Source organism: Ailuropoda melanoleuca, chromosome 16 (genome assembly GCF_002007445.2).
Source record: "Ailuropoda melanoleuca isolate Jingjing chromosome 16, ASM200744v2, whole genome shotgun sequence".
NCBI lineage: Eukaryota > Metazoa > Chordata > Mammalia > Carnivora > Ursidae > Ailuropoda > Ailuropoda melanoleuca.
Window position 1 is genome coordinate 71982917 of NC_048233.1, and position 288358 is coordinate 72271274.

The 288358-nt window shown below is 40.1% G+C and overlaps 2 protein-coding genes, 1 long non-coding RNA gene and 1 pseudogene across 5 annotated transcripts; 2 read left to right on the forward strand and 2 right to left on the reverse strand.

Annotated features, from left to right (window-relative positions):
- Positions 1 to 2491: 2491 nt before the first annotated feature.
- Positions 2492 to 30589, forward strand: API5 (apoptosis inhibitor 5). Of its 2 annotated transcripts, none has more exons than XM_002928071.4 (14): positions 2492 to 2710; positions 10130 to 10291; positions 11387 to 11480; positions 11955 to 12020; positions 12853 to 13004; positions 14910 to 15116; positions 15323 to 15427; positions 16305 to 16394; positions 17636 to 17817; positions 19032 to 19125; positions 19903 to 19959; positions 23160 to 23236; positions 23755 to 23891; positions 28439 to 30589. In XM_002928071.4, exons 1-14 carry the CDS (start codon positions 2642 to 2644, stop codon positions 28519 to 28521), a joined length of 1575 nt encoding a protein of 524 aa, XP_002928117.1. In that variant the 5' UTR covers positions 2492 to 2641; the 3' UTR covers positions 28522 to 30589. The 2 variants fall into 2 exon arrangements, with proteins under 2 accessions (XP_002928117.1, XP_011234179.1); XM_011235877.3 differs by having other exon boundaries at positions 28444 to 30589.
- LOC105241539 lies at positions 17812 to 37623 on the reverse strand. The gene is made up of 4 exons (XR_002144410.2): positions 37485 to 37623; positions 23747 to 23849; positions 23060 to 23214; positions 17812 to 19109 (listed from the first exon to the last, which is right to left on the reverse strand). It is a non-coding gene; the product is annotated as an uncharacterized LOC105241539 (long non-coding RNA).
- On the forward strand, positions 37621 to 153651 carry TTC17 (tetratricopeptide repeat domain 17). 2 transcript variants are annotated; one of them, XM_034645705.1, is made up of 25 exons: positions 37621 to 37813; positions 59171 to 59260; positions 64479 to 64648; positions 65296 to 65407; positions 65660 to 65791; positions 71929 to 72038; positions 72630 to 72774; positions 73244 to 73383; positions 74781 to 74941; positions 76383 to 76495; positions 78516 to 78662; positions 81245 to 81360; positions 81516 to 81681; positions 82877 to 82954; positions 83091 to 83315; positions 92575 to 92761; positions 111833 to 112003; positions 121840 to 122114; positions 122781 to 122934; positions 127807 to 127927; positions 130146 to 130305; positions 131220 to 131303; positions 149097 to 149216; positions 150780 to 150923; positions 152499 to 153651. In XM_034645705.1, the coding sequence occupies exons 1-25, from the start codon at positions 37655 to 37657 to the stop codon at positions 152628 to 152630; spliced, it is 3612 nt and encodes a 1203-aa protein (XP_034501596.1). In that variant the 5' UTR covers positions 37621 to 37654; the 3' UTR covers positions 152631 to 153651. The 2 variants fall into 2 exon arrangements, with proteins under 2 accessions (XP_034501596.1, XP_011234180.3); XM_011235878.3 differs by having other exon boundaries at positions 121855 to 122114.
- LOC109491030 lies at positions 47793 to 48347 on the reverse strand (annotated as a pseudogene).
- Positions 153652 to 288358: the final 134707 nt, after the last annotated feature.

Below are 288358 nucleotides of genomic sequence, written 5' to 3' on the forward strand. Positions count from 1 at the left end.
TGGGCAGAAGATATGAACAGACACTNATAAAATGGGCAGAAGATATGAACAGACACTTTTCCAATGAAGACATACAAATGGCTAACAGACACATGAAAAAATGTTCAAAATCATTAGCCATCAGGGAAATTCAAATCAAAACCACACTGAGATACCACCTGATGCCAGTTAGAATGGCAAAAATTGAGAAGGCAAGAAACAACAATTGCTGGAGAGGATGTGGAGAAAGGGGATCCNTTGTATGTCACTGACATATAAACACATGAAAAAATGTTCAAAATCATTAGCCATCAGGGAAATTCAAATCAAAACTACACTAAGATACCACCTGATGCCAGTTAGAATGGCAAAAATTGAGAAGGCAAGAAACAACAATTGCTGGAGAGGATGTGGAGAAAGGGGATCCCTCCTACATTGTTGGTGGGAATGCAAGTTGGTACAGCCACTCTGGAAAACAGTGTGGAGGTCCCTTAAAAAGTTAAAAATTGAGCTACCCTATGACTCAGCCATTGCACTACTGGGTATTTACCCCAAAGACACATACGTAGTGAAGAGAAGGGCCATATGCACCCCAATGTTCATAGCAGCATTATCCACAATAACTAAGTCGTGGAAGGAACCAAGACGCCCTTCAACAGATGACTGGACTAAAAGTTGTGGTCCATATATACAATGGAATATTACTCAGCTATCAGAAAGAACAAATTCTCAACATTTGCTGCAACATGGACGGCACTGGAGGAGATAATGCTAAGTGAAATAAGTCAAGCAGAGAAAGACAATTATCATATGATTTCTCTCATCTATGGAACATAAGAACTAGGAGGATCGGTAGGGGAAGAAAGGGATAAAGAAAGGGGGGGTAATCAGAAGGGGGAATGAAGCATGAGAGACTATGGGCTCTGAGAAACAAACTGAGGGCTTCAGAAGGGAGGGAGGTGGGGGAATGAGATAGACTGGTGATGGGTAGTAAGGAGGGCATGTATTGCATGGTGCCCTGGGTTTTATACGCAACTAATGAATCATAGAACTTTGCATCAGAAAGCAGGGATGTACTGTATGGTGACTAACATAATATAATAAAAAAACATTTAAAAAAACCCACAAAGCCAAAGCAAAACAGGAACACACACAGTCTCACTTCCTGCCCCTGATCCCTTTCTCTACTTTTACACATATACCCAAAACTACATTGAATACCTAACTCGGGGTTGTCATCAAGATACACTTTTATTGTTGTCTTCCATGATATCTTTAAGATTTATTCAGGTAGAGTAATGTCATTCTGACCCTAGACAGAAATTCTGGCGGACCCATGACTTTTCTGCTCACTTTTAGTTAAAAGACAGTCCTCAGTTCAGAAAGTAAAATGTCCATTCCAACATGTGAACCCAAATTCCAAATTTGATTTGCAATTAGATCTCCTCTGCTCCAGCTGGGGCCTCCTTCCTATCTTGCCCTTCTGCTTCTCATCCCTGACTAAATTTGGATGGCAGTTTCTGAGCCCTCCTGGGCATAAAGGGAATAAGAAGAGGGAAGAAATGAATACATAAGAAAGGTCTTGAGCTGTGCAGTACTCCAGACATTCTCTGGTCTGGTAGAGACCAAGTCTTTCACATGGGTTGCTTTGTGGGACTCCCATGAGGTGTTAATTTGCTGTTCTGAATCACCACCTAGTTCCTGCTGCCATTGACTCTCGTCATGGGGCTTTCTCACTCTCAAGCAGAAGATCCCTGGAGCAGGACTCTGAATTGATCTATTATCTTTCTCTCTCCGTTGCATGGCCCACTTCTGGCACACGGAAAGCACTCCAACACCCTTGCTCCAGCAAAATCTGGGAATGCAGGTAGGTCCCAACATGGCCACCTCCACTCTGCTGCCACAAGAAGCTATACATCAGGCACCACTCTCCTGCGCCTCCCAACTACAGGCACCGTATTTCGGACTCCTCACAGTGGACCCGGACTTGAGGGAAGGAGATAGTGACTGCCCTATGCTATTCACATCTCTAAGCACATTTCTCTCAGAAACAAAACAAAACTTCACCAATTCCTCTCCTTCTGCTCCCTAATCCTTTCTAATATTCTTAATCTGACCAAGGAGTACAAGAGCCAAGGAGTACAAGAGCCTGTTTTGTGCATATTCTGCATAAACTGATCTGGCTTTGAAATTTATTATCTATAATAGCTTAATGTTTCAACCCTGAAGCTCTCTCACACTTCATTCTATTTTTCTCCCGTTAAGATCACTTTTCTGGACAATGGGAAATGTTTGAAGAGCAGAAATGCAGTCATCTTTGTATTTTCTTCCACCCGCCACCGAGAGCACCTTGCCAGGCACAATCCTTCGAAGGACCTGAGCTCATTTATGTAATCATCGTTGTTGCTTTTTGCACAGCCAAGCGTTAGAGGGCGCTAGAACCCCGGGCGGTGCATCGGCCGTCAAGGAAGGCCTCTCCCAACGCGCACGTCTTTACGTAGACGTTGGGGGCGGAGCCCTTCTGAGCGCGGTGACTGGCGGCGGCACTGGCGGCAGCTGGAGGCGTAATAGTGCGGGTCGCGGGCTTGGAGAACTTTAGAGGCGGCGGTGGCGCCGGCGACGACGACGACAGCAGGAGCGGGCCCTGGGCTTGTCGCTCACCATGCCGACCGTAGAGGAGCTTTATCGCAACTACGGCATCCTAGCCGATGCTACGGAGCAAGTGGGGCAGGTAAGTCCCTGAGCGGCCTGCAGGGCCCGGCGCTCCGCGGCCTCTCGAAAGCGCTCCCCGGGCCGGGCGGGGGCTGCTGCTCCGTCCTCCCGCGGGCTCCCAGCCGCCCTGGCTGTTTCGTCAGGGTGGGCCCCTCTGGGAGCGTGGACTCCGTCTTCGCCAGGGAGAGCGCGGGTCTCGGTCCCAGGCTCCTCTGGGCTCCCTTGGCCAGCCTTTTCTCACCGTGGTGTTTCCTAACTCAGCCTCGTCAGCCCCCCCGTTAATTCTCATCCCGAGCCTTGCCCTGCAGATCTCTCTTAAAGTCTTTCTCCTTTCCGGTGGACGTCAGCCCGTCGGAAGATGAAATTGAGACTTAAGAGGTCAAAAATGTCTTTGTCGAGGCAAAAAATCTGCTATTAACTTGGAAAGAGTCTTTAGCAGACAGAAGTTTGTGAACGACAGAAGAGGAGCACTTTTGCCCAGATTTTAACGAGGGCTTACGATTTCATTTATTTGGTACCTTTTTTAGCGCCTACTATACACCTGGCGCTTTGCCGGGCGCTGAAGGTACAAGATAGAAAGTTACGCATGCCCTCCCCGAATTTACCTTTAGTGAGGGAGACTAATGATAAATAAGAAAGTTGGGTATCCGCCTTGGAAAATATTGTGGAGAAAATATAACGGAGCAGTGCAGTGGCGGGGGGGGAGGGGGAGAGTGCAGCTTTAAATAGAGTTGTCTGGCAAGAGCTCTCCGCAGTGTTTGCCCCAAGACACACAGTTTCAGCAGTGTTGGGGTGACCATACGGGCTTCTTTGTGAATTTTCAATTCACTGGAATACATTGAACTTAAGGAGTTGGGGTGTGTGTTTGTGTGTGTGTTTTCTTGTAAAGAAAAGAAGCAGGCTCTCCCAGAAATAATCTTGATTATTGTTAGAAATTCTATGCCATATCTTTCAGTGCTTAGAACTTAACGTGATTCTTTCTGCTTGTCTATCCCATGGAGTAGGAAGTGGAAGATCCTGTAGTCTGCTACTAACATTAGCAAGGCTGTGTGGCACAGCCCCTCCCAGCCCATTTTTCTGGACATGTGTAATTCAGGTAAATTCTTTCTCAGCTGAACAACAACACAAAAATTGTGATGTCAGGACCTTCCTTAAGCTTAACCTAGAATTGTGAATGTATCAGTTTAAAGTACCAGATTATTTTCCTTCCAAATATATTTCTATTTCAGTAGGGAATTTTGACATCATCAATGAGAAATATACTGATAGTCTGTTGTAGATAAATATAGGTTATGTGTTGGGTCGGTACTGAAGAAATTTTCTCCCCATTAAGACAAGATTGGAAAAACTATGATCAGTCATATTTTGATTTTGTTATTGTTCCTAGAAAGATTTAGTAGTGAAGATATTCCCCTTCATTGTGACAGATTTGAGGAGTATTGTAGCAAATTGTTCTACCTAAAATTGACTTTGTTGCAGATCAGCAGAGGAGATGGTGTAGAAACCAGAAGAGTGATCCTCAGTTTGTAGATGGTGCTCTCCCAAAGAGGTAGATCAGAAATTTTTTAGGGGAACTTAGAAACTCTGTACATAGTCATGTCACATACCCCTACCCTCATTGTTTGCTGGATAGCAAAAGGGTTGACAGCCACCAACTTAGACTCTGTTAGGGCAAATAGAATCCAAACTGGAATTTACAAATACATCGTGAATAATTGAGAGTTGCTCACATTTTCCTCTTACTGTTATCTTTAATCTTAAATACCATGTAAGATTGAGCGTTCTCCCTCAAGAGGTCAAAAATGTCTTTCTCAAGGCAAAAATCTGCTTTTTTTTTTTTTTTAAGATTTTATTTATTTATTTGACAGAGATAGAGACAGCCAGCGAGAGAGGGAACACAAGCAGGGGGAGTGGGAGAGGAAGAAGCAGGCTCATAGTGGAGGAGCCTGATGTGGAGCTTGATCCCATAATGCCGGGATCACGCCCTGAGCCGAAGGCAGACGCTTAACCGCTGTGCCACCCAGGCGCCCCCCAAAATCTGCTTTTAATTTGGAAAGGATGCTTAGGAGACAGAAGTTTGTGAAAAACAAGAGGGGCTTTTTCATTCGGGCTTCAGTGAGGGTCCACAGTTTCATTTATTCGGTACATTTTTTGAGTGTCAACTGTGTACCAAACACTGACAGTTGCTAAAATTTTAGCAGGATTCCTTATCACGATCTGAGATCAGTACCTTCATGACTCTAATGATAGCTGTCAGACAACCATTTGAGACAAGAAGACCTTTGCATAATGGAGTGTAGTGATTGAGCCTCAAACAGTGAATTCTGGGAGGACTGAAGCTGGACTAATCCATATGGCTACTAATTCTGCTCTATTGTGTAATAACTTTTCCCCTTTTAGAGAAAAGTCCTAAAACTGCTCACCAAAAAAGATAGTGGGTTTCAGGATACTGCATGTGAATTTTAACTAAAAGCAAAGGCCAACTTAGGAAGGAACACCACTGATGATTTTTTAAGGCAAAAAAGTGTTAACATTCTTAGTGTAGCAAAGCCTGATTTTCATTTAACAAGGTTTACAGTCAGGGGTTGAGTTTACTGGCAGTTACCTATCTGGACATTTCTGAGACCATATTTGAGTTTTTAGCCTAGAACTTCCTTCTAACTTTTATTTTTATCCTTTGTCAAAGAGCAGAGTACCACAGTTGCTCGTTCTGCTGCCATGAGGCGAGTGCCCTCCTCAGTACTGTCAATAGTCCTTTGAGAGTAATGCTCTCTGAATATATTAGGAAAAACACAAGTTCTCTGAGGTTTTCAGCTAATTTTCCTCTTTCTCTTGATGAACCTCCTTGACACCGTGTATTCATTTATAGTACTTCAGATGTGTATTTTATTTCATGTGAGGACTTTTCTTATCCCCTTACCAAATTATAAAGTCTTGAGCTTAAGACTCATTTTTTTTGTTTCCCTCCTTGCACTGTGACTTGCCCTTCAGTAGACATTTTTTCTTTAAAGTTGAAGAAGTACATTCAAAGAAAGAGCAGGTATAAGTATATTAATAATAAAGGTAATATACAGTTAATATAATATAATAAATGATACATAAATGTAATTACTGTGTGTGCATGTATATATATGAATGAGGATGAGAACTTCATACTCTCACATCATATTTAAACCATGAATGTGTTTTCTAGTTTTTTTTTTTTTTTAAAGATTTTTTATTTATTCGACAGAGATAGAGACAGCCAGCGAGAGAGGGAACACAAACAGGGGGAGTGGGAGAGAAAGAAGCAGGCTCATAGCAGAGGAGCCTGACGTGGGGCTCGATCCCATAACGCCGGGATCACGCCCTGAGCCGAAGGCAGACGCTTTAACCGCTGAGCCACCCAGGCGCCCCAAACCATGAATGTGTTTTCTAATGAGCAAACTTCAAGTGATAAATTCTAAATGAAGCATTATTTAATGCCTCAAAACCTTCCAGTCTCTTTGTCTTCTCTCTCGTAGCTCCTGTTTTCTACCTACTATTCAGCTTCCCTTCCCCTCACTCTGCTTCTGCTACTACTCCTTCTGTTCTCCTTCCTCTGCCGCGTGTTCCTTTACCTTTCCAACCCCCTTGCCACGGTGCTCTGCCTAGAGCGCCCAACTCCCCATCATAGAGCAAGCTATGGCCCACCATCTACTTTGTTTCTAATTTTTCTGAATTTTCTTAATTTTTAAATGTAGATATATTTAGTTTTATATTATGTAGTCAAAATTTTTTGAAAGTTAAAAACAAAAAACAAAAAATGAAACACCTGTGAAGGGATTAGGGCAGTTAGGCTGAGCTAATATCAATATAAAGCCTGAATTCCGACTTCTCGTTTGTTCTCTTACATGGGAGTACATTGGCTCTTCGTGGAAGAGTGTAAGCTTGATTGACTTATATTTCGTTAAATAGCAGCACTCTTTTGGTACCTTTTTTTTCCCTTTTGTATGATTAGGCTAAAATCACAGACCGACCAAGTTCATAATCCCTCAAAAACAGGTAAAAGTATTAATATTGTCAATAATGTGATAATGTTGGATGGTGACAGACGGTGACTACATTTAATTGTAATGAGCATTGAATAATATATAGAATTGTCAAATCACTATGTTGTACATCTGTATGTCAGCTATATTTCACTAATGTGTTAATTCAGTATTGCATATACTAGATTTATTAATTGAGTGAAGAAGAAAGTAGTAATATAGCTTAGCATATCCATTTTCTTTTTATGTCATGCCTGAGAAATACGTTTCTTGGAACTACGTTGTTTCTTCTCTAAAATAATTGTTTAGGGGCACCTGGGTGGTGCAGTCAGTTAAGCGGCCGGACTCTTGGTTTTGGCTCTGGTCGTGATCTCAGGATTCTGAAATCAAGCCCCGTGTAGGGCTTGTGCTCAGGTAGAGTCTGCTTGAGATTCTTTCTGTCACTCCCTCTGCCCCTCCCACTGCTGCTCTCTCTCTCTAAAATAAATAAATCTTAATAAATAAAATAAAATAATTGTTTATTTCTTAGAAGCTGCATCCTGGTGTCAAACATGGCTTTACCTGGCATGTCACTGATGACCTGAATATATTGGATGTGCTTTGACAGTCACTATCACAAATTTCTTAACTGTAGAAGGTATATGCTGAATGTGGATCTTATTGACTGACTTTTTACTTGAAAATATTTTAGTGATTTCTTTAGAGTTTGGTTTTTTAATTAGCTATTAAAACAAATACATGGTTTCAGAAATGCATTAAAATATTTACCATTAAAACTTCTTATTAGGATCACAAATTTATTTATCTAGCTGAAATGTACTTTTGGGTTGGAGGAGAAAAAAATAAGCAGCACTGTGTAGTACTTAGAATACTTTATTATGGTTACGATCTGCCGGTCACCAAATCACAGTGATCACTGACAATATCACTTATATTTTGTTTCCTACTTTGAAAACTGGAAGTAATAACTACTTTAGGGAGATTCTGTAAAAAGTCTTGTCCCTGCGCTACAGTTAGAAGACAGCTGGCAAAGAAGAGCATTTCATTTTGCATTGTATAAAGGGTAATCAGTGTGAAGTCTGTTCGTAATGTTCATAGAAATTATTTGATAAAACTGATGCCTACCAATGGTAGAAACTTTGATTTCTAGTTTGAATATGTTAAAATGCTTAACTTTTCAAAGGACTTGCTGTGTTTGGGATGCTGTATCTCAGTATACATGCTTGTATGGAGCCTATATTTAGGACTCAAATTTTATCTTTGACGGTCCTAGGTCTGTCAGGCTTGCTTTCTCTCTTCCTTTGTTAACGAAGATCTCAGAACTTAAAGAAGCTTGGTATTAGGCACAGGTCTTGACTTTAGAGCCTATCAGAACTATGTTCAGGTCTGGATCTGCTACTTGACTAGCTCTGTAGCTCTGGACAAAATTCACTTTCTGAGCCTTGGTTTTCTCATTTAAAAAATAGGGATAGTAGTAACACCTAAGTCAGGATTGCTATGAGGCATGTACACAAGACATTACTCATTCTCAGTAGGCTTTCAATAAATGTCGCTAATGATTCCTTTTTATTCTATTCAGATATTTTTTTCTTGACAAGAGAATGAATTGTTTGAAGTAGGGATTCTTCATTTAATTTTAGACAATGTAAGGAATTTCTTCAAAAGGCTTTATAAGTAAAGCTTTGATTTAAAGGAAATTGGATTTGATACTCTGCAAAAAGTAAGGGTGTCAGAACTGTTTAAAACTTTGATCTTATGAAGTCTGTCTGGAAGACACGAGGGAAACCACAGGAATGTACAGTGGTAGAGAAGTTAGCCCTAATTTTTCAAACCTTTGCATTAAAAAACGTGTAACATACTTTTGAAGTAGTAACTCCTGAAGGTTGTTTTTGTGTCTGCACTTCATGAGGAAGCTAACCTAATTCAGAGAAATTTTTCTGATTTAGGAATTGGTGTTACGTTTAAGATATTAAAAGGAGTTGTCAATCAGTTGGTGGAAATATAGTTTTTTAGAACTAATTTTTAGAATTTATGTATTTTAGATAGGTTGGCAGTATTTGAACTTTCAGTCTAGTATTTTTGCAGAATATATTAAAACCTGTACCTTTAAAAGATCTAATTGTGACTATAGCCTTTTTGATACTAGAACACTTTATTTCTGATATTAAAGTCCTTAATTGAGATCCTGGTGTGCCTAAATAACTTCGCATTTTGCTTTATTTTTTCCATTTAACATAGTATTGTCCATGAAAAGAGTTATTATAAAACTAAAGTTTGGGCAATTCTACAATCCCTTGGATTTTTATCGTTATTTTCCTTTTGATGGCATAAAATATCTAAAGCAGAGCATTGCCTTGAACAGAGTAAACACTATGCTGTGTGCACATTTGGTATCATTATTATAATGTTTAATGTTTTTCAGTAATTAGAAGTTTTATCCATATGTCCAACAGAAGGTGTATCTATAATCTCAAGATTTATTACTCCTGTTTGCCAGCTTGATCATTGTCATTTAAGAAAAGAACTGGTTTGGAGACAAGGGTGTATGGGGGATTGGGAACTTTTTGACTCTTCACATTATGAGTATCCGAGGGAGAGCACTTCTGAATTTTTTTTTTTTTTAAAGGAAACAAATGAGGGGCATCTGGGTGGCTCAGTCGGTTAATCATCCAACTCTTGATTTCAGCTCAGGTCATGATCTCAGGGTCATGAAATCAAGCCCTGTGTCGGGCTCTGTGCTGAGCATGGAGTTTGCTGGAGACTCTCTCCCTTTCCCCCTCCCCTGCCCCCCCCCATGTGCTATCTCGCTCTCTCTCTCTCTCTCTCTCTCTCTCTCAAAATAAGTAAGTAAAAGGAAACAAATGAGTTTTGAATGTATTCTAATAAAAAGTTAAATATGTGACATTAGAATCTTTCTTAATCCAAAGTTGACTGTCTAGAATGAATTATTGTTTTCTTGTCATAAAATAAATGAAACCAAAAAAGCTTCCTAACCTTCCTGCTATTGCTTAATTTCGAGATTGTATTCTCTCCACCTTCATCAAGCTGCTAGTGAAATTAGATAAATATGATTAAGTAGATGTAACACAATTCTTTGAGAGTTCTATGGTATTCATATAATGTTTAACCATGATACAGTCACAAGGTCAGGGTCAGTAATCACTAGTACGAGGAAGCATTGGTGTGTCAACAAATTTATTTGCTTTCTCCTTTTAAAATTCAAGTCATCCTTCTTTCTTCCCAACTGACAAATAACTTGGGGGGGGGGGACAGGGGAGAAGATGGTAGGAATATAGATGTCCAATTTAAACAGTAAAACTCCAAAAATAAGCCCTTTTTAGCCTATGTAAAACTTATTTAAAGCAGGCTCAAGTTTGTTTAGCTTCCCATCCTTAAACATTGTTTCTTTTCTGCTTTATTTCTTTCAGCATAAAGATGCCTATCAAGTGATACTAGATGGTGTGAAAGGTGGTACTAAAGAAAAAAGATTAGCAGCCCAGTTTATTCCGAAATTCTTTAAACATTTTCCAGAATTGGCTGATTCCGCTATCAATGCACAGTTAGACCTCTGTGAGGATGAAGATGTATCGGTACGTTTATGACTGAAATTTTCAACAAGCTTTCAGATGTCTCACTTGCCATTTTCAGACACTTCCTACGTGCAGCTAATGTAATTGAAGCACCAGTCGTATCCATGCACAGTGAAATAACTGCAGTGTGGTTTGGCGTGAGGCCATACTAAGGCTTAAATCTGTGTTTGAGAAAATGTATTCTTTCTTTCACCACCTTTCAACTGTGAGAAATGCATAGAATCACAAAATATTTTGTTTTGCTTATCTGTTATCCACTGGTAAAAAAGGGTTGTGGCTCACGTTTTTTCATAGATCGTTATACATCCTGCACGTGAAATTAGACTAATGTTCGTTTTCAATCAATTTATACTTAGATACTTAAAATATTAAGTGTTATACCATATAGTTTCAACACCTCTAAATATTGTGCACAGCAAAAAAATAATTGGTCTGTTTAATCATTATGTGTGACTACTAGAATAAGAAGAAATAGTTTTTCCTTGGAACAGTTAACCGTCAGCATTTCTGGCTGCTGATTCAGGTTCCTGAGAACTTTCAACTATCACCTCCTTGCTTTTCAAATGAAATTAGTGAATCGCCAACATTTCATGCACAATTTGCTAGATATAAGTCCTATCCATTTTTATTTTAAACTAAATAAGCCAGGACCACAAATTTGGAATTAAGTACACAGAATATATTCACAGATGTTACATTAAGTAGTTAATACTGGAAATTCTAAAGTAAATATAGTTACTAGATAGGTCATGCCACTGTAGCCATTCTTAAGGGCTACTATAGTATATGCCCAAAGGTAGCAGAGACCCAAAAGTTACAGGTTATCAATATATAAACTGTTGTTTATGATCTCAAATCTGTCTATTCCAGTCAGGTAAGTTGTATTTAACATCCCTTTCTACCACATATTTAATTATTCTAAAATTATTCTAAAAATTATTTCTAAAAGTGCTAGAAGTCTCATGTTTCATATTTTGGTGATTCATATGCCCCTAATTATGGTTTCTCTGTGGTTTTAGTTTTCCTTAAAGGTTGGGGTTGTTGTTTCTGTTAATGATAGTATTCGGTTAATTTTTTACTTGAAATTGTATTCAGATTCGTCGGCAAGCAATTAAAGAGCTGCCTCAGTTTGCCACTGGAGAAAATCTTCCTCGAGTGGCAGATATACTAACCCAACTTCTGCAGACAGGTAAGGAGTTATTACCCTTTTATCTAAATATAACTTCTCTTTGAAAAAGTGACTCTGTTTTTAGCTTTTTTTTCCCTTATGGCTGAAGGAACTACTTCTAATCGAAATTAAAATTATTTTTTTCATTCAGTAATTTGAAGCTTAATTGGATTGTGATTACATAATTCCTAATGTTGTTTTGCTTTGTTTTTAATTGTTTATAAAGACATAGTTTTGATGTATCATGATTTTCCCCCAATTTCCTGTAGTTTTTTAATTGTACCATTTTAACATAAAAGCTTTCTCAGTATGCCAGATCAGGTTCTTTACCTTTATAGGGAAGGTGTTATTTTCTTGATACTTGAGAAGAATGCTTAGTTATATGTCTGCTTTCAATGTAATGTGTGAGAAACTATGTTGAATTTTAGGTTTGAAAATGAAGCAAATGATATTTTTCATTCATTTTATACATTGTACTACTTTTTCTCTAACCAGATGACTCTGCCGAATTTAACTTAGTGAACAATGCCCTGTTAAGTATATTTAAGATGGATGCAAAAGGTAAGTCCCCCTCTTGTTCTGAATTGTGCTTGATGTGGTTAAAAAAAAAAAAATTGGGCAGCTTGGCATAATTCATTAAGGATAAAGTCAGATTCTTCCAGAGATCTATTTCGTAAAAGTTCTAAGTGTTCTTTTAAAAAGCTTCTTAGCAGGGGTGCCTGGGTGGCTCAGTCGGTTAATCGTTTGCCTTCACCTCGGTCATGAGGGTCACCAGGGTCCTGAGATCAAGCCCTGCATTGGGCTCCCTGCTCAGCGGGGGGGCCTGTCACTCTGCCTACTTGCGCACAAGTTCTCTCTCTTTCTGTGTCAAATAAATAAATAAAATCTTTAAAAAAAAAAAAAAAAAGCTGCTTAGCACAAGGTATTTGTGACTCACAAAACCAGCACAAGTAATTGTACAAGTTCTCTCTCTTTCTGTGTCAAATAAATAAAATCTTTAAAAAAAAAAAAAAGCTGCTTAGCACAAGGTATTTGTGACTCACAAAACCAGCAGAAGTAACTGTAAAAACATATCAGATTTTTCCATTAGTAATCTGTTGGAAGACTCCCTTTGCTACATTAGAGAAATTCTCCAAAATACTTGGGTTTATTTATTATTAATAATGATTAAAAAGGGAAAGTCATGCTCAAGTTGATTCTGAATCCATGAAGAAAGCATGTGATTACTGTTATGGTTGGGTCTGTAGAAATTTCAAACTAACTTAGCCAGAATCAATGATATTCAGGATGCTTACTAACTCACTGGAAAAGAAACACTGTTAAATGAGTTAAACAGAAAAACTTCATAAGGATAAAGAATTGACTTGCTACACACAACTGTTTTGTTTTGCAGGGACTTTAGGTGGCTTGTTTAGCCAAATACTTCAAGGAGAGGACATCGTTAGAGAACGAGCAATCAAATTCCTTTCTACAAAACTTAAGACTTTACCAGATGAAGTCTTAACAAAGGAAGTAGAGGAACTTATACTAACTGAGTCTAAAAAGGTGAGCTGCAGTTATCATTTAACAGGACTGCTCGAAAGCAAAAGAACATATTCGAAATTAGTAGTATGTATGGGGCGCCTGGATGGTTCAGTCGATTAAGCATCTGCCTTTAGCCTGGGTCATGATCCCAGGGGCCTGGGATCGAGGCCTGCATCAGGTTCCCCACTAAGCAGGCATTCTGCTTCTCCCTCTGTTTCTCCCCCTGGCTTGTGTTCTCTCTCACTTTCTGTCTTTCAAATAAATAAAATCTTAAAAAAAAAAAAAAGATGAAATTAGCAGTAGATAGCTTATGTATAAAATGATATATTGTTAGAACCACCATAGAATGTCAAGCTTTTCTTATACTGTATTTTGCACGTTGGTCACCAGTAATGATGAATCAGCATGTTAATTTAAAGGAATGTGATCACATTTAAATCTTTTGTGGTGTTATCCTCAAAATTTATGCATTCTTCAGTACTCTGTGCAAATCATTTCCTTCAGGAAATTTTACCTAATGTCCACTCCTCTACCCAGTTTTAGGATATTCTGTAGTATTCTGGATCATTTCAAAATGACAAGGAAACGCATTGAGATGCCTTTTTTTTTTTTTCCATATTACCCCATACCACTATAAGCTCAGGAGACCATGCTTATTTGTGCCCCAGCATCTAGCATAGAGATGCTAAGATTCGCAAGGTTTGTCATAGCTAACTTTTTACTCAGAAAGTACCAAAGTGTGGAAGTGTGGGGGCGCCTGGGTGGCACAGCGGTTGAGCGTCTGCCTTCGGCTCAGGGCATGATCCCGGCATTATGGGATCGAGCCCCACCTCAGGCTCCTCCGCTATGAGCCTGCTTCTTCCTCTCCCACTCCCCCTGCTTGTGTTCCCTCTCTCGCTGGCTGTCTCTATCTCTGTCGAATAAATAAAAATAAAATCTTTAAAAAAAAAAAAAAAGTAAGTAAGTACCAAAGTTTGAAGATCATTTATATATATGTTCAGGAAAATTCCAAATTGTCTCTAACAACTCCACTCACTTGCTTACTGATGCGATTTCTTCAGTGAAAGGAGCAGCTCTCCAGCTGGGACTATCAACATACTTTACCTATGCCCCAGCTAGTAACCTGGTGGAGTACGTCATGATTGCTTGTTTCTTCGGTCAGTGAATAGAAAGGCTTTGACCCACTCATGTGGAGCACTTAAGACTTGTATGGTCTCCTATTTTATATACAATTGCGATATTAATGTGAACTAATTTATTATTGCTTTTATTTTTGTTTTTTAAATTTTTTTATCATGTTATTGTTAGTCACCATACAGTACATCATTAGCTTTTATTTATTTTTGAAGATTTTATTTTTGAAGTAATCTCTGTAACCTAACATGGGGCTTGAATTTACAACCCCAAAAGCAAGAGTTGCAGGCTCTACCAACTGAGCCAGGCAGGCACTCCGAGCTGCTTTTAAATATAGGAAACTGAATCTGATTTGATAGTCAACTACAGAATTCTACTTTTTTTTTTTTTTTTTTTTTTTTTTTTTTTTTTTTTGCTCTTACCGCCCCCCCAAGAGCCTTTTTAGGCTATTTTTTCTTAGCCGTTCTCCTGTGAAATTTTAATGCCACAGATATACTGTATCTATCTATGCATTTTTTGTGTATCTGTACTTTATACATAAAAAAAGAGTAAGTTTTCCAAGAACCAAGTTTTGCCCTTTTGGAGACAGTATAGCACACCACTGAGAATGCGTGGTGTACTCTAAAGCTAAATTGACCGAAGCCAGAAGTTGTCCTCTCATCAGTATTTCAGAAATATTAATAGCAATCCGACTTTAGTAAGGGAAATAAATTTGTTACACTGGTTCAGTATTGCTCTTTCTTTCCTATTCAGGTGATAACAATACTATAATTCTGAATTGTCTCTTTCTAGGTCCTAGAAGATGTGACTGGTGAAGAATTTGTTCTGTTCATGAAGATACTCTCTGGGTTAAAAAGCTTACAGACAGTGAGCGGAAGACAGCAACTTGTAGAACTGGTGGCTGAACAAGCCGACCTGGAACAAACCTTCAATCCCTCGGATCCCGACTGTGTGGACAGGCTCTTACAGTGCACTCGGCAGGCAGTACCCCTCTTCTCTGTGAGCTCTTTGTTTTACATAGTTGCTATTTTGATTACTCTACTGACGCTTATATTTCTATAGATACTCACTTGAGCATTCTCCTCAAACTTTTGCATAAAATAGTAACACAATGGAGTGAATATTTACTTTATGGAGGCCTTGGTGGGGTTGTTGAAAGTCCATCCCCTTTTTTGACTAACTCATTGTTCTTTGGATTTTTACAGAAAAATGTGCATTCCACAAGGTTTGTGACTTACTTCTGTGAGCAGGTTCTCCCTAACCTCAGTTCCTTGACTACCCCAGTGGAGGGTCTTGATATACAGTTGGAGGTAAGAGAAAAATATCTGCTTTTAGTACGCAAAGGCATTCTCATGTTTTAACATAAATAACAGTAGAGATCTGATTTCTAAGAGAGGAAAGGAGTGATGGCTAGCTAGTAATCTGTCCCAGGATTAATCACATAGGAATGCTTTATGAATTCAGTGGAAGTTTCATGATACTATATGTTCATGATACTCTCTCTCTTTGTAGGCTTAATACTTCTAAATAAGGTGTGTAGTTCATGACCGTTCCTATCTCTATCCATAATTGATAGAGCCAGATTTAAATTGGGTTAATGCAAAATATCCTGTATCCCTTCTCCAATATAATTGATGACTCTCTCCTTTGTAATTCAGCTGTAATGTACATACACATTTTTTTCACAGCACGTGTCACATTTATTTCTCTCTCCACTTTTAACTGATTCATCTCTATTTCCCCAGAATCTAGTGCAGAGCCTGATTCTGAAAGGCAGTTAATAATGATTGTTGAATTGAGCTGAAATGTGGAAATGTATGTGCCATTTCCCTCATAGGTTTTTGGGATAGAGAAGAGTACCACTGTGTACTGATGCTATCATTTGCTTCAGATGTCTTGGGTTTGGCTTATTAGACTGGGATTGAGTAAAGGAGAGATGGACCTCAAGAATAGTAGCAATTACCAGTACTTTGAGTTAGTGTCCAGAGACTAAATTTAATAGCAAATGAAGCCCATTCTAAACGTTAGTAATTCTTTGCTGTTAAAAGGTCTTCCTAAGTGTCCCTTCCTAGTACAATATTAAGCTGTAGCAGAAAGTAGCCTTAGAAAGTTATCTAGAATCATTCCTTTTTACAGCCCTAGCCCATTTAAAAAAAAATACTAACAACAGTGAATTGTGTGTTATAGGTATTGAAACTATTGGCAGAGATGAGTTCATTTTGTGGTGACATGGAAAAGCTAGAAACAAATTTAAGGAAACTATTTGACAAGTTATTGGTAAGAACTTTTTTCTTTTCTTATGGCATAGTCAGTATGTAATCCCAGAGTCTAATAGCATGGTGTAATTTCTAGAGAACCAACTTTTGAAATTCAGATTAGATAAAATAATTCTAGCAGGTGTTTTTAGTTGTTCAGGCCACATGTTGTCTACTTTTAAAAGAAAATTTTTGACATTTCTTCTATTGATGGCTTGGATAAAAGATAATACAGAATTTTTATAGTAGGTCTTTCTGCTGTTCCTTTCTCAAAATATTTTTCACATTTGCTTCAGGTCTTCATCCAGGTTGCTGCCCAAGGCCAGGTAGCTATACCAGCCAGGAAGTAAAGTCATTTAAGTCATAATTGTGGCAAAAATAGGCCATCTGCTAAAATCATTATCAGCATCACCAAGTGATTTTCTTGTTGGATGTAGGCACTTGTATAACTGACACAGTGAGTGATAAGCATTAGATCTATAGTATGAATTGAGTCATCCAACATCTGGAGCTCTTCCAGACCTGTAACACCTACCAGGGTATGATAGCTCTCGTATTGAATGCCTTTGGCAGTACTTGGAATGTAAGGAGAGTCAATGTGGGAAAATGTTCGGAAAGGATTTTTGGAATTAGCATAATAAAGTGGTTAAAAGCATCAGCTTTTGGTGGCAAACCTAGATTGAATCCTGATTCTTCATCTTACTAACTTTTTCACCATAGGAAAATTACTGAAGCTCTCAGAATTTCAGTTCCTTCCTTTGTATAAGTGCCTAATAAATGTTACTAGCTACTTCACTCTCAGTAATAGTAGGTGCAGTGGTGGTGGTAGCAGCAGCTACCACATAGGTTAATATGGAGGGTTGACAGCTAGGTCACTGTCATTGATCCAGTAGGTAAAAGGGATATCTCATCTAAATTTCTGATTTTGGTAGTTTTTAGTGCTTCATGTCTTTTAAATCTTTTTTTTTTTAAGATTTTATTTATTTATTTGACAGAGATAGAGACAGCCAGCGAGAGAGGGAACACAAGTAGGGGGAGTGGGAGAGGAAGAAGCAGGCTCCTAGCAGAGGAACCTGATGTGGGGCTCGATCCCACAACGCCGGGATCACACCCTGAGCCAAAGGCAGACGCTTAACCGCTGTGCCACCCAGGCGCCCCTAGTGCTTCAAGTCTTAAAAACATACCCTGCAGTGACTTCACTGTTTGTTTATACTTGGAACATCTACAGCAGATTGCAAATATCTCTATATTTTCATCTCTTAGGAGTACATGCCTCTCCCTCCAGAAGAAGCAGAAAATGGGGAGAATGCTGGTAATGAAGAACCCAAGCTGCAGTTCAGCTATGTGGAATGTTTGTTGTACAGCTTTCACCAGTTGGGCCGAAAACTTCCAGATTTCTTAACGGCCAAACTGAATGCAGAGAAGCTGAAAGATTTTAAAATCAGGTGATGTATGATTGAAGTGGTCCAGTCCTTGCAAAGATGATGGCTATCTTGATACTTCCTTGGTTTCCTTTTCCTTTTACAAGAGCTGTCTCCCCACCCTGCCTTACCTGGTGGGACAAAATGGAAGATCCACAAAACAGGAATGTATGTAAACCTGTGGCATAACAAATCCATGGGAGAGAACTTTTTCAAAAACAGACTCACTGTCCTCACTTGCTTTATGATCTTGAGTAGGTTCCCAACCTCTCTAACCCCCGATTTTCCTCAGCAGTTACATTAAATGATAACAGCACCTGCCTCGTAGTGTTGTGAGAATGAGACAGTGAATAGAAAGCTTTGAGCACAGTGCCTGGCACATAATGGGTACTCTGTAAACTGGAGCTACCGTTGTTAATGTCTTAAAGTGCTCTAGGGGGGCAGCACTGGAGAAATCCTAAGTCGTTTCCATGAACACACTTCGTATTGAATCTTTTTATTAACAAATTCACATCTTAAATTTTGAAATGACTGGCCACTGTATTATCTGTTACTGTCCTCTTTGGTAAGGCAGTGGTTTAGTACTTGGTGAAACATTTGATCAGAAGCAGCAAGTTAAGAAATTCCTGCAAAGATTAAAAAATGATGCCAGGTTATTAATCAGAGTTCTAGAAGTCAGCAGGGTGGAGCTATATACTGCTTTTCTTCACATACTCCAGGAACAAACTTGAAAAGGGTATTTCTTCGAACTCTTTGAGATTTAGATGAGTTTATAATAAATTCTCATATCAGTTTTGTTTTATTTTCAACTAGACCTTGAGGATCAAACACTGTCTCTTGTTAGCAGATAAATACATAGAGGTTAAGTGACTTGTCTAAGGTCACTTGACCTGCAATTGGCCAGTGAAAGAGTAGAACCCAGGCCATCTGAGTCTAATCCATGGATCCTGCATGGTTCGCTCTGACCACGCCTTACAGAATAACATAATAAGCACAGTGTTATAAATCTTTCCCTTGCCAGGTTGAGTATGGATTTCCTCACATTTTTGGTAAGGGAAAACTGTGTTTATTTTGCTTATTTATGTATCTCTTGGGATCATATATTGATAATTTTTAAAAGTTCCTCAAAAAAATTATCTTTATTAGTTAAGAACATTTAGCTATAGTGGAAGATTCTTTGAGTTTAAAAACAAAGTTGAAGTGGTGATTTGCTAATTAACCAATACTTCTTTATTTAGGCTGCAGTACTTTGCACGGGGTCTGCAGGTTTATATCCGACAACTTCGCTTGGCTCTGCAGGGTAAAACAGGCGAGGCCTTAAAAACAGAAGAGGTAAGAATACTGGGTCACATCTTGTAAGGAAATTTTTTATAATAGCCAGCATGTAGTACAAATTCAGGCCCAATTCATATGTTGAAATGTAACATTTGACATTTTTGAACTGGTAATACAAGTCTATGTTGAAGATAAATATGTTAGAAGATTGTCTGCATACTTATTTGCTAAGTTATATTTTTATCCTTATTGAAGTATTTCAAATATTTCCAAGTTTGTGAACAGTGTTACCAAACTTAGATACATACCAGTCTTTCACTAGGATCACATTAGCACATTTTGTTCAAATATTTGATTGACGTTTGTGATATTTTAATTTTTACCTTTTGGAAAACCATAAATTTACATTGAAAAAAAAGATTAAATTGTCAGTTCTAAACCAAACTGTGTGTTTCTGTTGGGATTTTTGGATTTCTCTGATCTCACCTATTTTGATCAATCTTCATCCCAATCCCAATGAAATATTTTAAGTTTTCATTATGTCTTCCTGTAACTTAAGCTGGTGACTTTTAAAACAACTCCTATGTACATATGACCTATCCCTCGCTCATTTTTTTCAGATAAATAGTAGATAACATTTTAATATTCTAAGCTGTCATGGGAACATAAAGATTATTTGCTTTCATTGCCATCTTTACACTGGTTTAGAGTTAAGAAGTGGGAATAAGTAGAAATGATTCTGAAAGAGAAGTGTAATTATACTGTAGTTCTATATGAGAATGGGATATGCATTATAAAAGTTATTGGCACCTTAATTTTGTTTTCCTTTTGCAGAACAAGATTAAAGTTGTTGCACTGAAAATAACAAATAATATTAATGTTTTAATCAAGGTAAGTGTTCCTTTCTTACCCAGTCCTTCCAGCTAGCTAGAAAGTTAGTGCAAGAGGTTATCCATGTGTTTTTAAGTCTATAGTAGTACTGTTAAAAGGGAGATTCCATTGTATTCCAGATGTTTGGCCTTTTAAGGCTTTATGCTTTTTATAATACCAAATGCCATTTCTGTAGCTATCATAAAGTCATACATTGTTTTATTTATTTAAAAGTTATTGCAGAAAATTGCAAACAAAGGGAGGCATGCAGATTTTGTCTGACCCAAAGCATTGGAACAAATACATTTAGACTCAGAAATTTCACTGATTTAAGTTCTGGTCGTCTTTTGGTTCCTTTCAAGTGGCCAGTAAAACCCTGCTTTACTTACATTAAGGATAGACAAGATTGTGTGGCCCATGATATGTTTCCCTATGGTCTTTTCTGTTAACTTGTCTGTGTAATAAATTGAGAGCTTTCTGTACTGTAGGCTAAGATGTACCTTACCATTAAACCATAAATACCCTTCAGTTCTCTTTACCCTCCCCGAGTATCCATTAATCTAAACAAAAGACGATATTGCAGGGGGCGGGGGGCGGGGGAAGAATCACAACAAAGTAACCATCAACTGTTCCTATAAGTTAACAGTATTGTAGCCAGGTAGAAAAAGAAATGATATTTGTAACACATAGAGCACAAAGCTGACAGTAACAAAATTAGGACTAGTGGTGTACCCTAACACTAATCTGGTAAAAATCCATGGGATAATTACTTTTTATCAGAAGAGAGGGAAACTTTTCAGAGAAAGCAATAGTGAGACATTAAGGAATGAGTATCATGGAAAGAGAAGAGGTATAAATACTCCCATCTCTTAAGAAAATTTTTATACTTTTACTCCTTTTACTTTTTTTTTTAAATTTAAATCCAAGTTAGTTAACATAAGTGTAATATTGGTGTCAGGAGTAGAATTTAGTGACTCATCACTTACATATAACACCCAGTGCTCATCCCAACAAGTGCCGCCTTTAATACTCATCCCCCTCTTAGCCCATCCCCCACCCACCACCCCTCCAGCAACCCTCTGTTGTCTTACCTATAGAGTCTTTTATGGTTTGCCGCCCTCTCTGTTTTTATCTTATTTTTCTTTCCCTTCCCCTGCGTTCATCTGTCTTATTTCTTAAATATGATTTCACTCGTATACGGACTTATTTCACTTAGCATAATACACTTCTGTTCCATCCACATTGCCATTGTAAATGGCAAGTTCATTTTTTTTGATGGCTGAGTAATATCCTAATACATACACACCCACAAACACCACATCTTCTATATCCATTTATCAGTTGATGGACATTTGGGCTCTTTCCATAATTTTAGTCACCACTTATTTCAAACTTAAAAATAATTTCAAACAGTGAATTCATATATTAAAATGTGAGATTTTTTGAGAAATAATTTACACACATCACTGTGTCAGTTTAAAATATATAATATGGGGGTGCCTGGGTGGCTCAGTCGGTTAAGCGTCTGCCTTCAGCTCAGGTCATGATCCCAGGATGGGTCCTGGGATCGAGCCCTCTGTCGGGCTCTTTGCTCAGCGGGAAGCCTGCTGCTCCCTCTCCCTCTGCCTGCAGCTCCCTCTGCTTGTGCTGTGTCTCTCTGTCAAATAGATAAATAAATCTTTAAAAAATAATAAAGTATATAATATGATTTACATATATGGTGAAATGATTACAAATAGATTTAGCCAACATCTGTTTTCTCGTATAGATATAGTAAAATCCCTTTCTTAATAACGTTATCATATGTTAAATCAGTCCAGTTAGAAACCTCAGGCATTTTTGATCCAAAGGACTTTACCACTGACTAATTCCCTGCATTCATCTGGCACAGTAGACTTAAGTTGCATATCGTAGAATGTGGTTTTTATTAGTATGTTTAAATGTGGAAAGAACACAGTTTAACCAAATTTTACCTATATATAAAAATCAGAGTGAGGTGCCTTAGTTGCTCAGTCGGTTGGGTGTCTGACTCTTGGTTTCAGCTCAGGTCATGATCTCACAGTCATGGGATTGAGTCCCATTTTTGGCTCTGCAGTCAGCATGGAGAGTACTTCAGATTCTCTTCCCCCCCCCACACACACACTCTTTCTCTCTCTCAAATAGTTACATAAAATCTTTAAAAATCAAAGTGAAACCTGGATAAGAAATGTTAGGTAAAATACTAAGAATAAGTATGTCTAGAAATCCATCCAAGTTTTGAGGCTATCATGAGGTTAGATGATTTCAGTTCTGGATTACTTTTACTTTTAAATTCAGCAAACATTTGCATTACCACATACTAATAATTTGGTATTTAAATCTTGTGGGCTTTTCCCTTTTTGGTAATTTATAGATATTTGAGAAAAAGAAAAATATTAGCCAGAACTTAGTTTTCTAATTTTGTTCTAATTTTGAACCACTTAAAAGTCTGCAAAAGCAAATGCAGTTTGCACCGTTCTTTTTCCCTTAAAGCATCTAGGTGACTGCATCTGTGCAAAAGAAATTTTTTTTTAAAGGTTTTTTATTTATTTATGTGACAGATAGCCAGCGAGAGAGGGAACACAGCAGGGGAGTGGGAGAGGAAGAAGCAGGCTCCCAGCGGAGGAGCCCGATGTGGGACTCGATCCCGGAACGCCAGGATCACGCCCTGAGCCGAAGGCAGACACTTAACGACTGCGCTACCCAGGCGCCCCAAGAAATACTTACTTTAACACTTCGTTTATTACGGTTGATATATTTTATCCTGGAATTCTAAATGATCATGATTTAGAAAAAATTTAGCTAGGGGCGCCTGGGTGGCTCAGTCGGTTAAAGTCATGATCCCAGGGTCCTGGGATTGAGCCCCATGTCAGGCCTTCTGCCTTTCCCCCCCCCCCCACTTCATGCCGGAGCTCGTGCATTCTCTCGCTCTCTCTCAAATAAATAGATAATGTAAAAGAAAAAAAGTTAGCTATAGTTTCTGAAGTGATGTACACAAAATGACATTAATGAAGTGTAATAGGTATAATTTGTAAACAAAATCGTCTATTTTTTTCTCTCACAACTTTTTTTTGGTGAACAAGAAGGATAAATTAGAACTTACTCTCTCCTAAACTTTAAGATGTCTCCATGTTTCTTACCCTCACCACCACTCTCCATAGCACCAGATATATTAGAAATCTTGTCTCATTTTGTCTTTCCAGGATCTCTTCCACATTCCTCCTTCTTATAAAAGCACAGTAACATTATCCTGGAAACCTGTACAGAAGGTTGAAATTGGGTAAGATAAATTTAAGAGAGATTTGAGTGTTCTAATATTTATGATTTATAAATATGAAAATCTGAATTCAAATGTTACATTTATTATACAAAATAGTACCTTAACAAATAATCTTAATAAGATGTTAAAATATGACTATTAGAAGCATGACTTAAAATATAAAGTCTAATTGCAGTATTTATGAAATAAATGGGTAGAATACAACCCTGGAATTTTCAGGCTTATCTGTACTCCTGTGACATAACTAGATTTCTGACAAATTTTACAAACTTAGTCGCTTGCCCTTACAATTTTTATAGCCACATATTCCAGATTATTTTCAAGCCTTGCAAATGCCATCTGGCATTGTCTACATAACTAAGGCACAGTTAATTTGATAACCTCAGAACATTATTTCCTTTTTTCTGATGTGACTGTCATCTTTAGGATGTCTTTTGTAATTGATATGCTAAATTACAAGTGTTTTAATGGCCTCTGGTAATAGAATTTTTTTATTGCCATTCTTCTTACCATTATAGGCAAAAGAGAGCCAATGAAGATACAACTTCTGGTTCACCACCCAAGAAATCTCCAGCAGGACCAAAAAGGGATGCCAGGCAGATATATAATCCTCCTAGTGGGAAATATAGCAGCAATTTGAGCAACTTTAATTATGGTGAGCGTTTCCGTTTGGGTATAAGCAATATGAAAAATTAGGCAGCAATTGTGTTGTACTTGATTTTAATTATTAATTATATATAGTAACATATACAGTACCTCTTTCCACTGACTTCTGAGTTAGCTTGGGAAACTAGAGCTATTGGGGAAACAAGTTACCCCATTTCCTTCTAATCCCCCCTTGTGGGCTCACTGAATTGATCATGCAATACTTAGAAAAGAAAAATATGCCTCTTGTATTCGGAGGAAGGAACAGAACAAAGGAAGTTGGCATGGACCATTCATTCCTGGTTTTCCCTGTTGTAACTTCAAGGCAAGACATTCTGTGCATTCTCCCTCAGGAGTAGTTACAGCTTCTGGCAGATGTGATATTATTAATGATCATTTTGGACCTTATCTGCCTTCTGCTTGTCTTCCATCTTCTTAACTATTTCAAAAGGAGAAGTTGTAGAAGTGGAGTCAGATGTTAAAAGTATCATCTGGCAAGGAAGGTGTGTCCCATTGCAGTCTCTCTCCACTGCCCAGAGTGCAGTCTCCCTCTCATCGTTGGCCATTGGTGCCAGGAGAGCTTCCCACTAGTCTATTCTCTCCCAGTGCTGGTGAAGAAGCAAAGTTTGTTTCATTTGACTTATATCCTGATAGATCCTTTCAAAGAAGAATGGATGAAATATCACTGAATCAGCTCCTTAATCTTGCTTAAGAAGACAAAGCTTAATAATACACGCAACTAAATATGCTTATGACTGGTCTTATTTACCAGTCAGAATTAATTCTGCAGTAATTACTCTTAAAACACATTCTGAAACATATACTGTCTATAATTGTTTGCAAGGTGAGATAATCCTGACATTAAAGTCTTCCTGCAATAAGCTCGATTCCTTTAATATCTGAGCAAACATCATAGAAAGGCAGTTTTTAGATTCTGAAATTACTTTTCTACTCCAGTCAGACTTGGAGGCAGATTACTGTAGGAAAGATCACTGAACTCTTTTACATATTATGTAAATGTGCATTTCTTAGCCTCTTTTCTTACCTGAGTAATAGGGATAACAAAGAGCTCTTAAAAACTTCAACTAAGAGGGGGGAAAATTGGTAAGAATATTTGTGAAAACATTTTGTAAATAGGAAGGATTCTGCTACTTCATTGCAACAAAGATTGTCTTCTGTCACTTGTATGATTTAATGTGATGTCTATGAGAATTATTCTTAAAATCTAACTATTATCTCAGATACTATCTTCATTTGACTTAAATGAAAGTAATTGAGAGCTATGGCAATACATAGAGAATTGTATTCCTTGTCACCTGGGCAAGTGAGTTACTCTTGAGTTTCCATGAGGATTCTGCCCTATGAAACTCATTGGCTGCCTCATGGTGAGAATCAGATGACATAATGCATGTGGAAAAGAGATGTGAAAAATGCAGAGCCTTAGATTGTGATTGGTTTTCACTGTCAGTGGAAAAAAATCTGAGTCCCTTATAACCACAGTTGTTTATAGTCCCTCAGAGTAATAAGGGAAGAACAAGCTTGCCTGTTAATTGTTTTTTGTGTCTGATATTACAGCACTTTAATATTCCTACAGGGGTCAGCTTTGTCATTGGGGTGCTGGTCATAAACAAAATTACAAAACAAACTAAACTCTGACTCTTTTTATTGGAAAGTAGCAGCAAAATTTCTGCTAGCATTTTACATTTCAGAGTTGAATGTTAACAGGTTATAGTTATTCTCACAGTAGCAATTTCAAGAGTTTTCTTGGCTTTCTTTCACCCATTCAGTTGAAAACAGTTCTTGATACTACAGATGAGATTTGGTAGACCTATCTATGTCAAGCTTTTTTCCCACCTTTTTATGTCCTTTCCTTGGGGAACTGACATTATGTCCAGAAGAAAGCATGTTGCTTTTTTTTCTGGGATGTCAGTGTTGCCTCAGAATTGGAGAGGAGAACATATTTTGTGTTCTTAATGTCACTTGGTACATAGATTTTCTTAACCACATTTGGCAAAATAATTGTAATTCCACTGTTCTGTGTCCATCAAGCTTACATTTTGTTTTATCTTTCCAAAGACAGGTTGGATGTTTTGTTTTGTTTTAAGTCACATATGCTGAGGGGTCAGGAAATTGACTCTTTTTGTTATTAGAGAATCAGGTACTATTAATATTCTGTCTTATTACAGTGAAAGAAATAGACTGTGCTAATGTCATAGGCCTGAACTTATTCAGCATAGAATAGAAACCAGAATTCGTGATTGTTCTTTGAGTCCAGGCAGGCTCATATAGACTTTTTTTTTCCTTATCCAAGTTTATCACTTTACTAACCAAGGTCTCTTATTTGCTTTATAAATATGAACTCAGTTCAACTTCCTGGTGCATTTTCAATCAAAGTATTTACAAACACCTACTCATGTTTAGTTTTCCCTCCTGTATACAGGATTGCCCAGTAACCCAGAAGTACTAAACATGCTATATGTTGTGACTTGTGTCCTTCATCTTTTATCTTTTCAGAATGTAAAAATTACTTGAAGTATAATTTTAACTGGGGGCAGTGGTTTTTCAAGTTAGTAATGTAAGCTTGAAACCACTGAAAAGATCCTGAAAGTGTAGAATGGTCCCTCAGGATGGAGCCCTTCAAAAAAAGAAAATTTGGAGACTCCCTGAACTGTAGAAATGGCTGCATCCATTGCAGATCAAAAAGAAATAGCCAGTATAGAAAAGTAACCACATCAAGCAATATCTTCATGCAGTGTATGTAATATACTCAGTAGATAGAGGTGAACAATTGAGGGTAACTCAGTTCTGCATATTGATTGAAAAACAGTGAGAGGCTCCTGAGTGGCTCAGTCAGTTAAGCGTCTGCCTTCGGCTCAGGTCATGATCCCAGGGGGATCAAGCCCCAAGTCAGACTCCCTGCTCAGCGGGAAACCTGCTTCTCCCTCTGCCTTTGCCCTTCCCCCAGCTTGTGCGCGTGCACCCTCTCTCAAGTGAATAAGTAAAATTAAAAAAAAAAAAGAAAAACAATTGAAAGGGTATATTTTAGTAGTCAGTTAGCTTATAGGTAATGATATCTATGAAGATGTTAATTTGTTTTAAAAAATGTTAATTTGTTAAGTGTGTTGTTAAATTAACTGAAAAATGAAGGTTTTATAATGAGTACGGTAGGAGAAGAATGTGCTGACATCTGCATAGATGAGGCCAAGTCTTAAACAGTCAAAAATGCAAGAGTTTATAGCCTACATAGGGGTTGCTACACTCCCTGATGCAGTCACTGCATCACTTTTGGGAGCATCTTACCCTCAGACCACCTCTGATTTTCTGAATATATTCAGGGAGTAATAAACATGGTGGTGTCATTTAAACGGCTTTCAAGTGGATCAACTTAGAAAAATGTGCCATGACATGAAAGATGACTTTGAATCAGATCCCATTCCATTAAACAGATAAATATGGGCTAAGTTGGGGAAAGGTCGAGTTAGTTTTCTAACTCATGGTTGCTGGAAGGGGAAAAAAAGACAGCAGAACATTACCCAAATTAAAGTAATTGTATTTCTAGCCATAATGGCAAAAAAAAAAAATAATTGCAATATGGACTTAATAGGAATTTTTCAAGCATTCAACATTATGGATCCAAAGTGGCAACGCCAGGTGGTTTTTATTTGCTCCTAACAAGATTGCTGCAATGAGGAAGTTTGAAAATTCAATGAAGAGATTTGATCTCTGGAATTAGAAGTTTGAGACTCTTAACTTTATGTATGATAAAAAGTCCAACCTGGCTGATAACTTCAATCAGTTTTCTTCACTGGAAAGACTCCTTCAAGGAATATTTCTCTGGAGCTATAAAAGAGAGTAACCAGTGAATGAATCAAAGACTCATTCTACTCTATGACACAAGTGACTTGATTTTTCAGCAAAAGATATACTTAATTTACATCAGTAATCTAAATACTGTGTACATAATCACCTTTTTGGCAGTACTCTGAGCAGCTCGTAGCTGATAAAGCAGTGAGAAAAGCTGTTGGTATTTATATCTGCATTTTTGAGTCCAGGTGCTTGAAATATTGTGACCAGAACAGATTGCCTATTCATTGCATTTGAAAGGTACGTTTTTCAGTCTAGCTTAATTTTTCAGAATTGATCATTGATAATTTAAGATATTTTACATTCATGGCACTAGCTTTTGAAGGCCAGTGGCTTTTTTGTTAACTCCATATCAAGTACAGAAATTTTTGTTTAATTATCTTTAGTAGTGATAGGTATCAAAATAAAGAACGAAGAAATGTAGTTATAACGTGGTCACCTTGCAATATCTTGTTAGTGGGATACATTTAATTGAGTACCTACACTGAATATACTTGACACCTTGCCATATTTGCATTAGTATATATGTTGCCCTGGCTTTATGTACAGATTGAATTTATAGACTAGCAGGATACCAGTGCTGCTTTTATAGAGCCTACTGCTATACACTCAAAGTTACGAGCTACATTCCTTCTGTGTTGCTGTACCATGAAGTCCTGAGCAAGACCTAAACCCTTGTTCGCTTTTTCGTAGAGCAGAGAGGAGCCTTCAGGGGAAGTAGAGGTGGCCGAGGTTGGGGAGCACGAGGAAATCGTAGTCGGGGAAGACTCTACTGAATAAGACATCGCATTCTTCAGCATTGTCATGAGCTTAATATACTTAAATTCTACTACTCATTGGATTGCCGGGGATGTCCCTTTAAAAGGACTGCTGCCTTCAGCTAAAAACTTAATGTTCTTTATACCTTTGTATGTATGATCTACTTTTGTAACAGACCATGGTTGTGTCCACGGTAAAAACCACAGTGATATTTTTGGATGCTTTGTCCACAATCTTGACTTGTTTTTGCAATATCATCATTATTCAGACTTCATATTGTGAATCTTTTACTTTTAAACATCTTGGTAATTTGTTATTGAAAGTTATTCAAGTCTTAAATGTAATGAAATTCAGTCTATTTCTGATAACCAGTAAAGATGATCAGTTGAAAGGTTACTGATTTCCTCTACCCTCTGTCTTTTTTTCCCCCCAATATATATGGAGAAGAGTAATGGTCAATCTTAACATTTTATTTTCATTTTTAATTTTAATAAAGCTACTAGGCATTTCCTACCTAGTGTTATAAAAGCAAAGTACTTACCAGCTTTCTTAAAATGTAGAAATGACATTACATTTTTAGGAGGATGTAAGTTGCTTTGCACTGCTTACTTAACTCTTCTCCATATGTTGCAGTATAAACTTTTGACTATGGGATCTTACTATTTGAATAGAAATGTGTATGTATAATATACGTGCATACACAAGCATGTGTGTGTGTGTGTGTATATATATATATATATATATATACATGCATGCTGTGAAACTTGACTACACAATATAAATCATTTTTTTTTAAATTCCTGGAACGGGTAGTCTTTGACACGGTGATGATCCTTTTTGAGGCTGAATCCATTATTAACTTGTTACCTAGGTTTTCCTCCTGGTAGTGAGGGATTTTGAGTCAGTTGCACTTACATGATTATTGTTATTTAAAACTAAAAGTAAGCAAAGGCTGCATTTTCAAAGATAAATTTGGAGATCCCTGCTGGAGAAATACAGCCAGAATATTGAATCTGATGTACATATAGGTTTCTACAGGATGAGATAGAATAATTTAGAATTTGGGGATTTAATAACCAGGGCAACCCAGGAAAAGTGACTTGAAAACATGGTGTACCAATAAGCAAGGGATGCTCTCTCGGTTTGCTTTTGCCACTTTCAAGATTTTAACTTCTCAGGTTATTAATCAAAATTATTGTATAAGTTAGCTAATAGAATCTTTAGGTTAAAACAACAGATGGGGGGTTTGTGGAGTGTTTAATGTCATGGGCATTTTTAGTAGCATAGGCCCTTTGCTCTGCATTTGAATGTTTCATATATTTTTGATCCACAGTTAATCTTCCCTCCCCAAGTTTGCTATTCAAATTCAATGCCTGAATGACATTTTCTAGTAGTTTGACATATTTTTTGAGGAATAGTTTGTGATTCTAATTGCAGGTGTCTTCATTACTGTTACCTCTACATTGGGGAAAAAGCAAAACCCCTTTGTTAGAATTACTGCACATGTTTATGAGAAAAATATTTTTTAAAGACTAGAATGATACAAGTGAGCAAAAGAAGTTGGTCAGCTTGACTATGGAGTGGTGGCAATAATCTCTAAAACATTCCAAAAGACTATGAGCTGAACCTAAGCTCCCTTGGAATTTGAACAGACATAGGAACATGGAATTGCCATTTGAAAACTGTGACCAGATAGTCTGGACCTCAGAGGCATCAGCCAGTGGCCTAAAGCCATTTCAAGTACAGAAACTGTATTGGGACTACAGTTATATAAATTTGAACATTAAGTGTAACTTTTCCTCTTTTTCTTTTTTAAAGCGTATTTGTAAACTCAAAGCTGAGCAGAAGTGACTTGACTTTCTCAAGTTTGATACTGAGTTGACTGTGTTCCTTCCTTTACCACCTCATCGTTCCCCTTACCTTTCCAAAAGCAATAGTGCACAACTTAGGTTATTTTTGCTTCAAAAATTTGAAAGACAAACTTCATGCCATGATTTTTTTTTCTTTTGCAAGACACCTGTTATCACCTTGTTCAAATGTAAATGTTCCCTTATGCTTTTGAAATAAATTTCCTTTTGTAATTTTGTTTTGTGTCTTGATGTGTTATGATTATGATAACTTAAGATTCCTGGATATCCATTAAACATTGATTGTTTCTGTTGTGCCAAACAGCGTGTTAGACTATGAAAATATAAAGATGGACAAGTTATGGCTCTGCCTTCAAGTAGGTCAGTCTTGCAAGTTATCTTTAATTTTCATTTTTGGAGATTTATTTTTAAAAGTTAATACACTCTTCTGAAAAAAATGAGTTGGTTATTTTTATTGAAGCCAAACATCAGATACCTACTTGCCAAATCATTATGAAATAAATCATTTCCATCTTCAAGTTAATATGTAAAACAAGTCGGAACTTTTTTTTTTTTTTAAAGATTTTATTTATCTATTCGACACAGAGACAGCCAGCGAGAGAGGGAACACAAGCAGGGGGAGTGGGAGAGGAAGAAGCAGGCTCATAGCGGAGGAGCCTGATGTGGGGCTCGATCCCACAACGCCGGGATCACGCCCTGAGCCGAAGGCAGATGCCTAACTGCTGTGCCACCCAGGCGCCCCAACAAGTCGGAACTTCTTGACTACAGCCTTTATTAAAAGTCTTCCTGAAGTAACACCTAGAATGGTTAGGAGTGTTCTAAAGCCAAAATTTAAATGTATCAGAACAAGATAACTAAATTCCCCTGGTGATCACATCCACTCCTTTAATATCACTTATATGCTGAGGACTGCCAAATTTCTATGTCCATCATTTCTCGCCTGGAATTTCATAACAGCCTTGTAATGGATCTCCCTGCTGTTGCACTTTTTTACAGCCTGTTCTAAACATGACAGCAGAGATCCATTCCTACTTTAAGCTGTTCAGTGGCTCATTTCAGAATATAAATCAAAAACATTGCCATGGCTTTCCATCCCTGACCTCAGCTGCTATTCTTTCCCATCGCTCAGCCCCAGTCAGCTAGCTTCATGCAGGCTAGGCAAAGACACTCCTGCCTTAGGGTTTTTGCAATAGCTGTTCCCTCTAGCCACTCTTTCTCTTATATCTCTTGTCTAACTCCATCTCCTTCAAATCCTCAAAGATCACCTGCTCACGGAAAATTAAATACTACAATACCCCTTTCAATCCTGCCAAGACTCCAAATCCCACTTACCCTACCCCATGTTCCCTAGAGCATTTGCCAACTTTCTAACATACTATATAGTTTACTTGTATGTTGTTTATTCTGTCTCTCCCTGATAGAATGTAATGTGGCTAAAATGCCACAAAGGTAAGGATTTTCATATTTTACTCACTGATAATTGCAACTACCTAAAACTGCTTGGTACATAGTAAGTTTTCAATTAAAAAAACGCAGTGTTTCAGACTCTGGGAATATAGTGGTGAAAAACAGAGGCAAACTCATGGGAGCTCACATTCTATGATGCAGGGCTGATAAGCTGATTTCAGAAAGTAGTAGTATGAAAACACACGCATTCTAATGTGACTTCGCATAGAAAGAACGGTTAGGAAAAGTCTAAAGAATTAATGTGAGCTGAGACCTGGATGATGATGGAGCCAGCCTAGTGAAGATGTCAGGGAAAAGCATTTGAGAGGGAGGCAACGAAACCTGCAGAACACTTGGCTTTAAGGGCACCAGGCTGTGCTAAAACAAAACAAAACCACAAAAAACGGGGGTTGGGGGCTATCCCAAAGCCTTTAGAGTCCTAGTTTCAACCCCTGGGCTCCTAAATTCTTCATCTATGGTAAGGAACTACTTTCAGTAACTCAGAGGGCACTGTGCTCTCTATGATACTGAGACATGTTTCCTCTGTCCAGAAAATCATTGTTACCCCTCACTCTCTACCCCCATTCATCCAGCTAACTTAGGATTCATCCTTCAGATCAGACTAGATTTCACTCTCCCTGGGAAGCCTTTCCTCCCAAGCTGGGTCCAGGACCATCCACTTGTGCGCTCCCTCACCACACGATCTTTTCCCCATGTTAGAAACCATAGGAAGAAAGAACTCAAAGCAGTTCTGGGTGGGTGGAAAACAGCAAATAAGATTCAAGTCTAACAAGTGTGATGGAAACTAAAATTTAGACTTATGAAACCTAATTTATCAAAAACCTAAGAAATCATAGATGCATTCCTAGAAGTTGTACATTTACTCTCTAAAACTAATGCAATCACGAATAAGAAAATACCATAAAATTCTGGTCATAAAGAGTTGATGTTACAAACAAGATCTGAAACAAGGCCTTAGATAGATGGAATACTACATACAACTCGAGTTGGTATTTTTCAAGAAATATTTAAGTAGAAAAGGAACAGCGAAGAGCAAATAAAAAAATAAGGAAATGGTATTCCTATGAGGAAAAACTAAAATTTAGCTTGCTATAAGGTGATGAGTTAAAAAAGCACAAACTCACAAAAGGTTTGAACAGAATGAACTTGGATTCATCATAAAATGAAGATACTGAAACTTAAGCGTAGCGGGAGTAAAAGCTGGGGGTGGGAGCAGGTATGACCATTAGCTACCTACAGAATGAACAGTCACAATACAATTACTCCCCAAATATAACTGTCCTTCCCAAATATAGTAACAGCTGCAAGGCTTTCAATAAATTAATGGCTCCTAAGTCTGCATCAGGAAAATTCTTTTGAGGCTGACCATCATGGTACCCTCAGAGCAGCCCTAGTGTTACTCTGACTAGAATCCTGAGCTAACTGGATATTTGGTCTCATCCATAGTAGTCCTCATGCTTCAGACTGCTTGATCTATTTGGCAAACTATTTCTAAACAAAATTACTATATTTAGGTATCCTCTGCCTCCTCTTTGAAAATCCTTTTCACTTTGCATATAGCTGTTGGGGAGGCATACCTTTACAGTCCTTCCAGCCATAACTAGCCTCCTTCCTTATGCATCTTATCAATGTTTATCAATTCAAAATCCCTCTAAAGCAATTAACTACATATAGAGTAGGCTGCCGATAATTTCTTCCATTTCTGATTAAACATGGCTGCTTCACTATGACAATGAATCTACTTCCTTTTCCCCTTGAATCTGAGCTATCCTTATTCCCTTCTTCGACCGGTAGAATGCAGAAGTGACACTGCCAGTTCTGGGGCTGGCCCTCCAGGAGCCTGGCATCTTCTACCATGTAAGAAGCCTCTGTAACTACCCTGAGAGACAGCACAGCCACCCCTAGCCATTTCAGCCACTCCAGCTAAAGTACTAGATGTGTGTGGAGCCACTTCAGGACATTCCAGCCCCAGCTGAGGTCCCGGCTGAATGCAGCCCTATGAGTGACCCCAGCCAACAGCAGAAGAACCACCCAGCTGAGTCCAGCCAACAAACTATGAAATATAATAAATCATGTTTTAAAATTAAACGTTTAAGCCACTAAAATTTAAGTTGGTTTACCATGAAGCAAAAGATAATTAACAGAATTTAAAACAGAATGTTAATTCTCTCAGGTATATTTATATCTTGTTTTTCTCTAAGGAATAAGCAGTATGGAGATTCTCTGCAACTTTCAGATAAAATGGCCCAAAGGAGGAAATAATCCAGAAAGTTCGTTTTATCATTGTCCACTTCCTAGCTTCAAAAGTTCTATATGTTATAGAGATAGGAAGTAAAAACCAAACTAACCAAGCTTTCTGGAAGATAAAAATATATTTGTATAGGAAATGCTTCCTGCCATCAGACGCTAACAATGTATAACTAACTGAAAAAAGAATTACTCAAGAGTTTACAGGGTACTACCAAAACAAACAAACAATACAGGCCAATATCTCTGATGAACATAGAAGCAAAAATCCCCAACAAAAATTAGCAAGCTGCATTCAACAATATATTAAAAGGATCATTCACCATAATCAAGTGGGATTTATTCCAGGGATGCAAGGATGGTTCAATATTTGCAAACCAATCAGTGTGATACACTGCATTGACAAAAGAAAGGATAAAAATCATATGACCGGGGCGCCTGGGTGGCACAGCGGTTAAGTGTCTGCCTTTGGCTCAGGGCGTGATCCCGGCGTTATGGGATCGAGCCCCCACATCAGGCTCCTCCACTATGAGCCAGCTTCTTCCTCTCCCACTCCCCCTGCTTGTGTTCCCTCTCTCGCTGGCTATCTCTATCTCTGTCAAATAAATAAATAAAATCTTAAAAAAAATCATATGACCACCTCAATAAATACAGAAAAACCATATGACAAAATTTAACATCTGTTCATGATAAAAACTCTCACCATCACCAAAGTGGGTTTAGAGGGAATTTACCTCAACATAATAAAGGCCATATTATGAAAAACCCACAACTAACATCATACTCAATGGTGAAAAACTAAGAGTGTTCACTCTTTAGATCAGGAACAAGACAAGGATAGCCACTCTTGTCACTTTTATTTAACATAGTACTAGAAGTCCTAGTCACACCAACAGACAAGAAAATGAAATAAATGGCACAGCCAAAAGAGCCCTTGTGCACTGTTGGTGGGAATGTAAATTGGTGCAGCCATACCTGGAAGCTCCTCAAAAAATTAAAAATAGAGATATCATACAATCCAGTAATTCCACTACTGGGTAATTATCCAAAGAAAATAATAACACTAACTTGAAAAGATATATTGCACCGTTATATCTACTGCAGTATCATTTACAATAGCCAAGATATGGAAGCAATACAAATGTCCACTGACAGGTTACAAATCAGCCCAAATTAGTTGATTTTGGTGTAATCAAAAGAGGGATTATTCAGACGGACCTTATCTAATCACGTGAGCCCTTTAAATCTGGGCCTAGTGATCAGAAATGGAGGAAGTCAGAGACTCAAGCAGTGGAGATTTTCCTGCTTCTGCTGAAGGAATAATTGCCATGTTGAGAAGGCCATGGTAGAAGGAATGGCTGGTGGCCTTGGAGTTGAGAATGGCTAGTCAGCAGCCAGCAAGAAAACTGACTACAGTGGCAAAGGACTGAATTCTGCCAAGAATTTGAAAGAGGCCCCCAAATCTTGGAGGAGAAAGCAGCCTCATATCACCCATGTGAGACACTGAGAACCCAGCCATGCCTTGCCAGACTCCTGACCCATGAAAACAGTGAGATTGTAGATATGTGTTAAGCTCCTAAATTTATGGTAATATGCTACACAACAGAAAACTAACAGAGGATCCCCAAGGACCAGGGTTATCATCCAGAGGAAGTAGAGGCGTGTGGTACATTAAAGCTATGATCCTGCCCCTTTACAGGTTAACTTGTGAGTGTCAAAGAAATTGCTGGTGGCCTAAAGAGGTGATTTGGGGCTTCTCTCAAATTCCTCACCATCCTCCAGCCACGCTCAGGCTCAAGAGGCAGGTAGATCTGAGTCCAAATCTGAGGTCTGTCACTTATTAGCTATATGATCTTGGCCAAATTACTTAACTATTCTATGCCTGGTAAGTCAGCAAAGATTGCTGTGTGTGTACAGTGCCAGTATGCATTAAAACACTTAACAAACATTAGATGATAATGATTGCCATTACTTAGCAACTTTATATACAGGTAAGAGGATTGATGTCTACACCTTAAAATAAGATGCTCAGAACAGGGAGACTTACTTGTCATTTCTCTATTTCAAAATTTTGGAACACTTCCTATTGTCTACGTTTAAACTTTTTGGTATAACCTACAAGAAACCCTTACAACCTGACACTGTTTTCACCTTTTCACACGTATTGTTCATTCTGCTTGAATCAGCACCTTTACTTGAAGTCTTTCACGTGGTTGGTTGCTCTCTCCTCTGCACATGTGCCCTTATATACCCCCATTATCCTATATTTCAATTGTTAACCTGCCAATATTCCACTAAATTGCACATTGCTCAGTGGTCAGATTTCCATATCCACCGTCTAGCTGAGTACTAGGCAAAAAAGTGGATAAGTCACACATTTTTAGAGAGATCAATGTTCACTACTTCAATCCTCTACGAAAAGCTATTTTCAGAAGGAACTAAAAACCAATGTTGTGGCCGATGCTTCCATAGCATGAAGTGATGTTTAAACACTTGGCAATTATTTTTGTTTTCTGGCAATATGCCAGTATAGGGAGACGGCCAGGCAAAATTCTCATCCTTTTCCCAAAGAGAAAACCAAAAGCATAACGAACCTAAACACAAAATGACACACAAGGCCAGAAGGCAGCCCTGAAATACCTAAAACAACATCTTACCCGACGCTAGAAGCCAGGCTAGTCGCCTGGCCTACATGCTGGTTCACTAGAGAGAAGTGCTTCTTAATATACATACCAGTCACCTGGGATCCTTGCTGAAAGGCGGAATCTGGTGGGGAGGGGTAGAAGAGCCAAGAATGTGCATTTCTAATAATCCCCAGGTGATGCCAGTGCTGTTGGTCTCCTGATCTAGACCTGTGCTGTCCAGTGGCTCTTAAGCCCCGAAATCTGGCCAGTCTGAATTTAGATGAGCTGGAAGTCTAAAATACATACCTATTTCGAAGACGTAGTACTAAAAATAGCTCAGGAATTTGTACAGATCTTATATTGAACTAATACTGTATTATATATAACGGGTTAAGTCAAACGCGTTATTTCACTTCTTAAAAAATTTCCTATCTGGCTCGGGTCTCACGTATTTCTTTCTACTAGACAGCGTTGCCCTAGACTGACAACCCGTCCAATTCCGAAGCTTCCACTACTGAGAGACTTTGAGAAAAAGAATCCATCTCTCCCCTGAAAGCATACCTTTATTTCTCAACTATATGACCCAACGAGAAATAAAAATGAAATAAAATGAAAACCAAGGTTTTATTAAATACATATATACGTAAATACACACACAGAATCCTCTCATTTGCTTAGGCTCCACCTAGAACACTACTTTTATCTCCCTCTGATTCCCACGCCACGAGATCGCATCGCGTACAGGAAAACAATAACAAAAAAGCTGTCTCCGACCTGAAGCCAAACCCGATTGTCCCGACCGCCCAAACGGAGGCTGAGAAAGCCGCTCGTCAGCCGGCAGTGCACCCCGGGCTCCACCTCCTCCAGCGCCGACCTCCCCAAGATGGCGGGCGGCGGGGGCCGGCTTCCGCTTCCGGTGTGAGCAGCGGGACCGGGGGGGCAAGATGGCGGCGGCAGTAGGGGTCCGCGGCCGGTGCGAGCTGCCGCCTTGCTCCGGCCCAGGCTGGCTCCTCAGCCTTTCCGCCTTGCTGAGTGTGGCGGCTCGAGGGGCCTTCGCCACCACGCACTGGGTCGTCACGGAGGACGGGAAGATCCAGCAGCAGGTAGCGGCCAGGGCGTCCCTCTCCGCCCGCGCCCGCCCTCGCCCCGGGGGATCCCCAGGTCCGGCCCCTGGCTGTTTGGCTCCGCGCGGTCCCGCCCCCAGCCTACCTTCCCACGGTCCCGGCGCCGCGGCCCGAGCGACCCCGGTACTCAAACGCGGAGTCGCCCCCTCCCCATTTGTCGTCTGGCCTTCGCCTCAGCCTCCTGCAAGTTCTCAGCCTTCCACCCGTGGGGCAGCGTGCCGCGTGGGAAGAGTCGCCCGGCCGTGGGGGTCGGGCTCTGGGAACATTTTGTTGTGCTTGGGCTTTAGAAACCGCAGATTCATTATCCCTGCCTCTGTCCCTTTCGGGTCCACCACGCGTCACCAGCCCTCCCCGAAGAAGTAGAAAGCAGGTGGCAGCGCCGGGGTGTGCGCGAGTCCCAGGGCGGTGACAGCTTCGGCACCCTTAGGTAGTGGGTCATCTAATGCTTCTTCCCCCCCCAATCTCCTTTTGCACATGCTGGAATTCGTGTCGGGCTCTGGTGGTTTCAGCTCGTACCGTTACCCAGGTCAACAGGGGCTCTTTAGAGACAACACACACTTTCCTTTCGAAGGAATGCTTCAAGATGCCTCTGGTGGCGTTGCCTGCATCATTTCAGCTGTAACTGCCCTCGTTTCCCAGTGTACTTTGCATTGTTTCTTTACCTAGTTCCTGTGACCCAGCCCCGCAAGGAGGATGTGCGATTTCCTGGATTCTTGTATGCCCGAACTAATTGCTCAGAGAGATTGCTTTTCTTACATAACTTTATGATTGCCTGCATTTTGTGAATGCTGCTGATCCCTAAACAGTACGTTTGTGTGTGCTCTGTTACAGAATCTTGGTAAACTTAATGACTTCCAACACTTGGAAGCAATTCTGAAAAGTCCGGCAAACATTTAGGAAGTGAATTGTGTGCCCCCATGCAGTTTAGCTCACTGATCTCAAATGTATAATCATTATCGTGTGAAATTATGGACCTTTGGGTTGGGTGTAATGAATGATGATAGGAACACAATGCAAGGTTTACTTTTGTATAAAGTGAAGTTCACGTGATGGCAAATTTTACAAGTGTAATGAGTGAGTTAAACAATTTAAAAACCGGGTTGGTATTGGTGAGTGGTTCTCAGTATATGGGAGGAAAGAAGTCGACTTACTGGATGGCATTTTCTCGATACCTGACTTAACATTAGAAGAAATTTCATGGCCATACCATTTGAGATTTAAAAGATAGATGTGTGTTTCAGAAACTCCAGAAAACACTGCTAGTTCATTTCCTTAACAAAAGATTAGAAATCTTAATGTGTGGGGGCGCCTGGGTGGCGCAGTCGTTAAGCGTCTGCCTTCGGCTCAGGACGTGTTCCCAGGTTCTGGGATCGAGCCCCACGTCAGGCTCTTCCACTGGGAGCCTGCTTCTTCCTCTCCCACTCCCCCTGCTTGTGTTCCCTCTCTCGCTGGCTGTCTCTATCTCTGTCGAATAAATAAAATATTTTAAAGAAANAGGAATCTTATGTGTGAGTCCTAGCTGCTTCCCCCACCCTCTTTTGTTTCCTGATTATAGTTTTCCCTGAGGCCCTCATGAAGGGATACATGGAATTAAGTCACTCTTGCTGCATTTTGGGGAGCCCTTCTCCTATTGGCTCTTCTGCAATATTGTTTTTGGCCACAGCTATTTATACACTATGACATTGACTTCTCCTTCCCATTTTGGTGTCCTGCCACTCAGCCGAGGAAGTAGCCCATCTGAAAAGTGAAAGCTGGTAGAAATGTATTATTTGCTGAACATTACAATGGGAAAGTAGAACCTGATTTGTTTAAAACAAAAACAAATTCTTTTTGCACATGGGATACTTACGTTCTAGTGGTGAAAGATAAAGGTTACTGGTAGCTTGCCTCAGAAAGGGAGAAAGCTGAAGAATCTTTTGGAAATCTGCCAAGTCACCCTGCAGTGAGTAGTTAGGCTTAAAATTAGGAAAGCAAGATTTCTTTATTACAAGCTTTTAACATTTATGATTTTCAATGAATTTTCCAGTACTTTGCTACACAGATATTACAATGTTAATTTCAGAGAACCACAAAATTTTGTATCAGAAGAAATAAAGTTGGTGTCTACGGTGTAACGAGAAGAGGCTGGGGGTGGTGCCTGGGTGGCTCAGTTGGTTCAGCGACCCACTCGTTTTTTGGCTCAGGTCATGATCTCTGAGCTCAGCATGAAGTCACTTGTCCCTCTCCCTCTGCCCACCCCCCCACCTCCCCAACACCCGCGTACTTGCTCTTCTCTCTCAAATAAATAAAAATAAAAACAAAACGAAGAGGCTAGGGAAGGAAAGTTGAATTTAATCTGAGGGAAGAGCAACACTTATAAATAAAGTAAGAGAGTTGAATACATGATCAGCTTCTGAGTGTCACGCTGATAGCTGTGCGTACATTACCCACGCTGCCTTTCCTGGCAGTAATTTGAATGCTGGCAGAATTCAAACCTCAATTTAGATTGTGATTAATTATCACTTTTATATATGTTTATTAAAGAATTGAAAGATGCCTTTAGTATATAGATTTGGGTATACTGCATATCTATTTATATGTTCAGAAACAATTGATTAAAAGCTTTACATATATATAGGATATATATATAAATGGTATCCTAACTGACATACCAAATGCCTTGCTATTTGTTTTTGGTTATAATATCTGAATGAGAACAGAAGGGTGATTTTAGTTTTAAAGTGGTCTAATATCAGGGAGAGGGCTAAGGGCAAATTGAAATGGCAATCTTAGAATATCAGAGTGGCAAATACCTTTTGAAACTCTTTGCCTGATATTTAAACCTGTCCAAATTAGATGTAATAGGTAATTATTTTCCATAGTGAACTTGGAGAGGTACTTATGAATTAAAAATCTGAATTGCCCAAAATACAGACTTACACAGGGATATTTAACATCACTATAGTTAAAGCTTTAAGTACATGAAGCATTTCTTCCCAGGAGAAGAGAACATTTGTTTGGTTTTTCTATTTCAAGCCTTAGCAAATGATAAAGATAGGCATCCACAAGTTACGGGACTGCACACTTGTGAACATGCAAATGTATCGCAAGACCTAGGTCTGAAGGGGGTTGAAATGAGGTTTCAGTCAGCAGGAAGCAGCCATTCCTCCAGGCAGCCTCCTCACTGTCAGAGCTGTGGTTGCTTCTGGCAGTAGCAAGTAGTGAGCACTTGCCATGGCAGCTCAGGGAATTGTTCCTTTCCACAATTCCTGCCTGAGCTGGGAAGCATGTCTAATATATGTTTTTAGGTTCCATGTTTACTGAGCTGCCACTGAGCTCCCCAGAGCATTGTCCAGGGAATCCTGGAGCTGGGATGTGAAGAGAATGCTCTAGTCTCTAAGTTCCTGTCCCACTGCAGTCAGGGGACAGCTAAGGAAAAGTGCTCCTCTTCCCTTCAACTTTATGCTTTGCTCCCAGCTTTGGGCTTTAGTATACCTCTGATCCCCTAGTGCCCGCTGTACCTTAAATGAAGCAAGGATCCTTGGGGTCCATGAACTTAAGTAGTGAGCTATTATAATCTGGATACTAGGAGGATCTATGTGTAATCAGGGCAATGAATCATATGGTTGACTTCATTGTGAAGAATAGGCTTTAGGATAAATTTTGTTTTTTTCATTTCCTTTTTTTCTGTTTTTTTCTTCATTACTAGTATGGCAACATTTATTTTCTATTTTTACCAAAACTGTCTGGAGTGTTACTTGAGTGGAAGTTTGAATGAACTTTTGTGAATTAGCCTAAGAGCCTAACCATTATGTGTCACATCATTTCTGTGGGAAAAAAACGATGTTCAGGTTCTAAATTACCAGCTAACAGATGAATTCTTGAAATGTTACCAGTTTGTCTTAGACTTATTGAATTCAAGAAGTGGTACTTCTAGCCCTGGGTTCATTGTGTCTGGATATTCTCTCTCTTCATGAGTGGAGGTCTGAAACTTTAAAAAAAGAGTATAATCATTATCAATTCTCTCATAATGTTATAATTATTTTCTTGGCTACTGTTTTCCTCTTCTCTAATCTTAGAACCATAAAACTTTAGATTTGGAAAAAATTCTTAAAAAAGGTATGTAGTACAACTCATAGGAGAGAAAGTCGCCCAAAGTCGTACAACTAATGAGTGGCATTTAGTGATAGCAGTAAGTAAAAACCTGCAGTAGCATGCAGGTGAGCACTTTGTACTCAGTAAGATTGAGGTCCCCCCCCCTTTCATAGTACCTACAAATGAAAAATAGAAAGAAAAGGAAAAGGGAAAAATGGGAATAATGAAGTAAAAGTCTTCTCTTGTCCAGTTTGCTTTACCTCTGCAGAATGTTTTGTGGTGACTTTAATTAAGTGGGGAGTGGGTGGGGGAAGGTCAAAAATAGGTGTGAATTAATTTGGGGTTATTTGATCATTTTGCTTTCCATCAAGCAAATGTGTTTAGAGTACAGATCCTTTTAACTGCTCAGAACAAATGAGGCTTCTAACAAAACTGATGCTCTGAAGCCTAGCAACCTTGGCATAAGAAGTGTTTAATAGGCAGTTATTTCAGCAACTGTGATTTTGAGCAAGAGCTCTGATTTAGTTGGACAAACAGGCTAAATCTTTATCTCTTGGTCTTTAATAGTTTATAAGTGAAGGAGTGGTTTGATTTGGGTCTGATAGGAAGTAATTGCTTCATCTGGGAGAGGGCATCCAGATGATACTATGAATCTGACAGCTTTCTTTCAGCACTTTTCAAAACTGAGCCCATCTTTTTGTCATAAAGTGTTGTTTCTATGCTTATACACCTCAGGGTTTTTCTTGGACCTAAGAGGTCATGGTGGTTTATTCACTAACTTGCTAAACCTTTGCAGTTTGTCCTAGATGTTGGTATCAAAGCGATTCTCATTCAGTCCATTTTTTTTAGACTTCCCACTATTGTTTTTTTTCCTATAAATCACCCAGGTGTTAACTTTGTTTATACTTACAGTAGTTAATAGGAGCTTATAAATATACAGAGGTAAATTTTAACTTTAAATACTTTTCTCAGTTATTTATTGAATATTTATTGACTGCTTATTTTTCATCAGCCCACTGTGCTTTGATAAATATGCACTTTCCCAGTGGCTACTGTGACATGAAATTATCATTTTTCCTTGGGGATAAGGAGAGCACAGGTCCTTCTTGAGGTTCTCCCCCGCCCCAGCTCTTCTTCCTCCACTCACCTTCTAGATCAGCAGTTCTCAAACTTTACTTTGCACAAAAATAATCTGGGGTGCTTGCTTAAAATACAGATTTCCAGGCCACCAAAGTGTCTGATTCAGTAGGTTGGTGGTAGAGCCAAGAATTCTACATTTTTATCAAACCTCTCGGGAGATTATGATACAGATGGGTCACAGATCATTCTGAGAAATTCAGTTTTATATACTTCTGTTCCAGCCTTCTGTTTTTACTCTTTACACATACCTGGGCAATCTCATCTTTTCTCAGGACTTAAATTACCATATATATGCAGAGAATAGTCACATTTCTTCCTATAACTCACATTTTTTTCTCCATGTTTATAGATTCAAGACCTCTATAAACTTTTAATAACATGTGAATGACCTCTAGGTACTTCAAGTTTAATATGACCAAATCTAAACTCATTTTTACCCTACCTACACCTGTGTCATGCCGTTTTCCCACATTGAATGAAAGATCCCACCGTCCTCATCCACCCATTTGCCCAAGTCAGAAATCTAGTTGTCTCCCTTATTACTTATCAAGATCTTTCCATTTTATTTTCTAATTACATCTTCTTCCCACAGCCACTACTGTGGCTCTAATTCAGGCCACCTGATTCTTGCCATGGCTTACTAATTGCTCTCCCTGCCATAGTCTTGTCCTGCTTCCAGTCCATTCTCCTCAGTGCAATTAGACTAATCTTTTAAAACCCTCTTTGTTTTGTTTAATTACAAATTTGAATTACAGAAGTAATGTGTGGCATTGTAAAAATAAATGCCTAACATTATGGGAGTATTTAAAGTCATAAAGTGAAGTCTTCCCACCTCTCCCCATTCTCACTCCCCAAGGGAAACTACCTTAGTTTGGCGCATATACCCGGATATGGTCCTTCTTTAACATGTGATCTGGTCCTTCCCTCTCTCTAGCCTTATTTTTGCTCATTCTTGAGTGCCCCACCCTCACCTCAGAATACACACACATACACCTTAGCTATATTTAGCATTTGTCAGTGTCCCCAGATATGCTCGGTTCTCACTTGCCTCTGTGCCTTTGCACATGTTCTTTCCCTGAAATGTCCCAATCTGGCTAACTCAGTACTCTTCACAACTTAAACATCACTTTCAGGGAAGCTTCTGATGCCCAAGTTTGAATAAGCTGTTCTTTCTATGTGCTTTCATAGTATCCTGTATTCCCTTAAGAAAGACATTTACCATGCTGTATTCTGTCAGTTTACTTATGTAAATGCCCTACTAGACTACTACATGCTCCATGAAGGGAGAGACCATATCCATCTTCTCTGCACCCCCTGCATCTTTCATGCTTAGTCCCTTAGGCTATAATAGTTATCTGTTGAATGGATGATAAAAAAAGAAGTGTGAGAACTGGTTCCTGCCCTTCAGGAATTTACCATTGTGTGAATGAAGCATTGCAGTACTCACTGATGTGATAGTCATCCTGGAGGCTAACGTACAGGAGGCCTCAGACTCCTGGAAGATGTTTAAAGCTCCAAGAACTCCTCAGTGAGTCAGGCATTAGACCTTCATAAAAGGTGCCATATGCACGTGACAAGAGGCGTACTTCAGAGACCACTCTTGGACTGTCTTCTGTGGTCAGATCGTGTATGCAAAGGAAGTCGTCCTTTGTCACGGATGATACAGCTAGAAGGTCAGCTTTACTGCTCAGGCTTGAAAAGTATGGAGAGGTGACAAGAGACAAGGAAGAAAAATCCAAGAAGAAAAAAAATCATCAGAAAGGGCAGAGGCGAGATGGATGGGAAATGGCAGCTGCGTTGTTGAGGGGGATTTAGGATCAGCTGTGGGGCTCAGCAGTTGTTGCCATTTAGGAGCAGCATTGGTGGAAATGAACAGAAGGCGTTTTGACAGTGAGAAATAAGAGGGCTTGCCAGCAGGTCAGGTCAAAACTTAGAACAGCTTTGCACTCCAGAGTGTAGGGAGCAGGGTGTGAGCCCTACCTGTATCTCAGACACCATGGTGCCGAAAGCAAGGGGAATTCCTCTTTTGGGTAGCTCTTCCCAGCCAGGCATGTCAGGAGAGTTATTTGTGCTCATGGGCTCTCTTCCCTCCCTTTGTATAAATCTCTCTTAAAGCCACTCCAGTCAGTCCTTCATCCCTGCGACTCTTGTCAGGATATCCCGGGGCCTGCCTTATTGCCAGATTCGGTGCTCAGCTCTCTGTTATCTCTCTTAACCTCTTGGCTACCCAGCCAGCCCTTGCCTTGTCCTCAGACCTCGTTGAACTATTTTCTTCTGTGGCTTCCGGGACATACACTCCTGGCTTTCCTTCTGTATCCCTGGCCATGACTTTTCATTTTCTTCTGCTGAATTCCTCTTTTCTTTGTGTATCTTAAGTACTGATGTGCTCACCAGATGATCTTATGCAGTTTATGGCATAAAATATGATATCTATTCGGAGGATTCTCCCAAAAATCATATCACATCTCTCCCTGAACTTCAGACTCCTATGCAGTTGCCCACTCAACATCTCTGCTTAGCTGTCTAATAGACATCACAAATCCATCATGTCCTAAACTAAGTTCTTTATTTCCCACCCCACCACACCTGTTACCAAATTGCTCAGGTCCAAAATCTTCCTCGACTGTCATGTCTCATACCTAAATCTATCAATAACGTGTCAACTTTACTTCCAAAATGTCTCCCTCATCAAGCCATGTCTTTCCACATACTTCTACAACCCTCGTCTAGACTGTCTTCATCTTCCTCTTAGACCTAAGCACAGTAGCCTGCTAACCTTGCTCCCACTTTTGCACCATAGGGTCTGTTCTCCCCAGATCATAAGTCTGGTCCTGTGATTCCTTTAACGGTTGTAGAGGTAGAGAAGGAAAGAGCATCAGAAAACCTTCAGTGGTTTCCCATCATACTTTTAAGAATAAAAGTTGGGAGCTTTACCATGGGCTGTAAGGCCCTGGCAAGATCTGGGACCTGGGACCTGGCCGCTGACAATCTCTCTGCCCCAAATACCACTTTCCTTCTTGTGTGCTGTGCTTTAGCCATACTGGCCTTTGAGGTGGTCTTTAGAGCACCAGGTTTGTTTGTTCCTGCTCCTTCTGTTGATTGAAAAACTTCTGCAGACATCCTCATGGCTCATCCCCTCTCTTTTCAAGTCTCTGTTCACATGTCACCTGTCTTCTGACCACACTATCTAAAACAGCATTTCCTTCCATCATTATCTTCTTACTCTGCTTTATTTTTCTTCATAGCACCTGTTACTCTATTGTAGTATATATTTTATTGCTGGTCTTTCTATGAGAACATTAACTCTTTCATAGAACTTTATTATGTTCAATGAGGAAACCCCCGTGCCTAAAACAGTGGCTGACACATCATAAAAACTTTTTATTGCCCGTCTTTCTATGAGAACATTAACTCTGTCATAGAACTTTGTTATATTCAGTGAGGAAACCCCCATGCCTAAAACAGTGGCTGACATATCATAAACACTCAGAAAATACTGAATGCATGAGAGAAAGGGAGAGTAGTACCTGCATGTATGCGTGCAAGCAGTTACTCACACTTGTAATAGCTCTTGCATATCAGCATAAGGGTGGGCCACTATCGTTTTAGTAATCTGGAGAAAGCACAGTGCATTTATTTTACTTTTTTTTTTTTAAAGATTTATTTATTAGAGCAAGCACATAGCAGGGGCTGGGGCAGAGGGAGAGAGAGAATCCCTAGCAGACTCCCTGCTGAGCATGGAGCCCAACCTGGGGCTTGATCCCATGACCCATGAGTTGGGCTGAAATCAAGAGTTGGCTGCTTAAGGGACTGAGCCACCCAGGCACCCCACAGTGCATTTACTTTAAAGGGGGCAAGCCAGGTCATTCATTCTCCCTGTTAAAAATAAAAAGTCTAAACAAACTAAGACTTCTCTAAGAACGAAATATCTCTAAACCAGAATTGTAAAATGGTGCTTCAGATAACCTAAATTCCGACTGGCTATTTAGATATATTATCTCTTCAACATACCTTTGATTATAGGCTCAAAGAACTTTGTGGCATTATTTAAACTCTTGAATACTATATAAATTTAGGTAAGTCATTTAACATTAAGACATTTCTGTAATATAAACATGTACAAAAGAAGCATTTATTAAAAATCTATGCCATCATGACAATTTTATATAAGCTAAAGTATATATTTGTTTTCAAGACCTACTACCAGGAATTCACACTGGACAGATCAGATTGTGCTTTCCATATTTATATAACTTCTTCATGCGTCTAACTTTTGAAAAGAAGTCATTTATGTATTTTATACTATCATCTTACTTCAGTCTTCACTTACCCTTGAGGCACTTATGTAAATTGAAATCAGGTGACCGGCAAGAGCGAGAGCGTGTGTGGGCGCACCTCATCCCCCTCCCCCCCAACGCCGCCCCAACAGCCCTTTCTACCTTGAATCTAATTGCGTGGTGGGGAGTTGAGATGCGTAGTTAATCTTTAGTAAACCATTTTTATTTGAGGAAGTATTTGCTGAGAGCTTTTTGTGTCCTGTTATATTAGGCAGCCTTAGCTAGCTCATTAAACACATATTGAAATGCTTTCTGTGTTAGGTACGTGGAATACAGCTGTGAGGGAGGTACAGGCCCTCCGTTCACAGAGTTTGCTTTTTATACAGTCATACGTGGAAGCGACTCTAATTTAGGATAAAGTCAACTTTTCTGTTTTCATTTTTATTTGCATTTATTCCATACAGAATTTATTCCCAGGCCATAAGTTTTTGTTTCTTCAGTTTCTTCTGGGATATCTTTCTCTTCTGTGCAACCTCCTCTTCTGGTTTAGGAACAATTTGCTCTTTTGCAATAAGGATCGTCTCATTGCGGCAGGGAGAGCTCATGTGTGGGTTAATCCAACCCTGAGCCCTGTAAGTTCCATGCCACATCTTGGGGGCTTTGTTCATCTGGATGTGCTCAATGACCAGAGAATCTACATCTAAACCCTTAAGTTCAGCATTACTTTCTGCATTTTTAAGCATGTGCAGTAAAAATTCAGCACTCTTCTTGGGCCACCGACCCTGTGTGCAGCCCCACCGTTTGGCCTGGGCACACCAACCACCTCCACCATTGTAGTGACGGAATGGCACACATTGTTTCAGCAAAGTGACATCTTTCAGATACCTGGTGGTTTTTCAAATACGCATACCCGTGACGCCCTGGGCAGTTTCATGTGTGTTGTTAAAGTGAACACGAAGATTTGAACCTCTTGATTTGCATGATTTTGTAGGATTTTCTGGGTCAAGAGAATAGCAAACCATTTTCAGAGGCCACCTCAGGCCGCTTAGGGGAAGAGAACAGGTAACTTTTACAGTAATAAAATTTAATGTCTATTTCACTGAACACTTTACCAAGTGTTTTCATATTCATATCTCATTTTATTGTCCTATAAACCCAGAAAATGTGGGTATTGATCTCTGTATTAAATATAGAAACTTGGGCTGAGTATGGTTAAACTCCTTGCCAAGGCCATGAAGGTAGGAAGTGGTGTTGTGTAAACTCCAGCTCAGATCTCATTCTAAGCTCTCTTCTCATCTCTGTACTGCTAAACATTACTACCAGTATAAAGAAGAATATTTCTGTAGTTTTATCTACAAAACACCAATATTTATTAATTTTGTAATTGAATTTAAAACTAAAATACATGGGGTGCCTGGGTGGCACAGCGGTTAAGCGTCTGCCTTCGGCTCAGGGCGTGATCACGGCGTTATGGGATCGAGCCCCACATCAGGCTCCTCAGCTATGAGCCTGCTTCTTCCTCTCCCACTCCCCCTGCTTGTGTTCCCTCTCTTGCTGGCCGTCTCTATCCCTGTCAAATAAAAAAAAAAAAAAGTAAAACTAAAATACATGATCATAGTTCAAAACATTTTTTTCAAGCTACTTAGTATGACATAAAATGAAAAGTGAAAGTTTCATAACCACTCACAGTCCTTCTTCCTGGAAGTAATCACAGAATTATCTGTGTATTCTTCCCAAAAGTTCCCATGCATTTGAAAACCTTTATATAGATTTTTTAAAACCACAACTGGAAACATTTTGTCTCATGACTAGTTTTTATTCACTTAATAAGAGGCAGACATCTGTCAGAAATGAAAAGCTACTCTCTTTGCCCTTAAAAATGCATAGTATTTGGTTGTATGGCTCTTCTATAACTTATTTAACCAGTTCCCTAATGATAGTCATTTAGATTGCTTCCAGACGTTTACTATCAAACAGTATTGCAGTGAGTGAACATGCTCATTCATAGGTCTTTGCGTGCTTCTGAGAGTATATTTGTAAGTTGAATCCTTTGAAATGGAATTTCCGGTTTGAAGAATGGATATTTAGTATTCTTAGATATTGCCGAATCCTCCTTTTATTTATTTTTTTATTTTATTTTTAAGGATTTTATTTTTAAATTTTTTATAATAATTTTTATTATATTATGTTAGTCACCATACAGTACATCCCTAGTTTTGGTGTAAAGTTCCATGATTCATTACTTGCGTATAACACCCAGGGCACCATGCAATACGTGCCCTCCTTAATACACGGCCTATCCCATTCCCCCACTCCTCTCCCCTCTGAAGCCCTCAGTTTGTTTCCCAGAGTCCACAGTCTCTCATGGTTCATTAAAGGACTGCAGCAGGAGTGTTTAAAAATGCCCAGCAGTGTTTGGGATATGTCAAATCTTTATGTAATCTGATTCTAGTGAAAGACCCCTGATCCCATCCATTGCCAGCAAAACAGTGTTGTGCCCATCAGTGGAAGTATGCACAAAAAGGAACCTTCAGTTTGGTTTGGTAATCTTCATAGAAAAATCAAACCTTTGTCATTTATGCTTACTTCACACTTGTTGGGATTGCAGTAAAAGAAATTAGTCAAGCTGACCCTCTCCCCATGTTAATACTACTGTTCGGTGAGTAATCAAATTGACCTTTATTCAGTGATATTTTACAGCAGTGATTTCTAGCATGAAATAGCAAAGTAATATCCTGACTGTTAAATTTGCCATCACCTGAGTAATGATAAAATTAAGGTTCAACTTCTGGCACTATTTTGGTGTCCCTTTTCCAATATTTGATTAACAAATCTTAGTTTAGCTGTCATAACAAAATCCCATAAACTGAGTGACTTAAGGAACAGAAGTTTATTTTCTCACAGTTTTGGAGTCCGAAAGTCCAAGTTCAGAGTGCCAGAGTGATCAGGTTCTGGTGAGAATTCTCTGACTTGCAGACCAGCTGCATTCTTGCTGTGTCCTCACATGGCAGAGAGAAAGAAAAGGCTAGCTTTTGATGCCTCCTCTTATAAGGGCACCAATCCTGTCATAAGGCCCAACCTCATGACCTCATCTGAACCTAATTACCTCCCAAAAGCCAAATCTCCAATTACCATGACATTGGAGCTTACTGCTTCAACATATAATTTTGAGGAGACACAGTTCAGTCCATTGTATCCATCTAAGAATTTTCAAGCTCACACGTGCTTTTTTATCACCATTGAGCCTGGCATTACACCTGGAACTTAGTGGGTACTTGTATCAATTTTTTATTTGCTGCTGGTGAAAATTACCACAAAGTTAGTGGCTTAAAACCACACAAATTTATCATCTTAGATTTCTGTAGGTTAGAAGTACAACCCATGTTTCACTGGGCTAAAATCAAGGGAACAGTATGCTGCATATCTTTCTGGAAGTTCTGGAGGAGGAGAGTCCATTTCCTTACCTTTTCTAGTTTCCAGAAGCCACCCACATTCCTTGGCTCTTGGCCCACTTCCCTGACCTTTCTTCCTTAACCACGTGGGTCTCTGTCTTTCACCCACCTATTTCACTTTTAAGGACTCTTGTGATTACATTGGGCCCACCCGGATAATCAGGTTATACTCTCTATCTTAATTAAAGTAATCTGAATAGCAGCCTTAACTCCATCAGCTACTTTGATCAACTTTTGCTGTGTATCCTAACTAGTCCCAGGTTCTGGGATTAGGACATGGACATCTTTGTTGGGCCATCCTGTGTTTGATAAATCTTGGCTGCTGGAATGAGAGTCACTTCTGAGTTAAATATAAAATAGCTGTAACTGCACAGTGACATTTTTCTTTATATGTTTATAAGAATATCATAAATAAACAAATGAGAAATATCCATGACTCTTGAGTCCCGATCCAGCATTTCATTTTCTTTCCTTGTAAAGTTGTAAATTGTCTACTTTATTCATTTTGTTATTTGTATGTTTCCTGGTGACACAAATCAGAACATGGTAGCACTTTTATAAGAAGTTGTTCATTTGTTGTTCATGTTGAAAATGGTTATTAACTTGCCTTCAGTTAGGACATGGTGATTGTGTGATATGAATTTTTTCTTAGAATTGGCTGGAATAGGGACACCTGTGTGGCTCATTCGGTTAAGTGTCCTTGATTTCAGCTCAGGTAATGATCTTAGGGTCATGAGATTGAGCCTGCTGTCAGGTTTCTTGCTCAGTGTGGGGTCTGCTTGAGATTCCCTCTCTCTCTCTCCCTCTGCCTCTCTTCCTTGTGCTTTCTCTCTCTCTCCCCAACTATAAATAAATAAAGTTTTAAAAAATTGGCTGCAATACTGTACATGGTCCAGTCTAGATTATAGCTATATGATATACTTCAAATACCTAGATTATTTTAAGTGTGCTTAAGCATTCACATTTGTCTTCTAAGAACTGTGAAAATGAGAAAGTAAAATCTAACTGAGGGTAAAACTTTAGAAAATAGAGATATAAGGCCATAAAAATTCATGTGATGATCAACATTTGGTATTTCTGTTTAAAGTTTATATTAGTTTCAATAACCTGATTTCTGATACAAAATTGAGGAATGTTTTTAAATTTCTCATTAAAATCCATATTGTACAAGTACCCTAATGGCAAAAAAAGTTATCTTTAACAAAAATATTTCCAAATCCTGACTGTTCATAAAGATAGTGTTTTATTGATCTGATAGTATTTCTAGTAACAGATCTCCTATATTAAAGTTTTGAAAATTATTATAGCCAGGAGCCTACGTAGGTCCCTCTCAAGAGGCGAGGCTAGACTGGTATTTTGTTTGTGAACTTGCACTTCTCTCAACCGTTATGGTATGACTTGAATCCTAAAGAAAGAATTGCATGCAAAGTCAGGCAACAGACTTCTGTCTCCCTCATTCCATCCCTCTGAACTCCTCTTGCTTGCCCAAGTATTCGCCTGACACAGGTCACAATAGTTTCTTTGGGTAGTCATTTGAAAATGGTAGTGAACTAGATTTGAAATAAGGATAAAAATCTGAGAAGAGTAAGGTAAAGAACAAGAAAATTTACAAAAGATGTTAACCTTTTTGAAGTGTTTTGCCTGGCCACACATACGGGAGAGGAACTTAATTCTCTATGAATATATAAGGAAAAGCTACAAGACTTCCTCAGACCTAAGCTTATTTATCATTACAGTTGTTTTCTGTTTAAAAATACATGTTGCATAGCACTCTAAAGTTTCATTTTAACAAGACCAGTAGATAGCACTTAAAAAAAAAAAAGTGGTTTAGAAAGGTCAGAAAACAAGAAGATAATCACCTAGAGTCCCACCATCTAGAAACCACCATTCGTAAAATTGTGGTGTTAACTATCAGATGGATTTAAAGTGAGGCAATGAGGAAGATTTTTTATAAGTACACAAAAGAAGAAATACATAGGGCCCAGAAAGAGAGTAAAATGTATTCACCCTTTTCCCTGTATTCTTGAGTGTGTAGAAACTCAGTGATTGTTGTTAGCAATTTAAGTTGATTCAGCTATTCTGGAGAAAAGCTAGCAAAAAATATAAATTTAAAAGTGCAGTCCCTTTAACTTAGCAATTCTTTTTTTAGGAAGAAAATAATTAGGCAGCAATCAAAAAAATTTATAAGGATACTCATCTCAGTATTGTTAAAAAGGGAAAATAACTAAAAAGCCCAAATTTTAATTAGTAGGAAACTGGATAAATAACTTTAAATCGGATGATGTAGATCTATATTCCTGAAGAAGAAATCTGATAAAATTTAGGGAAGAGTGGAGAAGGGAAGGATACAATATAGTAAATATGATCCCGTTTTTGTAAAAATATTTACCTACGTAGCTGAGGGGGGGGGTGTGTGCCTGCGCATGTGAAGTTATCCTGACATAATTAGTTATCTGACAGCAGGTATCTTGGAAGGTGACATTTGAAGTGATTTTAGTTTTCTTCTTTATATTATCCATAATGTGTTTGTTTTTACAGTAACATGTATTTAGCTTATGATCAGAAAAGAGTTTTTTTTTTTTTCAATTGAACTTTGTTAGAATTAAGTGGCATAAGGACAGGGAGAGCTAATTTTGCCCATGATACAATGAGCAACCTAACTGCTCAGAAATAAATAGCCACTGCTAATTGGAACCTTGGTTTAATTTGTCAAATTGACAATTTGAAAAGAAGCTTTTAGCTGCAGCTTTGGAAAGTGTCCCTACCTAGAGTGAGTACAGATTTATCCAGGCATTTTGGAAGAATGATCATTTCTTTCATTTGAACATTAGATTACTTCCGTGGTGCATGAGACTGGTGAAAATGTGATGCTTTTATGATAGTATTAAATCTTTTATGGAGTAGGATATGAAGAGTATAAGGAACTTTAGAAGTCATCAGGTTGGGTCCCCTCAGTTTATAGATGAGGAAATGGAAGCCTGTGCAGGGAAGGTGATTTGCTTTAGGTCACACAGCTAGTCATAGACCTGTCAAGGACTTATTTTGTCATGATTCCTGGAGGCCTAGCCACTTTACCTCCTTTACAGATAGTCAGTCATTGGTGAATGATAATGCCGATGGAGATGGATTCTCTAACAGATGTGACATCAGGCAACTTCATCAAGCAATCAATAGTGTATTAAGTGTCTGACAAGTACCTGAAAGACTATTAAGTACTGGAAGTAGAGGAATACAAAAAAAATTTTTTGGGAGAGAGAGACATACAATTAAACAATGTAATAAACACTATTAAGCGCGTAAAGAGTACTGTGGGAGCTCAAGAGAAGGATGGCTTCATGAAAGAAATGGCATTTGAGCCCAGTCATTTGGCTTTCACCAAAAGCATAATGATGGAAGTGTGTTCCAAGTAGGAGAATCAGCATGTGCAAAGGGACAGAAAGTCTGAAAAGAGCCACAAGAGTAAGAGGATACCCGAGGCAGAGGGCTTAAGAAAATTCAGCAGATGTTTAGAAATAGCATCAAGACTTCTGTATTGAAAATTTTTATTGGAATATTAACAGATTCTAAGTGCTGCAGATACAGGTTGATCCAGGGCTGAAAACAGTATACCATGATAGGTTTGTTCTCTGTCTTCATTCTCTGTTTCTTTAACCCCATTCTCAGGCCCCTGTGAATACATACAAGATGACTAGTCCCCATAATTCAAACAAAAGTTCTAGATTACAGTCTCTTTAATACCAACTGACTACTTGGTTGATGTCCGTTCTCAGAGATGATCACCGTGACCAAGGGAAAGGAATCCACTGATTAGGGCTTCCCATGTGGGGAAGGATTCTTCCAGCCAACCAAGCAGGTGTTTTGCCACAAGAAGGGAATTGCAGATACTAGATAGCAAGCACTATAAATAAAGTGGGATCACTTAAAGTAGAGGTAAAATCTTCATTGCTTTGAAGATTTTTATTTATGTTTTCCATCATACTGCCTCAATAAAAAAAATAGAAAATTCTGAATAAAAGATTTAAAATATTTCATCCCTTGTTTCTAATTAAGGGGAATTTTTAAAAAATGGGTATGGCATAATATAAGATTTCAGTAATGCTGCTCTCATGTACTCATTTGAATACCATCAGAAATTAGAGGTAAGAATGTTCAGCAAATGTGAAAAATAAGTTGCATATGAGAGCGGGAATTAATATTATAATGGAAACGGTCAATTTCCTGTCATAAAGGACCAGTGGAAAGTGATGGACTCACTCATGCTTTTGTAGAACTCAAAAATGTTCATACCCTTAGACTGGTTATTTTAAGTTTAAAGTATTCACCCTTTATTTGATTTGGCAGTGAAGCAATTATCCTTATATAGTGACATTTCCCTCTGTTACCATGTGAATTTACTGAATTCACAGAAGTAGGGGTCCAGATTAGAAATGTAGGTATTAATGATAGAGACAGCAGCAAATTTGTAAATATATGAAAATGAACTTGATGAGTAAGATATTTACTGCTGTTATATATAATTGGACACATGTACTTATATAATGTATTCAAAGGAAAATGAAATTGAATTGAGAACTCTTAGAAAATGAATCATTCTGTGTAATACAAGTCCATATAGCTAATTTCTGAATATTTGGTCAGTTTTTCCCTCCAGTATAAACTTTGCTCTAAAATATATTTCATACTTTTTCACCATCTTAAGTAGAACAAATTGAAAATAATTCCTTTTTCTTTATGATTCAGGTCGTTACAAGCATCACTTATTATGCTGTGAAGTAACAGAAGTTTATAGGGTTGCTTTTCCCTTGTGAAAAAGCCATAAGGTGCTTTGAGGTCTTATGTATGCATCATGTCCTTTTTAACCTACCTCTCTAATTCCTGTCACTTTTTGCTCCTGGGCTGATAGCAGCCTCTTCTAAAGATTTTGAAGGCATTCACATTGTATATAAAATTGGAGTACGTAGGCTTCAAATATTGACATAGTGGGCCTGGTTTATAGAAGCTTAATAAACCTTTATTGGTTGAATGGATGTTGTAGTCTTTACAGGCATACCCTCCTTTGTAGCCTGAGGAGGGGAGGTATTCAAAAGGAGAGAAATTCAAGCTGATTGGCATTTGCCAAAGATAATTATGAAGTCTTAAATTTTAGGAACTTGAGGTTACCTCAATAAAAATATATGTCAGGCTATAAATTTGCAGCCAACCCTTATCTGGCAAAGATCCATGCCATTTGCTGCCATGTCAAAAAGAGAAGCACAGCTGTCAGTGGGCTGGCTTCCTTCCTTCTGCTAATAATTTTATCTTGATACCTCCTCTAGCTCTTGTATCTTTGTTGAACTTAAAGCTTCAAGGAAATGAAAAGTACTTCCTCACAATTGAATGTTGACCAATCCCATGCTATTCAAATATGATAAAGCCCTGATTAGCTAGTATCCTTTTAATCTAAAACTAAGAGTGTGCTTTCAGTATTTCTTCAAGTGTAAATCTTCATTTATCTCATTCTTTCATTCCTCTTGTAGTTCTGCAAATATCAGGTGAACAGATTGTTTAGGTGTTTTGGAATTGGAATGTCATACTCCCGCATTCCTCCCCCACCACCTTCGTTTTTTGTTGATGTTGTTTTTTTTTTTTCCTAAAAACCTTTAAAAGTCCTTATGGAGTCAGGTACTAAATAGCTACCTCTTGAAGTTCTGGACAAAGTAGCAAAGTAAGCAGGCCGCCTTTGGCCTCCTTAAGAAAAATTCTTTTGCAGTCTGGCCACTGGCTGTAGCTTTTACATTTTCTTCTACAAAAATTATGGTGTGCTGTCATTTATTGCATTGTTGTAAAAAAAGATCGATGGGGTTTGGAATTAAATCAGTCCATATTCAATCCATTACAGTAGCTTTCCTTGCCCTACATGCATTTGACTGTTGGCCATATGTTCAAATACTCTGAAAAGAGGAGCAAAATTTTCTATTTCTTATTGAGATAAACCTAGCACTTTGCTTATAGGCTTTTGCTACCTTTGGTTGCTTGATAGAGGAGATTTACAGCTCAGGTGGTCAAGTACTGTAGGCCTTGCCATTGTATTTTTAGTGCCTTTTAAATTCAGAGTTCAGTTTTGATATAGATTCCAATATAGTCAAAAGGCCAGGGGAAGCAGTGAAGGTATCTCATAAAGCAAGACCATGGGCGATGATAATTATCCATAACTATACAATAATAATTGTGTAGTTCAGATAATTGCAGTGAAAGTGTGGAAGTTACTCTGGACTAGCATCTGTTTTTCCTCTAGTGTCTCTGAGATGGTAGAAGGAGCAAAGGCAGATGAGTTTTATCTGTAGTCACTTAAATTGTCCAATTTAATGCATATTGTTAAACAACCGTCCAACTTTATTTCATGTCGTTATTAGTCCCTCTTTTTAAAGTCTTTTTATTTTTTAAATAGACTCTTGTATGACTAAGATCTATGCAAGCCTACCTTCTGCACTTAAAAAACTAGCTCTAGTGGCGCCTGGGTGGCTCAGTCGGTTAAGCCAGGTCATGATCTCAGTCATGAGATCAAGTCCTGGGTCCGGCTCTGTGCCCAGCACGGAGTCTGCTGGAGGTTCTCTCCCTCTGCCCCTCCCCCAACTCACTCACCCGCACACACATGCCTGCTCTCTCAAATAAATAAATAAATAAATAAATAAATAATATCTTTAAAAAAAAAAAAAAAGCTCTAAATTCGACTAGTTGAGCTGCTACCAGTTTCTTAGAGGCTACAAAAAGATAGTTTTTCCTTAAAGTGGAGCTTCCTGAAGGGCTAGTATATAATTTGACAGCTCTAATCTAGCACCATGAGCTAGTGGGAACTTTATCTCATCCCTTAGGTACCAAGGCCACTGTCAGATTTTTCTGAAATTCAAAAACCATGTGTGTGTGCGTGCATGCACCTGTGTGTTGTTTTTTCTTTATTATAAATGTATTATGTCTACATTATAAACAGTTTAAAAATATACAAGTATATAGACATGAGTGTGCCTCTCTTCTTAATCCCATTTCCCAAAAGAAACCACTATAAAGTTACTTAGTTTCGGGGCGCCTGGGTGGCACAGCGGTTAAGTGTCTGCCTTCAGCTCAGGGCGTGATCCCGGCATTATGGGATCGAGCCCCACATCAGGTTCCTCTGCTATGCCTGCTTCTTCCTCTCCCACTCCCCCTGCTTGTGTTGCCTCTCTCGCTGGCTGTCTCTATCTCTGTCGAATAAATAAATAAAAGTAAAATCTTTAAAAAAAAATAAAGTTACTTAGTTTCATGCATATAGAGACATTTGTACATGTAGACATGTATACATCTATGTCTATAAATAGACACGGGTACATGTATACATCTATGTCTATAAATGTATATGTAATTTCTTTATTTTTAGTTAATTGTACGTTGTGAGCATCCTTTCATGACAATAGGTCTGGTCTTTCTGTATCCCATTTTAGACAGTGAATTTCCCTATTCCCTTATTTCTGTTTTTTAAGTAGGTTCTGCGCCTAGCATGGAGCGCAGTGCAGGGCTTGAACTCATGACCCTGAGATCATGACCCTGAGCTGAGAATAAGAGTCAGATGCTTAACCAACTGAGCCACCCAAGCATCCCTCCCTATTCCCTTATTGATGGACTTAGGTTGTGTCTAATCTTTTTGCAGCTAGAAGTGTGGTAGTAAGCATCCTTACGTTTATTTTTGCCTACTTGTTTAAGAATGTCTGTAGGATAGTTTCCTAGAGTTAATATTTCCAGATCAAAAAGTATGCACTTTTAACATTTTGGTACATGTTGCCAAATGACCCTCCAGACAACAAGAACAAATTTATAAGCCTGCTAATAGCACATGAGGGTTTGTTTTTCCTACATCTTCAACAACATAGTCACCCATTTACGATCCAGAGAACACGAGTTGTAAATAATAAATCTCAAGATAATTTTATATTAACTTTGATTTATGGCTTCTACAAAGAGCCTTCAAAAATAGGTGCTTTTAGCATTTTCCTTTTATCAGATGTGGAATGTTCTGTCAAGATAAGACAATTCCTTTTTTATTATTACAGGTGTGAATTATGTTTGTAAGGAATTTACTTTATCATTCGTTGCCAAATACTTCTCTTCTTGAATATTTCTTATATGATTGATCAAGATAGAATATTCGCTTCAAAAGCTTACTCTTTAATGTTGGAATTCAAGGGGCAGCTAGCTATTGAACATGTTATTCTCTTTGCAGAAATTTATGTGTGATCACTTTTGAAATACCCCTTGAGTTTTACTGAGCACCTAACACTGATTATAATGGTGGTTGAACAGTAATTTAAAGCATATTAAAAGAAACTTTATGAATCCAAACAAATGTTGATGGAATCTGAGCTTTATTTATTGCTTGCTTGCAGGTGGATTCACCAATGAACTTGAAGCATCCCCATGACTTAGTCATATTAATGAGACAAGAAACAACAGTTAACTACCTCAAAGAATTGGAGGTGAGGCAATGGGAATGTGATATGCAGCTGAAACTTGTTGCATTTCACAGGACCTGTTGTATTCAAAGAAAAATGAAAGCACATTATTTCTTAAGCCTGATTCTTCTCAGTTTCATAGGAATATATTACTTTTAAATCACAGTTTTAAAAGTAACATCTCATTAGAGTGACATTTGAGTGGTAGTAAGAGAAACAGACTAACCTGGGTTTTGCCTGATTCTTGACTGACTGTATCCTTGAACAGGGATTCCATGTAAAAGTTTTTCCATCGAGTATGAAAAGGAATAATCTCTTTGCATATGCTTGGAAGGAGACTTTGGGTAAAATACAAAAAGGAAGAATGGTTTTAGTACTCTATAAAAATGTATTTTTTTATTAATTCCCAAGCAGGGTCTTGTTATTGTGTGTTTTTATGATGAGGTTAAAGCATTAATCACTTTGCACTTGGAAAACTTGAAATCTTTTAGTACTAATAAAGTCTGACCTTTTTGTTTCTGTCATTGATTTCCATAAACTGATATTGCTTAATAACAAATATTAGTTATTTGAAATAATAGGAATAAGATAATAGGTATATTTATACAGCTTCATGCTTGGAAGCTCTATCTGTTTTTATTTAAACACAGTATTCAAAAAATGCAGTGGTGAAGAAAATAGTTTTTATTTTCAGATGCGTATACACATTGTATATGTTTATTGCCATTCTCTTTTTATGAGACAGTATGATATAAAGAGACTTAAATGAGAGTGTATGAAGGGGAAAAATGCCATTCACCATGTCAATGAAAACAAAAACGAAAAATGTTGACTCCTTCAGTTTTTGATTAAGATAGTGGGGACTCTGGGGTAAAGGTACAGGCTGGAGATATAAATTTGTTAGTCATTGAAATACAGACTTAAAGCCGTGAAACTAAATAATACCATTTATCTACAAACTAGTGACAACTAGATGGACTTTTTAAGGTGCCAGAAGATAGTGGAGGAATAGCGTCAAAGTGCTAAGGAAAATCAATCAAACTAGAATTTTATGTTCTTTTAAGCCATCATTCAAGAGTGAGGGCAAAACTAAAGATGTTTTCTGACAAAGCATTTACTTACCGTAGACTCTCACTTTTAAGAAAAATCAAAGATGTATGTCTACGAGAAGNAAGATGTTTTCTGACAAAGCATTTACTTACCGTAGACTCTCACTTTTAAGAAAAATCAAAGATGTATGTCTACGAGAAGAAAGGTAAACCCAGTAGATGTGCAGGGGATGTATAATAATGAGTAAAAATACTGATGAAGAGGTTGCTAAATGTATTTAGCCATTTATTTTTTGCACTTTGAAGGGTAAAGCTAGATAAAAATAATATGTAGTTGGGTTGAAGCATGTTCAGTGATCAGTTAAAGCCTGTTAGACTCTTCTATCATGTTTAGGAGAAGGTAGAAGTAACTGAATAAATTAAAATACTGTTGGAAAATTTATGGGCAAACATACTAAAAATTTAAGAGTATTGCTACCTTTCAAGTAGTTTTGCAAAAAGGAATGTGAATCTAATCAACCCCCATGTTTTCCGGTGTCATTTGTTTTCAGTATAATTGGTTTCCTTTTGTCATTCTATATATTTTATTTCATGCATTTAAAAGATGACTCTGAGAAAGGGGTCTGCAGGTTTCATCAGACTGCCAAAGAAGTCTATGACCCAAAAAAGTTAAAAACCCTTGGATCCTGCTATCCATATTCAGGAAAAAGAGAGGACAAAGAAAGAGATGTGTTAAGTGAACTAGGAGATGCAGTCAGCAAAATCCTGTAGAGTGGCTGACTCTGCAGAACAAATGACCCAACTTCTTTAACAAATAAATTACAAGGATTAAAACTATAGATTACATTTCTGTTATTCTAGTGCTTGCCCTTACCTTATTACTTTGTTAAGTTTTTCATCAGTAAATATTTTATTTATGACATTAGGATAAGGAAGGATTCCTTAAATAACAGAAATCACAATTAAGAAAACAACTGATAGTTTTGACCATCTTACGACTAAAAGCTTCTCTTTAGCTAGTGACACCGTGAACGAAATTAAAACATAAGCTATAACCTGGGAGAAGATATTTGCAGTACGTATAACTGATAGAATGAGTTTTCAGAATCACTCTTCATAAATTTCTACAAATAATTTTTAAAAAACTGGGGAAAAATAGGCAGACTCGGAAAGTCAAGTTACAGAATATCTCGTAAACATAGGAAAATATGTTCAATCACATCAATGATTGCATTAGTTAAGATAGGCTACATTTTGCAGTATATGACAACTTTTGCATTGGCAACAAACAGTCCCCAAAATCTCAGTGCTGTTTCATGGAGGAAGGTGGAAGCTAAAGGAAGAGTAACCAAACATACAAGTCTGTTTAAAGTTTCTACTCAGAAGTGACATCATTTCTACTCATATTCCATCATCCAGATCAAGTCACATGAACAAGCCTGAAGTCATAGGGCAGTATATAGCATAGCCTACCTACAGGAAAGAGTCAGGAGGGAATGAGTAAGTAGAAACAGATCATTTAGTAACATCCCAGTAATCTTAATGGCTAAAAACAATAAGGTCATATTAAATGTCACTCTGGTCCAAATGCCAGAACCCAGGCTGACAGAACAGCCACTGTCTGGCATATTGCCATTCTCAGTACCTGAGGGAAAAGAGAGAACACAGTAAAGCATACACTGGCTCTAAAAATGTTTCCCTTCAGAGGATTAAATGGCACATCTCATGTTACATTTGTCAAAGTAAGTCATACTGGCCACATCTGAGTTCAGCAGAACAGTGATGTGTAGACTCCTTTGTAAGGAGTTGCAGCAAATTCATTAATAGTAATACAGTCTACCCCAATAATCATAACATTTAATGCCCATCAAATTGACATAAATTTAAAATGTGATGTTGGTAAGTTTGTGGGGATGTGGGTATTATTATAATCTTGTTGGTAGAATTCTAGTGGTCATACCAACTTTGAAAAGCAGACTGACAGTGTCTAAATCAGAAAATGTGCATCCCAGTTGGTACAGCCACTCTGGAAAACAGTTTGGAGGTCCCTTAAAAAGTTAAAAATTGAACTACCCTATGACCCAGCCATTGCACTACTGGGTGTTTACCCCAAAGATACAGACGTAGTAAAGAGAAGGGCCATATGCACCCCAATGTTCATAGCTGCATTGTCCACAATAGCCAAATCATGGAAGGAGCCGAGATGCCCTTCAACAGATGACTGGATTAAGAAGCTGTGGTCCATATATACAATGGAATATTACTCAGCTATCAGAAAGAACGAATTCTCAACATTTGCTGCAACATGGACGGCACTGGAGGAGATAATGCTAAGTGAAATAAGTCAAGCAGAGAAAGACAATTATCATATGATTTCTCTCATCTATGGAACATAAGAACTAGGAGGATCGGTAGGGGAAGAAAGGGATAAAGAAAAGGGGGGTAATCAGAGGGGGGAATGAAACATGAGAGACTATGGACTGTGAGAGGCAAACTGAGGACTTCAGAGGGGAGGGGGTGGGGGAAGGGGATAGCCTGGTGATGGGTAGTAGGGAGGGCACGTATTGCATGGTGCACTGGGTGTTATACGCAACTAATGAAGCATCAAACTTTCGGAATCTGGGGATGTACTGTATGGTGATTAACACAATATAATAAAATTAAATTAAAAAAAAAAAACAGGAAAAAAAAAAAAAAGAAAATGTGCATCCCATATGACCCCTGCATCCCGTATTTTTACCCCTTTTGGGTCTTTTACACATGTGCACAAGGAGACTTTTATAAGAATATCACAGCATTTTTAATAGCAAAAAGATAAAAAAAAAGAAGCAACCTAAAGGTTTACAGGAAAATGGATGAATACATTTTTATACATCTGTTAAAATGAAAAATTTAGAGCTATACTGATCACTGTAGATGAATCCTAAAAACATAAAGTTAAAAAACAAGTTATAAAATGATATAGGATAATACTGTTTATGTAAAGTTATTAAACTTGGAAAGCAATGCTAGATGTTGATTGGGAAAGATATAGATATATAGACATATATATAATGTTTTAAGAGAATAAGAGTAATATAGTAATATTTTATAAAGATATATGCAGAAATGATACATTGTACAAATTCAGGATAGTAGTAACTTTGGGAAGAGAGAGAGAGATTTTTGAAGGCAGTAAAGAAAGATTTCGACTATCTTATTTTTCCTGAAATAATATACTGAAATGAGTATGGCATATGTTATCATGTGATAGATGTGGGTGGTGGAAACATAGGTTTTTATGTAATTACTCTATATGTTTGAAAAAAAAATTGTGAGTAGCAGGAATTCACCAGGAGTACAGGGCATTAGAGGAGATTATTCCAGTCCACAGTATCAGCATGCTGGTTGGATGTCTTGAAGGATTGAAATACGAAGTGTGGACAATTCAAGGTAGTTTTAATTGCTGAGCCGTTCTGTTCCAGGGAAGTTAAATTGACAGATGCAGCTGTATAGGTAGTCAGAAATCCTATTATGAAGGTATCCAGCTGCCATTATTATAAATGTCATATACTGTTACTTTCTATATACAGACACCTGTTTAGAGAAGCTTATTTATATCAACTAATTAATTCCCCCTTATCCACAGTTTTGTGTTCTGTGGTTTCAATTACCCATGCATCAACTATGGTCCAGAAGCAGATGATCCTCCTTCTGAGCTCTTGTCAGGTCAATAATAGTCTAACATTATGTCACAATGCCTACGTCATTCACCTTATTTCATCTTATCATGTAGGCATTTTATTATCTCACATTATCACAAGAAGGATGACTACAGTACAGTGATATTTTGCGAGAGAGAGAGCACATTCACATAACTTTTATTACAGTATAATGTTGTAATTGTTCTATTTTATTACTCGTTGTTAATCTCTTACTGTGCTTAATTCATAAATTAAACTTCATTATAGGTATATATGTATAGGAAAACATACAGTATATATAGGGTTTGGTACTATCCGTGGTTTCAGGCATTCCCTGGGAGTCTTGGAATATACCCCTACAGATAAGGGGGGACTACTGTATTCAGAATCCTTGATCTTCCTTCATAGAGGATTTTTTGACTTCAAGACATTAAATTTTCCTTCCTCTTATGTGGTATCTAGACTGAAATATTAGAAAAATCCATTGTGTTCTTATTGTCTTCTCAACAGAAGCAATTAGTTGCTCAAAAAATTCACATAGAAGAGAATGAAGACAGAGATACAGGACTGGAACAGAGACATAATAAAGAGGATCCAGACTGCATCAAAGCCAAGGTGCCCTTAGGGGACCTGGATCTGTATGACGGCACATACATAACTTTGGAAAGCAAAGACATCAGGTAAAGAAATTCTCTTTCCAGAAATAAAATTAACATTTTCCTGAATAGACCTTTCTTGAATGAATAAGAAATTATTTATTTAATGAGGATAAGTTTCAATCACAGATGAGTTTATTGAAATTTGAAAGTTCAAAATACACTACACTTAGAATTCTTGAGTATCAATTAAAAATACTTAATACCATAGAAGATTGAACAATTCATAGTGAAAGAAATACAAATGGCCAATAAACAGGTAGAAAACTTATCTCTCAGTAATGATCAAATAAGTACAAAATAAGTCATTTAGATAGTTTTCACCTATCAAATTGGAAAAAATATTTAAAAATCAGTAACTGGTAAAAAGGTGGATAGGCTGAACAGAAGTGTAAATTGGTTTAACATTTCTAGGAAGAATATTAAAAAGCTTTTAAAAAGTTCATAATCTTAACATTCTTTGGTCTATCTACTATTTTCTCTTTCTTGATTTATCTCCTTTAAGTTAAACTCCTAAAATATTGCCTCCCAACAGCTGCTGTGTGAAAAAGGTTGAATGTTGACTAATATTGGTTGTAAAGATGAGATGCTATGAGAATATATAGTTCAATTAGGGAAAAATTAGACATTTTTTCATCTTTCATTCATTGCTCCCGGCTTCTTGATTTTAGCCCTGAAGATTATATAGACACAGAATCTCCTGTCCCTCCAGACCCTGAGCAACCTGATTGTACCAAAATTCTAGAACTTCCATATAGTATACATGCTTTTCAACACCTGCGAGTAAGTAGAGAGATTTGGGATTTTTTTTTTTTTTACATTTTTTCTGTAATTTAGTCTCTTGCTTATATTTTTTTTCTTCTCCCCTTCCGAACAGCTTTAGAATTTTACAAACATTTCCTATTTCTTAAAACTCCTTTAAAATAAGTGCTATAAGATAATGAGTTACTTGTGAGCTTTTGTCTTATGATCTCTCTTTTCTGTGTGTGGTTTTTTGTTTTGTTTTTTTTTCAATTTTTTTCTTCTTTTCTTCAGGGTGTACAAGAGAGAGTTAATCTTTCTGCACCTCTATTACCTAAAGAAGATCCAATCTTCACATATTTATCTAAACGACTAGGAAGAAGTATAGATGACATAGGTCACCTCATTCACGAAGGCCTGCAGAAGGTAAGTCATCAGTGATTAAAGAGCCAGAGACTCTGTGCACAGGTCTTTTTTTTTTCTCCGAAAATAACCTGCCTAGATTGTTTTTGTCTGGAGAGTGATTTTAAATATCATTACATTAATATAAACTGTATAGTTCAAAGCTAGGGAGAAACATTGGTAGTCTGGTCCCCTCTACCAGGAATGGATGCCAAAAGTTTTATTTAAACTAATTCATGAAAAAGCAAATTAGAAGCCAACATAAGCAACAGGGATTATAGGCTAGATTATATATTTTGAATGTGAAAGAAAATTTAACATTGGTGTCTTTGAAATATTTACCCAATACATAGATCATCACTGTTCTCTGGACAAGAATCACCATCAACAATAAAGTCTTCTTATAATTTTCTTTTAAGGTACCATCTACTTTTAGGGAATTGTGTAATAGGACCCAAGAAATTAAATGTATCATTCAGCATAACGTGGGAATTTAGAAAGTAGTCTTTTTTTTTTTTTTTTTTTTTTTTTTTTTTTTTTAGATTTATTTATTTATTTATTTATTTATTTATTTATTTGAAAGAGAGTGCGTGAGCAAGCACACGAGAGCGGGGTGAGGGTTAGAGGAAGAAAGAGAGAGTCTCAAGCAGGCTTCACACCCAGCCTGGAGCCTGATGCAGGGCTCAATCCCACGACCCTGAGATTGCAACCCGAGCCAAAACCAAGAGCAGAATGCTTAACCAGCTGAGCCACCCAGGCGCCCCAAAATGGAGGCTGGTTTTTAAGCAGTATTATTATGGTACTAAGTAAAATGTGAAAGGGCAACATTTATATAGAGTTTATTCGAATACCTATATGTTTATTCAAATATGTCATATATATCTGTATGTATGTATGTATATACATACATATATATATTTGATGCTTTTGTAGCTAAGTTACTGTCTTCGTCTTGTTTCTCTGAAGGTAACGTAAAAAGTTGCATCCCCAGGACTTGATGAGTAGTAAAAACTACCTGGGAAAACTGGCCTAGGATTTAAAATATCCTTCAGAGGATGATTAGTTGAAAGTAGATCATAGTGAATGAAAATAGAGTGTAATTGTGTGGCTACTTTAGATTGAACAGTTAGGGTCATCCTCCTTGGAAAGGTGAAATTTAAGCTAATATCTGAATGACAAGAGGGAGGCAAAAGTCAGAGATCAAGGAAGAGCATTCTAAGCCAAGGCAAAGGCTCGGAAGCCTTAATGAGCTCAGTAGTGTAGTAGTCCGCTCAGGCTGCCATCATAAAATACCACAGACTGGGTGGCTTAAACAACAGAAACTTCTTAAGTCCAGGATAAGGTGCTGGCTGATTTGGTTCCTGCTGAGGACTTTCTTCCTGCCTTGCAGATGACCACCTTCTCACTGGGTCCTCACATGTCCCCTTCTCTGTATGTGTGGGGGGAGAGATCTGGTATGGCTTCCTCCTCTTATGAGGGAACTGGCCCTATTGGATTCAGGCCCTACCCTTAGGACCTCATTTAACCTTTATCACCTCTTCCCAGGCCCTGTCTTCACGTACAGTCACACTGGGGGTTAGGGCTTCCACATATAAATTGGTGGGGAGGAGGGACAGCATGGAGAGACACAAAGATTCAGTCTGTAACAGGTGACATGAAATTAATTCAGGTTAGTAAGGTTGGAGCCTGGTGAGCAAAGGAGAGGATGACAGGGAATGAGGCCAAAGAAGTAGACCAGAGCCAGACTAAGTAAGCCTCTGAAAGCTAGGGTCAGGACTCTTGTGCGCTGAGATCTGAGTGCCAGGAAGCTAGAGCAGAGGAATGACATAATTCAATTAATATTTTAAAAAATATACTCTTAAACTTAGATGAAGGGACCCGAACTGAAAATAGACCAGTTGTAAGTCTATGGGCAGTAGTTCAGGAAAGAGATGACATAGTTTGGACTAGAATGGTTAGTATTGGAAATGGAGGGGCTTAACCTGTTTCAGGAAATGTTTAGAAGTTTAGAAGCTGATGAGTTAGATGTGGGAAGTGAGGGAAAAAAGAGGAACAGAGGATAATTGCTGAAGTTTTGGCATGAGCAACTTGAAGAAGGAGCAGGTTTGGGGTGGAGGAAGAGAAGATAGCGTCTGTTTTGGTCACATTAAATTTGAAATACCTAAATGAGACTTGAGCTCCAGGAGGGGTCAGAGCTGGATATATAGATACAGGATAATTAAGTAGGGAGTGTTTGTAGCCTTGGGACTCGGTGAGGAAATCTGGAGGAGAGTGAAGTTTGAGAAAAGACCACTCTGAGTCCTTGATCTTCCCACAGTTAGCTGTCAGGTAAAGGGGGGAGAGGGCCAGCAAAAGAGATTCAAAAGGGTATCCGGAAGATTGTGGTCTCCTAAAAGCCAAGGAAAAAAAGTGTTTGAGAGGAGGAGAAAGTATTGACAGTGACATTCTAACATCTATAGATTTGTGGAGGAAATTTTATGAGAAATCTTACAGAAAAATTTCTTGTTTAAAAATATATTTTTCTCTTCCAATATATTATGATGTACCAAGTATCATACATATTACTATGTTTTCACTTGTTCATATAGAATTTGTCATTGATTTTTTTGGTCCCCATTCTGAATGTAAAAGATAAAAATCAAAGCATTTGTTGATTTGAAAGAAAACTTTCTCAAAGGCTGTCAAAACAGACTGAAACCCAAGTCATAAGTCAGTTCTGAAAGAATGTGGCACATACCCTTAACCACCTATACAAGTGTTATAACCTCATTTGTGTCACTTAACAAATCCTATACATTCCTTGAAAAGAGAATACTTAAGGCTGATTAATGCAGAATTATACTTAGTTTTAGGGGCACCTGGGTGGCTCAGTTGTTAAGCGTCTGCCTTCGGTTCAGGGTGTGATCCCAGAGTCTTGAGATCGAGCCCCACATCAGGCTCCTCTGCTGGGAGCCTGCTTCTTCCTCTCCCACTCCCCTTGCCTGTGTTCCCTCTCTTGCTGGCTGTCTTCTCTCTCTCTGTCAAATAAATAAAAATATTTAAAAAAAAAAGAGTTATACTTAGTTTTAATCTTAAAAATAACTATTTTTTTTTAATAATTAATTTTATTTTATTATATTATGTTAATCATCATACAGTACATCCCCTGATTCTGATGTAAAGTTTGATGCTTCATTAGTTGCTTATAACACCCAGTGCACCATGCAATACGTGCCCTCCTTACTACCCACCACCAGTCCATCCCCTTCCCCCACCCCCTCCCCTCTGAAGTCCCCAGTTTGTTTCCCATAGTCCATAGTCTCTCATGTTTCATTCCCCCCTCTGATTACCCCCCCTCCATCCCCCCCTTCCCCCACCGATCCTCCCAGTTCTTATGTTCCATAGATGAGAGAAATCATATGATAATTGTCTTTCTCTGCTTGACTTATTTCACTTAGCATTATCTCCTCCAGTGCCGTCCATGTTGCAGCAAATGTTGAGAATTCGTTCTTTCTGATAGCTGAGTAATATTCCATTGTATATATGGACCACAGCTTCTTAATCCAGTCATCTGTTGAAGGGCATCTCGGCTCCTTCCATGATTTGGCTATTGTGGACAATGCAGCTATGAACATTGGGGTGCATATGGCCCTTCTCTTTACTACGTCTGTATCTTTGGGGTAAACACCCAGTAGTGCAATGGCTGGGTCATAGGGTAGTTCAATTTTTAACTTTTTAAGGGACCTCCACACTGTTTTCCAGAGTGGCTGTACCAACTTGCATTCCCACCAACAATGTAGGAGGGATCCCCTTTCTCCACATCCTCTCCAACAATTGTTGTTTCTTGCCTTGTCTATCTTTGCCATTCTAACTGGCGTAAGGTGGTATCTCAGTGTGGTTTTGATTTGAATTTCCCTGATGGCTAATGATTTTGAACATTTTTTCATGTGTCTGTTAGCCATTTGTATGTCTTCATTGGAAAAGTGTCTGTTCATATCTTCTGCCCATTTTATGATTTGTTTATTTGTTTCTCGTGTATTGAGTTTGAGAAGTTCTTTGTAGATCTTGGATACCAGTCCTTTATCTGTGGTGTCCTTTGCAAATATATTCTCCCATTCCGTGGGCTGTCTCTTAGTTTTTTTGACTGTTTCCTTGGCTGTGCAGAAGCTCTTTATCCTGATAAAGTCCCATAAGTTCATTTTATCTTTTATTTCTCTTGCCTTTGGAGATGTGTCGTGAAAAAGGTTGCTCTGGCCGATGTCATAGAAGTTGTTGCCTATGTTCTCCTCTAGAATTTTGATGGATTCCTGTCTCACATTGAGGTCTTTCATCCATTTGGAGTTTTTTTGTGTATGGTGTGAGAGATTGGTCAAGTTTCATTCTTTTGCATGTAGCTGTCCAATTTTCCCAGCACCATTTATTGAAAACAATTTGTCCTTGTGGAAGAAATTCAGACTGTATAAAAAAATCTATAAAAGAGGGGCCCCTGCGTGGCTCAGTCAGTTAAGTGTCTGCCTTCAGCTCAGGTCATGATCCCAGTATGCTGGGATCAAGCCCCATGTCAGGCTCTCTTTTCAGCGGGGAGCCTGCTTCTCCCTCTCGCTGTGCCTGCCCCTCCCCCTGCTTGTGTTCTCTCTCTCTCTGTCAAATCTCTAAAAAAAAATCTGTAAAAGAGAAAGTAAAAAAACACTCAGAGATAATTCCTGTCTTACAATGTAGTCTTTTATATTTTTATTTTTACATATCTTTATAGCTAAAACTTATTCTCACAGGTAATTTTTTTTTTGGTAAGAGAATGAGCAAGAACGCAGGGAAGGTAGGGGGGTGGTGGGCAGAGAGACAGGGAGAGAGAGATTCTTTAAGCAGGTCCTGTGCTCTGCGCCTGACACGGGGCTTGATCTCATTTCCCAGAGATCATTACCTGAGCCGAAATCAAGAGTTGGGCACTTGATCCACTGAGCCACCCAGGCACCCCGAAGATAAATTTTTAATAGTGGAATTGTGAGCATCAGAGAGTAACCATATTTTAAGGCTCTTTACATAAATGTTGTTAAACTGTCCCCCAGAAATGCTGTACTCACCAAACATTTCTACAGTTAATATCTGAAGTTAATATACAGTGTAGCCATCATTGAGTGTTGGCATTCTTTTTAATCTTTGCGAATTTGTAAAAGGAAAATTTGTATCTTTTTTATTTATATTCTTTGTTAAGGTTTACATCATTTTACCTGCTAATTGGCCATTGTTTTGTACTTTCGAATTGTCTGTTCATGTTTTTGGCTCATGTTCTCTTGTATTTTGTCTTGTATTTTTGTGTTTATTTTTAGAGCTCTTTATGTATTAAACAGAGTGAACAATGAGTGTCATATATATTTTCCCCAGTTTATTTAAAACTTTATCACCTTTTTTTTTTTAACTTTATATGACTTTTTTTGCCATGCTGAATTTGAAATCTCTCTGCATGGGCTTAAACTATGTACATTGAATTTTTGTCATGGTCCAGTTCAGTGTTTTGACCTCTGTGTAGTTGAAATTTTTGTATATGTTATGAGACGAAAAAATCCAAGCCATAGAAGGAGCAAACCGATCTGAATTTCTCTTTAACTTCACTTATTACTCTAAAGACTTATTACTTATTACTAAAGACATAATTTTTATCGGTGAAGGTTTGGATTGTGAACACAGATGACAAAAGAACGAATAAAAATTCATCTTTTACAAAAAGATAAGCCTGTCATTTGCTTATGTATGTACCTTCATTCAGATGTTTAAATAAATAGGAAACTTTGTTAATTTCAGGAATTTCATGTTAGAACAACTGGCATTTCTAAGTAGGTCAGGTCCTAACTTCTAAAGTCCTGGAATAGGAACCAAGAAGTTTGGGCCACTTGGTGGGCTTTTCAGCTTAATTTCCCCCTTGGAACAGGAGCTTGGAGTTGAGTGGTCTCTCTCTGGAGATGACACCTGACAGCACTTACTTGCTCAACTGATGATCAGGAGGCTCTTTTGAAAGGTGTGGTTTTTGGTACTTTGTCCCCAGCTTATTCACTGGTGTACTTCCGTGTCCTTCAGCTTAAATTTCAGAAGAGACAGAATAGTAAAGGTGCTCGTTTTGAACATTCTAAGTCGAAGAAAATGTGTTGAGTTGTGTTTGATTGTCATCTTACCTGTTTAATCTCTAGAATTCTTCCTCATGGGTACTGTATAACATGGCTTCATTTTATTGGAGAATAAAGAATGAGCCGTATCAAGTAGTGGAATGTGCCATGCGAGCACTTCACTTCTCTTCCAGGTAAGATTTCTCCCTTTCTGGACTTCCTGATTCTCCATGTAACTCAGGACTGGTAAAGAAACAGTACATAAGAACACTATGAAGAAGCATTGTGTTGTACTTACAGTCTCCTCTATCCCTATTCAAAGAATTTAGTCTCATCACAAAAAAAATGACAGATGTCAAAGAGTTCACAGTGATAATAGCACAATATTCTTCTGATTTCCATTAAGGAAAAAATATATAATGTAGACGCCTTCTGATTCACTTGAGACTTGAATATAAGGACCTTGCCTGGAGGAATTAGCATAATTAAATTTTCTCAAAGCAAATAATGAGCCCTGAATACATTTTAAAATCATAAAATGTCTGCCCGACCTTATTTCTATGGCAAAATGTATGGCTATCAGATTAAATTAAGTATCATCAGTTATATAAAAATGTAAGAGTATAATTTTCTTAAATTGTTTTCTCCATCTGTCAGTACACTCAAAATTATTTTCCTAAGTTCAATAACTTCGAATGTAATTTTCCCTTGTCAAGTAGTTATACAGAATCATGGAGCACATACTTCTCTCCTAACACCTAATTGTGCCTCTCCTTCTCTTTTAGGCACAATAAAGACATTGCCCTGGTCAACTTGGCAAATGTTCTGCACAGAGCGCACTTCTCTGCAGATGCTGCTGTGGTGGTCCACGCAGCTCTGGATGACAGTGACTTCTTCACCAGCTATTACACTCTGGGAAATATATATGCAGTAAATACAACTTTATGTTTTCATGAGGCAAACCAGTTGCTATTTTCTTTTCTTTTTTAAAAAATTTATTTTCAACTAAAAAATACCTTTTTCCCTTCCTCTTTTGGTCTGAACAAGGAAAAGTGAATGGAAATAAAGAAATTATGGGGAAAATACCTCAACACAATAATGTATCCTAATAGTCCTAGCCTCTTGACAAAAAAAAAAGAAAAATAATTAAATTGATAGGAATCTTAAATTCCTGCAGAATATACCTCTGAAGATAACAATACTTTCTAGTTAAGCAATTGTACTGCCTATCTTATGTTGTAGGTTTGGTCACTGATCAAAAATAATGTTCACTGTAGAGTGAGATTAACTGTGATCTCATAAGTCGTTAGGGGATTTGGACAGATTGAACCACGCCGTGGCTAATGTTTTTCCTCCTGTGTGTGTGTGTGTATGTATGTGTTTGTTTTTGTCTCTTCAGATGCTGGGGGAGTATAACCACTCAGTGCTCTGTTATGACCATGCTTTGCAGGCCAAACCTGGGTTTGAGCAAGCTATAAAGAGGAAGCATGCTGTCCTTTGTCAACAAAAACTCGAGCAGAAATTGGAAGCCCAACATAGGTAATTGGGAGAGAAAATTTCACTGAAGCCCTAGCACTGTAGAACCTTAGGTTAGACCTGTGTAGGGTGATGTCTGTGTTAATTTGTTCTTTAGAATTAAAAACACCTTTTCACTACTGCTAGTCCTATCCCTTTTCTCCAGATCCAGGGGGGTTAGCACAACTCCAAGGTTGTGTAGAGTAGATAGTATGAATTCCAGGAACTAGAGAATGTTTGCAGTAGATTCTGTCATTTAAGTCTTTATACTTTTGATCATCGATTACTTTTATGAAGTCAGATGGATTGGGGGTGCTGCCAGATAATTAGTAATTCGGTTATGTTTTAATTTCCACACAATGCATTGTCAGTAAAATCACTTCCACATGCTATATTTGATCTTTTTCCCCTTTAGCTGCTAGGGTTGGACTCATGTTACATTAGTTAAGTGACTTTGAGAAACATTATTTGGCCCATATTTTAATCAGATTTCTGTAAATTGTACAGTGATGAAGTTCTGTTGTACTTGGTGCTTGCAGTGTACTTAATAAAAATATATTTGATTCCATAAATAGCAAGGCCAGTTAGGAAACTTTACATAACTCGAAGTGAATTGTTCTTATGGAATTAGCCTCAATGTTTTGAGGCAGCTTTGATTATTGGAGAATTAAATGGAGATTTGGAACTTATTAAACTATTGCTTTTGGTTATTTTCCAATCAATTTAAAGCATAATGTGGTGAAAAAGAAGGAATGACCACTTGTTTATACTGGCTTCTGTTACACCTGATCAGAACTTGTCCTGGTTGAGCAAATTGGTTCTCTGGTACACAATCTGTACAGCTCCTAAATCTCCCATGTCACAATGTAATAGGTAAAAAGGATTTTGTGACTAAATATAATCAGGCAGCAGATACCAGGTGGTTTCTAAGCCAGGTTTCTGTGTTTTTTTCCAAAATCCACAAACCCAAGGAGCTAGAGGTCAAGAGCAAGGTACTGTTGGCCCTTTCTCTTAACCTTGTCTTTATGTAGAATCAAAAGCAAAGATGGAAAGGTGGCTTTGAATGTCAGTGGAACCCACATAGACTTGATGGGGGGAAATAGTTGTTGAATATGTCAAGATTTACAGTATGTTGCTGTGTATCTTTTGGCTACCTGAACAGTTCAACACACCATTTAATGTCAAGATAGTTATATGTAAGGGAAGAATTTTGTCTCTATCCATCTTTTTGCCTCTAAGTTTTAATAAAACAATTTATTTATTTTGCCCTATTATTTTTAAACTTGTGGTACAGTGGTTGTATGTTAAAAGGAAAAAACTAGCAATTATTGCTGAGGAACAGAAAAACCTATACAGTAAGTGGGTTTAAAACTTCAGTTTTAAAACTCCGTAACTTTCTCCTGGTGTTAAAAAACGTTAAGATCCCTCCAGCGAACACTGAATGAGTTGAAAGAATATCAAAAACAGCATGACCACTACCTAAGACAGCAGGAGATCCTAGAAAAACATAAGCTGATTCAGGAGGAGCAAATCTTAAGAAATATCATCCATGAGACACAGATGGCAAAAGAGGCACAATTAGGTAAGTATTGATTCCAAATAATTAAAGACAGGCTAGGAAGTTCACTTCTAGCATGCTCTACTTTCATAACTTTTACTTACCCTAAAGCAGTATAAAGTTGTGCTTATGAGTTCCCTGAGTCTTAAAATCAAGTCTTCATAGAGGGTATACCAGCAGGCCTGGGGAGCTGGTTTAGTCTCTCTAGTTTTTTTTTTTTTAAATCACATTTTCAAGTAAAAATGAAATTTTTTAGATCCTAGAAGTCTTAACAGTTGTTCGGCCCACTTTGATTTAGTATGCATGCCAGTCTTTTAGAGATTGCCAATTTAGTATGCATGCCAATCTCTTGGAGACTTTGTTAAAATACAGATTCTGATCATAGGTCTGAGGTAGGACCTGAGATTCTCTATTTCTAACAAGCTCCTAATATTTAATGTCTGTTGCTGCAGGTCTGAAAACACAATGTGAGTAACATGGCCTTATACCAAGTAAACACAAGCCAGACACACCCTTGAAACAAAGCATCCACACTGTCAAGCCAACACTGGCAATAAGGCTGTCTTATTTTTCTTGCTCCCTTAAAAACAAATATTTTATTTTAGAAGAAAGATTTTGGGCTAGAATTTGTCTCAAGCAGGAATTCTTAACCTGGGTCAATGGATTAGTTTCAGGGGGTTCCAAAATGTTCCCCAAAATTACATGCAGTAATATGTACGTGCACAATTTTTTTTTCTGGGAAGAGGGCATAAAGCTTTTATTAAAATCTCTTTGAGTCCGTGACCCAGAAATAGAACCACTGTCTAAGGACACTTGGGTTGACAGGATGTCAGTGACTTGATTATATCCAGAATGTTTCATTTCTGATAAAACCCTAAAGGAGCAGATCTAACAGCTGACACCAAAGAATAAATTAGTAGAATCCCTTATATTATATACTTCTTCTTTGATAAATATGTTGATCTGGAAGGCCTCTCAAATCTTTGAACCTTAGCTGTGACCATTTAAAGTCCATTTTACAATCCACCTGGTACGTTTTTGCTATTTTGAGTATAAAGAGTATGTTCGGTCCTTGGGGTTATTTACTGCTTGCTCTATACTACAATACAACCAGAGCTCTTGTATATAATTTTGAAACAGAATTATGAAGTATTAAAGCAGATTGTCTCCAGAGAGATGGCTAAAGTTTCTTAAAACAATGTAATCAATAGATTTTACTGTCATAGAATGTAATTACCAGAAGATATTTTGGTGATTTAGTGGAGCCCCTTTGTTTTTTATAGGTGGAGAAACTGAAGCTTCTTTAGAATGATTTAATTTAGGAAACCATTAATTAGTGTTTTCCTGTATAGTACCCCCTGTGTAAGTACTCTGCCAGGCTCTGAAACTAAATGACTCAGACCAAAGAAATCATGTTGGCATTGCCGATTTTTCTCAACAATTGTAATTTCCTTTCTTATTCCAGGAAATCATCAGATATGCCGTCTGGTCAACCAGCAGCATAGTTTACATTGCCAATGGGACCAACCTGTGCGCTACCATCGTGGAGATATTTTTGAAAATGTGGATTATGTTCAGGTTCTTTTTCTTGGTCTTTTCTAGTTCTTATAACTTTGCATATCTAAAAGTAATATTGCTTTTCCCCCTCGATTCCTTGTATATTTGATACCTAAATTTGTGACTCATTTAAGCTTTTGAGTATGTTTATGAAGTCAGATTTCGTGGATAGTACTCTGTTACTTCATGAATGACATTTCCAGTTCCCCCAAGTACTGGTTGTATATGTCTTTGTTTCTTTTCTCCTTTACCATGAGAGCTAGATTGGGCTGTTACTAGTATTTAACTCAAAGCCTCCATCTCCCTTTTAACTTATTAGAGTAAGACCAATAATTTAAAATTTGGGAAGGAGTAGCCATGCTCTTTCCTAAATTTAGTCATCAGTCCAGTTATGTTGCTTCAACCAGAAACATTAACAAAAAGATCATTATCAACAGAAAATTTTTATTAAGCGCTATTGCTACATGCCTGGGTGTTTTCTCTCTCTTTCTGTCTCTGTGTATAGCCATACATATACATGTATATATATATACACATACATATACATGCAGTCATACATATACATACAATCCCTAGACTAACTAGTTGGGAAGAAATAATAGATATTTATATGATACCAGAGAGCATCTAATTGGGCTGTTATAGATAGTAAGCACAACCAGAGTTCCAAGTATCATCCAAAAGGATGTTGGAAATAAAGTAACATTTATCATATCCTACTGAAACCTATCATGTCTTTAATCATAGGCACAGGAATTTCCAGAGATAAGCAGTTAAGACAATTAATAGAATAGCTTCTACAGGAAGACAAACCATGAAAAATTAGTACTCTTTAATCTGAAAAAACCCAGACCTCATTGAGAAAAAGAAGCAAAAATTAAGAGGCCGTTGAGGGGAGATGTAGTAATAGGGACCAAAAGCTTCCCATGATTTTTGTCATCTAGTTCCTAGCAATATCCCATGTTTAGTTTTCAAACACAGTAAGGGAAGATCAGACTTACACATCTGAGATTATAGCTCCCTTTTTTTTTTGTTAAGATTTTACTTATTTATTTGAGAGAGCCAGAGAGCACAAGCAGGGGGAGCAGCAGAGGGAGAGGGAGAAGCAGACTCCCCACCGCTGAGCAGGGAGCCCGATGCGGGGCTCAATCCCAGGACCCTGGGATCATGACCTGAGCCGAAGGCAGACGCTTAACTGACTAAGCCACCTAGGTGTCCGTATAGCTCCCTGTTTTAAATCCAAGCATTATTTTAAGGGAAAAAAAGGTAATAATATTTACAAATGATATAGACTAAAACCAAGGTAACTTTTGAATATCATAATGGTCTCAAGACAGACCATTTGGAAGACTTCCCTGTAACAGTGTAGCTTCAGTATCATATATCCATAAGTTGCATTTCAGTTATATAGTAAAAGAATCCATTCTTCTCTACTCCCTTCCATCCTGGTCCCATTCTCTTATCTAAGAAGGTTTTAGAAATACACAGGAATTGGGGTATCCCCTAAGAATATCAAACATTGATTTACCTTGCTTTGAAGGAAGGCTATATTTGTATTTGGAGCTGATTATGTAATAATTATAATGCCTAAATCATAGCTATATTAAACTCCTGAGAGCCCTTTTTCCAGTTCCCTTGCTTCTGCCGCAACACACTAATTCTATAGAGTAGTGATCATTTTAGTATAGATAGGGGAGGGCAATAATGAGACAAACCTCTTAGATAATGAGCTCACCTTTAAACCTAAAATACACTAAATCACAGGAAGTAAAGGGACAGTAAAGAAAGGAAGAAGCCATGCCATTTTTCTCATACACCAATGGCACAGTTGATTGAAAGTTGCTAACTATGTATGCATTTTCTGAGAGAATAGTGTTGGGGCCTAGTTCTGAAAATGTAAAAATCTGATTACTTTATTTCTGACCTACTTCCAGATTTCCTTCTGGGTTTGAGTGTTCACTGATGTTTGGGATTGGATTAAATCTTAGTCACAGATTCTTTTCTGCTTCAATTTGATTCAACTTTTCTCTTTATTTTCTAGTTTGGTGAGGATTCATCAACCTCCAGTATGATGTCTGTGAATTTTGATGTTCAGGCAAATCAGAGTGATATCAGTGATTTGGTCAAGTCTTCTCCTGTAGCCCATTCCATTCTCTGGATCTGGGGCAGGGATTCTGATGCGTATAGGGTAAGTTAATAGAGGATGATGAAGCAGTTTTCTCAGACAAGCTTTCTTTCTTTTTTTTAAGATTTTGTTTATTTATTGGACAGAGAGAGACACAACGAGAGAGGAAACACCAGCAGGGGGAGTAGGAGAGGGAGAAGCAGGCTTCCCGCTGAGCAGGGAGCCCGATGCGGGGCTCAATCCCAGGACCCTGGGGTCATGACCTGAGCCGAAGGCAGATGCTTAATGACTGAACTACCCAGGCGCCCCATGACTGAGCTACCCAGGGTCCCCTCAGACAAGATTTCTAAAAGCAGTGGCCCTCACCTTCATTGATTAATATGGTCCCTGTCTCTGTTCAACTTAGTTCAGCAAACACTTAATCAGCTTCTTTTTTTTTTTTTAAGATTTTATTTATTTATTTGACAGAGAGAGAGGCAGTCAGCAAGCAGGGGCAGTGGGAGAGGAAGAAGCAGGCTCCCAGCAGAACAGGGAGCCTGATGCGGGGCTAGATCCCAGGACCCCAGGATTACACCCTGAGCTGAAGGCAGACACTTAACAACTGAGCCACCCAGGCACCCCTAATCAGCTTTTATTAAACAGAAGGCATTCTGCTAGGTAGTAGATTAGCAAGACACAGGGTCTGCCTTGAGGTCTTCTTCCCAATCAAGTGGAGCATATAGACACTCTGATTTTAGTTTAAAACTTTGAACTCTGGGGGCACCTGGGTGGCACAGCGGTTAAGCGTCTGCCTTCGACTCAGGGCATGATCCCAGCGTTGTGGGATCGAGCCCCACATCAGGCTCCTCCGCTATGAGCCTGCTTCTTCCTCTCCCACTCCCCCTGCTTGTGTTCCCTCTCTCGCTGGCTGTCTCTATCTCTGCCGAATAAATAAATAAAATCTTAAAAAAAAACAACAACAACAACTTTGAACTCTGAGTACAATTACCAACCCTAGAAAGTTTCTAAACATGACCTAAGTATATGCTTGTATATACAGTTGACCCTTGAACAACATGGAGGTTATAAGGGCCGACCCCCCATGCAGTCATAAATCTATGTATAACTTTTGTTTCCCCAAAAACTTAACTACCAATAGCCTGCTATTGACCGAACCCTTTCTGAGAATGTAAACAGTGGATTAACATGCATTTTTTATGTTGTAGGTATTATGTACTGTATTCTTATTATAAAGTAAGCTAGAGAAAAGAAAATGTTATTAAGAAAGCCATGAGGCAGAAAAAATGCATTTATAGTACTTCACTGTATTTATCAAAAAATCCACGTGTAAGTTGACCTGCATCATTCAAAGCTGTGCTGTTCAAGGGTCAGCTGTATTTCATTTTTCCTTCAGCATTCTTTTATTGAGTCCACATCTGTGCACCGGGCTGGTACTGTGGATATAGTATACAAGCTCTTTGCTGGAGCTTACATTCTCTCAGATGATACAGATAATAAGTCAATAAATATGTATTTCTCTTTTTTTAAGATTTTATTAATTTATCTGAGAGAGAGAGAGGGAGCTCAAGCAGGAGGAGTGGCAGAGGGAAAGGGAGAAACAGGCTCCCTGCCGAGTAAGGAGCACTATGCGGGGCTCAATCCCAGGACCCTGGGACCATGACATGAGCCGAAGGCAGACGTTTAACCAACTGAGCCACCCAGGCGACCCCAATAAATATGTATTTCTGAGCTAGCTAAGAAATAATTATGTGTTGTCCCATGGGGATACCAGGGTATGAGGACAGATACCATGAACTTTTTATTCAGTATTAAATTTTCAGAATTTAATCGAGTTTTTGTTCTATCAGAATTAATATAGCCACTTAGATTTAATTCTATGTAAAATAAATTCCCCAAAGTTTGATAGCTTCAAGATTTAAGTTTAGTAAGCCTCTGATGTGTGTTATTTATATTTAGAAAAAATGAACATTTTACAAATCAAAACAATTGTCAAACTTTGGCATTGGCAAAGAAAAGGTCTTAGTTCAGGGAAAAGTAGTTTTTTGTGCCAGTTTTATAAGCTTATATATGCTTTCATTATGATTATACAAATCATAAACTCTGCCTCAAATTGACTTAAACAGAAAATATGCCTCATATTACAGAAAGTCCAGAGATCAGAGCAAACTTTGGGTTTGGTTGATTCAGTGGGCCAGTGATGTCATCAGTGACCCATTTCTTTCTTTTTCTTCAGTTTGCCATCCATAGTATTGTTTCATCCTAAAGCTTGTCTTCCTCATGGTCATGAGGTGACAGCCAGCGGCAACTTAGAGCAACGTGTTCTTTCTTCCTATGTGGCATAAGAGACTAAGACTGGCTTTTCTTTCCAGAAGCCCCAAACAAGCCTCTCCTTGTATCTCATTGGGCTCAGCTGACTTAGGCGTGCCCAGCCCTGAACCAGTCTATGGTAAAGCAGGTAGAATTACTGACTTAGACAAATACCCTTCAGTAGAAGGAATATTACAGTCTACCATAATGTCTACAATTATCTTAAAATACTAAATTGTTCAATTATCCTTGTATATTTATGTTCTTTTAAAAGTTTATTTAGCATGTTGAAATATTGAATCCAAGGAAATTTATGAGAAACCTTTTCTCTTTATTAGGACAAACAGCATATTCTTTGGCCTAAAAGAGCAGATTGTGCAGAAAGCTATCCTAGAGTCCCTCTTGGTGGGGAATTGCCAACGTATTTTCTGCCTCCGGAAAACAAAGGACTCAGGCAAGTGCTGATGGATTTGGCAAAGCACTTGATTCTGCATGATTGTCATCTGCAGTTCTTTGAGAGCACCAGCCTTGGACTTGAAAGGTTAAGTCTTTATCTTGAAATCACCCAAACTTTGAAAATATGAATTTTGTTCCTTTTTCTTGTGCCAGGATCCACGAACTCAACAGTGATGATTATTCTTCAGAAGAAGAGGCCCAAACCCCTGACTGTTCCATAACTGACTTCAGAAAAAGCCAGACTCTGTCCTACTTAGTCAAAGAATTAGAGGTCCGCATGGATCTGAAAGCCAAAATGCCAGATGACCATGCACGAAAAGTAAGGCTCACTTAGGCTGGTGTTTATTGCCGTCCATTCTGGGTGACTTCACAAGCCTCTTAGGTGAACAAAAATTTGATAGAAGGCAGTTACTGAACTTAAAGTTTTTAAAAACTGAGGATAGAGTTAAAGAATTGATGAAATCATTAAGAAGACATTCATGCTATTGAAGGAGCACCAGGAAAGTGTGCTTCCAGGCTGCCATTGACACAGACCATGTAAGCACTCTCTCTAACGAAGAGTGCTGCAAAGAAAGATGAACAATACAGAACTCTCTGTTTATTTAATGGAGTTCATCTACTGGAGGCCATTCTGACCACTTCAGTTTAGCTTTGCATCCTTCAAGCCTCCAGGAGTTTGTATAAATTGAAAGCTTGAAGATTGTCTTTCTGGCCTTTTCAACCCTGCTTTGGCCTTATGTAAGGTCCTTGGAAGTTTGTATGAATTTGATAAATACTTTGCAGATATTATAGACAAGTTCTGTTATGCTTTGTTCTTTAATTCCTATTAATTATGTATAAGTGAGAATGTTTTATTATTGACTAGAAAGTCTACATTAGATACCATTCCAGAGATACAAATGAAAAATTACTTTTTTTGCAGAGAAAATAGACCATCACAACACCCTTTTTTAAAACTTAATTTTAAAACTATGATCAGTTACTACTTACGGTCAACAAACATTTACTGAGGTGAAAACGTTATGTTCCAGGCACTATTTGGAATGCTAGGAAAGATAAATAGACCATGATCCCTACCTTAGAGTTGCTCACAGTTATACACACGTTACAAGAACGTAGCATAATTGAGGATCCAGCGCTTTTCCAGTTAGGAAAGATAGAAGATTTTCGTTGCATCAGGTATTACGTGCTGTTGTCTTTTGAATAACTTCTCATTTGATTTTGGGTACTTAGGTTGACTTTAATGGGATATGGTGTATCACCTTAATAGTGTATGTGGTATGCATCTTTTAACATGTTTTAGTTAGAGGAAACTAGGGCATTCATGTAAGCAGGTCAACACCTGTTGGTATGTTGATGACCTCATGTTTTATATATATAGATAAATGATTATAAATATCTGTTCAAATTAGCTGTTCCTGAGGAGCTCAAGTAAAGACTGCTATCAATAGATTTCTTTCACATGTCTTCCTTGTTATTTTAAATTGAGTCAGTCTTCCTTTTGATGTTTTCAGATTTTGCTTTCCCGTATTAATAACTATACTATCCCAGAAGAAGAAATTGGGTCATTCTTATTTCACGCTATTAATAAGGTAAGTCGCCTGCTTTAGACATCTGAAATTTAAATGCTTAGTAATTGTAATTAAAAGTTAAAATGCATGCAGTGAAAATCCTTGTTAGAACTAGTACTATATTCTTGTATTAACTGAGGTATTTTGGGTTTTTCAGCCAAATGCCCCTGTCTGGCTGATACTCAATGAAGCTGGACTCTACTGGAGAGCCGTAGGAAACAGCACTTTTGCTATTGCTTGTCTTCAGAGGGCTTTGAATTTGGCTCCACTTCAATACCAGGACATTCCTCTTGTGAACTTGGCCAACCTTTTGATTCACTATGGTCTCCATCTTGATGCCACTAAGCTGCTACTTCAAGCTTTGGCCATCAATAGCTCTGAGGTGAGGTTTTATGTTTCTTTGTAGCTCCATGTACTATGTGGGGGTAACTCAAATTCAGGGTACAATTTGTATTTTTCTGGGGAAGGCATGAAAAAAATCTCATATTTATATCAGAGTAGGAGTTTGCATACTTTGAGATGGCATAAAACAGATTTTGTTTTATTTTTGATGTGTTTATTTTTTTATATTTTATTTTGTGCAAATATAGAATCATGCTAATCACATTTTTCTGTATCTTCTTGTTTTACTCCCAGATATATCTCAGATATATTTAATTTCTTTTTTTCATTTTAATTCCACTATAGTTAACATACAGTGCTATATTAGTCTCAGGTGTACAATATAGTGAGTCAGTACTTCCATACATCACCTGGTGCTCATCACAACAAGTGCACTCCTCAATCCCCATCACCTCTTTCATCCATCCCTCTGCCCACCTCCCCTCTGGTAACCATCAGTTTGTTCTCTACAATCTCTTGGTTTGCTTTCCTCTCTTTTTTTCCCCTTCCCATATATTTGTCTGTTTCTTTCTTTAATTCCACATGAGTGAAATTATATGGCATTTGTCTTTTCTCTAACTTACTTCACATAGCATAATACACTCTAGCTCCATCCATGTCATTGCAAATGGCAACCTTTCATTCTTTTTGATGGCTGAGTAATGTTCCACCATATAGATGACTGCATCTTCTTCATCCATTCATCAGTCAGTGGACACTTGGGTTCTTTCCATAATTTGGCTGTTGTTGATAGTGCTGCTATAAACATCGGGGTGCATGTGCTCCTTCGAGTCAGTATGTTTGTAGCCTTTGGGTAAATACCTAGTAGTGTAATTGCTGGTTCATAGCGTAGCTCTATTTTTACCTTTTTGAGAACTTCCATGCTGTTTTCCAGAGTGGCTGCACCAGTTTGCTTTCCCACCAACAGTGTAAGAGGGTTCTTCTTTCTTGACATCTTTGCCAACATCTGTTTTTTCCCATGTTGTTAATTTTAGCCATTCTGACAGGTGTGAGGTGGTATCTCATCACGGTTTTGATTTGTATTTCCCTGATGATGAGTGATATTGACCATCTTTTCATGTGTCTGTTGGCCATCTGGATATCATATTTGGAAAAATATCTGTTCGTGTCTTCTGCCCATTTTGTAATTGGATTGTTTTTTGAGTATTGAGTTGTATCAGTTCTTTATATATTTTGAATATTAACTCTTTCAGATGTGTCATTTGCAAATATCTTCTTCCATTCCTTAGGTTGACTTTTAGCTTTGTTGATTGTTTCCTTCGCTGTGCAGAACCTTTTTATTTTGATGTAGTCCCAATAGTTTATTTTTGCTTTTATTCCCCTTGCCCCAAGAGACCTATCTATAAAAATGTTGCTATGGCTGATGTCAGAGAAATTACTGCCTTGCTCTCTTCTAGGAGTTTTATGTTTTCAGATCTCACATTTAGGTCTTTAATCCATTTTCGGTTTATTTTTGTGTATGGTGTAAGGAAGTGGTCCAATTTTATTATTTACTGACCAGTTTTTCCAACACCATTTGTTGAAGAGACTATCTTTTTTCCATTACATATTCTGTCCTCATTTGTTGAAGATTAACTGACCATATAATTGTATGTTAATTTCTGGGTTTTCTATTCTGTTCCATTGATCTATATATCCGTTTCTGTGCCAGTACCATTCTGTTTCGTAATGTAACTTGACATCTGAAATTGTGATGCCTCCAGCTTTGTTTTTCTTTTTCAGAATTGCTTTGGCTATTCAAGTCTTTTTTGGTTCCATATTAATCTTAGGATTTTTTGTTCTAGTTCAGCGAAAAATGCTGTTAGTATTTTAATAGGGATTGTATTCAATGTGTAGATCGCTTTAGGTAGTATGGACATTTTAACAATATTTTTTCTTCCAATTCATGAACATGGAATGTCTTTTCATTTGTGCGTGTTCTCTTCAATTCCTTTCATCAGTGTTTTACAGTTTTCAGAGTATAGGTGTTTCACCTCTTTGGTTAGGTTTATTCTTAGGTATCTTATTATTTTTGGTACAGTTGTAAATGGGATTGTTTTTTCAATTTCACTTTCTGCTGCTTCATTATTAGTATGTACAAATGCAACAGATTTCTGCACATTGATTTTGTATCCTATGATTTTACTGAATTCATGTGATAGTTTTACTAATTTTTTGGGAGTCTTTAGGCTTTTCTATATGTGGTATCACATCATCTGCAAATAGTAAAAGTTTTACTTCTTCCTTACTGATTTAGATTCCATTTATTTCTTTTTGTTGTCTGATTGCTGAGGCTAGGACTTCCAATACTATGTTGAATAAAAGTTGTGAGAGTGAACACCCTTGTCTTGTTCCTGATGTTAGGGGAAAAACTCTCAGTTTTTCCCCATTGAGGGTGATGTTTGCTGTAGGTTTTTTATATATGCCCTTTATTATATTGAGGTATGTTCCCTCTAGACCTACTTTGTTGAGGACTTGTTATCATGAATGGATGTTGTACTTTGTCAAATGCTTATTCTGTGTCTATTGAAATGATCATATGGTTTTTGTCCTTTCTCTTACCAATGTGATGTAGCACATTGATGATTTGTGAATATTGAACCACCGTTGTATCCCAGGGGTAAATCACATTTAATTGTGGTGAATGATTTTTGTTAATGTATTGTTGGATTCAGTTTGCTTGTATTTTGTGGAGGATATTTGCATCTGTGTTCATCAGAAATATTGGCCTGTAGTTCTCTTGTTTTGTGTCACTTCTTTATTTTAAATGAGTGAAATTTATAATTATGTGGTTAATTTATTTTTAGGAACTTATGTTTACATAAGAATGACATAGCTGCTAAAAATATACTGCCACTTTTTTATGTCAGTCTGAAACATCTGGTTCTTTCTTTATCCTACTCATCACAGTATGCCTGCTTCTTAATATTACACTGTTTTATATCTTTAATTTATAGATATCTTTATACCAACCAAGCCAGAACACAGTTTAAAGGTTGCATTGATAAGAATAGTTAGATGGATTAATATTTGTGCCCTGAACCTCCCACATGCAGCCCATGGAGTTAATCACTGCTGTGTAGTTAATTACTCTAGTTCATAGTTTCTAACATACAACTACTTTTTTCGTATTTTAACATCTCTGAAATAAGGATACATGTTACAGTTGATGACATCTCAGGTTTGATGAAAGTTATAAGTAAACAATTAAATTGCTCTTATACCTAGGGTTTAAATGTTTGTAAGTTTTGTAACCAAAAAACTTTTATTTATTTTTTTTAAGATATTATTTATTTATTTGAGAGAGAGCACAAGCAGGGGGAGGGGCAGAGGCAGAGGGAGAAGCAGGCTCCCACCCAACCGGGTGCCCAACTCAGGGCTCAGTCCTGAGATCATGAACTGAGCCAAAGTCAGACGCCCAATGGACTGAGCCACCCAGGAGCCCCTCCAAAAAAACTTTTAAAAGCAGTGTGCATGAGTGGTTTAGGTTTATTCATGATATCGCAGAACTAATTTTTTAAGTATGAGAAGAAAATATTGCCTATTAAGAGTTTCCCTTGAAATACACAAATTCACAAGTAGATTTTAAGCTGAAGTTTACAATTGCTATACTGTACAACAGGCCTGGTGCCAAAGAAGCATATCAGATCTTTGTCAAATATTTGCTGTGGGCCAGGTGCAGGTACAGTGAGCAGATGCTATATATGGGATGTGATGATTGGGCCCCCAAAGGGAAGGCTCAGCACAGCTGTATTCCCCCGATACTTGTTTCACTTTCTGTTGCCACCAGCCAAGGCAATGAGGCAGTATTCTTCTGAAGAAAAAAGAGCTCCTTTAGAGATTAATTGCCTTTCTGTATTTGAAAATTACACTAAAATTTCAGTTGTGAAATACTATCGTGCTACAATAATAATAAAAAGATAAGTTAGTGTATCAGAATAGATCCCACAAAAATACACCTTAATCAACAAGCACCCTCCCCCTAATTATCAACATTTGGAAATAATTCCTCTAAGTTTCTTCTATTCTAATATTTCATAGTGTTGCGACACTGTTGCAGTGGTGATCTTTAAAACTTACTATATAAAAAAGTTTTATCACCATATAGTTTCTAGTACCCATCAGTAATGGCTGCTTATGAATTTGCATACCACAGCTTACTCCTCTGTCGCTGGATGTTTAGATTGCTGACAGTGCTTACCTATTATCAATAATGGTTTTCTGCATAAGGCTTTTTCTGCATTCCAGGTAATTTTCTTAGGAAAGATTGTTAGCTGTGGAATTACTAAGCAATTGAGTATTTTGATGGCTTTGATACAAAATGCCAAACATCTACCAAAAGATTTGGGCCAATATGTATTGACATCATCAAGGTCGAGAAGTATTCATTTCATCTGTAGCTTTGCCAGAATTGGGCAATTGAACTAACTGCTAACTTTTATTATTGTTTACTAGAGCCAGGCACCATACTGATCGCTTGACATGTGATAACTCACTGAATCCTCACACCAGCCCTGTGAGATAGGATTTACCCATTTGCTAGATTAAGAAAGGGGCAAAGGGATTAACCAAAAGTCTCGGAACTTGGATTTATTTCAACTCAGGGAGATTGGCCACAGAGCTCACAGTCTTTGGCCATGTCATGCTGCCTCTGACTTAACATTTGTAAAACAAGTTTACTTTAAAAATTTCACTCCTGTGTTGTATAACATAAATTTCTTTATCCTTTAATTGTATTTTTATTTTCTTATTTTAATTTTTTCTGAAGATTTTTTTCTTTAAGTAATCTCTACGCTGAATGCGGGGCTTGAACCTACAATCCCAAGACCAAGAGTCACATGCTTCACAGACTGAGCCAGCCAGGCATCCCTCTAACTGTATTTTTAAAGTAAAAGTTTGTGTATGCATTTTGCTCATTTTGTTAGAATTTAGGGTTTTTTAAATTTTGTACAAACTCTTTATACAAAATCTTTAACTCCATCATACATTAAAAAATATTTTCTCTTTTTGTCTTATCTTTTAAAAATACCCTTCCATTTGGCCATCTTTTCTCTTGATTTTTATTGTTAGATTTAAGGTCTCCTCACAAGAAATTTGAAAACAATTAGTTCTGTTTTGTCTATTACTTGTCTTTAAGTAGTTGACTCAAATACACTAAAATATTTTCCTGTGTTGTCTTCTAGACAATTGGTGGTTTTAGGTTTTACATTTAGGTTTGTGATCCATTTCAAATTAAATTTTTTTTGTAATGTGAAGTGGGAATCAAAGTTCATTCATCAGAGTTCATATCACATAGACATGGGGTTGTCCCGGCAGCACATCTTGAGAACCCTTTCATTTCCTTCTTGAATCACCTGTCACCTGCTCTGAACTGCAGACTCCTTTATCCAGCAGCTTACTTGACCATCTCCGTGTGGATGTCTAAAACACGCTTTAAAATTAAAGGGCAAAACTAAACTCCTTTACATTGTTCCAGTCTTCCTTTGTCTTTCCCATTTCAGGAAACAGTAAAGCTAGTAGCTCAGGACAAAAACTTGGAGCCATCCTTCACACCTTTTTTCCTCTCTCAGGGTAAACTCAGTCTATTAACTAACCTTGCTGATATTTTCAAAATACACCCAGAATTGCACTGTTTATCATCATCTCCACTGCTGTCTGATCCAATATACCATTATCTTTTACCTGAAGTATTTCATTAGCCTCCTGCCTAACTTCTCTGCTTTTGGCATTTGTCCCCCTATAGTCTATTCATAGCAATCAGTAAGATCCTTATAAAAAGTCAGATGTTGTCGTTTGTTCAGATCTCCGCAGTGGTTCTCCATGTAACTCATGGTAAAAGACAAGAATTTATAATAGTGTAGAAGGTCCTACATGACCTCCTTACTTTTCTGACCTCATCCCCATGAAGTCATGCCTTTGCTCATTCTGTTCTAATCTCGTTTACCGCTGCAGTTGCTTGAACATACTAGGCATGCTCCCGCCTCAGCTCCTTTGCACCTTCTGTTCTCTCTGTTAGGAATACTTCACCAAGATTCTTCATAACTCACTTCATCATCTTAAATTCCTTTAAAATACTAACTACTCAGTAAGACTTTCCCTTCCCCCACTCTGGTCTATTTAACATCTCTTCCTAGCCAAACTCTTCTCCATTACATTCTTCTCATACTTGTGTGAAACCCGCATGGTTTTGTGACGCTTGACTAAAACATCTACAAAGGCAGGGACTTATTTTCTGCTGTGTCCCCAGTATCTAAAACACTGGTAAACACTTAGTAGTTATTTTCTGGATGAACTGACGAAAATTCATTTTTTTCCCAAAATACTAATTAGTTTATCTCAATATAAGATATTTGTACAACCATCATTCTGGTAATAGGAATAAACACTTTGTTTCCTTATGTAAAAATATAAAGACACTTTGAAATCTAAACATGGGATTTAATTTTGCGTCTGGGTGTAAACCACTAAGTAAAATTTTAAATGTAATCTGAGAGCTATTTAGATTATGCCTCTGTAACCTGGAATATTTTGTACACGTTGGCTTGGTTATAGTGAGATATTGTGGATGACCTAACAGCTTGAATCATAAGCAAGTAGTTGGAAGAAAAAAAAAAAAGTGAGTAGTTAGATAAATCATAGGTTTTGCTTTTCGTAGGGATATATTGCATAATTTGAAAAATAATACATTCTTAGATCCTTTAAAGTATTTTTAATGATAAAATAAGTGTAGAATAAATGACTTGTACATAAGCAAATACAAATTACCAAGCACAGTACGTGTACTTCAACTAAAATGACTTAAACTGAATACTTTGGGCTGCTTATAAAAACAGTCTCAACAAATAATGGGAAAATAGAATACAAAAACTATAATAGCATAAAAATCATATATCTAGAAATTAATTTAAAGGAAGATACATAAGATTTCTATACTGGATTGCAAATTATTGCTAAGACAAAGACCTAAATAAGTGGAGAGACATTATATCCATGGATTGGAAGGTTCAGTATTGTTAAGGTGTAAGTTCTTGCCAGAATTGATTTATAGATTTAATCCTAAACCCCTGGCAATTGCATGTGTATGTATGTGTAAATGGATAATTTGATTCTAAAATCCTACACAGAAATGGATCTAGAATAGCCAGAAAATTCGCAGGTGAGGGGGGGAAAAAAACAGTTGGAAGGCTTTTATTACTAGATTTCAAGACTTGCTGTAATTAAGTCAATATGGTGTTGGCACAAAGATACTTAAACATATCAATAGAACACAATAGAAAAATTAGAACTAGGCCTCCATAAATATGGTAACTTGATTCATGACAAAGGCACACCAGTAGTTCAGGCAGGGACACCTATTGGTTTTTGAGTAAGTAGTGCGGGAATACGTGGATATCCCTGTGCAAAACGAAATGAACCTTGACTCCTACCATACTTCATACACAGAATTAATTTGAGGTGGATCATATACCAAAATGTGAAAGATGAAACAATAAAGCTTGATGAAAACATAAGAGAAGGTCTTCATGGGGCGCCTTGGTGGCACAGCGGTTAAGCGTCTGCCTTCGGCTCAGGGCGTGATCCTGGCGATCTGGGATCGAGCCCCACATCAGGCTCCTCCGCTATGAGCCTGCTTCTTCCTCTCCCACTCCCCCTGCTTGTGCTCCCTCTCTTGCTGGCTGTCTCTGTCTCTTTCGAATAAATAAATAAAATCTTTAAAAAAAAAAAAAAAGAGAAGGTCTTCATGATGTTATACTAGGCAAAGATTTTAAAAAGCACTAACTGTAAAATTTGTATTTGTGTAAATATACATTTTTATATATACATATACATGTATATGTATGTAAACTACACTTCATCAAAATTAAGAATTTCTGTTTATCAGAGATACCAGTAAGAGAATAAAAGGCAAACCCCAGACTGGGAGAAGATTTGCAATAAATATTTCCAACAAAGGACCCATATTTAGTACATCTATAAATAACTCCTTCAAATCAGTAAGAAAAAGACAACCTGTTTGTTTTTTTAATGGGGAAAACAGCAGGCACTTCAGAAATGAGAATATCCAAGTGGCCAATAAGCACATGACAAAATAGTCAACACCTTTGCTAATCAAGGAAATACAAATTAAAACCACATTGAGAGCTACTTCATAATCTCACTAAAACAGCTGAATTTAAAAGACTGACAGTACTAAGTCAATAGATTCTCATACTTCCTGGTAAGAGTGTAAATTTGTACATCCACTTTAGAAAACTCTTTGGTTGTGGGACGCCTCGGTGGCACAATCAGTTAAGCATCCGACTCTTGGTTTTGGCTCAGGTTGTGATCTCAGGGTCGTGGGATTGAGCCCTGCCTCAGGGTCCACGCTCAGTTCAGAGTCTGCTTGTCCCTCTCCCTCCCCCTCTGCCCCTACCCCCCCTCGTACTCTCTCTCTCAAATAAATAAAAATCTTCAAAAAGAAAAACTATTTGGTTGTATCTCATAAAACCAAATGTATGCCTACTTTGAGACCCGCTGCTGAGTATGTATCCAAGGAAAATGAGCACATACCTCTATCAAAAAGTAGTGGCAAGAATGTCCATTGTAGCTTTATTCGTAATAGTCCAAAACTGGAAACAGCCCAGATGCTTTTCAGTAGGAGAATAATAAACAAACAATAAACAACAAACAATGTGTATTCACATGGTAGACATTACACAATCTAAAAAAAATAAATTACTGATACACAAAAAAAAATATTGTTTCTTAAACCTTACATGCTGTGTTGAGTGAAAGAATCTATAAAAGGGTATAGATTATATATACATGGAAGGGAACATGCTGTTTGATTACATATATGAAGTTTAAGAACAGGCAGAGCTAATTTACAGTGATAGGACATAACAACACTGGTCACATCTGGGATTGGGGTTGGGTTGCCCAAGGGAATCTTTTGGGGTATTAGAAACATTCTAAATGTTTTGTATCTTGAGATGAGAGGTGGTTACGAGGATATATATATATATAAAAATTCATTGAGCTGTACACTTAAGACTAGTATATATTACACACTTTATGTTTTATTTTAGTAAAAAGGTAAAATATAAATTTATATTTGTTACAGTGTAGAATTGGCTCACGTAAATAAAATAGACAGTTAGCCATTAACTATTATGAGATAACCTAAAAGAAGCCAAAAGACATATACTTTAAAAGTTTTGTAACTCTCAGGAAATATTAATTCACTAACATTTTTCTGATTTTTTTTTTCTTCTTTTCAGCCCCTGACCTTTTTGAGCCTGGGAAATGCTTACCTTGCTCTGAAGAATATCAGTGGGGCACTTGAGGCCTTTAGACAGGCTTTGAAATTAACTACCAAATGCCCAGAATGTGAAAACAGCCTGAAGTTGATACGCTGTATGCAGTTCTATCCTTTTCTATACAACATCACCTCTTCTGTTTGCAGTGGTAAGCAGCTGTTAAATGCAGGCAAAATAATGAGCTCAACCAGGGTTCCTATTCTGATCAACAGAACACAGAAAATTACTTTCTCAGTTTTTCCCAGGGATTTTACATCACTAGTATAATTCTAGATACATAGGAAGGGAATTAATTCATTACTTACTATATAGATGCTGTAGGGTATTGTGCTTAATTCTCTCCTAGAACCGTAGTTGAAAAAGGCTGACTAAAGTAGATTCAACTGAGATTGATAGACTGAGGGTTTTTTTTTTCTCTCCCCAAAATCTATGATGTTTTTTAATGACCGGTATTAATGGTAAAGGATATATTTTCTGTCCATAAAGATAATCTACAATAAGATTTGAAGCATTTGAAGATTTGATCCTCATTCACTGAAATATACCCCCTCGCCTTTCAGTGAAGATGCTCCAGATCTTGACTGCACCTTTAAAGTAGTCACCTGACATTAAGGGGTATCTTCTTGCATTCTTCCACTTTCTCTCACAGCCACCAGTGTGTGTGTGTGTGTGTGTGTATGCATGTGCATAAGTGTGTCCATCTGGGTAAAAAAATATTTGCGTTAATATCTATCTGAACTATTGTAAATTCATCAGTTAGAACTCCTTAAGGTTTCCATTATGTTTATTTACTTGTTTAACTTTCACTACAAGAATAAAAAAAGTTTGACTTGAGTTATGAGAGGTGAGGTTTACATAAATGTGGATCCTCAGAACCTTGCTGTTGTAGAACGCACCATGGGTGCTTTGCTAATGTTCAGATCAGATTGTAATATTCAAGCAGAGCACTATCAGTCCCTCTCCTTCACTTAAGGAAGAAAACATCCCTCAAACTGGTGTTCCAGATTCACTGTACTAGACTGCCTTAGGATCTTAATGAAATGACAGGCAGTAAGTAGTAAGTAGTGTTTACATTTTTAAGTATCAGAGCCCAATTTCTTAGTGAAGAAACCAAAAATCTAGTAGCAGCATGCTCCATAGCTCAGTTGTGGATCAGTACTGAGCACAGTCTAAACCAGAGTTCTTGCATGGATGCTGAAGGCCTAAGACAGTGTGTTAGCCATGCCACGGTGCATAGTTGAGCAACACAACAGAGTCCTACCGATTCATGTTTGAGCCTTTGCTCTGCCATTACTGTTTCTAATCCCAGTAAAGTAACTCTGTCCTCATCAATAAAATGAGAGGAAAAATCTGTCCCCTAGATTTGTTGGTAGGATTAAATAAGATCCTTATCACATGATAGATGTGGGTAAAAGTAAGCCATTAGAAATTCATAATAAATACAAAGTAGTTTGACCTTAAAGGTGCAAGTTATGGATCTTTATCTTCTTACTTAATTCCGGAAAATATGTTCTGGTCTTTTAAATTCCTTAGATTACCTATCAATAGCCTTGTAAACAGAATTTTACTTTTTTTGATGAGCTGTTTTTATTAATAGTCTCATATTTACTTTACCTGCTATCCTCTCCCTCGCCTCTCTTGATTTCTTTGTTATTGGAAAGAAGAGTTTTGTATGTATATTAGTGACCCTCTTCTAAAAAGCCTTTTCGTTAATATTACTTTACATGCTTTTGCTTAGGATTTCAGTTTCTTGAAATTTATTATTTGTCACTCATGTCAAGAGAAGGAATTCAGTTGTCTTGAACTTTTTCCCCAGGGCATAATTTCAACTAGCCCAGGAAACTAATAACCTGAAACAAATCTACAAAGTTGTAGTATCTTAGTATTTAGTTGTCCAGGTATGCCACAGTTATTATTACCAGATCCAATACAATAAAAAATAATAATAATTTGACTTGGGAAGAGGGAATACTTTTTTTAGTTGTTTCAAAGACAGCTCATTAATAATTTTTTTTTTAATTTAGCCCCTTTTATGTTGTGGTTAATTATTTTAGGAGAGAGTCCACCATCTGCTAAATACTGGTACCCCCTGATGGAAATGTATGCTATAGCATTTTTGGAGTTTTCAACTTCATTGATTAATACTGAGTTCATTTCAGTATTGATTTTTTCTTTGACAGTGTTTTTGCATTACTTGTTTCCACAGGAATCCTGTACAGTCGCAGTTGCTTTGCAGAGTTCCAGCTTTGTAAAGCTGAAACTTCAAAGCAACAGGTATCTCCACAGAAACCATGAGCTTCTTATATTTGAAAACACAATTTCATTTCCTGTTTCTGAGCTTTACTAAATGGTTGAGGAAAAAAAGAAAAACCTCTGAATAACGATTAGCATTTCTGTACCTTCAGATGATTGTCTGCCTTTTGCTTTTAGATTTTTGCAATATTGAAATAAGCTTCATAAGTTATCCTGCTTGTCTGAGACATTATCTGTCTGAAGTGTTTTTTGGTTTGTTTTGGGTTTTTTTGGATTTTATTTATTTATTTGTGAGAGAGAGAGAGATACGACAAGCAGGGGGAATGGCAGGGAAGGGAGAAGCAGGCTCCCTGCTGAGCAAGGAGCCCAATGTGGGACTCGATCCCAGGACCCTGGGATCATGACCTGAGCCGAAGGCAGCTGCTTAACCAACTGAGCCACCCAGGCGTCCCTGTCTGAAGTTTTTATTATGACAGTATGAACTTTTCAAGATACCAACAAGGTTTATGATTCTTTTTCCATATAGTAATTAAGGAATTCATATTGATTTTTATTAAAGAAGAATTCCAGCTGCCCTTAACCCACCTTGTCCCAACCTAAGTCGTTCTGTTATGAAAGTCTTTTTGAAAAGCTACCATTTTAAAGCTTTACAGATAAGCTTTTCTTCAAGACCAAAAATAGCTAATTACCCTTAGAAAATGTTTCTTTAATAATTTTTCCGACCACTATTGTTAATCTTCAACAAATTATTTTCTTTAAAGATCCATGTTAGCAACTATTTTTACAGCAGCTGTAATATAGTATAGACTCTTGGGTAATATGAACTTAATGATAAAATTGTAGGCAGTGTATTAACATAAGCCAGTATTTTATTTCTTTTCATACGTAATCATGGAATTTTTCACACAGATTTTCAGTGTATGTTTCTTGGAATATCTGCACAGGTAATGTATTCTGTTACCTTTCAATACTGATTCATTCAACTTAAAAATACATAATCACTATGCTTACGTTTCCACTTGTAAAGGCTTTTATAGCTAAAAAATGTGTCAATGCATAATTACTTATCAGACAGTTTTTCCAAACTTTTATTGACTGCCGTGTATTAGTTGTATATGTTCTTATATAGCTAGTACCTGACATCATCTCTCTCTTTCTCTCCTTTGAATAGCTTTTAATAAATTCTTCTCTTTTATAGGTAGTTTTCTATCACCACCCCTATTTCAAGGATGCTGGGAAGGAAAACTTAATAGATTGATTTTTTAAATTGTCAACTCTGAGTTGACTATTAAAAGAGAAGCTAGTGCTTTCAGTTTTGATTAAACATTTATTATGACAGTTTTGAAATACATGCTGTTTTACCACATTTATTGGTTTGTTATTTTACCGTTTGATTTAACTTAAATAGAACTGAATGTGCCACTTTAACAAACCCATTCTTCAATAACAACATACTTGGCCCTTTTTAAAGTAAAATGGAATCTGTTAAATAAACTTCCAGTGCTTTGAGTATAAGTAAGTTGTTTTCAGTGCCAAACACTAAAAAAAAGGACTTTTTTTTTAATTGGAGAAAATAAAGGCATCAGAAAGAATGAAATTTCATGAAGTAATAATGATTATCTTCTCTAAGGGCCAAAAATGGAAAATAAGTTTTAATAACAATATAAGCAGAATGATTAAATATTGAATCTGTCGAGAAGTCCAGAAATACATGTAATGCATTTTCCAAGCATTTATTACTCCAAAATATCTTTTAAATACTTTTTCCTTCAACTTCAGTAATCTGCAAATCAAAAAATTATATCTAGCGAAGATATTTTTCTACTACTAAAGCAGTCTAGATTATTTTATTATCATTATTATTATTACTATTATTATCATTATGTCTCCGATATGTATGATTTTACCTTATTTTTAGTATTTTTCATTCAGTATTATTTTTCTTTTGTTAGAAAACATAAGACCAATGGCAGGTCATATTTATTAGACTTGATTTACATGAGATGCTTACACGTATGCCACTGACAATGGCATTTGTATTTGCTGAATACAATTAAGCATCTAACCCAGGATATCTCTGGTCTTTTCGTAATTCCCTAAGATACATGCCCAGTTGAAAATACTGACCCAGATCTTTAGAAATGATGGATCAGTGTTGTACAGTAGAATTCAGACTTTAATATCTAGGTATGCTTAGAATTTCATGCAGGTTTTTCTATAATATGTATATGGAAGCTTTCACCACTAGAGAAAAAAAAATAAAAGAATTTCCAAATCGTGTACATGAGCTTTAATATCTGTTGCAGTGTGTAGAAGAATTACAACTGTGTGGTCATCACAGTGTTTATGCATTTATAGTGTCTATTTACCTAAATCATATCTCCTTTTGCAATTTGGTTCATTACCTGTGGTTTTAGTCTATGTTCTCCGACCTAAATTTCTGTAGATTTATAACTTGTGGCTTAAAGCAATTTTACCTGGAGTTTAGATTTTGAAGAAAAAGAAATCTTGCGTTTTGCTGCCCTCCTGTGGACTATCCAGCATATGCCACCTGCAATTAAGGACCTTGGCTTTATGATATTCTTCATAAAAATTAATGAAGATGTCTGCTTTAAAGAACAAGATACAGTCTTAAAGATCCAGTTTTTATAGCATTTTCAATATGCTACTAGTTAACTTCCCTCCATTTATTTCTGTAAGAAGAATTAAAACTTTGGTTAATTTATTACAGCTTTCAAAATCCTAAAATGCAAGCATCTGCCTACAACAAAGCCAAATGTAACTGTCTATATGGAATGTGTTTAGATTTTTATATTTCTTTACTAAAAAGGGCTTTAATTATTTGGTTAACAGGTAATCCTTTGACAAGTATCTATGTGGTAGAGGGGGAATAAGTAAAGGCCCCTTTCTGTAAATTGAGAAGAAAAGATTATGAGTTACTCAAGTCAAGTGTCACTCAGTGGTAGAGCCAAGACTGACATCTGAGTCCTCTGCCTTCCAAGGCCAGTGTGGTTCCTGTGCAGAATTCCTGTTACTTGCAACAAGTCATAACCCATTCCACTGCTATCATTGAAATAATTCACACTTGTAGATTCTTGATACATTTTTTGTGAAAGTGGTATAACCACTGTACTTTTTATGTCATCACTTTAAAGAGATACATAGCTCCCTGTATAAAACATGAACCTGAACTAGATTTTGGGGGGGCAGTCATAACCCTAAAGGCACACCTAAAACAGGCCCTTTCGGTTTAGCTTGTCACCTTTGTCTCCTCTGAATTTTGCGTCATTAGATTGCCTCATAGCCTTGGATTGTATACAGATCTGGTGGCTATACTTGCATTATTATCTCAGTAGGTAATATTTATCTTTTGAGATTCCCAGTGTTTAGCTTTCATGAACAAAATGGTTACCTTTGGTTTTCATAAGAACTTAGGACAGTAAATCCAATCCTTTTTTTTTTTTTTTTTAGTAAAATTCTGATAGCTGGTGGTTTTACACTTCAGCCTCTGAAAGACATTAAATATAAAATTATTCATTTTAGTTTTTAAATACATTCTGGTTTGTGATGTGAACTTTTCGTCCTACATGCAAAAAGTTGTTTTTTTTCTTTTGAGGAATGAGCCTGTTGGTCCCTGACTAAGATCTTTGCACAACTGTTTACTTACGATAGATTGTTAACCCAGCCAAATAATATTTAAGAGAAATGAAATTTGATGGTGGATATAACCTCTAAAGCAGCAAAAGGTTTCCTTTTAACTAAAGGAAACTGAGTGTGGCTTAGTTATTCATTCATCCAACTATTACCTCTTGTCTGCCAGCCACTATTCTAGGAAGTGGAAACCAAACAGAAAAAAAATTCCAGGTCTTATGGAGCTTCATTCTAGTGGAGAGAAACAGAGCGGATGATAAATATAATAAAGAAATGATTTAGTATGTTGGAAGATAATGCTAAAGGGAAAATAGAGCAGGAGATCAGGTGAGATTCAAACTGGATTGTTCAAAGAGGCCCCATTGAGAAAGTGACACTGGAGTAAAGACTTAAAGGAGGTGAGGGTTTAGGCCGTGCAGACAGATAGCATAAGAGCATTTCAGGCAGAGAGAATAGTTGTTGCCAAAGCTTTTGCAAGGAACAGCAAGAAGGCCTACATGGTTGCAGTGGACTTAGATGAAAACAGAGATGAATGGGAGGAAGATAGAACCTTATCTGTACTGCTTTGCAGACCATTCTAATAATTTGGGATTTTATTCTAAGAGAAAGATGTATGATTTGGAAGGTTTTGAACAGATAAGAAAAATGATCTGATTTACACATTAGCAGGTTTCTTCTAGCTGCTCTGTTGAAAATAGATTGCGATAGGGTAAGGGCAGGAGCAGGAAGCCAATTAGGATGCTGTTGCAAAAATGTAGGTTAATACTGGTTTGGACCAGCCAGGTGAAGGGAGAGGAAGTGAGAAGCCGTCATTGTATTTGGGATGCATTTTTGAAAATAGAACCAACAAGACACTACCGGAGGGAATGTGGGAAATGAAGGAAAGAGAGGTCGTGGGTAACTCCTAAATTTGGGACCTGAGCAACTGGTGCTATTTAATGAGATTTGTAATCACTATTGGTGCTGTTTAATGAGATAGTAAAGGCTGAGGAAGGAGCAGGTTTAGGGAGAAAAACAAGTTTGGTTTTGTAAATGTTAAGTTTGCATTGCTTATTAAATGTTTCAGGGCAAGTGTTAGGCAGGCAATTAGTTATATGAGTGTCATGATGGTCAGGGGAGAGCCCCAGGCTAGAGATGAAAATCTGTGAGCTATGGGCTTAGGAGTGGTGTTTTAAATCATGAGCTTGGATGAAGTTACCTCAGTGGTTATTATAAAAAGGAAGTAGGTCAACAATGAATTACTAGGGCATTCCAGTCAACATTAGGAGGTTGAGAAGAGAAAGAACAATAAAGGAGCAGCCAGCCAGACAGTAGGAACATCGGGCAAGTATTTTGTCCCAGAAATGAAGAAAATGTTTTGAGAAGTGATCAGTTATATCGTTATTGCTGCACCACGTGGATACATCCCAAGAGGCTGAGTTGGATGAGGACAGAGAATAAGCCATTGGATTTAGGAACATGGAGGTTGTTGGCAGTCTTCTAAAAGTTTGTATGAAGTGGGCTGTGAAGGAGATTTGTGGAGATGGCTAGCAACTCTTCCAAGAAGTTTTGCTATAGTGAGAAGCAGAAAATGGGATGGAAGTTAGGGATATGGGATTAAAGATAAATTTGGTTTGGGTTTTGTTCTAAAATAGAAAATTTTGCAGTATGTTTGCATAGGACTGATCCAGTAAAGAAGGAGAAATTAAAGATGCAAAAAAAGAAGCTAATTATCGAAGCAAAGTTCTTGAAGAGATGGGGAATAGCATCTGAGGCACAAATGTAGGGTAGGGGTTGTCTTGAGATAGGAGCAGGGACAATATATAGGTATAGATGTGGACTTTTGCATGCTTCTCAGTGCAATGAGAGGCTAGTTGTCATATCAGAGTGAAGAGAAGCAGAGGGTGTTGTGGATAATGTTGAGACAAAAAGGCTGAAAACAGTAGACTCAGAATGTGAGTTGACCAGAGAAGTTCTAACTTTGGTAACTGAATAAATGTCAATGTCATTAATTAGAGAATATGGAAAAGAAATCATTTATGCATCGATGTAAGGCTGGAGAATAAGTTCAGTGATAGACATGTTCATCTAGAGATGCCTCTGGCTCCCTCAGAGAGAATGTGCAAAGTAAGAAGAAAAGACCAAGGATGGAATCCTAGAATGTACTAGCATTTAAGGAGCAGAGCCAGTGAAGGAGTAGAGGGGTATTGGGAAGCCAAGGGGGAGCTAGGTCCTGAAGGTCAGAAGAACAGAGGGTTTGAGAAGGAAGAAGAAATCAGTAGTAGTCTGTTCGGTGTGGTTCCCCAAGTCTGGTACAGATATCGCTAGAGGTGCACCAGCTTTCAGGTAGGACTTAGGTTAACATTTTAAAATAATTTTAGTATTTAAAAAAACTTAAAAAATAATTTTAGTATTTATGGTTTATTCTGATGGGCATTAGGAAAAATGTGTAACTAGCACATCAAACTGTGATATATGAAAAGTGGTACTGATTTCCACTTTAGACATGATCTAAGATTAAACTGAATCCATTTTAAGAAAAACATTATGTAGGGGCGCCTGGGTGGCACAGCGGTTAAGCGTCTGCCTTCGGCTCAGGGCGTGATCCCGGCATTATGGGATCGGAGCCCCACATCAGGCTCCTCTGTTATGAGCCTGCTTCTTCCTNTCACAACAGTAGTGGTAGATGGATAGTGTAGAAGGCTCTGCGTTTCACAGTTTAGAAAGTCATTGGTGACTTCATTTTATCAAAAGTATTTTCTGTAAAATGGGAGATAACTACACTAAAACAACAAAAATAAAGCTTAGGATAATAGAAGTGTTAAACTGAGCTCTTACTCTCAGAGCTATTGGCATAGTTTCTAAACTACAACTCATGTTTCAGCCTGTGACTCAGTGACTAACATAACTTTAAAGCAAGTAGATAATGATATCAAGAAACATTCTTTAGAAACATAATAATAGGATACAAATAAGGAAGGTTTTTTTAGATTCACCTGTTAGAAATAGTGAAAAAGTAACTATGTTTGAAATAAACAGAAAATTTTGCCAGGTGAGCGAAGCAAGAGGGCATTTATCAGGAGGGTATGCCAAGCCTCGGCATGTAGTATACACAGAGCAGGTGGTTTTATTCTCTCTCCATGGTCTGTTGGACCAAATCACTGCAGCCTTCTTGTCTGTGATGCTCCAGGAGGACCGAGACTGAGGGTAGCAACTGAGCTGTCACTATAGATATTTCCGTAGCACTGCCTGACATCAGTGAGGATGGGATGGCACTGAAGGTTGTTAGTTATGGCATACTTTAATTCATTGATCTAAAAATAAATTTATATCTCTGAATTACAGAGCTTAACACTTGAGGTGTACACATGGTCTCCACTAGTATTAGGGTTACTATCTTGAGTCTCCAAAAGGAAGTCAGTTGTATTTTTGGGTACTAAATTAAGTTTAGAACACAGTTCTGCCTTCTTTCTGTTCTATGTATAGTTTGAGGATACCCACTGGATGGCATCATTAATCATATTTTATGATCACTTATCTACAAACACATAGGGTTGGAAAGTTGTATTTGGACATCTTTCTTTGTATATAGGCTCCGTTGTATATCAGGAGCTTACTGTGATTTCCTACACTCATATCACTATGGACAAAATAATTGTACACCTACAAGAAAATAGGAAGAATGAGCAAGATGGGGTCTGTTTAATCTAGCCCTCACTAATTATTGAACAAGATATTTTTAGTATGGTTTGTCACTGCAGTTGTAGATCAGTTCCTGATAAGAATTGAAAGCAGCTAATCCTGTAAGGCAAGTCGTTGGTTGCTGTCTTTTTAAATTTCAACTTCCGTTCATTCTTGCTGATGTTTTTAGAGCTATTTTGCCATCTCATATAGCAAGCATTTGCATGACTCTTCCCCATTCAAAAAGATGATTCTAATTGCAGAACTCTTACACGCACACAAACACACACAAAGTCCATTCTACTTTGGTAGAACGAGCTTTTTTTTTTAAATGATTTATGCCTCAGTAAGTTCTTTATGTGTGCTGTGAGCTGACTAGTTGAAGTGAATTCCCAGTTTTGAAATGTTTGTTTAACACAATGGGCACTAAGTCTTTAAACCCCTTCACAAATGTAATCATTGAATGATTTCTGCTCAGTTTCATGGCCTGGTGGAAATAAAGCAGTTGAACCTGATAATCACTACAAAAGAACATTAGTTAGTTTTAAAATACATATGACTGAGGATACCTGGCATATATATGTGTATATGGAACGCTGGCTTTGGTTTTTTCCCCCTTTTTTCTTCCAGCAGTGTTATTCCTAGTAGTCAAATGTATTTCATACTAAACTGTGCTCTTTGAGTAAGAAAATTTCAGTAATCTCTTACTTTTTCTTAGCCACTAAGGTTTATTTGGTTATGATCTTGAAAATGCAGGAGAAATTTAAATCAAATTTCGTAGCTATTGAAAAGACCACAGCTTTGGATTTCTCTTCTCATTTAATTGCTTTTTATAACAACAAGCCTAAATTTGCCATTCAAAAATTGCCAAAATATAGGGCATTGATTAATAACCCAGTCAGATCACATATCCAAAGTGATTATTATTTTTTAAAAAATGAGCATATCAAATTTCAGGAAAAAGGGCTGGAGGTCAATAGCAGTTGATAGTGTACCAGGTGTTGATCAAATGTTCCTATTCCTGCTGCACCTATAATAACACAGCCATGTTTCCCTTGACAATGTAAAACGTTGCTAGGGAAAAATCTAACATGAACAAAAAAATGAAACAATTCACCACCTCTCTCACTGCCCAAAAAGTATAAATGTTAAAAATTGGAAAAGAGTAAGGTCTTAGAAACTATGTTATGTGCAAAGCAGCCACTGAGGTGAATGTCTCCAGGTGACTTTCGTGTGGTGACGTAATGCAAAAGGAAAAAGTGTGATAGCACCATTAATTTCTCCCTGCTTTTTACTTGATTTAGTGCATTGGCTACGTATGCTTAGAGTTAGATATGCTCTAATCAAAGTGCTTGTCTTAATCCCATACACACGAAGTGGTGTCTACAGTCAGGCAACTAGGGAACTTTGTTTCTGAAATCCACAAGGCCCTACTTAAAATGTTCTATGGTAGAGGGATGTAAGTGGCCTTTAAAAAAAAAATAACAACAACCTTGGTTTAAGTATCATACTCACTGCCCGTACTAGTGAAAAGGACAATTGCTAACGCTCTTTGTTTTTACATCTGAGTCCTATGAGATATTACTAGGTTCAAGTCCTTATTGATTCTGGAATAACTAGGGTCTTGAGTTCTCATTTAAAGACATCCTTATAATTCACTTACCCTGGGGAATAAAAAAAGATCAAGTAGCCTTTGAGATTTTATTAGCCTTGACCTAACATAATACCCTTGCAATAGGAAAAAAGGCAAGCCTGATATGCCCAACAAGTTAAGTGCTTCTGATAGTAGGTCCCATCCCCACTGCGCTATCACTGTGCTATCTCCATTTGCATTTTGAGGAAGAGGACCAGAGTTAAGATCTATTGATTTTCCTTCTAGATTCCTTTCCTCAACATCAGGAGGTGACCATTCACTTGGAGCAGGAGAAAGGAGAGAAAAATGATAAACTCCCAAGATTGTGGGTAGCTAGGAAATCCAAGCCTCTCCCCCTACCACCTGTTTGTAGGCTTATTCTAAGTATTAAGAATTGGGTGAAACCAACTCAAGTGTGTGGGGTTGACTCAAATAGATGTGCTGAATTTAAATTCACTGACCACATAAAAACTTTAATATCATTCTGCCTCTGGCAAAGTCATTGGAAATTGTACCAAACCGTAATATACAAGGATGATAGTGTGGATAGCCTGTTTTCTTTACTACACACATCCCACTTTCCTGGATCCATGTGTTTGCTCATGTTGTTTTCTGCAGCTCCTCCTTCTCACCCTCCATCATGCCCTTCCCCTCCACAAAAATCCTAATCTTACCCATCCTTCAAGGCCCACTTCTGCCAGATGCCTTACCCAGCCCCTTAATTATAAGTCATCTGTAGCTAATCATTCTACCTGTTCCTCTCCTTCAGCTCCCGTGTCTTGCCATCATAGTTATTTGTGTATGAGACACAACTTTCCTACAAGACTTCCTCAGCTCATTCAGAGCAGGGAACAGTCCTTTTTTCGTTTTCATACTCTAGCCCCCCATGCATTCTGCAACCCCTCCCCATTGTTTGGCACATAGAATGTACTTAAATGGCTGATTTTTCAAGTTTGAACTACTGAGAATACCTAGTAATAAAGAGTAATTAACTTGTGTCCACCCACCATTTACCCAGAATGCTTTACACCAAACCCCCACTCAATACACATATATAGATACAGATCTTCTTTTAAGGTCTGCAGCTCCCATACCATAGGAGGGAGAAGACGAAAGGAATCGTATTGTCTTTCTTGTCCACCAGAAGCTGACATGTCTTATAGCCTGCATTCTCTCACTCCCTGTATGCACTGTTATTAATGAAAGTTACAAACAAATGTCCTTGTTGACCCTCGTGGAAAAATTATCATTTATGAATAAATCAGTAAGTCAGAGAAAACCTGTTGGGTTTATTTCCCCAGCGCACTTGCTTGAAACAAATTTGCCTCGGCTGAACTAAACCAGAGATTTCAATTTAATACTGTGACTGTGACTACTACTAAGACTATGACGGCGGCTACTACTAGCAGCTGTGGCAGTTAACTTGCTTTCTTCAATATACTTTCTGCATGGAAAATCTTTCGTAGTGAACTTCTGGTGAATGTTTAAATGCCCTTCCTTAGAGATTGAATCTGATCCTTCACATTTCTGGAGGAAACAGTAGCTACTGAGAGCTTGGATTCCATCACTGGAGTCATTTCTTCCATAGTCCACAGGTTACGGTGTCTGTGTCTCAGATGGCCCTGACTTTGTCCTCTATGCCATAGTCACTTAAGAGAGGGCCACATGGGAAAACAGGCCAGATTTACACCCAGCTCTCATTTTTCTCCTCTAAAAGGAGGCTGGGAATATAAGTCTACAAAAACCAGTGCAGCTCTGAATCCGCAGGCAAAGCAGACTGCCCTTCCGTTATGTGGGACCAAGTGGTCCCCAGCATAGAGGTCAGACCTGTAATATGTAGTAAAAAGAAAACACACACATGCGCACACACATACACACACACACTTGTATTTGAGGTCACAGACTTTTCTTAGTTTTTTCTTTTTTAAACTTGCTTCTGACTCATTCACCTCACCAGGAGGGAAAGCCTATGTAATTCTGAAGTTGCTGATTTCAAGTCTTTAATATGGTCTGTTTTCTATCTGGCATTGCACTTTTAAGGTCAGTTGGTACATAACCATTACTTTAAACCTCCTGCAAAGAATTTCATTTGGCAGTAATTGCTGAATGAGAACAAGTCTAAGGAGCCAATACTTCTGTTGAAATGATTTCTCTTGTCTTGCCTAAGTAGAGGGCAGCACAGGGCAAAGGAGGTGAGGCAGCCTCACTGCTGTCTCAAGCGCAGTCATCAGCAAGCTAGGTCTTCACCCAGACCCAGGGAGCTCTGAGTGTCCCTCTTTAAGGTGGTTTCACTAGTGCTGTGCCCTAGGAGTCCTCTCATTTCAGATAAAGAACCTAGACACAGAGAAGTAAGTTGATTTGCTCAAGTGTGTATGGAAAGGCTGTAGCTAAGGCCGGATTTGAATTCATACTGTGGAATGTTCTTGGAACCAGGTCTACAGGACCTCTGTCACAACCTCTGGAGGTGGAAATCAAAGATACCTGTTCCCAGAAAGGTTTCTTTCTTTGTCAGATAGACTTATTACTTCGTGTGGTACCAAGCCCCACCTGTCCCCCATAGTTAACATTTCCTGCTAATATTTTAAAGTAATTTTGCATAGCATGGTGAGCGACTGAAAGATATACTTCTATTCACTTCATGATTTATTTTATTACCTTTTCTTTTTTTTTTTTTTTTTTTTTTAAAGATTTTTTTTTTTTTTTGACAGAGACAGAGACAGCCAGCGAGAGAGGGAACACAAGCAGGGGGAGTGGGAGAGGAAGAAGCAGGCTCACAGCAGAGGAGCCTGACGTGGGGCTCGATCCCATAACGCCGGGATCACGCCCTGAGCCGAAGGCAGACGCCTAACCGCTGTGCCACCCAGGCGCCCCTTTATTACCTTTTCTAAAAGATTCTCTTACTAGGGAAATAAATATCATGAAGTTATGAGGTATCTAAAATTATAATAAAACAGTCACAGTATTAACCTATATACAGGGAAAAAAAGGTTATATAGCTGCATAGTTTGAGTGCAGTTGAGTAGAAAGTTAGGGAGAAAGACAAATACTGTAGAACACTCATGTCCATTAAGGGGACAGTGTTACCTGTATTTTCCACCCAGGTACCTTAGATTTAGTTGAATGTACCAGAATGCCTCCTGTAAGGTAACTTTTCTTATAGGCTTAAGAAAGGAGACTTTAGAGTATAATATAATCCTGTTAGAACAGAGATAGTAGGAATATCTTTAGAATATTCCACTGTTCACAAAGGCCGTTTTTCTAACATCTGTTACTTTGCCTTCAACAGCATAAAATTCAAATTCTAGTTCCCATTATAAATTAATTTGTTATTTATGTCTTAGAAAAAATCATTTTATAATGGGAAGCATAGGAGTATTATACTTATTTCTTATATGGGGAAAAAGTATGTTCAAGCAAGAAAAATTTGGGTGAAGACTGGAGCAAGCCTTTAATATGTTGCAACATAACACGCATTGTGGGGTGCAGATAGGTAAGCGTTGATTTAACTGAACAGAGGACCTGTGGTCTGTTTTCATATTATAAGGCCGTGAATTCAGAGAGCACAGAGCAGACTGAGGCAAATTCTAAATGTGCTAAGTATTTTAGGATTCAGATATGCCAAGCAATTGAATCTGAATTAATTGCTCTTTCTTTTAAAAAGCCCAATAGAAGCGAACTCTGTGCTGCGTCGTCATCTCTTGCATGCACATACACGTGCACGTACGTTGGCAGTTGAAATGAGGCAGATCCCCTGATGACTTCTGGAGCCAGTTGTTCTTACCAGAGATTGAGTTAGGCTGTAGCTCGAAGGCCTCAGTGAGAGAGATGACGTTGGGATAATTTATTCCTTTGTAGCTTTCCAGAGAGACAACAGTAGTAACTCACCATGTGCTAGGCCAGGGTCTCACCTCTTACACTGAATCTCAGCGACTCTGTGAAGTGGACACTACCATGAAGCTCAGTTTGCAGATGAAGAAACTGATACACAAAAAGAGTAAAAGTAACTTGCCCTGCTGTATACAGCTAGTAAGTAGTAGAAATAGGATTGGAACTCGCTTAGTCCAGCTCATCTGGGCTCTTAGCCACTATGCTCTAAGGCTAACAGAACTACATGACCCTCCATTAGTTCTGCTTGACGAGCTCTAGTTACTTGGCTCTTTCAAAGCTCTGATGCCTCTCAATTTTTTTGTGGCATTTCTTTGTTATAACTAATCCTAAAGGACCCTGAAGTACCCAACCAGGAATGTCTTGCCAACTTATGAGATTCAGAAGGTAAGCATTCTTTTTTTAAAGTGTAAGTTGTTACCCAATTCTAGAAAATAAGTATTCTTCTGGGACTCTGTCAACAGAATTATGAGAGAATAGGAGATTTCCTTAGCCTTAGTAATGATAGGAGTTCCTGAGAACTTAGTTTACTCTGAAAACCTGTTGAGCCACAGGATAAATTGTGCCTTTGCCTTAGGAGACTTAATGCTTTGACAAGATATATTAAATATTTAGTTGTTTTCCAGAACACCCTTGTAGGATAGGTTAATATTAATAATTCAGTTTATGCAGGTGATACTCTAGCCACAGAAAAGGATGTTGATATGTCTAAGATCTCATAACAATTGCAGAATCAGAAATACCCTACCTGGAGTTTTATGCTTCGTTGGTATTGCTATGTAGTCGCCTACTTCCAAGAAAAACCAAACTGTCAGGATTTGAATTAGATGCTAAATGCTTTGCAAGCAAGTATAGAGCATTAAGCACAGAAAAGTGTTTCCATTTTCACTTGGGACCTTGTTATCTAAAGCATTTCATTTAAATCATGTAGTTCCTTAAAAAAAAGAAAGAAATCGTACCTCTCAAGGTTAGTCTAAGCCACAGAATCTCCTCATTTCTGCATCAGCAAAAAATAATAGTCATATGCATGGAGGATGACTTGTTACTTTTTAGGTATCTTTCCATTTTTCTTTTGCCAACATTTTCTTGTGTTTCTTTAATGAGGACATCATCTCCTCCTCTGCTGGGAAGACAAGTGACATTTTTTCCATGTAGGCAACTTTTTTTAGTTCCCCTTTGAGCTTAAGTAGACCTATACTGTAGCCCAAAGAATAGAAGCTTTCCTTCTTTCTGACGTGCTTCAGTTCTCCTTCAGACAACCAGAAGGACCAATTTGACTTTTCATTATTAGCCTAGATAATTATATAAATCACAACAGAACACTGAACCAGTCTGTCTTTAACTGTCAGCCTAAGAAAATTAATACTAACAGTTCTAACTTGTTAATGAAAATGAAAGTGACTCCTTAAGGCATGTAGCTTTTACTTGATCATTTTGATTCTGCCTACTTGCAACAAATATTATAATGTAAACTTCTTATTCTTCCTTTCTATTCCCGGTTCTCCCTGATCCCCTCTTCTGCCCTTTCCCTCTGAGATGTTGGCCCCAGTTTCCTGAGTTGGAGGACAAGACATTCTTAGAATGCACAAGGCTTGCTTCAAGAGAGCGTCTGGGTTTGAGGTCATGCAGGAGGACTAATTTTAGCTTCAGGATCTTATGCACATCATATCTTATAAATTACCTATGAGGCATTTTTAAATATTGCAGACATTTAAAAAGATGAAACCAATTAAATTTTTATAATGGGAAGAGAGTGGGAGAGAAAAATCAGAGAGGCAGAGGTTGGAGGAGGAAGTCAACTGCAGAAAACACAGGATTTTACTGGGTTCCAGTGTTAAAGGTTTGTCCTTCGCTTTTGTAACACTGTTTCACTCAGCCTGTATCAAGGTGCAAAATGCATTAGAGGCCAACGTTTCACCAAAGCTGAAAGCAGAGAATAGTCACGGAATAACATATGTTTGAAAATCATCAACATCATTGTCATCATTATTTTATCTGTGTTTTTAGTAGTCATGCTTATTTATATCCCAGTTAAGAGTTGTCGCTGAGAAGTGAGATGTTCTTCATAGTAAATTTTAGTCAGCTGGGGTGTACAGTTGTTTGTTGTCACTGCTTTATTTGGATGCTCTTATGCTTAGCTCCCCCTGCTTACCTGCACGTACTAGACAGTGCAGACAGAAACGGAAGCCAATCCCCTACCTCTGTTCTCTGACAGAAGAATTTGGAGAAAGATAGTGACTGTCATTGATCATGGCATCTTTCCTGTCAGCCTTCGATGGGCGCACACACACACCCACCACACACACATTGCATCTCTCAAACTGTGCTGCTCATCGTTTCCCAGACACAAGTGAGAACTCCTGTGCCTGTTGCTTTGCTCAACACATCATTCCTTCCTGCGGACAGTGCCACCTTCACTTTTTTGCTCAAGTGTTAGCATTGACGGGCGGAAAGCCAAGAAGCTTTCTAATAGGATAGAGCTGATTGAAATCCCAGATCTACCACTTACTTATTGCAAGTTACTTAATTTCACTGAGACTCCGTTTCCTTATCTGTAAAATGAAAATCAGTTATTTCATAAGGCACTTCTGAGGGGTAAGTAGAAGAAAAAATACAAAACACTCAGCAGATACTGGCTCCCTTCCTTGTAGTTCCCCATTTTTAAGTCCTACCTGCTCCTCAAAATTCAAGTTTTACGTGCTCAAAGCTTATTCTCTGAAGCACCTAGTTTGCACAGTATGCTACCTCATTATTGTTTGTTTGTATTTACTGTCTTCCCAAGTTGCCTGTGAGCTTCTTGAGAGCTAAAGCTCCTATACAACAAAAAATTCAGTTTCTGACGTAACCATGTGTGGTAGCCTCAGACTTGTGAGTGTAGAAGTGGGAAATAAGAGCGACTCCTTAAGCATGCAGTCCCCTTACTCCAAGCTCCGTAAGTTGGGAAAGGTTTTGAGTCCATTATGTTTTCTTGGCACAATAACAGAAACCATGAGAAGTGCTTTCCTCAATTATGAAATCTAAAAGGGAATCTTCAAATCCAGAAAGAGAGTTCTTGTACTTCCGTTGCTGCAGAGAGAGCTTAATTGGGTACATACATCTCTCTGAGACAATTTTCTATTAAAAATAAACCTGTAGAGCATGTTTGAATGTTGTGGTAAAGAAGGGAAGTTACTTAGACATTCTTACCCAAAGAATTGTCCTGTGAGAGGAAAGTTGTAGGCTTCCACCGAAGATGCATCTTTAGTGACAATGCACATCAAATGTGAGAGAGGAAGAGGAGTCCTACTCAGCTGGCCAGATCACTGCCACATCAGACACACCAGCCTAGTAACACATACTCCTCCCCAGAGAATGGCCATCAGGTAGAACAGGGTAGTGGCTCTTTATCCATATAAACAACACAATCCCTAATAGGGTCAAAGCTCTTCAACTCACTGGCAAAACTGTAGTAAGAGGTCAGCCTCCCTGTACATATCAGACAGTATCAGCAAGTGCTAGGATTACATTACAGATGTGACATTTTACACTAAAGAAAATCTCCCATGAGCAGAATTTGTTTTCAAAAGAAAAATCCACATCTTTGTGATATGGCAGTCTTAAACATGGATTCTCTGCCACCGCCATCCCTCTTTAAGTCCTTGGTTTTGAATTTATAATCCTTTACCTTTTGATAAAGCTTTCATTTTAAGCTGTGATATAAGAATGGACATTCCATTTCTCTGTTATAGTTCATCTATCTCCAGGTGTATTCGGGTACTCATTGGTCATTTCTCACCTGTGAAAGGCAAATAGAAGGAAAACTACTTTTTTCCCACTTTCAAAGAAATATTTTCACAGTCATTCATTATAGATGCAGTGAGATCTTGGGACTTGATCTTTGTTGTCATAATTTTCCCCTAAACGTTTGGTTCTTACGCTAGCCTAGGAGGTGAAACTTGAACTTCAGTGCTAAATCTTGAGTCACGGTAAAGATCTGGCTCAAGGTGCTTGAGCTCACTGATTTTTTTTGTGTGTCCTGCTGGAGAAAAACTGACACTGTCATCTTTTTGCTCTTCCTGCTACTTGAAGACCTTGAGCCATGGGATTACCTAAGAGAGATGTTTCTAATATGCTGTCTCTGTGTCTCTTGTCATTGAGGTAATTGTCATGAGAAAACCCTGGACAACAGCCATGACAAACAGAAATATTTTGACAACTCACAGTCACTGGATGCTGCCAAAGAAGAGCCCTCTGAGACAGGAGCAGAGGAGGAGCCTGAACTCTCTGTTGAGAGTTCAGGGAGGGACTCAGATGCCCTTAGACTTGAAAGTAAGTTGATTTGACCTGAGCTGTGCTTCTGGAGTAAAATCAACTCTCAAGCTTTGAGTTTAGGCTTTTCTCTACTCTAAATACTTACCTTCTGTTAACAGCCACTTATACTGGTAGAATCACAAGGGTGACCCACAGGTATGAGGTGGAAGACAGGCTTTTATGTGAAAAAGCTCTTCACACTTGTTTCTTTTTTCTTTTGCCTCAATGTCCTGTTTTGCTAGGACAAATTTGATTCATTTATATACCAGTCTTCCTTCTTAATATCAGGAGTCTCCTGAGCAAGTCATTGAAAAAAAGCAAGATAACTTTTATTTACACTAACACAATAACATTTAAAGATTTGTAATAATAGACATACCTACCAGGCCCTCTCCTAAAATTCCACTCTATGAGCACATGTTGAGCTATGCTGTACTGAACAGTTCTGGACATTATCAGTCAATGCATAATTGCCAAAATGAATGACTTTGTGGTACTCATCCTTCTTAACCACCTTGCCTCATTTGGATCTATGTACAGCTCCCCACTCCTTGAAACTCTCTTCCTTCTCCTCTTGGCTTCTGGGATGTCACTTGCTCTTGGCTCTCTTCCTGTCCTCAGGACATCTTTTTCAATTTCTTTCACTTATTCCTTACTTTGCCCCTTATTTATTGGGTTGCCCAGGATCTCAACCTTGGTCTTTTTATCTTACCCTCTTCTTAACCCTCTGTGTGGTACCTCTTGGTGTCTCAGATACTAACTCCAAATCTCTATTTTCAACTAGGATATTTTCTACAACTCTAAATCTTATTTCCACTTTTTAGTGATCTCTATCGCAGTGTGCCATAGGCATTTCAAATATATATCCAAAATTGAACTTGTCCTCATTTTCACCCTATTTCTTGAACTGCTTCTAATTCCTATATCCCTGCTGTCTGTTAATGGCATCCCAACTCACTCAGTCACTGCTCTATCCAAGACCTGTTGCATCTGCTTATCTCTTCATCTGTTCCTTCTGCCACTGCCTGAATTCAGACTTTCTTCATTTCTGCTTGGGCAGTTGCAGTAGCTTCATAATTGAATTCCCAATATCTAGTCCTTTACTTCAGTGTGTGTCTGGAGAGAGAGGGTGAGAGAGAGAGAGAGTGTGTGTGTGTGTGTGTAGGAGAGAGATAATACATGTAATTGGTACAAAATTTTAAAAGCAGAAGCAACCCCTATTACCAATATATTTTGTGTCTGAAGAGTTGTTTCTAAAATGAGATCTGATCAGGTAAGTTGCGTATGTTTAAAATTTTCAGTGGCTCTCTGTTACCTATAGGAAGAGTCCAGGCATCATAGTGTAGGATATGTGGCAATTTGGCCTTTAGTTTTGTCTCCAAGTGTACCATCTACTGGTACTCTATGTAGCAGGAAGTGTAAACCCTGCACCATTTCCCTACATGCCATGCTGTTTGAGCCTCCACGTCTGCACAGGCTGGAAATGGCCCCTGCATACTCTTTGCTTTATGTCGATGACCCTTACACATCTCCAAGATCCAGCTGAAATATCACCCCCCATGAAGCATTCACAAAAGTCTCCAGGCGTTTAGTTGCTCCATATGCTGTCTTGTTCCCACTTTTTGGCAAGGCACATTTCATACAATGTGAATGCTTGTGTGTCTTGTTTCCCATCAGACTGTGAACTTCTTATATATCACGTCCTGTATATTTCTGTGTACAGTAAATATTTAGTAAAGTCGTGAAGTGTGGCATTTGCCTTCCTGTGTGGGTTGGGTTAGCATATTTAGCAATTACAAAAATCTGCATTTCCTTCTAAGTGGTATTGTATGTTAAAAAATGATGTCTAAGAGAAGCAACCTCCAAGGGGAAGTTGTGACCTTCACCTTTGCAGGTTTAGAAAATTAGTTTCGTCAGTTCTGTCAATGAAAACTAATTTCCATTTACCATTTCAAAAGAGATGGATTCTTAAACTGGATGGGCAGTGTGTTTATTTACAAGGGAGGTCCTCCTCTCTGGTGCCTGGCAGCCTCTTGTCTCCATGTGGCATCAGGTACCCACACAACCAAATGGACATCATGAGGTTGCTTGATAAACTCAGAATCACTACAAATGAAACCGAGCAATGTTAAGGGGTATTTTATTCAATTTATACAAACTGTTCCTATTCTAATATAGTAACAGCTCCCTAATCACCAGAGGACTCATGACTACCAAATTAGAGTCTGTTTTCTTCAGACAGTTCAGAATAAAACCCAACCAGAATCTTGCTGTTTGTCTCATTTTCCAAATAGTATATCACTGTTCGAGATAGATTATAAGCTAGTGACTAAGTTTCTTTGGTCCCACGTTCCCCCTGGAGTTCCATTCCATCCCTGTACTGGAATGGCAGTATGGTTGCCTTGGCTGAGACAGGGTCTTTTCCGGGTCCCTTCAGCATCATGAAGACTGTCTCTTAGGGTGGATTCCTTTACAGATTGCTAATTCAATCCATAGTATAATGATGACTCTACTGGTTTCACTCTCAGGTACTAACTTTTCTTTGCCATATGTCTAAATTCTGGGAGCACCTTCTTTTCTCTAGATGCAACAAGTCCACAGGGACTGCACTCATGGTATGTTAGTATGTTTATACCAGCAGGCTTCCTGTAGCGTGGCAAACAGAATGAGAAAAACTCCATTTCTTTAATGCAAATAGTGTGTTATAATAAAAGCCAAATATAGGCATTAAAGAATTTTTGAAAATTCTGTTTGGAGGAAATTTTAAAGAAATACAAAGACTTAAGCCCTTTCCAGTAACCATAAACTTATGATAATCATTACCTTTATATGTTACTTTACAATTTATAAACATATGCTCACTTCAGCAGCACTTATATATAATTTACAAACTTAGGAATTAATGTGTTAACGGTGTGAAATAGATATTTTTATCAAGCCCATCTTATAGATGAGAAAATTGAGAATCAGAGAAGTTGGGTCCCTTGCCCAAGATCGTCAGTAGGTAGCATAACTAAAACTCATCTGCACAAAACATTCTGCACAAAGAACATACAGGTTTTGTTGTTGTTGTTGTTTGTTTGTTTTACAGTATGACAAAATGTATTTTCTGTAAAGTCATTTTTAAAGAAAACTAGCATCTGCTGTTACCAGTATTTTATAAAACAAAGAAAATTTTAATGTCAAAAAGTACAATCTCAGAATAAAGGTCAAGTCTTTTTAAAAAATGGACAGTCGACAACCTTACTCCAAAAATTTGTATCTGGACATACGTGTGTGTGTGTGTGTGTGTGTGTGTCTATTATAATTTTATATACATATCCTTTTTGTTTCTCGTTTTGCTAAGGATTGGCACAGATTGTGTCACTGATTAACATTTGAAAAACCACTGCTTTAATACCTCATCGTCTAGTACAGAATTCCTTCTCAGTAAACCTTAGATGTGGAAGGAAGAGCAGAGGCTTTGTAGTCAGGGATCCTGCTACCATGTCCTTGCACCAACACCAACTAGTTGTTAAATCTTGGGCAAGTTACTTAATCTTTCTGAGCTTCCCTTACCTCATTAATTAAAAAAAAAAAATGCCTCAAGTGATCAGTATTTAAATGAAACATTTCTTTTAGAGCCCGGTACACAGTTGGGAGCTCAGTGAATGTTCATTTCTGCACACATGGGCGTGACTGTACTGCTTCCAGACTTAGAGGCTGCTTGTGAGCCAAAGTCCTCACAAGTACATACACACAGTATCTGCTCAATAAACGTCTGTTCAATTAGAGGGAACCCTGACATTTGCACAAGAGTGGTTAGAGGAAAGACTATCTTTTTGCTTTTCTGGGTTATCTTCTTGAAATCCCCAGTTTTCCCTTGCTATCCTGACCCAGCTAAAACACGATTGGTGCAAATGAAAATTGATGATTTGTCGTTTTTTTCTCAGAAGTGAATTTCCTTACCTACCTAAGTCTGAGTGATTTCATTTAAGCCTCTTGTGCTTTGCGATTACTGGCTTTAAATATTATGCCATTGTGTATGCATGAAATCTTAAGGAAGTCTACAGCAGCTTTATACTGTGACTTCAAAACCAGATCACTGCCTTTTAAAGAAAATACTAGAACTCAAGGCAGAATTGCTGAAGGTCTTATGGTGGTGGAATCTTTGTTTGAAACCAAATTTGTCTTAATTCCACAGTATGTTCTTTTATTTGCTGAGACAGAGGTATGTATTTCTCTGTGCCATCATTCTCAGAGGTAGAAGGTACCCTGCTTGCCTTCAGAAACCACATTCTAGTACTCAGGCTTGTTGGTATTAATCATGTAAGACTTTCTGGAGATGTTTTGAGTCAAATTTTGAAGGAAGGACTTTTTTTTTTTTGCTGGTCATATCTTCGAATGTGTGATCTTTACCTCTGTTTCCTGTTAGTCTGCTTTGTTTTGAATGTAGAACTCAACTTCCATTTCATTCTCTGCTTCCTGAAACTCTTCTCGATACAAACCTCTCTTCCAAGATTATTAATACTGTTTCTTACCCAGTGCAGTCACTTTCTTTTGCTCATCTTCTGGTGTCCCACTCCGTCTCAGGAGCGTCCTCAACAAGTCATTGTTTGGCTTCGGCTTCTGCTCCAGGCGCAGGGAGCTCAGTCTCCCTTGGTAGCCCATTCCATTTTCTGACTGTTCAAAAGTCTTTCCTAATATTGAGCTAAAATGTGACTTCTCATCTCCGGTCCTGCCCTCTGAAGCTAACAAAGTCTGTCTTGTCTCATTAATATCACATTTGAGGGTGACTCTTTTCCTACCTACCCTACCCCCCATGTTTTTGCTTCCTTCAGCTAAATGTCCTTATTTCCTTGAACAGCTCCAGTTAGGGCTCTTAGGACCTTCACCAATCTCAAAGTAATCTTTCTAGAATTAAAAAAAAAAAATCTTTCTGCTCAGGTCATGATCTCAGGGCCCCAGTCTCTGGGTCTTGAGATTGAGCCCCACGTCAGGCACTGCGCTCAGGATGGAATCCACTTGGAACTCTCTCTCTCCCTCTGCCCCTCCCCACACACACTCTCTCTCTCTCTCTCTCGGTCTCTCTGTCAAAAAATAAAGAAAATGTTTTAAAAAGAAGAAGAAAAAAAATCTTTCTAGCAAAATATTTTTCAAGCCTGATTTTTTTTGTGTACTATGTTAGCTACTGTTCCTTCTACAGGGTCCCTTTGGTTTCTTCAGTCAATATGGTTTTGGGCATTTTCACCAAGTCACGTTTCTATCAATGTGCTCTGCTTTGAAAATCTTTTTTTTAATAAAGATTTTATTTATTTGACTGAGAGAGTACAAGCAGGGAGAGCAGCAGGCAGAGGGAGAGGAAAAAACAGGCTCCCTGCTCAGCAGGGAACCCGATGTGGGGCTTGATCCCAGGACTCTGGGATCATGACCTAAGCCAAAGGCAGACACTTAACTGACTGAGCCACCCAGGCGCCCCTGCTTTGAAAATCTCTTACACTACAGTGCCCAGACTTACCAATGAATCTCCAGGGGTGTCTGGAACATTTCGGGATTATGCTGGACTTCTTTTTCTTCTCTTTCCTCCTCCCCTTCTTCTTCTCCTTTTTTTTTTTTTCTTTTTGAGGACAACATATGCTTCTCTCCATCTCTCAACACTTCTAGTCTTCTCCTAGTAAATTCTCCTAGTAAATTATATATAAGTCATTACCTGACATGGCTCAAACTCAACTATAAGTTTTCCTAGTACCCTGAGATAGGATTCATCCAAGTGAAGACACACAAGCTCATCTAAGCCTCACTGTGGGTGCTCACAGTCTCTTCACTTCATAATATTTATTCTCCTTTTTCCATTGTGAAAATGGTACATGATAAAGAGGATAAAGTAAATAATAAGAGATAACGGATCTGTTTCTCTGTTTTTAGTTTACATTACCCCATTGGTCCCACAAGCAGCAATCCTAATATTTTACTTTTTCTTCTTGTTTCAAGTATAATTTAAAGCCTTCTGTGATCCTGCTATAGTCCAGACCTCTCTCCAAACCTAAATTCTCTATTTCCAGAATTAGATAATGCCTGGAGATATGTGCCTCCGTCCATTCTAACCTGGACCATAAGCTCCATGGGTGGTTCTATTACGAGCCCTCAGCACATTTTTGGACATATGTAACAAATACTTAAGTGAATTAATAAGTGTCTGAAATCCCAGCATGATGTGTCCTTTGGCCCTCTCCCAACTCCATAGTCTTTGTACATAGCATTGTTTTCATTTTCACAGATTCTATAACTTCACATAAGTAAAAAGGTCCCTGTTTCACATTAGGCTTTGAAATCTTGAAATTATCTTTGAATTTACCCTGTGGTTTGTCATTATATCCATTTAACCACCAAATTCTATTTTTCTCCGCTGAAATTTCTTCACGTACCTCTTTCTCGTCCCTTTTTAAAATTCCCCTTTTACAATCTTCACCCTAAGCCAGCTTCTCTTTAAATAACTTTATGTAGAGATTATTGAAACACCTTTCTAACTGGTCTCACTCCTCTGTCTTCCTTCTCCATCCTTGAGTATGCCAGCTGGTTTACCGCTCTGGCCTTCATGTTCCACGTTATGGCTCCCAGCTTGTTATTCTGCTTAGCAAACAGGAGGCTCCCTTTACAATGAGTCTGCCTCCCTACTTTCCCAGACATCCTTGTGTCACCCACCTTCCCTAAGTATCTTGTTTGCTGATACCATCTATATACATTCTTTGTTCTAGTTCATGTGAAATTAGTGGTGCCTTCATGTATTGCCTTCCTTATGCCTACATCAGTGTGTGTACATGTGAGTGTGAGAGTATATACATTCAAGCTCCTTCCTCTCGGGAATGCCCTCCCTGACCCCTGCCTGTCTAAATCCTGCCTCAGTATTCCTCTTGGGAGCATGTTGTGAGCACCCTTTGTTATGCTTTTCCTTTAGAAAAGAAGTATTTAAATGTAATCGTTCTCCGATTGTTTAATGTATATAGTTTTGTGTCTCCAGCTTGATTGTACAGTTGAAGGTACAGTTGATTGTACAATACAGGTTTGAAGTGCACACATCCACTTGTATGCAGATTTTTTTGGATAAATACCATATAGTGCTTTTTCTTCTCTTCCTTATTATGTTCTTAATAACATTTTTTTAGCTTCCTTTATTGTAAGAATACATTATATAATACCTATGACATATAAAATACGTGTTAATCGACTGTTAATGTTATCGGTAAGGTTTCCGGTCAACCGTGGGCTATTAGTAACTAAGTTTTTGGAGAAACAAAAGCTATATGTGGATTTTCAACTGTCCGGGGCTCAGCGCCCCTCACCCCCATGTTGTTGAACTGTATTTAATTCCTCAGAGTCAGATTCCTTTTGTTCCCACCTATATGGCTCATAGCATAGAGATAGGCACATAGTAGGTTCTAAATAAATAAAGATTGGTTTATTAGTCTCTCTTGATTGGAATACCAGTTTCCATCAATGAAAGGCCCTTTCTCTAAGAACTTTTCAATAATGATATATATGTTACCATATGGTCTGGGCATAGGGGAGCATTAACCTTTGGAACTGGACTTGCAGAACTCTTTGCAACTGAACAACTTTATTTATTTAAAATGCTTTCTAAATAGGAGTAGTTACTGAATGGAAATAAGGCCTCCAAACCCCGCATCCATATGCAGCTCTAACTATACACTGGGGAATTGGTTACCTGCAGTCTACCTTTGGCCAAAACCTACTTTTCTTTAAGCCCATACTCTTGACTGCAGCCAAATCTATCAAAAACCCTTTCCTGTCTCAGGGCTAGGTGCAGGGAATCCCATGGTGGCCATAGGAGAAGGAAGGAGAGGAGGCTAAAATAACCTGAGGAATATTTAGAACTCTGTTGCTACAAGTCAGATGACAAGCAGTTCTTCTAATTAAGTTGCTTTTTGAGGTCCCCATAGCAACCCTGTCCAGGTGTTTTCCTGAGGTAGCTACTGAGAAATTTGCAAATCATATAGTATGTCAGACACTAAGTAAAAGACATGATGCCTGTCTTTAACACATGACAAGGTAAATCTTAGAGTTTATAAAGTCTTGAATCGCCAGCAGGACAAGGCAAAGGTAGGAACAGCAGATCCTTAAGAACCTCACAAACCAAATTATTCCCGAGTTCCATTAATTCATTCTACAACCGTTCCTCTTGAGTGTCAGGTACGATGTTGGACATTCAAGATATAGTCGTAAACAAGATAGAAACTAAAAATTAGAACTCTTTGTCAACCCTACATTTATATTATTTGCCACGTGATTTAGGCAATATCCAACCATTTTAATCTAAATATCCTAAAGAAGACGCCTTTGCAGACCCTTATTTTACTTTTTGCTCATCAGAACTTCATTAATAACACTGATAGTAATAAGCAAGAAAAACCAGCAGATTGGTTCAAAAAACCTAAAAGAAACTTACGTGAAAGGGTACATTTCAAAGTCACTTGTTAACAAGTGGAGGAGACTTACAGCTTTTTCAAGAAAGAAGAACAGATCTCTAATGGTACTCCCAGCCTGACAACAGACCTTCCCACTTTCTGGAGTAGAAAGTGGAATGGAAGATAGAGATACCACCAGAGCCAAGAGTGACACTGCAGAAGTTCTGTGAGGAGGGCTCAAAGCTTATGTTGCTTTAAGCCTTGGAGGTCAGCCACCTTTCTCACCCCACGCCTCCTTAGAGACTAGTACTATGCATTTCTAAGGTGGGTTACTCACTATGTTTATAGGTCTGGTCAATACAGAAATGAGATTCCTGACCTTGGCCTTATTAATACCATGTTCTAAATCTCTGAACAAGCTGGAATTACCAACTGAAGGTTATTGGGATAACTTAACTAGGATAATGTAGACTGGCATTTTCAGAGCAATCAACCCTGAGCTCTCAGGCTGTCCAGTAGATGTATATTACAAAAGGAGGCATTCCATTTTATTTGTTTTTGTACCCTGTCTACTTCCAGAGAGGATTGGAGAGAACTTTCCTGGAACACACAGTATAAGATTCAGCCATTAATTCAAAAGAGCAAAAGTTAAGTAATAAGGTCTTTTTTTTTTAAAGAAAGGAAAGCATTCTATTAAGAAACACAGACAAATTTTTGCCCTAAATGTTCTAGTTATCTAGGTATAGAGGGGAACCTGTAGGGTTGTGTAACCATTAATATATTGAAACAGTGACTTCTCAAGAGAAAGAATTTTTCTAGTCTGTTGCTCTGGGAAACATCCATGGAAGTCTTTACATGAGAAACTTGAGCAACGTAACGAATAATGTCTCGATAACCATTTTAGGAAAACATTACACTGCTCCATTACTATTTCTTATACCAGCCATTAGTGAAAATAGGAGCCTGAATGTAAAATTAGGATAATTCCCCATTAAACAAATCATCATTCAGGTAAGGCAGTTAGACTGTATGGCCTGGACATGCGGCTATGATATGTCATATGCTGTTTGAATAAAGCTTCAAGAATCCCACATATTCAATAAATAACATCATAATAAACTTCATCTTTGTCATCTATGTCTTATATCTAAGGCAAGTGGGTCTTTTTTTTTATTTAAAAAATAATACGTCTATAAAATAGCCATCCCCTTGCTCACTAGTGTTATAATCAGTGCCTACCCACCCCTCGCTGCTACTGTTGTCCTCATCCAAGCTTTTGACAAAGCTACATAGCAAAGAGGATGCTTCATTGTGCATTTTGAGGATGATGAATGGCATTTTTATGAGTGGGCTATAGAATTTCCTCCAAGCAGAGCCAAAGCTGCTCAGACAGCAAGGTTGGAGTCATTCAAGTACTGCAGTGAGTATTATGTAATTTTTAATGACATGCAGGCACTCGAATTTCAGGTACAGTGGTTGAGGAGAGCAATGGTTCTGATGAGATGGAGAATTCAGATGAAACAAAAATGTCTGAAGAGATACTGGCTTTGGTGGACGAATTTCAACAGGCGTGGCCCCTGGAAGGCTTTGGGGGAGCCCTGGAGATGAAGGGGCGGCGTCTGGACTTGCAGGGGATACGGGTACTGAAGAAGGGTCCCCAGGATGGAGTGGCCAGAAGCTCTTGCTACGGAGACTGCAGAAGTGAAGATGATGAAGCCACAGAATGGGTGAGAGTTTGCCAACTCAGTTCATACCAAACTGGAGCCCAGGTCTTCGTGAGGGTGGGGGCTTCCTAGCTTACAAAGTGTGGTGTTTCTCTTGGGGACGTAGCACCACTTTACTCCACCCTCCAGTCAGCCTTCGTGTGGGCATTGTACTGCAGGAAGCATGTCCCTTTACTTCTGTATTGATAGTTCTTCCAGGAGACAGAGGAAGCGGAAGGCTGCAGCTGCCCAGTTCAGACGTCTTCATTTCCAGTTTCCTCTATACACCCTTCAAGGCTAGGTTATTTTGTTTCTTTCACCAAACATTTTTCATTTAGATCTGTAAGAATTAAACGGAAGGAGAGAATCAGCTCTATCTGGCACAGGACTGGTTACTGGTTTTTTTGTTTTTTGTTTTTTGTTTTAGAAATCGTAAGAGTTGGGTGGGGTGGGGTGGGTTGGGGTGGGGTTGGCTTGGAAAGGGGCAGAGGGAGAGAATCTTAAGCAGGTTCCTTGCTCAGCGTGAAGCCTGATGCAGAGCTCGATCTCACAATCCTGTGCTCCTGTCCAAAGCTTAACCAACTGAGCCACCCAGGTGCCCCTAGGATTGGTTACTCTTTAAAGCCACCAGTATCCACTGCCAATTTGATAATTGGTCTAATTTGTCCCCAACACGTCTCCATTTTCCAGATCACATTTCAGGTCAAACGTGTAAAGAAACCCAAAGGAGATCATAAGAAAACTCCTGGGAAAAAGGTAGAACATAATCAAGCAGAAAATGTACATCGTTACCAAGCGAACCTGGAGATCACTGGCCCAAAGGTGGCGTCTCCTGGGCCACAAGGTAAACTTGAATGTTTAATATGCCAGTTTCTTTGTTCAGATCTCACTGTCTCATTTCTCACTAAGGATGTGCTTGTGACTTGAAGGAGAGCAGATGAGAAGGTAGTAGGGCTAAGCGAACGAGGAAACAGTTATTGGTATATAAATTTTGTTTTGACATGACTTTTTTTTACCATTGCCTATCAGGCCTATCTTCTTTTCATCTTGAACTTAAATATCCTATTGATTCTTGACAGTCTAGTTTAAAATTATCACATCTAGCTTATAGGGTGGTTGTGAGGACTATAGGAATTATACATGTAAAGTGCTTGTAAAAGCACTACACATGTAAAATGAAGTGGCTACATAGGACTCAATAAATATTAACATTTTATATTTATGTGTCAGATATCTCTTTTGGTATTAGATATATGCTTTAGAACTACGCCCAGGAAAAATGCATGTACATCAGAATTTGTCAGGTACTTTTAGGATTCATAGTTGTCCCGAAGTGCATCTTGGGACTCCAGGTTCAGGGCCATTGCCTTGGGCCCAGTTGACTTTCGTTTCTAGCAATGAAATAGTGGTGATCAAATTTTTTTTTAAATCTTTTTTTTTTTAAGGATATTTTCACTATCTTAGACTTCAAAAATTCAAGGTAACTTCATGAAAACATGTCTTATTTAATTTGGTGTACTTACCAAAGCTGAAAGCAGGGGGCACATAATAAAATATAAAGAATGGTGTCAGTTTGGCTAAATCCCAGAGTGCACTGTTACTTGAAAAATACAGAGCACCAAAAAGGACATTTTGTCTTGGCTGGAGTTGATAGCTTTACTGTTCAAGGGTGACATTGTGTGTTTAACAGGTTACAGAAAGAAAGCAACACTTCCTCTACTAGGCCTGCCTTCTGTAGCAAGGAAACGAGTGTTCAAAATGTAAAACATCCTTATGGAAATGAAAATTCCATTAAATAATAAATGTAATGAAATCATAAAAGTAGAAAATTTACATGAATATTTATATACTTTTCAGGTGGAAAAGGACTTTCTAAGGCAGAAAGAAAAAGAAAAAAATAATTCTGGCACCAGAAAACACCATAAAATAGAAAGGCAAAGGACTGAAACAAAGTATTTTTGCAGAATATTTATATTTTTATAGAATATGTGATAAACACAGAATATCAGTACCATTTAAAGAACACCTACAGGGCACCTGAGTGGCTTAGTCAGTTGAGCACCTGACTTTGGCTCAGGTCATGATCTTGGGGTCCTGGGACTGAGCCCCACCTTGGGCTCCCCGATCAGTAGGGAGTCTGCTTCTCCCTCCCCCGCAGCCCCTCCCTCTCCCTGCTTCTGCTCTCTCTCAAATAAGTAAACTCTTTTAAAAAAAATAAAATAACACCTACAAATCAATATGAAAAACACAGCATTTCAGTAAGATATGTGCAAGTACAGAGGCAGTTCGCCAGGTACGCACATACAATTGGCCACTGAACTTGCGACAAAACGTTCAGGTTCACTAGCAATCAAAGATATGCAAACACAAACAGCGACATGCCATTTTTGCTTATCAAACTGTCTTAAATTTGCAATACACAGAGTTACTGAGATGAATTTTGGGATCGTTCAATGATATATATCAGAAAATTTAAAAATATACCAACAATTTTACTTCCAATAATTTACCCTAGGTAAATCATCTTACAGGTGCCAAAGACAGAAGTGCAAAGATTGATCACAGGGTTGCTTATCATAATAAAAAATTGTATACCACCTAAATGTTGATAATTGCCTAAATAAATTACAGAATGTCCATGCTATGTACTGTGCTGCCAAGGCGCTTGTAATTTAATAAGTGAACAAAAGCAGATATGAAATAGCAGATAGAATACTTCAATTTTTGTAAAATAGTAAATGTACTGTATTATGACTATACTTGTTCACGTCTCTTTATCTCTGCAATTGAGATATATTTTAAACTGATGATATTTTACGTAATAATTGGCAGTGTTTTCCTTTCTTACACCATGTAAAATAATGTACATGTTACAGTTTATGACCTCTTAGATTTGATGAAAGAAACTAAAATAAACAAGTACATAGAAACAAGTATAGAAGAGAATATACCAAAATGTAAGTGGTCTTCTCTGGGTGCTGATAGGGATATGGGTAATTTCTTGTTTTCTTCTACATGCTTTTCCATTTTCTAAATATTTTATAATAAGCCTATATTACTTTTACAAAAAAAAAACTAAGAATTTCTTGAAAAAGTGAAAATTAAAGCTTGGTATGGTTGAGATGCTAGGAAAGCACGTAAGTGGTTTTAAATGGATTCAAGTGGGTGGGCCCACTTAGGGCATTGAATGTACTTGCAGATGACATCAGGGAACTACTTGCTGTCATTAGCATGAAAAGTTCTAAGGCTTGGAAGAGATGACAGGTGGTCAGAGAGGTTCAGTATCCTGGTTTTCAAATAAATCTTGATTCTCTTCACTACCAAGAGATAAGCTTCATGGTAAACCCTGACCAAGTTCTAAAGCAAATTCTTTTTTTTTTTAAGTTTTTTTTTAAGATTTTATTTATTTGTTTGACAGAGAGAGAGGCAGCAAGAGGGGGAACACAAGCAGGGGGAGTGGGAGAGGGAGAAGCAGGCTTCCAGCCAAGCAGGGAGCCCGATGCGGGGCTCAATCCCAGAACGCTGGGATCATGACCTGAGCCGAAGGCAGACACTCAACGACAGAGCCACGCAGTCGCCCCTCTGAAGCAAATTCTAAAACAGATAGTTTATGAGCCCATGGGGAAGAGTGGAGATCAGAAAGGACCACTGTAGATTTACTAAGAACTAGTAAAACTAATAATGCAAAATTAATTTCATTTCCTTTTTTGGGGAGGGCTACCAGACTGAAAGACCAGGGAAGTGTCGTAAATACAATGTAACTAGATTTCAGCAAAGCATTTAACGGAATCTCTTAGGACATTCCTGTGAACAAGATGGGGAGATGTGGGCTCAGAGGCTCTCCATGGCCTATAGCATGAAGTCCAAACTTCCTTGTGTGGTATACAAGCATCCAGCCTGTCTCTGTCCTTCATGCTGTTTTTTTTCTGAACAAACCATGCTCTTATTCTACCCCTTGCCTTTGCACGTGCTGTTTCCTCTGCCTGGAATGTCCTCCGGCCACCTCAGCAGTGCTAAAATATCACTCGTCCTTAAGCTTCATATGCCACGTGCCTTCACTTCCTTGGTACCTTCAGGCAGAATTAGTTGCTCTCCCCTCCCTGCAGTTGTCCTATACCTTCACTCTGGCACTCATCCTGTTGTATCCCAGGATTTATGTTTACCATCCTCACTGGACTGTGACCTCAAAGGCAGACCCCTTCTTTATTATTCCCCTCTGTATCCCTAGTGTCTTTTTTTTTTTTTTAAGATTTTAATTATTTATTTGACAGAGAGAGAGACGCCAGCGAGAGAGAACACAAGCAGGGGGTGTGGGAGAGGAAGAAGCAGGCTCCCAGTGGAGCAGGGAGCCTGATGTGGGGCTCGATCTCAGGACCCTGGGATCACGCCCTGGGCCAAAGGCAGACGCTTAACAACTGAGCCACCCAGGTGCCTCTGTATCCCTAGTGTCTTAACACCATTCCCAGGCCCTTATGATAGACGTTCAATAAATGTTTTTCAAGTGAATTTCTTAAACATAATAGAAAAATAAGCTTTATTGTGAAACTTATGATTTAATTCTTTCAGTTATTCATTTAAGCAGGGTTCATTTTAAACTCTTCCAAACTATTCGTTTCTATTTTATTTAAATCTAAGGCCCTGCTTGTACTTCAAACAGTTTTATGTTATTGGTAAATTCCTACATTATAAAAAAAGTTACGCAGAACCAAAGTTCTCCTACCTGTCCATTCATTGTATTGTAAGACCTCCAGAAGACCCTTCCCAGACAAGACTTAGTTCTGTTTTTTTCTGGGGGACTCAATCTAAGTGAAGGGCCTCCACACAAAAGGTAGTACCTGCGAAGGGTGTCAACTAACGGGGCTTTAAAAGCCCAGTATAGCTTTAAATAGCATGGTTATTGGAAGCATACATGTTACACTCAGACTGACCTGGATCTGGATCCGAGCTCTGCCTTCTACTAGCCAGGTGACCTTGAGCAAGTCACTTGATCTCTCTGTGCCTCCGTTTCCCCAGCTGAGAAATGAGGCTGTGGTTGTAATGCACTTAGCACAGGACCTGAACACACAGTAAGTGCTCTGGAAATAAATGATAACCTTTCATTGTCACCTTTATTCCCCATCTGCTGCTTTTCTCTACCACAGCAGTTCTCCACCAGGAGTGATTTTGTCTTCCCAGGGCACATTTTGGTTGTCACATTGGGGGAGGGTGCTGCTGGTTCTATAGGTTAGAAGCTGGGGATACCAGTAAAGATCCTCCAGTGCACAGGACAGCTCCCACAACAGAACCGCATCCAGCCCACGATGTCAGCACTGCCAGGACGAGAAGCCTTGCTTTAGCCATATATGCTCCTCCTAAGTCGCACTTGTCTTTATAAAATCAAAATGTAGAGTGGTAAAAATGAAATTTGGTAAGATGTTAACAATGAAGAATATCTTAGCTCTTATCTTATGTTGATCAGTCTTAAATCCAACAAAGAACTCAATTTATTCTTACTTCGTCATCTGTCTTTGAGCCCAAGACTTTACTCAGATAATCTTACTCCCTTTGCTGTGAATGACAAGATTTTAATTCTGTAGATGGTAAAAATCCTAAAGACTAGAAGAACGACTGGCCCCTCCAAACACACCAGCCTGGGTGAAGTAATCACCAGCACCTAAGACACTGTGCGTTCTGTTCCTTTGCAGTTGTGTCCATTGATGATATATTTTCCTTCTAGGAAAAAAGCGTGACTACCAGAGTCTGGGGTGGCCCAGCCCAGACGAGTGCCTCAAACTCCGCTGGGTAGAGCTGACTGCCATCGTGAGTACCTGGCTTGCAGTTTCTTCAAAAAACATTGAGTGAGTATCTTAAACCCCTCCCTCCTTCGTGGTATTCGTGTACCAGTGAACCCGTTGGGCCTCCATTGACTTCAGGGATGCCCTTCTTTGGCAGCAGCTATTAGAGGAGTTGTCCTTTTTAGGCTTGGTGGTTCCGAGGATGACCATTGCTGACCACAGGCCACAGGTGGACACAGCCCATTGTATTGAAACAGTGAATGTGCCCTCCCTCCTTAGTGCCATCCCCCACACTTTGTAAGCTCTCCGGAAGTGTGTAACAAACTTAGTTTGAGTTGAAGACTAGATCCCTCTTAATAGGAAAACCTGTGGTTTCTGACATTGTGTACTTAAAAAGGGAGCCGGAGCATATGCAGATTTACAAACACCTACCAAGACCCAAGCTGAGCAAGGTTGCCCCTCCGATAACTGCTTTTTCCTCCTTGGATACTCATTCTCTTTTGCTGGCTCATTTTCTACCCTTTAAATGTTAGAGTTCCCCAAGATTGACCTCTCAGCCTTTTTATCTTAGAATCACTCCTAGTCAGACTGATGTACTCCGAGAACTTCTGTCACCACCAATATATTGACAGCTCTCAAATTTGAATCTCCAGGTCAGATTTTTCTTCAAGTTCCTCAACCCATCTGTCCAGTTATCTCCCTTGTCTCTCTGCTTCGATACCGCTGAGACCCCTCAAGCTCAGGAAAACCAAACTCATAATTTTCTTGTCTACTCTTCTTCCAAAAAATCATTGTTCTGTGTGTTTTCTGTTTCTTATTCTTAGTAGATAGCTCTAGCAGTGCTTAGGCCAGAAACCTGGGAGTTGTCCTTAATGATCCCTTTCCCTTAACCCTCAGATCCAGTCTGTTATCCATTCTTACCACTTGCACCCTCTGAGTCTTTTTCAAAGCCATCAGCTTTTCTCCATCTCTGTTGCTTCTCCCTTAAACCAGATCACCATCATCTCCACTTTGATTCAGTCAGTAGCCTCCTAGCTGGGCTTCGTGCTTTATTCACTCTTGACTCTGTTTTGTCCCTTCTTCCTACAGTACTCAGACTCCTTCCTCAAATACAAGTCAAATAATTCTTAAAATGCTCTAATAACTTCTTACTGTTCTTTGTCATGGTCCACAAAGCCCTTTGTCATCTACTGCTACATGTCTTTCCATCCTCACCACCCTTCCTTCTGTCAGGGCCTTCACACCTGGTGTCCCTTTGTGTGCGGTGATGTTCTCACCACCTTCTTCCTACCTGATTCATTCACACTCATCCTTCTGGTCTTGACTTAAATCTTACTTCCTCAGAGAATCCTTCACTAACCACCTCCTTCCTCCATCTGCAGAGGGGAAATACATACCTCCCCATAGTGTACTGACACTGCACCTTGTTTTCATCTTTTATGACATCTGTGATAACCCAGGCACTCACAAGACCACGAGCACCTTAACAGCAGGGATTCGATATGTCTTGTTAATTATTATAGCTCTGGTGTGGACATGTTGGAGGCTCTGAATAAAGAATGAATGAATGTTTGCCTAACATATATGAAAGCTTTAAATACCTAGAAATAAAATGTGGCCATGCCTGTTTGCCATATCAGCATATATGATAGTGTATAACATTTAGCCTGCATATAGCAGAAAAATGACCACTTTGGGACTACGAAAGGGAGTTGCATCTTATGCATAGATACATTGAACAGCTACATCTGTTTAAAATTTACTGTCTAAACTTTAGGTCACTTTTCCTGTGGGGTGGGCTTCTGTGCATAAAGGGAAAATAAAAGATAGGAACCACTTGCAGGTATTTATCACTGAAAAAGAAGTTTTTTCCTTGAAAGAAGAAATCCTAGAATAAAACTTGTCAGGTTCAAAACTTCCCCAGTGAGAAGAAGTGGCCAATGGCAGTGACCAAACCAGACACCATGGTGCATAGAAAGGAGGCAGCTTGAGCAGACCGGGAAATCATGGAGTTCAGGACTCAGGTTCTAGCACTGCTCCTTTGACCTGGGGTATGCTTTCTGCTCATACATTCAACAGACAGTTATTGGCAGGCACTGGATCCTTGCACCTGTAAGATGAGAGATCAGACTAGATCACTTCTGAGGTCTCCAGTCTGTGAGTCTGTGGCTCCAGACGGTACTAGTAACGTACTGAAGTTAACGATCCGCTGATTATTAAAACTCTTGCTCCCCACCCTCTCAGATTTTCCATGGCTAACATGGGAATCTCCCTTTTCCAGCATCACAGAACACATAGACTTTGCCACTCCCATACAGCAGCCAGCGATGGAGCCTCTTTGCAACGGCAATCTCCCCACGAGCATGCACACCCTGGACCACTTGCACGGGGTCTCCAACCGGGCCAGCCTGCACTACACGGGTGAGAGTCAGTTAACAGAGGTGAGTGCTCTGCTTCAGTCAAGCCTGTCCGTAGTTTTCAGCCCCGCAGTGATGACGCAGCTGATAGCAGAAAGCCCAGTGGCCAGGCCATATTTTTTTGCCCTTTTTCAGCTGGCTGTCATCTAGTGACTTTAGGCCAGGCCTAATTTCTTTCAGGCCCTGAGATTGAGTTTATGCTTTTCTTTTAATGGCCAGGAAATTTTAATTCTGATACACTCCTCAAGGTAGGTAGCATCCTGCTGGCCATCAGACAGAGGCTCTTGTAAGAATTATTTAGGGCAGCTTATTCTCCTCTTGGCACTGAAGAAGGCAAGGAATGTGAGCAGACCCGGCATATACCTAGCAAACAGTATACCCAGAAGAACAATTGGAGAAACATATCACAAGTGTCCAAGAATAGAGGATTTGTTAAATAAGCGTTGTACAGAAATAAGATACAGTGGAGCCCTCAAGAAAAATGTAGTAGAAATACATTTATTGGCATAAAGAAATCTTCATATTATGTGAAAATATGTGACAGTATGCAGTGTGATCCCATATTCTGTGAGAGAAGTAATATGTATATATACATATTATTTTAGAAAAATACCTGAACGATCAGTATATAGATACTAACACTGGTTACACCTGGTGACAGGATTACAGAGTGTTCTAATTTTCTTTATTTACTCTATTTTCTAATGTGCTGTAATGAATGTGTTTTACATGTCTGTAGTTTTTGTTAAGTGGGAGGGCATGAAGGGATGCTGTAATGGCTTCCACACGTCTTCTACAAAGTGCCCGACCAGCAGGACACAGCACGTACCCCCAGAGCAGCCGTTTGCTTTTGGGCTCTAGTGTCCAACTCAGCGTCAGCAGCGGCACCTAGATCTGCTCCTTTCGTTGCGTTCACCTGCCATCTTTCCCTGTACCAGGTACTGCAAAATCTTGGCAAAGACCAATATCCACAGCAGTCGCTCGAACAAATTGGCACGCGAATTGCTAAAGTTTTGGAAAAGGTAAGTCACCCTGTAGGAAAGCTAGAAACTACCGTCCGTCCACCTTCTAACTTTCCCAGATTATTTGCCACTAAGTGGCTCTAACCTCTCCCATGAGTTAGCAGCGCTTAGTAGCTAGTGGGAGGACATGAAATAACCCATCATTGAAAGTTTCCATTACTTTTCCATTGCTTTCTCCATCACTCGGTTAGTACTCTTTTTGGCTGCTTTGCTTACTTTCTGTGTTGAAACCTACCTCATCAGTTTTGTGTTCTTTACTCCAGTGTGGGAACATGGAGGTAGGGGTCCTGGCAACCGTGGAATCTCAGTATATGACATAAGTCAGGTGTTGTTCTGGTGGTGAAGAGTAGTTGGCATTTCAGATTGTGGATGGGAAACACAACTTTAAATATCTTCTTCTCTCGAAATGATGAAACAAAATACCAGCAAAATTGCATTTCCATAGAGCCTAGAGAACATATAAAAGAGTTTCTAAAACTGTTCATCTGTTTCTGTGTGATATTTATGTAAAGAGGACATTTTGTAAAACTAAAATTAATTACTTTATGGTTAAGTATCTCTCCTATTAATATATAATGTTAAAGCAGGTACTATAACCTAGTGATTGAGAGAATCAACTCAGCTTCCAGCACAACATGACAGTATGGCAGGAATAGGGAAGTCATGGCAGTTTTAAAGAGAGGAGATGGGAAAGACATAGCAATCACTGTTCCCTGTCGATTCTGAACCCCATCTGGCTGTATGTCACCAGGTCCCCTGATGACTTGCATTATAAGGAATATTCCTTGATTATGGCCCATTTTGGTTTCCTGGCCTTGGTTCCCTAATCTGTTTCTCTGCTCTTGACCCTTCTTTCTGAGTAGTCTTTCCTTTTCTGTAAGAAAGGCCTGAGTTGCAGATGATGAGCTCACTCATCTTGCTTCCCACCTCTCTCTCCCTTGTAGTCCAAACTGGCACAACCCCTTTAAAAAATTGTGTAGACCTGCAAATTTTAAGTTACTCCAGACAGAACCCACACCCCAAATCTCTTCAAGAAGGCCCCTGTCTACCTTGAATATGAGCCCAGGATGTAAATACCCTTAAGATTTTAGACGCTTTTTGTCTGAGATAGCCTTATGAGGCTTACATCTACATCCTTCTGAGGTGGGAGTAACAAAGGGTCCTACTGCCATGCTTCTGATTTGAGCTTGACCCTGAGGTCATAGTTTTACTGGTAACTTTCTAGATTGATTGATTGATTTGATTTGATTTTTTTACTTTAAAACCTCATGCTGATTAGAGAAGCTGGCAGTTGAAAAAGTTTGATTTTCTAACCCTGCAAGTTTCAGCTTGAAAGCATTTTTTCTAAATTCTGCTTGAAAACTGCACAGTTTCTTCTTTAAGTTCTCTCTCTTTTAATACCCTACTATAGAGGATTTTTCAAAAACCCTTTGTCACTTTCAGCATTCTTCTTGGAAGTTCTCCTAGCCAGATCCACAACTTGGTTAGGTATTTTTGCTGTATTCCAAGATACAGGCTCACCATTGTTTTGCCAATAGATAAGTGTGCCCCTTCTCCAGCCTCCAACAGCGATTTCCTCCGTGCTTGCCCAGCCTCCGTTAATAGTCTCCCTGCTGCCCAGCGATTGTATTCAACCCAGTCCTAGCACTAACACCACAGGTTCTAAGTTTCTGTTATGGCAGCTCTCCATTCTGGATACCAAACACTATTTCAGTTATCCATTTCTGCCTCAGAAACCACCCCAGAATTCACTGGCTTCAAACAAAACCATTATTTGCTCAAAATCGTGCAGTCTGAGCTGGACTCAGCTGGGCATTTCTTCTGATCTCACTTGGGGTCATTCGTGCCACTGCAGACACATAGAGATTCATCTGGGACTGGCCACCAGAGAAGGTTTCACTCAGATGTCTGGTACCTCGGCTGGAGTGGCTGGAATAGCTGGGGCACAGTTGGGAATCTCTGTCTCGGTAGTCTCTTGGGCGGGGTAGCCGGACCTTTCTCCATGACGGCTCGGGGCTCCACAAGGGAGGAAGCAGAAGCATGCAGGCCTCGAGAGAACTGCGGCAGCACCACTGTGTCCAAGCGAGTGCTAGCACCTGCTCCAAACCCAAGGGCAAACATCCTCCGTCTGCTAGTAGTGACAAGGAACGCATGGCCCATCTTCAGCATACCCCAGGTCCCTCCAGAGGAGCAGCGAGACTGACAGCATCTCAACAGAGATGATAGAAACCAAAGGCCAGTGTAACAACATCTTTCAAGCTGAAAGAGAAAAACTGCAAGCCTAGAATTTTATACCGGAAAACATGTCCTTCAAATATTAAGGTGAAATAAAGATGAGTTCAAAGAAACAAAAATTCAGAGAATCTGGCACCAGTGGGCCTGCACTGAAATAATAATTAAAGAAAGTTCTCAGGAAAGTATATCCCAGATAGAAATACTGGCATGCAAGAGGGAATGAAGAGCGCCGGGAAGACAAATGGAAATGAACAGTAGCTGTACAAAATCATACCTGCGGGATCCTGAGGCACCATACTTCTCATGTATCACTAAAATTCACGGTAACAGTAACAGATGACAGGAGAGAAGTAAATGGAGTTTAAAAGTTCTAAGGCTTAATTGGTATCAGCCAAGTACTAGAAGTAATAATTTGCATGGGACTGTGAAAAGTAAGAATACAGTTTTAAGCTCTAGGCTAACTACTAACAACGGTTTTAAAATGTAATTTAATAGAAGGAAAATGGAATAATATAAAACATTTGATTAATCTAAAAGTCAGGACAGGAAAAGGCACATAAAAATAAAACACAAGTGGTAAAGTAGGAAGTATAGATCCCAAGCATATCAGTGGCTAAGTAAAAAAGATTATATAATTTAAACATTTAGTATAGAATGGGTTTTTTAAATCCAGCTACATGCTGCTTATGAGAGAAACGCCTTAAATATCAGGTACAGAAGTGTTGAAAGTATGAAGATGGAAAATAATATACCATGCAAACAATTTTTTAAAAAGGTGATAGAGCAACACTCTCATCAGGAAAAATAGACTTTGAAGCAGGAAGCATTACTGGCGTTAGAAGAGCTAAACTGAAAAAGATCTGTAATGGCAAATGTTGGAGATGCTACAGAGCAACCAGAACTTTCCTGTGTTGCCAGTGAGAGTATAACAGCACAGACATTTTGGAAAAGTTTAGTAGTCTGTTAAAAAATTAAGCATATATGACCAAGGGATTTTACTGCTAGATATCTATCAAAGAGGCATGAAAATACATGTCCACAAAATACTTATTAAAAAATATTCACAGCAGATTTATTCATAATAGCCAAAAAAACAGTGAGGTGCCAGTCAATAGAAGAATGGGTGAACAATGGTGTATTTACACAATGGATACTAGTTATACTAATGGATTCAGCAAGAAAGATCCAATATCCATATTGATGAATCTCAAAAATACTATGCTAATAAAAGAAGTTGGACACAAAAAAGTGCATAGTGTATGATTCCCAACTATATGAAATTCTGGAACAGGCAAAACCTCACCTATGGTGTTAGAAATCAGATCACTGGTTGCTTTGTGGGGGAAAGGGTTGACTAGGAAGCAGCTTGAAAGGACTTTCTAGAGTGTTGGAAATTTTCCACGTCTTTAGTAGTCAAAAGTGAATGTTTTACTTAAGATCTAAGCATTTCTATGTACATTATACCTATTTTTAAAAATGAAGGTTAAATAAAGATTTTAGACCGCCGGAAGCCAAAAGATGTTACCAACAGATTTGCTGTAAAAAATAACCAAAGGAATTTCTTCGGGCAGAAAGAAAACTATCCCAGATGGAAACAGGAAAGAGCAGAGAGCAACAGAAAGGGTAAATATGAGAGTAAATATAAATGAGTATAACCATACAAAGTAGTAACAGTAGTATCTTCTGATAGGAAGGTACAACAGCATCAGGTGTGTATCTCCAGAGTGAGTCCTTAGTCCAGGGACTATTCTCTGCCTGCCACCCTTTCCTGCCAAGTCACGGTTCAAGTGCCAGGGAACAAGTCAAATGATATATTGTGGGAACTATCCTGGCTTAAATGTCTCAAGTTCCATATAAAAATGAGTATCTTTGTGGTAGCCCCTTGAGTCCTAGAAAGGGCATAGCTACTTACAAGAACCATGGCACTCAGAAGCTCAGAACTGGCTTTCCATGAGGTGTTGGTAGTTTATTCCAGTTCTCCTCAGCCAGATACAATTTACCAACTGAAGTCATTTTTACTATAAGCTATCTTGTCTGGTAAGAGAACATCCCCCCTTCATTAGGTTTTCAGGAAAATAGAGCTAGGAGGTTAATCTAGTAACCATTTCCATTGTGGGCTCACAGACCAACCTCCAAGACCTTGAGTTACTAACTTTAATACAATAACTCTCAGACTTGAGGGTCCACCAGAATCACCTGGTGGGCTTATTAGACTCAACAGATTGCTGGGCTTCCTGAGTTAGTAGGACTAGGGTTGGGCTTGAGAATGGACATTTGTAGTAAACTACTGGGTGATACTGCTGGTATGAAGATCATTTTGAAACCACTGCCTTAGAAAATGACAGTGATGACAAATAAAGCACTCCTTTCTCTTTTATCACTCACAGAACAACAAGGATGTCCATATCCTCTTCGCTTCCAACTTTTAAAATAGTCATTATCCTTTGTTATTTCTTCAAAAGCCCAAGGAGTTTTTGGTTTGCATTGCCATTAATTATCACTAAGTGTCTGCAGATGACATTGGTCATCCCCCATGTGAGGTTAGGCCTTCGGGACGCTGCCCAGTTTGTCACTGATGTCACGCCCACATGCGCTGCTTAGAAACCTGCTGCGCCCGACATGCACCACACTGCGGCCATTGCCAGTGCAGCCAGTTTGTGTGCCAGCTTGCCACCTAGCCCTTTTTGACCTGGGCGCTGGTACAGAATAGGTCTCCCACTTCTGTCCTCCACTCCCCCAGCTAGGGGCTCGTGGACACCACTCCATGCTGAGTAGATCTCTGGCCCACCCAGTTTTGGTCAGAGCCAACCCAGCTGCTCTACCTTCTTGTCTAGTCCAGCCCCAGTCACAAACAGGGAGTCAAGCTCAAGTCTCTTCCCCGCCCCCTGCCGGGCATCAGTGCCTAGTTTGAGCCAAATGCATCAACTACCCCAAGGCAATGTCATTCTCACCAGCCAGCCCACTTACAGCTGCGCTTCTGGTCAGTTCCATTTCACGGACAGTGGGGAGGGGAGGAGTGGGCAGTTTCTCTCGGCATAAGTTTGCCTCCAGCTTTCCTCTAGTCCCACAACCGAAAAATTGATCCTCTGTTGTACAATGTCTCACTTTTGCCATCAGACTCGGAGAAAGTTGGCCCCCCACAGAGACTACAGTTTCATCTGCATCTCCCCGGGCATTCTTTTATGTCACAGTGCCTTGGCCACATCGAACCAAGGATATGAAAGTCCATTCCGCTGCTGCTACCTAACTCTGCAGTATCCACTGCCAGTGGATTTAGGGCCAGCTCGATAAATGTTTTGTACTAGCACAACTCAGTTGGGCACTTGTGACCTTGCCTTCACTCAGAAGGATAGAATAGGAAACCCAGTAAGCCAGCCGTGCAACTTTTCATGTGTTTTTCCAAGAGTTCCCATAGCAGACTGGCAACGGTCCCAGGGACAGTTATCTGCCCCTTCCCCCAAGTAACAGTTCAGGGATGAGGGATCAAGACCACATGAGTTGAGTGTGGGGACAACCCTGGTTTAGAACTCGCAAGTTCCATATAGGAACCAATAAGTTTTACAAGAGTCCGATGGGCTTAGAGTCCAAGAGTTCCAACAAGAAATGTCACACTTGGGAACGGTCACAGTCCTCTCAGTCCCCTGCAGTGTAGTCAGGTCATCTTTACCATAACTGTGTTGGCTGGTAACATGGCTGACATTCAACCTGTATTAGGTTTCCAGGGAAACACAGCTAAAAGATTAACAAGAGATTAATTTTCCCATGAATACACATGGGCAGGGTGTTAGGTTTTAGCATTATCAGGGAAGTAGTAAAGTTAAAGTAATAATTTGTATTTTTAGTCTGGAATAATTTAAAGATGCATATTGTAGTTTCTAGACTAATCATTAAAGAACAGTTAAAGAATAGTTAAGGAAAAATGGAATAATAAAAAACATTTGATTAATTCAATAAAGAAGCAAGAAAGGAAGACAAAAGGAATATAAAATAGAAATATAGGTTATATGTAAAATATAAGAATGGGTAAAATGAAATATAAATAGTAAAGTGATAGAGATAAGCACAATATGTCAGTAATGACAGTAAATACAAAAGGACTAAGTATTCCAATTAGAGTACCAACATTATCACACTGGGTTAAAATACTGAACCCAATTATGTGCTGTTCACAAGTAACACACTTTAATATAAGATATTAAATGGTTGAAATTAAACAGATGGAAAAAAGATATACAAACACTAATCAAAAGAAAGCTGGTTTATACTAACATCAGACAATGTGGAATTTGAGGGAAGAAGCATTACTACAGAAAAAGACAATTCATAATAATAGAGTGGTCAGTCCACCAGGAATATAGAAAATTGTAAATCTATATGGAACCAGTAAGATAATTTCAAATTATATAAGACAAGCATTAAACATTGGCAGATCTAAACAGAGAAACAGGTGAATCTACAATCATAATAGACATCAATCTCTCCCAGTAGGCGGTAGAACTAAGCAGACAAAGAAAAGTAAAAATATAGACCATCTTGCTAAAAAACAAACTTGACCTAACATATTTATATAACATTGCATTAAACTCTGCCATAATTCTCATTTTTAAAAAAGCATATGGCTTAGTCAGTAGAGCATGCAACTCTTGATCTTGGGTTATGAGTTCGAGCCCCACGTTAGGATGGAGCCCACTTAAGATAGATGTTTTAAAAATGCACATGGACCATTTACCATGTTGATCGTAACCTGAGTCATAAATTAAAATTTAAAATATTGAAATAATTTATAGAGTATATTATCTGACCATAGTGGAATTAAATTAAAAAAATGAAGATCAGAAGCAAAAGAACAGATGGAAAATCCTCAGCAATTTTGGTGAAATTAAGGAGTACACCTCTATGTAACCCATGGGTCAGTCAGTGAAGAAAGCTCAAGCAAGATTAGAAAATATTTTGAAATGAATGATAACTAAGATAAAGCATGTCAAAACTTGTGGGATGCAGCTAAAGCAGTGTTTGAAGGAAGTTTATAGCCCTTAAATGGCTATATTTTTTTAAAAAAAGACCGAAAATCAGTGATCTATGTTTTTATCTAAAAAAGCTAGAAAACAAATCAAAACTACAGTGAGATATTTCTTGCCAATGACATTGGCAGAAATCCAGACGTTTGATAGACTCATTGAGGTTGTGGAGAAATTGGCACTGCCATACATAACATTGCTGGTGGAAAGGCAAAAAGGAATAACCTTTATGGAGAGAAAATTGACTATATCTAGCAAAATTATACATTCATTTACTCATGTAGCCAGCTTTCAGGCATCCTTTCTAAAAATACACTGGACAAAAAATTAATACAAAAATACCTGTGAATAAGGCTGTTGATTATAGCCTCGTTTGAAATAGCAGCCTAGAAACAACCCAGATGCCCAACAGGAGACTGATTAAAAAGTCCTCAGTGGGTGTTTATTGGGTGTGAACATCCACACAATGGAGTCTTTTACAGCTGTCAAAAAGAATGAAGACAATTTCTGTAAACTTCTATGAAATAATCTCCAGGAGATAGCCAGTGAAAAAAAGGAAAAGTGGAAAAAATTATCTCTCTGATTACAATATTTTGCTTTTTAAACAATGGCAAGGTGGGGGATGTATGTAGAAAGAAACATATTTTAAAATGGAAGAGTAGCTTTTAAAAATACTTTTAAGTGGTTTCCCATAGAGGAAAGAAAGAAATTGGATGGGAAAGACCAGGCATGAAGCTAGATTTCCTTGAATCTACATTGTCTTTTCTATTTGACTTTGAAAACAAAAGACAAATTTATTAAAAGACAAATTTTAATAAGGCAGTTCCTAGTTGAAGTTAAGTGAGTCCAACTATGTATTCAGTTAGTGAGTGTAACCACATCAAGAGGAACTATTCCAAGTGACTTTAATAGACAGTTACTTGACTACCTCCCTGATGGGATTTACCCTAAACACAAAACAAAACCTTATTCGTTTTCAGTAATACTGTTGTTAGTAATATTGATATTGTCCTGAGAGTGTAAGTGTATGCAGTGCAAAATAAATGAGTAATTTCGTTGGTGATGTTGAGAACTAGAGCTTGGGTATGGGTGAAGGACATAAGAGTGTGAGAATGATGATGTTAAGTAAATGTCTGTAGTCGTGAATTGGAAATACTAGCAAAACATTTTCATATATTTACACATTTCCTAACTTTATTTGCTGAAAAGACTAATATCAATGAGTAGCCCAGTATTGGTAAGCACACTTTGTGCCTAGATACTGATCTTTAGACCATTTTCCACTAAAAGGATGCAGAATATCTTGGCAAAATGGCTTCTGCCAAGTCCGGGAAAGCAAAGAAGCTCCCAAAGTTAACCAAGGTTGTGTCAGAAGAACTCGGAGCCAACTGGAATATGCTCCCATTGGCCAAAGATGGAACACTTTGAGCAGCAAAAATCAACAGAGCAACTGAGTGGGAGATACACATCACATATATTAAACAATATTTAAACTTCGAATTCACTGTGAGGATTTGCTTTTGGAGGATGCATGGGAACAACTTGGGGATTTTTTTTTAATATAAGAAGAAAATAACAAATATGTTTCCTTCCTTCCTAAATGAACCGTGCTTTGGGGTAAATGATTCATTGATGAGAAAAGATCTCTTTATAGAAATATTCCAACTAGTAAACTGGAAATGATAAAATTAGAATATTACAGTTTTGCTGCTCCTAATTTATGGCAGTGATCATCACTTGTTGCTAACTTCACAAATACACTCAGACGGTGTGTGGCTACCGTTGGACGTTCACGTTACCACCTGTGAAATGTTTTGCCACCCTCCCGCCTCAGTAAGTCCGATCCGAGGCGGGTCAAACGTCTGACGGAACTCATGGGAATACGTGGACAAAGGAGCATGTTAAGTGGCTCTTAGGATGCCATCAGCAGAATCCAGTCAGTGGAAAACTACACGATAAATAACCCCATTTCTTCTACAGACATGTTAAAAAGTAGATGAAGATGAACCCTAGAAATCAAGAGACGTAAGGAACACATTAACCAATGTCAGCATATGGACTTTATTTAGATTATGATTCAAATAATAAAAGCAGAACAAACTTGCTTAAGACAACCAGGGGAAACCGGACTACTGATGATATTAAAAAATAATTTTCAATAATTTAGGCAAGCTTTATTAATCCTAGGTTTTAAACGTGAGCTTTTATCTTTTAGAGTACACACTGGAAAACTTACTGATGAAATTATATATATAAAGTCTGGGATTTGCTTCAAATTAATATGGATGAGGGGTTAGAGGAAATCAGAAGTGGCCATGAATTGATAAGGATTGAAGCTGGGTGATGAGTGCATGGAAGTTCTTATACTATTATCTTCTTTTGTATACCTTTGATATTTGTCATTATAAAATATTTTTAAAATGTTATCTCAAAGGCAAGCAAACAAACAGCATATCAGAAATGAGGAAGTTAAATCGATGCCTTAAACTAAAAATATATTTGTTTATTTAGGTCAAATACTCATTGGGTGAGTTAGATACAATTAAATAACTACTGAATTGCAAGCTTTGTGTAAAAAATTACCAAAATATTATAGAGACAAGAAATTAAGTGAATCAACACATTCAGGAAACACACTGTCTTCCAAGCTGGATAAATTAAAAAAAATTCCATGCCTAGCTACATGATAGTAAAACAGCAAAGACAGAGGTATCCTAAAAGCATCTATTCCAGTCGGGGTACTGTCAGGAAAACAGAAACAACATTAGGTGATTCTGAAAAGCAAATTGAAGGTAGAGAATTGATGACGTTGTGGGAGGGTGAAAAAGAAAAAAGGAAACACCTGACTGCAGTAAGCTAGAGATGCCAACTGCTGGGCCTGGCTCCTACCGCTAGGGATGAGAGGGGCAGGCAGGCAGGCAGTGGGGTTTTCAAAATCTAGGCATTCATGGCAGGAGTTCTGGCAAGTGGGAGTTCTAGCTTCTGAAGAGGGAGCATAGCCTGGCTGCTAAAGGGGTGCAGTGAAGCTGGGTCTGGGAGTGCAAAGTACTGTTGATCAAATGACACTTTCAGATGCAACATGCAAACAGGAAGAAAAAAGTCCTTTCTCCCTCTTGCCTTCCAACCTCCTAGTGTGTGCATTTGCAGACCCTAATAAGAAGCCTGCTAGCAAGGGAGAAATATGGTTTGCAGTTTCCAGCCACAGTACCACAGAGCAGATTATAGAATTTTGGATTTGCATTCTGACCACTTAATAAAGACCACAACGTGCATCCATGAATTTATTCATCAGCAAATATGTAGGAAAGGCCTACCGTGTACCAAATACTTTTTAAGGCTTGGGATAAATCAGTGAAGAAAAATTTAGACAAAGATCTCTGCCCTTATGGAGTAAGAAAGGACAGATTACAGAGAGCGGAATGATGGTTAAAATGACAGCCTGGGGGCACCTGGGTGGCTCAGTCGTTAAGCGTCTGCCTTCAGCTCAGGGCGTGATCCTGGAGTTCTGGGATCAATCCCCACATCAGGCTCCTCTGCTGGGAGCCTGCTTCTCCCTCTCCCACTCCCCCTGCTGGTGTTCCCTCTCTCGCTGTGTGTCTCTCTGTCAAATAAGTAAAACCTTTAAAAAAATAAAAAATAAAAGAACTTCTCTATATGAAAGTCAAAGGATTGTCTGAGACAAAAGATTTGCTTAGCAAATAAAATGATACAGGCATGCAAACCCAAGCAAACATTGTCTGTAGAAAATGATTAATTTGTGGGATTTTTAAGAGAAATGACTAAACTGAAATCCAGTACAAAACAATATACATTTAAGGGTGGGATAATCTGAGTTAAGGTGTTGAAAAGGCCTCTTAATGTTTAGGAGGAATGATTTAACATATTGCTTGGACTTTACGTTAAATATTGAGTAAAGATTTAAGATTAACCATTAAAAAGAATGCACAAATCCCAAACCTTTGAGGATAAAATAATGAAGCAAGGAAGGGGAGGATCAAAAAAAACAAAAAACAAAATCAATGCAAGAAGTGGCAAAAGAAAAAAAAAAGGAGGAAAAATGTTTAAGGATCAGAACAGCAGCAACAAAAAATGATAAATAGAAACCAAGAAGTAAACAGTCTTAAAAACAATCTGTAATAAGGGACACCTGGGTGACTCAGTTGGTTAAGCGTCTGCCTTCAGCTCAGGCCTTGATCCCAGGGTCCTGGGATGGAGCCCTGAGTCAGGCTCCCTGCTTAGCCCTAGGGAGTCTGCTTCTCTCTCTGCCCCTCCCCGCACTTGATCTTGCTTGTGCACAATCTCTCACTGTCTCTCAAATAAAATCTTTTAAAAAAAGATTCTGTAATATAGCAGTCACAATAATGTCAAATTGGAAATTTTGAAAAGATTTAATAAGAGTCATGCCTGAAACATAATATAAATGTTGAAAAAAATGGGAAAAGATATACCAGGTACTTGCTAATCAAAAGAAAGTAGGTATAGTTATTAATTACCTGAAAAAATATATTTGAAAACAAAAAAATTATTAGGGGCAGAGAAAGTGACTATCTAATAGTAAGAGATTTAATTCACCAGAAAGATAGACTAGTTCTAAATTTATACATACCCAATGAAGTAATCTCAAAAATGTAAAGCAAAAATTTTTGATTGATCTACTGAAAGAAATTAACAAATACCAACATAAATACCTTTCCCCACCGTTGATAAGCCAATCAGTGTCTGAATCTATATTCATGAAGTGTGTTAGTCTGTGGTTTCCTTTGCTTTGTAATACTTTGTCTAGTTTTGTTATTAGGTTAATAATGACTTTGTATAATGAGTTATACACCTTATTTTTCCAAAAGACTTTATAAAGAAGTATTATTTCTTACTTAAATATTTGATAGAATTCAGCAGTGAAGCCATCTGGGCCAGGATTGTTGTGAGAGACTTCTAAAAAATTCAATTTCTTTAATAAAAAGTATTCAAATTATCTCTCTTCTTGAGTCAGTTTTGTTAGTTGTATCTTTAAAGAAATTTGTCCACTTCATCTGAGTTGTTGATTAGCATAGGGTTGTTCATAATATATTTTTTTTCTCATTCTGTTAACATCTGTAGGATCTGTAGTAACATGCACTCTCGTAATTCTGATGTTGGTACTTTGTATCTTTTCTCTTTTTTTTTTTTTCCTGATCAGACTGACTAGAAATTTATCCATTTTATCGGTCTTCTCAAAGAACCAAGAACTCAAAGTTTTGGATCCATCGATAGTTCCCTGTTGTTTTTATTTTCTCTTTCACTGACGTCTGCTCTTATCTTTACTATTTCCTGTCTTCTGCTTCTTAGGATTTAATTTGCTGGGTTTTTTTAGTTTCTTTATGTGGAAGCTTATGTTATTGATTTGATCCCTTGCCTTTCTAAGGTAGGTGTTTAGTGCTAAAAGTTACCCTCTAAATTCTGTTTTAGCTGTGTATCACAAATTTTGTTGTATTTTCATTCATTTTAAAATAGTTTATAATTTTCTTCCTAATTTCTCCTTTGATCTGTTATTTAGAAGTATGTTATTTGGGTTTCCAACTATTGGGCATTTTCCAGATCTCTTTAATTAATTTCTAGTTTAATTTCATTGCAGTAAATGAGCATAGTTTATGTGACTTAAATTCTTTTAAACTTATTCACACTTGTTTTATGACCCAGAATATGATCTGCCTTGGTAAATGTTCCATGTACATCAGAAAATAATACTACTACTGTTAGAGTATTCTAGAAATGTCATTTAGGTCAAGTTGTTTGATAATATTGTTCATGTCTTCTTTATCTTTACTGATTTTTTTGTATATTTCTTCTATCTCTTATTGAGAAGTATGTTGAAATCTACAGCTATAATTCTGAATTTGTATATATTTTATTTTCTATCAGTTTTTATTTTTGCATTTTTATCTTCTATTATTAGGTACAGAAATCAGTGAAACAGAAACCAAAGATAGAATGGTGATCCACAATCCAAAAGTTGTTTCTTTGAGGCACTAGTCAGGCAAAATTAATCTAGAAAAAATGAAGCACAAATAACCAATATTGAAGGAAAAGGGAAGCAAAACTACAGCTAAAAAGATAAGAAAATGATACAATTAACAATTTTATGCCAATAAATTTGAAAACAGTTGTAAAGAAGACAAATTTCTAGAAAAATGTAATTACCCAAATTGATTTGGATATTATAACTCAAATAAATTGAAGCAGTAGGTTAAAATATATCTTCTCGCAAAGAATACAAGGCCTGTTGATTTTACATGTGAATTCTACCAAAATTTTAAGAAATACACCATCTCAATATAAACAGACTCTTCTGGACAATGGAAAAGGGAACAACTTCCCAGTTAATTGCTTGAGACAAGACTAGCGTAGCCTTGAAAAGAAAAGTAGACAAAGATATTATGAGAAAGAAAAATTATACTCTAAGCTCACTTTACAAACAATAGGTATCAAAACCATATGCCAAATTTTAACAGACTAAATCTAACAGCATATATTTTTCTTTTACAAGATGCACCTTGATCAAGTTGGGTTTATCCCAGAAATACAAAAATGGTCTAACTTTAGGAAAACTCTGTATTTCATCAACCAAATGAAAGGATTACAATTATGAAATTATTTCAGTAGATTGCATTTGATAAAATGCAATACTACTATTCATGATGTCAATCTAATGCAAATTAAGACTAGACAAGGACTTCCTTAATCTGATGAGAAGAATCAACAAAATATTACAGCAAAGATGATTCTAAATGGGGAATATTTAAAATAATTCTTTGAAGTCAGGAAAGAGAATACCCACCATCACCACTTTTTTCCAAATTTGTACCAAAAGTCCTAGCACGTACAGTAAACCAAAAAAAAAGAGAAATTAATGGCGTATTAGGAAGGAAAAAAACAAAGTATTATTCAGAAATGATGTGATTATCTACATAGCAAACCCAAAAGAATCTAGAAATAATAACATTTTATCAAGATGGCTGCCTGTGAAGTCAATAAAAATAATCTCTATGCAGTAGCAAAAAGTATTAGAAAACATAATTTTCAAAATGTATTTTTCCATCACTACAAAAATATGAAGTCCCCAGTAATAAATCTAACAAAAAATTTGTAAGCCCTGTCTGCACAAAGTGATACAACTTTATTGAAAGGCATTTGAAAAGACCTAAATAAACAGAGAGATATATAATGTTCATGGATAAGACAACACACATCATAAACATGTCAGTTTTCCCTAATTTGATTTATAGAGTCAGTCCTACCATAATCAAAATGCCAACAAGTTTTTTTTTATGGTATTTGAAAAGCAGACCTTTATATGGAAGGGTAAGGAATGGACATGACACTCTTGAAAAAAATAAGGTTGTGAAAATTGCCTTACTTTTATGAAAAATTATAAAGCAAGCCATAATGCCATTTGCTCAAGGATAAACAGAAGTAATGACAAGGGGGGACTACATAGAAAGCCCGAATCATGAAACATTACATCAAAAACTAATGATGTACTGCATGGTGACTAACATAACATAATTAAAAATAGAATAATAATAATAAAGTTCTGAAGCCGACTCTGACATACATTGGACTGTGGATGATCAACAAAGAGAAGGGATTTTGCAGGAAGCTCATTCATCCTCACCTCACAGCTTACATAAAAAAGGAATTCCATGGGAATTAAGGACTCGAGTATCAAAAACAAAGCCTTAAAAATTAGAATGAAATGTGGGAGGTGATCTTTCTGGCCTTGGAATAGAAAATGATTTCTTAAGATACTAAAGCACTAACCAGAAGAGAAAATGTGAATAAGTTCAACTACATTAAAGTTTAAACTTTTTTAAATTAAAGACATTTTTTAAATGAAAGAGAGAGAAGCTGGAGTGAATGTGTGTGTAACACATTCAACCTACAAAGACTGATAGGCAGAACGTATAAACAAATCAATGAGAAAGATAAATAATAAAATAGAATGATACCTAAAAGATATTAACAGACATTTCACTGAAAGAAGATGTGTGTGGCTAATAAATTCAAGAAACAGTTTCGGTCTCACTCATGATAAGGAAATGCAAACCAAGACCACAGTAAGATGCTGTTTTACCCCCACTGAGGACACCAAATTAGAATTTGAAAGGCTACAAAGCAAGAAGCATGTCTAAACATTGCTGATGGGATTGTAGATTGTTACAGCACCTGTAGGGAACAAGTTAGCATTCTCTTGTTCTGTTGGACATGTGCATATCTTGTGAACCAGCAGTCCTACCCCTAGGTATCTACTCTAGACTAGAGAAACTGCACATTTATTTGCAACAGAAAACTTAAAAACAGGAAATAACTCAGAGCCCCCATCTACAGAAAATGGATAAATATAATATATTCATTTAATGGACTTTTAATTGTGCAGCAAGGAAACTGAATGAGTTAAAGCTACACACAACATGGATGAATTTTAGAAATAGAGTGTTGAGTAAAAATTTCAGGGCCCGGAAGTCTCTGTACCATATTAGACCACTTTTATAATGCACAGGAAGAAGTACACTGAGGATTATATTGTTGAAGCAAATATACGTGTGTGTGTGTGTGTGTGAGAGAGAGAGAGAGAGAGAGAGAGATGGAACAGTGTATAAAAAAGCAATGGAATAACAAACGTAGCATTTAGGATAGTGTGTGCCTCTGGAGAAAAGGCAAGAGGCTAGACACATAGGTGGCTGGCTGCAAGTTCATTCTTCACTAGGCTGGCAGCTTCTGGGAGATTCGTTATTTTATGTTTTATCACGTAAGTGTATATTTTTATATAATCACTTATGTATATATATGATTATATAAACATGCTCTTTTGTATGTGTGAAATATTGGCATTAATGAAAGATCATTTGAGTCTTAAAAAAAGACTCCTTCTGAGAAGCCGATCAATAGGACCAAGTCACTAAGAAGGGGGAATAAATCAGGCAGCCTCAGATTTCTCTGTAGCAGCCATCCTTGCCAGCAGGCAATGGAACAGTGCCAACACGTTATTCAAGGAAAGAAAGAATGAGCCATGGTTTTACATCCAGCCAGCTGTCCTTCAGGTATGAAGGCTGCAGACAGAAAGTTTTGAACATGTATGATTATATTCGTTTGCTAGGGCAACCGTAACAAAGCACCACAGACTGGGTATCTTAAACGGTAGAAATTTGTTTTCTCACATTTCTGGAGGTCACACGTCCGGGATCCAGGTGCCGACAGGGTGGGTTTCCTCTGGGGCCTCCGTCCTTGGCTGCCAATGGCTAGCTTCTTGCTGCCTCTCACAGGGTCATCCCTCTGCACACAGGACCCTGAAGTATCGCTTCCTCTTCTATAAATCCTTCATATAAATCCAGTCGTATTGCATTAAGGCCTCACACTGGTGGCCTCATTTTAATTTAATTACCTCCTTAAAGACCTTATCTCCAAATACAGTTACATTCTGAGGTATGAGGGACTGAGATTTCAACATGTATGTCTTGGAGGAGCACAGTTCAGCCCATAACAACAGTGTCCAAGAATATTGTTCCCACTGACAGTATTGGGCTGAACCTCAGCCAATCACGAGATGATTGGGGAAACCACACGAAAGTAATGTCAGTGATCAATGAATATATTTAGCCGCAAAACCAATAGGAAAACAAATATGGGGAATAGGGCGATAGAACAGAATACAAATACTATATGGCCTGACTATGAAGAGTAATAAAATTACCAAAAAATTAGATTGGAAGAAAGAAAAAAGGTAGAAAGCAGAAAGCAGGCTAAGTTTTCTGATTGCTTCATCTGTGATGGCTGAGAGTTAGAGACCGTGCATCAAAAAGGGCAAATGAAATAGACAGGGAAATCCAAAATTAGACCTAAATTAAGTGCTGAAATTTTGTATATGGTAAAGGTAGCATCTCACTGAGGGAAGAGAGATGAATTATTTGTTAAATCTTATTGGGACAACTTAGTAACGATCTAAGTTGGAGCCATATCTTTTACACCAAGTTAAATTTCAATGGATCGAAGATTTAAATGTGAAAAATGAAACTTTACAGTTCTGGGGGGAAAACGTGGTAAAATTTCTTGATAACCTTGAAGTAAGCAAGACCTTGTCAGCTACAACTGAAAAATCCAGAAGCCATCTAAAGTAATAAACTGAATTATGTAGAAATCAAAGCCTACATCACACCAAAAAACCAGAGGCCCAAGGGTAGACATCAGAAAACTGAGGGAATGGGGGCGCCTGGGTGGCACAGCGGTTAAGCGTCTGCCTTCGGCTCAGGGCATGATCTGGCGTTATGGGATCGAGCCCCACATCAGGCTCCTCTGCTATGAGCCTGCTTCTTCCTCTCCCACTCCCCCTGCTTGTGTTCCCTCTCTCGCTGGCTGTCTCTCTCTCTGTCAAATAAATAAATAAAATCTTTAAAAAAAAAAAGAAAACTGAGGGAATGTATCTGTAATTCATATCACAGACATGGGACTAATCTCTCTAATATATATATTTAAGAGACACCAGCTTCAACTGATCATTCCTTTGTAGAACCAGACATCCTGGGTTCTTTCCAGCATGGCAGCCCTCTACTGGAGAGTGAAAGGCCAAGGAAAGAAGGCGATCGACTGCCTCCGCCAGGCCCTCCACTATGCTCCACACCAGATGAAGGTGAGTGCAGCTCCGAAGTGCGAATTTCTGTCTCTCGGTCCTTTCTACTGTTTATTCTGAGGTTTCAACTATCTTTCCTCACGCTTGGCCAGTAAGAAAGTGGCAAAAGGCTAGCATAGGCTGGCAGAACCTTAGACCCCACTTATACTGCTGCAAGCCTGGGAATGAGACCCACTACCATGCCTTCCCTGCCTCTGCAAGTGGGAACACGGGGGAAGGTCTTTAAGAGTCCATCATTTAATGTCCCTTCCACTGTTTGCAGAGCCACCCAGCGTACAACAAATGCACTGGCCTAGGCAGGCTGTCACCCCTCAAGTCCTTCTGGGATTAGCTTACCCCCGGGGGACCTGGAGGTCCTGTGATACTTGTTTTATGTATACTGCTGAATTAAGCTTGTTTCCAGACACCAAAACCAAAGCAGTTTCCATCTCTTCTCACATATCAGCCAGTTCCTGGTCTCCGTCAGACTTCACCTTTTCCACAAAAACAAAAAACACATCACATCAGTGTGATGTCACATCAGTCTTTCCAAAACTGCCAGTTACTGCTGAGATGACTGAGAACGTTCAGCTTTTTAACAGCACGGTTGTATCCACACGTGCTGAGTTCTGCGTTCACCTCCACATCTCAGACCTCCCGAAGACACAGCTCATGTCTTCTTTGTTCATAAGGGCAGTGTATGGAATGGTGACAGGAGCTGTGCCTCTTGCTAGCTTTGTGACCTCATATAATGACCTCACTCCATGAATGTCCAGTAAGGACGAAGGTGGGTCCTTTTCCCCTAGGTCTTCTGTATCTCCCGTAGAACCGGGTACGGTGTGGTGCAGGTGGTGCTTGCTTGAGTAACAAGCTTAAAGGACTCAGTATTTGTGCTGATAACAGTGTTGCTACTTGTTCAGCCCATCATTCTGTGCTCTGTACTGCTAGCCATAGGCAAGGGCCAGCATTCTAGGTCAGGGGTCAGAAAAAGAAATTTCGGCTCTGCAGGCCAGACAGCCTTGTTGGAGCCGCTTGGTTCCGCCATGAAATAAGCCACAGAAATACACAAAGGAACAGGAATGGTTACATTCCAGTAAAACATTACAAATATAGGCAGCAGGCATAGCTTCGGCCTGTAGGCCAGAGTTTGCCGGCCCTGGTTCAAGCAGGTGATGCCGTGGACCTTGCAGAAGACACTTCGGCTCTCCCACAGCAGGACTCACAAGTGTCATCTGGGGACAGGCGTCGGGCTGTGAACTGTTTATTACCAGTCTGCAACGAGACGGAAGCCTGCCCCAGCATGTAAACCAGCAACTTCACCAAGCAGATTGTTTACTCACCTGACTCTTCCACTTTGTGTTTGAGGCCAGACTTTCCTAATGAAAGGAGTAATGCACTGGTTTGTGTCCTCATGCAGTCTCCTCATCTGTCACAGACCAGTAGCAACCAGAAGACTCGCAGGTTCAGTTGCGTTACTCGGTCATGCAGGAAAAACTTACTGCATTATTTATGGTCAGAACCACCAGGAATGAAGGCTCGAACATCAGTACCCTTTCCTTCTCACCATCCTCCTTGCTTTCCCAGGACGTGCCCCTGATCAGCCTGGCTAACATCTTGCACAACGCCAAGCTCTGGAACGACGCCGTCATAGTAGCCACCATGGCAGTAGAGATCGCACCACACTTTGCCGTGAACCACTTCACGCTGGGCAACGTCTACGTGGCGATGGTGAGGTCACTGGCGGGGACAGAGCATACCACCTCTGCCGCTGTCTCTCCCCCGCTCACCTTTGCTTTCCGAACTCCCTTGACGGTGTCCGTGTCCTCCAGTTTCTTGTGCATTTTTTGTCTGATTGCTAGCTCCAACAAAGGTATTTTTTATGGCTAAGGAGTTTGTGAATTTTTAAAAAAAATAGTACGTGAAATTCATCTAAGTATTTGCAACTGTGTAGCTCCCCCCGGTGAGTTTCAGACTCACAGTCGAGTCAGCTTTACCTAACACTCCCCATGGACAGAAGCACCCGTGCGCTCCTGCTGTCAGGTGGGGCCAGGTACTTAGATTACCGCGCTTATGAGGCCCTGTGCGTGTCATTCTTGCCGTATTTGCCCCTTGGTTTATTCATTTACTTTTTAAGTATCTGTCTCTCCCCCCAGACGATGCGCTACTTTGGGAAGAGACTCCTCTTCACCTTTCTGCCCCTAGCACTTCACAGTGTTTGGCTCATACGAAGGGCTCGTCACGTGTTTCATGAATGCTGGCATGCCACTGGCTTCATGGGATACCATTTCCAGAGCAAACGGCAAAGCCATCATCCAGAACCCTCATTCTGGTCAGAAACAAGGACCGATTTCAGAACTTAAAATCCCAGGGGTGACCTGGAAGCTGTCATAGCTGAATTTAACATGAGAATCGTGCTATGCATTTTCATCTAAAGCTTGGTGTCCCACATGGGGCGATTCCCAAGGTACTCTCAATAAAGGTTAATAGAAGGAGCAGCTTGAAGCTGTAAGTTTTATGTGTCATCCTTGACTTGAAAGGCAGCGAGTATAATTTGGCCGGGTAGGTATTGCTGAATGTGCAAATTTCCTTCTCTGCTTCTTAAAATCGAAGAATCTATTTTTGTCCCCAGTAAATGTGAAATTTGCTACTATGAATGAGGAATTCTGCATCTCACTTGCCTAGAAGGAGTCATTTAACCATTTGGTTTGGGCTCTTCTTTGAGAGTATTGGTCTAAGTGAAAGGTGAACGCCTTCAAATATGACAGCGATCATTTTCAAATGATGTTCGTATTTTTAAATGTGAGGGAGAAAAAACACTGTTCCAAAATGTACAGCACCTGACTTTGAGATATTTGACTTCCATCTTTCTAGCTGTAGTAGAAAATTCAGGCAGATGCATAAGGAGCATTTGCCAGGCACAGTTCTAGAGGTTTCTGTGAGGATTCAGTGGAGGGTTTTCATAAAGCACCCAGCACAGTGCCTGGCACACAGTCAGTACTCGGCCATGTTGGTCCTCACCGTTACCTCCAGGATTACTCCCACTTTTGGCTCAGACCTTTGTAAAATCGATCTCCCCTTTCCCTTTGGCTCTTGGGCTCTGCCTTTGTTTTCTTCGTGATACTGTACCTCGGGCATGGTGTCCCCTTCCAGACCCCAGAGTTTTCCTCAGAGACGTGGATCCGTTGAGAAAACCCCACAGGATTGCTACTAGCACAGAGGTGTTTCTCAAGGAAAAAGAAGTCACGGTACACATTCAGCCAGGTGGTGGTGTCCCTCTCACATCTGTCCCTGTGCCCCTCACAGGAGGAGTTTGAGAAAGCCCTGGTGTGGTATGAATCGACGCTGAGGCTGCAGCCTGAGTTCGTTCCGGCCAAGAACCGAATCCAGACCATCCAGTGTCACTTAATGCTGAAGAAGGGACGGCGCTCTCCTTAGTACACCCTCCTCTCTCTCTCATTTCTCTCTCTTCTCATGCTCTTAAAAAAAAATAAGAAGAAGAAGAAACCAATCATTGTCAGTATCTACTTTTAATGATGTGTGTGAAAATAACTAAGACTTACAACAGGACTTTTACATACGTGGGAATCAGTTTGTCTTTGTTTTTAAGTTCCCTCTTTCCCCCAGCCAACCTCAGAAACACAAATTTCTCAAAAGGAAAATGCAGCGGAAAGATACCGTGTAAATACTGAGCCAAGACGTTTCTGGAGCTGTGCTCTGTCTCCAAAACCTCAATGCCTTTAGGGCTTTTCTCAGTGGTCCAGCCGGCCTCCTCCTCCTCGTGGGCGGAGGACGAAACCGCGTTGCACATTCTCTGCTTCCTGTAGTAGCCTCTGTTGTCAGTGGAAATGCAGAAGCCCACCCGATGCCAGTGAGAAGCAACGTTGTGCGCTCTCGCCATTAGATCCATGCCGTCCCCCGTCGTGTCCGTTCCATGCTGCTATGTCACAAACCGTCAGAGGTAGTTTGCCGGGGAGGAAGGGGAAATGATTTTTAAAACGAAATATTGACAACAACAAAAATTCTTAGGATCACCTGACCTTTGTAATGTTATTTATGTTGGGGAGGGAGGGGGGGCTGAGAAGGGGAAATCAGCAGTGTACAACATCTATATCATTTGTACTTTAATTACAAATCACAAGGAAACCAATAAGTTGAAATCCTATATAACAGGTTTATATATATAGAATATGTATATTTGAAGCCCTCGACAGACTGAGTCTGTGTTTTACTAATTCTTTGTTCACTGTGTTACCCATCTTGGAATAAGGTGTGAGTGTCAGCTCCCTCTCTCTGAGGCCATCAAACTTAGCTCCTCGGGAGAGAGCGATGCGCCAAGGTTGAGTGTTTCTGTACAATGCTTTTACCTCTGATCCCAGGAGAATCAGAAACTCCAGACATTTTGGAATCTTCAAGGGCACATACTGAGAACAAAAATAAAAGTTGTTTATGAGCAAAATAGATCTGGAGTGTGTTTTTTTCTTTAAAACCAGGCTAACGTGGACAGCTCAGAAGCCAACAATAACTGGATCTGATCCTCTCATGTCCTGGGTCGTCCTTTTTCTTTCTTTTTCTTTCTTTCTTTTCTTCCTTTTTTTTCTTTTCTTTCTTTTCTTTCTTTCTTTCTTTCTTTCTTTCTTTCTTTCTTCTTTCTCTCACTTTCTCTCTCTCTTTCTTTCTCTCTCTCTCTCTCTCTCTTTCTCTCTTTCTCTCTCTTTCCACAACCAGCAAGGTGAGGGGAGAAACAGTCCATCACTGGGTTTTATGGTTGATGAACTTATTAGCATGATACATTTGACTGGGAGAGATGCCCAATCAGCAAGTGTTCAGAGTTGGGTATATAATTGTCCTTCCCAGAAAGGAAAAATCATCTAAGTCACAAAGTCACATCCCCTCAGGTGAGCGCTGATCCTGAAGTTCATCCAGGTAATCAGAGCCTTGGTGGGAGTCCCCAGGCACACACTACACAGACAGCGAATGTTAGCTCTTGTTAGCAGAGGTCTTCAGTCCTGCCGCCACATCTTCCCAATTCTAGAAATAAATTACTTTTTCCTCTGTGTTAAGAGTTTTGTTCCATTTCTGGACCCTGATTCAAAAGTTTGCTTCCACGAAATAGCCTGGAAAGTAAGGAGCTTGCCCGAGAGCATTTAATAGAAATGCCACCTGAAGAAATTTTTTTATCTGTTTTTCACTTTGGTGGATTTCTTCCATTCTGTCTTCCAATTCACTGACTCTTCAGCTGTGTCTAGTTGTCTGCTTTGCCATTGAGATTTTTGTTGCAGTAATGATATTTTTCATTTGTAGGATTTCTGTGTGGTTCTTGTTTTTCGTATCTGCTCATGTTTCATGATCTCTCCTTGTTTTGTGGATGCTAGTCTTTTAACAACTTGAACATCTTCAGCATTCTTACTTTTCAAATCACTCAATTATTTCTTGTTCATTAGGAATGAATTCTACTTGTTGGGCATGTGGACTATTGACCCCACCCTGGTTCTCAGTCTTTAAATTTCTGCTCTTCTCTGTATTCTCTCACATCCTTACTGATCTCATCTGGTTATGTGGTTTGTGATCCTGTCTCCATGCTTGTGACCTCCAAATTCATACCTCCATTATAGATAGCCTCTTTTAGCCCTAAATTCATTATCTGTCTACCCATATCTTCACATGGTCCAAAACAAATTCCTTACCCTTCCCAAGGATTCTTGTCTAACTTTGGTCTTCCCATCTGAGTTCCCTGCTTCCATTTAATTGGGTCAAAAAATCCTAGAGTAATCCTAACTCTTGTTAAAACATAAGGCAGATTGTGTCATCTGTCTGCCTAAAACCAGTGAGTTGCAATGATGTAAAGCCTTATCTAAAAAACCTAATCTGGCTCACCTCTCTGGTGTCACCTCTAACTCACTCCTCTTCAGCCACACTGGCCTCCTGACTATGTTTTGAAATTTCTAGCATGCTTCTGCCTCAGGGCATCTGCATTTGCTTTTTCCCAAAAAACCCACTTGACGCATCTCAACACCACTGTGGGCCTTCCCTGATCATGGTATTTTAAATTGTGGCATCTGCCTCCACTATGCCCTAATCCCCTTTCCTGCTTTACTTCTCTCCATAACTTGAATCATTATTGAGTCTACTATGCATATTTATTGTCTGTCACACCCAACCTAAATGTAAGCTCTAACTGCAAAGTTTTTATGTTTTTTTAATTTAAATTCAAGTGAGTTAACATACAGTGTAGTAAGTTCTTAACTGTTTTGTACCCTGATGTATCTCTAATCCCTGTTACACAAAAGGTATCCAGAGAAAACTGTTGAGTTAATTCATTAATGAGTGGTGCTGGATTTCCTGATATATTTTATGTTTTTTGTCCTTATTCAGCAGGCGTTAACATCTGAGGTAACCCCACAAGCACCTGGGGTTGAGGATACCTCCCTATAAAGGAAGTTTTCGAGGTGGTCTCTCCTGGGATCTCTACAAGGTCGCACACGTTTTCATGTCCATTTCTATGGGGTTTCCCCACTGTATGGAGAATGAATTAGGGCCCCACCTTCCCACAGGTAGGAGGCTCAGGGTTCTCATATTTTACCTAGCAGACAGGGTCTCATCACTGGCTGCTGTGCTTACACAGCCCAGTTGCAAATCTCAGTTGTCTGTGAGTCGTAATTCCTGGCCCTATATGGAGCCTAAGACCTAAGCCGTGATTTTTCAGGCCTTGTGGGTTGTTGCAGTGGTGCTGACACCTGGTGATTTAGCTTTCTTGACTTTGCATTAGCTCCATATTTAAAATACTACATATGGCCATTGTGTGTGATGAAGTTGAGGGTAGGGGATTCCCATGGGTGTGCTCCATGTGCTTTCATGACTGGAAGTTTGGAGAGACCAATTCTATACCATATATGACCTTTCCCCCAAGAAGTCTGGAACCTCCCCCTGGAGAGCATGAGCCCTTGTGTGAGAAGCATTGCTACGGATAAACATGAATTACAGTCTTCATAAGGGCTCAAATGGAAAAAAAGGCATTCAGACCCACTGGCTTCAGAGCAGACTCCCATTTTGTCTGGAGTTTACTTCCTCCAGAGGGAGGCCATCCCCTTCAACCCCAAAATCTCTGCAGGAGCCTATTACAGAAAGCCCAGCTACTCTGAAAATGTCCTGCTCCTTTGGGGAGGTACCTCATCATTTGGAAACAAGCCCAGACCCCTTTTGAAAGTAAGGCCAAGGGGCGCCTGGGTGGCACAGCGGTTAAGCGTCTGCCTTCAGCTCAGGGCGTGATCCCGGCGTTATGGGATCGAGCCCCACATCAGGCTCTTCAGCTATGAGCCTGCTTCTTCCTCTCCCACTCCCCCTGCTTGTGTTCCCTCTCTCTCTGGCTGTCTCTATCTCTGTCGAATAAATAAATAAAATCTTTAAAAAAAAAAAAAAAGGCCCAGCCAGCCCCTTACCATGTGTTGCCTTCATAAAATGGCAGATGAGAGCCCGGGACTTCTTCACTAAGGCATCTCCCAAGAGTTGTGAGAATGTGTCCAGAGTCATTCTCAGCAGCCGTTCTCTCCCTAGTCTGGTGTCTCAGGGTAAAGCTAGTGAGGACTAGGGGCCCCAGGGATAAAGGACCAGGCCACCTTCTGCCCATTACTCTCCAAATCCTGCAGGTGGCAGCTGGACACCAGCTTCTGAGGACCACACTTGGTAACCAGGAGGCAGACCACATGACATGCCAGGTACAGAGATGTTCACGATCCAGGGAGCTCCCGCTGCTGGCTGCAGAGGATGAAGAGGCAGAAGGGAGGTGAAGGGAGTTCACAGACCTGCACTGGCCGGTATGATAGCCTCTAACCACTCTGCCTACCGACATTTGCATTTATGCATTAAAATGGAATGCAGTTACAAATTCAATGCCTGGCGTTAGGGAATGTCATCCAAATGAGGTGACCATCATCATTGACCCATGAACTGGATCAGGGAACCCTGAGGCTCCTCATTCCCTCCCCTGTTCTTGGAACATGAGTTCTGTTTGCCTTTCCTACTTCCAGAGTCTCTTCTGGGACCAGGGAGCTAGCCCAGAATATTCTTCTTGCGGCCATGGCAGAAGCCCTAGAGAACAAGCCCAATCACGTGAGCACTTTTAAATACCCTGCTTGTGTCACCTGTGCTAATATCCATTGTCCTGAGACAGGAATTACAGTGAGAAAGTGCTGCAAAGTCCCATGGCAATGGGCATGGACGCAGGGAGGAATGAGGACCCAAAACCATTAAGGTCATTGACCATAGCCTTCTTCCAAGTTTTGCCTTCCCCAGCCCCTTGTCTGATTTCTCCTATGACACTTTGATCACATTCTCCCTTCTGTGTATTTATACTTATCTCCTCTACTAGACTTCAGTCTTCTTGGGAGATTTTACTTGCCATAGCACTTTGAACATGGTCGATGGTAGGTGCTCAGTAATATTTATTACATGGTGAGTGAATTTCCTTTATGAGCAGTGCTGGTCCTTCCAGATAGCTACACAAGAGAAACTGTACTGAGATCTCTAGTAAAGGGCCTTTGCATCCCTGGACTATGGATATTAGTACACATGCCACAAACAGGGTCTCTCTCCTTTATCCACTGAAAGCTCCTGTTGTATTCACCGAGGGTCCAGAGTAGACATCGAGAAATCCCTCTTGAATGCCGTATGAATGATGGCACATTCTTGGCCACCACAACTCTTGCATTCTCTGACTGCCTCTCCATATTTCTTGACCCCTTATCTCACCTTTTGGGTCTTGCTAGTTTATCTGTTATGCTTACAGTTCATCATTACAGAGTTACATCAGTGAGTTTTTACTCACCTAGCAGACCCTTCAAAGTAGTCACCTCAAAAGACTATATACCTTTATATACTCTTTGCCCACTCGGAGTTCTGAAAGAAGTTTCAGGAACTCCTGCGGCAACGCTGTCATGTTCACTTGAATACTCTTAAGGGTGACAAATCTTTGCCTTGTTAAGGTGGATGGCATTTTTGGAAACGGCTGTCAGTCATTTGGATCCAAAGCTGGTGACTAAGGTGGGAGATGAAGCTGGGTCATTCTGGAGACAAAAGCCAGATGTGGTCAGGGAGAAATGAGCCTGACATCCCTCCATAATTGGAAAGTGACCCCTGTGGACAGCCGGAGGGAAGCCCAGATGGAAGCAGACAGTATCCTTTGAGCACGTCCACCTCCTGACAGGGTGACCATTTTGAAAGGGTCCATGCCACGCATTGGATGAGAAAGTTCTGGTCCCATCTACTTTCATGGTAGGTTCTGGTTCTTCTAAATCCTTTGAGAAGCTGGTGAAACCTCCGGACCCTCTCCAGGAAAATGCTGCTGAGCCCGTGTTTTGCATGTAGTCTGAGGGCCCCACGGACCCTCCTGAGGCTGCTGTGCATGTCCCAGGTAATTTCGGTCTGGAATGAGCACACTAACCAGGGTGAGGGGCCTAGAGAGCCACAAGTGTGCTTTTCTTTGTTTCTTCATTTCTGCCCACACACCCCACAACGAGCCCAGCCCAGGACTTTGACACAACAGACTCCCCAGAATTAGTATGTGAACTCCTGTCCGATCTTCTTCAATCTGAGACCACCTTTGTGGGCAAGATCCCCGCAGCCAGCTTGTCTGCTCAGCAGCGCCCCCCCCACCCCATCCATCAGGGTCTGAGTGTGGTAAGCCCCCCCAGAAGGGCTACGTTTCAGTCTCCACCAGTTTCTCCCTTGGGAAGGAGCAAGGAAGAGACTTGCTGCTCCAGTTCAACTCGGGGAGCCAGGCCAGGTGTGACCTGGACTTTGGGTGCACCAGAGCCAGGCCAGACCAGGTCCAGAGTCCTTGGTGCCCCTCCCTTCAGGCACCTGTCTGAGCTGCAGCGGAGGGCACAGGGGTGGGGAACGGCTGCCATGAGGCCTCGTGGCCACAAGAGGGACCCATTTGTTCTGAAAGAACAAGGCATCTGGCTGGCATCGTGACTCCCTACTTCATCCCCCAACACCCACGCAGGCGCCCGGGTTGTGTTGGGTGCTCACTGCAATGGGGCACAGAGCAGCGTGGTGCAGGGCCAAGCCTCCGCTCCGGGGGCCTCTTGTTCAGGCGGCCACCAGCTGAGGCAGGTTCCCCCTCAGCCCCGTGCTTCTCTTCAGGCAAGTGCAATGGGACGTAGGCCCAGGACACACTCAGGGCCCAGTTTGGCCACCTCCCGCGCCTCTGAGTGCTCAGACCTTGTATAAGGTGTGTTCCATCTCCCCTTAACGTTTTCTTTATGGCAAAAGCAAAGGGGAAAAGGAGAAAATTCAGAAAGGCAAGGGACACCTGTAACTAGCCATCCTCAAAGACAACTCTGGTCACCACGACAGTGTCATGTCCTGCCCAGGACCCTCATAGACTGTGCTCCTCAGGAGGCTAATGAGAGCAGGGGAGCCTTTCAGGGAGAATGGGGATGTGTTTGTGTCGATGGGGTATCTCCATAGTTTGGATGCAGCTGAAGCGACCCCTCCAGGGTTCCAAGCCACAGGTGCCTACAGGGAGAGACAAACACTGAGGCAGGGGAGGGAAGGGAAGCTAACTCACAGTGGGCCACTCTGCACCCTCACCGTGCAGCACGGGGGCCGTCCCCTCCATTCAGTACCAACATGCCAAGGACGGTGTCCTTCCTGCTTTACAGCTGGGGAAACCCAGCCTTGGACAAAACCATTTCCTCAGGGTCATGAAGCTGGCAGGTGATGGAGCCGGAGCTGAAGCCAGGACTGTCTTGCTCCAGAAGCTATCACCTTGACAAAACCCCAGGACCCCTCAGGGCAAGGGTCTGCCATCAGGCTCAAGACTGTGGCCCTACCCCGCCCACCCCAGCGGCTCACTCTTCTCCTGTACCCACAGCATGCTCAAACATCCCAGAGTCAGTTCGCAGGACAACCCCAAGGCTGGGGGACCCCTTGTGATGCTGACCCTGGGCCCTGACTCCATGGCCCCCCGCCCTGAAAGCAGCCCTCAAGAGGCCTGAGAGGAGGAGGAGTGGGCACCAGGGAAGAGTCCTCATGGGGGTGGGGTGAGGGGGGCATCAACCCCTACTCAGCAGGGGCTCCACTCAGCGAGCTGGAGACTGCTCTCACCCAGTCTCCCTCAGAGGCACTGGAGAACAGTCCACAGACACTCTGATCATCTGCTCTGGAAGGGGGCCCTGCTCTTGCCTTGGGGCACATGCACTCTGAGAACAGGCACTCCCCTCCTCTGTTCCCAACCTCCCTTTCTTAGGACACCTCTTCCCAGACTCAGCTTTGAGCCCCAGGGAGAGGCCTCCCCTGGTTGCCAGGGCAACGGCTCCATTGTTCCCGCCGCAGGAGTTTAGCAGCCGGGGCCCCCTCAGTTTCTGGACCCCGCGCTCCCTACCATTCTTGAGCCAGTGGAGCCCGCAGGGCCCCATTCTACTCCTCAGGGCCTCTTTGTCGTCAGGATGCAGAGGAGGGGGAGACAGGCTGACTGGTCACCATGCCAACATCGCATTGCCCACATCCCTGGGGGGAGGGGAGGGGCGGCGGTCAGACATTCAGCAGTCACGGGAGCAGTTGTCTATCTCTTGGATCACCTGCCCAAGGGCCCCTGCTGCTGGCTCAGGCTCCACTTTGGGGGAGGATTTCGCCAGCTCTCTGCTTTGTCACCCAGTTTGTTCCATTTTTGCTTGGTTAAGCAAAGCTGGAGGCTTAGGCTTTCTCGTACCGTCCTGGGTTTTCAGCCAGCAGGTGGACTCTGTCTATGGGAGAGGAGCCAGGCTGTGTCCGGCCACCTAACCAAAGTGGGGCAATAACCCCTCATTCATCCATCCATCCATCCATCCATCCATCCATCCATTCACCCATTGGATCTCATCATTCAACAACATTCACTGAGGCTGACTCAGGACCATCCTTCAAGTTAGAAATTCTTAAAACCACATTGCGGAAGGAGAAACTCTTACTCAAAAAGCTAAATTGTCCAAGGTTCCCAAAATGTCAAGTATCAGAGGAAGGATTCAATCTCAGTTCTACCTGGCTCCAATGTCACTGCTTCAAAGTCAAGGACAGATTACATTCTCCCCACCACGGACAGTATCTGGACTACTCTGTGTACAATAAGCAGATTGATTATTGATGAAAAACAAGCCATTACAAGGAAGTTAAGGGCAGGGTGTCTTGTATATAGTAGCTGCTTAGTGAGTATGCATTGGATGGATGGATGGATGAAAACTACTCCAAGTACTAAGGGCAATAACCTGGAAGACAACCATTCATTCACTCATTTATTCCTTCATTGGTACATTTATTCAGTAAATAAGTACTGAGGATTTCTGTATTCCAGGCACCTTGCTGGGCACTGGGGACATAACAAAAACAAGACAGATATATGGTTCCACGTCTGATGAGAGAGGCAGACAACTAAACTGCCCATCACAGTGCTGGGATGACAGCTCTGACGGGGGAGTCCAGGCGCTGGGAAAGACGGGCTGACCTCGAGAGCATTTCTCACGCTCCAAATCACCAAGTCCCAGACCCTCTGAGCTCGAACTGATGGTTCATCCACACGGCACTTCAGCCAGCCAGAGATAAAAACCACACCTGGAGCTTAGAAGGATGATTTGGAAAGAGACCATTTGAGACCATGAGGACTCTGGTCTCAAAATTTAGAATGGTGATATTTAGGAGAACCCAGTTCAATATGAAGACCCGGAACCCCATAACTCCACCAGGCTTCTCTCACCAGTAGGAACAACCCCTCCTACCCTACCTAAGGAGACTGGTCCTGCCTTGCTTGAAGACTCTATGACTACCCTTTACCCGACAGCCTCCCATGCACCCCAGAGCCACGGCTAAAGACAATCTCCATGTGCTCAAGGAGCCAATTATAGAGGTGAGTCTAGTAGATGCTTACACACCAGAATGTGCACATTTATATACCAATGAAAACCTGAGGAATATTCATAAGAATAGGTTCCGCCCATTCTAGAGTACGGAGAAATGAATGTAGTTTCAAACACAGCTGAATCTTTCAGTACAGCTGTGCTTACCAGAGATTCTGAGGCTGGTGTGCTCGCTCAAGAATGTGATAAAAGTTCTAGTGTTACTTCACTTGGCAAACTGAAGCCTGGTTTCAGCAAGAGTTGGATGAAGCTGACATGCCAAAGAACTCCTAGGTATAATGTGGGAGAAATCCAATGACTTAGGGAGCTCGCTATGTTGAAAGGGGTTTACCAACCCATGACTGGCATATCCACACTTTATATTCCCAGAGAGGGACCAGACTCTCCCTTCACCCAGACAGAGAGAAACATTCGAAACAGTGCTGGGGCTGTTGATGGAAGATACTGCCATTGAAATGTGTTCTTGGGTTTTAATGGGAATCATGAGATCCCAGCATGGGCTATGCAGTGACACTTAGTGACCACAAGCAAAGTGGACAAAGAAGGCAGCAGGGCCAGAGGGACAGTCAGAATAGACTGACACACAGGGGTCTTTGGCGGTGGCCAGTCAGTCATGGGTACCAAGGGCTAAAACACATGAAGCATTGCATTAACATCCTACTTGATCTGTACAGGTAAAAAACACACAAACTAGAGCTCTGACAGGCAAAATCTCAGGACATCAGCAGGTTAATAGGTTTTCACTAAATCCCCGACCTAAGTCAGGAGAATAGAAAAACCTTGTATTCTGGGGCGCCTGGGTGGCTCAGGCGTTAGGCGTCTGCCTTCGGCTCAGGGCGTGATCGCGGCATTCTGGGATCGAGCCCCACATCAGGCTCCTCCGCTGGGAGCCTGCTTCTTTCTCTTCCTCTCCCACTCCCTCTGCTTGTGTTCCTTCTCTCGCTGGCTGTCTCTGTGTTCTCTGTCAGATAAATAAATAAAATCTTAAAAAAAAAAACCCTTGTATTCTGTACCATATAACATTGCAAATTTATATTGTGTATCTCCCTCCTGATTATTCCATGGTCTTAAGGGAGTGAGTGTGCACTGGGAAAGGAGAAATCCCAGACTTTTCAGGGCTTATTACTGGCTCTGAGCTAACTCTAATTCCAGGTCATGGGTTAAGTGAGAATTAATGGAAGTCAGAAAATAAATGGAGTTTGGGCCCAGATTATTTCATAGTGGGTCCAACAGATTCATACCCATTCTGTGGTTGTTTCTTAAGGTCCTGAACGTAGAGCTGGAAAATACATATATACTCAGCAGTAGGCAAAATCTCCTGCCTGACCTATGGAGTAAGGACTGGCATGATAGGAAGGACCAAGTGAAAACCCTTGCCAGCCCTCTTCTAACAAAATAGTACATCAAAACCACTGTGACATTTCTAGGAGAATCAGAGAGAGCAGCGCCACCACAGAAGACTTGAAAAATGCAAGGTTGGTGACCCAGTGGCATGCTGGAATCAGCTCGTACATACCCGCGAGACTGTGTTAACGTTATTCTCATTTATTCATAAGAATTGTTATGGTTGTGAACATTACCTCTCAACTTCATCTTCAGTGACGTCACTTTGGGAGCTTAAAATTGGCCATGTTGGGACTATTTAAACCACGGAAACTGGCAAACACTACAAATCAGGCCTTTTTTCCTTTCGAAATTTCCTTTCCTCTCCTCTCCTCTCCTCTCCTCTCCTCTCCTTCCTTCTTTCTTTTCTTTTCTTTTCTTTTCTTTTCTTTTCTTTTCTTTTTTCTTTTCCTTCTTCTCTGAGAGCTAGTTTACCAGAAAGCTACTGGTGATCCCCATCTTAGCCTCATGGAACTTACCTGTTCGGCTGGAGCAGACGTATCTTGGAGTTGGAGAATGATGGCAGATTATGTAACAGAAACCACACTGTGATTTCAGTCGCAGCTGCTGATCTAGATCTGATCTGTCTACTGTACATATCAGTCCAACTTCTGATGCTTACTATGGTTAGAGGGGTGGGTGGATGAATGGACAGATGCAAGATGAAAGCATATTAATCACAACAGCTGAGAGATGGAAACAGCCTAAATGCCTGACAAGGGATTAATGGTATTCAGCCATAATAAAAAGGGAAATCCTCCCATCTGTGACACTATGGATGAACCTAGAGGGCAACGTGCTAAGAGAAATAAGGCAGACACAGCAAGACAAATGATGTCAATTACATGTGGAATCTAAAATAGTCAAAACCATAGAGGCAGAGAGTAGAGCAGTGGTTTCCAAGAGCTGGGGGGAGGGGGATATAAGATGTTGGTCAAGGGTACAAAGTTTCAATTATACAGGATAAATAAGTTTTGGAGGTGTAAATTTCCCCCATGGTAACTGTACTTAACAATATTGTACTGCGTACTTGGAATCTACTAAGAGAGCAGATCTGAAGTATGCTCACAAAAAAAGAAAGAAGAAAATTATAGTTGTGTGAGGTGATGGATATGTTAATCAGCTTGATTATGGTGATCATTTCGTAATATATACATATGTCATAACATCAAATTGAACACCTTCAATATATACAATTCTTATTTGTCACCTGTACCTCAATAAAGCTGAAAAAAAGAAAATTATTAACAAGGCTAAGGTAATCGCTTCCAGTCTCTTCTAAACAGATTAGCACACTGTCCAATGGGACTGAACTGACCCACAACCTGTATTGTTCGTCACACAAGTATTATTACTGAATGTAATACACAACTTCTTTCTCTTTGATGGACTGTAAATACATTTGGACACTAGAGTACTTTGAAATTAATATAAATACAACGAAAATTTGTATGATGCTGTACCAACTGAGACTTTTACATCAGCTGTAAAATGAAAACAGCAGCCCTCTGTATGTCCAGTTCACCAAATTATGCGATAATCAAAGGAAGTTGTATATGTGAAGGGACGTTGTAAACTTCAGTGCCTTAAAAGATGAACAAGGTAAATAGCTGCTAGGCTGTTTCTATATTCAAGACTAAAATGGAGATTCTTGGCGATCATCTATTATTCAAAGATGAAAGTCTGTGACTATTAATTAGCTTTGTCAATATCTGCAGTTGTATATTAGTCATAAATCTGATTTCAACTAAAGGATGGATGGATGGATGGATGGATGGATGGATGGATGGATGGTTGGATGGATGGGTTGTTTATATGAAGGGATGGTTATATTAGGTGGGAGCATGATGCTGTGGCTATTGTTGTTTTATTAAAATTTAAAGTGTGGGAATAAAAGTGTGCATTCCTATACTGCAGGGAATGAAAAAGCAAAAACTTCCTAGAATCCCTTGCACTAGTTTAGATGGTGACTTAGGTCCTGCCAATGAGAAACACTTTGTGAATCTTGAATTTGTAACCTTGGTCCTGTATCCTAAGTTGTATCTCAACTTCCTGATTCCTTCATCACAGCTGAAGGGCACATTTCTCAATTCAACAGTTGCAGCAGTGGCTTCCAAACTGCTCAATTTCTTGACTGTGTTAGAGGTGGCAAGTCCTCTGGAAGGTCAGTGATGAGATGCCTTGGATTCATTCCTGGAGTCTCAGATTAGAGTTTGGCCTTCCAGTCCTTCCAACGATTTTATAAGCACCCAATTCATATTATTAAATCTCTTTCTCCTTCAGATACCTATAATGGATCTTGTTAGTTGCAGCTGAACTCTGGCTGATATTCTCCCCCTTTTTTGATATGCCCCCTTGCAAGTTTTTCTTCCCCTCATCAATTTTTATCTCTACTATCTAACCACTTCCCATCTCATTCCCCAGAGATGAAGCACCTTTTATATTTCAGGGGAAAAAAATATAGACAACATTATTGAGGAATTTCTGTACTTCCTGCCTAATCATCTAAGGTTTCTGGATTCACTACCACCACCTCCAAGATATCTTTCCTACAGGGATAACCCATTCACTTTTGCTCTGGATCCCATCTTTTTCATCTAGTTTAGTCAAAACTCTCTTCTACAAGAGAGTTTTCATCTACAAAAATCTCTTTCCCTACTGTATCTTTGACTTCTCCCTCTCATTACTCTGTGCCCCTCTAGCTAAGGTCTCTTTCCCTTCACTGCCAAGCTTTCTAAGAGAATCATCTATACTATTCATCCCCACTCTTTCCCCTTTTGTTCACTCCTCTGTCCAAGCAACTTAGCCTCTACTGTACTCACTTTACTGAAACTGACCTCAGTGAAGTAACCAATGGCCACCTAATAGCCTAATCCACTGGATCCTTTTCATTCTTTTTCTAACCTGATCTCCCAGGGGCATGTGCCAATGTTAACTCTGTCCCCTATGCTATTGTGACAACACATTCCCTGCACCTTTCTCCAGGATCATCTGGTTGGTCTTTCACCATCTCCTTTGGAGACTCCTCATTCTATGCATATGCGGAATGCTCTTTTCCTCATGTTTTTGTGAGCCCTATATTTTTTTCCACTCTAAGAGTGCATACTAGGTAACTTCATCCAAGTGCGTGACTTCAACTACTGACAATTCGAATATATCTTGAACACAAACTCTCCCCTGACCTCCAGATTGTATGTACAATAACTTTTTATTCCATATTTCTACCTGATTCTCTCATAGACATCTCAATCTAATCTCCAATAGCCATTCTTCCTCCTAAAGTCCCTGTCCTATGAATGGCACCATAGTCCATTCACGCTTTCAAACCAGATATCTGGGAGTCATCCTAAATTCCCTACTCCCTTGTACCTCATAATAAGTTGTCACTAACAGATTTGAATTCCACCCCTAGTACTCTATATGATGGTTTCTCCCCTCTCCATCTCTACTGCCCTGGTCCAGCCTTCTGCAATCTGTTTCTCTCTTTCATTCTCGCTTGCTCTTGCTGTCACTCTCTCATTTCTGCTTCTGTCCATTCACTAGTCTTCCTGACTCCTTCACAACTGCCTCAATCCATTCTCCACACAAAAGCCAAGTCTAATCATATCGCTCCCTTCCTTAAATCCCCTAGATGGTGCCCACACACATACACACACACTTGGCACAGTTTTCAGGATGAAGTTCACATTCTTTATCCTAGGTCTAAGACCCTTCATTATCTGGTTTCTCTAACCTCATCTTCCTCCACTGACCCTGGAGCATGCTGCATTCACTCACTCTATGAATTTCCCTCTGTGTGGAACTCCCTTTCACTTCCTCGGGGCCATGCCTTTGTCATCCTTGGTGACTCAGCTCATAGTACCTCCTCCAAGAAGCTTTTCCTGACCGCCTTGAGCAGAGCTGACCATCCTTTGTATACTTTGCTTTGTATACCCTGTGCTTACCTCTAATTTTACATTAAACTGTATTGTGTATCAGTGTATCACAGAGGTAAATATATTTATCATAGCATTTGCTAACCTGTCTGATATCCTTTTGTATGCCAGTATCCTACTACAAAACCAAGTGTTCCTTTGGGGCCAAAAGTTTACTTAGCAGTGTACCTGGTACAGAATAAGCTCCTAAAGCATCTTTGATAGATGAATTAGCTTAAGTTCTGCTTGAATTTTATTGGGTAATTATTATGGATTGAATTATGCCTCCTAAAAACAGATATATTGGAATTCTAAAACTTACTACTTTTTTTTTAAATTTTTTTTTGGGGGGGGACAAGAGAGGAGGAGAATCAGAGAGAAAGGGAGAAGCAGACTCTCTGCTGAGTAGGAAGCCCCATGTGGGGCTCGATCCCCGGATCCTGAGATCATGACCTGAGCCAAAAGCAGATGCTTAACCGACTGAGCCACCCAGGTGCCCCAAACTTACTACTTCTGAATGTGACCTTATTTGGAGAGAGGGTCTTTACAAAAATAGGTTGAAAAGAGGTCATCAGGGTGGGCCCTAATCCAATAGGACTGGTATCCTTATAAAAAGGGAAAATTTGGACCCAGAGACAGATGTGAATAGGAGACAGTGTGAAGAGACACAGGAAAAAGATGGCCATCCACAAGCCAAGCAGGGAGGCCTGGGACAGATTCTCCCTCACAACCCTCTGAAGGAACCAACACTGCCGACCCCTTGATTTTGGACTTCCGACCTCCGCAACTCTGAGACGATAAACTTCCGTTGTTTAAGCCACCGGTCTGTGGTACTTGATTATGGCAAGCCCAGCAAACTAATATGATAGTGTTTCCTGTACCTCTTAAGACTTTCTTTCTTTGACTCTCTAGCCATAATCTGTTTTCTTTCTGAAGTCTGTAAGGTTTGCTTTTCTAGCATATCTTTGTCTCCGTCACTGTCTCTTTGTATCTCTGTTTCTGTCTCTGTCTGTCTGTCTGTCTCTCTCTCTCTCTCTCTCTCTCTCACACACACACACACACACACACACCATGAAATCACATGTCTCTTTCTCTCAAAAACTTCCCGTGTTCCTCCAGACACTTCCACCTTACCAACAGGTTCTTCCTTGCAGGTCAAAATTAGGTCCCAAGTGAGAGCTCCCCTCATTGCCTTCTCATCTTTCTGAAAGAGAAAATAAGGTCAAGAATGTTATCTGCAGCAATGTTTATGACAGAACAAGGCCCCCGATGGTTATGCCCATGAGCCCAGTTGGCCTCTTGCCCCCTTGCTAGATACAGAATTCCCTAGACAAGGAAAGCCTCACAACACTGTTAGCCCAATCAGTGCTCAGGACTTCCCACAGCAACATCACTTCATTCTCCTTTCATCCCCACCTGTGCTCCCCACGGAACTACCACCAAGCTTTTATGACATCAAATCATGCTGTTCTCTTGCTCAAAACTCCCTAAAGCCTCCCCATTGCACTTAAAGCCAATTTCATCTTGCCGTAAAGGGCTTTCCTAGATTTACTGAACATCCGTAAGACTCTTCCAGCCTCAGAATCTTTGAACGTGCTCTTCCTTCTGCTTACACTGCTTTTCTCTCCCTTTCTTGGCCTGTGCCTGGTGAAGCTTACTGTCACTTCCACAAAGGAGGTTACTCCATATTAGCCTCCTATTCAATCCCCTCAAAGAGACTTGGAGTTATCTTGCTAAGGGAGTTTCTATCTATATATTTATATTTATATTTGTGGCTATGTGATTAATGTCTTTCTCCCCCACTACACTGAAAACACTATGAGAGCTGGACATTTGCCCACCACTGACTCCCCAATTCCTAACGTAATGAATGGCAAACAGGAGCTACTCAACAAAGATTTCTTTAAATAAATGCATGAACTGAGTCCTACTCCTTGACCCATTGCAACAAGTCCAATTTATTTGAACAAAGGGCATCCTTATCATCATAGAATTCATGTTATAAACTTCATCCGATAGAGTCTTGGTGATGGCTTTGAGCGTATAATAACTTCAGCTTACAATTTCAGCTTGATGTCATTTGTTAGATTATTGTATTGGTCAGGGTCCCAGTAGGAAGTGGCTGGCACTCTCTGATGGGGTCACTGAAAGTTTAAGAAAGAGGCTGGTTAAATATTGTGGGCAGAGTTAAGGGAAACCAGCAGAGAATGGAGCTAGCAACAGTGGGTATCTGTTACCATTCCAAGTTCTGAAAGGGCAAAGGGAGGGGTAGATGCCGGAAACTGAAGAGAGTTGCTGTAACAGATTGCCACCTGACAAGGGCAGTGGTCCTCAGAGAGGGATGCAGCCAGTGCATGGAACCACAGAATAAGTATCTCACCTTGACTGTCCTCCCACCTTCCAGTCTCCTGCAATTGACTCCTTTTTCTTTTAAATTGAAGTACTAAAGTATAATTGACACACTCCTCCTGGTTGACTTGAGGTTCACTGAACCAAACAGAAGCCCACTCTGAGACCACGAAACATCATTACTTCACTGAGAACTTCTTTGCTTTTCTATTTTTCACTGATGCCAGGCTTGTTCTCCACAATTTCCAGTTTTCACTACACATGGATATTTTCCCTCCCTCTTTCTCTCAAATTTCGGTTTTGAGTTATGATGATTCGGTGGTGAATCTTCCCACCCGGCACAATGGTCATGATCGCATTCAGATGTGCCCTGTCCTTGATAGAAAGTCCATTTTCTTTTTTTTTAAGATTTTATTTATTTATTTGACAGAGATAGATAGCCAGCGAGAGGGAACACAAGCAGGGGGAGTGGGAGAGGAAGAAGCAGGCTCATAGCGGAGGGGCCTGATGTGGGGCTTGATCCCATAACGCCGGGATCACGCCCTGAGCCGAAGGCAGACACTTAAGGACTGCGCCACCCAGGTGCCCCAGAAAGCCCATTTTCATCATGTGAGTCTTGGTTCAGGAAACCCAGTTCTGACTTTTGACAGTCGCTCGCCACTTCCCGTGGCTTGATTCCCTGTGGGCGCTACTACACAGACGAGCAAGAGAGATGCAGATGTTATTTGGTCTTGCCTCTCCAGTCCCCTCCTCACCCCCTTGCAGTTCCTGCAACTTCCCAGGGCTTCCAAGCTACAAGGTTCCGTTGGGAAGTAGCTATTACCCCTTCCCTAGTCATCTCTCTAGGGCCCCAAAGTCTGCAAGCTGACTGGATGCTTCCATCGCAAGCATGTGGGCCAACACAACTCTTGTTCTGGGAAGCAGGTCCCCCCAGCTAATACCTTCATGCACCCCTTCCAGCTCTGTCTCTGTTTAATAGCTCTGTCTCCTCATCTCTGCCTCGATTTCTGGCTCTGGGGTACCACACCCAGGCCACCTCACCTTTCTCTCACCTGATCCTGGTGCTCAGCACCTTTGCCTCAGACCAATAGCTCTGACGTGAAGCCTGCTGGCTTCAGAAAATTCTGATCCATATGGCCCTAGGCTCAGTATGCCCTCCCTACCCAAGTTTTAACATTTCCTCCTGTTAATGTCTTATAAGCTCCCAGGTCTAAGAAGCTCTAAAGTATCATTGGGCAACCCATGCCACTTCTTCCCTCATTTCTGGAACCTGATCTCCATTTTCTCTTCCCTCACATTCAGGGAGATCGTACCCTTCTCCCCCATGCCCTTCCCCACCGGGTCAGCAGAGGAGGAAGAATACCGATGCCCGACTGAACCCTGGGATCACCTTGCCTCCCAGCCCGGCAGAGGCTCAGACTGTCTGGAAGGAGCGCCCATGGGACGGGGTGGTGGTCCCTGTTAATCACAGCTGTGCTCATCGGGAGCCCCTCTGCCCAGGTGGAGGTCTTTGTGGTTCAGTGGAATGCCTTTCCTCTGAACCAGGACTCCCGATGGCCCCTCCCCACCCCCCACCTCCCACCCCGTCCTGCTGGGCTTCCCATCCTTTCACTGGGAAGAATTTTTTTCTCCCGCTAAATGTTTTAAATATTCAAAAGAAAGAGCCAAATCCCGAAATCCAAAAGGCAGACGCTTAACTGCTGTGCCACCCAGGTGCCCCTGATGTGAATTTGAAGAAAACAACACCAGTTCTTTCTCTGGAACCACAAAACAAACAGGTCTCCATAAAACCAAGATTACAGATGTACTTCACAATATTCAAAGATGTGAAAGGTGAGAAAGGAGAAAGGATGGCCTTTAACCATGGAAAATAAAGTTAGAAACTAAGCAGAACTTCCTGGTGTTGAGCACTTTGAGACCCTGGAATACAGAATATAAAGTTGTGCTTTCTTTCTTAGATAAATGTATATTTTTAAAAGAAAGGATGGGGGAGACTAATATTTCTAGAACCGTTCTTCCACCTGAAACTGTCCAGAGGCAGAGTGAAGTGTTATAAAGAAATGTGGATGCTGAGAAACTTACATTCTTGCAATTTCTATTCCTCATGGTTTCCACCCCGTGCCCTGATGGATCCCAAATTGAGGACACAGGAAACAAGGAGATGAAAGAGTCACAGATCAAATCCTGTGTCCAAAAATCAACTACGTAGGTCAGAAATTAACATAGGATACCCAAAATCTGAATATTTTAGAATGGGAAAGTGTTCAAGAAAGAATCTCTTTTTATCCAATCTTCCACATACAGCAAGAATGCCTTCTGCAACATTCCAGACAGGTAGGCACTCACCTGTTGTGGATACACACCAACTATAGCTCTTGAATCAGCCCTCACAGTCTCAAAAACAGGTAAAATGAATCACAGATAGTTGTAGAAAAATCTGGAGGAATCCTGAAGCCTGGGACCAGGCCAAAGGGAAGTTACAGAGGAGGAAAGCACTTGATACATGATTTTCTCAGCAGAACCTTTTCATGCATGTTCACATGAACATGGGACGGTAGTGAATAAGGCCATACAGATGGAATTTTGGAAATTTCGAGTAGCCCTAATCCCATTGCTAATCTCTCTTTCTGCAACACTGAGAAAAACTGGTTTGTTTGTTTGTTTGTTTGTTTGTTTGTTTGTTTTCAGTATATTTCTCTGCCCCACTGGTGTTGGACTTGGCCTGGTGACTTGTTTTGGCCAAAGGAATATATAGGTGGAGCTAATAGCATGGCAGTTCTGAGTCAGGGTCTAACTATTATACAAGGTTTAATTAACAGTTCAGAAATCTACAACAGGATTTTTACTCCTGCTTAACATATTTACTCTTGCTTAACAGCATTTGAGGGGATGTTTGACACCAACACCTAGGCATCTTGGGGTGTCCCAAAATAAAAATAGGTGTCCTCTTTTAACACCTAAAACAGGATAGAAAGTGCTAGACAAAGGTGGGAATGAGGCCTTTATTGACCAACCTCACCAGGAGAGAGGCTGGGTTGCTGAGATCCAGGTGGCTATCAGAACCATCTAGAGACATCCCCTGAAACTGTGTCCCATGAACACAGGCTGGAATCTTAGAAGACCTGACATCTGTAGTGGTCATTCTGGTAGCTCCCAGCCCCCATGTATAAACATCCAGACCCACCACTGTCCAGTCTCTAAGGTGTCAAGAACCACATGGCAATCTGCTGATCTTTTTGTCTGTTTTCCAGTATTTATGGAAGACAAGAGTCTTTTGGGGGTAATTTGGGTCCATTTTTTTTTTTTCTGGGAAGACATACAACAATCAATCAGCCACTTTCTCCAGTAACAATCCTTGAAACAGGGCTGGGGGCAAGCCCCTAAAAAGAGATTCACACAAAGGAAGGGAGGGTAGATGAAGAATACTGCCCTACACTATGCAGATGTAGGAGGAAAGGTTGCTGAATGTGAGGGGACCTGCTTGTCCTGAATGCACCAGGCAGTTTTATAATTCTAAGACTGTGGCCATGTGGTGGCAGAATATCTTCTCCTACCTTGTCTGCTCACCTGCCCCAGTTCTTCTTCTTTTTTTTTTCTTTTTTTCTTTTTTTTAGATTTTATTTATTTATTCGACAGAGATAAGAGACAGCCAGCGAGAGAGGGAACACAGGGGGAGTGGGAGAGGAAGAAGCAGGCGCATAGCGGAGGAGCCTGATGTGGGGCTTGATCCCATAACGCCGGGATCACGCCCTGAGCCGAAGGCAGACGCTTAACCGCTGTGCCACCCAGGCGCCCCTTACCTGCCCCAGTTCTAATGTGGTTTTGCAATCAGTCTAACGTGATTGGGAGGCTGTGGAGGGTTGTATAATTGTTCAATATATTCACTGCCCCTCGCCATTGGCCTCACCGTGTGGAAAGATTATATTTCTTGTCCATGTAGTGCCAACTTAATCACATGACTTGCTTTGGCCAATGAAGTGTGAGTGGGGATATGACACTTTGGAGCAGACGCCATTACTTGGCTCTGCCATATCTATTTCCCTTCTGCCATTGAGATCAGCCAGTCCCACACAGGGACTGGACTTTACTTTTGGTTCCAGAATGAAGAAAGCATGAAGCAGAACTACAGGAGACCTCTGGTGAACCTTGATTGTTTGAAGCTACTTGCAATGTTGCAGTCACTGGTTACTGCAGCATAAGTACCTCAAGCTGACTGATATATTCCCCAGGGCAGATTTCAGCAGCTTCTGCCCTAAGTGCATCTCATGAGCAATCCAGTTGTATCAGTGACCTCACTGTGGTATAATCATTCACTATCTTTCCAGTGGACTCCCCACCATTAGAGCTCATGTCATTTTAACTAGGTTTCCCCCATGCTTTGCACAAGGCATGTGTACGGGTAAAGGGCATGCTGCCTCAAAATGTGGCACTTTGGCATGCAGATTATTTCCAGCTGAAAACAATAAGGCCTAAAAGACTCAGGAAGAAACTTTGACCTTACTCCTACTGCCTAAAAGAATTCAGGCAGAGGACCTGCTCTAAGAAGAGAGCTATCACTATAGATAACTATATTATAATATGAACTAGGAATGGTAGACAGGGAAGAAACTAGCAAGGTCTGTTTGATCAAAGTCTTGTCTATTTGTTTCTGAAAGGTCCAGCAACCATTTGCTTACCAAACATTTACTCTTTTTAATTTTCCTGTGAGTTACATTCCTTCCCTTTGATGTCCCAAACCCCTACCCACTTCTTAGTTCAAGATGACATATACACCCCATTTTGCCTGTCTTTGGAATCTCATGTCTGTGTGGATTCTTTATATGTACAAAATTAAATTTGATTTTCTCCTGTTCATGTCTTGTGTCCATTTGATTCTTAGACCAGATAGAAGAAACTTAAAGAGTAAGAGAAAAATTTTTCTTCCCCTACACATAGAACACAGTGAGCCCTCAAAAATCATGAATGAACAAATAAATGGTCAAAGGATCTGAAAGCTGGTCACTATCCTTTCCTCCCCAAGCAGTGAAGCCCTCTCCTGAGGCCCTTTGCACATAAATCCCCACCTTCCAGCAGATGACAGGTGGTAAAATTAAATCAAAGAATAAGTTGCTCTGCTATCCAGAGTAACAGGAAATCTGAGAATAGGGCCTGGAGTGTTAACCGGTTCCTAAAGGATGGCCTCTAATTTCCAATGCTAAAGGTAATCAGATTCAAACATCCAGTAGCCTATGGCACAGGAGGACCAGAGAAAATTGAGCCATCTGCTTAGACTTCTTTTGGGGCATTTGTTCGAGCTCCTCTGCAAAGCATTTTAAAAGAGGCTATCCAGGTCAAGCTCTTAGATAATCACTATCCCTGGAACCTGGAATTCTCAATGCCCAGATCAGAAGCCCAGCCCCATTGCCTCCCTCGGCCCATGCAACTGCTGCTTGAAAGAGACGATCTCTTTTGTCTCCCAGGGCTGCATCCTGAATCAACCTCTAGCTAGAAGAGGGGCAACATAGTTCTCACACAGTCCTCCCTCCAAAGAGGAGTCCATATCCTCCAGTGCAGGATGCTGCCAACTGGAGGGCACCAACTCTGATTTACTGAGTACGACTTGCTTTTCATAATATTTATTTTCTCACCCTACCCCTCTCTGTGTGTCCAACACACCGCCTTATCTCGGACCCTGCGTCAGAAGCACTGCATCCCAGAAGACCGCGCCCTGGGCAAGGCCTTGCTGCCCAGTTACCAGGGGCAGCGAGTGCGTCTTCTGGGTGCTGAGCGGAACCAAACCACAATATTTACCCCGGGGGCGGACACACGTGCTCAGTGATCAACACGTGGAAGGTGGAAACGAGCTGGTGTTTTGGTTCCATCTCCTCCTACAGAGTTCCTGTTTGTTTTTCCACTGCTCTGTTCCAGGAGCATGTACATTGAAGGGGCTACATGGACAGTCTGTGTGTTGCCCCACTTCCCTTCGCTGCCAGCACCCATGTGGATACCGGAGGTGGGGGTATGGGAGCCCAGAAAAGAGATGGGTGCCTTCTTTCCCCTTGGTGGTGGGGGGGGAACCAGGTGCAGGAGGGAGACAAAAGACAGTCCAGTAGAGTGGATGGGGACACATGGGCTGAGCCTGGGAATGGCCTGATGTGTGAAGCCACCGTCTGTGGGGGTGTGGGCAAGTAGTGGGGGGCTTGGCAGGCCCGTGGGTGGGAATGCTCAAGGGGCAACGCTAGGAGACACCCCCCCGCCCGCCGCCCCCGCCCCCAGTGCACGCTGCGGAATTCTGCCAGCACGAAGCAGAGTCACGAGCGGAGCCAGAGCAGCGGAGCGGGCAGGACATCATCAGCGCCGGGAGGGCGCGTGGGTGGATGGGGGAAGGGGGGGTTCTCGCACCCGACTGCACCCCTCGCCTCCTCCAGCCCGCAGCAGCTCTATCCCGCAGCCCGACTTCCCCGCGCCCCACATCTACAAAAAACCCGGAGCGTCCGGGAGAGCCTCAGGAGGGAGTGGAGGAGGGCGCTTCCTGGGGCGGAGGGCCCGCTTCCTGGGGCGGAGGGCCCGCTCCTCCAGCCTGCACGCCTCCCCCCTTCCTCCTCCTCGCCCGCTCCAGCTCCCCCGACTCCGCGGCCCGCCCCCGCGCGGGAGCTCTCTGGGCGGAGGCGGCGCGCGCAGCGGCGCGGGGGTGGCGGCGCAGGGCGGGGCGGCNCTGGTGGTGGCCTGGGTTTGGGGGAGGGAGACGGAACTCGGTGAAAGGAGGTCTGCCTTCCCTACGCACCCCCTCACCCACCCGAGTTTCAGGGAGGACTCTTCCCCAAGTGAAGAGCCAGCTCTAGATTTAAACCTAAGCTTGGCTTGCTGGGGAGGCAGGGAGAAAGGGTTTTGAAATGAGGGGATCCCCACAGACCTCTTTAATCTCCATTACTGCGCCAGCGCCATGGACTGGTCTCCACCACCAGACTCTGAGCTCGGTTGGGTCAGGTCCCCTGGCTTATTGGAGCCTGGGCCAAGCACCAAGTTCAACTCATGACCAAGAATCTGACATCTTCATCCTTACTGGGTCAGTGACCTCGCTGACAACCCCGGCCCCCCAAACCCCTCTCCGGGAAATGGCAGATGGAGCATCTGGGAAGAGCCAGTGAGCAATGGAGGCCAAGGACAGGCCAAACACCAATTTGAGTGTCCACAGCAACAGAGAAGGAAACCCATCATCTGGGCCTTTGCAGTGTGTCCTTAAGTGACCCGTGTTCCTGCAAGGTGTCAGGTGCTGAGAGAGTTCACACGGCCCTGTTGCTGTCTTGAAACTTGTGTCTCACTGGTTGCTATTTCCAATGGCTGGTGGAATGGGGAAGGGCACTGCCAGGGGAAAAACACTACGGAGAGGAAGCCCCTAAGGTAAGTAAACCGGCTCCATGAAAAGCCATCTAAGGTGTGGCACAGAGCCTGGGAGGGAAGAGACAGGACAGCCACCGGTCCACCCAGAACTAAGCGCTGGTGGAGGGGCAGGGGTGTGAGGTGGAGAGGGGACGGCTCTAAAGCTGACTCAGGCCCCTCCCGTCTTCCTGTGGGAAATCATGGGCATGGGTGTTTTCTAGAACATGCCGTATATTCCCTAGAGCAAGGGTAATTCCCCAGGACAGTTGTTCTATGGAAGGCAAGACCTAAGTGTGTCCAGATCTTAGTGGGTTCATTTCTGGGGTGGTGAGAAAATGAGAGGATGATTGGAGCAGGGAGATGGGTCCCCTTGGGCTATATGTCTAGATATCAGTGTATATGGACAAGTGCATCTGTACCCTTGGCTCTTAACACTCACTTTATTAGGTATGAGGGTGGTCAATATATTTAAATAGTTATTGAGCGCCAGACACTGTGGAGAGAACAAAGGGAGTGCCAGGTAAGGTCCTTGGCCAAAAGGAATTTATATCTCATAGGAGAAGTCCTACATTCTTGAAATACATACTTAAGGAAATGCAAGTGGGTATATGAGGTTAAGAACCAGCATGAGTGGTGTAGACAAGTGCTTTGGTAGAAGGGAGAGAGCAGTAGAGGCCAAGACGCCAGAGAAGAACTGGAGGATTTGAGTAAATGAACAGGAATCAGGGAAGACACTCTAGGTGCCGAGAATTACATAAACAAAGGCAGAGGCAAAGGGTGGGTTGTGGCCACCCCACTGATCATGAAGAAGGCTTTTTGGCTGGAATAAAAGGATTAGAGGAGGTCAAAGATCTCCTTAGTAAATCAATCTACCAAGACACAAAGCAGAAGCTTCTAGGTTCCCCTGCAGTCCTCTGGTTGCACAATATTCTCTAAATTTCAGCTCGGATCATATAAAGCCCTACTTAGGAAGGGGCAGTGACTCTCCATTGCCCAAACTCTGTAATGGCAACCCAGGCCCTTTATGATTTGTCCCGAACCTACCTGGTCAGCCCTGCCTCCTATCTACATTTTCATGCCTACCATAATCCACAGAGTTACTCCTGGTAATTCTGCCTTCTGTTTTCCCTCTTTGGTGCCTTCACTCGTAAGCTTTCTCTTTCTTTGGAATGTCCTCTCCTCCCTCACCATTTCTGCCCACTCATCCTTGAAGACACAGCTCAAGTGCCAGCTCATTCGACAGCCAGATGTAATTTTCATCTGAGTTCCCACAACCTCGTGTACTCTATCTTGGCACCTCGCGTTCTATGTTGTATTACAGTCATGTAGAGGCATCAGCTTTCAAAGTAGGTACCGCTAATCCAGCCACTTCTTGCTGTCTCCATCACTGTCAGCCTCGTCCTAGCTACTGTCCTCTCTTGCCTGGACGGCTGAGTTAGGCTCCTGACCAGTCCCATGGCTTCCCTCTTGCCCTTTCCAGTCAGTTCTGCACATAGCAGCAAGAGTGATCCTTTTAAAACATAGATCAGATCATGTCACTCTCCTCAAAACCCTTCAAAAGGTTTTCCATCACATTCAGATGTAATGCAAGATTTATCTTGACATTTAGGACCCTGTGTCATCTGGCCCCATCTGCCTCTCCAGTGCTAAGATCTAGCCACCCTGGCTTTCTTCCTGTTTCTGGAACATTTCATTTCTGCCTCAGAGCCTTTACCCTTGTTGGCTCTCTTAACAGAGTGTGTCTCTCTTAGAAATTACAGGGCTCACTCCCACACTTCATGTCTCTGGCCAGATACCTCCTTAGAGAAGTATTCCCTGACTACCTTATCTAGGATTGGTTTTCCTACCAGTCCCTCTCCTATTTCCTTGCTTTTTCTTAAAACCCATTTCCACTATCTGAGCCTTATTGTATTTAGTTGGTTATTTATTTGTTCATTGCCTGTCACTGTCATGAGAAGGTAAGCCTCATGAAGTCAGGAATTTCTGCCTTGTTCACTGATGTCGAGCAAAGCTTTCTCATCTCACATATAGTAAGTGCTCAGCTTGTTAAATGAATTAATCTTAACTCTGTTACTCAACCAGAAGCTCCTTGAGAGCCAGCACCATGTTTTATACATTTGGATCCCCTTCCCTGTCTCCTAGTTTCTTACACATAAGACCATTCAAATGCTCTTTGAGTGAATTTCACATTCCATACAGAGTATCTCCAACTGATTTTTCCCCATTAATGTGACTACACCTGTTTAGAAGATAGCAGAAAATGGTCTTTATCTATCCTGTCACTTTCAAGGCTGTTTTCATTACATAGATCCCTGGAAGGTCCACTAGATCAGTTTCCCCCTTAATTGGTTGTGACCTGCACTTTTTTTTTTTTTAATGAAATAGAACAAAGGAAATAGCAAAATGTATTGCAAGTTGTATGGCCAGTATTGTCTTTCAGGTTGTGTGTGCATGTGTGTGTGTGTGTCTGTCTGTCTGTCTGTCTTCAGGTCATGGTACAAAATGAATATCTTAGTGTTGGCCCTGGTTCAAAAACTTTGAAAGTTCTAGATGCCCCACAGATGACTATTTATAGACTGCATGCTTATTCTCTTAGTAAATAGCTGACATTTACTGTGCATTAAACCAGGCACTATATTATACATTTTCACATAGATTATTTCATACAGTCCTTGTAACAACTCCAAGAGTAGGGTGCTATTTTATTTCCATTTTACAGAGGGGTTAACTGAGGCTTAGAGAAATTAGGTATCTTGGCCATGATCACAAAGCTGGTGCACAGCTAACCTGATGGTCCACTTCGGGGTTCTCCTTAAACACTACTCTGCAGTATCTCCAGCAACATCTAGTCTTTAATTTTGTCCAGGTCACTGAAAAAGCTCACCTTGTTTTATGCACATAAACACAATTTACACAGCATTCTGATGGGAAACTGTTTTAGGTAACCAAGTAGGAGCCAGTGAGGCAGGTGGATTTGGGAACTACTGTGCTGCTGACGAGTTCCACACACATAGAAAGTTTGAGAATTGCTGGTCTAGATGCATCCATGTACACACACACACACACACACACACACACACACACACACACACACACCTTAGAGCTGTAATTGTAGCTGTGGCTTTTGGTAATGGGACATAGCCACAGGCAGCCCATTGTTTGAAAGGGAGGGAGATAAGGGACTAAATACCCTAATATGTTCCCTTCCTGTCCTCAGTTTCCCTGCTAGGGACCCCCATTGGCTGAACCAGAGATCAAGAGTCTGTTAATGTAGTCCATAGAGGTCAACCCCCGGGGCAGGGCACAGAACAGAGTGGAGAGAGTGCAGAGTAGTTCAGGAGGGGCCTATGAGTATCCCCAGCTCCCCATTCTTGGTGTGCAGACCAACAGGAATCTCCAAGGCCTGGAAATGCCAAATCTTGGCTCTGGCAATACTGACAGCTCTCCACAGTGCTTACCTCTCCCCAAAGGACAAGATCTGAACCAGCCAACTGGGGCACTGTGCAGTCTTGGGACACACGGCAAGCCCCTCCCTTGGCCCTCTTTTTATTCTCTGGGCTGCCAAGGGAGGAAAATTGGGCCAGAAAAAGAACTGGCCCCCCTCATCCACCTAGGCATTTGCCATTCTGCCAGCACTTGGGCACCTCATCCATGATTGAATCATGGACGAGGTCAGTGGGTCTTCAGACAGGCTGGGGATTCCACTATCTGAATGGCAGAAATTCATTCCTGCCAGGATTTTGCACGCTTCAGAGTTGAACCCCCCCCCCTCCGGGGAAAGAAGCAGCAAGCAAACTCTGTGTGTGTGTGTGTGTGTGTGTGTGTGTGTGTGTGTGTGTGTGTGTGTAGGAGGGGAGGGGTAGAATGCAGCCTTGTAAAGGCGTGTTCTTGCTGTGTATACTTGCCCAGCCTTTGCAGGCAAATGCATGGCTGCAGTTGTGGCTAAAATATGAATGAATGGGGTTGTGTGCAGGTGCATGAATGACTGTATGTATGTTTCTGTGAATGAATGCATTTGAGATGAAGTGTATATGGGAGCCCTTGCAAGCTGGGGTAGTGGTTTGCAGGTGTTTGAGGGTCTGGAAGCATCCACCAATCAGTGTCTAGACCACAGTCTAAGTGCTGTGTTGGGGGAGCAGGGGAGCAGTCGATTTGCTCAGAGCACCTCCCTTTTGCTGTGGCTGCTGTGGCAGCATGAACCATAGGCAATTGCCTCATCTTCCCTGAACCCTCGGGAATGAAAGGCAGGGAAAGACAAGGGGAACCACGTGGTCAGTCTGTTATTAGTTGAAGGTTCCTCCAAACACCAGAAATTGTCCTTAGATAAACTCTAGCCCACAGCCACCTGACTTGCCCTCAGTGCTCTTCCTTGTGGCTGGGCAAGGGGCAGATGAGTAATAGTTGGGGTATGATTTTCCTCTGACCTCCGCTTCCCTGACCTACTAGCCCAGCATGGTAGAATTATGCATATTCTGTCCTTGTCTGAAAACTTTGAGGTCCACAACATGTTACCCCCTTCTCTCTCAACTAGATTTCAGGGGTTGAAAGAAAGGTCCTCATTCTTGTAGGAAATCGTGATAAGCACAGATGATTGGGTAATTACGAAATGGCAACCTGACATTGTGAGCGTACCAAAAAAAATTTAAGGCCCACTTAATTTTAGGTCAAATGATTTAAATATATCTCGGGCTCTCCTTCTCCTCCACCCAAGGCCCCCCACATCCCTTGTCATCCAAGTGGCCTCCTAAGAGGGCCCTTGTACACAATGGCGCTAATTAGTCCCCTCATTAACAGTCTCAGCAGAGGCCAAAGACTGAATGGGTCAGAGAAACCAAATTCTTTTATCGTTGGGAGGCCCAAGTGCAGCCCATTGGAGGAGAGTGGGTCAGAGAGAGAGGGTTGGGGAGTAAGAAACATGGGGAATGAAGGCTCTACAAAACTATGGTAAACCGCCTCCTCTGAGAACAGAAAAATCTAATAACCACTCTCCCCGCCAGCTTTGAGAGTCGCTCTGTATTATCACCCACCTCACTTCCATTGGGGAGGCACCCTTTATATTCACGTATGTAATTCATAGGTATGTATAAAAATGTATGGTTGTAAAGAGATGGGTTAAAACTATATCGTTAGCTCAGTGAAGGGTGCTGTTTCTCCCCATAAAAAGTAGATTTTTAATAAGTGCAGAATTTAATAATACAATCTAATTATCAGGTTGCATACTGAAATCCCCCAGATTAAATGTAATCGTGTTTTGGTGGGCTGCTGTGTCTTTTCTGCCAAGAGGCCATGAGAGGAAGGAACATCCCGGAGCCTTTGCTTATGAATGTACCGTCTCTGCTAAGTGTGAATGCGCTGGTGCTTTGTGCTTGTATGAATGGGGGTTGCATGTGCTGGTCAGAGGCCACGTGAGACACGTGGGGTGGGAATTATATCTTAAAAAAGATGAATTGGAAAAAATGAAGCAAGAAAGTGTGAATGGCATAAATCTCTCCCATGGTGCCCCCTCTTCTCTTTTACCCACTGCCACCATAAGGCACACCTGTTTTATTAAAATTAATTCCTGGCTTTGCAAATAACAATAGATCAATATCTGTACTTGAGTTCCACCCTTCCCTGGGACCACACTGCTAAAAACAGAGAGCTGCAACACAAAAGATACCGCAGTCAGCTCAAGCAAGGGGTTATTTTTAGATCAGAAAAAAAGAGGGGAAAGAAAAAAAAAAAAGCAGTTCTGGGTTTTGCAATCTAATTTGGTCCCTTTTCTTAAGGGAAAAAAAATCCCATCAATGGCATTTTCCATACAATCTGATTTCTATTTGGCTCCTAGAAAAAGAAGAGATCTAGGGCTGAAAATTCTGGAGTTTTATGGCTGATTCCAGCTAGTAGCCTTTCTTCACCAGGCTCCAACTGAATTAATTTGATACTATTTTTGAAAGTCAGTGTTTCTAAGGGAGACCTAATGACGCACTGACGTCAATGCAGGTCAATAGCACACACTGCTGGAACTGGGCGTGCTACACCGAGCCAGAGCTGGAGCCTTTTCAAACAGCCCCAACTCTGCAAATATCCCAGCTTTGCAGGGGGGGAAAAGGCCAGGGTTTTATTAGCATTGAGACCCCCACCATTCCCCCCCACAACACTTTCAAAATTGATGCATGTTTTCCTGATGCAAAAAAAGAAAGAAGAAAATCCAAACATACAATCAGACGCACTGCAGTGCCAAAAAAAAAAAGAAAGAAAGAAAGAAAGAAATCATACCTGTCAAAGGAACTGTATGTAATCCGTGCACACACACATTTACGTTCAGAACGCAATGCATATTATTAGGGTCTGTCTATAAATAGATCCCGAGAGTGTGTGTGCATGGGGACTTAGTCCCCACACCAGGTTTCTGAACGTGGGTGATGAGTTCTTTGCTCTGATCAGTTACTCAGGAGGTGCCTGAATATGTGGGGGTGGGAACGTGGGAGGGGGGCTGCCTCCTCTCTCTCCTTTCCTCTGGCTCCCCCCCCCTTTCTTCTCTTTTTCTCTCTCCTCCTCCCTCCTCGCTCACCTCCCCTCTCCTCTCCCTCTATCCCTCTCTCATTTCCTCTCTTCTTCTCTCTCCTTCAGCCTTCCCCACCCTCTTTCTTTCTCTCCCCCTCCCTCTCTTCTCTCTTTTTCTCCCCCTCCCTTTCTCCCCCTCCCTCTCTCTTCTCCCTCTCCCTCCAAGTCTGGCACTGAACGCGAACTGTTTTGCTTTGCTCCGGGAAGAGTGCAGACACATAACGTGAAATCCCGAGCTTTTTGCGTGGTGCATTTAAAATGCTTCCTTATTTATATTACCCTCATTCCCTCACCTCTCCCACCCCCTCACCAGTCCTTCCAAATTTCCCTAGAAATCTCTGTAAAGCGTGCGGAGGGGAAACATTTGCACAAAAAGTGAAGGAGCTCGCCAAGGTAGGTTATACCATGCACTGTCTTGTGTTTGGCTTTTGTAAAGTTTATGATGTCAGTTGGTGGATGTTTGGAGGAGTAGATCTGTGTGACTGGCCATGATTACTGTCTTTTTCACTGAACAATTATATTTGTACAAATTGCCTAGACTTCTTAAGCAGGCTTTCCGTGGTTGTGTGTGTGTGTGATTTTTGCAGGAGGCATGCGAGTTGGAAGAGGATCCTGTGGTGTTAAATGGGGAGAGGGTGCTGCCTCGCCTCCCCCCACCCTAATGTTTTTTTGGGGGGGACGGTGGAGGGGACATCTGTAGTGGGCAGGTGCTTCTTCCACTTTGTCCTATTTTGGATTGATTCTCATTCACTAAGTGTCTTCATTCTTGTAATCATTTTGCACATAAAAATTTAGTTGCAAAAAGGCTTCATGAAGTCAGAGCAAAGTGGGGGAGTGTGGGGAGATAAAGAGTCAGGGCATGGTGCTGGTGGTGGGAACACTTCCTGCATAGAGAATTTAATTTCTCATGATTTGGAGAAAATGCTCTTTAGTGGGTGCAATCAACATAATTTTAAAAAACCCTATTAGTGGGTAAAATGAAATTAAGAAAAAAACAAAACACATTTCCATTGCAAGAGCAAAAACTGCTACAGCTCACAGCCACCTGTAGAGGGAAATCTTTATGCACGATTTCTTGGGGCCGGTTGTGTAGAGGAAAACCGCCTGAAAAGGCGCCTGGCAAACTTTGCAGCATGAAGACAAGAGAGGCTGAACTCAGCAGGGTGGAGGGTTCCATGGCGGGGGCGGCAGAGAAGGAGGGAAAGGCTGGCACCCAGCCAGGGCCTCTCAAGCCTGGGAAGCTGCAGCTTTGGGAGCCTGGTCCGGAGAGGGGTCCAGCTTGCAGAGGAAAAGCTGCAAGGGGGCGGGGGCTTGCAGGGTGTAGGGGGGTGGCGGTGTTCTGTGAGGTCAGAGGCTGTGTGGTGCCTGATGCCATGGGGAGACGGGGAGGTCAGAGGCCAGTTTTTGCAGCAGGGCCCTGGTTTCCCTGCTGCCACACAAAGCAAGGCGGTTATCAACAAGTGTTTCTCCTGAGAAGATTAGTTTTGACAGAGGCTTCAAGGGGTTCTCTAATCTGGGTAAATCCACCAGGGCTTTATTGTGTGTGGCAAAGAGAGTCCTTCTTTGTGAGGAAGGAGCTTGGGGAAGAGAGGTGGAGCAACAGAGAGGGGGGACTTTTGAACATCAGCCATTTGACCTTGGGGGCCAGAGTTCAAATCCTCCAGAGAGTAGAAAAGGCTGAAAAGAAGGTTACCCCTTCTCCCGCCCCCACACCTTTCGTACTGAGCTTTATGTTTAATGGGAAAAATTCAGTGCCTGGTGTTGGCCGAACCTCGTCAATGGGAATTCCATGTGTCTGAGAGCAGGGTTTTTTTTTTTTTTTTTTAATCTAGAGAAGGAGGCAGCACTCTCAGCAGTAGTACTGTATTTTTTTCCCTGCAAATGATCTTCTAGGAAAGCTGAATCACCTCCACTCTGAAGAGCAGCCACTTCTGGGAGGTGGAATACAAGTCTCTGGAGGGGGGAATATCCCCCCCACACGCACACAACCTTTAAATATAGTTGTGGGGGCACCATTTGAATGTGAAGTTAAAATGCACTTGGAAATATGGGGAAGGTAACAGGCAGGGGTTCTTTGAACTGGGCTGGGCTGGGCCGGGAGTAGTGAAGACCACCAGGATGAGGATGTGATTCTCAAGCAGTGAATTTGTAGCTTTTTGATCCTGGGGGTGGGAGGGAGCTGGGTTACCAAATTAACAGGAGGGGGTGGGGCGGGAGATTTAGGGAAGGTGCTTGGAAGTTACAATCTGCAAAGCAGGTTGTCACAGCGGGGCATGCCTTCAGAGCTAGAATTACCCAAAGGCATTGAGTACAGACATTGAAAGGGGATCGGAGGGGAAACAGAGTGGACTAAGCCAGCTCTTAGGGTGAAGCATTGCCAGCTGAAGAAAGCAGAGTGGATGGCGACTCCATCCTTAGGGACCTGCTGGTGTGGGGTACAACCAGGCCACCATGCCTGACATCCATGGTCCACATCACTTGAAGTCCTAGTTCAGGGAACTACCCCCTCATTTTTTTGTCCAGGGGTGGAGGAGGAATCGTCTTTCACAGCCTTGGAGGCCAGTAGGGTCACTTGTGTCGCTCCTCTTGGAAGGAAATTGTTTCTTTTCTTTACCTAAGTCAACAAGTGTCTGTCCCCTTTTGATAATAAAGGGAGAGGAAGGTGGTTACAAGAAAAATCTGGTCCTAGAAATATAGCCATATGTCCTCCATAGTCCCCCAAATTCATGGTTATCACTCCCTACTCTGCTGTGGTCTCCTGAGGACCAAGCTCCAGAAGGACACCATTTTCACCCTAGCCTTAAAGGTGTTTCATGTCTGTCAGCCAGTCCCCAGAGACCCATGTGAAGACCACCTGTCTCAAGTTCTCCCAGGTGCCCAAGCACACATCCCGCAGTGTACCTCACATGGGTGCCAAGACCACAGCAATGCGCAAGTGTGTGTGTGTGTGTGTGTGTGTGTGTGCGGGGTTCTCTCCACACGTGAGCTCATGGGCGACACACACAAGAGTGGACCTTCTTCATCTTCTGTCACATCTGGTTTAGGGGTGGATCTGACGTCCCTGAGTGTATGTGGTGAACCTGAATTTGCCTTGGGTTTCCTCATATTCATTCAGGAGTGTCAGTTCCCCCTTCACTCGACGTTGGAGAGCATTACCACAAGCAGCTGTCTACCCACTCATGAGAAGAATGAAGTCCATCTTTTCCCTTCATCACTTTGGATGAGCCCTGGTGCTTCTCAAAAGAAAAATAAGGGCAGGAGCTTCTCAAAAGAAAAATAAGGGCAGGAGCAGGGCCAGCTACACAATTTGTGGGGCCCCATATAGAATGAAAATGTAGAGCTCTTTGTTCAAAAAGCAGGAAAAAAGTGCTGTTAGAGGAACCGACATATAAAACTTTTTTCCTTGAATGTTTCTCTCAATTTGTCATGATGTTTTTTATTTGCTGTTGAATGTGCTAAATAAAAATTAAAATTTTAAATTATTAGCATGAATTTTACCATCCATCTTTATATTGTTCAGTGCTATAGGAGAGCATTTAATTTATTTGCAGAATCACCAAAATTACACAATTCCTATTTCCTCGGTCGTACATGCATAGGTACTCTGTTCTTACCTGAGTGATGAAAACATCGAACAAAATGTACTCAACTGGTTTTATTTCACGTTTTAAATGCAAACATTCTACCAGCTCTGACTTCAGCTCTCTGATAAGGAAGGACTGAAAGGAAAAAAAAACTATGATCTGTCCTATCCTTCCCTTTCCTCCTATATATCTTTTTCGGCATAGATGGTTGGCAAATACAGGGAAGGAATGTGGATAAGAAACTATATGATAGGGTTCCTTGTTCATTAGTGTTTCAAAGAACCCCATTGGCTTCTTTCTGTATTTGAAGCAAGTTCTGGTTCAAACGGCACTACCTCTCAGTACTGTCAATGCCCCCACTTACAGACTTGCCTTTCACTTGCTTTGAGTCTCGATGAGCTCCCACTGGAATTCTGTACTCTTGAGGGACTGCCAACACTAGGGGGCAACAAGGGATGGTGAGCATGTCCGTGGCGCATATCTTCTCTACTCACACATTCTCCACTGTCCCACAGACTTTACTTACAAAACAAGTTCAAAGGCAAAATTATTAAGAATTTCAAGACAATGACATTAGACTATTAAACCAAGCACAAGGCCCTGCTGAGCACAGGGCCATGTGTGACTACACAAGTTGCACATCCAAGAAGCCAGCCTAGGCAGGAGGAGGTGAGAAGTAACCCAGATCCGAGACTGAGACCACGGTTGCTCATGTTCCCTCATCAAGCCAATAATCCCATCTGTAGACCAAAAAAAAAAAAAAAAACAAAACAAAACTCTTCAGCAGCCTCCATTTTCGATCCATTGGGGGAGTGTTCTCCTCCAACCAAGTCCCACTCTGTGAAAAATCCACCAGTTCATGGTGACCCTGCCACAGCTTTGAGGAGAGAAGTCATCTGTTGATCCCTTCTGGGTCTGCTGAAGCCTTGGGTTAGAGCCCAGGCCTGGAAATGAAGTATCCATCCAATCCGTACCCAACACTTCTGAGCTTGGCTCCATGACATAGACCCTTTGCCTGATAGGTACTTTGATTTCAGCATCTACAAATGAATAAAATAAAACTGAGCTTGCTTCATGAATAATTGTGCTAGTTATTTAACGGCAGCTTCTCAAAAATGACTTTGGTAGAAAGGTTCAACCGATGTTGATATAGAAGTAGGGCTTAAGGGGGGCGCCTGGGTGGCACAGCGGTTAAGCGTCTGCCTTCGGCTCAGGGCGTGATCCCGGCGTTATGGGATCGAGCCCCACGTCAGGCTCCTCTGCTATGAGCCTGCTTCTTCCTATCCCACTCCCCCTGCTTGTGTTCCCTCTCTCGCTGGCTGTCTCTATCTCTGTCGAATAAATAAACAAAATCTTTAAAAAACAAACAAACAAAAAAAAGAAGTAGGGCTTAAGGAAGATAGTCCTATATTATCCTGATGGACCCCAATGGAACGGGAATTTTCCCTTCCTTCATCAAGTGGCTTACCCTCTAAGGAGCAAAGCTAGAAGGCACCTCAGAAATGGGAGGTGGGTTAGAGTGGAAATCAGATGGCATTAAAAATGCATCCAAACTAGAGAACAAAGACACTATTGGCCCTCCATCATTGGTGCAGGGACTTGGAGAATTGTGTTTTCAGCCTGAATCTAGTTTTTCTTTCCTGTCTGGTCCCCCTTTTGTGAAACATGGGAGTTTAGACTAAGCTACTAAGAGTACCTAAAGGAAAGAGGGAAAGGAATTACTCTTATTCTTTTATGTAACCTTTGTTAGACTTGGAGGCTGCTACAGAAACAGCTCAGTTAGTGGACTGGAAGACCAGTCAATGAATAATTATTTACTGTTTGTGAAAGAGGCTAGCACAGTGCTTGACCCATTGTGGGTGTTTAATAAATGCTAGCTGATTCTGAGTATGTCTCATTATTGTGGCATATGTGGTATATGCTATAGTTGAAAGAGCCATGGATTTCGCCTCAAACCACATAGATTAAAGCAACCAAGGGAATATATGATCTTGGAAAAAATATTTGGCTTCTTTGTGACCTGCTGAGTATTCACATTTATAAGACCAACCCCACTGAGAATGAAATGAGAAATTAGATGACTTATCCAAAAGTACTCCAGAGTATTCTTCATATGTGATACATGTGTTGCACCTATATGTGTGCACATAGGCACATGTTAGAAATTTTTAAAATCATGCCTTCCTCTCTTTCCCATATCAATTAGCAATAGAGGTAGACATAGGTCTCTCATAGGCTGGACTCTCACAGGTTTCCTGAATACAGTATAATGGTGGGTAGTTCAGGGTTTGCAGCCAAACAGACCTGGGTTTAAACCTTGGTCCTGTATTTGGTTGGTTATGTGAGTTACGACAAGTCATTTAAACTCTCTAAGCCTTGGTTTCTTGACACTTAAAATTAGAGTAATCACAGTACCTGCCCTAAAAGATTTATGATGATGATTTCATTGACTTATTTGCAAAGGGCTTGGTACAGTGCCTGGAACATACCGAGTGTTTGATATATTACTGTTATTTTTTACTATTATTTTTATTATCAGACCTCTGGTTACTGATGGAGCCAAGGAAACATCAGAAAAGTGGTGGGAGCATCTTCTCATGGCATGTTGTGGGGTGGCATTTCCACCATGTGCCTTTCTTTCCTGGGTAGATTCTTCCTTTTCTGAAGATAGCAGGGCTGTTCTTAGACCCTTCCACATACTCCAGGACTCCTCTTGGGAGATGCTGGGTAAAATCTACTTTCCCCTATCTTACCCTCTGATAGCCAAAGGAACTCCATTGACCTTGCTAAACCAGGGAGAGGCCTGGGAAACTTTCCTGGACCTTTCACTTCAGCTCAGAAACCATAAATTATTTTCTCCCAGTAGCCCCCAGTCCTGAAAGAGGAGGCATCCAGGTAAGGAGAAAGGGACTCAGTCTATGCTTAAGACAGGTCTGGACCTCAAGAGTATACATGTGAGAAGATCATGTGTTTGACTCACTAGAGCCTAGAGGCAAGACTCGAGGCTCTTCCTATCCACTGGGGCAAATTTTCAAGTCCTCCTAAGACACTGTGAGAGTCCCTCAGGAATTTTGTGGAGGCAAGTATGACTATCTACTCTTCATCCAGATCTTGAGTTTCAATGACTTCATTCCTAGTGGAGAACAGAAGAAAGTAATCCCTTATCCAGTCCTTCTGGCCTCATGAAAAATTGGGAATCAACAAAAATTTATGGAGGGTCCACTAGATAGCAGGTCATATACTAGGCTCTGAAGATAGGTAATTAAGACATGGATCCTGCTTGTCATCGTGGCACTCATAGTCTAGAAGGTGATAAAGGCCTTTAGCAACTCACATTCTTCATTTGGTAAGACCCATACCAACCCTAGGTTCTTAGGAACTTAATAAAGCCCTTGCTTGACCAATAAAACACCACAGGCTTCCTTTCCCTGTTCCAAACTTACCTGTCCTGTGTCCCATTCTGTCAGGAATCCTTTGATCCATGAGTTTATATGAGCATGTTAATTGGTATGGATATATCATTTGAAAAAGAAGATGTTCCATTCATTAAAATTCAGACTTTTTGTTCTGAGACTTTGTAATATTTAGGGAGGAAGCCAGGCTTTTGTGGCAGTTCATCCTATTGGAAGCTCATGGGATGATTATGTTAGGTCTTATGGGTCTCAGAACAATAGGACTTACCCTAACCACTGCATCTTGTATATTAAAGAACCACTGAGCCTGGGAAGGTGTGCTTTCCAAGGAGTGGCCTCAACCTAGCCTCAGTCTGGGGCAGGAGTTAGGATCCCAATTCACTACAAGGGTTATTTGCTTCTACTTACTTTTCTATATTGAATTTACACAGATTTGGAAAACAAATCATTTGGGGAGGGATTTTTTTTAAGGAATAGTAAAATAGCCACTATCCTTCCCTGAAAACTCCTTTGTTAGTCATCTTCACCAAGGGAAGAGGATTTCTCCCACTCTATATTAACCTACTATTTATAAACTCAGATTTTTAAAAGCTTTACCATCTATATTGTGTTCAAGGAATCTGGTGAGCTTAATATTTGGGAACAGAAATCAATGAGCTCATTCCCTTGGCCTGTGACCTGGGGCAAGATGACTCTGCCTCCAGGTTTTATTTCCCCTACACAGATTAAAGGAACACCTTCCTTTCCCCCCCCCCAGAGGGTAGGGGCTTCAGTACTAGTAGACTGACTCGTCAGCAACCAGTATATTCTCTTTTCTGTCCCCCAGTCTTCAGAGACCCTAATTAGATAAATTGGCTGAACCAGGTGTCAACTGGGTTCTAGCCCAGGATGTGCTGCCCTAACCTAGTGAACTCAGGTGATTCACTTGGCCTCTCTTGACCTCATCTCTAAAACAAAGGTCAGAGTCTATCAGTCCTATAATTTATGTAATATCATGAGTGTGGCTCAAAGCAAGTTGAATAATTCTTGTCCTTAAGGAGCTCTTAAGGTGGTTGGAAGAGTGAGCATGCATGTGTTGAATGTACTGTTGTCACTATTCTCAGTCTTCTTTTATAGTCACAGGATGGAGGGGTCAGTGGTTGCTCAGACCTCAGACAACAGGTTTCTCTGGTCCCATTAGTCCCCATGATGTCTGTCATTCCACAGACCATTCACAGCAAATACAACACAAGACTGAATATGGATTCTTTTTCATCTGGGACCTATACATGCCCAGCCCCTGTCAGCACTTTGGAGATCTTTCCATTAAGAGGAGAGACTCTAGCATGGGGCTCACAGCACAAGCTGGGGAGCCTGGATGAAAAGCCTGCCTACTTAAGTAGTTCAGAGACCTCAGACAGATTCAGTAACCTCTCTGTTTCCTCATCTACAAGATGGGAATAATAATAATAACCACCTCCTACGGTTACAATGGTAAATGAATACGTATGAAGTGCTTAGGACATTGCCTGGTGTATAAAAAATGGTCAGTTGGATGCCTGCTGTTGTTATTAGTGTTTCCCCCATTTTTAAGGCATCTCTGTCTCTAATATCCCACCCCTACAGGTCCCTCTTGGGAGACTTCTATGCACTTGAAGATTTCAAGGAAAACATAAATACTCTATGACTAGTTTGGCCCTGGAGGTCTCTAAGCAAGATGCACGTGAAGCAGGTTGCAGCATGATGAAGGCTGGTTCCTGCTGAGGACTTGGTGCATCCATATCAGGGCCTGGAAGTTAACCAAACCATAGATCCCTAATTATAATGCATGAGTTTGAGATCTAATCAAAAAATTAATAGTTCTCCTGAGTTACAATCCAGACCAAAGTTGTGTTTTGATTTGCAACTTAACATATCATTTTAAACCAGTTAGAACCTATATATTTGCTAATACTGGTGGCCCACGGCAGTAAGCTACTCCATGAGTCAAAACATTTGGTGTCAGCCCTAGAGATGAGGGACCAAGAGAACAAGACATGGAAAGACTGGGCTTGAGTCCTCTCTTCTTCCTGTGGCCAGTGGTTCTCAGGCTCTCCAAGGCAGTAGCTCCTTCATTTTTTCTCCTCCTTGTCATCAGAAGCCTACCTTCTCACTAGATAGCTTCCTTCTGTTGACTTCAAGAAGGGGATGAGTAGTAGCAACCAAGCTTATGGGGTAAACTGAAGGCAGGGTCTTTGTCATCTATGATTATGAGAAGTACCTCCTGTGATGTTTGCTCTACAACCTGCACTTTCCCTACCTGGTCCCAGCCCCTATGTCAAAGGAGCCAACATTGACCCTTAACCAGAGTTGGGTAAATAGAGCCCACCAAAGTTACAGATCCAGATAGATGGAGTCATGGTTTGAGAGCTGCTAATAGAATCCATAGCTTACTCCTCTTTCCCAGATTATTCTTAATGGCATTTCCCAGAGAATCTTTTCTTTACAGGCATGAGCCCTAAAGAATTCTATACTTGAACTGGGTCCCCAGATGTCAGTCATTCGTTCATCCCAAATTACAAAAGTCCAATGCATTTGCCAAAGATGTAATGAGTCCCTTTTGTTCTCTATGGTTTGGTCCAGCGTCACACTTGCTCTATGGAAATGAAACAATGGAATGAGAAGGAACATCAGATATTTCCATCGGTCCTGGTTAAGACTTAAGGTGTGCCCCAGTTCTCCTTACTCATGGAAACTTCGAATACTGAAGGGAACACTATTGTCTGTTCTGGAAAACCCAGGTAGGGCTCAAAGAGGGGCTGCTTTGTATCTTAGACCAGCTACTACACTTAACAGCTGTTTGACTTAGGGTAGGTTCTTTAGCCCCTCTATGTCCCAGCTTTTCAACTTTGAAATGGTAACTGTAATAGGAACTGTTTCAGTTGCTGTAAGGATTGAATAGGATGATGCATACCTATTAGCACAGTAGTTGAGATTAGTAAATAATCAATATCGGTTATTGTTAATCTTGGTATCATGCCAGCAGAAGGAAGGAGAGGAGCTCTCATATATTTTCAGCCTTCCTGTATGTGAAGTCTTTGCCTTATTCTGGGTTCCTCTTAAGCAACGTATCATCCTGTAAGTAGGTAAGGCACAGATCCCCTTGGGTACCCTCAAAGAAATGAGGCCACTGCTAATCAAAATCGGGCTGTGAACAAATGTTAATTGTAAGAAAGACTAGAAATATCTCCCACTATCTCTTGGGTCTTCTACTATTACATTGATTAACTGTGAGCCAGAAACTAAGTGTGAGGAAGAAAGGTCTATGCCCTGGTAGTAGGCCACCTGGTTGACCTGAGGAATCTGAGAAGAGAAGGAACTGGAAAAGCTCAGCTCAAATCCTCAGGAGAATCCATCTTGCCACCATTTGGCAGCCATCTTAGGTATTTTATCTGAAAGACATGCCACGTCCATCATTTAGTTTCTTATATACTTGTGTTTAAGGGCTCCTAACAGCAGCCAAGGACTATTTCCTTCACTCTGCTGTTAACAGTGGCCAGGCGTCATGACTGCCTTATAACAAATTTATTATAAATGTCCTTCAATTGCTATGAATCTAGGTATTTGTGGAGAGGGGGTGACTGGAAAGCTAGAGCACATTCAAAATTCCAAGGGCGAGAGAAGTGTTAGCTTCAAAGTCTCAGCCCCAGATCTCCTTGGATCAGCCCCAATAGGAACTGTCCTTTCTATTCCAAGCGGCAACTGGAGCCCAAGAGTTGAACCTTGCCATGGGACTCAACATATCTCTGAAGTTCAAGAACTCCTGGGTTCTCTGAAAGCAGGGTCTAGGTCCTTTGCTGAGTGCTCCAATGTTCTCTCAGTGAAAGTCTCTGATAGAGAAAAGGTCTGTGGCCTCTGGGCAGAGATTTGTTTTATGGAGAAATGAAGCAAATATAGACTAGAGAAGAGCAGCTTTACCTGGGAGCTCCCTCTACTGGCTCTTTGGTAGAAATTCCTTAGCAGTCATTCTGCCCTGCCCTGTGGGTATCCATTTGAGGCATTTGAGCTTCTTGGTGCCTTGAACCAGGGAGAAAATAAGGTATCTTGAGGCACCAAGGAAGATGAAGCTGCACTGTTTTGAGTGCCAACACAGTGCTAGGCATCTTACTTAATATTTACTTTAATACCACAGCTGCATGTGGCAGGGTTTTACAAATAAGGAAGCCACAACCTTGAACATTAAGTAAGTTCCTGGCATCACCAGAGCCTAACAGATTCACTGTTCTTAGGATTCTCCAGAGTGAGAACTCAAGAGAAGCAAGAATCAAGGGATAAGTGTGAAATTAGAAGTGGAACTTGTCCTCACCACCCAATATAAATAGGTTACGGGATTATTCCATAAACTTCCTGGGTTCTAGAGCATTTGGGATTGTTCCATAAACTTCCTGGGTTCTAGAGCATTTCAGCTTTGCTTTTTAAAAAATTCAGCCCAGGAGACAATTAAGTACATGACAATGCTTTCCCAGTCTGTGCTCTCTCTCTGATGCCCAGACTGAAGAACTCAGAGTAACTACCACAATGACTAAGAAGAATTTCCATTACAGAGGTGAGGCCTTTTTTAATTTGTGGAAAATGTTCACACCTACATCTTTAAAAATAAAACCTTGAGAGGTGGGTAGAGCAGGTAGCAGTACACTCATTTCATAAGTTGGGAATTTAAGATACTGAGTGATGTGTTCCAGATTTTGATTAGGAGCAAATGGCAGAGTCAAGACCAGATCTTCACTGACAGCTTGAGTTCCAACTTTCTGGTTGGCATTGGTTGAAACTGAGGTCCAGATTGGGCTTTTTAACTACAGAAAACAAAGACTGTGAAACCACCTCCTTGATCCTTACACATAGATCCTGGCCTGAGTCACTCCTTTCCCTCTTTCAGGTTGGTTCATAACTGAGCTCCCTTGATATTGAGTCATTTGGGAATTAGAAATTACACAGCCACTTATCTTTTTTAAGGCTCGTCTCTCACCAATCCCCATTTCAAAGGTATCTAGGTCCCTGAGAGAATCCCAAATATTATTTCCACTCTCCTGTACAATGCAAAGATGTAAGCTTTTGCACTTAATGCAGATAATCTCAAAGCATTTCCACATTGGTTCTTTCTGGGGAATCACAGGATTCCCATTCTCTTTGGGTGGGTGCTGGTCTCCAATTTCACTGCTGTGTCTCTAAATCTCCATTATGGGACATCAGCCACCCCAGGTTTATCTAGTTCCTCCATCCCTGCCTCAAGATTTTCTGCCAGCTGCCCCTTCTCCTATAGGCAGAGTGATGTCATAATGGATCAGAATGGTTATCTGGTGATAATAACGCAATAGATACAAGAGGAGGCTTTCGGCAGCACCTTCGGAGCAATTGGGCTGTCACTGTCTTAAACGGTGTGATTGGGTTAAAAATCTTTGTCTGTGATGTAACTTCCTGGCCCTGAGCTACCAGTGGAGCAGGTCTCTCTGGTTTGACCTGTTAATACCACAAGCTCTACTTTGCCAGAAATGTGACTTCTTGATGAATAAGTTGGCCCCAGCCTGCCAATTTGAAGTGAACTCATATTTGGCCATCTGCTGGTAAGGCTGAGCATCCCTTTATCTAACTGTAGTCTTGAGCATCTGCCCCTCAGGTCCCTGGCACCCCGAGGGAAGACAAAATGATATCACTGAAGGAGGGGAGGGGAGAGCCTGGAACTGCATGCTCACAGAGAACTGTGAGTGATGGAATATAGGTTGCTGACAACATATTCCTTTCATTCTTGCTTGTTGTAGGAGCGCCAACGATCAAGAGGAGGCCAGATGAGTTTTCAAAGCAGTCCTCAAACACCCAGGACACACCTCATCCTTTGCCTTGTGCTTTCTGCAACGTTGCTGCTTAACATTCATCTTCCTATTAACCCTTGCCATAATTACCCCTTCCTGATCACCATTCTTCCACCATTCACTACGCACTCAGCTCTTTCTCCAAGGTGCCCATCTCATGGGCAGTGGCTTTGCTCTCTGTTTGGCAAGTTCCCTTCTGAGTTATGTCCAGATGGCTAATATTAGTTTCCCTCCCTCCTACCCACTGCTCCATGCCCAACAGCCCAGCATTCATTCCCTAGGTCAGGAAAATCACAGCACATCCTACCTCTTCCAAAATGAATTTGCAAGACTCTCTGCCAGAGCAGTCACACTCAATGAAGGTACTCAAGGTATCTGAGTGTGATGTAATTAAAACTAGGTGGAAAAACCAGAAATCCCTTAATCCCAGTCAGATATAGTGAAAGAGCTTACTCATGACTGTTTGGACTGATTGAGAATGTGGAGGTAGGAAGAAGAGAAAGAGAAAGATTCTTAGAATTGGACTGCCCCTGAACACAGGATGGAATCATCTAGACTTTTTTTTTCCTCCAATTAAATTTGCATTTCATTCTACCACATTGTGATGGCTTCACTCTAGACATTTTCATTTGAGACCCAAGGCTTTTCTTCATGGGTTCTGAACCACAGGTTCCTGGATGGTGAGGTAAGTGACATTTGCCAGCACTGTCTAGGGTGATTTGTACTGATCTCGGAAGCCCAGTGCTCATGAGCCAGATCCAGCCTCTTAGGCTGTAAGATTTGTCTGCTATTGGTTCCTATTGACCCAAATGCCCTTCAGGGATCCCCAACGAAGCCACAGACGTTAGGCCAGTCTCCACAATGTTAATCTCATCCATAAAACAGACCCCAGGATTGACCAGATCAGAATTTGTTGAGGTCATAGTGCTGTCCTCCTCAAAGACAATCACTACAAAAAGCATGGTTCTTGGAAAACCCACTATACCTAGAAATCATAGCCCCCCCCCACTTTATTTCTGCTTTTAGTGGTAAGCTAGAATTAATGGAAGATGATGGGTTTTCACATGTGAGCTGCAAATCTCTCTTCTCATGACAAGATTCAGACCCAATTTGTTACTTAACTCATAGCCTTGCCAATAAGTACAAAAAAACCTGGCCAATCCAGCAGATATGTTAGTCCATTCTTCCTCTGTGCCACAGCCTATAGTTATTGGACTACCAATTAAAGAAATGTGGGGCCCATTTTTTCCTGTTTGCCTGTCAGATATAGTGATCCAAGCAGCTAGTTTCAAGGCATTTTTAACAGTGAAAAGATAAAAAGGTTAGCTAATTCAGACCCCCATGAACTCATGATTGAGCTCTTCCTGCTCACTGAATTCAGATATGGTAGACTATGTCTACCAACCACAAAATTAAAGCCAAACTCACACAGGCATCTTGAAGCATCTCAGATACCCTCAGATAGTTCTTTTTACCCTGTAGTCCATGCTTTTCAAGCTCTGATCCTTTTCTATTTAGCCTCTGCTACACTAAGGCATGCTGGCATCCTGAGCCCTACCCCACCCTACCCTTTTAGCTTCAGCCCCCTATCATGTGCTTGCTCTGGCTTCCTTGTCTTTGCTTAGATCCTCACCATGAAACCTACTCTAGACATTCCTGGTTAACCCTCTGAGTCCCCATTCTCCCAAATGTGCCTTTCATCTGACAAGTCATGGGAAAACCTATCATCTGGTTCTCCGGGGTATCTAGCAGAGTGGCATAGGGAGGGAGGAGGGCATTTGAAAGAGCTTGCTCCTTGATAATGAAGGTGTGCAAAGAAGAGATACTGTCTTAACTGTTCTGAAGTTGAACACTGCAATTGCTGTGAGGTAGATAGTTGACACTTTTGAATGCTGATGGCAACAAAAAAGGGGGGGGGTAGAATTCTAGTCACTTCCTTCCAGCATGCAAGTGGTCCTTAGAAATATCACCCTCAAACCTCCAAATATGCTGGCTTCTAAGAAGTATTTCCCAAGACTGAATGTAGCTCTTGATCAGGGTAAGTGTTGAAAACATGTATTTAACAGGGGAAGGGGATCCCCGAATAGCTTGTATTATGCGTGCCGCGGCTCATCTCCCCCATGGTGCTAATGCCTTAGCTTCTACAGCTTTCAGAATCAGGAATATGATCAGACATGCCAGTTTCTAAAAGGGTGAAGGAGGACCTGGATGACTAGCCCACCCAAATGGATATTTGCTGCTGTTCTCACCTTAAGACGGCTTTCTTGGAAGACCGGTCTGGGGAGTTTCTAACTCCTCTCTAGGGCCATCCATCAGTGGAGGTGTAAACGTGGCTGCATGTAGCAGCCTGAATGGACATAAAGTTTGCCGCATCTCCTCTCTACACTGCCTGGCTTTGGACAAATCCCTTGAGTTTTGGATGAGGCTGAGCCAGCTGGTGCTTTCCTTGGTAGAATTGGAGGGGGTTTCTTCTCACAAGCAGATGGCCTTTTCAGGGGTGATTCTAGTGGCAAAGGGGCCTCTTAGAAGGAATAAATTAGTTTCATTATTCAGGCCACCGCTGAGAAAGTCCCAGACATCTGCAATTCTACATGATGGTGCCCAGAACTGGAATATAAAAGACCAGATATTGGAATAGAGGCAACATGATGGAGTGGTACAGGCATGAGTGTTGGACTCAAACAGATATGAATCTGATTGGATACCAAGTTTTACCAACTTCAAACTTTAAGACTTTTGGACAAGTCACTTAAACTATCTGGTCTCCATTTCCTTAGGTTTAAAATGGGGAAAATAAGAACTAATATTTCTGGAGTGATTTCTGTGTTCACCAACCCAACTGGGTAGGTAACATTATAATGATACCTGTACAGTTGCCCTAAGTATTATATAAGATCATTTATTTAAAAGTGCTGAGCATGATGTCCGTCACAGAGTTGGTGTTCAAAAACTACTGGCTTCTTTCTCCCCAACACTTTCCTTATTTTGGCCCAAACAGGTCTGCTCCCTAATGGAGACACCTTTAGGCAAAGAGGAATCTCTTTCCTGGACTTTCCTGATACATTCCCTTTAGTTGATTTCCTGGGAGCTGCAGTTTTTTCCTTCTCCAAACCTAGTACTTTACCTATTGGCATTTTTCTTGGTGTTTGGAGAGGAGACAAGAGACACAAGCGGGACATTTCTGGGCTTCAGTGACCCTGAAAGAAAGGAGACTCAGTTCTTTTCAAGAGCTTGGTGACAGCAGCCTACCCCCACAACCCTCTGGGGGAACATTAGGGGAAACAAGTCCTCTTCATGCTTGGGATGCCCCGGAACGGGTTGGCAGTGCAGAAGGTGGTTTTCGTCTTGGACTGGGTCCACATCAGTCTATTAATTCCCTAGGTCCTGAGCTTGAATGCTCGGACAGGAATTGGCCACCACAGCACTTAACAAAGAATGGTGAGACAGCTCAGAAAGCCAAGGACACCAACTCTAGTTCAGGCACGTACCAAAGGATCTGACTGATGTGTGGAGGAAATGGAAACTCTGGCTGGGGAACTAACTTTCTGCAAATGTTTCTGCTGAGCTTCCTAGGCACACCCCCACCTGCAATCTAACCAGTCAGCTTGATTACAGTAGCAAAACAGGGACATGGCAGAAGGACGCCCCGTTCTGGCAGGGGGAGAAGGAGAGACATTGAACACATTTCTTCTATTTCCAACTCTACCACCTCATTCGTTAGAGCTAGATTTCAGGGTTTGCTGAAAGATGTCAGGAGACCCCCAAAGTGACCTCAGTGAACCTGCCTTGATCTCAACATAGACACAATAGCATCTAACCACCAGAGAAAGTAGGTCACATTATTTTAAATGGTCTCTTCTCTATACAGTTTATGTAGTCTATATCGGAACTACATAGTTTCTGTGAATGTGCTCATATACATGAATTTATGCTTACACATATACCTAGTCTCCTATCTCTAGAAACATACCCACTCTGTGCCTTTAGAAACATCCTTAGCCTGACATTTTCATGATTCCAAAAAGACTGCCTTGAAATGCTGCTGCCACATGATGGGGAATCTTTCCTGCCAGTCTGGCCGCATCTGATGATCCCATGTGATAAGTCATCTTCAGTGCAAAACCCAGGGCTGCCTACCTCCCATTGATATTTCTTCTGACCGCATGCCTCCCCACTGCAGCCCCATTCTCACACGCATTCATAGACGCATTCATGGAGCTAAAAATAAGCAGCCGCTGACGGGCAGCCAGAGGGTGTCCTCCATGCTGAGCGGCCTTTTAGTAGGCAAAACTTAAGCCACAGACAGGAATTGAGGGTACAAGATGGGCTTAAGCTTAAATCAAAATTTCTGAGGCAAGCTAAAGCCTAGGAAGGTCTAAAGAGGGAGATGAGAGGGTATTAAAGATCACACTGATGAAAGACCAGCCCATGATCACTTCCAGGCCTCGTGCCCCAAATCACAGTGATAACCTCTGGAAAACCGTTTATTGGCATCAAGGAAAACCATTGTCAGGGAATGTTAAGAATGAGGGTTAATAAAGGAGCTAAACCAGGCATCAAGCCAGGTCTCTGCTTTCCAGCCCCCCCCCCCCCCCCCCCCCCCCCCGCTCGGGTGGCGGGGAGAGGGGTTATNGAGGTTATGTGAGCTGGGTCTAGGATGCTGGGTAGATTTGAGAAGGGTAATCCCTGTGTGTGTGATTTTGTTCAGATCTTTCAATTTGCAGGAATTCTTCCCACTTCATCACTCCACCAATCAATAAACCTTCTGTCATACTGAGGTGTGGCATGTCTTCTGCTGAAACCCTCAGATTCAGATACAACACTGAGGCATGTGAACGCGCACACTCATGCACACACACTTTGTCACCCTCATGAAACAAGCCCCATTCAAACTGGTTTAAAAATAGCACTCATCCACTGGGCTCCTTTTTCAGGGATATATTTTAAGAAGAAGAAAAATAAAAGATGTCTTGGCCTTTGAGAGGGAGCAAGGGTAAACCATCACCTATTCTTAAAAAGTTCTGATAATGTCGCCAAAGACCAAGCATTTGCACTCTTGGTTGAATTTTCCCCTCCCTCACCATTCAACAAAAGTTGTTTATTCTGCTAATACCCTACCATCAGGATATTTATAGAGGTGGGTTTCCTTTTTGCGTGATGAGGAGAGGGAAAAGCTGCAGCAGTGAGCCCTGTCGGTCGCCTCTCGGGCTCCCCCCTCCCCCCAGCAGTGACTCCTTGGCGGCCGGTGGATTTGTGAATCAGCTTCCCCCTTCCCCCATTCAGGGGAGCCCCTAAACGCTGCTGGCCATTTACAAAGGAGTGTGAGTGTGTGTGTGTGTGTGTGTGTGTGTGTGTGTGTGTGTGTGTGTTAAATTGCAGGCTTATTTGTTCCTGCTCTGGGAGTTGGTCTGTCTGTAACTCGGATTATTGCTCTCTGGGAAGCTGTAGCTGGCTGATTCCGTGGGAGACCAAGCAGGATGCGTGGGCAGAGGAAACAGAAGAGGGAAAAGGAGGGAGAAGAGGGGAGCAGGGGAGACAACGGGAGCCGTAGAATCTGTTATTTGCGTCACTCGAGGAGCCGGGGCTATCTGCCCGACAAACACACAGAATTAATCCGACTCAGAGCCCTAACTGTCTTTGCTACAGTGGCCAGTTGCGAAAGGGCGGGGAAAGGACGCTCGCGGGAGTCTGTACTGAGCTGACTTTGCACTGGGCGGCGGAGGGTTTTTGGGGAGGGGGCTGTCCTGCTCGGCACGCCCTCGGGGCCCCGCGCGCCTAGTGCAGAGGCGACTGCAGCCTCTGCAGCTGCCCAGCCCAAGCCTGGGGTGGCGCCTGCCTCAGCTGCCTCGCCTGCTCAGTGGCTGCGCCGAACACAAAGCGCTGTCTCTGAGCAGAAGCCTCTTCTCGGCTGAACCAGACCCACCAAAGAGGAGAATCTGCACGTGACGTCAGTAGCTCATGACTGACGCAGGCTGGCAAAGGAGACTCAAGGCGGCTGCTCCGCGCTGCCTTCATGAGTCTATTTTCTCCAACCCTCTCGTAGTGAATTTACTAGAACGCAAAACACACACACACACACACACGCACACACACACACACACACACACGCAGCTTTCAAAATATACATTTCCAAAGGCGGTGTGTTGCAAACACAGCGCGATTTTGCAAAGCATGGGTGGGAAACGTGGGAAGGGTATGGAGGCTTTTTTTTTTTTCCTTCCTCATTTGGGAATCTCCATCGTGGATAGCGTTAGACTCTAGAGCTTTCTTGGGAAGCTCCTCTGGGGAAGGGGCCTAAGGACCCCCTTTCGCTCCCCCGCATGCAGGGAATCTGGTCAATGGAGACAAGCAGCTCTAAAAGAATACAACCACTCCAAAGCCTTCTGCTGGGGAGACTGCGAGGAGCTTGCAACAGGCAGAGGCAGACGGGAGTTAATGGGAGGGTGGGAAAATATAATACTTGGGTATTTTTCTGCTTTGAAAAACATCACCTGCAGTAATGCAAGTGAGTCTGGTGTTGCAGAAAAAGTGGGGAGGGGGCGCTTAATGCACATTTAATGTTTTGGATGTAACGTTCCAGCGAAATGCCTTTGTGTGTGGAGGTTTTTTCAGTACTTGCTAAAAATAGCATCAGGGTTTGATCGTGTTCCAGAAATAGACCGAGGGCTGTACTGGATAAAAAGCCAGCGCGGGTGGAAGAAAACCTGGACATCACCGCATTGCCCCCCCCAAACAATGTCTGGAAATTAATTGTTGGATTTTTCCTCTCCTCTCTTCTGTCTCCCTCTCTCTCTCCACTTTCTCTTCCCTCCCCCTATGTTTCTCCTTCTCTCTCTTAAGGAGTTCCCGTTTGGGTAAGTAATATTATGTCATGTGCATGCCGCAGACTGTGAGTATGAGCTGAGGCTTACTTTGTGCATGCTCTGGGATTCTTTTTTTTGGCTGCCTTTCTACCCCTTTTTGAAGAAGAGGGTGGGACTGAGTGGAGGGTGAGGGGTATAGCTGTGTGTGTGCATAATGAATTTGGGGCTGCATGCAAAGGGACTGAAAGGGGGAATTCTTGCAGAGCCGGGAATCACCCTGACGAATCTCTGAATCAATAGCTGCTGCAACTCTCTCTCTCTTTGTGGGTTGGCGCTGTTGAGCCCGGTTCTCTCGACTGCCCCCCTCCCCTCCCCGTTTTTTCTGTCTTAAAGTGTGCCCAGATACCACTTAATGGACCATCTCTCTGTGAGATTAATGGAGGCGATGTAATATAGATTAAAATTGCATGGATGGGGCCGGGCGATAAAGAGAGGGAAAAATCTCTATTCCTTTGACAAACTTCCCTACTCGCTCGGTTCCTGGAGCCCGAGGACTGAGACCCTGGCCCCCGGCTGGCTCAGGGCGCGGTAGCTGTCCATAGAAGGCAGGTGCTGAAAATTCCTTGGTCCGCCGCGAGTTCAGCTCCGAGCGCCAGGGGGCGGGTTTGGCGCCAGCGGCGAATAGCCCCGCCCTGGATGCAGAAGAGGGGTACGGAAAGGAAGGGGTTAAGGATGTTCAAAGGGGAGAGTCGTGACTTCGGTGAGAGCTTTGGGGAAAAGGCGGGGTGAGTGGGAAGGAAAGGGAAAAAATTTAAAGGAGGGGGGAGCAAAGTGTTAGATTCGAGGATGAGCCAAGGCCCAGCGCTCCAGGAACCGAAAGCCGGCTCACCGGCTTTCTCCGCAAAGGCCAGTCTCTATCTGGGTCTCCATTCCCAGGCTCCTGAACCTTCCCGCCAGCGGGTTTGAAAGATTTCTCTCCGGTGATGGTGTCTTTCAAAATAAGAGGCTATAGGTTGCTTTATTCGGACCCTCGTCGCCTCCCACTTCATGCCCCCACGTTCCCACATTCTGCAATTCCCGTAAGGTGTGTAAGGATGTTTCTGTGCATTATGGCATTTTTCTTACTATTCCCCTTTCCTTCGCGTCCTAGTCATAGGAGCCCCAAATGAGTTGTGGAATGAATGAATTAGAAGCCAAAGCACAGGAGTTGCTGGTGCGATGCGCAGAGAATCCAGGCTTGGGAAGAACGCGCGGCGCCTTAAAGTCAAAAGCCAAAGGGTTTCTGAAAACCGGCTCCGAGGGAAACTGGGGAATGGGGGTTCTCCAAGTTGTTAAATGTTGTTGGGGAGACCATCCACTCCCTGGGGTAATGGGCTCGACCCAGAGTGAGATTCATTGCAATCGGCTCCAGACACTTTGACCAAACCTGTAGCCAGACAGGTGAGGAGGGAGGAAGGTTATCAGAGGCCAGAGTGGGGGATGAATATCACGCGCACACAAAGACATTCATACTGATTAACTCCTCCGCGAGGAATAATAAAAATGCGTCCTCTAACTGGCCCACAAAGGTGGGCTGGGCATGGTAGGGGAAATGAATCTTGCAGATCTGCAATAAGCTTGTGTGCATAGAGGGACATTTTCTACACAATTAAAAAAAATAAACTCGGGATGGTGAGGTAAGTATCTCAGGGAAATAGCCGTCAGGCGAGAGAGAAGGAGAGCCCAGGTACTCTATGCTACCTCTGCCCGGTATTAATCCAGCAACAGTCTCTGGCTTTAGTGACCTGACCCCCACGCAGAGCACGCAAGGCGCAGCCCTCCGGGCGGCAAATAAAGAGGGTGGGTCGAGTTATTTTTAGTTCAGAAGCAGTCCCACTCTGAAAGATTCCCTGGCTGAGACAGTATTCGTCAACTCATAATAGTAACAAGAGCTGTTACTGCTGTTGTGGAGAATAACACAAATAACGCTGCAACCCACACTGTGTCTTGACAATTCAGCTCAAACCAAAGCTGCTCGCAGCCTCTCGGCCCACCCCTCGGCCTCCTCGTCATTCACCCGGACCTACTCGTTTCTTTTCCCAAGCCTCGCCCCTCTCAGTCCTGAAAGTTGCGTGGTTGTGTTTACAAATTCTGCCACATTTGCAAAGGAAATAGCTGGGGTAGGGGGAAGCGGCCGGGGCCGGGAGGGGTAGTAGCGTAATAAAACACTTGGCAGCACGTGGAGCCGTGGTGGTGGTGGGGGGTGGTCCAAGAGTCCTGAAGGGGGAGGGGAGATGCCCCGTGTCCTCATTTCCCCCCGTCCCTCGTCCCCCATCCCTTGGCACAATGCACAAGTTTACCACCGAACTGGATCCTATTAAATAATTCAATGGTAGCGGTGTAATTTTGGTTGGAACCAGCACGGATTCCCAAGTCGTGACTGCAAAAAGTGAGTAATGCGCGCTGGCTGCGTCATGGCTCTAGTCACAGTTCATTCCGAACTGAGAAGGAATCGTGACTTTGCCTGGAGACGTCCCCTACAATGAAAACCGCTGCCAGGGGGGCATTTGAACTCCGCCGCTCGCTGTCTCGCTCTCCCCACTCGGCCCGGTGCACCTCTCTCCCCCCTCCCGGCCGGCGCGCTCTCTGGCGCGCTCGCTTGCTCTCCCGCTACCCGACGAGTCCTCAACAAGTTGGAGGAAGGCAGGAACGGAGGGGTTAAGCTCGGAAAGCAGCAATTACCAAGATCGTGACCCTCCCACACAGTACAGTAACTTATATACTTACCTGGAAGAGCCTGCTTTGCCGCTGGGCAAACACCCGTGGGGGCGGGGAGGGGCGGGAGGGGAGCGGGCCGGTTGGAAAGGGACTCCTTCAAGCTGGCTGCAGTGCGGACGGGACCAGCGCGCTCTCGGGGCCTCCGGACCGAGGTAAGGAGGAAGGGGTTGGTACACTGGTCTGCCGGTGGTCTGTAGGCTCACGGGTCGGCTGAGCAGAACTTTTTTTTCCCAGTTGCCCCGCGCCGCAGAGGCGGCGGGCGCAGACTGTGGAGCCCCCTCTGGCGCGGCGAGCGCGCCGACGCTCGGGGGGTGTGTGCGTGCATCTGTCGGTCGCCTAGCCGAGGGGATGCCGTGGCAGGGTGGGTGGGTCGCAGAGCTGCGGAGGGTGATGGATGGGCGGAGGGGCTGGGTCGACAGGGACTTGGAGACTACTTGGTATAGATACGTTTATTCCCGGTTTGCTGAGCAAGAGTGTGTGTGCGCCCGCGCCCGCCCGCACGTCGATTCCAGGGTGGTGGAGAACAAATATGGCAACTTTCTTGCAATGTTAGCAGCATCCCACCCTGGCTGAGTTTTTCCTCACTGGGGGACTACTGCTGGGGAGGGAGGTGATCTGAACATTCCTTTGCCCACACCCTTCTTGGATACTGGGCGAGGGGTGGGGGACAAGAGCAGATATGGGAAGGGTGGCGCTGCAATGGGAGGAAAGAGGACAACCCCTCAAAGTTTGGATGGATGGGCTGGCAGAGGGGGCCTAGAGGGAGACAGGGGAGAGCGAAGGAGGGAGAACGAAAAAAAGAGATCACCCTCCTCCTCCCACCTTAGTCTTCCTTCCCCTCCCCTCTCCTTCCTCCTGCAGAGGCTGGAATCTCCCGTGGTTGTGGGAGCCGGAGATCAGTGAGGGGCTCGTCCCTTGTTGTTCCCCTCAACCTTCTGCAGAATGGGGAGGAAAGGGGGGCTGCAGCAATGAAAGGGCACCTGAGGCGAGTGGGCTATTAGACACCCAGTATCTAGACGGGTTTGGGGAAGGGTGCAGAGGAGAACCTTCACCATTTCTCTTGAGCATTCAGAACTTTTTTTTTTTTTGAGGGGTGAGGGGATTGAGACATTCTCATTTTTTCTAGAAATAGGTTGACTAACGTGGAGTTTGGGTTTATTTTATGTTCATCTTTGCCTGTCGTTTTCTGTCTGAATCTTCTGGCTTGGGTCCCGTTGGGAGAGGTCTGTCTCTCTTGAGCCCTCCCTTGCTCAATATCTTGCACCCCTCCCCTCACTTGGACTGGAATGGGAGTAGGGGTCCTGGACAGCTTTTTTGCAATAACAAGATTTTAACGTGTTCCAGTCTGGGTTTTGTTGAATAATTAGAAATGGAAATATTTTTTTTCCTCCCTCCCCCTTCTGAAAAAAAAAAAGGGGAAATGTGAGCTCTTTCCTGATTGGTGGGTGACGATTTTAGTCCACACCAATGAGCTGGCGGCCTCCTCTGTATTTATTTAGTGCTCTGGGGGAGTTTTTCTCTTTACGCAGCGCCTGTAGTCACGGTTGGAACCTCGGCTGGGGGACTAGAAGGGACAAGAGCGGGTTCAGGGGAAATCCGAACTGTACCTGTTCAGAGATCCGCGACCTTGCAGCCGGGGCTGGCGGAACCCTGAGAGGGGAATGGGGGTGATAGGCCAGATAGGCGGGAGGCTCGGGGTGCTGGGTCTACGGAAGAGGGGTGGAGGCTGGGCGCCGGGATCCCTGGTTCCCCTCCGCGCTCCTCTTCTCGCCCTTCACACACCTCGCTCGCGTCTGTGCGGGCTGAGTCGGGGGGTCGCGGACGGTGTAGAGAAACGCAAGGATGGGTATGGGGCGCAAGGAGGGGAGGCAGAGGGGCGGGCGGCGCGCGGGGTGGGAAGGCTGAGCCGCGATGAAGCGCGCTGGGGAGACCCAGCGGGCTCGGCTCCGGGGTTCGGAGACATCCTGGGCTGAAGGCGGCGGCGGCGGCGGACTGAAGAAGCCAGCAGACTCTGCCCTTCGCGAATCTTTTTGCGGTCTGGGCTTGCTGTACATAACTCAATAGCCGGAAGCCCTTACCCCAAAAAGCATTCGCGGAGGGCGCGCTCGTCGAGAAGATCGCAGCCAGCACCGAGAGCCGAAGCCCTCACCTTCCCGAAGCGGCTCGGTCCGAGCCTTTCCCAGTCCTTTCCCCGTTTTCCACGGAAGAAACAATCCTTTCCCTCCCGTCCTTCCCGCGCTCCCTGAGGCATTGGTCACTAGCCTGTCCTCCGTGCGGGTCCCCCGCCCCCAACTTTTAAATCGACTTTGTATCACAGGGGGAATTGGAGCAGGTGGTGTGCGTGTGTTTTCGGAGAAGTGGAAAGAAGCTAAAATACAATAAAAGTTTACAGAAGTTGTGTCCTCCCCCACCCCCCGCCCACACCCCTAATAACCCCATTCACCCACTGCAAAAAAAAAAAGAAAAAAAAAGAAAAAAAGGACCCGATCTTAAGGCCAAGTCAGTACCTGGAATATGAATCAGTTTAGGACATGTTCTGGTCATTTTTGACCCTAAGGATCCAACTCTGCAATATAGGGGTGGGGAAGCCCTTGAGGGAGGGGCGGGAGGCCCTCAGCATCCTCTGTCCTAGCTTGGGGGGCCGGGAGGTGAGGAAAGCCACGGTGAATTGGGTAGATCCGAAAAAGAGGGAAAACACCCAGGCACCACCCGCTCCCCGGAGTCTCTTCTCCACCCCCCACCACACCTGCTTCCAACCTAATTTGGAGCGTTTGGCAGCCTCAGGTCTCTCCCATCTCATCTTTTTCAAAACTAAGTAGCACGGAAGGGGGTAAAACAGGCGACAACTGGGGAAACCCCCGCAGAGAAGGAGCTTTTTAGAGATGTGGTTGTACCCGACTCAGCAGCCCAGCAGTAGCAGCAGCAGCCTTGTCTTGGCCTTTCCAGGCTCCCCGTCCTGGGGAGGGAGGCAAAGCTGCAGGATTGAGGATCGTCTGTGGATCCCCCTCCTCCCTTTGCAGTCGTTACCATTTCGGTTACAAGTTGCACAAATCAGGCCTTCACCATGCTTTGCGCCCCGTGTCCTTCGCCAGCCAGAAACAGTGCTAGACGCCCTTAGGGACAGGACCAGAAGGACACACAGACACACACAGGGCCCACAGGGATGGACACGGTTAGAGGATGATTCTAGGGATATGAGAGCCCAAGACCCGAGGGCCGTGAAGCTTCCCATTTTCGGGGAGGGCCTGAATTCTCCCCGCACCCCAACCACCGTTCTTCCAGCACACTAAATGCCCACCATCATTCCCCTCTCCGTTAGCCAAGCACCCAGACTCTACCGTCTGCCGGAAAAGGAAAGGGTTACGGAGTCCGAGAATGCTGGACAGAGTCAATCTTTCATAGCTCAGCCTGCGAGAAGGCACCGAAGGCGAGGACTCCAACCTCAGAGGCTAAATCAGAGTCCCTCTCCCCAGATAAAGGAGATTTTCCCTCCCTGATTGCGTTTTCTGAGAGAGTAAAAGGGTCCCTAAGATCTGCAAAGGAGATGGAGCAAAAGCAAAAATCCTGGGGGGATTTCTTCCCCGCCTCTCACCTGGGGCCGTCTGTGGAGCGATAGCTCCCGCGGAGCGAGAAGCGTAAGAGCCACGTTAGGCTAAAAATAGCTTCACCCTGTGTCCCTTCGGCTGGTCTTTTGTCTTTTGCTTCTTACAACCCCCGCCCCCCCCCCGCCTGAAAGCCCTCCTCGCCCCAAAAGCCTGAACCTCCACCAGATTTGGGAGAGAGGTGACCTAAGAGAAGTGAACTCTCACGGAAGAGGTTGAGCCACCGGAGCTCAGGCTGTGCGGGGTTACTGCGTCCCCAGTCCCCTCACTTCTCCCACAGAGTCTAGGTTTGGGGCAGGGGCTCCAGAGCCCGGGAGCACCGGCCGAAGCCGGCGTCGTGCGTGCCAGAGCGAGTCTTTGGCTCGCCTCGCCTCAGCCAGACAACTGTTGCTGCCTTGAGGCTCCTGCTTCCCGTTGCAGCCCAACTGCTGGGGCGGCTGCACGCTCGGCCGGGGCTGCTCACTTTTCATCCGGACCGGGCGTGGGGGGCTTGCGGAGAGGGGTGTCTCCGTACCGGTGGGAGCAGAGGAAAGGACCCCATCCCCTTTCCCTTCACAATAAGTGAAAATCTGTGGCTTTTTGTGCCTCTTTCCTTCCTCCTCAAAGCAGTTGCGTCAGCCCGAGGCCAGTGGGAGCTGATCTCCCCCTTTCTCCCCACTTTGCCTTTGCTGAGGAAGGAGGGCAAAGGCGGGGGGGGGGCCGGTAATCTCTTAGAACCTTCAAATGCTTATGCACACCCGTCTTGGAAAAAGCCACGTCACCTAGTAAGCCAGGGGCCTGATGGAAACTTCCAGGCACTTGCATCTGGTGCCAACCTCTGGAGTCCCTATAGAGAAGGGGGTGGGTTGACAGCTGGAGACCCTTCCTCACCCAGTCTGCTTCTCCCTGGGGAGTGGGAAGTGTCCGAGAAGCCCTTGGGGAAACTTGGCTCCTCGTGCTCAGTCAACTAGCTTAGTCTTTGACCGTGTTAGAAAATCAAGAGGAGAGTTTGTCTCTGGAGCTAAGGAAGGGGTGAAGGCACCTCGAAGATTCACCCCCCTCACCGGGCCATCTGCCCCCTTGTGGCTGAGCCAGGCTAGGGGGTTCTGCCTGCAGCCACCCTCAGGCCCCCTTTTGGTTGCTCTGCACCTGCACCTCTCCCCCTCTGCCTCTCCTCCCCACCCATGGCTAGAACCAGCTTCTCTCCCTTTGGCCCCTTTGCCCCTTCTATCCTCTTTTCAAGATCTGGGGTTTCTTTGAGTCTTTCTGCCTTATCTGCCTTAGGTTGGAGGCAAAGGAAGGGATTGAGATTGAGTCAAAAGTACTCGGCACACTTGCTGTAATCCCAGACCAGGCCCTCTTCTTTGTCCCAGAGACTTCCCAAACTGGGGGGGGAGGGGGAGGACTTTGTGGGCATCTCTGAAAAGCTCTCCTATGGCATCAGCATCCCTGCTTTGTAGCTCTTGGCCTCTGACATGCTCCTCTGCCCTTCCTTCAACCAACCCACTCCTTGATTTCCTGTGAAATGTTCCTGCCCGAGTCTCCCATTCTCCTCTCGAGCCAGCAGAATAACCTTACCCATCTTTTTGCCTTTTCAGGTAGTCAGACCTGTTCTGACAGCCGGAGGTCTACGTGAGGGGTGGCCACTGAAGGAGGGGGTCTCGGAGGCCACAGGAACTGAAGAGTCTGAACACATGAGCTCCGGAGTCCCAGGTGAGTGGAAAGATACCTCAGCCCACGGCCCATTGGCCTGGGCAGAACCAACGCGACTCCACGTATGCTCCGCACTTGGTGATGCAGCACAGGGAAGCCAGGGACCCAGTGCTTGGGGACCGTCCTCAATGTCTTGACCTTTGGCACGAAAGGCACCCAGCATAGAGGTCATTAGGAAAGACACGGTGTCCCCCGAGGCAGGTGCCCTTTCTGTTTTGTACCTTAGCATGGCTTGGGCCTGGGTGTGCGGAGGCCCCCAGGACTGAGGGGTGCAGGCCTTTCTCAGTGGGGTGCAGGGTTCTCTCTTCACTCCCCACTTCCTGGGCTATTTCAGGCCTCTGGAGGAGGGGGGGCCCAGGGAGGTGTAGAGTGGAAATGTTATTTGCTGAGCTCAGTTTCTCTGAGGAAACTGAAATGTTGAGTTATTTCCCCTTAACTGAAGTTCAGCACAGGACAGGTAAGAGAAGTTTTAGGTTATTGATTTTTTTTTAAAGGGGTAAGGCATTAAACTCTAAATACATTTACTTTTCCTATTAACCAGCAAAATCCTCCACTATAGAGCTTTTGTTTAGCTGCCTTTCTGAGCTTCAGAAGCAGACTGTGAATTCTTCTTGGGGAATTCAGTTCAGAGCTCGGCAGAGAATTTTGAAAGCCCAGGGCTTTTAGATTTGTTAGGAAGGCAGAATGCAAACTACCTGGCTAATCCTTGGATGTTATGTGAGCAAAATGGAGGAAACTGCCAGAAATCTTAGAGGGAAACTTGAGGCTCATGGCAGAACAGAAACACATTACATGGAAGAACTTTGGATCTTTATGTGATGGACCTATTTGCTGTATGAATTAAATGACTGCTACATGAGTTTTTTGAAATGTTTACATTTTGAAAGTGGAACTCAAAGAAGAAATAAATGGAATGGAATCCTGCATAATCCTACCCTGTAAAGTGAGGGCATCAAATCATTCGCTGACCCTAACTTCCTTTAAATTCCCCTTTTAGAAATAAGGACCGAAGTTTACAGCAGGGGTCTTTGCTCGATAGGGTTGTTGTTAACTCCAAGAGGTTAATATCTCCCTCTTCCCCCCATAACTGATATTTCAGTTGCATTGCAGAGAAATCTAAGAAAATAATACAGGGGTGGGATTTTCTTGCCTGAAGGATAACCTCTTCTAACCATGTTTGAAAAAATCTGTCAAAGGGTTAAACTTTAAACTTAGATATAATCTATAGCATGCAAAAGTTAGAAAGAGCTATAGCGGATATACAGACCAGTTCCTTCATTTTATAAATCAAGAAACAGAGGTTCAGAGAGGTTAAGTGATTTTATCAAGGTCACACAGCTAGGGCTCAAACTCAGATTGTTTATTGTCTGCTCTGGGTTCTTTCTTTTTACTAAATATTTCCTACCATTGCCAAATAATAAGGTAATCAATAAACACAGTCTAGGGCATTGTAACGGATTCCCTTCCAAAATGACTTGCATTTAGGATGCCAGGGTTCAAAGAAGAGTTTACTGAAAGCTTCTTCTCTTGGCCATTAGCATTCTAGAGGCATCCCTACATTAGGTATGGCTCTCTTCTCCCCCTCTCTTCTGACATGGCCTGGACTTCAGAGCCTCCATGTTGGCCTCCGTCTGCTGAGGAAGTCATCAGCATGAGAAATTTGCTGTGTCATAGAATTCAAGTTACTGGTCTCTTTCAAAAACTGTCCCAGCACGAAGCAGCTCCATGAGGCTTAGACCCCACTCCCTTATTTTCTTTTCTGAGTGGCATTTGAATCTCTTTCTTCTTGTCTGCTGGGCTTGATTTTGAGCTGTTAGGAGGATAGTAAGGTCCAGTTTGATTTCTCTCAGGATCTCCTAATCACATAAGTAAGGAAGACCCTCAAAAGAAACTTTCAAACCAAGCAGGGATCTTTTGATCCCTGTTCCTCAGATATCTTCTAGAATGCTGCAGATCATCTGCTTGCAGGAGAGCTGCTTAGCCTGGCCAGTTTTAAGCTTAAGATTTCCTCCCGGCCTCCAGATCTAACGCCACTCTTTCAGCTTTGCGTATTTCCATCAATGACAGTGATTTTGATGCCGTAGTAGCGATCATGTCCCTAGCGCATAGGAATTATAGCCATGGTGTGAGTGCCATCACAAATACATCATTCTGGTGGCCTTTTTCATAGACTCACCGCACTGTTTGCCCCCCACCCCATCTCCCCTTTTGGGACAGGCTCTTCTTTGCAGCTTCTAACTAGGAAATGAGATGCATTTCTTTGCTTAAAAAGCAATGGTTTGGGAGGAAGAAAAATGAAACGCAGTGAAAGATACAACTAGGTTAAAAAGCAAAACAACAGGACTGTCTAGCAGTGTAAAGAGTCGAAAGAGCTCATTCTGTCTGGTCCTGACTACTTAGGTTCATGACCTTACAGGAAAACAATTATATCCTTTCTGGGCCTTAATTTCTCCATCTATAAAATTAGGTGCTTTAGAGCTCAGACCCCTCATCCATTCATTTATTCAACAAATGTTTGCCGAATTCCTACTATGTATAAGGATTTTTTCTAAGCATGCGAGATATAAATAAGTGATTCTGCCTTTGATAACCCAGTGAAGCTAGGAACTTCTTCCCAGAAAAACAAAATAAGAATAGAAAAGGAAAACAAAAACAACACAGATATTTTACAAATAATTTCAGGGGGTTCATGACCTCCCTAAGCTACATGAACCCCAAATTATAATTTGTTTGTCTAGGTAATCTCTGACGCCCACATTTTCAAATACGAAGATTTGAGCCCTAGATTGTATCATCAAAGCCTGATTTTTAGGTGCTCCTTATTTTTTTTTCCTAGTGGCACTCTGTCATATTTTTGTCATGATTTTTGGCCCCCCTTTGTTTGATAACAAATATCTCAAACTTACTTAATATTGCAAACAGTTGGATAAATGTTGACTAGAAAAATGAGAAACCAAAAGGCAAGGCAGACATGGAGCTGAGGGACAGAAACAGATGAGAAGTTTCATGACCCAACCTAGCCTGGACCTGTAGAATGTCCAAGAGAAACCCATCTTTTCAGCTAAGTCTCTTGGCAGAGTCTGGCAAGCCGGTGGAGGGAAGAGAGGTTTGCACTGGAACTGGACAGTGTAAGCTCTGAATGTCAAAGGTGGATTTCTTCTGGTGCTTTTGACTACCGGGGGACATCACAGCTAGACAGCACAGGGATGCCTCGAGAAGGAAAGGAACGGTCTGTTGTAGGTTGGTAGACTGGTTTCCACATAGCATAGCAAGGGCATTTAATGGAGGCAGTTCTACTGAGGTCTTGGGTGAAGGAGAAATTAGGAGTCTCTAAGGTTCAAATGGACATGGAGAGGTCAGCGTGCAAAGATTTTATCCTAGTGCCATGTCTCAGAGCCTCTCCCTTGCTGTCCTCAGGGCCCTCAGAATTCCTCCTCTCCATAAGGAAGGCCTTGGTTTTTTTCATTTAGGGCAAAGGCTGTTTACTGACTGTAGTTCTGATCAGAAGCTGATGTAAACCTTACTTTCAGGGAGACATAGATGGTCTTAGCATGCCTGAGGTTCAGGGCCAGTGCAAGCCACTGCCTGGGTTCGGATCCGACCTTGTAAAGACTTTGCAGTAGACTGTGGGAGGACAGGGTAAAGTGTGTGAATTTCTACTTGAGCAAGAGAGCAGCAGGTCGCTTTGCCTGAGGCTAATGTATAGAAAAATCCGTCTACATGCAAACCAGTCCCTTTTCAATTTTTCAATTTCCTCATCTGTAAAATGGGGATAATAATAGCAACCCAAAAGCTCTGGTGAGGAGGAAAGGAGATTGTGCATGGAAAGTGCTCTTTGTATCTGCTCAGCACTCAATAAATGTTAGCTGTTCTCACTGTTGCTCTTGTTTCATTATTATTATTAATATTATTATTATAGGTTTTTTTTTTTTCCTGTTTGACTCATACAGCAATGGCCTATAAGGCTTAGGTCCTAGAATCAGCCGTCATAGAGACAGAGCTATTCCCTGAGTGACAGATAAAAGATAATCTTTTCTGGAAGCATCTGTCCATTTGCCCCACAGCCTGCCAGTGCCCAGGATTACCCGGCTGGGAGCAAATCAGAAGGGCTGATAGGAAAATCTTTTTCTCTACTTTATGCATCCCTACACAAAGATTATCTCTTTGTGGTTTCATTCCCCTTTAATTCCGTGCTTTCGAGTTCTTTAAAAAAAAAATCTATTGAATTTAATAACAATTATTTTTGCAGATTATTCTCTTTATACTTCTTTGTCTTTTTTTTTTTTTTTAAACTTTCGGATCAGGGAGAATAAGCGATTCACCTAGAACATTTGCCATTCACCTTTTACTTTCCCCTTCTATCCAGCCCTAAATTTTCAGGGCTTAGGTGATTCCCACCATGGAAATAGTAAAGGAGAAATAGAAGGGCAGGACTGGATGAAACCACTTGCTGTCATTAATCATGTTTTCCCTTTCCTTTTCACACATATTTTATCTTTGTTCTTTTCTTCTTCCAGCTTCACTTTTCATGGTCTTAGAAATCTTTTTGTCTCTTCTTACCCCCTGAAAAAAAAAAAAAGATATTTGCTTTCCTCCCTGGGATCCACTTAACGTCCCATCAGGCATTTCTTTTAAGTCTTGGCTGCAAACTGCGGGGGTGATTATAGGAAGAATGTGATGTAGTCTCTACATTTCTGGATAACACTAGAAAAAACGCACCAAGGCTCCCCCCAGACCTGTGGAGCGCATCTGAGGCCATCCCAATGAGAAAGGAAAAGATGTTTTTGTTTGATTTTTTATTGATTTTATTTAATTTTCATAGAAACTGGAGCCCACGCAGACTCTCCATTTCAACTCAGAGCCTATCCACTGCTTCTACTCCGTGAACTTTTCTTCTCTTTCTTTTAAAAAAAAATCATAATTAAAAGCTCAGGTATATGTCCATTGCGGTCCACACATTTCTTCTTGAAGCCTTTTAAGGGGAGGATAAAGGCAGCATAGTTGAGGAAGCAGTAAAACCTAGTGGTTGAAAGTCATGGGCCTTGATGCTCGTGAGACCTAGCTTTATTACCCAACTCTGCTGCTTTCTGTTGCGTGCCCTTGAACAACTTGTGTCTCCAAGTCAGCTTCATTATCTGTAAAATGGGGATATTAAAGTACCTATTTCATAACGACACTGTTGGAGAGGTGAAATGAGATGCCAGGAAACACTCAGTCAAATACTTTAGGCACGTAGCATATACTCCACCGATAGTCACTGTTATTGCTGAGACAAATCCCTGCAGGCCCAGGACTAGATCCAGTCCCGCCTTCATCAGAAAAGTTGAAATATGAATAAGGATGCAGAAATGTAAAGTGACTAATTGTCATGAGGTAAGAGATGAGTCTCGAGTCAAAGAGCGTCCCATTATACCAGGATTTTTTAGAGCTTGCTGAACAAATAGTGATAGCACGAAGGGACCTTGCTGCGGACTTCCCAGCCTCTAAAGAGAGCTGGTCATTCAAACTACAATGACGCTTTAATACAGCCACAGGCCAATAAATTAGGTAGAGCCTGTAAAGGAGTTATGATCCCAGGTCAGCTCGTCTTTCAGGCCCAGATCTTAGGTTAGAAGAAAAAAAATTTAAGGAAAGAAGTAGTTTCACTATTTGTTTCCAAGTAGAGTGAGTGATTTTTTTTTTTTTTTTTTAATGAAGGGGTCTTCTTCACACTTTGAATTTGTGGCAAGAACGCTGGGTTAGGGAAAAGAAAAACCTACTTGCTACAGGTAGAGGTTTGATGAACCAAAATGAAATTGTCTGGAAAATTCTATAATTCTCAGCTGATTATGGTACAGAAAGTAAATTGGCGCCCTATAAATTAATTTTTAAAGGAAAGAGTGAATTAGATACAGCCCTCCAAATTTTATCCTTTTGACTCCCACCACCTCTGAACCTTAACATCACATTTAATGAAATAATATTTAAATAAAAGCGGGGAATAGTTTCCCTCTAATGAATTTCCTTATGCCTAACTTTTTTTTTAAACATATGTAAGTAACGGGGCACAGAGGCAATCATTTATAATAAAATTTTTAAAGGAAAGAAGAAATTTTTATTGATAAGCAGCTTCCTGGATTAAAATTTGTTCATTAAAATGTTAAAGAATTAAAATTAGGATGTTAAGAGAACATATTAAGCTGTAGTACTCATCTGGTATTTTTATGTATTTGCAGGCTTATAAAATCCTCCAATTCATAGAGATTTCCCCCTTGACATTACCTTTTAGGAAGTTTGTCTAGAAAAAAAGCTGTTTCGGGTAGCTTTACACAAGAAATATTTACATTTAAATATGAAGTGGTCATGAAAACAATTGCTATGCCTTCAAATAACAAGTGATATTTTAGAAATACAAATACAAGTTTATTGCTTTTTTGAGGATTAGCTATCAGCTTCTTAAAATTTTTTAATGATGCTTTAGAATTCTGAGAGAAAGGGAAATCTTTTTAAAAGAAGGGGGACTTTTAAAAATAAACTGTACCATTTTTTTTCATTTCGTGATTGAAAATCTTGTTTCTCAGTGAGCTACCTCTCAGCTAATCTAAGATTTAATGTGACATTTTTTGTTTCTTTTTTGTTTTCTGTATGGTCAACTTGTATAACACTAAAGACAATTTACCCCAGTGCAGATCGTCATTTAACCAAAGCTCAAATATCTAAGATACTTTATTTATGAACATAAAACATCAATTTTTCATGTGACACAAAGGAAATATAACTTTCCAGAGAGATATGTGATGATTCATTAATATGCTTATTTTTGGGAGGGGTGCCACCTTCTTCTACTATTCATAAATTCATTCCTTACTTTGAAAATAAGATCTCTTTTGGAGTTAACTTTTTAGTTAAAAATATAATTGTTAGCAAAATATTTTTCCAGATACAATTTTGAACTGAGAGCATTTTTTTTTTTACTAACACAAATTGTAAGAGTTCATATTTTAGCACTAGGATGATTTCATCTCTGTTTTTCCTTAATATAACACATCAAAATAGGTTCTTTTATTTGTGATATTTATACTTACAAAAGGATTACATGACACTAAACAGAGACTGTTATTCACTGCTTTGCTTTCTGGCAAAAATATTTTTGTTGTGGTTTTTATTTTTACAAGTAGGAGAGCCTTATAAGAAGTCAAAGTAGCAGATTCTGACAGTTGCTTGAGGAGTCGTATTATAGAATTAAATCAAATTTATGGAAATTTCCAGAAATGATTATAAAAAATCATAAATCCAAAAAGTCATATATCCAAAAAAATGTATAAAACCCGGGTCACAGAATTGCTCCAAATTAGATTTTTTTCCCAAAGATTTCACAAATCTTTCTTTGTTTCTCATACCTTGCATTGTGCCCACCAACCTGTTGCATTTAGAGATGCTATGTCTGCTGCAGAAAAGAGAGGAGAACTCAAGTGATTAAAATAAATTTTTTGAGCAGTTGCTCACCTCATTCTCACTGCCATTTTCCTGGGCAGACAGGCACAGCCCAGGGGCAATCTTTCCATATATATGGGGTTTTTTTTCTACTCTTCCTGTTGCCTGTTAATATGCACCCGTTTGGGAAAAAATATGGCTAGTACAGCTTGCTTTCTTTTCTTTCTTCTTTCTTTCCTTCTTTCCTTCTTTCTTTCTTTCTTTCTTTCTTTCTTTCTTTCTTTCTTTCTTTCTTTTTTTCTCTCTTTCTTTCTTCTTTCTTATGGAGGTTTTATGGCAGTCAGGAAGAGAAGCTGATGCCTGTTAATTCTTTCTCTTCAAGGGGGTGAGAACTATATTTTCGATGCCATCCACTCTTGGAGGCTAATATACATTTACTGAAGGTAGAAAAGGGATGCCATGACCTTAAAGATCCTCAAAGGATGAGGGAGAAATGTCACCAGGTAATAAGTGACGTGGAGAGTCCGGGGTAAGGAGAGATATGGGGATCTTATTACAACATCTTAGCTCAGTGATGTCATCAAAACCCTGAAATTGTATACTCAACATCCGTCCACATGTTAATTTCATTATGGTATTTTTGTTTGTACATGTGGGTGGGTATGCGTGACACTCGCTCACAAGCAGAGACACTCGCTCATCTTTCTCACTTCAAAGGTAGAACTTAACCATTTGTAGCTAAAGGTACCCTAATGTTAAAACATAGTCTCATGCTGCCTTAAGCTGTCTAGGATCCCAGAAGATATAAATTCTTCTAAGTTTCATTTAAAATTAAAGTGAAGTCTAGCACGTAAATGAGCTAAATATTGACATTATTTTTGACATAGGATAGTCTTTTTTTCAAAAGTAAGTTACCCTCAACTGCATTAAACCTTAGAACCCTTTTTGCCTCCTTAAAAAAACTGATCATGGAACTGTGCAGTTGTTAGCATCTGACAATGCTGAATCAAAACATCTTTAAATAAATAAAAATTTAATCTCCAACCATGAATATGAGGAAGTCCCAACAATGATGTGGGAAAGGCACGATCTAAAATGGTTTAGCATCAGTATCAGAAAAAAAAATCACAATTGTCAAATTTCTAAGTCCTGTGAAAAGAGAAAGAATACTGATTTTATTTTCTCTTAGTAAACCACCTTGAGATCCTTGGAAAGAAAGTGATGGGTAATATAATTATAACCTTCCATGTTGTAACCACCATTATTTACTGATTTTGTTATTAAAAATATTGCCAATGAGTAAAAAGGAAGATAATAGCAGTATAAGGAAAGAAAAAGTAAAATATTTTAAAAAGGAAAGAAAAAATCTGATGACAGGAAATTAAATTTGGAGAACTATTGGCAGTAGGTTTAAACACGTAATATAAATATCAGATGAAATTCTTCTTTATACTACTGTCTTCTTGCAGGAGTGCACGTACATAAATACAAAATTTATAGACTACAAGTATTTTTTAGTTGAATTCAAGCTTATTTAAAAATTTCACTGCTGTTAAATTTGCCCATCATATTTTGGTAAATTTAGGTATCAGTATTCTCTAAAAAAGATTTCTTTTTTTCTAAACTGGTAACAGGGATCGTGAGGGGAAAAGGTCAATTCATCCTTCACCCTGATAATTGGATTAAGGGCCTTCTGAGTCATAACGGTGGTTAACTTTTTAAAATCTTAATTACTGCATAATGACACAATCCTTGAAAAAGTAGTGATCATTTTTAAATACCTGAAATTTAAAAAAAATACATCTTTGAGGAAGAACTCTTCTTTCAGGAAAAAAAAATGGTAGCAGTTTCTATGAAAACAAACAAAAAGATCGAACCTATTTTATTAATATATTGAAACCAGATTTAGAGGAAATGTTCTTTTTGGGGAAATTTTTAGTAAATAAAACACATATTTTATTTTAGAAGGCATTCAATAGAGTAAAAAGATGCTAACATATATGAGGAAGTTGAGTCTTAAAAATATTATATTGTATTTTTTGCTTAAAATTTTATTAACCGATTTGGTTTTCCTTTTTGATTGTTTTTTTTTAAGATTTTTATTTATTTTTATTTAATTGACAGAGAGAGAGACAGCCAGAGAGAGAGGGAACACAAGCAGGGGGAGTGGGAGAGGAAGAAGCAGGCTCCCAGTGGAGGAGCCTGATGTGGGGCTCAATCCCATAACGCCAGGATCATGCCCTGAGCCAAAGGCAGACGCTTGATGACTGAGCCACCCAGGTGCCCCGATTGTTTTTTTTTTTTTTTAAGGAATTTTTATACTGCCTTTTTTTTTTTTAAATCGTATTGTTAGAACTACATTGACCTAAAAACTGTGCCCCTTCTTGTAGCCTGGCTTGGTCTGGCCTTCGTAGGGCTGGTGAATTGATGAATGAATTCATAGCTAGAAGTCTTCTGTATTAGAAAAGCCCTCTGCTCCTCATATGTTTGCATTAAGAATATGTTTTATCTGATAGGGTACAGTAGTCACTTATTTTTCTTTTTTCTTCTCTCTTTGCTTTCTGGATATTTCCTTTTTCTTCAGAATCTCCTATCATGCTGCCCCAGCCTCACCCAAAATTAGCCAATCAAAAAAATTTCTTGTCTCTTTTTTTTTCTTTTTCTTATTTTTTTTAAGATTTTATTTATTTATTTGACAGAGAGAGAGAGACAGCCAGCAAGAGAGGGAACACAAGCAGAGGGAGTGGGAGAGGAAGAAGCAGGCTCCTAGCGGAGGAGCCTGATGTGGGGCTTGATCCCAGACCACTGGGATCACGCCCTGAGCCAAAGGCAGACGCTTAATGACTGAGCCACCCAGGTGCCCCATCTTTTTCTTATTTTTTAAGATTTTTTTTCCTCCACAGGGCAAATACCTTTTACTTAAAGCAAACTAATAGTCCTTATATAGTCAGAGCCTTTTTATCGGGACCACTGTGGTACTTGTACATTTGAGACCCATTATTATGCAGCTTTAGGTCGAACAGTCTTGGTGAAATATCTGAATTATCCCAAGTAAACATTTGATATAAACAAAGGTGTGAGTCCCACCCCGATCCCAGCTGTGCTGACGTCCCCTGTTTATTCTGGGTTGTCTCTGACAACAGAGGGGCAGAGGACTTCGTGTGTCCTCAGGAAGGCCGAGATGTGTGGTGGCCTCCTCCAAAATCAGGGTGAAGGTTCTCAGGTTCATGTTGCTGTGTGCATATGGGCACACCTTGTTTATGAACTGCGTCTTTTCCCCCAAACTGTCTGAGGGGACGTTTGGTCCAGTCTAATTTATGGTTTTACAGAGAATAGTTGAATCCAGATCAACTGGCTATTAAGCAGTGAGTGATATGTTTTCATTGATTATCCGACTAAAATCAATTGTTACATCCTCTCTCTCCCTATGCAGAAGTTGATGCAACATTGTCGATTTATTCATTCATTTGTTCAACAGAAGATCCTTCTGGATGATTAGTCAGATGTTAGATGTAAATGAGAACTTACTTGTTAATGTCGATCATTGAGTTCTATAGGTCTGTGCATTTTTAAAGTGATCCTCAATTGTCAGATTAATGTATTTAAAATTTTAAATATAATTACTCCTCATTAGTTGCCTATTAACAACAGCAACAAAAATGGTAAAACATTCTTGGGGAGTAACCAAGCAATGTTTTTGCTATTCATATATTCATTGAATAGATTTTAAAATTGCTTGAAAATGTACTTTCATGAACTAACAGATTTCCACCTCTCACCCACAAGGCACACACAGAGAAAACATTCACAAAGCACACATACACAGAGAAATCTATTGCCCTGTTTACGTAATCTTCCATAGTTTGGTGATTGTAGGTTGGCCCTAAGAATGAGCCTATTCCCAAGCCATTTTGTATATGCTCATTCAACACAGAATCTTTGGATTTTATGGAACTGAGAGGGACCCTTGAGATCTTCCAGCCCAAACTGTCCATTCTACACAAGGATAAACTGAGGCAGAGGGAGAGACACTGTCTTGCCTAAGTCCACAGAGAATTAGTGACAGGTCTAGACTAGAACCAGCAAGCCTAATGAGGTCTGGCTCTGGGCAGAATAGAGACGTGATGCTGAGCTCCTGGGTGGGGCAAGGAAAAGCAAGTGGAAAAAAGGGCCTTTTTTTGGAGACTGAATTATCAAAGACTAAGTATTTCACCCGTCTCCGTGTCATCTCACAGAGTTGATCAGGATAGCTCTTCTCTTTTTTTTCATTACGTCCCCGAAAGGAGAGTAATTTAGTGACCTCCCTTTTCAAGCTCAGAAATCAAACCATTCCCTTCCTCTTCGTAGAATAATACAACAAACATTTATGAACACCCGACGTGAGCATGTGAGCGCGTTGTCACATATTAGCAACAGAAGGATAAATCAGACGATGTCTATGAAAGCACCTAGCATCCACAGTAGATGTTCAATAAATTTACTTACTACCTGTAAGGACAGGTTTGACTCGAGACAGATTTAAATAGCACCTAATATAAGGCAACATATATTAAGTTTAATTAGAGGTGAAAACAAATGGCCATGGCACTGAAAGAAAGGAATGCTTAATTCTGATTGGGGTTCAGGGGTTCAGCACATGTGAGCTGTGCCTCGTAAGTCGAGTAGGATTTTTTTTGGTTTTGTTTTTAAGATTTTATTTATTTATTTGACAGAGAGAGAGAGAGAGTACAAGCAGGGGGGAGCAGCAGTGGGAGAGGGAGAAGCGGACTCCCCACTGAGCAGGGAGCCCAATGTGGGCTCAATCCCAGGTCTCTGAGATCATGACCTGAGCTAAAGATAGATGTTTAACTGACTGAACCACTGAGGCCCCCCGGGATTTTGATAGATAATGAATAAAGGCATGTCTGGCTGTGGGAACCCTACCAGAAAGGTCTGCCGTGGTGGGTGCATGGTGTATTCCAGAAATTTTGGGTAACATGCTGTGATGGGAGCACTGGGTTACTGGGAATAATAAGGAGAAAAAGGACATTACAGAGATAGTTAAGGCCTGCATGTAGAGGAAGTTGAATGCTGAGCAAAGGACTTTGTGCTGAATTTCCAAGGCATTCCAGAAGCCACTGAAGCCTTTGGATTAGGGAGTTGACCTCTGGTGGTGATATCAGAGGGTGGTTTGCAGGAGCAAGATAATGGAAGCAGGTGGCTCACATTAGTTTGGCTCATTAAGATAGACCTGCCTTTCTTATGTTGCTTTAAGGAAAGGCAAGACGTTGCGGCAGTGTCTGATAGAAACTCAAGTAGGGTGATGCCATTCATGCCATCGCAGAGCCTGGTGGTCTGAGAAGCCATGTGGGCCTTAGTTGAGCTTCCCTGTAGACTCAGGGTACCCAGTACCAGTCAGTGTGTGCCAAGAAGCAGCCAAATCACTGGGGATGCTGCTGCTGTGTGTGTGAAAAGATGGCCTCCAAATGCCCAATGTCTTCACGCAGAGTTATGTCATGTGTCTCACGTGTCTGGTCTCCTGGGTCACTTACGCTCCTTTTAAACTGCCTCGTCAAACAATGGAGCACCTCCTCCCCCAGAATGAGGAAGTGGAGCCTGTCAGGTGTCCGTACCATCTTGCTCCAGGTGTCTTAGATGTAAACCTCTCTGATAAGAGCTCTTTTATCATCTCGATTTTGACCATCTGTTTACTGATGGATCCGCGTCCTGAGCCGGGGTCTTTCTTCCTTCCACACTTGATCTCCGTGAAGGTGACTCGCTTCTTTTGTTCCTACTGCTCTGTGCCAGTAGGAAAGTGTCATTCCGTGGGTCTAAGGGTGGGAACCAGGCCCTTCATTTACTTCACAGCCCCCCCCACAACCCCCCCCCCACAGCTCTTTTCCCTTCTTGCTGTTTCCTGGCACTCTGTGCTGCCTGTTTCTGCCCCTGCTCCTTTGTACTCACGTCATTGTCCCTCAGCCCTCTGCTTCTCTTAGTCCTCTTGGCTTCCACTGCCCTTCCCCTCAAAACTCACGCACGCCTCTCCGCTCTCTGCTCTGATGTCTCTGTATCTGCCTTTGTGTCAAAGTGGGGTGTGCACATCAGGCAAGGGAAGTCCCTTCTGCAGGTGTACCAAGACTCAGCCAGACCTCAGGTTGATGTAGGTCATCAGGGGGTAGGCTATATGTATGTGTGTGGAGGTGGGACCTTGATGTCCCATCTACATATCTGCCTAAAGGCGTGTGCATCTATGGAAGCAAGTGTACCACGGGCCAGAGACCCTAAACTGAATGATGAAAGATGGCGTTCCGGTTTCTTACATTGCTTTGGATAATATCATGGTTTAGGAATTAAACGGAATCTTTTTGTTAGTAAATAGCACATACAATCTCATTTCATTTTTATAATATTCTTCCTATCTGCTCAACTATCTGTCCATCTATCCACTAATTCTTATATCTGGATATCTGGATAAAATCTGCTGGAATGATATTCACCTAATGGTAATGATGGTAATTTCCAGATGGTAGGACTTGGTGTGCTTTTTTTTTTTTTAATTTCCTTTTTGATGCTTCTCTGCATCACTTAAATTCCTAATAGGAAATCAGAATACCAGAATGGAGTGAACATTGGCTCTGATCGCAACAACCCCTATGTGTCCCTTACTACTTAATCTCTTTCTGTTTATTTTTTTCACCGTATAAAAAAGGAGATTTAAAAGCCCCATCCTGCTCCCCAAATCTATTATCATAACTTTCTTTCTTTATATCAAAATCATTTAATTGTTTTTGCTTTTAAATAAAGGTTATGCTTTTAAAAAATAGTTTGTGGTTTTGGGGTGCCTGGCTGGCTCAGTCAGTTAAGTGTCCGACTCTTTGATTTTGGCTCAGGTCATGATCTCGGGGTTGTGAGATCGAGTCCCACATTGGGCTCTGTGCTGAGAGTGGAGCCTGCTTAAGATTCTCTCTCTCCCTCTTACTCTGCTTTTCCTCCCCCAAAACTTTAAAATAAATAAAAAATAAAAATAGTTTGTGGTTTTAAAGATTTTCTAGGCACATATAAATAGAACAATAGATGTATGTGTGGATGGATGAATGTGTGGGTGGATGAATGAATGGATGGGGATAGACACTCAAGATACTATGACTCTCATACAAAATGAGATTGTATGACTGTTTTAAACAGAATTGTTACATTTAATTTTACTTAGATTAAAAGAAAAAGGAAATCAAAGAAATTACTAAACTTCAAATGAATGTTGCTTTATCACGAGAATTATCATTTCTTAAAATATCCTTTCTAAGGCCAAGAAGAAATTATGAAGTACCTTCACGTGTTGCCACCATTACTTTTGACCCCACGTGGTTCCATTATTGATTTACGTCCTGCCACGCAAGCATGTTTTCTCCCTCCCAACTCCTTTTCCTTCATTTTGATTTTTACTGTTTTATCATTTACATTATGGGTCATTGTTATTTATTTATATTATTATTGTTTGTACATCATCAAGTTTTGTATCATTCTATAGCTATGATTCATATCTATTGTCTAGTGTTTGCTTCTTTTGTTATATTCTGTTACCATAACTTCTCCATCCTTGAGTTCTTTATTTGGATTTATTGTTTAATTGGCCAGATTTCCACTGTAAACATTTTTATTTCTTTCCAAATAACTCATTGGTACTGTTTCATTGAGTTCTTTTATATATGTTGCCTTTGTATTTGACTACACATTCTATTCTTAGGTTACACCTTATTTGTAAAGAACGACTTAGTTATTTCTCTGTTATGTTTCTGGCATTGAGTATTATTGTGGAGATGGTGGTCAGTGTGATTATTTCTCCTTGTAAGTAATTTACACTTTCTGACTGAATGTCTGAGAAGTGCTTTCTTTATCTTTGATGTTATATTTTGTTGTTGTGAGTTTTACATTCAGTATTTCTAGAACCCAGCAGAAACTTTTTAATGGACAGATTCAATTCTGCCTGGCTTTATATCATTAGCTGTAAAACCTAAGCAAGTTGCCTAATCTCTTTATGCCTCTGTTTTTTCATCTATAAAATAGAAATAATTAAAATACCTACCTCATAGAATCATCAGGAAGATTTGAGTTAATGTATATCAAGTGCATAGAATACTGTCTGGCACATAATAAGCACTATTATCAAGGTTACAATTTTTTTAAAGAAATTTTCTTGTGTTAGGTCTTTTAATACTTTTTCCCACCGTATTTATTGAGTTTGCTGCTTTAAAGATACCAATTATTATTATTATTATTGATCATTTTTATCCTCCATGCCTATTGGCTTCTTGACTTGTTTTAATTTATCTTTTCTGTACTTTTCCATATGCATACACTATAATTATCTCAGTGCTTTATTCTATAACTGTCCTTTATTTCCAGCTGTGTCCATGCTGTCCTTTGGTATTTTTATTTATTAATTTTTAATGGTATGTTTTGGCATCCATGTGTTTCCTTAGATCTGATCTTTTTCATCTCATTTTGTTTTATTATGTTGTAAACTCGTGTTCTTATTAGGTTATTCTTTAGTTAAATGCACATGTGAAGAATTTTTCTTCTTTCTTGAGTTACATTTTCTAGGCCGGTTATCTGTGTGTCTTTTGCCTGCTGTGTTAGTGTGTGTACGGGCATGCGTGCGTGTGTGTACTTTGCATACGCTTGTATCGGTGCCCTTCTATTTCTTTTTCTCTTGATCATGCTCTGGCACTTCTATGCATATCGTATCTTCTCTCTATTTAGTCTTAGAGTGTTAGTGATGTCTTGACTACTATCTCACAGTAACGATGGTTTTTTCCTTAGGGTCTACACTGGAAGAGCAATCTAGTTTTTCCTATAGCCTGAGAGCAAGGGAGCAGAGAGGACTCAGCTAAGGCAGGTTTTGTTAGACAGCGTGGGTTCTGCTCTCCCTTTGGAGATTTTATGAGTTTTCCTCCACCAGAGTTCACAGCATCTCATTTGTGGGGGGGGGGAGCGTGGGTCTCCTTCTGATGGATAGATGATCTCTGGCTTCAGATCGATGCCCCACTCAGGACAGAGCCCTGTGGTCTCCGCTTCTGCCAGAAGCAGCCGCCTTGTCCTGTTTCTCTCAAGCAGCTGCTTGCATCTGTTTCTACCACTTCCCTGTGAAGAAGAAAGATACTAGTGTATCCTCAATTTGCTTCTCACTAGGTTTGGAATTTTAAGTGAGAATTCGCATGATTGGCTCGACTTATCACCAGAGTTTTTGAGAAGTCGGGATATAGTTAGGAGCCTTGCCATTTTGCTGCCCGACTCTGCCCCAGAATTGATTTCTTTCCCAGCTTCCACTTTTAGAGTCTTATAGTAGTGGCTATGCCCCTCTCCTTGTAGAGTTGTTACTAGGGAACTTTGTTGTTATTTCATTAGGTATTGGAGAAGGAATTTCTGTGAGGCGATTCTCTCTTTTCTTAACTCATGGTCTTTCTCTGGACCTCATTCACTTCCATCTGTCCTGTTTCAGTCTCTTAGGAATACTGAAGGGCTGATAGTAAAATTTAAAAAATATGGAATTATATTTAGCTACAAGATGAATACATGCTCATTTCAACCAGTTAAATAATACAAGGATGCATCATTACAAAGTTCATATTTTCCTCCCAGCAAGTGCCCCATTTCCATTTCTGTGAGATAACAGCTTGAGTGTGGGAGGTTATGTCTTTAAAAACACAAGCACCCTTTAGAATCAAGGTACGGTGTGAATCTATTATACCAATAATGTACACACACACATTTGGGGTTTTTTGTACAACTAGTTAATTTAGTGCGATGTTCCCAGTGTGGTCTCGGGAGACAATAACTTGAGGAAGAAGGTAAGCTCCATGAGAACAAGGATTTGGACTCCTTCTCCCCCTACTCCCAATACACACTGCTGTGTCCTCAGTGCCTACAGCAGCCCCCAGCATATAGCAGCACTCAGTGCAATTATGTTCAATAAATGAATAATAGAACTCAGGCTTTTTTTTTTTTTTGAAAGGCATTTATACCATTTGTCTTAGTCAGCTTTGGCTGCTATAACAAAATACCATACACTGGGTGGCTTAAGTAGCAGACATTTATTCCTCACTGTTCCGGAGGCTAGAAGGCCAAGATCAAGGGCTTGGCTTATTCTGTTCCTGGTAGGAGCCAGCTTCCTGGCTGGTAAGACAGCCTCTTTCTCACTGTGTGCTCACAAGACCTTTCCTCAGTGCATATGCATTGAGGGAGTGAGCTCTGGTCTCTTCGTATAAGGACACTAATCCCACTATGGAGTCCCACCCTCATTACCTCCTCCAAACCTAATTACGTCCCCATACCATCACATTAGGGTTTGGGGCTCCAACATATGAATTTGGGGAGAACAAAAATATTCAACCCGTAACCATTTGAGGGCAGTAGGTAAAAGACTGGGATATGGGAATAGCTCTAGGCTATTTGAGTTAATGTATGTCCTCCAGCTCTGTCGTCTTGATTGCTGTCATTGTGGGCTTGTGCACCAAGAGGTGGATGAGAAGAAGCACAGGAATGTGGATCTAGAAAGAGATTTGAGTCTGGGTCTGGGTTTTTCCTCTCTGGCCTAGTCTTTAGGTTCATTGTGTGCCAATATTCTTGTGAAAGGTCAAGATTACAGGTGCAACCCCAGATAGACTTTCATCATCAAAGCCTTCTGGAAGCTGTTTTGCAGATACATTGAGGCTGGATGTGAGATTGTGGAAGGGTTAGTGCCCACTCAGCTCCACTACTGGAAAACTGATGTAGAAAAGTTCTGTGCATCAAGACTGGCAGAATCCTACTTTGGTCAATGTAAGGAGATGCAGCTACAATTGACTCCACTTAATATTTTCTCCTGAGGATTTTTTAAAAAAAATGTCCTGGTAATATTGGAAGTATACGTTTGCTATTAATCAGATTCCATATTTCCTCTGCAGGGATAAATACACATCAGTAATGAATGAAGCAAATCTTATTTTGGTGAACTTTGAAATCTTGAGTGAAAAATGCAATAAAATGTGATTTTATTTTTATTACACTTAGTACTAAAAAAACCCCCCAAAAAACGTAGATTGTAATTTTATTGTTTTGTATGTGGCTTCCAAGCATCTTGCCCTGTTAGGGTGTCATGTCTTTTGTTGTCTTTCTAAAAACATAAAGGAATTATGTTAATTTGGGGAAAATTTCATTCCAAGTAGAAGAATGCATACAGAAGGAGATGCGTGAAATTTGCTGGTATTCCAAAAGCACACGTTTGTTGGCCAGCTTGAAGAAAGATAGTGTAAGTGATGGGTAACAGAAACTAATTTGGAAAATTATTATTGATATTCCAAAATTTTGTGGCTTACTCTTAAAAACTAAAAGCGTATTTTGTTATTATTTTGTTTTATTTTGTTTCTGGTGTTTGGTGATTGAGTTTTTGGGTTTTGGATCACATAAAATCTATGCCCTAATTATGCCATATTAAGTTTACATAAAACTTTATTTTAATATGTTATTTCTAATTAAAAAAATCCTTCAAAGAATCAGACCAATATTTTTCCGTGTTTATTTTTAGCTCAGTGTTAAAGTTATAAAAGAATTTAATCCAAATTTGCCTCTGAAAATGTAGACATAATCTGTGAATACAGAGTGGTACATAGAACTGATACTCTAACATGATAATTTGGTGGCCAACAATTAAAAATTGTGATGCTATTGGAGAAATATTTGAAATAAATGAAATAATATGAAGCTTTTGTGTTTAAAACTCAGTATTATGTAACAGGTTTATTTTGAATTGTAATATTGCAACTACATGTTTCATTCTCCTTATTAATTCTGAGATATATCTTAACTTATAATATGCACTGTACAGGAAGAAAATTAATATGTATTATTTTTAAATAAACCGTAATTCTGAATGTTGAATTATTTCTTATTTCCTTCTTTCAAACTACTGAGAATTTATTATCCGTAGTTAGATATTTATTTTGGCCTAGACTAGTTGAATTTTGTGATGTTCAAAATTTTCTGGACAAATAATCTTCAATTAAAGTAGATATCCTTTATTCTGCAAAGGAGAGTAATGTTAAAATAGCATTAATGGGTTTATATGGGTAAAGGTCCACTTTATTTAGTGTTACTTTTGTTGGAATTTTGCTATTTTGCCAATATAGACCTGCCTGAAAATTGTGTACTTAAGCTTGTTTTTGTGATTTTTAACGTGCTTTTATTTTTTTTAAGGGCCACAAAAGTCATTTGAAAATGGCTACTGTTGTTAATAAAATGATGGAGTAAAAAAATTGAAACACAAAATGGGAAAAATAGTTAAAGCTAAGGTTTCCATCACCATCCATTACCCGCCCCAAATACAGGACCCTTCTTGTCATGATTCCACACACCCCCTGGATCTAGGGTGTTCACCGACTCACACCGCAAGAAGAATTTCAACTTATGTTGAATTGAGTTCTGTGATCTTCCTTCTACCTCTTCGATGTGTGATTTGAAAATTTCTTCAAGTTGGGAAGTTTTCAGTAACGTCTTAGAACTTCCAATGTGGTGTTGTATTTTCTATCTATTACGAGTCAGATTCCAACAGCCCTCCTGCGGCCGGCCCAAGCAGGCTGTTAGTTCTGTGGGTGTTCAGGCAGGATGGAAGCTTGGTCTTCCTCAAGTCAGGTGCTCCGTGTAGGGGTGAACTTTGCAAGAAGTGTCTGGATTTGCAATTGGGAGCTGCTATGTATGGAAGATCCCCAGGTAGGGCAACCGTAATTCTTGGCCAGGTTTTCTGTGGTCAGAATGGGCAGAATGTCTTGTGACAGAAAGGAACATAGAGTTCCCTGGGATTTGGGGGACTGGAAGGTGAAATAGCCATTTGAACATTGGTCTGGAATCCCCTGCCCCTTCTTATCCTGTTTTTGTCTTAGGTGGTTCATAGAATGAAAATGGATTTTTTTTTTCTGGGAGTGGTAGAAAACCCTCGGGATCCGAGTGGCGTTTCAGTTACTCACTGGCTGTGTCACCTCAGGCAGCTTGTTAAACCTCTTTGTCTCCATTTTGTCTTTTGTAAAATATGGGCCATAATAATTGCCTATCTGTATTATAATAGTGGCTTTGAAATCTAACAAAATAGAAGATACTGGAGCGAATAAAGCACTATGTAAATACAAGGTACTCAGTACCATCAGTAGTAATTACAGACTTTTCTGGAGAAATTGAGTGCCACATTCTGTTTGAGAGTGCCTTGCATTCTGAGGTATATAAAAGTGCACACGTGTTCTTTGGAGACTGTGTGTGCCTGAAACTACACCAAAGAAATTAGACGGCCTTAACGAGCTGTCTGTGGTATCGTGAATACAGCTGATCTGGTGCACGAGGAACCCCGTATGCCTGAGTGAGAATGACTGGCGACACTGAGCAAAGGACTGAATGGGGAACTTCATGGCAGGACAGAAGTGGGAAAGAGGAAGAGGCCATTTCATCCACGTCTCTGCCGGGTCTCAGGTGAATTCCTAAAACCTTCAAGGTAGAAGGACCCACTCTGTTTTTAAACATCCCTTCATAGGGAATAACTTAATCTCCTTAGTGATGTTCTTACTGATGTCTGACTGTACCCAGTTTTATTGCTACAATTCAAGCACATTTCTGCAGCCTGGGTGCTTTGAAAATAGGAAGGACAATTTATCTGCGTCCTGATGGAATCTCTCTCTGGGCATGTCACTCCCAAAGTGGCCCAACTCAGATGTCCTCTGAGTGGCATGGATGGCTACGGCTGCTGCTTGTGGAAGTGGAGTCAGGCATCCCTGTACCATTCTAACTGAAGATTAATAGGAGGACTTTTTCCCCCCCCAATAACAGTAATCCTACCTCCTGTCTATATGGCTAAATGGGTTTATAAGACACTTTCTCAAACATTAGTGCTTTGGTCCTCACAAACAACTCAGCTGTCACCGTCTCCACTTTGGGTATAAGGAAATGGCTGCTTGAGCAGTTTAAAGCAAATCACTGTATTCACCCAGCAACAAAGAGTCAGAAGGCAGGACTGAAACACTGGACTTTTGCTTCCAAGTGCAGAGCACTAAGTAGGGTTCCCTGGAGAAGCTTCTCCTGTCTCCTGTCTCCCGTCTCCAGTGATTCCTCAACCAAATTAGGATAGCCAGCGCTTTATGCAAAAGAGAGGGGAAGTAAAACTGGGACTCCCAGAGACTTCTAAGTTGAGACCAAGCAATTAATACTCGTTCTTCTGTGGATTACTCCCTTCCGGGAAGTACATGCACCCATAAAATAATAGAATGACTTGAGAATACGAGCCTTCCACGCATTGCGTGGGGAGTCAGTGTGATTGGTGCTGTGTGACCTTGGGCAAGTTACTAAGCTCCAGGCCTTGTTTTCAGTATTCGTAGAGAGGGGATTTCAACAGTCCCTCCTTCAGACGATTGTTCTGGAAGTTAAATGAATTGATATGTAAAGTGATTAGCTCAGAAAGGAACAAACCTGCTCAATTGTAGCATTCATTATTATCTTAGTTGTTATTGTATTGAGAAATTTTGCTTCACCATAGAAAAGTGATATCATATCCTCAGTTATATTGCTTCCTTCTGTGAATTTTTTTTGACTGTGAGAGCCGGGGGATCCTAGGAGACAGAGGAGAAGAAGAGTGATGGATGTGCTGGCACATACGTTGGGGTGTGTGTGTGTGTGTGTGTGTGTGTGTGTGTGGCCCCACCTGGTATAACAGGCCTGAAAGCTACGAAGTAAACCAGGAAAGTTTCCGAGAACACAAGAGACTTAGAGGTTATTCCATACAGCTCAAGCACTTTCCTCATGTCAAAGCCCTTCAAGCTCTGATTCAGAGCCCTTTGCTTTTATTTTACGCTAATCACTTGTTTTTTCTTGAACGAGCATTTACTCTTTACTTAATAAGTGCCAGACATGGGTCTAAGTGTCTTACAAATAATAACTCATTTGATTGTAGGAGGTAGGTGCAGGAATAGACCCACTTCACAGATAAGAAAACTGAGACACAATAGTAGAAATAGCAATGCATGTGTAAAATAATATAAAAAATGTAATCAGAGCCTACATATTTGCATAGTACTATATACTTGCTTAGTGCAGACTTTCACATGCATTTCTTTTATAAATGATTCTAAATCTTCACGATCTAATTTCCTAGCTCACTTCAGCTTAGAAGCTGTGGCCCAGAAGTTGTGGGGTGGGGATTGTGACATTGATGGTGACAAGCCAGAAGAGCTGGTTTTGAGGTAATAGAATGACTATGAAACGCAGTCCCGAGAACTCAAAGAGCACACTGGTCCAAGACCGTTCCATGTAGTGGAAACACGCTCCAGACGTCTCAGTACATCCCGAGTGTGTAGCTCCTGTCTGGGCAGTTCAGGCTCATGCCGATGGCTGGACCATCAGGAAAGTGAGATGATGTTCCTCTGAAGATGCCAGGAATGTATGCTTTTTTTTTTTCCCCACTTGTCAACATGTCTTTTTTTTTTTCAATTTTATAATTGACGTATAACATCATATTAGTTTCAGGTATGCAAGATGATTCCATGTATGTATATAGTGTGAAAGGATCACCACAAGAAATCTAGTTAACATTCGTCACCACACATAGTTATAAATTTTTTTCTTACGATGAGAACTTTTAAGATCTACCCTCTTCGCCACTTCGGAATACACGATACAGCGTTGTTAGCGACAGTCACCATGCTGTACATGGCATCCGCAGGACTTACTCATTTTATAATTAGGAGTTTGTACCTTCGAACCACCTTCACCCCTTTGCCTCCCCCCGCATCCCCTACTCTGTGTGTGTAAGCTGGTTTTCTTTGTTTTTGTTTTGGTTTTTTATGTTCCGCATATAAGTGAGACCGTGCAATATTTGTCCTTCTCACTTCACTTAGCATGGTACTCTCTAGGTCCGTCCATGTTGTCTCGAATGACAAGATTTCCTTTTTTATGGCCAAATAATATCCCATTGTGTGTATACCTAAATGTGTATATATGTATATATCATATTTTTAAAATGCATTCATCCATCAGTGGACACTTAGTTTGTTTCCATGCCTCGGCTATTGTAAATAATGTTATAATGAACATGGAGATGCAGATACCCTTTCAAATCAGTGTTTTTGTTTCCTTCAGATAAATACCCAGAAGTGGAATTGCTGGATTATATGGTGGTCCTATTTTTAATTTTCTGAGGAACCTCCATATTGTTTTCCACAGTGACTGCACCAATTTACATTCCCGCCAGCAATGCACAAGTGTTCCCTTGTCTCCATGTCCTCGCCAGCACTTACTACTTCTTGTCTTTTGATACTCGTCATTCTACCAGGTGTGATGTGATATCTCACTGTGATTTTGATGTGCATTTCCCTGATGATGAGTGATGTTGAGCCCTTTTTCATGTACCTGTTGGCCCTCTATGTGTCTTCTTTGGAAAATAGCTATTCACATCCTCTGCCCCTTTGTTAATTGGGTTGTTTGTTATTTTGTTATTGGATTATATGGTGTTTGCATTTTGAAAAAACAAAGTTTTCTTAAAGAGCAATGTACTTTCTTTGGAAAAAATGTAGAAAGTACACTTAAAAGAAGACAAAAGACCCATAACCCTGCTACTCAGAGAAGATATCTGAGAGTGTGCGTCTGTGTAGAGCTTTATTTGCTTTGTAAAAACAGGCTCATTACCCAACCCGTTATTGTTGGAAAATTTTTCAGCTTAAAAAAATTTTTTTTGGCCATTACAGGTAATTCGGCAAGGAAAATATTTGTAGCTAAATTTTTGTGAACATCCCTAATTATTTCTTTGCGTAACTATTACCAAATTACTTTTCAGAAATGTTGTTCTAAATAGTAAAACACTTTGGAAGGCCTCCCATTAGAAGCACTTGACATGAGAGATAAAGCAAGGGGAGTAAGGAGAGTAAGGGGAGCTGCAGAAATGGGGTATGCTTCAGTTATCTGGGAAAGTCCTTCCATGGAGGAAAATCTCATTTCCAAATGAAGCCAGATGTGTAAGGTCCTGCTGTTTCCAAGGCGTCAAAGAGCAGGTTTGGTGTATAGTTCCCTTTCTCTGCCTGTCCCAAACTCCATGTGTAGGAATTATGAGTAGTGAATTGGAGTTAAAATCCCAGATTGATGCTCTGTCTCTCTGCTGCATGCTGTGGGATACTGGGAATTTGTGGCTCTTCCGAGTCAGACTTTCCTCATCAGTAAAATGGGAATAATAGTCTCTGCCTCGTCGGGGCCCTCGGAGTGTTAGAATCTCAAAAATAGGGATAACGTATGTGCGTTCCCTTTTTAGAACAATGAAAACCTTTTCACATGTAAGTTATGATGAATCTAATTCAATATATATTAAATCTCCTGCAGACCCGGCACCCGTGGTCGAGGAAGAAGACCCCCAACCTGGCAAGGAGGGGAGGGTTCTAATCCCAGAACTGCCAGAACCTAGCCCTGAGGGTTTAAGCAAATCCCTTTTGTAAAATGAACTATTTCCCCGTTTGTAAAATGAGGGGTGGTACCACTTGGCTGCCATCATCAACGATCCTTATGGGCAACTTTGAGATAGGCTCAGAATAGAACTCAATAGTCCCATAAAGAAAACAAGATCCAGCAAAATTAAATCCATTACCTATGGTTGTATAGCTCAGGTTTTCATCTGCTCCTTTCTGCAATGCTGGTAGCAAGGGATAAAATGAGGGTTCATGATTCCTAATAGTTACTAGAAAAAACGACTTCGAATATGGTTTTCCCACCTCTTTCCCATAACAGATTCCTTTTTCAATGTATTTTCCTCTTTTAGCCACTTGGATTGCTCAATTATACTTGGCTATGTTGATTCAGATATAAAGGGATTTTTAGAAAATACATATGGTGTCACAGGCACCCAGCATAAAACAGAATTCCTTACTATATGAGGAAATCTTTGAGACCAGGGATATCTTATGCATTTTCCTATCCCCAGCATCTGACATAACGTTTGGCACATAATTGATGATTAATGACTATTGTTATTAAAGGCGGAGTAGTGAGCAAACAGGGATGCAGACAGAGTGCAAGGTATCTGACGTCTAGTGAAGTCTTGGTTTCAGACAACTGGTTCAGTAGGAGTCTTAAGAAGTAGTTAGAAGGTACAAGGAACTTGGGAGGAAGCCTCGTGGAAGCAGAAGATGTGGGCTCAAACTCTGGCTCTGACACTTATTAGTGGAGGGGACTGAACCTCAGTTTCCTCAATTGGAAAATGGAAATGATAATGCCTACCTTGTTGCCATGGTTACATAGAGTACTAGTATATGGTAGGGGCTCATCTCAGGGAAGTTCCTCGTAAAGAAAGAACACATTAAAAGATGCTTTGTGGGGGACCATGAACAGCAGGGGAGATCTGGAAAATTTTGTTTTGAGGCATCTTTAAATTAGTGTCGCCAAAAAGTGGTATTTTTTCCTCTTTGCCATGCAATGGAATGCGTACACAGACCTGCGTGAATACACTGACGGGTGTTCCCGTCCCCAGTCTCCTGTGGATAAAATGATACCTGGGAATATACAAGGTCTTCTAGAGGAACATGGTGTTTTTCCTTCTGTGGGCACACTTTCAGCACTTCCGAGATGGCCACTTGGCAGACAATGAGCAGATTTTCTTGGAAATTCATTAAGAAAGTCCCGTGTTCCAAGGGTTTGAAATTTGGTCCATCCTAAAACCCACTATATTTGATTTTCTGTTATCTGCATGCTGACTGCCTATTTGATTGGTGGCATGTCTGTATATGGATCCAGTCTATCTTCTTCTTTTTTTTTTTTTTAAGGTTTTTGTGTATTTATTTATTTCAGACAGAGAGAGAGAGAGAGCGCACACAGGGAATAGGGGCAGAGGGAGAAGGAGACTCCCCGCTGAGGAGGGAGTCTGGTGGGGGGCTCCATCCCAGGACCCTGGGATCATGACCTGAGCTGAAGGCAGACGCTTAACTGTCCAGTCTGTCTTCTTTCTGACCCCTACAATAACTCCCCCAAACCCCTTTGATACCTCTAATTGCATTGCTCAGGGAACGCAAGTTACTTTAATATCATTTTTTTAAAGGAGCAAGAGCAGCAAAGAAAATAGTGCCAGAAAAGATAAACCTACTTTAAAAATATGTAGATGAGATCCCAAATATTTTGTGTTATCCTCTGCTTTCAAATTATTCATCCCATAGGAGTAATCTCATTACCCCATAGGCAAATTTTACCCATCCTTCCAGGTCCAGCTCAGATGACACTCTTTTTATGAAGCCCTCCCTTCCCCAATTCCAGATCGGTGGATGAGTTCTTGCTTAGGGCCAGTTTTGTGGCAGCTCAGTGGCATTAATTTGCTTAATAAGTGGATAAAATATCACAATTAAGAATGTACTGTATAAAATTTATGTTTTAGAGTTGCTAGTGGTTTTATGGTTATTATTTTTTAATCCTTCAGAACTTCAGACTCCCAGGTTGGGTACGGAGCCTCACTGACTCTGGTCTAGCACAGATACAGATCTCCCAGGGATCAAACAGCTCTGGTCCGGAGCGAGTAACAGCTGGGCTATGGCAACCACTTGCCTTTGTTGCCAACAGACTTTCTCTAAAATATCTAATTTGGGGTAACTATTTTTTTTAAGTTTTTATTTTAATCACCTGGTGCTCATCAGGACAAGTTCACTCCTTAATCCCTATCACCTGTTTCACCTGTCCTCCCACACTCCTCCCCTCTGGTAGCCATCAGTTTGTTCTCTATAGTTAAATTTGTTTCCTGGTTTGTCTCCCTCTCTCTTTTTCCCCTTTGCTCGTTTGTTTTGTTTCTTGAATTCCACCTATGAGTGAAATCACATGGCATTTGTCTTTCTCTGAGTGACTTATTTCGGTTAGCATAATACTCCCTAGCTCCATTCATGTTATTGCAAACGGCAAGATGTCATTCCTTTTTACAGCTGGAGAACACTCCATTGTATACATACACCACATCTTTATCCATTCATCTATCTATGGACACTTGGGCTGCTTCCATATCTTGGCTATTGTAAATAATGCTGCTATAAACATGGGGGTGCATGTATCCCTTTGAATTAGTGTTTTTGTATTCTTTGGGTAAATACCCAGTAGTGAGATTGGTGGATCATAGGGTAGTTCTATTTTTAACTTTTTGAGGAACTTCTATACTGTTTTCCACAGTAGCTGCACCAGTTTGCATTCCTACGAATAGTGCACAAGTGGTCTTTTTTCTCCACGTCCTCCCCCAAACCTACTGTTTCTTGTGGTGTTGATTTGAGCCCTTCTGAGAGGGGTGAGGCGATATGTCATTGTGGTTTTGATTTGCATTTCCCTGATGATAAGAGGTGATGAGCATCTTTTAGTGTGTCTGTTGGCCATCTGGATGTCTTCTTTAGAGAAATGTCTGTTCGTGTTTTCTGCCCAGTTTTTAATTGCATTATTTGTTTTTTGGGTGTTAAGTTGTATAAGTTCTTTATATATTTTGAATACTAACCCTTTATCAGATACGTCATTTGCAAATATCTTCCCCCATTCCTAGGTTGCCTTTTACTTTTGTTGATTGTTTCCATCACTGCAGAAGATTTTTATTTTGATGTAGTCCCAATAGTTCATTTTTGCTTTTGTTTCCCTTGCCTCAAGGGATATTTCTAGAAAAAAAGCTGTTCTGGCCAATGTCAGAGAAATTATTGCCTCTGTTCTCTTCTAGGATTTTTATGGTTTCAGGTCTCACATGTAGGTCTTTAATCCATTTTGAATTTATTTTTGTGTGTGGTGTAAGAAAGTGGTCCAATTTCATTCTTTTGCATGTTGCTGTCCAGTTCTCCCAAAACCATTTTTTGAAGACTGTCTTTTTCCCCTTGTATATTCTTTCCTTCTTTGTCGAAGATTAACTGACCATACAATTGTGGGTTTATTTCTGGGTTTTCTGTCCTATTCCATTGATCTGTGTGTCTGTTTTTGTGCCAGTACCGTACTGTTTTGATTCCTACAGCTTTGTGATATAACTTGAAGTCCAGAATCATGATGCCTTCAGCTTTTCTTTCCTTTTTCAAGATTGCTGTGGCTATTTGGTGATCTTTTTGGTTCCATATAAATTTTAGGATTGTTTATTCTAGTTCTGTGAAAAATGCTGTTGGTGTTTTGATAGAGATCGTGTTACACCTGTAGATTGCTTTGGGTAGGATAAACATTTAAACAGTATTTGTTGATCCAGTCCATGAGCATGGAATGTCTTTCCATTTTGTTGTGTGTCATCTTCAATTTCTTTCATCAGTATTTCATAGTTTTCAGAATACAGGTCTTTCACCTCTTTGGTTTGGTTTATTCCTAGGTATCTTATTATTTTTGGTGCAATTGTAATGGGATTTTTTTTTCAATTTCTCTTTCTGCTGCTTCATTATTGGTATATAGAAACATTCCAGATTTCTGTAGATTGATTCTGTATCCTGCAGCTTTACTGAATTCGTTCATCAGTTCTTGCAGTTTTTTTGGTAGAGTCTTTAGGCTTTTCTATAAATGGTATCATGTCACCTGCAGATAGTGAAAGTTACTTCTTCCTTACCGATTTGGATGCCTTTTATTTCTTTGCGTTGTCTGATTCCTGAGGCTAGGACTTCCAGTACTATGTTGAATAAAAGTGCTGAGAGTAGACATCCTTGTCTTGCTCCTGACGTTAGGGGAGAAGCTCTCAGTTTTTCCCCATTGAGGATGACGTTAGCTGTGGCTTTTTCCACATATGGCCTTTATGAAGTTGAGTATGTTCCCTATAAACCTACTTTGTTGAGGGTTTTTATCATGAATAGATGTGTGCTTTGTCAAATGCTCTTTCTGTGTCTATTGAAATGATCATATGGTTTTTATCTTTTGTTTTATTGATGTGGCATGTTACATTGATTTGCAAATATTGGACCACCCTTGTAACTCAGGAATAAATCTGATTTGGGGTGATTTTTAAAAATAACACTAATATTTTCAGTTTCTCCCATATACCAACTACCCGTTGTATGCAATTCCAAATCCTGGCAATAACCATGCAAGTTTTCACTGTTTTAGGAGAAAGAAACTGAGTTCTAAAGTGGCTGGGTTGTCCTCCGAGATCACCCATTATATACTGACTCTGCATTAATTGTATGATAGAACTTAGTGAGGCTTGGGCTCCTGGTAAGTTTGTGGTAAATAGTGCTTATTGTTATTGTCTATATTATATTTTAAAGTGATGAACATAGGTCTCTGAGGGAATTCCAAGCCCATATTCTTTTGCCATGTAGGGTACACCTATCATCTTTCCTTTGTTTGAGTCCTTTCTGGTTGAAAGCAATGACAGAAAAAGATGGCCACTCTCTTGGTATCCAATGATATAATTCATAAGAAAGTGCTTTGAACACTGGAAAATATTCATAAAATTTGAGGGATTTTATTAGTCAAATAATTATTAGAAAATAATAATTATTATAATGTTCTGATTCTGATTATTATTATTGGCCTGTCTTCATCACTAGATTGTGAGACTTGCTGGCTAGGAATCCTGTCATATTCTCGACACCCACAGAACAAGTACTTGGGTGATGCTTCATACATATATTGTGCATAATACAAATTGCACTGGCTTTCTTTGAAAGGTAGACTGGGAAGGGTCTGGGTTGGTCTGGGCTGACCCAGAAGCAGGCTGGTTCAGCGGCAACTCAAGCAAGACATAGAGTTCATTCATTCACTCCTTCAAAAAGGTATATTGAGCATCTAATAGAGATATTGCTCTGGATAAAGGGAAACAGCTGTGAACACGAGCAATAAAGTCTAGCTGAGAAGCAGATAATGCCTAAGTAGTAAAATTACCGACTGTACTGACCAACGAAGACACGAAAACAGCTGAAGCAAAAGAGAATGAAGAAGTAGGGCAGAGATGTAACCACGTGAGCAGGGTGGGTGAGAGAGGCCTCCATGGCCTGGGGGAAGAGGAGTCAGCCATGTCCTGACTAAGAAGGAGAGTCTCTCCGTAAATACCAGGGCCGTGCAGCAGGAACAGGACTGGCACACAGGAAGGGGGACAGTTAGGTCAGTGCAGCTGGAGTGCAGTGAACAAGATGAGACGAGGCTAAGAGGGGAGGTCAGAGAAGTAGTCAGGAGCCACATCATTTAGGCCTTTTTAGCCCGTCAAGAATTGGGGTTTAATTTCATGATCAATGAGCAAGCCATCGGAGGGTTTTAAGCAGAAGAATGATATGCTGAGTTATTCTTAAAAATATCTCTTTGGCTGCTGGTGGAGGGTGGATTGAAGAAAGGCAAAATGTCAACAGGGGCACCAATTAAAAGCTTATTGTGGGTAAGAGATGACAGGGGAAGCAGATTTATCTTTGGCATGTTTTCGTGATACAGCTCCTGGAATCCAGGTTGTCTGTTCTCTCAGGAACCTAGAATGATGGAGCATTGCTCTGGCTTCCCTAATTTTGCCTAGGGCTGGAAGCTGCATGAACAAATATTTGCCTATACAGGGTTGGAAATGATTAACTTTCCCATTTTACAGATGAAGATAGAGTGGCAAAGATAAGTAAAGTAACTGATCCAAGTCCGACAATTTCTTACCAGCAAATCCAGCAATAGGGCACTTCTAGCCCAGGGTTCTTTCCATTGCAGAAAACAGCCCATCCCCAGTAATGTTTTGTCCTTGTTTTGGCCTAAATCCTGAAAGGTCGAGCCCAGAATATTAGGGGGATTTCCTGACAGTCGTCTACATGGTTGTGTGGTTTGGTGATCGGTGGCATGGCCAATAATATGACGGGGACTGATCCTTAGTTTCTAGTATAAATGTCATCCATAAATAAAAACAGTTTTGCTTCCTTTTCCCCCCTAAACTTTATGGCTTTCGTTTCCTTTTTTTTCCTCCGCCTTTGTTGCCTTGGCTAAGCTATTGAGGACAATGTTGTGAAATGGTGAAAACAGACATTCTTATCTTGTTCCTGAACTTAGTGAGGTGGGGGAGCTCAGTTATAGGTTATTCATAAATGCCCTTTACAGTTATGTATGTTTCCTTCATTCCTAGTTTACTAAAACTGTTGGTTGTTTTTTTTTCCATGAATGGTTGTTGAATTTTAAGTTCTCTTTGACATATTTTGGAATGATCGTGTCCTTGTTCTCCTTTATTTGGTAAATATGGTGAATTACATTGATTTTCAGATATTAAACCCATATTGCACTCTGGAATATATTCTACGTGGTCACAATATAGTAACATTTTATATATTGTTGGATTTGACTTGCTAATATTTTGTTAAATATTTCTGTCTATATTCATGAGAGATACTAGTTATAATTTTCTTTTTCTGTAATGTCCTTGGCTATTACCAGGGGTATGCTAGCCTCAGAAAGTAAATAGGGAAATATTCCCTGTTTCTCTATTTTCTGAAAGAATTTATATAAGTAGTTATTATTTCTTTTGGGTAGAATTCACCAGGGAGACCATCTCTGGAGTTTTCTTTGGGGAAAGTTTCTAATTCTTCTCCCATAGGTAAAGGATATACGATTATTTGGATTTTCTGTTTTGTTTTAGATCAGTGTCTAGGACACAAATTCTATTTCAAGTAAATTGCCACATGTGTTGTCATAAAGTTATTCATAATAATTTTGTATTGTCCTTTTAATGTTTGAAGATGTGTAGTGATGCCCTTTTTTTATTCTTTATATTGTTAATTTGTATTTTCTCTCTTTTTTCCTTGATCAGACTAGGAATACATTAAGTTTATTGATCTTCTCGAAGAACCAGTATTTTATTTTCTTGGTTTTATGTTTTTCTATCTTATTGATTTCTGTTCTTATCTTTTTTTTTTTAAAAGATTTTATTTATTTATCTGTCAGAGAGAGAGGGAGAGAGAGCACAGGCAGGGGGAGCGGCAGGCAGAGGGAGAAGCAGGCTCCCCACTGAGCAAGGAGTCTGATGCAGGGCTCGATCCCAGAACCCTGGGATCATGACGTGAGCCGAAGGCAGACACTTAACCGACTGAGCCACCCAGGCACCCCTGTTCTTATCTTTATTATTATTATTGTTGTTGTTGTTGTTGTTGTTTATCCCTACATATTGGCTTTATTTCCTCTTCTTTTTCTATCTTTTTGCATTGTTTATTTATTCATTTATTTATTTATTTTAAAGATTATTCTAGAGAGAAAGAGAGAGAAGAAGGGAGAGTGTGGCAGGGGGAGGGGAAGAGGGAGAGGGAGAGAGAACTTCCAACAGACTCACCGCTGAGCACAGAGCCTGACTTGGGGCTCTATCTCATGAACTCAAGAGAGCTGAAATCAAGAGTTGGATGCTTTACTTACTGAACGACCCCGGCACCGTGCATTGTTTATTTCAAATCTTTCCCCTAGCTGCATCCCACAACTTTTCAGATATGATTTTTTAAAAATTATTATTCATTTAAAGTTCAATAGGGTGCTATTTTAGATCTTTTGCTGATGATTTACAATTTAATTCTTTTGTGGTCAAGTAACTTGCCGTATATGATTATTAACCTTTGAAAATTATTTAAATTTGTTCTGTGGCCCCATATATGCTCTATTTCGGTGGGCATTCTCTGTGCACTTGATGAAAGAATATATTCTGCAGTTGTTTAGTGTTCAATGAGTGCTAATTAGATTAAGTTGGTCGATAGAATTGTTCAAATCTCATATTCTCATTAATTTTTTGTCTACTTGTTCTATCAATTTCTGAGACAGGAGAGTTAACATGTGACAATAATTATGGGTTTGTGTATTTTTTCCTTTAATTCTGTTTGTTTTGTCTTCGTGTATTTTGAAGCACTGTTAACAGGTGCATATTCATTGAGGATTATTATTTCTTCTTAATAAAGTGACTCTTACCATTATGAAATATTCTTTTTTATCTCTGTTAATATCATCTGATTTAATATCACACTCCAGTCTTCTTATGATTAGTGTCTATATATTATATATGTATTATGTCTTCTCTCATTCTCTTTTTAAACTCATCTGTTTGTTAATGTTTAGAGCACAAATCTTTAGCACATAGTTAGATCTTGCTTTCTTATCCAGTCTGACAACAGCAGCTTTTTTTTTTTAAGATTTTTTATTTATTCATTTGAGACAGAGAGATAGAGAGAGAGCATGAGCAGGGAAGAAAGGCAGAGGGAGAGGGAGAAGCAGATTCCCCGCTGAGCCAGGAGCCTGACATGAGGCTGGATCCCAGGACCCTGAGATCATGACCTGAGCCGAAGGCAGACACTTAATCATCTAAGCCACCTAGGAGCCCCCAAAGCAGCCTTTAATTGGAGTGTTTAATAAATTTCCACTTAATGTAATATCTAATAGAATTAGGTATAAGTCTACCATCTTGTTATTTGGTTTTGATTTGTCCTATCAGACTTTGCTCCTTTTCTCCTCCTTCTTTTATAATAACCAGTATTCTATAGTACTGTCTTAACTCTTCTATTAGCTTTTAACAAAACTGCTTGCTTTTAATTTTTTCTGTTTGGTCTAGGAATTATTATTTGCATTCTATAATTTTCTATGAATTAATATGATGCCATTTCATGTATATTGTAAGAATCTTATAATGTGGTATTTTCATATATTTTACTTCTGCATATATTATAAACCACATTTTTACACAACTACTTTTAAGGAAATTAGGAAATAAAAATTTATGTGTGTGTGTGTATGTGTGTGTGTGTGTGTGTGTGTGTGTGGTATATACATATGATGCTCTTTGCTCCTTTGTATATGCAATTTCCCTTCAGCCCAAAGGACTTCCTTTAACATTTCTTATACTGCAAGCCTGTTAGTGATTAATTATCTTACCTTTGTTTATCTAAACAAAGGATTTATTTTGCCATCACTTTTTGAAGGAGATAGAATTCTCATTTGGCAAGTTTTTTTTTTTTCCTTCTCAGTATTTTAAAGAAGTCATTCCATTGTCTTCTGGCTTTCATTGTTTCTGATGAGAAGTCAGCAATATTTTAAATTTTTGTTCCTCCGTATGTGATTCCCTGGCTATTTTAAAGATTTTCCAGAGTGCCTGGCTGGCTCAGTTGAAAGAACATGTGACTCTTGATCTCAGGGTGGTGAGTTTGAACCCCATGTTGGGTGTAGAGATTACTAAAATAAATAAAGTAAGTAAGTAAATAAATAACTTAAAATTTTTTTCTATTTATGTTTGGCTTCAGCAATATGAATACAATATGTCTGGGTACAATTTTGCTTCTACTTTGCTTCTTGAGATTTGTGGATTTCCTGGGGTCTGTGGGTCGATATTTTTCATCAAGTGTCAGGGGAAAAGTTGGTCATTGAGTCTTCAAATATTTTTTCTGATTCAATCTCTCTTTTCTCTCCTTCTAGATTCCAGTTATACCTATATTACACTATTTCATATTGTCCCTCAGATGCCTGGGATCTATTCATTTTTTGTTTTTTTTTTAACTTTCTGTGCTTCAAGTTTTCTGATCTCTTCTTCTGCAGTGTGCAAACTATTAAGCCAATTCAGTAAATTTTCATTTCAGATACCATAATTTTAGAGTTTTCATTTGGTACGTTTTACAGTTTCCATTTCTGTACTGAGATTCTTCATCTGTTCATCTATTATGTCTAGTTTCTCCTTAAAGTTCTTAGTATGTTTTGAAGTCCTTGTCTACCAATTCCAGTATCAGTGTTATTTCTGCGTCTGTTTGTTTTGACTATTTTTTACCCTTGGTTATATTTTTCTGTTTCTTTGAATAGCTAGTGATTTTTTTCTATGATATACTGGACATTGTGGGTTTTACATTGTTGCAAGTGGACTTATTTTTCTTCCTTTAAAGAGTGTTGACTTTTGTTCTACTAGGTGGTTAATTTACTCACAGATTAGCTTGATCATTTGAGATTGATTTTTAAAGCTTTGGGGGGAGTAGAGAGTAACTCTTATTCTAGAACTAAAATAGCCCTACTTCTAAGACTTTGCCCTTCTGAGATCCCAACTGAATGCCCAGTATGTGCAGTGAGGTCTCTCTGTTCTGCCTTATCAGATCAAGAATGTCTCCAAGCCCTATGCAATCTCTGGAATCTGTTCAGCTCACAGTTTCTTGGTAATTCTTTGCCATGGCTCACAGGCTTTTCTCTATGCAGGTGACGATTTAGTGTTCAGTGAAAGAGTCAAGGCCATTTTTATGCATATTTCTGGAGCTCTTCCTCTCTTTCTCTATAACCTCTTTCTCTCTGGTACCTGATGCACAAATTTCAGCCACCTAAGGAATCCCAAACTCCAGTCTTTACCCCATCAACTCGGTGAGATCATTGTGCTTTGCCTAAGCTATCCCTTCCTGCACCACAGTGCAGAAGGTGTTTCTAGGTAGAAAGCTGCAGGTGATTATGAAGCTGACATCCTGTGTTTTCCTTTTCTTAAGAATCACATTCCTTCTCTGATTGTTGTCCAAAGGGTGAAAACTTCTGCTTCAGCTTTATATTGGTTTACAGCAGGAGGACTAGTCTGTTATTAATTACTCCATCATGGCTGAAGGTGGAAGTCTGTAGCACAATGGAATGATTCATATCCAGTTGTTCATCCCCCTCCACCTTAGATGGCTGTAGTTTTACCTTTGAGAAATGAGATGTCTCCAGAAAGGCACATGAATGTATACAAATATATAAAAACTTAAAAAAATGTATTTTTAGGGGTGCCTGGGTGGCACAGCGGTTAAGCGTCTGCCTTCGGCTCAGGGTGTGATCCCGGTGTTGTGGGATCGAGCCCCACATCAGGCTCCTCTGCTGGGAGCCTGCTTCTTCCTCTCCCACTCCCCCTGCTTGTGTTCCCTCTCTCACTGGCTGTCTCTATCTCTGTCAAATAAATAAATAAAATCTTTTAAAAAAATGTATTTTTAATAAACAAATAACATGACCAACGTGACATGTGGAATTCAAGGTGTTGTTGACAAACTCTGGTTTAATGCTTTTCCTGTAAGTGCAACTGTGCGGTTTTGTGTATTTGTGTGTAAGGGAGTAAGAGTGAGAGAAAATGAATATTTAAAGGGGAAAAAGAGATCAAGTTAATAAAAAAGAAGGGAAGACATGCTGGAAGGGCCAGACCTTTATTTTTTAAAAAATTACACTCAGCATTAAAGTAATTTAAAACTTAAAAAAGAATTTTAACTCTTCTTGTAATATTAGCTACATTTTTTATGCTTTTCATGTGTCAAGCATTGTTTTAAGTGCTTCATATATTTTAATTTATTTAATCTTCACAACAACCCTTTGTCGGGGGAGCCTGTATTGTCCTCATTTTACAGATTAGGAAACTGAAATGAAGAAAGATGGTATAACTTGCCTAAGGTTATAAGGTTAATAAGTAGAAGTTGGGGGTTTGATTCCAGGTGGTCTACAGCCCAAACTCTACATTTTTTTTTAATTTTATTTTATTATATTGTGTTAATCACCATACAGTACATCCCCAGATTCCGATGTAAAGTTTGATGCTTCATTAGTTGCGTATCAAACTCTACATTTTTAACCTCTACCTTGCTTTCATATCAGAGAAGGATTTTGTCTCTCCCCTACACCCTCCCTCACTCCCCTGTCCCCAGGCTGAAAAACAATTCCATGTTAAGTTTTGGTGAGCTATAAACACCTCACTGGGATTTTGTGCTGGTGAGAGATGCTCGACAATGGAAGAGACAGGCATTTTTCCACACTGGCCTCATAGCATCGTTCGTTTCATCAGTTCCGGTCATCAGTATCGCTTTTGATATTCACTTGACCTTCAAGTATGGGCAAAAGTTAATGAGTGACTCATGGAGATTTTCAGTGCCTATCTTCTTAATCTGGACTGCTCAAGAAACCAGGTGACGATTGCGATGACCCATCTTTCCTGAGCTATAGGAAGTCGTTGCAAAAAAATCACTTCCCTAGATTGTTAGTAATTCACATAAGGAGACTTTCGGACTAGTTCTGTTTCTGACAAGGGGGTGGTGAGACTGGGAGGGTGGGTAGGGATCCTGATCCAGACCAGAGGCACCAGAGACGGGTCTCTCTCTAAGATTTTTGTTTCCACTTCTCTACCTGAGAGTTGAGATCTCCCTGGGCTGAGTTCTTCCTGTGGTCTTTGAGATTTTTAGGAAGGAAGGAGATAGCAGATTGCAGCTATTATTATGGCAAGATCATTTCTCTTTGGCCACCAAACAGTTGTTCCCTGAGTCATGAGCCACTCTGTTCAGTGGCTGTCAAACTAAACTGCCTTTGAAATTCAGAGGAGAAAGCCTGCGTGTGCCAAAACCAAGCCCCTGAGTCACCCAGCGCCCAGCAGGAAGACAGCAATGAATAGGGCTGGAAGTAGTGCCAGGATCCATGCCAAGCAGCTAGTGTGGACCTTCAAGTGCCCATTCCACTGACATCTTTCCAGGTCATAAAATCTCATGTCCTCGCAGATAGGAGGGACCATTGTCTATGCTCTCTGCTGTCTGCGAGGTTCCTGATTAGTGAATCATCTCCCTAAGTATCCTTTTACATGGATTGAGCCATGTACTAGGGAGATCATATTTTATTTGTAATGTCTGAAACTGCATTAGACATTACAGTTTATAAAACAAAATAGGTGGAGTTTGTATTTGAAAATATAATATCGTATTTACTAGGAAGACCTGAATTTGGAGAGATCTACCTGGGTCCATTTTAACAACTGGAAAACGAGTATATCCTTTTTTTCTTGTCAACCACAGTTCTGCCAATTATTCTATATAATTGTTATTTTTCTTTTCTTTTTGGAAGGAGTGTCCCGCTGAAGGAAGAATCTAAAGAGATGCCTAAGTTCCAGGGAATTTTCCTCTAAGACAAATGACATCAAGATAGTTTTGATTTTATTTATGTTCATTGTTTTTCCCCATTAAAATCTGTGTCATCTTCAGAGATCCGGGGTTAGAATTTTTTTTAAAAATTTTCCCTGCGCTGATTGAAGAAAAATCTCAAACCTTGATGCTGTTTTTTGTTTATTTCCTGAAGAATTTAAGATGGTGCTTGACAACTTATGCCTCCTATAAAACCAAAAAAATGTTTTTTATACTGTGTATATTAAGACATCTTCCCACCGACATTTCACCAAACAAACAAACAAAAAAAACCTGAGCCACCTGGCATCATACATTTTTGGTTAAATATTTGAGAGCTATTGTTTTGAAAGTCACCCATAATAACAATAACCAACTCAAAAAAAATGTCATACTGAAGGGTCAGGTAAATTTTGGCTGTTTCTACACTTATACCCCATCTCTCTCTCTTTTAGTTCTTCCAGAAACAAAACAGAGTATCTCTCCTCTGGCAAATCGCTTGCAAAGCTCCATGTAAGAAAATGCTGAACTTGAAATCATGAAACATCCCCATCAGTTTCTGAGGATTCCAGGATCAGAATTCAACCAGAATTTTTAGGATTTAGGGCTCAAGAGCCTAGAACATTAACTTCTGAGATGGAATGGTATTGGCTCCAAGGTTAAAAATAGAGGGCCAATGCTTTATTGCTTGTGATTATGACATAGTCCCCACGAACATCAGTAAGGCTCAAACGTGCATTGAAGACAGCCGAAGGGTAAATAAATTAAACTGAAGTGACTCAGAAAGCACATTGAGAGGAGACATGTGCAGCAGTAACAAGGGATTTGTTCTTGGGAATGGCCCCATTCAGAAGTCAAGGGAAAGAGCCTCATTAGAAAACTCAAAGAACCACAGTACCAAAATGAGCTTCATTTATAAGCTTTCTCAACATAGAAAAGAATATATATGTGTATATATATGTGTGTATGTATATATGTACTAAGAATGGCTGTTATAAAAGATAGACTAAAATACATTGATGTAAAGACCTCAAGACTCGCGTCAGTCTCACTTACTGGCTTGCTTCTTCCTAGCGCCCCTTCCTGCTCGGGCAATGAGCTATTACTGAAGCTCATCTTCGTAGAATATTATTTCTCAGTGATTTGCCTTCATGACTTAACCTTGCTGCATTTTCCTGTCCCAGGACAAGGCCCAGTTGTCCATTAACTTTCGCGGAAGCATCTATGGAAGGTTTTGAAGTCCTCTGGTTAAGAGGAAAAAGTGCTTTTGCGTTTGATCAGAATGTAGGCAGAAGGTAGTAAGGAACATTGCTGAGTCACACTTTAAAACAGCTGCACTGCAAACAAAGCAAGAGGGCTTCATCACTGGCTTTGAAGTCAGCAAAACTGGGTCCTAGCCTTATCCATATCAAGGGCACACCTCTCAATGTCTGTAAACTTTGTTCACCTTCTCTTTAAATAGCAGCATTTACTGAGCACTTACTATGTGCCAACCACTATACTCAGAACTTTAATTCCTTGAAACCTCACCACAATCCTATGGAGTAAATATTATCATCCCTACTTTACAGATAAGTAAACTGAGGCTCAGAAAGGCCATGAAGCTTGCTCAAGCTTACACAGCTAGAAAAGTAAGAGAACCAAGATACTCATATGTACTCATCAGTCTCAATTCAGGATCTGAACTTTGAGTCACCCTGCAGGGGCTGCTCACAATACCGAGATTAGCATCGTGAGTCTCAAGAAACCATGTTTGTAAAAGCACCGAAGTCATATACACTTGGTATAACTGTTAGAAAGAGATCATTGAAGAAAAGAGAAAACTGAGAAACAGTTACATGAAAGGTCATGAAAAAGTGTTTTCAAATGCCTATAAACCAGAGCTTACTTGTTCTATGTAAACCAACTTAGAATTTCCTGAGTACGTAATTTTACTTAACAATGCCCCGTCAAAATATTAAGTATGATATGTTCCGTAAACCGGATCTGGTGTATGACTAGTCTGTTTCAGTTTTTAGAAGGCTGGGCAACCCATAGGACGAGGAGCAGTGGCTCTGGTCTGTTACCTCTGAGCCAGGCTGCACTGGTCTGCTTATTTACTTAAGTTATGAAGACATTTGCACAAAAATTCACCTCAAACACCCCAGGAACAATAATGTAGGTTAACAATAATCGAGAAAGTGTTATTTGTCTGCTTGTAGGACATAAGAGGATCAGAGCCTATGAAATGGAGACTTAATGTCCTTAAATCACCACCACAATAAAATATTCACAATACAGAGGTTTTTTTTTTTTACTTATACACTGAAATTTAAATGGACACTTATGAACAGTAAATTTAGAAACACAGTGATTAAGGGGCACCTGGGGGGTTCAGTCGGTTAGGCACCTTCCTTCAGCTCAGGTCATGATCCCAGCATCCTGGGATGGAGCCCCCATCAAGTTGTGCTCCCCGACCAGCAGGGAGTCTGGTTCTCCTTCTTCTTCTGCCCTTCCCCCTCTGCTCACTCTGTCTCTCGCTTTCTCTCTCAAATCAGTAAATAAAATTAAAAAAAAAAAAGAAAAGAAAAAAGAAACACAGTGATCAAAATGCTTTGGAGATTTACAGCTAGAAATGGCCCAAACGAACAATGAAAAACAAAACAAAAACCAAGGATTTTTCAAAAGATTTTTTTCGAGTTTCCTGTGGTCCTTCTCAGAAATGTATAAAACCCAACTGTTTGGGCCACAAAGCCAAAACATACTTTCCCCCTCTACCGGATCTGTAGTTAGTCAGAAGGGCAATACCTTCTGCGAGCAATGTGGTTTTGCTGTATGGACCCACGTTCCATAGTCGGGACTCTGTTGACAAGTCGGTGTGTGAGAAGAGAAGGCTGCGGTCCTTCCCTTCTTTCTGTTGGCTGTATCAACGAGAAGCCTTCCTTCGGTCATCAGCAGGAAGGCCGTGGCTACATGTGCCAACGAGGTGGAGTCTCTTGTGCATACAGCTTGCCTCGTTCTAGTTCCCATAGTACCGAAGCAACTGATTGAACTGATTCAGTCAGATATGAATATAGAATGATAAGTAGATCGAGTCAAGAGACTGTAGTCAAGAGTGGGTCTCAAAATGAAAACATAAGTCCATACCCTGGTTCCCAGATTTTGTACCCTTTGGGGAGCCTGCGGACTGAAGACTTAGCATTCATGGTTATATCCCTTATAAAGAAGTATTTTGCAAATTCTTGTCGGTGACAATAATTCCCCAACTAGAAATGGGGATATTTTATCTGACGAATACCTTTTTTTCCCTGAATTATGAGTGTTGAGAGAAAGTCTTTTGGAATTATAAATTTGCATCACATTTAGTGCAGGTTTCATACTTTTATATTGAAAAGAATAACGTTTTCTGAAATTGGGGCTGCACTAGAAAATCCCCAGTGAATGGTACCCACACTTAGGGGTTATCTCAGCAGATCTCCACCTGCTGAGTTGTAAAGGGTTCCCTTCTGAAAACCAAAGCTGCCTCCGGCTGAAGGTTTAGTTGAGTCATAGACCCAGTTATGTAGCTCGTGCTCTGGTCTTTTCCCTTTCGTCCAAAAATAGGAAAGGGTTTGCGCTCTAAACAATTCAGAGTGGTTTTATGAAGCTGTACGGGCCCTGTCCTTGGAAAGGGTGAAACAGAGATGGATTGTTCTGGGGAGGGACATGCAGGATGAGGTAGCAGAATGCACAGCCCAACATTTGGGGGATCGGAGTTTTACTCTTTTACTGTTTTAATCCCTAATAAACCCTGATGACTTCTCAGAGCCCCATGGCCCCCGACTACTGAGTAATAGCTTTTATTATCTGAAAGTTGGAGGATCACTTTCATGTATCAGGCAGATCATTGAGAATTGCTTTTAGAATAAATAGAATAGGATATGTGATAAAGAGAGAGACCGGATTTTACAAAGAAATGAACTGCACGGGGCGCCTGGGTGGCTCAGTCGTTAAGCATCTGCCTTCGGCTCAGGGCGTGATCCCAGCGTTCTGGGATCGAGCCCCACATCGGGCTCCTCTGCTGGGAGCCTGCTTCTTCCTCTCCCACTCCCCCTGCTTGTGTTCCCTCTCTCTCTGGCTGTGTGTGTGTCTCTCTCTCTGTCAAATAAATAAATAAAATCTTTTAAATAAATAAATAAATAAATAAATAAAATCTTAAAAAAAAAAAAAGAAAAGAAATGAACTGCAACTAACTGATGGAATTTGCCAGGTTTTTGAAATGCGATATTGCAGCCTTCCTAGCCCAGCCTTCTTTCTCCTTCATGGTACCAGTTTTTTGGTTTTTTTTTTTTTTTTAAGATTTTATTTATTTATTTGTCAGAGAGAAAGAGAGAGAGAACAAGCAGGGGGAGCGGCCCGCAGAGGGAGAAGCAGGCTCCCCTGCTGAGCAAGGATCCTGATGCGAGACTTGATTCCAGGACCCTGAGATCATGACCTGAGCCGAAGGCAGACACTTAACCGACTGAGCCACCCAGATGTCCCAATTGTACTAGTTTTGCACCTTGAGAAATAAAGAGAGCATGAATAAGGAATCATCCTATGAGAAATGAAGAAGTTAATCCCCTTGGGGAAAATTTTTTATGGGGGAAAGCCTGTTGAGAATTTATTTAGGTGCCCCCAAACCAGAATGACTCAAGATATGACCATTTTCAGAAGGCAGTCTCATGAATTTTAACATCGGGATGTGGTCTAACAGTTCTACAACATTTATGATCAATACCTTTTTGGTTTTGAGTATTTTTTTGGTCTTTTGATTAGCTCAACTTGATTAATTGTGAACAGGTCCCATTTGTGAGGCCAAAAAGTATTTCCCAGCAGCCATTTTGTGGGTCTCAGCAATAAAGGAAAAATAATGTTGCTTGAGTAACGTTTTAAGCTCAATTAATTAATAAAATTCAGAGAGGTGTATGTTTTTTGGATTTGTGGCTAAAGCTTTTCTTTCCAGATTTTAACGTGGAGGGACAGTAATTTATTTAAAATGTCTGAAAATGAAGAATTCCATGCATGGTCTTGCTTTATCAATATAGCAACATCAATTGCTAGAGCAGTAAGCTAGCATTTATTAGGGCTTCTGATTCCATTGTATTTTTCTTTTATTTTCTTTTTATTTTCAGTTTTATTGAGATACAATTGACATCCAGCACCATATACGTTTAAGGGGTACAGCATAATGATTTGCCATGTACATTTGCAAAATGATTATCACAATAAGTTAGTTAACATCCATCACTTTGTGTAGTTTCCCCCAAAATATTTATTTTCCTTATGATGGAAACTTTTGGGATTTATTTTCTTAGTAACTTTCAAATATAAGATAGAGCAGTGTTACCTGTAGTCGTCACGTTGTGCATTACATCCCCGTGATTATTTATCTTACAGCTGGAAATTTGGACCTTTTGACCCTCTTTATTCAATCACATTTTTAACTCTTTCCTGTCTGCCATTAGCCATTTGAAATGATGATGAATAAAGCTTTAGAATTTTTTTTGCATATTCCTCCAAAACCATGATTTTTTTGAGCAGCCTCTTTTTGCCTTGTGAAGTGATCAATACCTTTTTAAAAAAGGATTTCAGCAAAATGTCACTGAACAAATGTTATGTTTCACAAATGAAATCATTCAGTTCTTTTCTAAAAAGAGTTACCTTTAAGTAGTCAGTCAGCAATGTGTTTCAAAAAACACAAATAAAGACTTTTTTCTTTTTGTATAAAGAGGTAAATATTTTTATTTGTTCATGAAAACTGGGTGGGGCTGGGAGAAAATGTATATTTTCCTGTGTAGAAGTGACAGATTAAGTGCCTGTGGTAGGCTTTTAAAAGAGGAAAAGTAAAGCAGACCCTGGTAAGTTTTAAAACATGTATATACATATATTTCTGGATCACAACTGCTTAAAAAATGTCATAAGATTTCTGGAAGGCTTCAGATGCAAGCAGCCGGTGAGATGACATGTGGAAGATAGTAAGAATTACAATTCAAAATGCAGTTTCAAAAAAAAAAAAACAGTTTCAAAAATCATAGTCCTTCCAAGCCTTATTCAGAAGTCTAGTTTCCTGTCTAGACATGCAAATTGAACTGAAGAGTTGGATCAATTATTCAGATAATTTAAAGGAAAAAAAATCCCCTCACTGAAAACAGAAGATTCGAGGAGACTGAACTATGTGGATTGTTTGTCCTCACTGATCAATTCACCAGATAATTGCTCTTTACCCTGAGATTTTGAAGAGGATCATAGGATATAAGTCAGGAAGAAATTTCATGAACGTTTCTTTTCTTTCTTTTTTTTTCCTGTGCATTCAACCTCAATGAAATGTGTATAATTTAAAGGAAAAGAAAGTAAGACTCTTAAAGAATCCTCTTTCAAGAAAATCCAAAATTATTTTTATGAGGGATAGACAAATGTTGCATCAAGTAATATTCCCCTCTCTCCCCTAGAAAAGTTTTCTCAAGACTAACCCTCCAAGTACTTTTCCTTTTCAGATGAGATGACAAGATTTAACAGAAGGTAAAAGAAACTCGTTAAGCTATTTGTCAGATGGAAGTGATACCCTATGGCTTTGTTCACATGGTATTTGTATATTCTTGTGAATTACACAACGTAAATCAAGAAAGGAATTATTACCTGTGTGTCTAGTGCACATGAGAGTAGTTATTGATAAAGTAACAGCAAAGCTTTAAAATTATAAAGGTTCAGAAATTCAAAAGTAATTACATTGCTCTAGTCAGCTAAAGACAGATGATCTTTTAAAAATATTTTTTAAACCCAGTATGAATATCCTAAAAAAATTTTTTTAAATAAATATTCACAGAAAGCTGAACTGGACTGCAAATTTCAAGGTAAAAATCAGGTAGATTAATAGTCCCCGAAATAGATCAGATATTTAAATTAAAACAAAGTTTGAAACTCATTCATGCCAGAAATGAATACTGTCAAGGCCTGTCATACGTCCTATTAGAAAATCAGAAGCATAATATTTAAAACAGAAACAGTTAAATGAATATAAAAAGAAAGCTTATTATTTACCTCGCTTGTTTTTCAAATATAGACTTCTGGAATACATTCAATATAATCACATTAATTCTAATACTGTTTTAAGAAAGTTTCAGGCACATGTAAAATTGAAAAGACAGTTCTATGAATAAAAATATTATCAAAATAATGTTTCCAAATATGAGACATGAAATGGCTGTTATCTGGTTACAAGAAGACTAAACTTTGTGAAATTAGATTGACAAAATGTAAAAACAAAACCAAAAACTGAAATTTCCCCAAATTTAACTTTTAAAATCTTTCATCATAATTTTATAATATTTGAAGATTTTTTTCAAGATGGCTAGTTAAATATTTTCAACTCTCAACATAAGCTTTTATAAAGCCTGTGGCAAAATATTGGCCTTAATCACTAAATGCCAAAATAATGGTTACTGTTAAAAATGATGTAATTATATATTTTTAACTTCATGTATTTTTAGAATTAAGGTAAAAATAGATCATTCTAAAATAATCTGAAAAACTAAATTTTGATTTTTAACAAATAATCCATTTCTTTGGCAATCAATTTATGGTTCAAAGGAGATATTAATAAACCATATATTTTAGGAATCACATCAATATGTTGTAAGAATGCAAGACAGTTTATCACATGTTTATGGGAACATTATTTTAAAAGAAACAATTACAGAGAGATGTTACCCTTACAAATGACGTTGTTTAAATTTTTGCCAAGTAGGAACATTTTGATGAAGGAAAATTGATAACTGTAGAAATTCATTGTCAATTTAGTCCTGAAATCTGTCTTTAATAATTCAAAAAATCTCAAAAAGACCAAAATAAGCAATTTTGGAGTAATAGTTAACATATGATACTGTTAAAAACCAATACGGTTCTGTATTTTTCTCCCATAAGGAATCACAGACAATATCCAATTTTTAAAATGAATTATTTCTAATTCATAACTAATTTTACTTAGGAATAAAATTATTGTAAATATTTAAAACTCTTCTTATGTTTTTAAAAACAGCTTAAATTCTTGGTTTTTGAAATGCCAATGTTTGCAATATTAAAAGGAAGCTGAGTTAAGTTTATTAGTTCAAAGTTTTATTTCCACGGAAAGCAAGGAATTGCTAAGCAAGCATTAATTGCTTCGGATTTTTTATTTGAATTTTTTAAAAATTGAACTGAAAAACTCTGCATTATATCTATTTGTAAGACAATAGAAAAATATACATTCTGGATAGAAATTCTATTTAAAAACATTTGCTAAGAACTAAAAGCAATCTTAACTATACATAAAATTTTAAAAATTATTTTAATCTCTTTTTAGAATTGTAAGGCAGAATAACAATTTTTAATTTGAATGCCAAACATTTAAGAAAGTTGGTATTCTGCTGCTCAGATTTTTGTCCCCTTTCTTAGGAATATAAACCTTTCCTTGACTTCAATTTATTTGTAAGTTCTAAAGATAGAATATACATTTGAGAACTAGTCACATATTTATTTTTTGGCTCTTAAAATGCAATAAAAATAAGGCATTTTTGTTTTTACATACAAATAAACTAATAGCAAGAAAAAGAAACTGTATGGGAATTTGAACTTTTCTCACATTTTATTTTTTGAAGATTGCTAAAACAATGACTTCAGGAAAAGGATTATTTTTATTTTATCTAAGACCTGGTAGTATCCTAAGTAACGTTTTCAAGAACGTTTGGAAAATAATAGCATTGTTTTTAAACTTTCCATTTGCCTACTCCTAGACTTACATGAAGCAGCTGCAGCAGATCACAGTGTTGATGCAAAATGTAACTCAAAACAGGGATCATAATCCTATCTTAAGAAACTATTTACATTGATACAGAAATAAACGCCACACATCCTATGGGGTAATAATAATAATAATAATAATAATAAAGGATATTACGCAGAACATAGGAACTATCATAGAAAGAATCAATAAAAAGGGAGAGTCTAATACAGTTTTAGAACCTTCAGATCGATGGCTAACCGGTTACATTTACTTTGCTTTACTATCTTAATGAATTAATCTCACGAGTTTTGAAAGTTGAAGAGGGACAGCTTGGTTTTAGAAGGGGCTAAAAGGTTACATGATTTAGTTCTAGCTACCTGATGTTTACATGCATCCAGTTGTCAGGGATCACCCAGGCAACATCACCCTGTGAAGTTGTTTGATTTTTCAGACAGATGTACTGACATTACAAAAACACAGTAATTGATTTTGTAGTGATTATATGGAATTATACCCACATTAAAAGAAATGTTTGAGATAACCCCTGGTATCTCCTGAATTTGCTATCTAAATGTTTAAGTGTTAGATCTTGCTTAAAAAAAAAAACAATAAAAAACAAAAATATAAACAAAAAAAAACTTGATCACAATGAACCGCATTTAAGAAACAATATAGACGTATATATTTCTGAGTTAAAATAAGATGACATGATTTAACAAAAAATTCATAGCGATATCTTATGAAACAAGAGCCATAGAGGAAAACTAAAATAGCATTTTACTGTTTTATTACTATTTACTATTATTCATTCACTAGATATTAAAAGACATTTTTAATAGTGATGTTATATCTGTTAGAATGTAATTTTTGATTAACTTTTTAAAATTTCATTGTATTATATTCTGGTCCCTTAAAGTAGTTGCCAATGTCAATGAAAGCTTAACACATAAATTCAGTTTATTTCTAAAATGTATTTTCTGATATTCTTTTCTTTGGATTTTCATCACAGAATTCTGTTATAATGCTAACCTTTAAAATCTTGATCATGATAAATAAATTTTCAAGAGGTTTTGATTTTGCCTAATAAGTTTTTATCTGTTTTTAAAAGGTATTATTAGAAAACTGAAAGTACTGGCAAAATTTTCTTCTTACCAGTTTTAATGTTAGTAATAATAATGTTTTAAAATTCTCAATATTACTCCAGAAGTTTTTGTCTTCATGACTTTTTTTTACAAAATGCCAAATAAGAAGAAATACAAAATTATCTTTTAAAATGTTTGCAACATGCCACATAAAATACATATCCCAAAGTAATGATTTTTTTTAATTACTAGAGAAATTGGACCCCACCTCAGTGAAACTTTCTTTCATCTTATAAATAAAATTTTCTTCTTTTTTTGTCAGCTTCTTTTTGTCTTGTTTTTATACTGATATCCCATTTTGCTGAATAACTTTGTATTTGAAATGCACCCCAAATAAAAAAGATTTAAGCATTTTCAGCAACATCATTATTGCTTTAAGCCTGGCAACTATCGACTCTCTCTCTGTCACTGGCTGTATATTACCAAAACAATAACAACAACAAACAAAGCTTCTAGACTTGATCCCTTTTCACTGTCACGACTGATTAGAATTTTAAAGGCATTTTTAATTCTCAAGATTTGTTAGGCACTCAGATGAGCACTGACTCACAACAGATAGAAAAGAAATCAGCTACCCACCCCCCCCAAAAAAAGATGCTGTGCAAATATATATGTTAATAAAAATGGACATGAAGACCACGGCACTGTTGCAATTTTTCAGGCTACTTTGACTTAAAAACATTATGACCTAATACAGATTTGTCTGGGTTAAAGCTAATCTCCAAAGCCGTGTTAACTTTCTAAACTTTTTTTTTTTTAACCTGTATGATAGCCATGGTCGAAGAAATGAGAAATGAATGAATATGTCGAAACATACATTTTTATTATTTTGGTTTTATGCATGTATTTTATTCATGGCTCTCACTAAACTGTGATGCTGCATGGCACCATTGGTAGAGCTATCCCACACCTGTCTTAAAAAGCCCTGAGATTCAGCTAAATACTTTTTGAACAAAGATTGTTGACTGTTGCAATGCCACGTGACTGGCTTAATCAAAAGTGTGAGGGGCTACACAATGAGAGCATTTAAGGATGTCACTCATCTTTACTGATAACCCACACCATTCATCTCATAACCACATTTCACCCAATGTCTGAGTCTATGTTTGTAATTGATATGAAGCAGTTATTTGGGCAAACATGATCCCACCCCTACCAATTTTTTTATGTTGCTGGATTTGGGAGTTGATTTACCCAGGCATATTTTTCTAGAGAAACATCTATTGGGTGTGGGTGGGGGAAAGGGAAGGGATGAAGAAACATCTTTATTCTTGTCTATCCACAAACTTGAAAAGATCTAGGTAATTGCCAATTCTGACAAAGCCTATTTGCAATCCTTTGCATTGAACAAATTATCCAGAGTACTTGACAAAATATAGTCATTTTTATACTATCACAATTTTCCATTGAGCAGTATCAAGTGATTCTGATGGAGTCCTACCATGTCTTGGCATTCGAGTTGTGGTCATGTGTGGTATTTCGTTCGTAACAGGAGTTCAGTCTGGCTCGTTATCTCTTAAATGTACCTTGAGAAAGCTACTCTTATTATATTTTTGTTTGTCCTTGGTATTTGCTCAATGTTCTCAGCTTCTAAGCTTTCATGTAATGGGTGACGCAAACCAACCTAGAATAGGGTGTATTTAGTCTAGAAGAGCTCAATGGCCAATGGTTGGAACGCCTTGGTGGTCCCGTTTGTGGAGTTTATTGAGCCTGCGTGGTGAAGTCTCCCTCCTCAGGTGTCATTTCTGTATAAATCTCCATGGAAGACATACTACCTTGGCCACAGGCTCAATGGGCCTTCGCACCAATTTCATTTGGTGAATTCCTAGTGACTCAGAATACAGCCTCTTTTCTGTACGGAATGATCACTATGAAATAGGCAAGCCCGCAGGGTTGGACTTCTCAGCCATGGTATAGCTGATCGTAGATCCAGAAGGGAATTTGCAGATCAACACATTCTCCAGAAAAATTTAGTAGGGAGGATGCAGTGCTGGAATTTTTTTTTTTCAAAGTAACTGGTTGTATTTAGTCCGATCTTCAATTCAAATACGATATTTTTGTTTGCTTCTCTTAAAAATTGGAATACCAAAGAGAAATCATAACATATAAAGTACAAAAGTAGACCCTAAATAAACAGAAACTGCTGTTTTCAGATGCCAATTCAGTGCCGAGAGATCTAATTGTGATTCTGAATCTGGCAGTGCCTTGCTGTAAATTTCTATAGTAATTTGTCTAGAAAGTGGGGATGGCACTCTATCTACCGCAGAGATTTCTTACAGGATTAAAAGAGGTGATGCGTATGGCATGTGGTTAAATGTTTTTGAGAAGGTGAAATTCCAGTGCATAGAAGAGAACTGGGTCGGAGGCAGAACTTCTGGGTTTTTTAAGCCTGCTGATTGCACGTCTTTGGGTACTTCCCTTCTCTGGAGCTGTTTCCCTATCTACAAAATGTGAAAAACAGACTACGTCATCTCTAAGTCGTCTTGTAGCTTTGACAAGCTGTCTTTGGGGATGATGATGAACATTAAGGTAGTACCTATTGACAAGATAGCAAGGTTCCAAGCTAACCCCACAGTGGGGGGTTTGTAGGGTGCCCTTTGATTTTCTCTGTGTACAGGTTAATGCCCTACATTTCTGTTGCTTCTCTTGCCTTTTAAGGGCTATGGCCCTGGAGGGTACTCCAAAATGTGACAAGCCCCTGCGCGTCCAGATATCTCTGGCAGTCAGAAGGGTTTTTGTCTTAACGCCCAGCAGTGAGGTGTCTTGCCATGGGTTAGGCTGTGCAAGGTTGGATATTCGGCTACCTCAACGTCTGTGTTTCTAAACGTTCATCTCTCTTCAAGAACCTAACTTCATGATTGAAAAAGATGAAGGCTCAAGATGGTTGACCTTTTACTGCCTTCGTTAATGACACCTCTGTCGAAGCTTCCCCATCATTGGCCCTAATGCCTCCTCAACGAAATCCTAATAGTCTAGTGGGTTTCTTTTCTTCAAAAAAATAAAAACAAAAAAACAATGTACCTCTATCTTTCAAAAGTTAGGGCTGTTGGATGCTTGGACACACAATTTAGACTTCAAAAGAGATTTAAGTTTGCTGTAGACAGAAAACAGATGGTGGATGATTTCGCAGGGGTGAAAAAAAATCTATAAGGTTTTCTTTGACAAATACAGATTGAGTAAAAAGTAAAGGATCTCAGGTGTCTATAAGTATTTAACATGAGCATTCCAAGTCCTCTCTCAGCAAGAGGACTTTCTAAGATATATTTTAGAAATACACAATTTATGATTTAAACTTTCTTTGTTTTTAGCAACTACTTTAAGGGACCAGAATATAGATTTTTAATACTATAAAAAATTGTAAAAGTTAATTTAAAAATACATGCTAACAAATATAACATGACTTTAAAAAAAAAAAAAGACCTTTCAAACATTTTCCCTCAAAATTCCTAAGGGCAGCTTCTAATTTGCCCGGAGTGTGGTCAGTCCTAATAGGCACCAGCTGAGCTCCTTCTGAGCCATTCTGTTAAAGGAGACCATTAAAGCTAATACCAAAAGACAGGAAGGCCCCATGTCAGGAGACTGAACAACGAAAACATATATACATTTTTTTTTCTCTTTCCCTCCTTTCCTTTTCACTGTAGGAATTGTTCTCTCTGAAACTCTTAGCAGCCCTGGCCTAAAGGTACCCTGTAGCTACCCATTGCGATGAACTCTGGATTCCCACAGAAGGAGCCCCCCTATCAATATTTGATTTGGAGCTGTCTCTGTAAGGTCATTTTTCTGTGTATTGGCGAGGCTCCGTGTCACACAGCCAGCGTCCTGTTCTTTCCCTCCTCCCGCGCTCTCATCACCCCACCCCCAACCCCTGGGGCCTGGAGGGAGAGGATCCAGGGGGCAGGTGGTTGACTACTGCTCTGCAGGGCTCGTGGTGAGGCAGTGACTTGAGAAAAGAAGGTTGGGGCAAATGGCTAGGTTCCTTTTCTTCTTCTGAAAAGTTGTCCAATAGTCCAGTTCTCAATCTTTTGGTGTTGGTGGGTATTCTCTACCATATCCCTCGCTTTTTATTTGGCAGTTCCTTCTTTTGAGCTGTTTGTCATCTATTGAAGAAGATAATCAGTTCTGAAAGCCGTATGGCCTTGGTAAGTCATTTTACCTCTCTCGGCTTCCTCCGTAGAGGCACTAAATTGAATCAGATGATCTCTGAGGACCCTTCCGTCTTTAAAGACCAATGTTTCTATTACCAGGCAGGTAGAGGCAATCGTATTGCTATAAGTATTTGTTAGACGAGTAAGTGATGCTGACATTCTATTCCTTGGACAGTGGAATGCCTGCTTGGGTGGCAGAATAGGAAACTGCTTATACTGTAAACTTCATTTGCAAAGTAACTCTTCAGAGAAAAAAAAAAATCCCCTTCCTGAGAGGCGTTTAAAGTTTTTTGTAGTGCCTGTGTACGTATGTGTATGTGTTTATTTTGAGGTGGTTTCTTCTAACATCCCACTGAGTGCAGGCGGGAAGGCTTCAGCAGGGATGATCACGTGGGCAAAGTGTATGTACAGCCTGTCCATCTGTCTGTCCTGTCTGTCCACCTGCATACGCACTGGGTGGCTCTGCAGCCAATGTCATTGGTCAGGGATAGATTTCTGAAATTTTATTTCATTATAGATCTTTTACAGCTCTTTTTATTTCTTCCATATTTGCCAGTTTTTCTTGCTTTAAACGCTTTCTTCAGGAGAGTGGTAAGGGGAGGTGGTCAGCAACTACGTTATTTATCGATTTTTCTGGAAAGTTTTTGGTGCCTAAAGGAAAAGATTGAGGACTGTCTTTGGATTCTGGTTTCCGATGCTTCCTTTGGTCCCATTTTGGAAGCAGTTCACTTTGAGTTCCTCTACATAAATTACCATATCAAGTGTAAACATTTCCACATATGTATTTTTGTAAATGGGCACATGGGCATGTTGGCATGTCTTTTAGAATGAGGTTCTTAAGGGGGCATATGGCTGAGTGTTGATGGCCAGGCCTTATTCATTTCTGACACTATCAGATTTAAATATTATCTACTTGCACATTTGTTGTAGTTCCTTTATTTAAAAAGGGGGGAAAATGAAGAAAAGCATAATATGATATGCTTTAGTTACAATGGAAAGAGGAGATAGCTTTATCTTGTCCCCTATACAGTTTTACCTCAGTGGGGGAAAAAACATGTGTGTCCTTAACTAGTTCAGTCATATGTAAGTCAATTTAAATGATAATTTTGAAAAAATAACATTGCACACATTATTCAGGTGGCTTTGTGGATTCAGGGGCAAAGGGGAAGATGTGAAAGGTAAAGGTTAAGACAGGATGTTCCAAGCAGGAACAGTTCTTACCCTTAATACTGTGGAAGAACAGCCCTCAAGATAGCTTCAAGTGTCAGAGCTTGCAAAATCCTTGACTATCCCCTTTTGTTTACATCAGTTTTTGAGAGACTCATATATAGTAGATGATCGTTACTAGAAAAACAAGTAGCTTGCCGACGAAATTGAAGCAAAAAGATAATCTTAGCTTACTTATTTCTCCTTCCGATTATTTCCTACAAAAGGACAAGAGAGACCTTTCACCCTGGTCCTTAGGACTGAGCATGACTTAAAATTTATATCAGGTCAATTTCCAGTCTCTCCTCTCCCCACCCCCTAAGAAAATCCTCTTTATTCCTTACTCCTAGAAAACCCAACTAATCCAGTTATCCCCTCCTCTGATGGATTATACTTTTACTCCAGTGAAGGAAAAGTGATTTTTTCCCCCTCTGAGTTTCAATGAATTTGACTCCACAGAAAATTACCACCTTTGCAACTTGTATAGATTGGGCTATATGGACCTATACTGAATGATTAGACAAAACAAGCCCATTTAAAACTATGTGACTGTATTTAGGATTTTGGGGTCCCTTGTCCCACTCCCTTTGCTCCCCAATGCACACTGATTATGGAGGGAAAATACATACTCGAAATCCCACAGTTTCTTTTATCCAGTGCTCATCGGTATTTGATTTAGTATGATTTCTCCAACAAGCATACAGGCAAGACTGATGATGCCTGGTGGTCCATCCGGTAATGAACTTGGAGCAGTTCAGGGAGCACATTGCTACCTTAGCAGAACTTGTTGGAATTAACCACTTTAGAGGTGGCTTTTATTTAAAAACACATGTGTGCTGTCATTGGTGACAGAATAGAAACTTAAGGAAATTATCAAGAAAATTAGATTCCATGTAGAAAAATTAGAATATGGCAGGGGCACCTGGGTGGCTCTGTTGGTTAGGCGTCCGACTCTTGATTTTGGCTCAGGTCATGAGATCCAGCCCCAGGTCAGGCTTCATGCTGGATGTGGAGACGGCTCAAGATTCTCTCTCTGCCCCTCTTCCCACCCCCCAAAATAGAGTATGGCCTCGGTCATAGGGAATTATTGTTAATTTTGTAAGAAAGATGGTGGCATTCTGGTTATGTAGGAAATGTGCACAATGAGGTATTTAGGAGTGAAATGCCATGGTGCCTCTCATTTCCTTTAGAGTACTTGAGCAAAGAAAAAAAGGAGAGATGAAGCAAATGTGACTGTTAACTATTAAATAGAGATGATATGTGCATGGATGTTTGTTATATCCTCTCTACTTTTCTGGGCTTGAAAATTTCCAAAACAGATTGTAAAAAAAAATAATAATAATAAAAACAAATCATTGAGATCCAATCTTCTAGTGTTAAAAAATACCACACATATCAATAAAATAAAATCTTGTTGAGATAATGATTTGTGCATGCACAAGAGGGGACCATAGATCTGAAATTTCTCTGGACTGATGGGCAAATTCACCATTCTCAGTGGGGGCTTTAGTTCTTAAAAGTACGGTCATTAATGCACAAACCAGTACAAAATGAAAATCCTGGGCAAAAATACTATTTATTTATTTTTTTGAATGCATTCAAAAATCTAAGATTGAAGCTACAAGGAAAGCATGGTAGACTTTAAAAATGAAGGCATACGCCTTTTTATTTATTTGAGCTAAATGCTGAGAAGTTTGGGGTAATGACCTTACGACAAGGTGGAATGTTCCTTGAAGAAGACCACAGAAATAAAAGGGTTTGAGAGCCATGGCTTCTCAGATAATAACTTGAGAGGCAATGAGAGATGCCAAGGTGACCCTGAAAGCTAACTGAAAGTCCAAAGATAGTGATATAAATTACGAAAATATAAACTGTACCACGATTATTTTATTTTACTCTTGTTTGGAATTACCAGATTAACGCACTTCTTACAAATTCTTCTTTTGTCTTTTGAATAGTTGTTACGACAGTAACTGTATTCTACCCAAATAATGTAATACTTTTTTGATATGTTAGCATTGCCTTTGTTGATAACAAAATGTGTGTATTTATTTATTGCCATGAGGACACAGGAAAAAAATAGTGAAGGGATTGTTTCTATGTAAAATTCTGGAGTGCAGAGCACAGCCTCAACTGTGTTGACTTTAGGTCCTTTGATCCTTTGCTATACACAAATGCATGCTCAAATCTACTATTATCACATTTAATACATCACATTGATGTAAAAATATTAATATTACCCGCACCACCCTTGCAAGCCCCAGTTTTCTTTATACAGGGAAGGAGACCTTTCATCCCGAACACCTATATCATTTTCTTTTCCTTTTTTTTTTTTTTAAAGTAAACACTACCTCCCCACGTGGGGCTCAAACTCATGATCCTGAGATTAAGAGTTGTGTGCTTTCCTGACTGAGCCAGCCAGGTGCCCCTAGTTTTCTATTAATAAGTATAAAATGGACTCATTCTCAAGTATGGGACCTCTGGTGAGAAATGCATTCCACCAAATTATTATCACCATTTGAAAAGACTTTCAACCTATACTCAATATGGAGGTAATTTTTTTTTAAGATTTTATTTATTTGTTTGAGAGAGAGAGAGACATATCGGGGGGAGAGGGAGAGAGAATTCCAAGCAAACTCCATGCTAAGCGTGGAGCCCAACGTGGGGCTCAATTCCATGACCCCAAGATCATGACCTGAGCCAAAATCAAGAGTCCATGCTCAGGGGCGCCTGGGTGGCACAGCGGTTAAGCGTCTGCCTTCCGCTCAGGGCGTGATCCTGGCGTTATGGGATCGAGCCCCACGTCAGGCTCCTCCGCTCTGAGCGCTTCTTCCTCTCCCACTTCCCCTGCTTGTGTTCCCTCTCTCGCTGGCTGTCTCTATCTCTGTCAAATAAATAAATACAATTAAAAAAAAATAAAAACAATAAGGGAAAAAAAAAAGAGTCCATGCTCAACCAACGAAGTCACCTAGGCACCCCAATAGGGAGATGATTTTTAATAGATAGGAAGCCCTTGGGAAGCTTGCTGTCCCAAAAACTATTAGAGGTTGTTGATTTATAGGCAGCAAAGCCTAACCATGTGTTAGAAGGTGGGGGCAGGCAAATCCAGAATCCTTGACTCCTTGGAATTTGCCCTTTAGCAAGGAGCATATAGTTCAATAGGTAAAGCCCCAGATTAAGAAGCACAAGAAGTACGTTATTTTTTAGTCTTAAAATTTAAGTATGTCTCTAAAGATAACACTGTGTTCATAAATGGTATTTTTAAAAAGAAGTGAGTGCATTACTTCTGGGCCCCAGTCCTAGTCATTCCACTAATGAACTAGTGACCTCAGTGTCTTCATCTGCAAACTGAGAGGTCTCCCACGAAATAATTGCTGACATTTCCACAAGCTATTTACTCTGTGCCAGGCACTGTTCGGAGTGCTTTACATTAAATTTCTTTCATTTTCCCCAAAAACACTATAACGTAGATATTCTGGTTATGCCTAATTCATCTATTAGGAGACTGAGATAATCAAGTGCTGGGCGATCAGAGAATATTAGAGGTGGGAGCATTCATGGAAATCATCATATCAAAGGTAGTGTGTGCATCGTGGGGTTAAGGGTGCAAGCCCTGTACGCAAACTGTGTGGTTTTCAAACTTGGATCCTTCACTCGTTAGAAATAAACCCTGAGCAAATGACTTAACCTTTGTTTACCTCAGTTTGCTCATCTGTAAAATGGGAATGATAATAGAATCTGCTTTATCTGGTTGTTAGGATTCAATGTGCAGTGCTTAGAGCAACATCTGTTGCCTTGGACACTGTCTGTAAATGTTATAGACGAGGGTAAGGACCGTAGGGTCTGGGTAAGTAAACACGGTTGTTTTCTTAGAAGAATGTGTTACAGTATTATGAAGAGATTCCCCAATTAGGTCAGAAAAAGGTTGCTGGTGGTAGTGATGGTCTTAATGGAAAGAATGGAGTTGGCATTATCAGTGATACAGAACGGTTTCTAAGAGAAAGAAAAGTATTAGGTTGAAGAAGCAAAGAGGGGACTGTTAGCCTAGAAAGGCAGAAAAACGTCTGTTATGTTGTAATTCAGCAACAAGTGTGCAGACACACAGTGACAGCAGTAGCATGTAGAGAAATGAGGCCCACATTTGGGTGCTCATAGGGATTTTTTCCGGTTTCTCTGGATCATCGGAGACACATATAGAATGCTAGTGCTAAATGGGACCTTGGAGATTGTCCTGTACAGCCCCCTCATTTTACATTTTGCATTTTACAGTTTCTGTGAGGATAGAGTTTGGTGAAATTTAGCCAGAATCACAGTATAGCGAAACCAGGAAAATCTGTGGTATGTTTAAAGAGGGATTTCGAGTAAGGACAAAGGGAGAGAGGGAGGAAGTTCCTTCCATGTTGAAGTGATACCCTGGTAGGAAAGCAGAGTACAGAAGACTGTGAATTCCCCCTAATTAATTAAAAGAGGGCAGAATAGAAGGGAGGAAGAGAGAGAGAACTCTTAATTTTATGCTCAACAGTCTGAGATTGGATTTGTAGTTAATGTTTAAAAGCCCATGATAAGGAACACTCTTATTTTATTATTTCTAAGAACTTGGTTTCCTAAAATGGAAAGAAAGTTTGGGAGAGAGTGTGGCAGTGTTGAGTGTTCCAGCAAATGAATTAATCCATTTGTAGCTGGTGTTGAAACTGGTAAGTGGTTAACGTTAATCTGTTACTGTTTAGAATGACTAAATCTTGGCTTTTTAAAAAAATCACTTTTAACTAAGTTTATACTTAGTGCTTTCTTTTAAACAACGGAGTGTCTCAATAGGAACTAATGAGTCAGATTAATTTGGCGTGGAGTTCTGAGCAGGGGAGGGGGGCAGGAATCCTCTTTCTGAACACTTAACAATGTTTTGCTGAGCTCCCTTTACAATTCTCGAGCCAGGTTGGGTTGGAGGGAGTTTCTCCGAGGGGTTTAAAGGCTCCCCACTGTGCTTGCTCCCCAGTTACAATAGCATCGGATTACTGAATGAGGACTAGTTTGTCTGTTTACATGGAGGAAGCCAACAGCGCTGAGGCTGAGGCAATGATAAGATTTTTATGGCCGTGAACCCACTTGTGTATTATTCTTTATAAAAAGCATTTACCTACCATGTCAGTATTTTAGAAAGAAGCTTTTAGTTTGGCATTTTTTTTATTAAAAAGGAAAAATATTGTTGTTATGTCTGGCCATATTACTGTTTGCACTGTTGTAGGGTTTGGGGATATTGGAGGCTGTCCATATCGCACCCCTCAATCTTGCCCAATACCACAGCCCACCTCCATTGCTGGGAGAAAGGCTTCAGGAAAATGGGTAGAGCTGAGGTATAAATTGCCTGTTAGTCTCAATCTTTCTTCTTTTTGCCTTTTGATTGGGCTCCCACTTCATGATCTGCTTGTTGCGTTGTGTGATGGAATCAAATCGGAGCCCAGGAAACTGAGGTGCAGGGTGATTACAGGGTTATCTTCAATCTCTCAGGTGCATATGACAAGGCAAAATAAGAGGCAGAACTCGAGCTTCTAGTCTGGGTGGAGACCCAATAGGTCATCCTGCTTCTGCCCTAGAAATTGGTTGAACTTGTGAGTGGTCCATTCTCTTTACCCTCAAAAGAAACCTCTGCTTTGCACTTACAAAATTGTACCACAAAGGACACATTAAAAAAAAAAAAAAACAAAACCAACAGTGGTTTAGGAAATCAAAGGTAGCCATAAGCGATGTAACAAAAAGGAATATTTTAGTGGTCGGGCACATGAGTTTTATAGGTTCTGTATTGCCCTAAATCATTAAGGTTATGAGCAAGATACTTTCAGTGATGTGACTGGTGACGTGTGTGCTTGGCATTCTTTCTTGTGGTTCTAACGCCCCTGTGCTCTCCAACTTTATCCATCCGTATGAGGACTCCAAATGGGATGTCCTGGTGAAGAACAGGAAATTACCAGGGTCTGGTGCACGAAAGCCCACAAGTCCCTAGTGGTGAGTGAAAACTGCTTGTGTTTGGAGTATGGAGAGGTGGCATTAGCCAGACTGTGACATATGCATCAAAACACGAAAACAAAATCAGAATATGCCCCCAAATGTTGGGGAGAGGAATGTCAGACAAATCTTGTTGGTTTGTTAAAAAAAAAAAAAAAAAAAAAAGCTAAGTGAACGTATGGCAGAATCATATAGAGGGAAGGATTAGAAAATAGCTCTGTGAAAAAGAAATTTGGGGGAGAAATAGTATAATTCATACTCATTTCCCCTTCTGGAATCGGAAATAGTAGATCCTTACATGCCATTAAGGGAAAATGTAAAGAATCTGAAATTTTTCTTATCTTTTTTTTTTTTAAGATTTATTTATTTATTTATTTGACAGAGAGTTAGAGAGAGAGACAGACAGCGATAGAGGGAACACAGGCAGGGGGAGTGGGAGAGGAAGAAGCAGGCTCCCAGCGGAGGAGCCCGATGTGGAGCTCGATCCCAGGACCCCGGGATGACGCCCTGAGCCGAAGGCAGACGCTTAAGGACTGAGCCACCCAGGCGCCCCTGAAATTTTTCTAAACAGAAATAATTTTTCTTTAGAGAGAAGGAATGTGAGCTAATGCATGTAATCATGTATTAAAATAGAAATAAAATTATGAGCAGAAAGAGGGAGAGGGAGGAGCACGACAATTGTTTTTAAACATTCAGTCTAAGTCTTGCTCTGTCTTAAAGTATTTATTGTTTCTATCTTAGAGTATGTCATGTGTTAAATATCTCTTTTTGGGGAAATTGATTTGAAGCTAGAAAAGCCTTTGAAAATTACAAAGTTTAGGATTTGGACTTTTTTCTCTCACATGTTTAGAAATTTAGGCTATAGAAACTATATGTAAAACAGGCATTATTATGTATTAGAAAACATCTTAAACAGATTAAGATAGTTAATAACAAATATATCAAAAGACTATTAAAATTACTGAGTCGTAAGATCCACAGGATATGTCAATAACAGAATAAACTGCGGGACAACTAAGTATAAGAAGCTATTATTGTGACGGTTCTGTAGTAAAAGTTAAAATTTAAATGAGGATGATTTTTTAATTGGCAGCACTGATTTAATTTAATTATATTTAAGCCTTGCTGTCTAAAATTAGGACTCAAAACATGCATATATCCATCATCCTATTATGATTTTTTAGAGTGATCATAATCGTTAACCTGTATCTTTGTTATTTCTATAGGAAAAGGTCAAGTTTTATCTTCTGAAGAACCTTGGAGACTTTTTTAAAGGTGAAACTTTCCATCTTTAGGTAAGGAAGCATTTTCTATTGTTTATCCATCTGTTGAAAAGAGAGCATTTCAATTAGAGAAAAGAAGTAACATGAACTTAAGCTTTGCTTATGCTAACTGATATAAAACATTATGAAGATAACAGAAAGCTGGGTTTTTAAGTTAAATAAAACAAATTAGTTGAGAATTTTTCATTAAAAAAAATCAATTTGTTGGGGGAAAAAAGAGGCCCCCTTTTTGCACTTTCTAATAGACGGACATTATAATAGGATTCCCATCATCATCTTTTCTAAGTATTTAGGACATAACAAAATTAAAATTATATTTCACAAAATCTAGAGACACCTAGAATATCCCTAAACATAAATATAAATGTATATAATAATAAAAAATAGACTATTTTGATACATTCGAAAGACTGGTCACTGCTTTAAAATCAGGTCAGTGAAATAAAGTTATTTAAGGTTTGGACAGTAACAAAGAAGCTTAAACTCTGGGATATATTCACAGACTAGGAAAATATTGCTTTGTAGGGTCATAATGTAAATATAAACAATTTGTTTTATCAGGCAAGAACCTGCCCTTTGTGTGTGACCTCTTTTCAATTTTTATTTGTGTCATACTGGTAACGTACGAAAAGGGAAGACAGGATAACTTTTTGAGCATATTAAAATATTAGCAACTCATTCTATTTTTGGCAGTAATTCTATTAGTGCAGTTTACTTGCATGAACAGTATAAATCACATATATGAAAATCAGATGTTTTAAAGCAGATAAACTAAAAATGCAATTAAAATATCTAAATCATTTAGAGATCCTTTGAAGTATTTTATGAAGCTGAAAGAATGAAAGAAGTAGTTAGAGAAATTATACATAGAATCTGTTATAAAATATACAAATTTGTACATTCTAGCTTTCTCACCAATACCACATTTGGAAAAAAAAATAAATTGCAATGTTCCTCTTCAATTAACATATATTCTCAAGAATAAATAAGACTTCTCCTAATTTTAAATATATGAAACAGTTACATATAAATATTTTTAAAAATCATAGCATAGATGTTTCGGTCTTTGAGAAATGCACGTAAAAATTCATGTGGTTAAATAAAATCTAAAAACTTTGGGACAAAAGTACTAATTTTTTTTACACAAATTTGAAGAATTCATTTCTAGAATATATTTTTCTTCTTATAAAGACATTCATCTTAATAATAAGTATATAGGTTAAGATTTACTTAAATTACTTAATTAGGATATACTAAACTTCTAAGTTATTTTTAAAAGAAGAGTTTTGGTAATCTGTAAAAGATTCTAACATTGTTTCTAATGTATTCTTTAAATAAAGTCCTTTAATATGTCAGTTTTTAAATCTTATATTTTAAAAGATAAAAAAATAGAAAAAAACCAACCTTGTAATGGAAAATATAATTTAATAGCACTGAGAAAAGAGTTGTAAGCATGTTATAAATATACGAGGAGATTAGTTTCATTTCTAACTTGTTTTTGAAACTTTTGTATGAATCATACATTTTAACATCGGAAGAATAATATATAAATATGCATTACATTTTTATGGTCTAGCAGATACTAAAAAATAGAGAGGAAAAAATGCAACTTTGCCTAGCTAAATTCTAACTAAGATGTTATGTTAAAATTAGAAAAATACAGAATCTAAAATAGTCGAATGAACTAAAATTTAAAAATATATACATGTATATATTTTATGTCTTGGCATATAGCATTTACCTTACATGTTAATGAAAGTATATACTGTAACACGAATGAAAAAAATTAATGCTGCAGAAGTATTTTCTCATTGTAGATCAAAAAATTTACTGATAAGCTAAATGTAATATTAAGGGTCATGTTTAAAATAAGATTTTGTAGAGTTTTGCTGAAGACGTATCTTTCCCAAAGGGCTTTGGGTTTTGTGTGTGTGTGTGTGTGTGTGTGTGTGAGGATTTGTGAGTTTTGTGATTTGAAATTCATGATACATTTTGAGTGCCCTTTTAAATGGCAAAATGTTTCCGTGGAAAAATCAGACATTATGTACATTTTATTTTATATTTTGGTATGAGAAAAATAGCAGATACTATAGGAGAATTCTAGTTGTTGTTTTAAGTCATGCATCAAATACCGAACAATTATTTTGTCTGTCAGTCAGTCACACGTCTAAGCAAGTTGCAGTTTGTGTAAGTACATCTTACACATTTAATTTATATTGATGATACAGTGATCTCTAAATGTGATTGTCATATATACTGAAATTATGGGCAATGTATTTAAAAGAAATGCATTTTAAAACTTGTTTTTAATTAAAATGAGAAACTTTAAAGGAGTTCTTTCATTAGCAAAATATGTGATTGTGCAGTTTTCTGAAAGAATGTACTCTTTCTTTTCAAATTATATGAAAATGTTTCCTGACTGGTCGTTTGTTATTTTTTAAAGTCAGAAAGGGATAAAGTAGTAGTATATGCTATTTCTGATTGTCTTTCTATCAAGAGAGAGAAAAAGGGAAAACAAAGTGTGTTGACACAATAGAGTTTTCCCTTAAAAAAAAATGAACTTGAAATTGAAAAGATATATTGCCCATATCTAATTTTTCTTATTAGGACTTATTTAGAGTTGCATGAATTTTTTACGGAAGTTTATCTTACAAAACGTAGAGATAGAGACTATTATAGTCAGCTATAGGATAGTCCTCTGTTGTTGGTTCTCAGATTTTAGAAAACAATTTTTAAATTAATAATGTTGAGTACCAAAATATCTGTGTTATAATAATTTAGAAAAATGCCAGAAAATTATAAAGGCGAAGGGGAAGATTAATTGAAGCTAAATGTACTCCTATAAATGACAAACATTTAGCACTGTGAAGAGTGCTCTGGGATAACAAATAGTACTCTGTCAGGGATAATTTTCCGGGTAGCTGAGGCGGTTTGAGTGATAAAGGAAGGCAGCGAAATAGCAGAACTGGAACTGCTTGACAGAATTTTCAAAGTTAGTTTGGGATTGTGAGAGTGGAAGTTGGTGCAACAATTGGGTGCAGGGAGGGGGAGGGGAGAAGGGCTCACCAGCCCCGGCGCCACGACAGGGTTAACGGCGGCGCCGCCCGGTGCACTCTGGGAGTTGTAGGCCGCGGGTATTGTGGGAGTTGTCGTAAAAGTTCGTTATTTTGGTATGATGGCCGCCGCCAAGGCAGGAGTTGGGGGATGCTGTCATTCCAGACGGCTTGGGGGTCTCTCTGTACTGTCAGAAAGCCACCGACAGCCCCCAGGTTACCGAGGGCCTGTTAATTGTGTGCCTGGGAGGTGGGCGAGCGGTTTGCTGGGTTAAGCTTGGGGCCTGCTGTCGCTAGATTGGCCTGGGGGCCGCTGGCGGCTAAGGGCTAGGTGAAGGGCCCCAGCCTGCCAGATCCTAAAGGTCTGGCTTTCAGCGTTCAAAATATCTGGGTGCCCAGCGCCTAAGCATTTTGGGGCATGCTTTGTTTTGCTGTGGTTCGTATCCTGCACCCCTCCCACTTTTCTTACAGTGTTCGACTCTGTACTTGTAGTCGTGGATGCTCATGACCCTATTTGGGGTTAGGTTGGACTTGTTTTCTTGGGTCTGGTGGGATTTGTGCAACAGGTGGAATTTTGGAAAGTGTGGACGGCAATATCCTGAGTGTTGTCTGTCTTGTTTGAAATTGCATGAGTGGTGCACGTGCCCCTGAGTGTGTGTTTCACTTTTTCTTGCATGTGATGAACCTTGCCCTTGTTTCCTGAGAGGCAGTGTTCTGCAGTTCCTCCTTGTGAAATGACTTTCTGTTAAGTTGGATGAGATCTTAAACTTTTGTGAGTCTCGGGAAGATTGCTTTGCCGTTGTTCGTAGAATACTGTTGTGTGAAAAAAATGAATTTAAAACAGATACCACCATCACAATTACCTTTGGTTTAGGGAGCAAGCCCCTTCTCCTTAGTGGTGCTGTGAAGTTGTTTGGGTGCTTATGGGAATCACATTTGCTTTTAGCAGTGTTACTTTACTCTTGGCCCACAGGGTTCCTCTGCATGTTGAGACACTTTGACCTTACTTGTTTCTTGATAATCTCTCAGCTTGAGTCAAATTGGGACACTGTGTACTGACATGTAACTGCATGTCTCAGAATCTCAGGATAACACCAAATTGCCAGGCACCAAATTGCCAGGATAACACCAAATCTCAGGATAACACCATTACCTGTCTTAACACCCCTGCACAAACTCACTATTTCTGCCACCATGTGCTGCTCCATAACTTCTGCCTTCTTTAGACAATCTGGTTGTTATTTATGTAACTTGGGGCCTCACTGGCCATGAAAAGCTATTTCTCAGACAATATCATGTATAAAAGTTTCCCCCCCCCCCGAGTAGAATTGGCATCTCGAACATTTTTTCATTCAAGTTTGGTGAAATGGGGGATTTAAAATAAGGTACAGTGTGGTTTTGGAAATCAGCTATCAATTTTTAGTTTGGGGGGCAGGCCATGTGACAGAAATGATATATAGTGAGAGAGAAAAAAATTGGTTTTTTTTGGTATTTTAGAGCCTATGAAACCTGTTTCTGTGTCATTTTTTTTGACTACTTTCATATATCATTAAAAACCCTTTGATGTTGTGTGATGTACTGGGTTTTCATAATTCCCCTTTCATCTGAGTTTGCTTAGTACCTGAGTTTTTGAAAATATAGTAATGGTATGGGAAGGAGCAAAGTGGATGGTTTTGTATACATACTTCTGTCGAATGTGATTTTGGGTATAGATTGATAGACTAATACTGTTGGCTTGCTGGTCAGGTGTCAGGAAGGTATTTCCTTCACTCTGATCTGACCCCAGTGTATCTTAGAATATTAATTAACTTGCCACTGGAAAAAGATTGGGAAACTTATTTTTAAATGATCTATATTGTTCATATTTGTTATTGTTTGGTGATGTGGTAAAATACTGGTGAGTTGGTTTTGTATCTTAGGAGAACTTTGTATCTTAGGAATGGCTAGAATTTGTAGATTTGTAGAACCATAAAATCATTCAAAACCAACGACAACCACAATTTGCTTTGAAAGAAGGGACATACAGTTTTGTTTTGTTTTTTTAAGATTTTATTTATTTATTTGTTTGAGAGAGCGTGAGTGGGGTGAGGGGCAGGGGAAGAAGCAGGGTCTCCACTGAGCAGGGAGCCCGACGCCGGGTCAAATCCCGGGACTCTGGGATCCTGACCTGAACTGAAGGCAGACGCTTAACCGACTGAGCCACCTAGGCGCCCCAAGATGCGTACATTTTTAATTGCCAAGTTACCTGTGACTCAGGTCCTTAACAAATGGTTCATTTGAAAGTGCTTGGAGAATAGGTAGGTACTTACTTTGATAAGTTTAGAAATAAATGTATCTGTATTTTCAAAGAGCCCTTCTGGACATTTGTGAGTAGACACATCTCTAAGAAATGGTGAGATTTGGTGAGAAATGGTGAGATTTTACACTCAAGCATTTTAACATTTAGTCCCTCAGGGACTCTGCTTTCAACCTCTGTCATTTCAATTCTTCTGCTTGTGTGAAATGTTTTTTGAAATACAAGAAAGTCAACTATACTTCCAGAAAAAATATGGTAAGATTTACTACCTTTTGGAGAAGATGATTCCTATGGATGTGTATGTATATTTGATAAATGTCTCAAAAGTGATCATTTTGAAACTTGGGCTTTGTGTGGTTTTGATGAAACTCCTTTCAGTAAGCTATAGCACCAAAGGGTAACTGGTAACATTCTTTTTTTTCTTAATTAATTTTTTTTTAAATTAGCCTCCACACCCAATGTGGGGCTTGAACTCATGACCAGAAGATCGAGAGTCACATGCTTTACGTACTGAGCCAGGCAGGCACCCCACTGGTAATATTCTTGATGCAGGTGTTATAAATGAAAGCCTTGGTTCCGGTGTTCATTCAAAAATAAACACAAACTTACTTCCAAATAATACAATATGGAGGATAACAAAAAATTGAAGTTTTCATTTTAGATTGTAACCAAAATTTGGAAACACTTGGAGGGAGGGGTTGAGTAGGAATATCTGTTTGAGGCCTTGATGCAAGTCCTTTCTAATTTCGTTTCCCTGTACAATACTGTTCATATTGCTGAAAACACACATTTTTTATTAATGTATTTCTGGATCTGAACAGTGAGTGGTGAAACTGCACATACAAAACAACAAACCACCCATTCAGAATTTGGCCCTTAGTTTTCGTTTACACTATTTGAAGTGGAAGAATTGTTAATTGTTCTTTGTGTGCTTGTTTATATATTTTGTTTTCAGATAACAATACTCTTGAACATGGAGTGCATCTCCACCCACTCAGTCCACCTTTTTGGAGGATAATAAGGTGTCTGAAAGAAAGAGGAAAAGTTTAAAAATTGTTTCACGCCTTTCAGTGAATCTTATTTTCTGCTTCCTACATATATTTCCAGAACAGGATGCATTACCTCTGCTCTGCTGGACCTTATTTCTTGAAGACAGGTTATTAATCATAGGATTTTTATAGGCAAGACACAACACACCAATAGTTACAGCAAAAGGTTGTATCTAGGTTAAAAGGTATTACTTCATTTCCTATTGGAAAGAAAACAAGAGCATATACATATACTCCAAAACTTGATTCTATCTATATCTTTTTTTAAATTTTATTTATTTATTTGAGAGAGATAGTATAGTGAGAGAGAAGGAGCAGGGGGAGAGGGAGAAGCAGACTCCCCGCTGAGCAGGGATCCTGACCTGGGGCTCGATCCTGGGACTCTGGATCATGAGCTAGCCGAAGGCTAGGTCTTTAAACCTCAGCACCAAGTTCCAGTGTGGCCTGCAAAAAAAAGTCTAGGGTGTATGGCTTTAGTCTCCTTTTCTATTAACAGTCTTTAGTTAACAACTGAGCCACCCGTGCACCCCAGATTCCATCTGTGTCTTAAAAATTCAGGAGACCTTAAGAGATTATTTTTCTTTGTCCTCTGTTTTCCTTAATTTTCATTTTGTTCAACTTTATCCCTCAGTGTGCTTGTGTGGCTCTGGAACTTAAATGACATTTTTGTTTATTTTGGATTTTTTTCCAAATTATTTGCTTCAAATTTTAAAAACCATTTTTCCTCTAAAATATCCATAATATTCATTCTAAGTATCCATGCTTCAAGAAGTCAAGAAGAATATTCTTGAAAAAAAAATAGAGGAGTCTCAGCAGAGAGATAAGATTATAGTGTGTGTGTGTGTGTGAGAGAGAGAGAGAGAGAGAGAGGAACAAAACAAAATTTTAGGACTCAAAAACACATAACCAAAATAAAAACCAAAATAAAACCCAAAATTCCCTGGAGATAATCAGTTGCAGAATGGAGATAATGAAGAAAAGAGTCTGTGAACTTGAAGCTAGAGCAATAGAAATTATCCAATCTGATGAACAGAGAGGAAAATGAAAGAAAAAATAAATGAACAGAGCCAATGGGACAATATCACAAGGTCTGATATTCATTTTATCAGAATCCCAAAGGAGAAGAGAAAGAGTAGAGTGCAAAAAACATCTGAAGAAACAGCAGCAGAAAACATCCCAATTTTATTTGAGAAGAGTGTACACAAGCAGGGGAGGGGCAGAAAGAGAGGGAGAGAATCTCAAGCAGACTCCCTGCTGAGCACAGAGCCCGGACTTGGACTTGGGGCTGGATCCCACAACCCTGAGATCATGACAGCCAAAATCAAGAGTTGGATGCTTAACTAACTAAGCCACCCAGGCACCCCTTGTCATATTACATTTTTATAACTAAAATGCTATACATGCTACGTTTCTATATTCTGGGGGAAAACGAGTTAATGACTTCTTTAAACCTCAGCACCAAGTTCCAGTGTGGCCTGCAAAAAAAGTCTAAGGTGTATGGCTTTAGTCTCCTTTTCTATTATTAACAGTCTTCAGTTAACAGAGATACGTGGTTTGTCTTTTTCAGACACGTTTTACTCGAAGACAGTATTATTTCTTGCCTGACACTCATGAAATGCATATTTGTGAAATTTTTATTAAGAACATATAAGAAGAAAATTTTTAGTTCATGTGAAGGAATACAAGAAGTTGTGCATGTTTACTAATCTAAAAAATTATTTGTAAACTGCTTTCATTTTTTTTAAACTCCATGTTTCTGGATTTTAAATTTTTTTAAAAATTTTTTTAAAGATTTTATTTATTTGACAGAGAGTGAGACAGCCAGTGAGAGAGGGAACACAGGCAGGGGGAGTGGGAGAGGAAGAAGCAGGCTCCCAGCGGAGGAGCCTGATGTGGGGCTCGATCCCAGGTCTCTGGGATCACGCCCTGAGCCGAAGGCAGATGCTTAACAGCTGAGCCACCCAGGCACCCCTGGATTTTTAAATTGTTTTTAAAGAAGTTTTGTTTTGTTTTGGCTTTTGGGTTTTTTCCCAAGGGGATAGAAACTATACTTTCAGTGAAGTTGTATTAAGAGTGGCCAACTTGTTCCTTTATATTTTGGTATTAATCAAAGGTATAGAGTAAGTGCAGTTTATAAGAGGGAACGAAAGAGTCCATTGTATTAGTTAAAATGAAAACATTAGTGATTTTAAACTTTTCTGTACTGTTTGTTATAATTATAGAATTTGAGTTTATACTATAATGGAGTTAATTTTAAGATATTTGTGAAATGGCTTATTGATAATATTCTATAATATATCTTTTTTTTGAGATACACAGATTTAAGTAATTTTTTTCTGTTTCTTTTTTTTTTTTTTTTAAGAGAGTGCCAGAGCACTTGAGCAGGGTGGGGGAGAGAGAGAGAGACAGGGAGAGAGAGAATCTTAAGCAGGCTCCATGCACAGCATGGAGCCCGATGCAGGGCTTAATCTCACAACCCTGAGATCATGTCCTGAGCCAAAATCAAGAGTCAGGTGCTTAGCCGACTGAACCAACCAGATGTCCTAAGTTTTTTCATTCTAACACAAAATTTTAAAAAGAAAACTAATGGTAAAGTAAATGCAACTGACTTGTAGTCTTCTACCTGAAGAGGAAAACTTAGAAAGAACACAATATATAGAAATGCAAAAGTTTTTTTTTTTTTAAAGGTTTTATTTATTTATTCGACAGAGATAGAGACAACCAGAGAGAGAGGGAACACAAGCAGGGGGAGTGGGAGAGGAAGAAGCAGGCTCATAGCGAGGGAGCCTGATGTGGGAGCCTGATGTGGGGCTCGATCCCATAACGCCAGGATCACTCCCTGAGCCGAAGGTAGACGCAACCGCTGTGCCACCCAGGCGCCCCAGAAATGCAAAAGTTTTAGATACTTAATATAGAGTTTTATCAATCAGTAAGAGAAGGTAGAAAGGCTAAGCCGTGGTTTGACAGTTCACAAAATAAAAAATGTTGCATAATGTAGCAGCTTGTGTTTTCCAAAGATGACCATAACAGTACCTCCCATGTGACATGCTCTTCTGCAATGTGATGTCACTCTGTCCTCAAAAGGTGGCATCTCTCCACTTCCTTAATTTTGGGTAGGCTTTTTGACTGCTTGGACCAAGAGAACATGGTAGAATGGATGATATGCCAGTTCCAGGTGTTGCTTGTACTTGGCCTGACAATTTCTTCATGCCTTTTGGAAGCCAGCCACTATTAAGAGATGCAATTACTCTGAAATCGCTATGTTCTAAGAAGGCCGAAGTCATTTAATGAGGTCCTGGAGCATAAAACATCTACTGGAGAGGCCAAGGAGCATTAAGGGACCATGTAAGGTGAAGAAACCATTTTGGAAATGGATCCTCCAGGCACATCTGCCATGGCTGTTGCTATGTAAATCAGATGAACCATCCAGGAGAGCCCTTCTCAATTTTTGACCCAGAAAATCATAAGCAAAATAAAATGGTTTGTTCTAAACTTACAAGGTTTTGGGTGCTTTGTTATGTGTCAGTAGATATCTGTAAAAAAATACTGGGAAAAAAGATTTCATAATTTTTATAAGAGATGGCAGTATAGGAGAATATGTTTACATGTCTAAATCTGTCAAGGAACTAGTATCTACAGTACAACAGGGAATGCCTAGATCATCAAACAAAAAACAAGAGCCTCAGTAGAAAAATGCACCAAGGATATGAACAGACTAATGACAAGAAGATATGCTCAAACTCATTAGTAATGAGAGAGTTTCAGATTAAAGCCACAATAAAATATCTCTCAGTACCCAACAGACTAACAAAACTTATAAAGGTGGATAATGTCAAGTGTTGATGGGGTAGAGATGAATAGGAGCCCTCATACACTGGTGCTTAAAGTGGTGGAGCTGTTCTGGGATAACAGTATGGCAAAATTTAATATAGACATTATTAAATTGTTTCTGGGTGTATGTCCTCAAGAAGTCTTACACAGGACTTTAAAGGAACAAATATGAGAGTAATAATCACATTGGGTTTTTTGGTGTCAAACTTCAAGCCAATGTAGGTTTGTTTTTTTTTTAAGATTTTTATTTATTTGAGAGACACGTACGTGAGCAGAGGGGAGAAGCAGGGGTGACAGAGGGAGACAAGCAGACTTCATGCTGAGCACAGAGCCCAACACAGGGCGAGCCAAAATCGAGTGTTGGACGCTGAACTGAGTGAGCCACCCAGGTGGCCTGCCAATCTAGGTTTCTTAATCATTGAGAGGGTAGGTAAAATATGGTGGAGGGACACACATACAGGTATGCATTAGATAGAAGCAAAGGACTACATATATCTACCACATCTGCATATGTTTTAAAAATACAGTTTAGTGAGAGTAATAAACAATGCAGTCTATAACAATATCATTTGTGTAAATTTAAAACACATGGACACAAAAATGTAAGAAAATATTCAAAAACCTATGTCAAACACATTGGAATGGTTTCCTAAGAACGAGAAAAAAGTTGCCCATAGAGGGAGGATTGGGGAATGAGGTAAAAGAAATTAAAGGCCAATGATGATGGTGTGCTGTAAACCAATGTGTGTGAGCAAATGTTCTGTGCCTGAGGTCCAACAACAACCTACTCTGCTCAAGAGAAGATTATAATTCTCCAGGAGTCAAAAAAAGTTAATTGAAAGAATAGAACTACTTGTCAAATGGGGGGGGAAAGTTTGAATGAGAGCAGTACTTACAAAAGTGTGGTCAAGGGGCATCTAGGTGGTGCAGTTGGTTAAGCCTCAGACTCTTGGTTTCAGCTCAGGTTGTTATCTTGAGGTTGTGAGATAGAGTCCCTCATCGGCTCTGTGCTCAGCATGGAGTCTGCTTGAGATTCTCTCCTTCTGCTCTTCCCACTCGTGTTCTCTTGCAGACTTTTAAAAAATGTGGCCAAACAGGCAATCTCATATTTTGTTGGATATATAAATTGGCATGACCTTTGTAAATGACAGTATTTACGAAGAGCCTTAAAAATGCTCATGTCCTAGCAAAAAACAATTATAAAATGAAATTTAGAAAACAAAACCATTTAAATAGCTGTAGCAAACAGGAAATACTTAGGGATATGTTTAATAAATTTTGTGTAAGACCTGTATGTGGAAACTATAAAACACTGCTGAGAGAAACTAAAGAATACGAAAATAATGGGAGAGATACCATGTTAATGGATTGGAAGACTCAATATTGTTAAGATTTCACCTCTCTTCAAATTGATCTATAGATCCAAAAAAATTCCAGTCAAAATACCAGCAGACTTTTAAATTATTTTTATAGAATTCGGCAGGCTAAATTTATATGGAAATGCAAAGTCTCTAGAGTAGGTAAGACAAAAAAGATGCACTCACTATCTGATTTCAAGACTTTATAGTAATCTAGACAGTGTAATTTTAACATAATGATAAATGGGACAAAACAAAGTAGAGGTGTACACATATATCATCAAGTGATTTTTTCAACAAAAGTGCTAAGGTAAGTCAGTAGGGAAAATTTTTTCAACAAATGATGTAGCAACAGTTGGGTATCATTGGCAAAATGATGAGCTTTGTTCCTCGCCTCATACTATATACAAAGATTAACTTGAGATGGGTCACTAAACCTAAACACAAGAGATAAAACTTCTAGAAAAAACAGGAAGAAAATCTTTGTGATCTTAGGTAATGCAAAGATTTCTTAGATAAGGCACAGAAAGTAGGAAGCATTCAAAAAAAGTTGATAAACAGGGATCTTGTCTGGCTCAGTAGGTAGAACATATGATGCTTAATCTCAGGGTTGAGTTTGAGCCCCAAGTTGGGTGTAGAAATTACTTAAAATCTTTTTTAAAAAGTTAATAAATTGGATTTCATTAAAATAAAAATCTTCCTCGTCAAAAAACACTGTTAAATAAAAAGACAAGCCATAGACTGGGAAAAAATATTTGTAACACATCTGATGAAGGATTCCTCTTCAGGATATATAAAGAACTCCTAGAACTCAGTAATAAGACAGACAACCTAATTAAAAGAATGAGCGAAACTTTGTTAAATAAATGAATCAAAAATGGTCTTTGTGTATTGGCTCCAAGTTTATTTCTTTTTTTAAAAAGTATTTTACTCATTTATTTGTCAGAGAAAGAGAGAGCACAAGCAAGGGGACCTGCAGGCAGAGGGAGAAGCAGGCTCCCCGCTGAGCAAGTAGCCTGATGGGTAACTTGATCCTAGGACCCTGGGATTGTGACCTGAGCTGAAGGCAGACCTTTAACCGACTGAGCCACCTGGGCATCCCTCCAAGTTTCTTTCTTTACTACAGTCTGAGAACTTTGCTATAAGAGCCCACCAGTGCCAAACTCAAATTCGTATACATTCCATTATTTACAAAATAGCCCAAACAAGTGGATTTTTAGAACCTGCCTGCTTTGCATACTCCAGGAAACCAAGCTCCACATCTGCTGGCAGTCAGTTGAATAAGCCCTGGGGGTGTCTGGGTGGGTAGGTTGGTTGGGCGGCTGCCTTCCGCTCAGGTCATGATCTCAGGGTCCTGGGATCCAGCCCCATGTTGGGCTCGCTGCTCAGTGGGGAGTCTGCTTCTCCCTCTCCCTCTTCCTCTGCTGCTCCCCCTGCTTGTGCTCTCTCACTCGTGAGCTCTCTCTGAAGTAAATAAATCTTAAAAAAAAAAAAAAAAAAAGCTCTGGGCCATAAAGACCCCAAGCCTTTTGTGCTGCCTTTCGAAGCTCTGACCCAGAGATGCTCTCCCATGCTGCTGGAACACATCACCTAGACATGTAAGCCTCCTGTCTGATTGTCCTCTCCTCTGGGAGTTCCCTTGCCCTCCTCCCTTTTTGGACGGTGACCCCCTCACTGTCAGCCTCCAGATGTCAGCCTCCAGACAGCCTCATGCTCTGAGGGACTTCATGAAGCCCTGAAAACTCCTCCAACTCTAAGTACTGCCCAATAAAGCTTGTGTGTTATTGCTTCTTGTGTTCTTATCTTGATCAGTCTCCAAATCCCCAACAAGACTTTAACAGACACATTACGAAAAAGAAAAGACAGTCCAATAAGCACATAAAAAGATGCTCATTATCTTTATTCTTCAGGAAACCACTACTTAAAGCCACATGAGTTACCACTACATATCCACTAAATGAAAAAGACTGACACTACCAAGTGGTGGTGAAGACATGGTGCAAAATGATACCGCCACTTTGGAAAACAGTTTGTCAATTTCTTATGAAATCAAACATTTACCATGTAGTCTGTAATTCCACTTCCCAGTATTATTTACTCAAGGAAAATAAAAGTATATGTCCATGTAAAGTCTTGTATGTGAACATTCATAGTTGCTTTATTCATATAGTAAAAAATTGGAAAATTGGAAAACCAATGTTCATCAGCTAAGAATGGAATACTAACGAATGAGAAGGGATAGACTACCGATACTTGCACCATGGATTAATCTCAAGGACATTATGCTAATGGAGAAGCCAGACACAAAAGACTATATACTGTAGGATTCCATTTATATGCATTTCTAGAAAAGGCAAAATCAGAGTCACAGTAAACAAAACCATTGGTTACGATGCATGAAGGATCAGGGAGGGGACTGACTATAAAGCATGAGGAAATGTGTATCCTGATTGTGGGAGTTATGTAACTCACATTTATCAAAAGTCATCAAACACTTAAAATTTATGAATTGGATTTAAATTATCTCTGAATAAGGTAGACTGAGAAAAAAAACAAAGTACTCATGCTTTTTAACACAGTAATTGCCTTACTTTTCTTAAAGGTTTTTTTTTTAATTTATTTAAGTAATCTCTACACCCCATGTGGGGCTTGAATTTACAATCCTGAGATCAAGAGTGATGTGCTCTACCAACTGAGCCAGCCAGGCACCCCAGTAACTGCATTTCTAAGAATTTTATATAAAGAAATAATCAGAGATATATTTAAAACATACCAGAGTGTTCAATATTATTTGTAATAGCTAACTTGAAATAACCTAAATGCCCAGCAATAGAATATTGTTTAGATCCACGATACATTCATACAGGGAATTTGTCAAGCCATTAAAAACTACATAGAAAACAGAAGTTGGAGAAGTGTGTGCTATTTTAAGTAAAAAGGCAGATTACAATACAATATGTGCTCTAGTTTTTTACTTTTGTTTTTATTTTAAAACTGTCAGCTAATAGAGTAAAACATTTTTCACTATGTCATTGATACATGAGGGGCGAGTGGGATTTTTGTGATATTATGCAAATAGGATCTGAAAATCTGCTACCTCCATATATATTTTTTCTTTTAATGGGAAATGGAAGAGAGTAAACATTTAGACCAATGTTCTTTAGCAACAAGATAGGCCAAGTTAATTATTTCTTTTTACAATAAAACAGGGATTATATGCACCCTGAAGGATATTAACTAATATTTACAAATCCTCATGGTGATACCCTCAGCTTTGACTTTATAAAAAAATCTCCCTAAATTAGCTTAAGAGGACACTTACCCATCTGTATTTAAAACCAGAAGAGAGTTGAAATGAGATTAATTAGACACGGATCCACAATACATTTCCTGGGCTATGTTAAGGATCAGAATATCTCATCCCATCCAAAGCCTGCAGGTAAAATGCCCCATATACTGGTTGAGCAGCCCCAGGGCAGGAGTTCAGGACCACTTGGACTATTAACTACTCCCACCTTGAGCCAGGGAAGGTAGAACAGGTAAACTCAATGGTGTTTGAATATACATTCCATAGGGAATAAAGGGCCTGTGACATTCTTTGATTATCTTGGTGTCCTGAATTTTTCATTTCATGATTGAAAGAAATAATGGATTAACTCTGAGATCTCCAGTTTTGTATTTCCAATTTTGACAGACCCTAGAACATTAAGGAAATATCTAAAATTGGATATATTTTGGGATGCCTGGCTGCCTCAGTCGTTAGAGCATGTGACTCTTGATCTCGGCATTGTAAATTCAAGCCCCACACTGGCTGTAGAGATTACTTAAATAAAAATCTTTAAAAAGTTGGGGCACCTGGGTGGCACAGCGGTTAGGTGTCTTCCTTCGGCTCAGGGCGTGATCCCAGCGTTATGGGATTGAGCCCCACGTCAGGCTCCTCTGCTATGAGCCTGCTTCTTCCTCTCCCACTCCCCCTGCTTGTTTTCCCTCTCTCACTGGCTGTCTCTATCTCTGTCAAATAAATAAATAAAATCTTTTAAAAAAACCTTTAAAAAGTAAAACAAAATTGGATATATTTTTCAGTATCCATTCGCTTTTTGAATGTAAAGTAGAAAAAGGTTTATGACAGTATTCAAACTTTTTTTTTTTTGAGAGGGAGAGAGAGGAGGGGGAGGGTGGGAGGAGAGATAATCTTTTTTTTTGGAGATATTTATACATTTATTTAAAAATGCATTTGTTAGTTGGCATAAATATTTCATGAGAGGGAGAGATAATCTTAAGCAAGATTATCCACTGGGCGTGAATCCTGAGGCAGGGCTCAATCTCACAACCCTATTTTGACCTGAGCCAAATCAAGAGTTGGATGCTTAACTGGCTGAGCTACCCAGGCATCCCATCCCCTAAACAATTTATTTTTAAAATATGTAATTTATTCATTTGTCAGAGGGAGAAAGAGAGTGAGCGCAAGTAGGGGGAGCAGCAGGCAGAGGGAGAAGCAGCCTCCCTGCTGAGCTAGGACCCTGATGTGGGACTCAACCCCAGGACCCTGGGATCATGACCTGAGCCCAAGGGAGATGCTTAACTGACTGAGCCACCTAGGAGGCCCCCCCAGGGCAATTTAAATCATGTTTTCTATCCACTTGGAAAACTGTAATAAAAAATTATAATCTTGTCCACAAATTGGCTTTTTGTTGTTGTTATTTTATCTGTAAGTTTGCAACTAATTGAATTTCTAT

What these genes read in the sequence shown, in the direction of transcription:
- API5 (XM_002928071.4), top strand. Translation starts at nt 2,642, where the DNA reads ATGCCGACCGTAGAGGAGCTTTATCGCAACTACGGCATCCTAGCCGAT. An exon ending in AACCCAACTTCTGCAGACAG is followed by an intron (nt 11,481 to 11,954) that starts GTAAGGAGTTAT and finishes TTCTCTAACCAG; the next exon opens with ATGACTCTGCCGAATTTAAC. An exon ending in CTGAAAGATTTTAAAATCAG is followed by an intron (nt 17,818 to 19,031) that starts GTGATGTATGAT and finishes TTCTTTATTTAG; the next exon opens with GCTGCAGTACTTTGCACGGG.
- TTC17 (XM_034645705.1), top strand. Translation starts at nt 37,655, where the DNA reads ATGGCGGCGGCAGTAGGGGTCCGCGGCCGGTGCGAGCTGCCGCCTTGC. An exon ending in CACCTCTTCTGTTTGCAGTG is followed by an intron (nt 92,762 to 111,832) that starts GTAAGCAGCTGT and finishes CTTGTCATTGAG; the next exon opens with GTAATTGTCATGAGAAAACC. An exon ending in GGCGTCTCCTGGGCCACAAG is followed by an intron (nt 122,935 to 127,806) that starts GTAAACTTGAAT and finishes TTTTCCTTCTAG; the next exon opens with GAAAAAAGCGTGACTACCAG.